The 226,060-nt window shown below is 40.5% G+C and overlaps 16 protein-coding genes and 1 non-coding gene across 25 annotated transcripts; 7 read left to right on the top strand and 10 right to left on the bottom strand.

Moving 5' to 3' along the window:
* Nucleotides 1–981: 981 nt before the first annotated feature.
* Nucleotides 982–5,364, top strand: LOC120731598 (retinol dehydrogenase 10-B-like). 2 transcript variants are annotated; one of them, XM_040028690.1, is made up of 6 exons: nt 982–1,417; nt 1,521–1,954; nt 3,188–3,286; nt 3,408–3,553; nt 3,655–3,786; nt 5,039–5,364. In XM_040028690.1, exons 2-6 carry the CDS (start codon nt 1,532–1,534, stop codon nt 5,157–5,159), a joined length of 921 nt encoding a protein of 306 aa, XP_039884624.1. In that variant the 5' UTR covers nt 982–1,417; nt 1,521–1,531; the 3' UTR covers nt 5,160–5,364. The 2 variants fall into 2 exon arrangements, with proteins under 2 accessions (XP_039884624.1, XP_039884622.1); XM_040028688.1 differs by having other exon boundaries at nt 982–1,954.
* Nucleotides 5,365–5,366: 2 nt separating this feature from the next.
* On the bottom strand, nt 5,367–15,980 carry cse1l (CSE1 chromosome segregation 1-like (yeast)). The gene is made up of 25 exons (XM_040028687.1): nt 15,848–15,980; nt 14,945–15,037; nt 14,658–14,800; nt 14,051–14,152; nt 13,804–13,949; nt 13,621–13,711; nt 13,421–13,528; nt 13,141–13,233; nt 12,886–13,053; nt 12,670–12,799; nt 12,487–12,552; nt 12,121–12,323; nt 11,931–12,015; nt 11,668–11,729; nt 11,416–11,552; nt 9,934–10,037; nt 9,722–9,819; nt 9,478–9,628; nt 9,178–9,386; nt 8,811–8,908; nt 8,612–8,697; nt 8,441–8,522; nt 7,927–8,073; nt 6,153–6,384; nt 5,367–6,022 (listed from the first exon to the last, which is right to left on the bottom strand). Exons 2-25 carry the CDS (start codon nt 15,027–15,029, stop codon nt 5,933–5,935), a joined length of 2,916 nt encoding a protein of 971 aa, XP_039884621.1. The 5' UTR covers nt 15,030–15,037; nt 15,848–15,980; the 3' UTR covers nt 5,367–5,932.
* A 6,373-nt stretch (nt 15,981–22,353) lies between these two features.
* LOC120731594 (protein polybromo-1-like) lies at nt 22,354–36,444 on the bottom strand. The gene is given in 31 exon segments (XM_040028683.1): nt 22,354–22,776; nt 22,945–23,158; nt 23,845–23,894; nt 24,271–24,432; nt 24,899–25,051; nt 25,203–25,404; nt 25,494–25,695; nt 26,016–26,199; nt 26,303–26,460; nt 26,725–26,870; nt 26,954–27,205; nt 27,306–27,463; nt 27,572–27,757; nt 27,874–28,085; nt 28,178–28,817; nt 28,911–29,016; nt 29,405–29,684; nt 29,787–29,881; nt 30,078–30,219; nt 30,546–30,762; nt 30,872–30,957; nt 31,049–31,134; nt 31,215–31,313; nt 31,401–31,469; nt 31,555–31,671; nt 32,282–32,357; nt 32,359–32,432; nt 32,536–32,683; nt 32,801–32,898; nt 33,029–33,178; nt 36,317–36,444. Coding segments are annotated over 30 exon segments (4,917 nt in total). The 5' UTR covers nt 33,170–33,178; nt 36,317–36,444; the 3' UTR covers nt 22,354–22,612.
* A 2,727-nt stretch (nt 36,445–39,171) lies between these two features.
* On the top strand, nt 39,172–43,444 carry wdr77 (WD repeat domain 77). Its single transcript, XM_040028686.1, has 10 exons — nt 39,172–39,575; nt 39,801–39,986; nt 40,067–40,208; nt 40,362–40,411; nt 40,747–40,817; nt 40,935–40,992; nt 41,767–41,838; nt 41,936–42,044; nt 42,126–42,194; nt 42,271–43,444. The coding sequence occupies exons 1-10, from the start codon at nt 39,467–39,469 to the stop codon at nt 42,416–42,418; spliced, it is 1,014 nt and encodes a 337-aa protein (XP_039884620.1). The 5' UTR covers nt 39,172–39,466; the 3' UTR covers nt 42,419–43,444.
* Nucleotides 43,445–43,692: 248 nt separating this feature from the next.
* Nucleotides 43,693–52,965, bottom strand: LOC120731595 (proline-rich protein 36). Of its 2 annotated transcripts, none has more exons than XM_040028684.1 (5): nt 52,730–52,965; nt 50,796–50,884; nt 48,431–48,521; nt 45,569–47,861; nt 43,693–45,469 (listed from the first exon to the last, which is right to left on the bottom strand). In XM_040028684.1, the coding sequence occupies exons 1-5, from the start codon at nt 52,806–52,808 to the stop codon at nt 45,385–45,387; spliced, it is 2,637 nt and encodes an 878-aa protein (XP_039884618.1). In that variant the 5' UTR covers nt 52,809–52,965; the 3' UTR covers nt 43,693–45,384. The 2 variants fall into 2 exon arrangements, with proteins under 2 accessions (XP_039884618.1, XP_039884619.1); XM_040028685.1 differs by lacking the exon at nt 52,730–52,965 and adding an exon at nt 49,604–50,668 and having other exon boundaries at nt 50,796–50,820.
* Nucleotides 52,966–69,221: 16,256 nt separating this feature from the next.
* Nucleotides 69,222–74,246, top strand: irf6 (interferon regulatory factor 6). Its single transcript, XM_040028682.1, has 8 exons — nt 69,222–69,466; nt 69,802–69,980; nt 70,656–70,851; nt 70,941–71,039; nt 71,132–71,392; nt 71,880–72,272; nt 72,477–72,595; nt 72,843–74,246. The coding sequence occupies exons 2-8, from the start codon at nt 69,807–69,809 to the stop codon at nt 73,071–73,073; spliced, it is 1,473 nt and encodes a 490-aa protein (XP_039884616.1). The 5' UTR covers nt 69,222–69,466; nt 69,802–69,806; the 3' UTR covers nt 73,074–74,246.
* Nucleotides 74,247–78,978: 4,732 nt separating this feature from the next.
* Nucleotides 78,979–88,143, top strand: eps8l3a (EPS8-like 3a). 2 transcript variants are annotated; one of them, XM_040028681.1, is made up of 20 exons: nt 78,979–79,181; nt 79,880–79,959; nt 80,076–80,149; nt 80,412–80,476; nt 80,568–80,726; nt 81,565–81,714; nt 81,813–81,877; nt 81,967–82,058; nt 82,160–82,272; nt 82,410–82,527; nt 83,054–83,127; nt 83,227–83,301; nt 84,356–84,501; nt 84,609–84,825; nt 84,911–84,936; nt 85,009–85,105; nt 85,196–85,303; nt 85,809–85,894; nt 87,645–87,777; nt 87,889–88,143. In XM_040028681.1, the coding sequence occupies exons 2-20, from the start codon at nt 79,895–79,897 to the stop codon at nt 87,898–87,900; spliced, it is 1,875 nt and encodes a 624-aa protein (XP_039884615.1). In that variant the 5' UTR covers nt 78,979–79,181; nt 79,880–79,894; the 3' UTR covers nt 87,901–88,143. The 2 variants fall into 2 exon arrangements, with proteins under 2 accessions (XP_039884615.1, XP_039884614.1); XM_040028680.1 differs by having other exon boundaries at nt 80,409–80,476.
* Nucleotides 88,144–88,244: 101 nt separating this feature from the next.
* Nucleotides 88,245–122,307, bottom strand: LOC120731591 (AMP deaminase 2-like). 5 transcript variants are annotated; one of them, XM_040028678.1, is made up of 19 exons: nt 122,148–122,307; nt 121,792–121,838; nt 101,191–101,321; nt 100,808–100,938; nt 100,156–100,224; nt 97,709–97,814; nt 97,216–97,402; nt 95,453–95,585; nt 95,276–95,365; nt 95,052–95,181; nt 94,715–94,909; nt 94,449–94,580; nt 94,192–94,355; nt 93,818–93,944; nt 93,561–93,724; nt 93,317–93,437; nt 92,406–92,579; nt 92,196–92,306; nt 88,245–91,516 (listed from the first exon to the last, which is right to left on the bottom strand). In XM_040028678.1, exons 2-19 carry the CDS (start codon nt 121,799–121,801, stop codon nt 91,301–91,303), a joined length of 2,391 nt encoding a protein of 796 aa, XP_039884612.1. In that variant the 5' UTR covers nt 121,802–121,838; nt 122,148–122,307; the 3' UTR covers nt 88,245–91,300. The 5 variants fall into 5 exon arrangements, with proteins under 5 accessions (XP_039884612.1, XP_039884611.1, XP_039884609.1 ...); XM_040028677.1 differs by lacking the exon at nt 122,148–122,307 and having other exon boundaries at nt 121,792–122,075; XM_040028675.1 differs by lacking the exons at nt 121,792–121,838; nt 122,148–122,307 and adding an exon at nt 118,188–118,600.
* Nucleotides 122,308–124,915: 2,608 nt separating this feature from the next.
* Nucleotides 124,916–129,332, bottom strand: LOC120731590 (G-protein coupled receptor 61-like). The gene is made up of 2 exons (XM_040028674.1): nt 128,884–129,332; nt 124,916–127,484 (listed from the first exon to the last, which is right to left on the bottom strand). Exon 2 carries the CDS (start codon nt 127,266–127,268, stop codon nt 125,865–125,867), a length of 1,404 nt encoding a protein of 467 aa, XP_039884608.1. The 5' UTR covers nt 127,269–127,484; nt 128,884–129,332; the 3' UTR covers nt 124,916–125,864.
* A 9,144-nt stretch (nt 129,333–138,476) lies between these two features.
* Nucleotides 138,477–143,854, top strand: LOC120731588 (amphoterin-induced protein 1-like). The gene is made up of 2 exons (XM_040028671.1): nt 138,477–138,886; nt 139,245–143,854. Exon 2 carries the CDS (start codon nt 139,315–139,317, stop codon nt 140,833–140,835), a length of 1,521 nt encoding a protein of 506 aa, XP_039884605.1. The 5' UTR covers nt 138,477–138,886; nt 139,245–139,314; the 3' UTR covers nt 140,836–143,854.
* Nucleotides 143,855–150,396: 6,542 nt separating this feature from the next.
* On the bottom strand, nt 150,397–156,063 carry LOC120731583 (RNA-binding protein 15-like). Its single transcript, XM_040028666.1, has one exon. It carries the CDS (start codon nt 155,920–155,922, stop codon nt 153,373–153,375), a length of 2,550 nt encoding a protein of 849 aa, XP_039884600.1. The 5' UTR covers nt 155,923–156,063; the 3' UTR covers nt 150,397–153,372.
* A 5,519-nt stretch (nt 156,064–161,582) lies between these two features.
* Nucleotides 161,583–182,718, top strand: LOC120731585 (sodium-dependent neutral amino acid transporter SLC6A17-like). Its single transcript, XM_040028668.1, has 12 exons — nt 161,583–163,018; nt 166,602–167,047; nt 170,585–170,742; nt 171,305–171,431; nt 174,936–175,117; nt 175,210–175,320; nt 175,401–175,642; nt 177,327–177,519; nt 177,597–177,789; nt 178,068–178,227; nt 178,326–178,488; nt 178,817–182,718. The coding sequence occupies exons 2-12, from the start codon at nt 166,765–166,767 to the stop codon at nt 179,216–179,218; spliced, it is 2,214 nt and encodes a 737-aa protein (XP_039884602.1). The 5' UTR covers nt 161,583–163,018; nt 166,602–166,764; the 3' UTR covers nt 179,219–182,718.
* Nucleotides 170,169–170,239, bottom strand: trnag-ccc. Its single transcript has one exon. It is a non-coding gene; the product is annotated as a tRNA-Gly (tRNA).
* A 1,682-nt stretch (nt 182,719–184,400) lies between the features above and the next one.
* LOC120731587 (tripartite motif-containing protein 16-like protein) lies at nt 184,401–190,269 on the bottom strand. The gene is made up of 7 exons (XM_040028670.1): nt 189,713–190,269; nt 188,624–188,719; nt 188,310–188,543; nt 188,069–188,225; nt 187,903–187,992; nt 186,214–186,273; nt 184,401–186,101 (listed from the first exon to the last, which is right to left on the bottom strand). Exons 1-7 carry the CDS (start codon nt 190,181–190,183, stop codon nt 185,557–185,559), a joined length of 1,653 nt encoding a protein of 550 aa, XP_039884604.1. The 5' UTR covers nt 190,184–190,269; the 3' UTR covers nt 184,401–185,556.
* Nucleotides 190,270–190,391: 122 nt separating this feature from the next.
* On the bottom strand, nt 190,392–201,932 carry strip1 (striatin interacting protein 1). Its single transcript, XM_040028667.1, has 20 exons — nt 201,764–201,932; nt 199,789–199,858; nt 199,613–199,687; nt 199,384–199,518; nt 199,168–199,288; nt 198,662–198,837; nt 198,451–198,578; nt 198,152–198,334; nt 197,466–197,686; nt 197,278–197,343; nt 197,119–197,182; nt 196,933–197,004; nt 196,395–196,469; nt 195,939–196,036; nt 195,460–195,586; nt 193,866–193,966; nt 193,678–193,744; nt 193,480–193,584; nt 193,169–193,373; nt 190,392–191,814 (listed from the first exon to the last, which is right to left on the bottom strand). The coding sequence occupies exons 1-20, from the start codon at nt 201,872–201,874 to the stop codon at nt 191,567–191,569; spliced, it is 2,448 nt and encodes an 815-aa protein (XP_039884601.1). The 5' UTR covers nt 201,875–201,932; the 3' UTR covers nt 190,392–191,566.
* Nucleotides 201,933–204,767: 2,835 nt separating this feature from the next.
* LOC120731586 (S-adenosylhomocysteine hydrolase-like protein 1) lies at nt 204,768–219,032 on the bottom strand. The gene is made up of 17 exons (XM_040028669.1): nt 218,526–219,032; nt 215,405–215,516; nt 214,978–215,121; nt 213,011–213,111; nt 212,565–212,667; nt 211,552–211,646; nt 211,227–211,333; nt 211,025–211,141; nt 208,699–208,762; nt 208,465–208,553; nt 208,139–208,209; nt 207,876–207,970; nt 207,625–207,723; nt 207,282–207,350; nt 206,853–206,931; nt 206,568–206,688; nt 204,768–206,411 (listed from the first exon to the last, which is right to left on the bottom strand). Exons 1-17 carry the CDS (start codon nt 218,703–218,705, stop codon nt 206,405–206,407), a joined length of 1,653 nt encoding a protein of 550 aa, XP_039884603.1. The 5' UTR covers nt 218,706–219,032; the 3' UTR covers nt 204,768–206,404.
* Nucleotides 219,033–220,339: 1,307 nt separating this feature from the next.
* Nucleotides 220,340–225,700, top strand: srsf3b (serine and arginine rich splicing factor 3b). Of its 2 annotated transcripts, none has more exons than XM_040028672.1 (6): nt 220,340–220,459; nt 221,009–221,219; nt 221,654–221,794; nt 223,745–223,783; nt 224,266–224,352; nt 225,141–225,700. In XM_040028672.1, the coding sequence occupies exons 2-6, from the start codon at nt 221,017–221,019 to the stop codon at nt 225,166–225,168; spliced, it is 498 nt and encodes a 165-aa protein (XP_039884606.1). In that variant the 5' UTR covers nt 220,340–220,459; nt 221,009–221,016; the 3' UTR covers nt 225,169–225,700. The 2 variants fall into 2 exon arrangements, with proteins under 2 accessions (XP_039884606.1, XP_039884607.1); XM_040028673.1 differs by lacking the exon at nt 220,340–220,459 and adding an exon at nt 220,485–220,926.
* Nucleotides 225,701–226,060: the final 360 nt, after the last annotated feature.

The raw sequence follows: 226,060 nt of genomic DNA, 5'->3' as shown, positions 1-226,060 counted from the left end.
GAGGGACAGCTCAGGTTGAGTGGTATGGAGTAAAGTTACAGAAGCAAGGCTGAGATGGATTGGCCATGTGCAGACGAGAGATAGGGGACAAAATGGATAAAGGATGCTGAATATGGAGCTGCCAGGCAGGAGGAAAAGAAGATGACCGCAGAGGAGGTTCAGGGATCTAGTGAAGGAGGACGTGCAGAGGGCTGGAGTGACAGAGGAAGATGCTAGTGATAGGGTGAGATGGAAGCAGATGATCCCCTAAAGGGAGCACCCAAAAGAAGAAATTGTTAAAGACTATAAGCAAACAACAAAAACTATTTTTCAGTGACTGTAAAAGTTATGTTACATCATTCTACACCATGACCGAGGTTGTGAAAAGGATTAAACTACAGTAAACGCCAGCAACAACCTTAACTGAAGTAGTCATGTCTGTTACACGAGCACTGCAATAACACAAAAACATTAAGTGTGACCTACAGCAGATCACGAGAAAATATTCCAAGAATATGAGTTTATGAAAAACGCTACTTATTAGAGATTTGTGCGCACATGATGAACAGTTTATCAGCTTAACATTTTGTACAGAGTTGGATAATCCACCTCACATCATGGATCAGGAATAACTTCTATACTAAGATGAAAGGAGAGGAATGTATATCATAAAGTCGTTTACTGTAGTAACTGCGACACGTTTAAACTAAAGGTTATAAGTCGCACTTTGAAATAAGGCCCTGTTTATTTATTATAAGGAGGACAGATTTTTTTTTTTTACCTCAAAATGTATAATTAGAAAATAGTCATAATAATTAATACTTTTAAAATATTTTTAATAAATAAAATAAAAATATATAAGAAAGTTAAACTCTTAAAATATTTCATTTAAATTAAATACAAAAATATAATCTGCACTTGAAATAATAAACATTTTGTGAACTTACAAAACTGCACAGCCTGCTTGATGAGGCTTCCGTGCACGTTTGTTGATTGGTTACGTCATGACTTCGCGGTCAGCTGTCTTCTTCGCCAAGTGTTTGCATTGTAACACCTATTCCGATGGTCATAAAACGCCGACAGAAACCGTATTGTATTAAAATGACCGAAAGCAACAGTGAGACTACTAAAACGTTTATATGAGCAGATTCCCCCCGAAAACTTTTTGATTCTAAACTACGATGAAAACATGAACCCAAAACTAAAATAACAGCTCATTAGAAAGTAAAAGACTGCAATAACTCTGGGTCCACTGAGTGTTATCGTAATCCCTGCCTCAATCCCACAGCCGCTCTTTATAAGTGTATTCAAGCGAGTCACTCAGCTCCTCATTTATCAAACAAAAAGCTGCTCTATTGGCGGCCGCCATCAGCCGACCGTCCTATAATCCGGCACAGTTACATAAAACAAGCCTCCAACCCTAACGTCACACGGAGAGGTAACTACACTCCAAAGCTTGGCGTTCTTTTTTGTGTGAATCTTTGGCTTCTCCTGGACGCAGAAGGAGCAGGTGTGTCTCAGCGTCATGATTGTGTTAGTAGACTTGTTGCTGATGCTAATCGACCTAACCGGCTCTATCCTGAGTGCCATCCTGCAGACTTTCCTTCGGCCGAGGCTTAAATGCATCGATGGGGAGCTGTGTCTGATCACGGGAGCCGGGGGCGCGCTGGGTCGGCTGTTCGCCCTGGAGTTTGCCAAAGAGGGGGCCCACCTGGTGCTGTGGGACTGCAACGCGGCTGCAAACGAGCAGACTGCCAGGCTGGTGCGAGAACTGGGCGTCCGGGTGCACACCTACACGGTGGACCTGTCCAAGCGTCGGAACATTTACGAGACAGCGAACCGGGTGAGAGCGGAGGTCGGGCATGTCTCCATAATGGTCAACAACGCAGGCGTAGTGGCTGGACGGAGGCTGCTGGACTGTCCGGATGAGCTTCTGGAGAGGACTCTGCTGGTGAACTGCCACGCGCTTTTCTGGGTGAGAGCTGATGCTTTTTTTACGCACACATTCGTGAACCACCACTTTAAAGAAAAAAATTAATGGGCGATCCACCGGTCTCACAGGAGTTATGTAACACCCATTTAGTGTCCTCCTCGCTGGTTCCGGTTGGACTTGTGCACTGATGTGTCATAATGATGATCATAACTCATGTACACATGTAAATAAAAACACGCCACAAGCCAGCATCAAGTTAGGTACGTGATCCTGCTTTTGATCCTCCTAAAGCCTCAATCTCCTGCTCATAAAATAAGTGACAATAAGCGGATTTGCGTAAAATCGACGAGAGACAAACGGTGGGCGGCTTTTCTCTTTATTGTTATCAAATAAGCTACACCTGATCCGTCAAATGAGACTTGTTTCTCTCCTGTTTAACCACGTGTTAGCTTTTATTCCAAGTTTCACTGTTTGAATACATATTCATAGCACAAATACAGTATCAGTTAAAGTCATAAAGCTGTGAAACATCGACATTGTCCCATTTTCAGTTTTCAAAACCAAGATCCTCCAAACAATAAAGCCAACCTTCATGTGCATATTCCCATATCTTCATAGGTTTTGGGGGGTTGGTATGTAAATACACAAGCTATTTTACACTAAAGCCTACCTGGAGTCAACTGTTTTTCTCTGCATGTCTAATCAAGAGTTCATTTGCCATTAATAGCCTTTCTTTGGGAATGTCCTCACTTGACTTTTTGCCCCATTAAATGGCTTTTAAAGCATTCTTAAATTACATTTAAAAGGAGCTTCTGTGCAAGTTTGCAGCTCCATATTTTTATTGTTGGACTTTGTAATTGTCTTGTGAACTTGGCCTGATGCAGCCTGACGGTTCCTCGTCTGTCTTAAACAAGCCCTTTTAGCTCCTATATTTTTAAGTCCTCTGTCTTTTAGCATACTTTGCTCCAGAGCTGTGTGCAGGTACTGATGTCTCTCTCTCTATGATGTCACACAGAGCCAAATGCCCAAAAAAACAGTGTGAGAAAGGTAATTTATAACAGTCTGGAGTCTGAGTACTTACTTCTAAATATCATCACTGCACGAGATCAAAATAAGGAAAAGCACAATAATTCCACTTTAATTTCTGAAAAGTTGTAGACACATAAAGTATGCAAATCAGATTTGAGCTTTAAGCAAAGGTTTATGGTTCCTGGCCCCCATGATAAGCTTTACTGCTTCACTTACTGCTACAACCTTCCTAATTTCACCCAACAGATGACGAAAGCGTTCCTGCCACGGATGAAAGAACAAAATCACGGCCACATCGTGACCGTCGCCAGTGCACTTGGACTGTTCAGCACTGCCTGCGTTGAGGTACCCTGCAAAGGACTGTTCGAGCACAAACTTAACAGAAATAATTTCCAAAGCGTATGTTAACTGACCCGACAACTCATTTAAAGGCTCCTCTCTCTGGTCTTTCTACTTCCCCCTACAGGATTACTGTGCTAGTAAATTTGGAGCTGTTGGATTCCACGAGTCACTGACACATGAGTTGATAGCAGAAGACCTGAATGGCATCAAAACCACTTTAGTATGTCCTTATATTGTAGACACAGGGATGTTCGCAGGCTGTGAAATCAGGTGAGATGCAATTATTCACAACTGGAGCTTGCTGGGTGGTAATAATGAAGTAAAGCTGCATTTCAGTATGTCCTTTAATGCCTCTGTATTGCATTTACCAGGAAAGAGCTTCGCAGCATAATTCCACCCCTTGAGCCTCTCTACACTGTGCAGCAGTCTATGAAAGCCATCCTAGCAGAACAGCAGATGATCTGCATTCCTCGTCTTATGTACATCCCCTTTCTTGCAAGAGCGTAAGTACTAAGTGGATTATATGACATGATCAGCTGCTTTTACCAAGGCTTAAATTAATATGGGGCTTTTGTTTTCCATTTCTTGATGGATGTACAATAGAGCATGTTAGCTCATAAGTATTTGGGCATCTATATTGACACAATGTTGATGTTTTTTTTGTTTGTTTTTTTTAATGTGAAAAATTGCCTCATAGGCGCAGGTTGTTTGGCGTGAGCTCTAAAGTTTACTTACAGTAAAGTCAAAATCAACAATTGAGAAACAGGTAAAAATTGCCATGAAAATCATAGGAAACAAACAAAGAACACCGGTCTCTCAAACCAAAATATGAGAAAGCTGTTGTTCATCAGGTTCATAAAATTGTTGATGATCCATCCCATTTCCCTTTTCAAGAGTTATTACTCTCATGGAGACTGTATAGAGCACTGATGTCAAACTTATTTTGAATGAGATGATGATCTAAATAGGGCGGGGCCAGTGAGGCTATCCTGTCTGCTACTGAAAACGGTTAAACTACACATTTAATCCCTGAGACGTCTAAACAATGTTCCTCAGCTTTTCTACATGATAAAGAAATGCTTCTGTAGTAAATGAAAGAAATCAGTCAGCAAGACTCTTTGGGGTTAAACTGTCAGAGAAAAATGTGTAAAAAAACAAAACAAAAAACAAACAAACAAAAAAACCAAAAAAAAACCCCAGCTGTGGTAGCTTATTGCACACACTGTGCTATAATTTAAAAAACGAAGTTTCTGTTACTTTACGGGAAATATCCTACTGTGGACACATTGTAAAAATTTGGCTGTCTTTTAATTGCTTATCTTTTACTTCATTATTTTATCAGCATGAAAAAGCTGTTAAACCTATTCAAATGCATTTTAAAGGTCCGAAACTCGTGCCCTTCACATTTTCCAAAGCTGTCAATAGTGGATCAGATTGGAGCCTTTTCTGGGCCGATTAAGCCCCCTGGGCCTTATGCTTGACTCCTGGTATAAAGCAACTAACTGTAAAGCAAACCGCTATAAGCACTTAGTCCTCTCAAAATCTATTGTACTTCTAAATAAAGGCTTGGAACAGTTTAAAAGGTCTGGAATTTATCACAGCGTACCTGAATGTTTGCTGGAGTTGCATTACAGGAAAGAGGTTTAATTTTTGTTGGTTTTTATTATGTGAATGCAGCCATTCAGCACTGCATACCCAAGAGGGGAAAAAAATCCCAGTTTTAAAACAAAGTTCATTCTTTTTTTTCCCTTCTAGCTTACTACCTTGGGAGGCAAATGTTGCAACGTATCGCTTCATGGGAGGCGACAAGTGCATGCTACCATTCATCAAGAACATTGAAATGAAGACCTCCAACGGCCATACCAAATTGTGCTAACGTTTCTGATGGTGTCTTTATAATATTCTGTGAAAATCTGCTTACGTTCGTTTTTTCCAGGACTTCCCAAAGGCAAAATTGTATGAAGCAATTTGTCGTGAATGCTGAGCTGCTTAAGTATCCACTGCTGATGCTAAAGGGCCTCGCAAATGAAATAAAAACAATTCACAACAGTGTGGATAGAATAGCGACTGCAGTGATAACAGATCCATACAAGTGCCTCTTTTTATTCACATTAACAAACAGTGCAGAAACAACAAAGACATTAACAAATGAAGGGAAACATGCAACAGAAAAATATTAAGCTTTATGTTTGAGCCACAGACTACAGCCTCATAACCGTAAAAAGGAAGTCAAACATACAAAAGAAATGATTTAAACCCTCCTATTTGAAAGACATGTTCAGCGTCCCACACGTTCAATTTCTTTTATTTATTTTTACATCTGCTGCTGTTGCTGATGTTTTTGAAATAAACTGGTAAGTGCTTCACAACCTGACATTCGAATCCTTGTTAGCCTTTATCACATGAAAAGAAAAAGGCCCAGATATCTTAAAGTAATTCAGTTTTGGTCGTGTTCATTTTTTCCTTTTCTTAAAAGAAAAACCTTAAAATGACTTCCATTGGAGTACACACCCTGAATTCAGGCAAAATTTACTTCTCTGGTAAATCCATTTAACTTTCAGGTCTCGAGTTCAACTGAAGCAGGTCTGTCACATGACCGGGGGGGTCATTGTGGCTTTTCCTGCAGGGTACTGAGATTTTGCTTTGGTTTTAAACCAGCTGCACAGTAGCCGCCTGTAAGTAGCCCTGCAGGAACTGGAGAGCTTCTGCATTCAGACTCGTGCTCAGCATTGAAGGAACCTGCACAGAGAGGAGAAAAAAAAAAAGTACAATGTTTATCAATATGGTTTCCAAAGTGACAATTCTTGGATTCCAAACACATTGAATCAAACCAGAAGAAGAACAAAACTGCCTGCATTTGTGAACTTACCCTTCCAGGGCAGGCAGTAGAAAGCTTGTGCAGTGACTGGGCCAGCAGGATTTTTGGATTGCCAACAGCATCTCCAATTGGGTCGTGCTCCTTCTTCCCGGCAAAGGCCAGCTGTGAGAAGGCAGTCTGATAGCCCGGTGTGTCTTCGATGTCAATGAAGTGCTCATCGTCTGGGATGCTGTCGTCTTCAGGAAGCTCAAAGAAACCGATGAGGGCCTGGAGCAGTGGGGTCCTGAAGAGATACAATAACTCGTCTTTGTTTTACTCAGGACAACAAATAAACATTGGTATCTACTAATATGTAATATTCCCAGCAGCCATCTCCCCAAGGAGGAACAGGAGTGCTGCTGTGGGTTACGTGTGCATGTTTGTGGTCCCAAATCCTTTAGTGGGACCTTTGCTTACATCCCAGCATCATCTGGCATTTTCCAGAGAACACGTGAAGTGCAAGGAGCCCATTATTTCCCATAGCATCTTCAGACTCATGTGCTCAGTGTGAACTAGGGCTGCCACAATTTGTCGACTAGTCACGATTACGTCGACTATCAAAATCGTCAAAGATTAATTTAATAGTCATCTGAAGCTTTGTAAGATCCTGAAAGATGCAGGAATAAGTAGCAGGATTTAAGAGTGTAATAATTGACTGAAACAGAAGAAGGCAGCACTGCATGTACAAGGATGCCAGCTGCTGTTAAACCCCGAAGAAGAAAAATGAGTCTCCGGTATCGTAGCTGTGTCCAAATTCAGGGGCCGCATCTTTTGGAGGCCACATTTGTTGGCCGATTACGTTACAGCAACGCAAGGAAGGCTGTCCAAATTCAAAGACTCCTCCAAATTTGTCCTTCATTTCCAGTTTCCAACAATGGTGGCAGCTACTGAGTTTTAATATTACTCTTTCTTGGTCACAAAATAAACTTTTAACATATTTTCAGGTGAGAATGTAGCTGTGTAAACTTTAAATATCTGCTTGGTTTATTAAGACGCCAGATTTTTGCACAAGTGCTCCGATGTTTTTGGAGACACCTGTTACCCACTAGCTCGATAGCTAGCCGGGGGTTCAAGCCTCACTAGAGCCGGCGAGAACAAACTCCCGGCACATTGTTTTCAGATCCCCGCTCAGATCTTCTGCTACTCAGGTTAAACACTTGGATAACTTCAAAAATATTTTTGTTTGGCTTTTGTCAGTATTTTACTGAGAAAACTGTTGGCTGAGATTAAAGTTATAATTTTCACACAGCTGAATAAACAGAAAACAGAGAAGGGATTAAACAGAAGTGTGAGATGGTAGAATATACTCCAGTGTCCTGTTATATTTTAGATAGCAAGGAGCAGACGGCTGAGTTTATTAAACTCCACCGAGACAATCTGCAAATTTCATTAAAGGTTTAATAAACTATCATCTTTTAGTCTTTTTAGTTAGCACAAACCTTAAACACTTTAACCTGTAAGCTAATGATAGTTACATAAGAGCAGATGCATGCTGGTGCAATAAACTTTACGTTTTATGTCCAGGGGATGCATGATCTGATTAGTCGACTATCAAAATAATTGTTTGCGGCAGCCCTAGTGTGAACTTGCTCTCTTTGCAGATGAAGTGGATTCAGAGCGGTTTATAGTTCCTAACTGGACAAGCTGACGTCCCTGAAGTTTAACTGATTTTGGGTTACTGTAATATAATAATCCACTGTCCACTTCGATCTCAGGCAGTGTAAATGAAAAGTGTGCATTTCTGCTGTGTAAAGTTTTTAAATGTTCGAGCTTCATGTTTTCTTACCAGAGTTTCGTGTACTCCGTGTCCATCATTGCAGGACACTCAGTGAGGATCTTTGTAATGCCAACAGCACAGATCTTTTTCTCGACTGGTCCAGACACCTTCTGAACCTCTGGAATAACAATTTTCTCCAGCACCATACCAAACATTCTGCAACACAAAGTCAGTGAATTTAATACACTTTTAAATCGGTCTTTGGTTTGAAATTAAATTACAGCTACTGGTAACTACTGCACTCTATAATCACACACACTTTGCAATGTCATCACTTCAGTCAACTATAGTTTTAATTTTTCATAAGCACCCAAGCTAGTGAAGAAACTAAAAGAGGTGCATGATTAATTAAGTTTTGACATAAGTGTTACTTTCAAAATAGATCAGCAAAAATTGTGCGTCTTTGCAGTAAGTTTGAAAGCCATCAAATTAGCTTATCAACAGAACTTGTAGCTTCTTTTGTGCAACTGATGGATCAAACAACATTTTGTTTTGGGGTTTGTTTGTTTGTTGGAACACTTACTTTGGTTGGATGCTGTCAAAAATCTCCTGAAGTGCTATAGCTCCATATTTGACACAATACAAATTGACAAACACCAGGAAACCTATGAGAGGGGAGATAAAAAGGTTCAGTCGCTGGCACTGCTGGAGTAGACTAAAGCTTGAATGTTGCTAATGGTAATGGTATACTAACTCTTGATGAACTTGGTGGTTTTGGAACCTTGTAGCCTCTGGAAGAGCAAAATGAAGATCTGTTTCCTGTACTGAATGAGTGATTCTCTGGCAAAAGAAAGGGAAACCATTAACAACAGCAAAAAACAAAAACCTAAACATTTTTTGCCAAAGACAACACTTTATAAATGAACCACTGAGGAGAAGATTTATCAGCTTACGGGGGCATGTGCTCTATGATACTGTTGAGAAGATAAAATCCTTGATGATCATTGGCCTTGGATGCTATAAGCTTTTGGAAAACTCCAAGCAAGCCAGGCTGAGGAAAAAAGTCGACAAACAATAAGAAAAACATGCCATCTTTTTTGCCGAGTAAGAAAACGAGAATCAGAAGAAAACTTGTATAGTTATTTTACTGATTAGCAATTAAAGTACTCGGTTGAGCTAGATTTTAAATTAGTCATCTTCTGGCCAAAAATAAATAAATATTAAAAAAAAATAACAACTTGTAAATATAAAATTTAAAAGTATTTGTTCACGAAATTTCAGTGAAGGAGGAGGAGGAGGAGGTTGTTGTACCATACTCACTATTTTATCAGCAGCAGACCTAGCAATAGTTTCACCTCCCTTCTCCAGGTAAGCCTGAAGGAGGCGCACCAGAGGGGGGATGTTCCCTGTTCGTTCCCAAAGTACAGGCTGCAGCAAATGAGGGAATAAGGCCATATAGGAGGCGGGAATAGAGTTAGAGTGGATCTCTAGGAGGAGAGACATCACCTGGAACACATATGGAAGAAACTCTGCAAAAGAAGACGGATAAAGATGTTGAGTTGTCCCTAAAGAGGCACAAACTGCGTTTTAACACAATCTACACTTAAATAACTGACGTACCCTGAACATCGTTCTGGAGGATCTCCGTGAAGACGGGGAAGAGTGCTTCCTCAAAACTGCTGACAGTAGTGGGGTTCGCCTTGCAGGTGATGCGGACAGACAGGCACAGGGACTCAAACAGGTAGTGGTTAAAGTGAGGTTTGCTGGGATTCTGAAAGCAGACGAAACATTTTTCAATACTTGATGCGTTTCCCCTCAAAACAAATCTATCTGTATCTATAAGTACTAACAAACATTGTGTTACCTTGCTGACTTGGAGAAGCTTATGAGTGAGCTGACCAATTAGCGTAGGGATGTAGGGAACAATGGACTCCTGCAGCAGGGAGAAGCTGCGCATGATGGCTTTGAAAATGAAACGGAAAAAAATTAACATGCACAATTAGGCTATGTTATTAACTTTGGACTTCGTGTGACAGTGAGTGAGGAGCATTTAGATAACAGGCAAGTCAGGCTCACCTTTCATAATGTATTCATTTTCTGCAGAACCAGGAAAAGCCAGTGCCTTGAACAAGTTGTTGAGCAGCTGTTCAGTAAATGGTGCCATCTCTGCAGCAGTGATACTGATAACACACAAAGAAGAAGACTGACTGCACTTTGGAATCCTTTCATCTTACAGTTTAATACTAAATGGATGGAGAAAAGGATACTAACAGGCAATATAGCCACTACTAGGCATGAGTGCTCACAACATTACAGGATTAATACAGTTTTCCCCTTTAATGATTGAGACAACATTCTAATGAGAATAAATGCTCTTTATTGCAAAGGAAAAAATTAAGTTAATATTAAAATTTACTTCACTAACAGGGTTTGACATACATTTGCGGCTATAACAGACCTGTAATTGTACATGTACTCTTCCTCATCACATCTGTTTTTGATACCAAGATGGTGATGGCAGAAACTCTTATTAAGGCTTCAGTACAGACTTCAGAAAACAGTGAGTATTGAGTAGTGAGCTGATAACCAGTCGCTGTAAGCTTTACCTCATCAAACAATGATCAAAACCGTCCCTAGTTTGACGTTAGTTACCTTTAACTATCATCAAACATGATGCAACACATTAAAATCTGTTCTTTCCTGGCATTGTGCAAACTTACATCCACACCATAGGCCATGAAAACTGATTAATCTCCCCACAGAATTAGGGTTGACATTTCCAGGATTTTCCCCCAAAATGTTCCACCCTAAATGTCCATGACTTTTGCAGGCTTTTTACAACTGTAGAAACTCTGGTATTACATTTGGGAAATGTAAACCTTCTTATATGCTGATTTTAACATGCAGCTTTATTTCATAGATCAGTCCAACTCATTAACCACTAATTTAAATTTATGTTCTGTATCACTTTTTTTTTTAAACTCAAGAAATGGCGATGGACAAAATGGGACTATAAGGTCTTGCATTGTGTGTGCACTAAAGATGGCACTGCTTAAAAACAATTGGTGTTATAACCAATTTGCACCAACACAATTTGCAGTGCACTCTTTTCTGCTTCTTTCTCGGGTTAAAAAGCCAAAACATCCCCACAGCAGTCCTCCGACCTCCCTTTGTTCTCTGCGTTTTGAGCCTTGGGCCGTGTCTGCTGGGGTGTCTTCTTTGGTAACGCCACTGCTCGAGTTTTAATCAACATTTTTTACTTTCGATTTTTTCTATTATCCCTCTCACACTTTCAACATACTGGGGCATACAGTTACAGTAACACGTCCTGCTGCCAGATGCTTCTCCTATGCTCTGTGCTGCATGCATCAATTTAACCCAACATGGCTCTATTCCAGCCACATGACTGGTTCAGCATTATTGTCACTATAATTGGACTTTTGTGTTGCCTATCAAAACATGGATGGAAAGAAGTTCCATTAACCTTGCCTTACATTTCTATCAAAGATATTTATGATAATTATTATTCGATGTGTTACAATATTATTTGATACTTACAGTGTTGTGTTGTTGGGTCCCCTCATAGTGAACAGTCTCTCCAAAGCATGTGCAGCATAAGTGTGCTCCACTGTGCTCTCTGCCTGCAGGTGAGTTATTAGTAGAGGGACTGCCTGCAGCAGCTGCTCTTTAGGAAGCTGAAGACAAAAAAAAAAAAAAAAAAAAAAAAAAAGGGAAGCACTCTCAGTATTGGATTTTTTTTTCCGAAACTGAGCTAGTCATTGGGGAGGGAAAAAAAGCAGGAAGTCATACCTGGCTTCTGAAGATCATGACATACTTGATGGCATCAGCCTTCAGCACTGGGAACTCATTAACTACAATGAAAATGACATGAAGAAAATTCACATTTTCGTTTGTAAATGGCAGAACATTTACACAATATCTCAAAATCTTAGGATCTCAAAATTAATAGTATCTCTATCATCCAGCGGGTTACAGAGGAATAAATGTGAAGAAACTGTTGTATCACACAGGCATTGGCACATTAAGATGTGAAGTATTAGCAGTTTTCTTACCATTGGGGGATTTTAAATCAGGGAGAATGTGGTTCACAAAGAACTCTGTCAGATTCACCAGCTCGTTGGCTTGTGTTATTCCATGCTGTTTGGATAAGATAAAGGATTTCACATTTAACACAACTGTTTTAGCAGTTACATATGATATACATCAAATTCAATAACTTTGGAGTGCGTATGTCAACCATACCTTTTGTGTCTGGGCTTTCGATGCCAGCGATGTGACCAAATAGATGGCAGCATCCTTGTGTTTCCAGTTCTCCCGAGGTGTCTTGGCGTACTCGGCCAGCATCGAGTTCACGTAGCCGGAGAAGATTGCTGTGACTGGTCCCTCAAAAAATTTACAAAGTCCTCTCACCAAATCACACGCAGCCCTACGGCGAGTGTCGATGTCTGAGAAAGGATGGCAAAATAGGACTATCATCAAGCATTCTGATAAAATGTTTTATAACAACTATATAACATCATTATACGTTTTTAAGATCATTTTAAATTAAGTAAAAAGCAAAACTTTTTTCATTCAAATTTAATTTAAGAGATGGTGATGCGTTTTTACCAGATCCCTCCAGGTCTCTTCGGATGTACTCCTCTGAGTTATCTTCAAAGGCCTCCTCATCCGCACCTAATCAGACATTAAATGTCAATCTGGTCAGTGACACTCAGCACATAAGCATGTGTGTATCCAAGCAAGCAGCGCCCTGAATCTCTAAGCACTTCCAGGTGTAATTTGATGGCTTACTTCTGAACTCCATGTTGGGCACAATGACCTTCTCACAAATGCTTGTGAGTGTATTCTGGTCCTCAAACAGATGCTTATAGTGTGGCCTTTCACAGACCGATGCCAAGAACTGGATAGCATTGCTTACGAGCTGCAACAAAGACAAGGTGAACTGTAAGTATGGGCTAAGTGAACTTCAAAAATAACAGAAACACAGTCAGGTCTCACTGTTCTCACCAGGTCATATTTGACTTCCTGGCCAGTAGAAACTAGAAGGTTCCAGATTGCAGTAACAAAGCGTGGCAGGTATGGCTGAAATTCCTCATCGTACTTCTGAGCATAAAGAGCCGCATTGTCACAGATCTGAGACTTCAGCAGCTCCAGGAGACCTGCCTCCTCCTCATCCTGGGAGACGCACACAAATGTCAGAAACACTTTTGCAATAAGTGATTAAACTATGTTGCAGTAAATGTAAAGGAGAAGATAACTCACATCTGTTTGTAAAAGTTTATTATCCAAAGTCAGTAGGCCATGGAAATTGGTCATCCAGGTTTCCATATGGTCTTCAAAAAACTCTGGAAGGTCCTGTGTGACACGGCAGAGTTTACTTGCAGTGCACATGAATACATTCCTAAACAGACTGAAGCTAACCAGATGTTACTGGCAACATAGTAGTGCTACCTTTTTTGTAACTATCCTGATTTATCAATAATTACTATACAACTACATTAAATTCTTTCTTTTTTTTATATTATTATTTCAAAGAACTGACCTGAAAGTTAAGACTGTAGAAAAGCTTGGCGATAAGTGTGAGTGATGAGAAGAGGACCTTCAAGGCATTGACATCTGTAGCATGAGTTTGACACAGCTCGATTGTGGCCTGCAACAAAGACAGATGTATTCCTAAACCTTGTTTAAAAGTTTTATTTTGTTAGGTGTTACATAACATTTGGTTTAATTGCGATAACAAACCTTGAATAGTTCAGTCAGAGGTAGAGCAAACGTGTCCAGAACCAGTTTTATCTCAGACCAAAGCTCATTTGACTTGAACTCATGGCGATACCTTAAAAAGAAGAAAAGGTGCAGAACACATTAAATTGTTTTATGAAAACAGATTCATAAAAGATTTTAAAATCACTGAGAAGAGAGTTCTACCTCTTGAAGAGTGAATGTGCAGTGCGCAGCACACCGTTGATGATGTGGAAATCTCCACTTCTGAAGCGAGTCACCATCTCTGTTAGAAGGTCTGGCCATTTTTGTGGAAAGTCTTCACGTCCTATGATGCTGATGGCATCACTTAACTGTGAAGACAGATTGGACACATGAGTAGGAGGGAATTTATGGATATTCTTCCTTTGCTTTAAAGTACACCTTTTAGGGACAATGGCGTGTTGGGACGCACCTGTTTCTGAATCTGTTCCGGGCTGCTCAGCATCAAATTTACAATGTTTGCTTTTATTGCCGTTCGGTCTGGATCAGAGATTTTGTTGGGTTCATCTTCAACCTGTGAGTAGACAAACCACAGAATTAGGCCAGCATAAACAAACCTGCTCACAGGTGTTAAATTGTATTACACACATACTTTTCGAGAACCTCAGCAGACACATGACAAAATCAAAACAATTATTAATGGAATAAAGAGGAAAAAAATCTTAATCTAGATCACTACAACCTATCAGCTTTATATTGTGTTGTTTAAGTGCTGAATACACTGCCTATGTAGTGCCGTGCCGGTGTAAATGAATGGCAATGCATTTTTAACTGCCCCCACCCCTGGACTGCGAAGCTGAAGGGCTTATGCCACACTGCTAACACTGAGGTATTTTATGTGCATGGGAGAGACAAAGGAGACTGTTTCTTTCAGTTTAGCAAGCAGATAACAAAAGTGAACTCTAACAATTTCAAATGGACCTGGGTTCAATGATAACACAGTGTATTTCTATTCAAAGATATTAAACATGTGCAGAGGAAAAACACTTTCAATCAGGCTGTTATTCAGCAAGACTCACAATTCTCCAGTTTCTCTTTATATAATTTTTGAATGTCACAGCAGCACAGACGCGGATCACGTTGTCCTGGGACTTCTCCAGCAACGTGAGAAGTAACAGTGGATAGTTCTGGTTTCCTTCTACAGATTCAAGAAACTTTTCAGCTGTAAGGGAGGGAAAAAAATGTTGTAAAGGAAGTATTAGAGTAAATGAAGTAAATAAATAATTCATAGCTCAATAAATAAGTGAACAACAACATTCATTGTAAACTCCTTTTTGATATGCAAGCTGTCATTAGAGTGTATTACCAGGACGTCTGACTGTTGGATCTGGGTCGAGGGTTTTTCTTAGGAACTCAGTCAGGGTCTGTAGGTTAGCATCATTCAGCTCCATGATCAAAACTACAAGGGAGTGGAAAAAAGACTGAAAGAGTAAATTACTGAAAAACAAAAAGTGCGTTGCAAGAGACTAAATGCAGTACCTCAAATAGGTTGACAACATGTAACGATCTAACTAAATCTACAACATTTTTAGCAATGCCTTAAAACCTGTGCATTGTTTCCAGCAAAATAACATAAAAGTTCCCATGTGCATACGTAATTTGACTTGGTTTGATTGAAAGCCGTTTCATTGCTCTAACAACCCAACTTAACTCTTGACTCTTAAGTTTACAGTGTGTCTGCTAGGCTAAATCATTCATGCATTCATTTTAGCCTGGTAGCAGCTAAGCACTATAGACTGCCAATGCCAGATTGAGGTAATGTAGCCATAATTTGGCACCGCTGCTGACTCCAGATCGGTTTATGCGGCGTAGCGTCTGAGCTAGCAGGCTAAAGGCTGTCTAGTCTCCTGCGAGTTTTAATATAAGCACATGGCCGTCGCAGATTCGCATGTATTGGACAGTATGCAAGGTCTACGTTATATTAAACCATTTCATCACTGTCCCGAACAAAGCAAAAAAAAGCATATTCAAAGCAAGATGGAAAGCAGGATCTCGATTCCAGTGAATAGACTGATCCAGCAGCCGGTCCTGTCCAAGTCATCCAGCTACAGTTAGCACTAGCTTGCTAATGTGTTTGCTGCTAACCATAAAGTTAGCTAATTTCCGAACAATATGAATTTCCTCTTAAGTTATTGAACCGTAACAAATGTCAGACACCGAATTAACTGTCACTGAATACAACAACTGTTAAAGCAGTGGGACGCCTTACCGTGATAGTGAGTTTAATTTAGGATGGGATGGAGAGCCACCACAAGTCGTACAGACGTACCGCTTCCCGAGCCAGCTTTCAAATACCTTGAGTAAAAGGAACTGCGCGGTTAGAGTACTGCGCAAGCGCAGATGTCACGCAAACGTCGTAAGGCACGCCCCTTGACTAGGTTTAAGTGTAGCAGCACTAAACGGTTTTTTACAATGTTCCTGTTGCGGTGGAAGTCGGGGTGGGTTTAAAAAAAATCCATTTTGGCTTGAATAACTCAACATAGATTCATTAAATCCTCAATCTATTTTTAAATATAAATGTATTATGCCAGAAATGCCTGAATTCCAACAACCACCAAACAGCTAAAACAACAAATGAGAGCAGGTAAACGGATTCCGCAAAAAGATATAAACACAATGCGCATCAGTGAGATGTAGGCTGTCACTCGATGGCACGTACTGACATGCCGTCGGGGTTGGAAGCCTCATTCCGATGCTCCAACAAAAGTTCACTGAATCAGCAGCAAAAGAAGATCAAAACTACGCTTCACATTTGATAAATATCGTCATTAATCCCCTCTTACTTTTGCTGTTTTGCTTCCACCACGATAAAATCACACTTCCTGCACATATCTCTCTCTCTCGGTATACTTCAAGAATAGTTTCCCATCTCAAAGTGTCAGTACCGATAAATGAATCAGAATTATAGTATTTCTGACTGACTCAAAACTGAATCAAATCGATTTTAGGATGGAATTGGACCTTGTGAATCGGAATCGAATCGATTATAGAAACCAGTGACAAAACCCGGCACTAATTAAATGTATGTGTTACATTTTTAAAATTTGAAAACAAATTTAAGGCCACAAACATAAGCTGAAGTTGACTGAACACGATTTTTGATCAATTTGTTTAAGTAAGTCACCACTACTTTTTATTCAGAAAGCTGATGTGAGTTGTCTTAAATTTGAAAAACTAAGTTGGAAATTTTGTTTCCCAGTGGGAAGGATAAATGGTTTGAAAATGCCATGTCACTGCTTTCCTCGTCCCTCGCACAGATCAGTCTGCATGTTCATGGCGCCCACATATTTTTCTGGAATGTGTTGCGCAAACCTGGGTTCAGCTGGAGAAGCTTCAGCTCAAGAGATTATTGTTGGCATTGCTGTGATTCTTTGCGTGATACACTGATTTGCTGAGTAAATGTTTACTCTTATTCAAACTGTTTTGTGCCTTCTTTCAGTTTAACACCAGGTTTATAAACAGCTTGCTAGCTAATGTTAGTCTAGCTTCGGCTCATGTTACTTAAAGATTAACCCCACAGCTTTAAAAACCTCATATAAAAATCCTTCCGTGAAATTTTCTCTTGATTGTTTGAAATAGAAAAGTCAGCAGCTACTTGATAAGAGGGCAGACAAAGCTTTTCGGAAGGTGCAGCTGTTAGGGCTGGGGGCTTTTTTTCAATCCATATGAACTTTTATAACACATGAACTTTATATTCTTAACTTCTGTATTATTTTAATGCTTTGTGGGTGCTTTTGAACATCTGTGGTACCTATTAATGTCAAATCTAGCCTTTCTTTAGCAACAGAAGCATACTGTTTTTACATTCAACAAACATTTCTGTTTAATTACATTTTAACCAACAACAACAATAATAATAGTATTTGTTTTGTTAAAAATGTGTTTCGATACAAGTTTTGTTGTGAAAGTCCAAAGCCATAAATCAGATCAATGGCCTGTTAATTGGTTAAAGTCTAAATTGGCTTTATAGTTGAAAATAAAGTAATTTAGCTCATCCTTCCAAACAAATAATTGAATTCCACAGTTGAAACATTTTGCTGTTGCCTATGTTATATATAAACATTGTGATATGTTTGGTCATTGTGCTTATTAGAAACGTTATATATTAGAAGTTAGCTTTTGACAAGGATGTAATGATTATATTTAAATTAGGTGGTCTTTTTTTAAAACACATATCTCTTTAGGTATAAACAGTGGCAATACCACACATTCAGACACAGATGGTGTTTTTAATATTATATGTGATTGTCTAATATGGATGTATGAGGTCTGCATTGACCTTCTGTGTTGTAAATTATAACGGCTGCACAGCCATTAAGGATTAAATCAGCTTCTAAATAATTTTATGGTTTTTCTCCCTCTGCTTGCTTCTTACTGTCTTGGAGGGTCGGGACCAGCACTCCCCACATTACATCAAACTCTTACAAGTCTAGAAAAGGAGCTGTTGAACAGAAAGACATCAACTGAGTGGTAAAAATGTTGGTTTTCCAAAATATTAGTAATCGTCAGTGACATTTATATTAATCAGGCTGAACTTTAGTCATACTTTAGATCAGTGGTTCTCAAACTTTTTACATCATTCCCCACATGGCAGGAAGAAATGTTTTCACGCCCCATGCAAACAAATGAATGACAGAAAATCCTAGCTGCATCTTTATTTAGATAGCAAACTCATTCACAATGAATTCTTCAGTAATTTTTGTTTTAAATGAACAACTTTCATTTCAAACAACTATTTGTGACTTGACTGCTTCATTAGTCTGCACCACTTCTACAAAAAAGGAGCAAGTTAAACAGAATGTGAACTTTGCCAGGAACGCAAAAATAAAGTTCAGTTTTAGTCTTATTAAAAATGAAATCCAGAAACCTGCGAACAGAGATGAAAAAAATCTAATTTAGTAAGAGCTTAATACTTTTCACTCTTAGTAGCTGCAGTGTGCCTGTTTTTCACTGCAGAGCTTTTCAAAACGTGGTTGCAGACTTGATACTGCCACTCTCGAATCATGTTTAATGCTCAGCTTAGATCTATGCTTTGTTTTCAGTGAGACAACAGCAGAAAACCCCATCTCACAGAGATAGGACGTGGCAAACAGAAGCAGAATGTCCACAACTCTGTCCTATGAGTGGATGCTCCCTCTCCACACCAGCCAGAATTCACTCAGTGTCTGAGCTGCAAACCTCAGCCTGAGTGTGGAGTCAGAGGTGATCTTGATGAGCTGGTCTTCTTCAGCAGAAGTAAAATCATCAGGTACAGATGCATTAAATGGATCTCTCCCCCAGGCATACTGAGCACTGTTGTTTGGGAAGAATTTCTGAAAAAATGCTCTGAGGGAAGAGATGTGTTCTTTAAAACACAAGATCACTGTGCTAGCTCCCAGCTCACTGGGTTCGGCAAAGTTGATCAGATTCTCAAAGGAATCAACATTTTGTTCATCAAGTCATCTGCTGTAGATCTCAAGTTTTCAAGTGAATGCACTGATTTTGTTTGCCTGGATGTTTGCCTCTACCATAAAGCTGCCTTGAAGCTGCATATTTAAATCATTAAGCTTTTCAAATATATCGATGAGGCCAGCTTCATCAGAAAGACTTCATCATTAAACTGGCTTGCAACTTCATGCATGCCTTCCTCCTATAAAATCAACAGAATTTCCTCTCTGAGCTCAAAGACTCGTGTCAACACTTTACCTCACTAAAGCCACCTTGCCTCACTGTGAAACAAAACAGCTACATGCTCAGCTCCAATGTCTTCACAAAGTGCGGTAAACTGTTGTGCGCTGAGGGGTCTTGTTTTCATGAAATTCACCACAGCAACAACATTGCTTAAAACAGTCTTGAGTTCGGGGTTAATCTGCCTCGATGCGAGGGGTTCTCTGTGTACCAGGCAGCGTGTCCATTGCGCATTTGGTGAGACTTTTCTGATAAGTGCGTGCAACCCCTTCTTTTTCCCTGCCATAGTTTGTGCACCATCCATGCAAATTCTCACACAGTTGTCCAATTGAAGGTCATGTTCTGTAAGATAACAGTCAAGAAGCTTGAAGAGCTCATCAGCTGTCACTCTACTTGAGACATAGTTGCAAAAAAGCAAATCCTCACACAGAGACTCTGACATGACAAAGCACACATAAGCAATTAACAGACAGTCTTTGTTGCTGTCTGTAGCCTACTTGTAATGCAAAAAGTCTGTCCTTCAGCACATCAACGAGTTGTTCTTCAGTGTCACATGAAATATCACATATGCGCCTTGCAACTGTGTCATTGGAGAGAGGGACAGCCTTTAATATTTGCAGCATTCATCTCATCGAGCATACTTGACACCGTATTTAAAGCTCCAGGGAGTATGAGCTCCTGGCTCAGTGCCTCTCCTGGCTTATTTTTTGGCTAGTTATCGGCACTTGCCTCATTTGTCTCAGATGCAACACATGTTTTTCTTTTCATAACTGTCAAATATCTCTCCATTTTGACTACCATTCAAACCTGGGACAGCAGTAGATATGCATATTATTAACGCAACTGTGGCTAATTTCTTTGTTCCACCGTAAAAGTGATTCCGATGTTAAATATTAGGTCCACGTTACTTTTCTGCCAGGTAAATTGCGCCACACCAGTCATAACCCTATGCCACACAAATAAGATATGGAAAAATATGCTGACGTCATGTATGTTATTTGAAACGATGATACATCAATTTCTATTTTTTTAATTTATTTTTTCCCATTGGCCAAATTAGTCTGTGATTGGCCTTAGTGTCCCAGAAATCATATTTAGATACAACTAAACATGACTTACAAATGTGTTTTAAATGGATGATTCCTCACTTGATGACAAATCATCCATTTACATATTTGCTGAGTTCTAAATTTGATGCCAGTGAACTTATCAGTGGTTGCTTTAAAAAAAACAAAACAACAAAATCCTCAATGAGCAAGCATTTGGCGACAGTGGGGAGGAAAAACTCCCTTTTAACGGGGAGAAACCTCCAACAGAACCAGGCTCAGGAAGGGGTGGCCACCTGTCGGGACCGAGTGGAGTTAAAATATTCAATTACATTATATAAATATTATATACACATTAAAAAAAAAAAAGCCTTTAAACTCTCAGTGCCCCCTCCTTCTGAAAGGGACTGCTTACAGAGCAGGTATGAATGATGCCTGAGTAGACATACACAACTCACAACTTCCTGGCTCTCATGACTCCTCTGCAGAGGGTTTCCCTAAGAAGTGGTGGCCTCGTGGGGGGTGTTGGGGAATGGGGAGCTGTGCCTCACTGCCCTTCCCCTCTCAGAGAAACCCTTCTACAGAGGAGTGGACAGAGCCAGGAGCTTGTGAGCTGTGTATGTCCTGGTGAGCCTCCACCTTTTACAGGTGGGTGCAGCCTGGACTGCCTAGAGACAGACCAGACCAGCTGCACCACACAGACACTTCAAATCGCATCTGCTGACAAAAGATAGATAGATAGATCCATCTATCAGGAACTGCTTACAGAGCAGGTATGAATGATGTCTGAGTGGCATCATTCAAGAGATTCTCACTCATAATGATTTTGTTCATAATATAAGCTAGGACATGTAGAAAAACTTTCATATTTAGTAAAAGATATTTATTAACACTATCTAATTACCAGCATATTTTCTGAGTGTTACTCAATGTCTGTAGGCACTGGGATCTTGGTGGTTGCCTAGGGTACAAAATGTCATCTATGTTTTTTTGTTTTTTTTAATTCAGTTTCAGTTCATTTCACAGATGTTAATAGAGGTTTACTAACTCTATGATATCCAAATTGAAAAATCTGTATGGATTTAGCATAATATATTAATCATTCATTGGAATAATCCAAATATGCAAACTAAATATCACATATTTGTTTGTAAGGAGCTCTTGAATGTTTTCAAAGGTGCCTACTAAAAATTAAATGTAGGGGTGGGTTTAAAAAAATGATTTTCTGATTCAAATCGATTTTAGCTTGAATAACACAATATCGATTCATTAAATCCTGAATTGATTTTTAAATATAAATGTATTTTGCCAGAAACGTCAGAATCTCAGGTTAAAGCTCACAAAACCTTTTCAACAACCACCAAACAACTAAAACAGCAAATGAGAGCAGGTAAATGGACTGCGCGCAAAGATGTAAACACAAAGCGCGGACCTGACGTCTCACGAGTCTCACAAGTGTCAGTACTGATACATGATCAGAATTATACTATTTCTGACTGCCTAAGTCAAAGTGTACATCACTTTAGTTCAAAGAACCAGCCAGATTTACCGTGAAGACTGGGTGGGGGGGAGGGTAACCGAGTTTATTTAGGTACCAGCACACTGGTAAGGGGGGAGGTGGAATGGCACACATGGGGCTAAACAGGTACTACAACAGTGCGTGGAGGTGACACTTGGTAAAATAGGAAGAAAAAACCTCCTAATCATGTTGAAAATGAAAAAGAAGTGGCCGCACAGTAGAACAGGGAAGATAAAGTATACAAGAGAGTAGGGCCAAGCAAGGCAACTGGAAGAAATAGAAAAAAGGAAGTCATTTTCTCTAGGCTAATAATAGGTCTGGAATAAGTTCAGCCACACGACCATTAGGAAAACATGATTCAGAGCAATGTGTAAAATGCAGGAGTGCAGCATGTGTTACTGAAATGTAATGGATACAGACAGCTGCTGTAGACCTCTCAAGTCATGCTCCTCAGACATAAACAAATACCAAATCAGTCAAGGAATGCAGCCGTGCTGAACTCTTCACATTTTAATTGTGAACGCGTGAAATCCTTCAGTACAGAATGACAGTCATTAACAATAATGCACTTTGAACAGCATATTTAAACTGTAAAACAGAAAACAGCATCAACACAGAAAGCAGCTTGTATGAATGCAAACATTTCTTTTTATTATGACAACACAAAGTAAAGACTTTTTAGTGAGCTTAACCCTCATCCTGTCTCACAGGTTTCGGAATAGAGGCTCGCAGTATGAGCATGCTACAGGTTGTGCATCTGACGGATGTTCAGGGTATCCCGCAGCATTAGGTCACGTAGTCGCCAAAGTGCATCTGCCATTGTCTTGTGGGCGCCCTTACTCTTCAGCCAGTGGGACGGCAGTCTGCTCTCTTGCTCTTTTGTCAAACGCACATCTTGTTTTTGAACTGAAATTGCAAAGACATTAAATCAAAGATGAATATGAAAAAAGTACAATTAAACAAAATATTGGTATTCATGGATAAGAAATACGCGCAGTATGTGGAGATATTTCTACTACTGTAACTACCTTTCTATGTAGGCTGAATGACTAACTATTGAAGTATAAAATGAACCTGAGAGAGCTTGGTCCCACTTGCTAACAGTTGAGGATTCTGCTGTAAGGCCCTCGATGTATCTCAGGTAAGCCTCAGAGTGGAGCACCCGCTGATTTTTGGCAGGCGGGGACACAAACACTGGGGTGGATGGCTGCTGCAGTGCAGGTTGTCCCATCTGAGCCTGACCAGGGTACGGTGGTGGAGCCTGCTGTCCTGGGCCAACCAAACCCATCTAAACATAACAATGCAAGAACTCCATTATTTCTCTGATTCAAACTATAATTCAGCTCAATTCCACTCAATTTCTTTATACAGCCCAATATCACATGTGGAGGTTGAAAGGGTTTTACAAGCAGGAAAAAAATATAAAAAGGATATTCACATTACATTTGATCATCATCAGTACTGACATGTATACAAAGCTATAAAATATTGGCAGCTGCCAGTGCTACCCCTCCTAGTAGATGCAAGTATGGTATAAATTTGATAAACCTAGGTGACTTCCTTCTTGAATTATTGTATTTACAAGATTTTCAGAAAGGTTGACCTCTGACCTTAAGATCAAGGTCACCAGAATTCGAACTTGTCCAAAATTATTAGTAGATATACCTGTGGTATCAACTTCAAACTCCTACGTCATCTCGTTCACGATTTAGCGGATCCATAAACTCTGAGGTGTAAAAATGCAAATGGTATAAAGGTACACTTTCTTGGAGGGAGCTAAATAAAGTGCAAACATTAAAGAAGTTTTTCAGGTACTCTGTATTGAAGTTGTTTGATGTAAACTTTAAACCAATGACCTGATGATTTCCAGGCTTATATCCAAACACACATCTGCATCAAGGTTGCAAACTATACCTAGACACAAATCTTATATACAGTTTTAAGGGATTTCTTTTTCAGAGTCCAACTGATTACCTGAGATCCATGAACACTTCCTGCTCCAGGTCCACCTACTCCATTGATACCTGTGAAGATATTAATCCATGACAAATTGGAGCCAGCCAAGTGCTACTGGTTTATATTCCAAATACTATGTTAAAAATACAATACTAGAAATTAACTGGTGTTTTTAGGAATTTCAGAAATGCCAATCGTTAAAAATATGATTACATGTGGATTTATTAGCATCATAATCAAGGTTATGTTAACACATTACCATCAGGTCTGTTGGTAATGAGCTGCATAAATACCCAAGTCCTTGTTGAGACTATGCGCTCTCAGCTGTCTAGTCATCAACTTAAGGACCTCAGCCTATTGGTACAGGTAGCCCCTCCAGCAAGTCAGATTGGTAGACAGGAAGCAACTGCTTGACAGGTGGTGTGGCTATGACAGCACTCTTACCAAAGTATGGTATTCCAGGGAACCCAGGCATAACGCGCAGGAGATGTTGGGGAAAGACAGGCACCCCCATGTGATGTGGTGGTATGCCAGTCATACTAACCATGCCTTCAACATGTCCTTGCAGGGGCATCATAGCTGACCTATATGCACCCATCCTACCTTCTTAGGAAGGAACAGTAGTAACACAAAACAGCAACATGCATTAGTCAAACATGCATTCACTACCAGGCATGCAGTTATATGTTACTATATATAAATGAATGGAAAAGGTCACACAAATGGGAAATGTGCATGAAATCGTTTTAGTGTATGTGCAGCATGGCCAAGCATTCATTTTACCGTATAAACCCTTAAATGGTGTATACCACCCTTTCATGTGTAGGACACTCCATGATCCAATTGAAATGCAGATTCTACGATTTTTATTATGTGTCTGGGTGATGCATAATGGGTGTTATGCACAATTTAAGTTTATGAATTAGGTGAAATAATGTTAGAGGCAATATAAAAGGAAATCACAGCAAAATGAAAACAAAAAATTGAAAATGTGAGTAATTCTAGCAGTTAAGCTTCTTATTCCAGTCTTGTAGTGTGCACTGGGGATCCATCTGCATCTATGAGGGGTTACCTGACACAGGCGTCATGCTGGGATTTAGCATCCCCATGGGGGTTGGGGGAGGCACCACCCCCATCAGTGCCCCTACTGGGGTACCTGCTCTAGGGGACGTCTGATGCTGGGCCCTCTCACGTTCCTGTTGCTCAGCCACTTTTGCTGCTCGCTCTGAAACACAAGAAATATAAGTATAAGGTGTTAACTTTATCATTCACAATTCGTGAGCCATAAATAAGTGGATCGATAGATTCAATCAGTCAATCCATCAATCAATCTCTATGCTATCAACTGAATAGGAATATCAAATAAAAATACTCACCTTCATACTCTGCTTTCCTGGAACTGTCCAGGTTCCTCCACTCTGTGCCAACAAGGCGGCTCAACTCCCCAAAGGAAAAGTCTGGGTGCTGAGCTTTTATCACCGCTCGCATCTCACTGCTGAACAGGATGTAACCGCTCATGTTGATCTTCCTCTTTGAGCCTTCCTTCTTTGAAAGCCCTTTTATGGACTTTGGTGTGGACTGTAACCAATCAAAGGGGAATAATCCGTAAAAATACCGCACAATTATTATTGCTCAAAATTATTTAAAATAATTACTTTCATACTAACCTGCGGAGGAGTGTAAGGCATGATATCCATGTCACTAGACATGGAAGACTGCATCTGTGGAAGAGTCTGGTCCCCTAGCTCGCCATCATCATCCCCAAGATCCTCTAGCTCTTCATCAGTCATGTCAGCAAACTTAGCTTCCAGTTCCTCAATTTTCCTATCTAACAGAGGGGATGGCTCCTTCTGGGGTACTATAAGCTTCCTGTACAAGACATTCAGTGTAATTTATTCTTCTTTTCCAAATAAATTCTTCAGTTAGGAAAAGCTTGTTAATTGATTTAAGTTCTCCTTTCAGTAACTCAAATACATACACGGATGGCAGTAGAAAATGAAAGCACACACAGAAATGAAAACCATCCAGTATGAAAAGATCAGCTGTCTCTATGCAAACTATGCCAGTCTTTAAAACAGTTTGGACCAATAAAACATTTATTACTTCGCTCTTTAACACTTAATAGCTGAGATGTCTTGATTTTTCACCAACCAACAATGATAGGCATACATAGCGTACAGACTGTTCACCTAAAATAGTAGATTTCATCTTCCAGCACCTTCCCAGAGAGTGAGAAGCGCTTCAGACCTTTGAATTTCTTCATCTGCTTCTCACTCTCAATGTAGCGGCTCTCACAGAGCAGAACGTTCTCTTCAGGCACTTCAGTCGGCCGACATGACAAATAGTCTTTGAAGGATGACACGACACACTTTCCTGTGAAATGAGAACAGATTTGATTAATGCTTTTAAGGATTCTTCTGATAATGTTATCATCATAAAGTAGTACACAAAGCTGACGGTGTTCTGTTTAGGGTACCTATGATGCAGGTCATGGGACAAGTCTCCTCCAGGTTGCTGAGGAACACTTCCTTCTTATAGAACATCTTTGTGGGTTCGTGCTCTGTTTCTTCAGGATGAATAAAGATGGGACCAAAAAAGTAACCTGCTCCATCGCGCATCCACATTTTCTCAATCCTGTTCAATAAAAAATATAAAAGACGCTGTTTTTTAAGCATTTGATTAACTATGAACAGCATACAAACAATTGAGTTTCAATTATTATAACTGCAGGGAAGCATGAGGCATATTCCAAATGGCAGTTTGGAAAAAGCAAAATTGAATTGTAAGCACATCTTTATAACTAAGCAAAAATATTAGTATTATAATATATTATAATACTAAGTTTTGTCTGTCATAACAGAAATGCTGACGCAACTTTCACAGGAGCAGCTACGCTACCTGCCAACTCGATGGGGCACAAGTCCATGAGAAGCGATGTAAACGAAGTCTGCTACTTTAAGCCACAGGTTGTTGTAGCAGAGTTGCTCGTAGTACTGACACCCTGGCTCCCCATTGGTCACATCCAATGGCACATCTTCCCTTTCCTGCAGACACAAATCATTTTGCTGACAGCGAGACTTATATGCACACTACCATTTTTTATAGAAGCAGTCAAATCGCTATTTACCTTGTCTATTATACCATTTGTAATCTTGCTTTCATCTGCAATTTCTGGTGGCTTCTCCTCCTGTTTCTGGGCAAAAATGGATGCCACACGGACTACAGGAAGGGGTACCTCTCTGGGAACAAACCGGACAGAGCTCAAGGGCATCGTCCACATCTTGATCTTCTTGAAGGACTTGGACTTGGCAGAGTAACGGGACTCACAGACATAAACATCCTCCGCTCTGAAGCTTTCAGGATGAAGCTTGAAGTATTCCTTCAATGAAAAACACATTTAAAACAATAAACAAAACAAAAAATGGCCATAAAACAAAACCTATTATTAATCTAAAAAGAACAAAAAAGCAGTGAATTACCTTCACAAACATGACCACACATTTTCCCATAATCTTGCTGACAGGAGCTTTGTTATAATAGTCACTCTTAAAAACTTCCTTCTCCAGGAATTTCCTTGTAGCCAGATGAAATGTTTCATTTGGCCTATAGAACCAGCAGCCATACAGCCACTTTTCCCCTGTGTGTATAAGCGGTAAAAAAACTTACTCAGTTTTACTGCCTGAAAATATCAATATGATTTTTTGTTTTAATGACAAAACAATTTAGTTAGTGTTAAGAGACTGACCGGTGTTGTCTTGCCAAAGACGCTCAATGTAGATTATATGGGGCTGGAGGTTAGGCTCCGCAGGCTCCACGTACACGTAGTCGCCCACATGGTACATACTGTCCTTGAAGCTGCAGTCCTGACTGTATGTGCGCTGTAGGCCCGACTGCCATGATCCTCCAACAGGATCCTCCCTCTTCTCTGCTTCTGTGAATTCACCACATATTCAGCAAAACAAGGCTATATGCACAGATGCATGGTAGTGTATGATAGCACTTTTTATGGACTTTTAGTTTTAATACATAAAGTGTTTGACATAATACCGATTTTCTCCTCTTCTCTCTTAATTTTGTCCTCTTCAAACTCCTTAGGGAGCTTCTCTTTCTTCTCCTTTTCGACATCACTATGCAGATGCTTAGAAGTATAGCTGAGCGCTGGGGACATCAAGATCTCTCCGTTCTTACACAGTTCATCTCTGATACGTATGAAGAACTGCTGCAGCTCCACAGCATCTTCAAAGATCTCCGAGTCTGTCCTGTAATGAACAAATGGTGTAACACTAACTTCTGCTTCTTTTAATAATAAGCACTGATTTGGTTTTGTGTACAATGTTCAGCAATACTTTACCGATTCAGTCTTCTGGCCTTCTCCAACACTTCAAACATGTGGTCCTGAAATACATCCAACCTCTTGTAATGGCCTCGATCCACATTATTTCTGATAATCTCAAAATTGAGCGATGGCTTCTCTGGGTTAGCGGGATCAACAGCTGGGATCTCAGCGAGTGAATCGCTGTAACAACGTCCCTCATCATCTTGGTGGCCGAGCACAGAAACAAAGAGGCTGCGAATGAGTTCCTGGATGAGGCGAGGCACATCGGGTACATGGGCATCCTCTCCTCCCTCCAGGTCACGCCTCGTCTCTAACAGCACCCTGTGCAGCAACAGAGCGTCGCGGTAAATCAGAGACTCTGGCTCATTGTAAGTGCAGGCGTTGTTGAACATGAGCACCAAGTCCTCAACCAGAGCATCTACATCCTGGTACTTGTTAGCCAACATGTGGCTCCTGATCTTCTCCATGTCCACAGGTTTCTTGATGGCAATGTAATAGTCAGGCAGCTCAGCACGAGAAGGCAACCGCAGGAAGATCGTGCTGAGACGACGGCCCCGCTTATCAGTGTAGTTCTTGACAGCTTCGTACAGTTCATGCAGTTTCTGCTGTAGAGGTGTTAAATACTTTGACTTCTTTAGAGTAATGCTGTTCTTTCCTGCAACAGAAGTAGGAACATTTCTAATTCTTGACAGATAAGAAATTTACATACTTGCATATATTGTTTGATTATGTTACTTGAGTGACATACTTATTTTCAACTTTGGGGACATCATGTCATCATCATCAGTTGCTGGGCCAAGCTCTTTGCGCTTGTCTTTCATGATCTTCTCTAGGACGTCTGCATCGTTGTAAACCTACAGATACAGAAGTTCAGGGTAGACCCCCCTCTAGGTTCAATCTCTGTGTCAAACAAGCCAACTTTCCTTTGATTGGCTGCCCCTTGCAAACAAAAGATTTGAAGTGGCTCCGCTGACAGAACTGCGTGGCTTAGATGATGATATCAAAGATATCTGGTCTTAATAAATAAAGTCTGAGCTTCAAGCTCATAGGTGTGTGTATATGATTGAAAATAATTAAAAGCTCAAAGGAGACCTTTGATTTTTGTCATACTATCTACTCTAATAGTGAAAGAAGGACTTGTCTTCAGGAACAAGAAACAAATCAGCTTCTTTAACTTTAGAAAATATAGAACAAATAACTGGGATCTCTAAAATGTATCAAAAAAAGGGAGGCGCATCAAACCTGAGAGCCTTCCTCATTGTAGTGTCGCGCATTGCGGAACATCAGCTTCATATCTTCCAGCATTGAGTCTTCGGTAAGGTACTTGTCCGAGCGGATATTGTGCTCTATGGTCCTCAGGTCCATTGGTTCCAGGATGACTTTGTAGTAGTCGGGATAGTCCTTCTTCGAAGGCTTGACCATGAAGAGGTCACACAATCTGCGACCAGTGCCGGCTTCTCGCGCCTCAGTCACAGCAGCAAAGAGAGCTTTCATCCTGTTTTTCTTCGTATTCTTCTTGTGACTAGAAGCCAGAGAGAAACCACCAAAGAACTGTCACACAGGCATCCCCTTTCCAAGAAATGACCAACTTCAGAGAATTCAACAAGTACGTGACAAAGTGCACCTTTTTCTTTTTGTGCTACTGGTGTCAGAGGTGGCAGAGGAGAGCATGCTGTCGCCATCATCATCATCTCTCTGTAAAAGCTCCTTTCTCTTCATCTAGGTGAAAGGTGATAAAAACAATCCGGAGTTACAATAATTCTTTAACAAAAAAAAAACAACAACAAAACAAAACACCACAAAACTGGCAGAAAGGTGTAATCTTTAATAATCCATAAAGGAGCTCTTTTTTAAAGAGAATGTCCGAGCAAATCCAACATAGACGCACAACTACAAGGAACAGGCAGGCACTGACCTGCTGAATATGCTGAAGTTTTAGAGCACGCTTGTAGATGGAAGAGTGAGGAACGTTGTAGCGCTTGGCATTCTCAAACATCAATGTCAGATCTGAGTCGATGTGCTCAACACTCTCATACTCGTTGTTTTTCATCTTGTTCCTGTGGGGAATTATGGGCTCTCACATTTGGGAAGGAGGGCACAGGAAAACTGAACTGTACAGTGAGTGTGTTTGATGCCACATTTTCCCACATAAGATAAAAAAGACAGGATGCAGGTGAAAAAAAAAAGTAAAACAAATCATTGATGAAAACATTGAAGAACAAATGAGGAACAAAACGAGCTGATATTTGCCAATTTAAGAAAATGAAGTTTTCTTTCTTGATTTCTTTAAATTCTGAACTACAAATAATTTTACCAAAATTAAAAAAAAAAAACAAGTTTAAGAGCATGAAAACAGCACTATGAAAACACAGTTCTGTCATACTTGATCTGATGAAGGCAGATGGGCTGACTAATCTGGTGGTAGTAGTCTGGGTAGTCTTTCCTGGACGGTAGCTGCAGGAAAGGCTCAGAAATCAGCTGGCCCTGGCTGTTCCTGGCACCGCGCACAGCTTCATACAGCTGGAAGATGGGATTACTCATGTCCATGTTAGAGGTCATACTCTCTGCCTCTGATTCTCCCTCATCATAGTGGACAGACCCTGTCAAACACGGAAGGAGATAAATGGCTAATGGCACAATCTCTGTTACAACACCGTAAAGAGCAACTTAATCAACATCCAACAGTTTAACAATGAGATGATGATGTACCGGAGAGTATGCCTTCCTCATCACTTTCATACTGAAGAGCCATGGTGATAGCTGAGAGGCGGTCTCCCTGTGCAGATCTTCTATTCCTTGCAAAGACAGACAGAAAAATTTAAAGAGCCGAGTCAAAACCACACAGTTAACACAACTTCTCTCTACATTATTCCAGGTGTTAAGTACCTGATACGAATGCTGGACTTGATTGGCTCTCCGTGTTCTATCTCTGACTTCTTTTGTGCAAAAATCTTTTTAATGGTGTTTGCATCCTGCAAGACAACAGCAAGTCACAAGTTAGTGTCTTGGACACCAGCAATAGCCTGTATCGTGCTTTCAGATGCACCCTGACCTTAAACACCTGTGATCCAGGCTCATTGTAGGTTTTGGCATTCTTGACCAACAAGTCTATGTCCTTAGCCATGGCATTGACACTCCTGTAATGGCCCAACTAAAAGCAAAAGTATTGGTTGGACATTTCATTAAGAAAATATTTAAAAACACTAAATCAGAATTTAACAGGAAAATATAAGCGTACCTGAATCTTTTGAGCGATGATTTTCAGATCTATCGGTTCCTTAATGATGGCATAATAATCTGGGTATTGCTAAATGAAAAGGGCAAACTGCAAATCAAACTAAACAAACGTATTTTATGTTTCATTTTACAAGTCATACTCGAGGTTCTCGTACCATTTTGGAGGGAAGCTTCTGGAACAGCTCGCTGACAAGGCGACCAGTAGGCTCAGTGTACGACACCACAGCATCAAGGAGCTGCTCAAGGACTTCTTTCAAACAGGTAGGTGCACTCTGATATGCAAGTATTTACATCAGTCAAGCAGCAAAATACAGTATCATCTATAGTCATGTCAGCTGTAGACTGTATAAACACTGACACAGTAAAAGATGGCTTTTAGATCTGTTACTGCTGGGACTGAGTCTAAAAGTCCTTAAAACAGATGAGCTAAATGTTTCACATGACAGAACTGCAACTGCAATATCTTCAGAAGAATTTAAAGTCCTATGCGGTCGCTACTTCTTCTGTTAAGATCAGTGTTAGTATCTTGGTATAAAGTTTACATAATGCATTAAAATTTAATCACACTTTCTATTAAAAAAAATCTCATTATTACTACACATAAAAGTGATCAGCTTTATTAACAAATTAACCTCTGGAGAAATCTTGCTGTTTAAAGAGCACAATGGCATTAATTGATCATTATCATTTTGGCTAACAGAATTTTTAGCTTTGATCAAAACTACACTAACTAGAGCTGTAGTAAAAATGCAAGTGTGGGACAACCATAAATTGTAGAAACTTTGCTGATTACTAACAAAATACACTGAGAGCTGATTCAATACTGATTCTGGCCAGTAGGTGGCTTATACTGAAGAATAACAATGTATCCCTAAAATGCACCTCATCTTCGGTAGATCCTCCAGGGTTGTCTTGTGCATCATATCCATCTTCATCATCTTCATCATATTCTCCCTCGCTGAACAAACTCATTCTTGGTGCGCAGGTAAAGATCCCACAGTTTGCAGGCTGCTCTGTATTCTGGACTGTCCGACTACATTAGGGCAAGACAAATTAATTTTATGTTCATACTCTGGACCTTACACTTCCTTTACAAATATGTTAAACCATTTAGAGTAGAAATATTTATTTGTTACCTTATAATAAGTCTTTGCATTGTTGAATAAAAGTTGAAAGTCACTAGTTAGTTGTTCAACATCATCGTACTCCTCCATCTTTAATTTTTGCTGGATCTTCATCATGTCAATAGGCTGAGACACCACGTGGTAATAGTCTGGCTGATTCCTGTAGGAAAATTAGACTTTTTTTGTAATGTTTGTATTCAACTTCACATTTTGGGATTGCTATTATAGGATTTTAATAATGTAAGTATATCTAATGATCACTCATCCCTTTCATCACCTCCTTTTCGGGGCTCTAATGAAGAGCTCACACAACATCCTCCCCTGGTCATCCTTGTAATCTCTGATTGTGTTGTATAGTTCGTGGCATACAGCGATCTGTAAGGCAAAATTTAAACACTTAAAAACACCCACACCCTTTTCATCATTAAATACTTACGGTCAGTGTGGCACTATAATTCTCACAGTTCATTTTTTAAGAAATGGTAACTGAAATTTGTAAAATTACAGGATCCACAGTAGGAATGTTTGAGGTCCTTCTCCTCTTTCTCCCAAATGAAGGCACTAACGACGAAGCCTGGCTATCGTCAAAATCTCCTCCACTCACACTGCTAGAGGGAGACGTCGCCCTTCTCCTTTTCAAGGCCATGACGAACCCCTGAGAAGACAAAGTCCAATTAAGTAACAGCATTTGGGAAATAATGCACAGAAATAACAGAGCTATACTCAGTTGTACTGTATCAGAAGCAGATGATTAGATTGTCACTCATGAAAATTATAAACTGATATTATGAAGTCAAAAGATTTGCCAGCTGTTCACGGCGGTGCTGCTGTGACTTTCCTTGGAGTCAAAAGGGATGAACATAAAATAACAATTTGACATGTGATTTCCTATACCTACAGATAACGTGGTCTCAAAGTCTCACTAAGATGATTTCATGTATTAAACATAAAGTTGCCTTAAGGTTTAGAACTGGTCTCTTCCCCTTCTTGACAAATCCTCTCATCCTTAAGCGCAACATGTACTGCAAATGGCGTGAAAAGGGCAGAAAATAAACAAAGAAATCAGGCTCGAAGCATACAGTGTGGCTGTCGTTTTCTTGATTTAACAAGAAAATGCAGGTTTCTCAAGTATTCTGGATTTCTGGCATACACTTTCACTTTGAAAAACTAGCAATAAATGATGTTACTTCTCGTTATAGTAAAAGCAATTAAGTATTTAGTTAAAGGAGTCTCAGTAAAATCAAGAACGTCAGTGAAAACAATTTCCGCAAACCCTTTGTTGTACACACAACCACACTGTATGACTAATAGTTATGAAAATGATTAAAAATCTAAGCAAGTAAAGCTTAAATGAGTATGAGAATGGGGAGCATGAGAGACTCCCACTGAAATGATCCACTGTCACTCTGTGGGGGTTCAGCAATAGTTATTAGTATTAGTTACAGTAGTTCAGTTAGTAGTTACTAATCTTATTCCCAACTCAAAGTCCTTCCTCAAACCCACATTTTTTTCCTTTACACATGCACTCAACAGGCACTTTATTAGGTACATCTTGCTAGTACTAGCCTGGCCTCCCTTTTGCCTTCAGAAATACAATAATTCTTTGTGACGTCGATCTAACAAGGTGCTGGAAACATTCCTCTGAGATTTTGGCCCATATTGACATGATAGCATACCATAGTTGCTGCAGATTTATGGGCTGTATATCCATAATACCAATATGCCGTTCTACCACATCGCAAAGGTCCTTTATTCAATCAAGATCTGGTGACTGTGGTGACCATTTCAGTGCACTGTCATTTTCAAGAAACCGGTTTTGTGACATTGCACATTATCCTGCTGGAAGCAGGCATCAGAAGATGGATGCACTATGGTCATAAAGGGATGGACATGGTCAGAAACATTACTCAGGTAGGTTGTGGTATTTAGGCGATGCTCAGTTTAAGAAGGGGTTGAAGTGGGTCAAGAAAATATCACCGGCCTCATTACAACACCACAATCAGGCTTAACCATGAATATAAGGCATGGTGATTTGACAAGGTTCAACGTGATTTGCATTCAGAGATGATCTTCTGCATACCTTGGTTGTAATGAGTGGTTATTTGAGTTATCTTTCCCTTCCTATCAGCTCAAAGCTATTCTCCTCTACCCTCTGGCATCAACGAGGCATTTTTATCCAGAGAATTGCCCGCACTGGATATTTTTCCTTTTTCGGATCATTCTCTGTAAATCCCTAAAGATGGTTGGGTAAATCCCAGTAGATCAGCAATTTCTGAAACAGCCAGTCTTGCACCAACAAACATACCATGTTCAAAGTAATTAAATCACCTTTTTTCACCCAATTCTGATGCACGGTTTGAACTTCAGCTGGTCATCCTGATTACGTCTACTTGATCTTTGCATTATTGAATAAACTGCAGTCGCATGTGATTTGCTGATTGTATATTAGTTATATTAACAAGGACTTGGACAGTTTTATGTAATAAAGAGGTTAGTGAGTGTATGTTCACGTAGGGTGTACTTGATACCCATCATGTAACTGACATTCATACCCATTTAAAACCAACGACTGCGTGTAGACTGTGTACCCAGAAGAAGCCCACACAGTTGCAGGCAGAACATGCAAACCAGCCTGTAGAATCCAAACCCATCTCTAAAATACCGCATCACTGTACCCCAAGTCAATATAGCCCATAGCTTACATTTTATTTAATACATACATATCCATTTAAAGTGTGGATTCTGAAATACACACATTTTGTCTTCTTATGTTTACTTTTATATTATACATGACATTTTTACATTATACAGGAGTATTCTTTAATGTACAGAAAGTGAGGATGCTCAACTGTTAATTCTTGTACCAACGCTAATGTGTAAAATGACAAAGTACCAAATGATCAGTATTATTGTTGTCATTCATTCCTCTTTGTGAAACAGCCAAAGTAGGATTTATGCAGCACCATAGGTGAACACTGGCCACTGCTCTCAGTAAATGTAATGCAGATTTTTGGCTGCTATATCCCTGTAGAAAAGCAGTAGTAGTAGAAAGCTTAGTCTGCCTCTAAAACTAACTGTACCCATTTACAGAGTAAACAGCAGTGATCCTCATACATATGTGATATCAAACAATAGGCCTAACGCAGAAATGTCAATAACTGTAATAAAAAATATACTATTGGCACTGTGTACAGTGGAAGGAGGACCAAAAAGGCACGTTGGAGCCTTAAATGATGAATTTAAAGGTATTTAACATATACTTTCGGGAGAGGAGAACTAGGAAAATGAAGGTGTTTAAAAAATAAAATAAAAATAAACAAACCCTCTGCTCTCCTAGTAGGTTTTAAGTACCTTATTTTACGTTGTTAAATGCTGCAGCTCACTGCTTTCACCTCGAATGACATTTCGCTTAGTGCGCGGCAATGATGCTGGTATGTCTGGAGGTCTGACTCGCCAAGAATGTTAACAGCTCTCCCTTAATGCTCCCCAGCAGCTGCGCACAGGCTGCCGTCCAGCGTGCACACATCAGCAGCCTAGCATGCAGAACGGCAGCTGTCCACACACCTGAGTGTCTGTCACTCAGCGTGGACAGGTACGCACCTCGGAGCAGCTAGCCTTAGCTACAGTTAACGGTTAGCCTTAACGTTACCTGGTGGGTTAAAGCCTAGACAAAGGCATCACTGTAACGACGACTAACGTTACAAAGCTACCGTTATGTGCGCCGACGACACTTGTATAAGGAGAGAAAAAACATACACACACGTTTTACAACTTGACATGGCTGTGTGCTTACCTTTTGTGAACACGACAGCACTACACCCACAAAATCTTAACCATCAAGTAAGCCAATCACTTATCGATTTTAGGTAGGGGGACAGAACTGTAACGTTTTCGCCAATGTAACATTTATTTCCGTTTGCTTACCTTCACAATAAAAGCGCAGATGGATTTGACGTAGTTATACATGCGCATTTACATTATTGTAATTTCTTTTCTTCTCTTGTCACTTTACTGTGGGGTTTGTTCGATAAGGAGTTGACATAAAAGGGACTACTTTAGTATATATAAACTGTCCCATGCCAGAATTATAAATAAAAAGGGTCAAACTGGACTTGAAAAGGAGCGCAAATGGACTTCCGGTTAGTTCAAAATTATTTTACTAACTTTTACTGCGCCATTAAAACCTCATTGTTGTTAGTCAAAAAACCTATTGAGCTGTCAGACTTACCTAAACTGTAACTCCAGTTACATTAAGCAGTAACTTTCCACGTATTAGCCCATGTTTGTGCCATATTCACACAAACTCATTTTGCCACATTCAGTCAAGAAAAACAATGGTAAATGGATTGGTTCTTATATAGCGCTTTTCTACTCTACCTGAGCACTCAAGCTCTTTATACAACATTCCTCATTTACCTATTCATAATTTTTTTTCTATGCTTTCTTTCTTTCTTTCTTTCTTTCTTTCTTTCTTTCAATCATTCATTCATTTATTTATTTATTTATTTATTTATTTATTTATACTCCAATGGATGGATCGGATAAGAACTTGGAGTTAGAATCTGGCCGCGGATATTTGGCATGCAGACTGGAGCAGCCAGTTAAACCACTGAACCACAAACCTTCTGATTAGTAGATGACCGGCTCTACCTCCAATGGATATTACATCCATAATGTTATGTCATGGCTTTTTCTTCTTCGTTTACTTTTTTTTTTTTTTTTTTGCAGTATTTGCACATGAAGTTTAAAAATGCTTTAAAATATATCAACAATGTTTTCTTCCTCTTTTGGCTGCAACCAGTGGTCACCACAGTGAATCATCAGCCTCCACCTCACCCTATCCCTAGCGTTCTCTTTGACAACCAACCCTCTGAATGTCCTCCATCACTAAATCCATGAATGGCAGCTACATATTTAACATCTTTTGTCCAATATCTCCACCGTCCCCAGTGAGAACGTCCAAGCCTTCTCAGTCTTGCCTCTCTACCTTTCTCTCCAAACTGCTCAGCCTGAGCTGTCAGTTGTGGTCACTCCCAATAAAAGTCTTAGCATCTTCAGCTTTTCCACCTCTAGCTCAGCCTCCTGTTTGATAAGAGATGGCAAAAAACAATAGGATCTTGGAGGACATGGGAATTATGTGAAATAGCAGAAGGGGGTCTGATGTCCTCCCAATCCTGAAGACCTGAAAAAAAGGGGAAATATATGTAACATAACTTATACATCAAATTAAGTTCTGAATGTAGCTGGCCAAATAGTCAGGCCATAGTCACATATGACTTGTGGCACAAAATTTATCTTCTAAAGCCCCAGAAAAAAGGACAATATCAGATTTCTTGGGCAATAAGAGGGCACTGGGGAAACCTGTCACCCAGCTTGAAATCCTTTTATTGAAAGATTCACTAATATGAACATTGATCTTGTTGTGTGACAATGAAGTAGTTATTCTCAATTCTTCTACTGTGATATTTAGAAAGAGGAATCTCAACTATTGGATAGATTGTGGTAGACAGATACCCCTTCAAGATAAGTTTGTGGTCCTCTGTCTTTGCATCTCGTTCCATCATTAGGTGAATATTTTAATAGAATTGCTAATGATGAAATAGCTGTGTTACTAGACGATATTAGGATGGCAGACATTCACATCTTTTGATGGTTTAAATGTAATGTTTATACTTGCTTTATTTTTCAAAGAGCTAATAGTGCTACACTCATATTAACTGGAAAAAACAATGCTAATCCTGTAATAAATTATAAAACAGTAAATATGCTGTAAATAATAATAATAATAATAATAATAATAATAATAATAATAATAATAATAATACCTTAAGTTATTGTAGAAATTCCAAGTTTTACAGTGAACAATGAACCTATCAGCAGATACAATGCCATCTACAAAAGGCAGTGATCAGGTTTATTTTATCTTTATGATCAAAACCAGATGGTGTGATGAAAAGCTGAAGGTCTTTATAGCAGTTCAGTTAGCTTTGATGTTCCTGTTGACTCGGCACGAGCATTACAAAAGTGAAATAAACATCAAAATAGGCTATCTGCCGAATTGCGAATCTAGAAGTTCGTATCTGTAGCTAGCTGTATCAGCCTGGGAATGAAAAAATGTAATAAAAGAAAAGATTAACTCACGGACTGATTTGTCTGTAACTAACATACTAACTAACTGACATAGGAGTTCACATCAAAGTACAGGCTGGAATTATGTCTTATTTTTCGGAAGAAAGAAGCTACAACAAAAACTTGTTTCTGCCACAGGGAGAAAAAAGGCATCGGCATTATTTGCCATCCATAAGTTATAAATATGAGTTATCATCAAAAAAAATTCTAACACTGAAACGAATAAAAACTCAAACTAAATGAGCAAACGCACTTCGAAAATTAACTGAAACTAAACAGCGTTCAAAACAAAAAGTTAAAACGAAATAAATAAAAACATAAAAACATGATATGGAAATACAAAACTATAGTAACTCCAGGTGGCAGTGCTGCATTACGTTACAGCATTAAACCTTTGAAGAGGCCGCATAAGCCTAATAATACTGCAGAGGGCAGTAACACGTCTGGAACTGTGCATGCGGCCAAAAAGAAGAAGAGGAAGAGGAAGAAGAAGAAGAAGAAGAAGAAGAAGAAGAAGAAGAAGAAGAAGAAAAAGCTACACCAGACAGGAAGTGTTTGCTAATAGTCCCATGTGTTGCGCTTCTCCCGGTCATTCATTCGCGAAACGAAAAAATTACGGACTCGTTTTTCATGCATTCAGGCTTAATCGTGTTTTTAGGAACCGACTGTGTACTATTAATGATAGTAATAATATTTTCCAAATAAACAAAAGACAAAGCCTGCAGCATTTCTGCAGTAGCATTAGCTAGCTAACGCAGGAGTTGTGTTGTAGAAGTTTAGGAAATCTCATCAACATTTAAAGTGCGGTTTCTGGATGAATAGTTCCGTGGATACTAGCATGACCAAGGAAAACCGGTGGGACATACCCCCCAATGCTCCAGCGTGCATGGAGAGGCACCTGTGCGCGGCACAATACAGAGCAGGTAGGGAAAAGGAGCGCTAGCTGAAGGTTAACGTGTAAACACGTGGAGCCGCTAGTTGGTTATTATTAGTGTGTTTACATTTGTGCTAAACTGTTCAAGTCCTACGTTGGAAATGTTAAATAAATAACATTTTATGTTGAATACTAGTCAGAGTAATCTTAACTGGCAGGCGATGAATGAAAATATAGATATTTGAAGGGTTTTCTCGTTGGGTTTTCTCCACAGATGGCACCCTGCTACTTGGTGCCTCCAGCCTCTCTGGCAGAAGCTGGCAGGGATCTGTTTGGATCTACAGCGACCCTGACCAGGCCCCCAGTGAGGGATTCTGCAAAGCTGGTGTGCAGACTGAGGCTGGTGTCACAGATGTCAAATGGGTGTCAGAGAAGGGAATTATTGTTGCGTCAGATTCAGGTAATGAAATGTTTTTTATGGCAGATGAATCAAGCACACACTTGAGGCTTGTATGAAACTGGCCTCATTTTTCTGTGCAGGTGCCTTGGAGCTCTGGGAACTGGCAGAGGATGAATGTCTACTGGTTAATCGCTTTACCAAGCATGATCATGACCATATTGTCACTACAGTAAGCCCCGTGGTTGGAGCAACCGCTGCAGTCACTGGCAGCATGGACTGCAGGTTAGACTTGTTTTACACGAACATACATACACCATTCCACCTGTCACAACAGAGCAGAAGCAATGTTAAGTGCTTTTGTTTCAAACTTTGGCTTAATTAATTTTTGAGTTGCCCTTGTCATCCCTTAAAGTGCATCTTTGCTTATTATTACAGAATTAAAGTCTGGGATCTAAGTCAGGAAACGGTTGTCACTACCTACAATGGTAAGCATCATCTTAACAGTTCTTCATACAGAAATGCACAAAACTTATGAAAATGCTTTTTTCCCCTTAATGTGGAAAAATAAAAGTAAAGAATGTTTATTTTTGGTAGCATTCCTGTATGTATAGATTTTAGATTAATTAATTTACCAAGGGTTTTTTTCTATTGCTGACATTACCAGACTATCCCAGTGTCATATTCCTATTGACTCTTTGGAACGATTAATTGCTGAAGGAAAGTTTTATATTAAAATGGTTTTAAAAAGCCAAAAATGTCATAAATGTCATTGATGTGAAAAGTTTAACTCAACAGTTCTTGGTTTTTTTTCTTCCCCCAGTGCACACACAGCCAGTCACTTGTGTTGCCTGCAGTCCTACAGATGAGTCTCTGTTTCTCTCCTGTAGCCAAGTAAGATACTAATCAGCATGTTGTTTGCATTTTTGTCAGTGAGGTTTATTTTTTGGACCACAGAGCTGCATTCATTCAGATAAACTAAACTACTTCTTCTTCTCACCCCTTCTTTAGGACGGCCGTGTGTTGTTGTGGGACAGGAGGAAGCCCAACAAACCTGCATCAAGAATAGGTAAGCTACGTCACCAAGCTTTGATAACCACTTTTGCCAAACACTACTGCAAGAATAGTCGAGATTTGGAAGAGCTCCACAGGAAATGAAGTATGACAGAGAGTAAAATTTGTTCCAAAACAAACAGTTATGTTTACATATTTATGCCAGTACACACACTATGCAGCAGTCATTCACTCTGCAAATGTATCTGTGCTAAAATAGGAGTATGTACTAATACCTAACAGGTAGAGAATATTGCACCTGCAATGGAGTTGATTCCTCCAAATACGCAGCCATTACCAAAGTAATCAACCCAAATCCAGAGCCTTAACTTTTCCCCCACATTTGAAGACTTTATCTGTCCTCCGAATGATGGATTTTGACACCTCCAAACCCATAAAGATGTGATTTCAGGACCATTATAGTAGTTTTCAGGTTTGTCCAGGAGTGGCTGCATAGGCAGAAACCACCCTCACTAACTTTAGATCCAGATCCCATCATTTAGTACTATAAGCAGGCCTGAAATATGACAGAAACCTCTCAGTTCACAAAAGAGCTTTAAGGGTTACTTTCAAGGGGTAAAGAGTTATATAGAGTGCCTAATTACCTAATTAGCTACCTAGTGTTTGATTTTTGTCTGGATGATTAAAGAAGGAATTTGTCTTATTGTTCCTGGAATCTGTTTATAGACTCTCTTGGAAATATGTCAGTGTCTGTGCTGTACAGGATGTCCTGTGTAAGTAATGAGAGATGGCAAGCGCATTCTCAGTTTCTGTTTTTGTTTTGCCTCAGATGTAGAGTCACCTAGCTGCTCCCCTACTTCTCTAGCTTGGCACCCTCACCACAGAAGCACCATTGCTTTTGGTAAGACGCTGCACTTAGTCACATTTGATTAAAAGCTGAGTTTAATTGAGAAAAAGTTGATTTCCTTTTTTTCTTTTACATTCTCATCGTGTCTCAGGCGATGAGCTCGGCAGGGTGACTGTGAAAGATTTCCTGGGATCGGAGCCGTCTCAGGTGGAGAACGTTCACAGCCGCAGAGTTAATGGGCTGGCCTTCTCCACACACAGGTAAATGTAAAGTGTGTCACGATCTCACCTTTGGCTTTATTGCTCTTTTACAAAATTCTGACTTCTTCCTTTTCTTCCCAGCACACCCTTGCTAGCCTCTGTTAGTGATGACTGTAGCGTTGCTGTTATGGACTCTGAACTGCGAGAAATGTGAGTGCTTGTACTTCATGCTGAAACATTTAGTTTGTTGTATTATTAAAAACACTAATCACATATTTGTTTGTAGACTCAGAGACCGGCGGCACCAGGACTATGTCAAAGGTGTGAGCTGGCTTCACAATGGCTCCTCCACCCTCACAACAGTAGGCTGGGATCATCTTGTGCTTCACCATAAAGTGGGTCCAGCTGATGGCATTCCCAGTTCCTCTTCTTAGACCCATCAGTTGGAAATGCACTGAAGGAAAGCACTGTTTTCCCCTCACTACTCTCCCCTCATTCCTGAGGTGTGTCATTTTGCAGAAAAGAAAATCTATTGAAAGATCTCACTGTAATTTAGCCCCCGAAAACCACACAATATTGGGACTTCTGCTCTCCTAGTCATGGAGAGCATAAAATGGACCTAGTTACCTAGTGATGAGCGTTTCTGCTGTCACCATCTTGGTTGTAAAAAATGGACATGCTACAGAGGGGCAGGTCTGATTTAAAATGCTTAGTCATTGGCTAGTGACGCGATTGACACGTCGTTAGCCACTAAGTGAGCTATTGAAGGGTATAGGAGGAATTCTGTAGGAGAGTCTTTTTGCAACCGCAGCTTTCGCCCTTAGGTGGTCTTCACATCAAATGTAGGCTTATAGCACTTTGACTTCATTTGATTAATTTTTCTGACCAGATAGCTGCGTCCATAATTTTTATACTCTCTATGACTACTAATCACATCACAGCCTCACTATCCACTTCTTTCATACTGTATAGTTTGTCTTTGTGTAACTGCATCAAAGCAGCACATTTGTATTGCAGAATTTTACATTAAAGGTAACTTAATGTTATCGGTGGCATCATTTGGTGTGTTCTTTGTGTTTACTGAGATCAGATATGATAAATTGTTACTACTGTGAGGTAGTGGGAATAAGAGAAGTTTTCAAGGATACACAAAGTGCAGTCAATAAGTTCCTCTTCCCCGAAAAGCCATAAACCTCAACCCCCTCCTTCAAGGTCATGTCCTTATGCACCTCTGCACTGCTTCCAGCACTGCAGCTATTTTGGAGTTGATACTTGGAATTCCTGTTAGGCTTTTAACTTGGAAATTCATTTTGTGGAAAAGGACAATAGTAGAAGGAAACACAACTTGGTTGTAAGTGAAAGGTTTTTATTTGAAAATAATGCTTACCCTGTTAAACCTCAGGATGTTACAGTACAACTGTGCACTGACAGTGATGGTGCTTTACCCAGTAAATATAGGGGAAAAAAATCAGGACAAAAATGCTCCTGGGCATACTCTCGACCTCAGACCAACCACTCTTAAATCTTCCAGATCTAGAATGGTTCGCTTTGGCGCAGAAGACATTTCAACACATGGGGTGGGACTTCAGTGAAGCCATCTAAAAAAAAAAAAAAAAAAAAAAAAAAAAAAAAAAAATAGCAGAAGCGATGAAGGAAACCATCTTGAGTAGCATAGTAGCTAAATTTAAACTGAGTATGTTTCTTTTTGTTGTTGTTTTCTGCTTTTTATTGGTAGAACTTATTTTATTGGTGGAACTTTCTGATCACATCCCCTGTAAATATAAACCACTGTGTTGGTAAGGGTGTGGCTGACGCAGACCCCAGTCATTCACTAACAGTGTCAATGTGAGGTCTGATGTAGATAATAATGATCTATAACTTTTGGTACATTTAAGGCCTTTCATGGGGGTCTGTTAAATTACATGTGCTTTGATATGTTTTGGTTATTTGCGTCAACAACAAAAACACATAATTAAATCTGCTAAATTTCTTTGTTAGCAGAATCTTGGAATTATTTGGAATTAATTGCGTGATGCTACTTGGGACAATTCTTAGGAGGGAAAAAAAACTTACACCAGTTCTTCAGCTAGCTTATGTCTTACTTTAATACAAAAAAAATCTCTGTTTGCACACAAGCTCCTACATGATCTGGAGTTGGCACGCAGGTTCTTCATGGGGCCCTGACGATTCTTGTTTATATAAAATATTATGAGGTCATCATGTTGCCTAGCAGCCACCTGACAATGTGGCACAATGACACATTTGTAGCTTTTATGCACCTACAAGAGCCTTATAAAAGTATTGTATCATTTTAATTTCACAACAGTAACACATAATTTATATCCCAAAAACTAAGCATGACATATTACGATGATATCACACTATCTAGCAACCACCTAACAACAAACTAAAGCCACAAACTAAACAATACTGTAGCCTGGGAGTTTACCAGTATATTAAATCTGCACTTACATTCTGAGCCACAGCTAAAAGCTTTAATTACTAGGATGATGCAAATCACTGCAGTGTTTTTACATACAATTGAGTACACATGCAAGCCATGTGTACTCAGCTATTTGTTACATTTATTTATTTCCTAGTTAGAGTTGAATGTCTTAATTTGATGACTTTCTATATACAACTTTAACATGTACATATAACTACATCTTGCAATGTCCAAATGCGATTTTCATATTATACAAATTGATATCTCCATCAATAACAATGTATACGTAACTAGATTAACACTCTTTATTGTAGTGGTATAGAAAATCCAATACAAACCATAAAGGATTTTTTTGGGATAAATGTGAGAATCACACTAGACCCCTACTACTTTGCGCCATAAGACTTTCATAATCGAGATGTAACAGTGAAAGAACATTTCCCATTATTTGGCAGGTAATTACAGCATGAAATAATAACAGTTATGCTCCAAATTACTATATTTTACAATTAAAATTTCTCATTGTTTTATAAAAGACTTTTTAAAAACTTAACTTTTTTTATTTGAATATTAATGGAGTTTTCCTATACAATAACATTACCCAAAGCTATGGTTAAAAAGTCAACATATAGCAAAATATAGCTTAAGACTAAATAATTAGCAGCAACTACACAAATGTTTAAAACGTTCTTTCTGACTGTGACACAATGGAAAAGAAAACACCATTTGACAGTGACTGTGTCGTGTTCGTCTTTATGATTCGGCAGTCCTTTGTCAACAGGCATTCTTAACATATTTGCTACCCAATGTGTAAATAACCTGTGTGAAGCCTTCTTTTTCAGCTGTGGTACACACTGCTGCTGATAAAAGTGTAGTTTCACACACGTTGTGTCCCATAGTCTGTGTTGAAGGTCCCAACATGTCCAAGAATCGAAAGACCCTTAATAATCCCCGCTACTCATGATAAGTAATAGGATTTTTGGTTCCAGGCCGAACTGTGAAACTCATACCATGTTGATATTTAGACTTCGGCCCATTGCTGAAAAGAAGAACATTTTATGTATGAATATATTAGCCAACCAGTGAGTTTTGGCATCTTAAAAAGTCAATGTGTGACATTTGAGCATGACAGTCTTACCTGGTCAAAGCTTTTGTTGGCGAATTATCTGGATATTTTTTGTTCACTTTACGCTGCAGCTCCCTCATGTCCAGAGTTGCTGCTTTCTGGTGATATTTGGTAGTTGGTGATTTGAGCTGGTCATTGGACTCCCATTCATCAGAGGACGGCTCTACATCTTCCTTTTGGTGGGAAATTTTGGGGGCCATTTCCTCCAGCTTCTTTTTTAGGATGCACTGGAGATCAAAATGTCTTTGTTCCAGAGTGCGTGCTGGCTGAGTGGAGTCTGGCTTGGGTTTTGTCTGGACTTGTGTCTTTGGTTGGACATTAGGAGGTGGGTGGTTCAGAGGAGGAGGAGGTGGAATTGAAGCTGGAGGTGCTGTCTTCAGAGGAGGAGGTGGAACTGAAGCTGGAGGTGCTGTCTTCAGAGGAGGAGGTGGAATTGAAGCTGTAGGTGCTGTCTTCAGAGGAGGAGGTGGAACTGAAGAGGGAGGTGCTGTCTTCAGAGGAGGAGGTGGAATTGAAGCTGTAGGTGCTGTCTTCAGAGGAGGAGGTGGAACTGAAGAGGGAGGTGCTGTATTCAGAGAAGGAGGTGGAATTGAAGCTGGAGGTGCTGTCTTCAGAGGAGGAGGTGGAACTGAAGAGGGAGGACTTGCAGAGGGTTGTGTCTTATTCAAAGGATACTGAACTGAGGCAGGGGAAAGAGAGGTTACAGGTGGTGACGGTGCCTTTTTTGTGGGAGGGTCCGGTGGAATGATGGAAGGTGGCAGGTCCGTAATCTTGCTTAAATCATCAAACTCTGGTGGTGGAGGCAGTAATGGCATGCTGAACCCATCTTTATTGCCCTCAGGTTGTGGAGTCTGAGACAGTGAGCTGCTTTGATATGCATTTTTTCTCTCCTCTGCTTTTTTGCTAACAGCAGGGGTTTCTATGATCCTGTTGAGAGCTGGACTGGTAGATGGTGCCTGACCATTGACCAGGGCATGACTGCTTGAAGTTTCAGGAGCATCATTTGTTTGTGGACGGTCTACTGGACTGAAGGATTTTGGAGTCTCTGGTAATATTTTTTCTGTCAATTTTACAGCTGAAGAGCCAGAACTTGAAAGGTCACTTGAGTGAATACTTGGCTGCTCATTGTTCTTTCCACTGTTTTCCTGTGAAACAGAGTGCGTCGTTCTGTTTTTCTCTCTTTCTTTAGCTGCCTTTAGAAGAGCCAGCGGAGAAGCTGCATGCCCGTCTCGTGCTCCATGGGTTTCACTTCCTTTCAGGTTACGTAGTTTGTGATCCAATATCGGACTGTATTTCTGGTTTGGATTTTGATACCGTACAGGTTTGACTGGGGCTGGACTTTGGTACTCTCTAGGATTTTCTGCTTTTGGACTTTGGTTCTCTCCAAGTTTGTCCTTGCTTGTCTCTAAATTAATCTGAGTATTGTCAACTTCATCAAGCTGTAGAGACTTCTGAGGCGGTGGCTGTACTGGTTTGGTTATTTCTGGTTGCACTGAAATTGTCTCTGTTTTAGCCTTTGTCTTAGTCTCTGTCTTAGTCACTGTCTTTTGCTCAAATGGGGTAGATTCAGAAGGTTGGGCAACTTGTAAATTCTCCTCCAGCTCCTTTACAATGGGAACTGGTTTAGATAGTGTAGGCACTTTGGGAGCATTACCGTCCACCTTGACGAGAACAGGGCCAGAGCTGGAAGACCCGGAATCTTCCAGGAGTAACATGTGCATAGGTTTTTTGTCACGGTCTTCAAACACACTGAGAAATGAGGTCTTAGGAGCAGTGTTAACCTTTGCTGTGTTTTGGGGATTGAAAGTGGACAATGTGGGTGTCTGCACAGGGGGTGGTGGTGCAGGAGTCTGTGGGGGGGAGTCAGAGTTGGAGACTGAGGAAATTCTAATGGGCTTTGGAGGAGGTTTCTTCTGAGTCTTCTGTTGCCTTTCAGTAGGGGGCTGTGGGGCGGCAAATTTTGGATGCTCTGGAACTTGAGCTGATGGTGGACTAGAGATGGGTATGGATGATGGAGAGCCAGTAGAAGTGGTAGCTGGAGGCTTTGGTGGAGCCATTGGTGGTGGTTTTAGGAAGGATAAATCCTTTGGTTCTACCGAAGGAGGGTTTGGTGCGGGCATAGAAGGAGGCTGTATGGTTGCTAGGTCTAGAGTGTTTAAGTCACCCAGGAAGTCTGGTGGTGGTGGAATCCATTCACTTGGAGGTGGTGGAGGTGCTACAGAAGGAGGAGGAGGAACAAATATTTCCCCTTTATCAAGGTTAGGCACTGAAGTAATGGAGCCATTGGACAACGGATCCCAACCAACTGTGGATGAGAAGACAGGACAAATGAGAAAGGTTTTTGCAGAAACAGATATAGTATTCAAATATGCAATAAAAACTTGCTGCATAAATAAGAGACTAAAATTGAAATCCTTCTGTTTCATTTAAAGAGTGCAATTCATTTGTGCATATAATATGCAATAAAAAGAATATTATTAAAGAGGCAGAAAAGATTATAAAGAATAAGAAAATTCTTTATAAAGCTTTAAATTCAGCTTTCTTACATAAATTTAGAATTGTTAAAAAGGGAAACAAAAGAAGTAAATGGTTTCCACTTATTATTGAGAATGCTAACACTCCCATTATGTAAATATATTTGGCATCTGGTATGACCGTTTGGACATTTTCAGGGGGAGTTATTGAGCAATGCCCGAGCAAACATTAACCTGCCCTCCTTTTTTTCCTCTTTATTTTGATTGCTGTGATCCATCAACCGAGTCTGAGCAAAAGCCCCACAAGTTATGTGGACTTTTTAGGGTCTAATTAATGGGATTCTTGCCTTTTAGTCAAGTTAAACCTAAAGTACATATTGGAAGGTAGCTAGATGCTCACCTGAACCGTTGGTCTTTGGACCATTGACAGGGGGCAGGAGAGGGACTTTCGGCATTGGGACAGCAAAGCCTTGGAAACTCTCAGACAAGGACTGTGAGGGAAGAAAATTAAACACCATCAGACTTGATTTTTCAAACCCCTTAACACAAGAGACAAAGATCAACAGTAAAATTGAGATAAGGCTACATACTGTAGCCTGTATGTACAGAGATTTTTGTCTGGCAAGTATTTGGTCTTGAGGTGCACAAACCAGTTCTCAACTATATCAGCTCTCAGTGTTCCTTGAAAACAGGTTGGCCTGTCCAATGCTTGCAGCATTTTTAGCGTCAGCAGAACTGAAGTAGCTGCCAAAATCATTTCAATGTGCTGTTACGTGAAAATTCTATGATGGTGGTTTACGGTGCCTTATGTTCACAAAATTAAGTACTAAATATGTCAGACTGCTTTGCAGCAACTTAGGAACATGTATAACCTTTAGGCTTCTTCAACATAAAACAACTAGAGGTTTAAAAAAATAAAAGACGTTTGCATACTTGAGTGATGAGAAATATTTGGTGAATCAGAGGATACACCTATTATTCATCACATTGTCTAAGATGGGCCTGGCTGAGAAAACTGCGTGTTACTTAGATACATGGGTGTTTTATGTTGTAGGCAAGAGGGGCAAAATAGAGGAAGAGTTATGGAAAGTACGTTGCTGTTCTCTCTACGACACCAAATAAATAGAGACTGTGTTGACACAATACAAATCTAAGAAACTTGGAAAGTTATGTGTCCTTCAAATGGGCAGATATTCAGTCCAGGAATACATAACAGCTGTATCCTTTTGATCTTAGTCTGCTGCAGACCATTTGAGGAGGAAAGCAACAAGGAAATTTTTAACTGGACTCAATTTATGCCCTAAGAGCTCCCCTTATACCACGTTTCAGCCATGCTGATTGTATGCAGTAATGAATTAAATCAGCATCAATAGATAAGAATAAAAATCTTCAGTTTCAGGCAGCTGCCGTCCTAAAAGATATATCACACCTTGAATAACACCCTCTTTTGCTAATAATCCCAGTTGCGTAGCTATTTGGAAAGGTATGAAAACTGCCTCACGGAGCGAGGGCGTGCCATTAAAGACAGCGTATGATCCAGTTTGATTCGCCTTTTCTCCGCGCTATGACTCACGTTCATCTGTCGCAGCGCTCAGAGCTGTCCTGCCCATGTGCTGCAGGGTGTGCCGCATCCACATGCCACAGACACATTCACAGAACACTCCCAGAAAACACTGAGCTGAGGTGTGTGAACCAAGTGCTCAGATGAGCTTTGCATTTTTGTCTGCAACATGACAATGCAATGGGAGACGTGTGGTTAAGATGAATTGTTCCAAACTTCAAAACTTAACGAAATGTTTTAATAGAACAGTACTAAAAAAATATATTATAAGCAAAAGTGGTGCATCTTAAATAATTTGCAGGAAGTCTCATATAAAGGGCCCAAACTGGTCACTTTTATCTTTATCTAGACATATTCAATCAATAAGGTTATTGCATTTTTTAAAAACAAAATCTTGCCACGTCAGTTAGCTAGTAACTGGAAGGTAAAGTAGCAGTATCAAATGTGAAGTGAACCACAAGCTTTAAGTGCAAGACTAAATTGTAATTGACTTGCTCTAATGTCTTATGGCAACTTTGGCAGCTGTAGCTTTTGTGCGCAGTGTGATGTGACCTGCAGAAGATCATTGATCATGTTTTCTGCAAATTACCTGTTGTGACAGCATCGCTGTGAGATATGTCGTTTTTTATAGTCATATTTCATGTCATTCTAAAAAAAGAAATGAGCATTATCACTCCCACATGAGATACTGGAAGAAAATAAGTCGAGATCTCTCTGTGGAGACTTTTACTGTGCGGACCACGTCACACATCAGATTGCACGAGTAAATAAACTCTTTAAACACTAAACTGTCAGCTATCAGTTCATTTGCATCTGCAGGCGCAGGTTTTGAGACTGAATAAAATGGTGGAGCTGTTCACATGCAAATCTTATTCATTAAATTCCATTTTATGTAGTGTCAAATCACAACAGTTGCCCCAAAGGGCTTTACATTGTAAGGTAAAGACCCGACAATAATACAGGGAAAACCCCAGTAATCAGATGACCCCCTATTAGCAAGTAGTTGGTGTCAGTGGGAAGGAAAAACTCCCTTTTAACAGGAAGAAGCCTCTGGCAGGCTCTGAGAGAGGCAGTCATCTGTTGTGACCGGTTATGGTGAGGGTAGAGAGACAGGAGAAACGTAAAACATGTCATTTCAATTTCAGAAACTGGGTAATGAACGTAAAAATTGATGTGAACCACATGGTTTCACAGAGATACTCACAGCACCATGCTTCACTGTGGGTCTAGCTCGCACGCTCGCAGTCCCTGACTCAGGAGTTGCAGATGACCCCAGGACCAACTCTACATTGTCTGTGAAAAAGAAAAAAGTAGATCATTAATATCCAGCGGGCCTCTGGTAGCAAAGCAAGTTCAATTGAATTGATTCAGCTATTAAATTTCTAATCAAATCTCCATCATTAATCTGCCAGTCAAGGCCAAAACAATGAGGTTGTACACTTGCAGTGTGCAGGTAATGAGATACTGCGTGCATCCAAGTGTCCTCTAAGTAGTTGTCAGTCAGCCTAATAATCTGCTGTGTGGCCGTTGGTTGTTGACAACAAAATAGCTATGCACAACTGAGCCGATGATTGCAGTCTTTATTTAAAGTCCACCATTGTGTTTAAGGGAAAACAGTTATGGTGCCAACTGAAATCCATTGCACCACCTTCTGCTTGCTGTACAACACCACAATGTTTATCATATAGCCAAACGTTAATAGTTTATCTGTCGCAAAGCCTGGAAGAATGAATTCAAGGTTTATTCTTGGGAAAAAAACTCGCTTTAACTGTGTTCACTCTTTGAGAGGAGCTTCATAACATGCAGACAAATGTTGCTGCTTTTATGTTGCATAACCCTTTGTTCTTTAAACAAACAGTGCCACACAATGATCGTCCATTCTTAAGTCAAAGTGGTTAAGAGACCAGTCACATTTGTCTTTCATGTCAGTGGAAAAGCCTGGTTTTTCTGTATGTATCTAAGTCACGGGATGACACAAGACACTCAATGATGACTTAAAAGTGCACCGAGGAAGAGACCCAAAACATGACCATAGTCATTTTCAGATGTGGAAGACGAGCAATAACATTCCTGGGAAACTGATGATTTGAGAACGTAAACCTAGAAGTCACACCTTTGTTCCAGTATGACACTGACTGCTGAAAGACACTTGCCACTTGAAGATTCTTACTCTATGTGTTCATTTAGCTTTCTATTACAAAAGCAGACACAAGAAGCAGCGTGACAGAGGAGCCTGTCATAATAGACAAGGAAAGGGAACTGTTTTCCCACCTATTCCCAGTAGTCACAGGGTGTAGGTCCTCATAGCTTTTATGCACTTCTGTGTCATTTCAGAAAAATGTGGGAACTACAGAATGAATTGGCTGCGGTATTAAACCAGTCTAAGCAAATGATTCGTTTTTCCTATTGCGCCCCTTTCTGATTTAAATAGGCAAATGATCTCTCCTGTGTTGCAGCTTTGCATAGAAATTGTCCTCTCCTTTTCTGCTTTCACTAGTCAAATTCCACTAATGTCACTTAGAGCTTATCAGTAAACTGATATCAGTGTGTGAAAGTAATATTTTTATTATTAAGCTATTAACTTGTGTTTCCTTTTTTTAAGGCTTTAAACTGCATCACACACTCTTGCTCAGCAGATGGAGCTTGCCCAGCTGTTGTACTATGGAAATATGCTGTTATGCATTGTTGTGAATTTGTGAATTTGTTTGTGTCAGGTAAATAAAAGTAACAGATTTCTGTTTTCATCTATAACACCGTGGATTGTATGTCTAAGAGTAGCTGACTCATATGAAATACACCCAAGGTACACATTTAGCTATTCTAGATGAAAACTTCAGTTTTGTCTGAGAAATCTTAACTTGGATCAAAGTGAACACAGTCTGAAGAGGACCCAGACTCTTGGATTTAAAATATGGATTTACTTTTGTTAAAAACACCGAACAAAATTCATAGATGACACCTGCTGCTACTTGTTTAAAGCACCTGAAGGATTCACTCCTGTCAGCACGTCTAAAGTTTTGAGCTTGGTGGAAACATATGTGTCCTATTGCAACACCAAGTCCAAAGGTCGTGCTGCTCTTTGCTGTAGGCGTAGATACCTGCTCTTATAAACAGACCGCACTGTAAGACTCTACTCACCCATCTCCTGCATTTTGACATTGGTGTCGAATAGAGAATGATTCTTTCGACCCAGAAAATTCAGCGACCCCTTCTTCATTGTTATTGATTAGTTGATGCGTAGCTACGATTCTCGGCTTCAGCGGATCATTGGCGCATTCTCGCCGGCAGGTAAATCCGGGATAAACCGCAAACGTGCTGCTCTGAATGACGGCGTTTCTCCAGGTACACCTGACTCCAGTGATTTGGTGCAAACTTCTCGGACAGACAGAGAAAATGGAGCAAACCCCGCCCACTCGGCTTTCATTGTGCCTCCCTGTTTCTGACTGTACAGCAGCAGCAGGTGAGGCCCTCGGCTCTCCTTACATTCCAGCGCAAACCTCACCTGTGGAAAGAATCAGGTCCTTTAATCACAGGTTTGCTTACGTTAATGGCCTGTACTCTCACTGTTTGACGAGTCTGCCATCCGCATCCGAGCTTTAGCGCACTGGTCTACCTGTATCTCTAAATCTGGGACGAAGTGATCACATTAAAATGCTCAGGAACGCGGGTGAACTTTAATAGCATCTTAATCAAAAAAGACAACAAGGGTTTATTGCATGTAGGTCACTGCTATTATGGTCATAAATATAAACAAAGAGTAAAATAAAACAAAGCATTTGAACACGTCGAAACATTTTAGCATCCTATTTTTTATTTTTATTTTTTTTGCTTATGCTTAAAAATTTGATCCAAGAAATGTATAAACCTAATAATGAGATTGTAAAGTGTGCTTGATTAAATCATTCAAAATGAATTAAAAGCCACAACATTAAATAAACTGGTTCTCTGTAAGGATGTAGACTAATACTGAAAGGGCTCCTTCTATCTCCCGGTGATTTTACATTTAATAGAGTACATTTTGCTGATTGCACTTGTCACGGTTCTGGGTCAGTTTCGACCCAGTATTTTGAGTTTTAATTGATTAGTTTATTTTTGAATGTTTGTTGTGGTTTTGGGCACCATGAGTATTATTATTATAATGATTATTATTATTAGAATTCTATGTTTCTGTTTATTCATGTTTAAGGATTTGTTCTCGGTTGTATCTCACGTTTAGTTTAGTTCAGGTTCCATGTGTCATTCTGTCTGTCTCAGTGTCAGGTCTGCGTCTTGGTGTAGTGTTCCCGTTTCCTGTTTTATTGTGAAGGTCTGCGTCTCATGTGAGTGTGTTCAGTTTTACCTCTGTCTCGTCTTGTTGATTATTCCCAGCTGTGTCCACCACCTGTGTGTAATTCCCCCGTGTTTCTCTGTGTGTATTTAAGTCGTGTCCTCTGTCATTATAGTTGCTGGTCCGTCTGTGTATTCCACCATGTTTCATCCGTGTGTTCCCTGCCGTCACCATCTTGTACCGTCGTCCACCTTGCTTTATGTTCGTGTTCATGCTCTGTAGTTTAGTTGTCCCAGTATAGTTTAGTTCTCCGTTTTGTCGTTTGCCTCTCTATATTTTTGTGTCAATAAATCACCTTCATACCTTCACAACTGCCTGCGCTTGGATCCTCTTTTTTCCTTTTTTTCACACGGCTCTTCTCACTCGCCGTGACAGCACTTTTGCTTGAGTACCATTTCACCTGCAACGGGGTATTTTATAGTGTGCTGTTGCTGCTTTTATGTACATGATTAATTATTTCCCTATCTGTGTGTCTTGCATGTGCACCTAAAACAATTGTTATGACATATGAATATAGTTCAAGTCTGAAAAATAAAATCAATTATCAAAGTAAAACCATTGTTTATTGTAACCTTCCTTTTTAGATCAAAAATTCTAGAAGAGCAGCTATTAAAAAGTTAGGCCTAACTGACTGTTTACAAAGGAATGGTTTGAAGAGTTTCACAGAAACGGCACTAGTGAAGGTTACAAATGATCTTTTTACAGCCTTTTATAATGGACTCATCTCTGTGCTTGCCCTGGTAGATCTCAGTGCAGTGTTCAGTACCAGTACTGACCATAAAATGCTACTACTGAGATTAGAACACACACTTGGTATTAAAGGAACTGCGCTGCAGTGGCCTGAATTATATCTGGCTGATAGATAACTATATACGTTTTCATGGTTATGCAGATGATATCCAGCTTTATCTATGCATGAAGTTTCGTCTTGATGCATTCTCAATCATCCGGGAAAGTAAATCTCCAAAAAGTTGATTCTGTTCATCTGGACGTAGTGTTTTGTGGGAGAAACATTTTGTCACTCATCCAAGTGACTTCTTCAGTCTCAGCTGACTGCAGGTTTCCCCAATCTTATAAACAGTACATTTGCATGATGACTGAAACCAGCCAACTGAAGGAACAATGGGATGGATGGTCATTCCTTAATCTTAATTATGCAAATTCTCATGACCATTGATCAACAACCACTGACCAAAACCCACTGATCAAAACCCACTGATCAATGGCCATGAGATGAAACGTTTGTCCCACAAAACGCTACGTCCAGATGAACAGAATCAACTTTTTGGAGATATGCATGAAGTTGATACACGTCAACTAATTAAACTTCAGGCCTGTCTTGAAAACATAAAAACCTTGATAGCCTATAATTTCCTGCTTCTAAATTTAAACAAAATTGAGGTCGCTGTACTCTGCCTTACTTTAAAAAAATATTACCTTTGCCTTCAATACCACTGTGAGAAATCTTGGAGTAATTTATGACCAGGATATTTGGTTCAGTGAGCACATTATTCAAATATGTAGAACTGCCTTCATTCTTTTGCGCAGTATGTCTAAAATTAGAAACATCCTGTCTCAGAGTGATGCTGAAAAACTAGTTTATGTATTTATTACTGGTAGGCTGGACAATTGTTGATTATTCTCCCATATTGACTTAACTTCACTACTGGATTTCTCTTACATTCAGAATCAAATTTAGAATCCTTGTCTTCAGATAAAAATTCTTGAATAATCAGGCGCCATCATATCTTAAAGACCTCACAGTAGCTTATTATCCTCTGGCTGTCCCTCTCTGATCCTGGTAAAAGGGTGTTTTTTTCTCCCCACTGTCACCAAGTGCTTGCTCATAGGGGCTTGTCTAATTGCTCTGTTAGCAGGGGTGTCAAAATCATTTTACATTGTAGGCCACATACAGCACATGATGATCTCATGTGAGCCGGACCAGTGAAACTCCTCTTTCTGCCAGTGTACAGAAATTTAAGCAGATATCCCTAAGATATCTTAATATAATCCTATTTCAATAGTATCTCTTCCTTTTTCCTTCCTTCCATTTTTTTTTTCAAGATTCAAGATTCAAAGATTCAAAGTGTTTATTGTCATGTGTACAGAAGAAATAGCATTTCTCTGTGCAATGAAATTCTTTCTTTGCTGTCCATACACAAATGCCAAGTTAGGTGGGGTTGAAGGAACAACATAATTAAGGATAAAAAATAAGACAAGATATTAAGATAAATAAGGTAAAAAAGGATAAAAAAAATAGTGAAAGATAAATAAATAAGTAAAAAAATAAGTAAATGAAGACAAGTGAGTTAAGCAGTTGTTAATGTCAAAGGATATACAAAGGAGCTTAATGTGCAAAGTGAACTTAGTGTGCAAATTGTCCTGATGTGCAAATTGCAGTTGAGGTAGGTCAGCTGTTCAGGAGTCTGATAGCAGTTGGGAAGAAGGAGTAAATAAAATGAATCTGTCAGCACAACGTTTTGGACTTAAATTGTAAGAATAACCTTTTCTACATAAATAAAACCAAACTGCACTGAACTGAAATCATAAATTAATTTCTTCATTCCTGTTTCAGTCACATTGGTGATCCAGTCAGAGAGTGACTGAAGAAAGACATTTGTCACTTAAAGATTCTTACTCTATGTGTTCATTCAGCTTTCTGTTAGACAAGCTGAGACAGGAACCAGAGTGACAGACGAGCCTGCCATAAAAAACAAGGAAAGAAAAACATATTTCCATCACAAGGTATAGGCATCATAATGTCCTCATAGTTTCCACTTCGAAGCAAAAATGTGTCACATGTGAGTTACAGGTAGACCTAAAATACATTTCTGACATAGAAATATAAAACAAACATTATTAAAGAACAACATAAATCACAGTAATTGAAGTTTTAAAAATGCTATGGTGTGTGGAAGCTAAAATAAAGTCTAATATAGATAAAGCAAAGATATGATGGCGCTATAACGTGTTGTAAAAGTAATCAACTCTTTCTCTCCATTAATGTATGCAAGGTGCTTGAACAAAACAAATCACAAGAGTTATATTCAACCCTCTGGATAATTGTTCAGTTAGCTATTAGCTCACGTTGGAACATTACATTTGTGTGATAAATGCATGTTTTTAATCTTAAATAAATATTTGATATTACTGAAGGAAAACCTTCATTCCTTGGTGTGACTTTCTTAAGGATAGTGAAGGATGAGAAACGTGGAAGCAGGATACTCATAAATTTGATTTTGGCTAAAAGGGGTCAAAAGTCTTAAACAGATGAGCTAATCCCTTAAAGTAACCCTGTAACAGCATTTTATCTACTCTGCATCACAGTTTAACAACCTGTGGGTATTTGGGGTTGATTACAGCTGGTAGCAGAGTAATAATTTGTAGAAGTATGTTTCCTTTACACTGATATTCAGTGTCATAAAACACTTTATACTTTTTACTTTGTATTTCATAACATTTTAGAAGGTTTTAATTTGTGGTGCTCATATAGTCAATTCAAAGCTGCAGTTACTCGTTGTTATTAATATACACTGTTATCAGTATATTAATAATGTACTTGATTGGTCTAAAGTGCATTATAGTCAACTCTTAAACCTTTCACTTCAGTAAGCTTAAAAATGGAGAAATTATAATGAGTAAACATAAAATTCTTGATAAAAAATATTCTGATTTTCTGACAATAGTGTTGAGATAAAGTTTAGGCGTTCAGTTTGTCCGAGCATTACAATAACTAAATACATGATGTGGTTTAAAATTGACATTTTATTTTCATGTCATCCAGCAACAGACACAGTTAGATACATTAATTTTTTGGACAATGATACATTTTTCTGTGCACCACCACAGTGGATTTTAGACCAGATAATCAACATGTAATTGGAGTGCCGACTTTCAGCTTTAATTGAACTGGTTTAATTCAACAGCTTTAATTCAACTGGTCCAGCTGGGGCTCAACACCTCACTGTGCAACTGGCTGTTGGATTTCCTCACCGGAAGACCTCAAGCAGTACGGGTCGGCAGTAACACATCCAGCACCATCATTTTAAACACGGGGGCCCCGCAGGGATGTGTGCTGAGCCCCCTCCTCTTCACTCTGCTGACCCATGACTGCACTCCATCATACAGCTCCAACCTCTTCATCAAGTTTGCGGACGACACAACGGTGGTGGGTCTCATTAGCAACAGGGATGAGACCGACTACAGAAGTGAGGTGAGACGCCTGGCCACGTGGTGTGCTGACAACAATCTCTCTCTGAATGTGGAGAAGACAAAGGAGATTGTTGTGGACTTCAGGAGAATGCACACCCAACATGCTCCTCTGACCATTGACGGAGCGTCTGTGGAGAGAGTGAGCAGCACCAAGTTCTTGGGTGTGCACATCACAGAGGATCTCTCCTGGACGTACAACACCACAGCACTGGCCAAGAAATCACAGCAGCGTCTCTTCTTTCTCCGCAAACTAAGAAGAGCAGGAGCACCAGCCCCCATCATGCACACTTTCTACAGAGGCACCATCGAGAGCATCCTGTCGAGCTGCATCACTGTGTGGTTTGGAGCCTGCAATGCGTCCTGTCATAGAACCCTCCAACGCATAGTGAGAGCTGCAGAGAGGATCATTGGTGTCTCTCTCCCCTCCCTCCAGGACATTTACAGCACCCGTCTCACTAAAAAAGCCCTTTGCATAGCGGCTGATCCCACGCACCCAATGCAAAGCTTCTTCAAGCTGCTGCCGTCGGGGAGGAGACTGCGGAGTCTCCAGGCCAGGACCAGCAGGCTGAAGGACAGCTTCATCCATCAGGCTGTCAGGAAGCTTAACTCCCTCCCGATTCTGCCCCCTCTCCCCTCTCTCCTCCACGGTCTCACTGAACTCTGTCACACACACTCACACACACACACTCTCTGACTCACTCACTGGCCTGCACCAGTTACCAGTCACTTTGTGGAGCATTGGACTGCCATTACCTCATAAGACTTTGTTGTTACACTATCTCTTACCGTACATTACTATATCTCCATTTGCACTATTTGCCTATTTGCACTACTCTGCTTGACTCATGTCTTTACCCTTATATTGTATATGTATAGTTTGGGTTTAATTTTTAATTTAAATTTTTTTTACTTTAAAATATTCTGATTTAACACTCTTATTTAAATGTTATCTTTACTAGGGATTGGAGAATACATCTACATGTCAGATTGCAGCTACTTGGACTTGACTTAATTCAGTGGGTTAATTTCTGAGTTAACTATTGGAGATACATCATTCTCAGAAGTACTTGGACAATTAAGTGATAAACTGTTTCAAGGTCAAGTAAAGCCTGCTTACTTGTTATTTCAAACTAACTAATCAGATAAAAGATCTGGAGTTGATTTCAGGTCTTGAACTTTCATTTGCTATTGTTAACTGGGAATTCTAAACATGCGGTCCAAAGACATGTCCATGTAAGTAAAGAAAGCCATCATTAGGCTGAACAATCAAAATAAACCAGTCTGAGAAACAGAAAAAGGAGTGGCCAAATCAGCAGTCATGTACACTCTTAAATGGAACCAGTGGAGCAAGGTCATTAGCGTTTATTAATCATGTGACTGCTGATAGACGTAGCAGGGTGGATTGTGAAGTATACAGGGTTATACTCTCTGCTCAAATTCAGCCAAATGCCGCAAAACTGTTTACACAGTATTTCACAGTGTGAGTGAATGATGACACAAAAGGCACAAAAGAAATAGTTTCTCAGGGCAAAGAAATGGGATATTCTTCAGTGGCCAAGTCGGTTATCTGATTCCATCCCCAAAGAGCGTGCTTTTTATTTATTAGATTCAAAACTGAATGCAGCAGCTGAAGGTAGCTGCAGTTAAAGGCCCAACGGAGCATCTCAGTGAAGGAAACACAGCACTTGGTAATGTCCATGGGTTCTACACTTCAAACTGTCCCACAGACCTTACATTTAAAACTACTTCAGGTTGTCCACATCATTTTGTGCTTCTAAAAACAGGAGACTGTATATAATAATAGAGTCCAACACTTGGCTGTTTTGTTGTTTCTGATTCCTTTCACTATTTGATATGTTTTCTGGTGTTTTTGTGTTAAGATTTAGCTGCTGAAACAGATGAACTGATTGATGCCTCAGTGCTCATCTTCAAGGTTCTCTCTTTCAAATGTTAAATTTAAAGAAAGGTTTCAATAGATATCCAACAACAGCTACGATCTAGAGAGGTACAACTAACACAATAACTTAGATCCCTGTCACCCAACATATAGAGCTCTTACCTTAAAGACCTTATAGTACTCTTACCACATACTGACTGTATCGAGCTCTCGCCTGCAGCCTGTGAAAATATTTTACACTTTTTTATTGTAAAGGTCTCCTCCACAGGTCTCAAATCTCTCCTTCATGACCCCTCAGTCTCTACTTCCTGCGCTGCTGTCTTTGACAGGTTTGAGCCCGTGACTCTCTTCTCTTTAAAGGAGATTTTTGGTCGTTTTAAGCCTGCAGGGTCTCCAAACGATGTCCCTCCTCGACTCTTAAAAGAGGTGTGACCAGCAGTTGGACCTTTGGTTCTTGAGCTGGTAAAACACAGTCTGATGTTAGTTTGATGCCCTAAAGATTTTAAACATGCTCTAGTCAAACCCCTGATTAAAAAACCTGCTCTTGATCCTGCAATTTTTGCAAATTACAAGCCTATCTCCAAACTACCTTTTCTTTCCAGAATTCTTGAAAAGATAGCTCACAGCTAATTAATGACATTCCTGGAAAATGATTTAGACGTTTTCCAGTCTGGTTTTAAACCCTCACATAGCACTGAATCAGCCCTTTTAAAAGTTTTTAATGACATATTTTTAGCTACTGACGCTGGGAACTGTGTTGGTCATGTGCTTTTAGATTTGACGGCTGCGTTTGATACAGTGGATTGTGCCATTTTACTCTCTTGTTTGGAGCACCGGGTGGGCATTAGGGGCACAGCACTGGAGTGGTTCAGGTCCTGCTTGGCTGGGTGAACTTTTTGTGTCTGTCTCTGTGACCATGTGTCGTCCTCCGCTCCTCTCTTTTGTGGTGTCCCACAGGGCTCAGTTCTAGAGCCCCTCCTCTTTTCTTTGTATCTGGTCCCTCTTGGTTCTATACTGAGAAAACATGGCATTGCATTTCATCTCTATGCTGATGACTGTCAGATCTATGTCCCTCTAAAGAAAAAAGGCACATATTCCATACAGCCATTACTTCAGTGTCTTGATGACATTAGGGTTGGATGTCTCCTAACCTTTAAAAATTTAATGACAAAAAGACTGAGGTGATGGTTTTTGGTAGCCCCACTGAGACCCCCAATGTGTTTTTAGATACCTTGGCCCAGTATAATAAGCCAACTGTCACAAACCTGGGGGTCAAAGTGGACTCTGAACTGAAGCTTGACAGTCGGATTAAAGCTTCTTTCATCTTAGGCAGCTGGTTAAAATAAAGCCAGTTCTTTAACAGCAGCACTTTGAGACAGTTATCCACGCCTTTGTTAGCACCTGATCTGGATTACTGTAATGCACTTTATATAGGGGTCAGTACTTCATACATTACTCATTTACAGAGGATGCAAAATGCTGCAGTTATTTTTTAACTGGCACTCAAAGGTTTGAGAACATTTCCCCTATTTTAGCTTCACTTCACTGGCTGTCCACTCCTTTTAGGGTTCATTTTAAAATTCTTTTATTGGCTTTTAAAGCCCTCCATGGCCTAGCCCCATCTTATCTCTCTGAGCTGCGCCTTAAATGCCCACCTGCTCTCTCAGGTCAGCTGATCAGCTGAATGTACCCAGGACTGAGACTAAACTTAGAGGAGATCGTGCTTTTGCTGTAGCAGCTCCCAAACTGTGGAACGATCTGCCTTTAGAGATTAGACAGGCCTGTTTTTTAAATCACTCCTGAAAACCCATCTCTTCACCCTGGCCTTTGACACTTTGTGAGATGTTGGTTTTAGTTTATTTTCATTTTGGTTGTTTTAGTTTATTCTATGCTGTTTTATCTTGTTTTTAAATATAGGGCTGTTTTAATTTTTGTGTATTATGTATTTTATTTTCTACTGTTTTGTTTTATTCTATTGTTCTTAATTTATTTACTGTACAGCACTTTGTCCTGTGCTGGGTATTTTAAAGTGCTTTATAAATAAAGTTGGATTGGATTTTAAAATATACAATGTAGGCCTCTGTGAATCACTTTTCCAGCGCTGATGTACTTTTACATGAAATAAACTCAGGCATATTAACTGAATTTAACTTAAGATTTCACAGAACTCACTTCATTTTGCACACTAAGCTCTGGCAACGTATGCGTTAAGTAAGTAACTCTGCTTAATGTAACTGTTGCACAAACATAAGTTATTTTTTTTCTCTGAGGCATGCTTGAGTTGCTTTTTTTTGGTAAACATAACATATGAAATGAGATTTAAATCTCAATGAGACTTTTCACCTGGATAAATAAAGGATAATAAGGTAGCTTTCACATAGTGTAGGGCCAGATTTAACTAAAGTATATTTTGTATAAATTACAGGATGAGGAATATACGCATTAAAATACAGAATGTAGTTATGTAAGCGCAGTTTTGGCACAATGCTTTAATTGATTGTTTTTATTTTATCGCTGTCCAGAAAACCAGTCTGTCCTTTAAAAAAAAAAAAAAAAAAGTCTGTCTGTAGCACCAGGTCGTCGTGGAAACAAGCTGGTCCATCCAGTTCCTCTGTACTTGATGGAAGGTGATCGTGGCCATGGTTTTCATTGAAATGTGAGGAATGTGTGGTGTGAATGCGCTTTTAATGGCTTACCTGCTTGACAGCACTGGACTTACTGCCCAGGATGAGACAGCAGTAACAGAAAGAGTTACTCATAGCATGAGCGTCATTCACTTAGTTACCAATTATCACAAATAAGCAATGGAAGTGTTGCTGTTTTTTATTTAACTGAGCTTCTTCCTTTTTTCCACTTGCTTCCACTGCAACTTTAGCTATGAATCATGAAAAGACAGACAGCTTACAGGCACTGAAGTAAAAGGAAATGAAGACCTAAAAAACACAAATATTTTTTGAATTCCATTATGATGTGGTGTAAATTGGCTGGAAGTGGAAATGAAAGCACTGATGATATCTTAAAATTTACTGAATGAAAGAATGTGTGCAACGAAGCAGTTTCGGTGCATGGCAGCATCGTAGACCCACGCTGTAGCTTTCATTTTCATTATTACTGCGCAAAGTGTTCACAGGAAGATCTGCGGCTTCTCCCGACGAATGAAGGCACTGTTGGTGTGACATGTGTTATTATAGGGAAATATTCTGAATGCTTCTTGAATGTAGTTCTTAATCAACATCTGCATAAAAACAGTAGCAGCAGAAGACTCACTGTGTTGGCTGAGGGACTTCAGGCCAGCTGTGGCGCTGATTTCACCTGTGGGACAGTGACAGGACTACAACCCGAGGAAGAAGATTATCCACGCGTACTCAGTCCTGATTTATAGTTTATGCTGCTGTTTTATCAACATAAAATTAAATGAAGTTTTTCACTCTTTCAACCATTCGAGTAGGAATTACAACATCGCCTCTTCCAAACTGAACTATCTCAACAACTTCTGGATATTTTGCTAATTTGTTCCGACTATTTATGAGCGATTTGTGAACCATGATTAAATGTTTCAGCTTTGATGTTACAATTATTTTGCTTTTTTTTTTTAGCACAGACATATTGAAGAAAAAAGGAAAAGAAGGAGGAATGCATTAGCTTTGAGTAAACATAAAGAGTTGCATAAATCCACACCCTTTTTGATAAATAATACTTCCTATCAATAACAACCAAAATGCTCAATAATGCCTACAGAGGGAGGATTATATAAAGCAGCGATAACTGACACTAAGCTGACACCTGCTGGTTGACAAATGTAACAATGAAGCAGTCAGTTTGAGTCACTTGTTAACCCGGATCTCCTGTGTCATATTTATTCACCGTAATTCCAGGAAGTCAGAAGAAGACAACATGACCGATGTGTGAAATGAAACAAAATGTCACAACTGCAGCGACTGCATCCCAGGTTGTGGTGATATCTTCATGAAGCAAAAAGAGTACACAGAGAAACCGATTTCTAGCTGCACTATTTTACCACTAGATTGTTATTAACTGAGCCAAGCAGGTTATGTTTTTGCAACCGTTTGTGAGTGCGTGCCATAATTTTGTCTGTGAACTTTAGAGCTTGAAGAGTTGTGAATGAATTCTGATAAAACCTTGTAGGAGAGTGGAGTCATGTAAACAATTAACACTGAGGTGTATGCAAGCCAAAGTGTACCCAAAGACTTATAAGTGTGGTGTGTAGTGTTAACATGTTGAAAGATTTAAAATCTCCTGTCATATTTAACCTTTGACCTCTCCTTCAAGGTCAATAGATTGATCTGAAGGGCAAAGTGCTAATAACGGGACATAGAATTAATTCATTTCTTATTGCCATTGTTTGCATTGGCAACATACAGACAATCAAATATTGGGATACTAAATATCACATTACTTTATTGTGGCTTGTTATTTAGATTACAGTAACAGGTTATAACTGTTTACAATAAGAAAAGTAAAGTATTGTATTTAAAAAAACAAAATAAACTTGTGATCAAAATCTTTTTTCACATGATATTTTTGTTACAAACCTTTAAATGAATTTTACTAAAAAATGAATTGAATGCTACATGTGTGCTATCCATCATCCATCAGTCCTCTTCCACTTATCATAAGTCAACAGTTAAAAGTAATATTTTCAAATATAAAAAATACAAAAGTAAATACTGCCCAGGCAGTGAGCTGCCTTGACGAAGGTCTGCAGAATGCTCAAAGTGCTTCATATTACTGTCCACTCTTAGATTTTAGTTCAGACTTTTTAAAAAATTATTTATTTATTTATTTATTTGTATGAGGGAGTGTTTGGACATGAGAGACATTGTTCAAGAATCCAAGAAAATCAGAACAAATGATCTGAAAGTGAATTTTTGTGTGTATAAGCTATCTACTGATACCACTGTTTTAAGCCGTAGAGGCTTGCTTTAGTGGGACACCATTTCAGTCTTCAGATTCACTGTCTGCCAATTCCTGTATGACTTCTATCCAGTGTTTATTATGCATTACAAACTTGGCAGTATTGTTTGACACATCAGAGGTAGAAGGGATGGTGCAATGGTGTGAGAGCCACAACCTAATGCTAAATGTTAGTGAAACTAAAGAAATTGTTTTGATACTAGATGTAAAAGAGATCATAGTTTGGTCTTAATTGGTGGACAGAAGGTTGGGCAGGTAACAATATTTAAGTAGACGTTAACTTACAGTTTGTCAGTTATAGTAGTTTCATCATGTGAATCCAAAATGCTGACTTTATCTCATTTGCAGTAATTACATGCAACTTTTCCATGTAATTTTGAACAGTTTTTAAATTTTCATTCTAATGGAATCCGGTAAAATGAAATACTTGATTGGTATACATTCAGTTTATACCAAGCAGGATGTCCTTAATGATTATTTATGTGAATGAATAAACATTTTATTTAATATATTTCCATTGCATTTTACTCACACATACTCCGGCCAGTGTTTTTGTTAAATCTATTATCCGACATGCAGAAAAATGCAGCATTTCATTGAAACATGCAAACATACATTGGAAAAACAGTATCTAAGGCAAAAATGAATTTGGACAGTTCTCTGAAGCTTGGAAGTCAGTATTTGGCATCAGAATCAGAATCAGAATCAGAATGGGTTTTATTGCCAAATGTTGAGCAGGTTTACAACATTAGGAAATTGCTGCGGTGCTTCAGTGCAAACATGCTGTCATAAATTGCGCTTAAATAGACATGAAAAAATAAAAGTAAGAATAAGAATTAAAAGTGCTACGTAGAAAGATATATGCATGAGATATACATGAGATATATACATGAGAATAAGAATTAAGAGTGCTACGTAGAAAGATATATACATGAGTGCAGGTGGTGATCAGTGCCAAAACATGGAATCATGCAGTGAACACAGCGTAGGGTCATGAGTTAGTGGTGGGGACAGTCGTACGTTTATTGTTCATGTGTCCAACAGCAGAGGGGAAGAAACTGTTCTTATGGCGAGAGGTTCTGGTGCGAATGGACCGGAGCCTCCTGCCTGAGGGGAGCAGGTCAAACAGACTGTGTCCAGGGTGAGAAGGGTCAGCTGAGATCCGAGCTGCACGCCGCAGTGTCCTGGAGGTGTACAGGTCCTGCAGAGATGGGAGTCTGCAGCCAATCACCTTCTCAGCAGAGCACAAACACGCTGCAGTCTCTGTTTGTCCCTGATAGTGGCTCCAGCGTACCACACGGTGATGGAGGAGGTGAGGATGGACTCGATGATTGCAGTGTAGAATTGCATCATCGTCCCTGTTGGCAGGTTGAATTTCTTCAGCTGCCTCAGGAAGTACATCCTCTGCTGGGCTTTCTTGATGACGGAGGTGATGGTGGGCTCCCACTTCAGGTCCTGAGTGATGGTGGTACCCAGGAAGCGGAATGAGTCCACAGAGGTGATGGGGGTGTCAGTCAGGATGATGGGGGGAGTGGGGCTGTGTGCTTCCTGAAGTCCACAATAATCTCCACTGTCTTCTGGGCATTCAGCACCAGGTTGTTGTGGCTGCACCAAGACACCAGACGTTCAACCTCCCTCCTGTAGGCAGACTCATCCCCGTCCGAGATGAGCCCAATAACGGTGTGTCATCTGCAAACTTGATTAGCTTGACAGACTGGTGGGTGGAGGTGCAGCAGTTGGTGTACAGGGAGAAGAGCAGGGGAGAAAGAACACAGCCCTGAGGGGAGCTGGTGCTGATGGTCCGGGAGTCCGAGACATTCTTTCCCAGCCTCACATGCTGCTTCCTGTCCGTCAGGAAGTCAGTGATCCACCGGCAGATGGGATCAGGCACATTCATCTGGGAAAGCTTGCCTCGGAGATGGTCTGGAAGGATGGTGTTGAAGGCAGAGCTGAAGTCCACAAACAGGATCCTGGCGTAGGTTCCTGGGGAGTCCAGATGCTGCAGGATGAAGTGTAGGGCCATGTTGATGGCGTCATCTACAGACCTGTTGGCTCTGTATGCAAACTGCAGGGGGTCCAGGAGGGGGGCCGTGAGGGTCTTGAGATGGGAGAGAACTAGGCGCTCAAATGACTTCATGACCACAGATGTCAGAGCCACGGGTCTGTAGTCATTTAGTCCAGTGATCCTAGGTTTCTTGGGGACAGGGATTATGGTTGAGGACTTGAAGCAGGCAGGCACATGACATGCCTGCAGTGAGGAGTTGAAAATGCCAGAAAACACTGGGGCCAGCTCGTTTGCACAGTGTCTGAGGGTGGCAGGAGACACACCGTCTGGGCCGGGAGCTTTTCGAGCATTCAGCTCTTAAACTGCTTCCTCACATCTGCTTCATGAATATGAAGAGTTGTGGTGGGAGGAGGTGGTGTGAAATCCTCTTTTGTGTGGGGTGAGGAGGGGGGTTGTGTAGGTGAACATTTGAAGGTGGTGATGGCTCTATGGAGGGGGGAGAGGTTGGGGAATTAGTGTCTCAAAGTGCCTCTATTGTTGGGCCGTTGGAGGTGTGAAGGCTGCCTGATGGCTCGTCAAAACGCAGTAAAAGTCGTAAGGGTGTTGGCTAAGAGCAAGTCATCAGTGGAGTGGGGGTTTTAGGCTTGTAGTTTGTGATATTCCTAAAACATTCCACACAGAGGCCGAGTCATTCTCTGAGATCTGCTGCTGCATCTTCTCAGAGTGCTGATGTTTAGCCACTGTCCACTTCTTTAGTGAACCTGTACTTGGCCTCTCTGTGGCAGTCCCTGTCTCCGCTTCTGAACGCCTTTCTCTTTTCCAGCCACAGCTTTTTGAGTTTAGGAGTAAACCAGGGTTTGTCATTGTTATAACTCATGATGATTTTCGTATGAACACCCTCTCTTACCCAAGCTGTTTTGTAATTTTTAACTAGTCTTCAGAACTGTTGTACCTTTCTCCTAACACCATACCCACACTCAACATGATTTGAACCAAGAATTTCAAATTTGGATTCCTCACATCATAACAGCTGTTGCCACTGACTTTCACTGAATTCCAGTTCTTGTGTAATTTGGATTTCAGTGAACAGTAGACGGATCAACTGAAGAGTCAAATTCATCCCTCCGTCATGTCTTTTTTTTTTTTTTTACTTATTTCTTGTGGACATGACTTTCAGGTACTGTTCATCTGATGTAGATAGTTGTTGTTGTTTTTTTATTGTTGGCATTTTTTTATAGATTCAACTAAAGAAATTGGAACAAATTATGTGTTTTTGCAGCAGGCTGCTAGTAACTAAGTAGCTAAAGGTACAATTTAGAACACATTGCTGCATCTATTCCCAATTTCCACTTCTACATATAAAGAAATGAGTGATTGCGCATGACTTTTGCTTGTATCTCAGTTCTTGGAGTGCCTCCCACTATTTTATCTATGAAATCATCTATTAAACCCTTTGCAGCCCCTAAGGTCACATTTATGTTGGGAGAAACTGGAAACATCTGTTAACCGCACTGGATCAGACAGATCGTGGTGATACTGCAGGCAGTTGGCAGTAAACTGACCCTATCGCCCCAAGCAAAAGAAAACAAAAAAAAACCCCACAATTAGCATCACACAGGAAGCAACAAGCACATGATGCATGCTGTGCCAACACCGGGAAAAATCACAAAAGCGGGCCAAGTGACACGCTTTCTGCAGTCCATGAGCGGTTTCAGGGAGTGGTTTGTTATTGTCGGCCTGTTTTTGGCTCCTAATGGTGATAGGATCATCATCAACCGTCCACTTGTCTGGAGCAAACTCATAGTGTGCATTGTTTTGTTTTGTTTTTTTTCGTCGAAACGCCTCTTTTTCCTGCCAGCTGAGTCATGTCACACCGGTCGCGCTTTTCTTAGCCAAACAAAGCAAGTGTGTGAGTATAAAAAATAAGCATGTAAAGCTGACAGGACACAATTAGTTTAAGTGTTCTCAAAAAGGCCAGCTTTACCCCCCGCCAAAAAAGCTCTTAATATTAATTGTCCCAAAAAGCACGGTGTATCTCGTTCTATTTATTTATTGATATATTATAAATAAATATCAAAAGGAATGTAGAGTATCCAAATTACGAATCTGATCAAATAAATTCCTAAAGGACAAAAATAAAAAATGTCGTTCTCGTCGAGATAAGCTGAGATATTCGTGGAAAAATAAAGTGCCCTGTCCACATGCTTGGTGAAAAACGATCACCCAGCTGCTCAGAAAAGGTGTGCCGCCGGTGTGACGTCACACTTCTACCTGAGTTTCGGTGTGGAAAGGGAAGGACCAAAGGAGTGACGAACATCAGCCATTCTGAGCTCCAGCTCTCCGCCTGTCGTTGTTATTAGTCGCCTTTCGTGGAACCGGTAATCGGTGAGTTCGCTTCGAGGGGAGATTGGTGGGGAGTTTGGAACCACCGAAGCGCTGTTATTTCCAGCTGCTGGTTAACAGGCCGACGAGATCTCCAACTTCCTGCTTTGCCCACAGGTATGTGTGTCGTCTTTTGTTTTCGTGTTTGCTTGCGTCGGGTGTTTGATTTTTGGACTGGATTGGACTGACACACAGATACTGCACTTCACATATTATTTAAACACACCGTGCAAAATCGTCATACGAGGCCTAGTCTGTAAGTAATCTGGCAAACAACTGAAAGGTCGCTCCGTCTGCCAGAGCTGAAGTCCAGCAGCTCTAAAATGTTTGTTTCCCCCTGATAAGTGCTGCAGCGTAGTTTGCCGTGGGGTGCGCTAAAGATCATGGGGGTGTGTGGGGGGGTTATTAAGACTTCTGAGGGTGGACTGATTTCACTTGGGTTTTCTCGGCAGTGAGGATGGCAGTCACCCCTCGGCGTGTCCGCCTGAAGCCCTGGCTGGTCGCGCAGGTGGAAAGCGGGCGATACCCGGGATTGACGTGGCTTGACCGTGAGAACATGCGCTTCAGGATCCCATGGAAACACGCCACACGGCACACACCCCAGCACGAGGATGAGGACACCATCTTTAAGGTAAAGATTCACTAAAAGAGGGGTGTCTGCCTGTGTGTGTGACTTTATTCCTTATACCTGATCAGAACTTGTACTTCTGCAGAGACAGTGAGGAGGTTTAAGCAGGGGTTATGCTAATTCATTCCTGGTTAATATCCTTTTAAAAAAATACCCTCTAATAATAATAATAATAATAATAATAATAATAAGTAGGACTTTTAATAAAACGTCTGGCTTTGCAGCCCAGTTATATTTTGTTTCTCTGGGTCCTGTTGAATGAAATTTTATGTAGGTGTTTTATTTTATTGTTCTTCTGTAAACCTACCAAATTAAACAGGAGAGGCATAAAGGGAAAAGGTTGTGGCTCATGAGGTTGTTTTCTTTTCTTAAAAAAAATAAATAAGTAAACTTTTTTTTAAAGAAAAGAAAACAGAATTTGATCAGCATAAACTTTGTTGTGACGAGGTGTGTGTACCTCGTGAAAAATTGAGCCTCTGGGCTTGAGTCTTTTCATTCTGACATAGCTGTGAATACATTATACAGCTGTTTCCTGACAAACATGCTGACCCAGCATCACTCAGTAAATAAAGAACACTGGTTTTATTTATTTTTAAAGTGAGTGCATACTGTGCATAAATAGAAATTAAAATAACTGTGTGATACTGATCCCTTCATTTGGTCTAAATATTCCCCCAGGCATGGGCTGTGGAGACCGGAAAGTTCCAGGAGGGAGTTGACGAACCTGATCCTGCAAAGTGGAAAGCTCAGCTTCGATGTGCCCTGAACAAAAGCAGAGAATTCAACCTCGTCTATGACGGCACCAAAGAGATCCCCATGAATCCTTGGAAGATATATGATGTCTGTGACATCCCCCAGCCCCTCAGCAACCACGGTAAATGAGAGTTCTTTAATGCGGCTCGCTCTCGTCTTTCTTCGTTCATCTTTAATTTTGCAGTATTTGCCACCTCCCTCACTCCGCAGGCTCTTCAGATGCTGGCCCCTGGACACCCGGGGATGATGATGGTCTTGAGGAAGATATTCCAGATACTCCAGAGTCTCTGCCTCCATACCCATCTAATGGTGAATGGCTTTGTCTAAAAACATTACACCTGTTTCTGCAATGTCCAGTTTGATTGCTTATTAACAGTAAATGAATTATTTTCTTCGTGTAGGCACCCCCTCTCCTCTCATTATGTGGTCTCCGATGGGTTCTGAGTCATCCATGCAGCCTCCCAGCTGTCCCCCATCAAACGAGGTCTGGCCCAAAGAGGAGCCTGTTAAACCCTGGCCTAAAGAGGAGCCCGTGGATGTGGAGATGCAGCAAACGACACACGACATGCCCCCAGTTACTCTGCCCGATCCGTCTTTGCAGCCCCCTCCCCTGCCCGACGGCTTGTTTGCCTCTCCCGAAATGTGGATCAGTTCCCTTCCAAGTGAGTGTGAACTGTTGCTAAGACACGAGTCTTGCACCTGCTTGCTTGGCAGACTTCAATTTAAAATAACAATTTGAGCTTTTTGTTGTGGCAGGCTGAGGTGTAGGGGATACCTGCTGTAGCTCCCCAAGTGCAGTTGAACTTCGTGACATTTGATTGGTTTAAATTAGGAAAATATAACATCAGAAAACCTCTTCTCTAGACAGCAATACTTGCTGGTTTTATAAAAAGATAGTTTCAACTCCTCTGCTTTAAGCTTGAAGATGTCACTATTCCTGTTGTTGTTTTTAAATAAACAGAACTTTTTATTAATTAATTGAGAATATGTGTCCAGTATGTGCACCATGGTCGTAAAATTGAAGTTTCTGCTTCTCTGTGACCTCTCCTTTTTCAAAAATTAAGCTTAGTTCTTTTTCTGTTTTTACCTAAAATATAGTTTTATTGCATTTTCCTTTTTAACACGCTTCCACCTTCATCTCTGACCCAGTGACAGACTTGGAGGTGCAGTTTCTTTACAGAGGGAAGGAGATGTGTCCTACAGCGACAGTCAGCAACCCGCTAGGCTGCAGGCTGTTCTACGGAGACCTCGGGCCCATGGTCAATCAGGAAGAGCTGTTCGGCCCAGTGAACCTGGAACAGCTACGCTTTCCGACCACGGAGCACATCACCAATGACAAGCAGAGGGTCTTCACTAACCGCCTTCTGGACGTGATGGACAGAGGTCTGATCCTGGAGGTCAGCGGCCACGATATCTACGCAGTCCGTCTCTGTCAGTGCAAGGTGTACTGGTCTGGCCCCTGCGCTCCAAATCCAGCTGCTCCGAATCTCATAGAGCGGCAGAGGAAGGTCAAACTGTTCTGTCTTGAGTCTTTTCTCGCTGGTATGTATTAATGTCACTTCTTTTTAATAAATGAGATACAATGTGTAGTTAAACATCTTTACACTGACAAAAATGGGAGTTTCAGCAGTTTGGCCCATGCCTTAAGATCAAGGTGGGCAGGTGTGGCCTGCAATGTAAAATGAGTTTGAGCACCTGTGGAAAAGCATTTTTTTATAAATATATCTTTTTTTGTTTGCTGTGCAGGTGTGATAGCTCAACAGCGTGGCCAGGCACCAAGCACTCCTGACTATGAGATCAATCTGTGTTTCGGGGAGGAGTGGCCAGATGGAAGACCCAAGGAGAGGAAACTTATCATGGTCCAGGTAAAGAAATGTGTAACATAATTTAATGGTCATCAAAGGATGATGGAGTCGTGTCATCGCAGCACGCAGAAATAATTTTTGAGTCTTTTTGCCTATAAAATGTCACTAAGTCATAAAAAATGACAGCCAAAAGTTTAAAGAATCTTAAGAAACCAAAGATGATAAGTGTTCTATCTTGGAATTTTTAAACAAATAAGCTTGCAAAGTGTCTTTTCCCAACACTTAACGGCCCTCTTTCACCCTGCAGGTCATTCCAGTGGTGGCCCGAATGATAAGCGAGATGTTTTCTAGCGACAACACGCGGTCACTTGACAGCGGCAGCATCCGCCTCCAGATTTCCATCCCAGACATCAAGGATAACATTGTGACCCACCTAAAGCAGCTTTACTGCCTGCTACAGACCCACCAGGGCCCGGAAAACTGGGCGTTGCCGCCTGGCTCAGCCCTGAACATCCCCCCGGCACTGCAGAGTCAGTGAAACACGTAAACCTGTGAACTAATAATCACCGATCAGCCACAACATTAAAACCACATGCCTTATGTACAGTGTAGGTCTCTGTTGTGCCACGTAAACAGCTCTTGCTCGTTGGGAAATGTACAGGCGATGTCTGGGTGTGTCCTGGGATGTTGGAACTGCGTTCTTTGTGTCCTGTGTCAACTCCATGGGCTCTTTAAAGTTACTCGAGTGGTTTTTAAGCACTTTCCACTGAGTCATTGCCAAAGTAATGTAGTATTGTGTATAGAACAACCTTTAGGGGGGAGGTACACGTCAAAGTAAGATGAACGGGCTGAATGATTCCCAGCAGACTGTTGCATTGTAGCAAAGATGCCATTCACATCAGCTGTCAGTGGTTTTAATGTTGTGTCTCATCGGTGTTTATCTATGTATTTGACACTACACTTCATCTGATGGTTAGCTACTGTAAGCAGGGAACTGCTTACAATCATATTCAGAAGTGTACTCAATACTGTAGGATTTATACCCTTTTCAAATTTTCTCTAGTATAAATGTGCCGTGTTTGTGCTTTTCTCTATATAAAAGTCGTGCCTTGAAGCCTGCATTACTCAATATCTGCAGAAACCACAGACCGATGCTGTGGCTTCACTGGCCAAAGTCCTGCTTGTTGCAAGACAACATTTAACAGAGTTAATGAGTTACAGATATCACGCTGTGCCTTATTTATCCTGAAAGGGTCCTAGAGCCTGCCATTCATGAGGGGCAGAATGCTTTTTATGGTTTTCAGTTTAAATATTTTGAAGCTACGTGTTTAGCACGAGATTTATAGATTTTGGAAAAATAGATAAATGTGAATTAAAGTTTGGATTAATAGATTTTTCTACAGTTCATGCATGACTACACAGTTCAGTGGTGCCCAGCTACTTGAGATCGGTGTGGAAAAAAAATCTTTTTTTGTATGTATGAGTTTCGTGGTCAGCTGGCCCATAGTTTCTGTGATTTTTCTATTTACTCTTATAGGATAGTTTCCATATCTTTTGTTTCATTGTACTAAACAATACTGAGTAATGGGTTTGTTCTGAAATGGATGCTGCTGCTGCACTTTGGGTCTGAATTGTTTTATGGCTTGTTGAACGTAACTGTATTTAGCCTGTGATCGCATGTTTATTTTATCAATAAAAGCGTGACTGTGAATTTGTGTGAAATCCTTTCAAAAATACAAATTATGCTCGTCTTTGAGCCATAAGAGTAAAATGCACTTTATTAGTTCCATGATGTCATCACTCGGCTGCTGCAGATGTGTCAGCTGCACATCAACGATATGGATCTCCTGCTCTGTCACATCCCAACCGTGCTCTGTTGGATTTGGATCTGTGGACTGTGAGTACAGTGAGCATAGATCCTCACAGACCTCTGAAGAGGTCATGCATATGTACTCAGTACTTTGTTTGGGCCCCTTTTGCATGAATTACTGCATCAATGCAGCATGGCATGGATGCTATCAGCCTGTGGTACTGCTGAGGTGTTATGGAAGACCAGGATGCTTCAATAGCGGCCGTCAGCTCTTCTACATTGTTCAGTCTCATGTCTCTCATCTTTCTCTTGGCAGTGCCCCTATAGGGTTCAGGTCAGATGAGTTTGCTGGCCAATCAAGCATAGTAATCCAATGGTCATTGAACCAGGTTTTGGTACTTTTGGCAGTGTGGGCAGGTGCCAAGTCCTGGTGGAAAATTAAGTCAGCATCTCCATAAAGCTCGTCTGCGGAAGGAAGCATGAAGTACTCCAAAATGTCCTGGTAGACGGCTGCGTTGACTCTGGACTTAATAAATCACAGTGGATCAGCACCAGCCAGATGACAGGGCTCCCCAAATCAACACAGACTGGAAAATACACACTGGATTGTGTGCCTCTCCATTCTTCCTCCAGACTCTGAGACCTTGGTTTCCAAATGAGATGCAAAATTTGCTCTCATCAGAAAAGAGGACTTTGGACCACTGAGCAACAGACCAGCTCTTTTTTTCTTTATCCCAGGTAAGATGCTTTTGATATTTGTTGTTCAGTTCTTCCACACTTTTCCCTTCCACATAACTTTCTATTAATGTGCTTTGATACAGCACTTTGGAAACATCCAGATTATTTTGCAATTACCTTTTGGTAGTGATGTGACGTTCTGTATCGAGGCTTCGAAGCTTGTGTCGAGTAATGGAGGGGGCGTTTCCGCGAGGCTTGCTTCATTTATGGGAGGAGCTGAAAATGATGACGTCCGAAGCCTCGCTGCCCGGCTTTACCACGTGACTGGTTCATGAAGTGGTTCGAACTTTGCCGCGAGATATGACAGCGATAGAAACCCCTCAGACTTCATTCAAAATGTGGGTGTTTGATGGAGAGTTGCGGTTAGTGAGAGTTTGGAGACAGTTTGGAGGTTTATGAGAGTGAGGAGAGAAAGTCAGGAGAGAATGGAGCCAGCTAAGAAGAGGAGGATGTCCTCCCCTGTGTGGGAACATTTTGATTTTATTCCTCCCAACAAGGTATGTAAATTTCTACAGAAGATGTATTTTCATAATACTGATGGTGCAATACAATTTATGTTAAGCGGCTTTACTTTTGTACAAGGTGAAGTGTTTGCTATGTGCCAGGGAGCTGGGATATAACAACACCTCATCCATGCTTAGGCACTACAGAGCTTTGCATGAGAATAAGGGGAACACCGATTGTGGAGCAAGACCAGGTGAGCCATCAAATGCAATGATAATATAGCATGCAGTAATGTTACTAAATGATATAACAATATTATACAGCTGTAATAAGTTACGTGTGTGATATTTATATTTGTGCTTTGTCTTTATTGTCTTTCCTCAGGAGAACAATCTCAAATAGATGAAGACCTGGTTAGCATGGTGATTGAGGACTCACAGCCATTTAGCACTGTGGAGGACAAAGGATTCAAAAGATTTGTTAAATCATTAAATCCTAGCTATGTTCTCCCCACTAAAGGTTATAAAAGCAGTGAAAATTTAGTTTTTACTGAATAAAATATGGGCAGGACTGAGGCCTCAGTGTGTAGCTGTCCATACCTCAACGTTACAAAAGCACAAACACTGTCCACACCCCAACCACACCTCACCTCCCAGTAAATGATCATTTCCATTTTAAGCATTTCCAAATGATCATTTTCCATACTGCCAGTATAAATATACATAGTATACTGCCATCAATACAATATAGATGTTTTACACACTCCTTTTGTTGTTGACATTTACAGGCTGTGTGCAAAAGGCCACACTCTTCAAATTCATGCCAACTAATATTTTTACGTCCAGTAGATGTCCTACTAGAGCAAATGAAGCTTCAAGAAGCTTTGCGCTGGGGTGAACCAATTGGATGAAAAGCTTCAGTGCTTCATGAAGCTTCATCTGCCCATCACTACCTTTTGGGGCTTTCCCTTCTTATGGAGGGTGTCAATGATGGTTTTTCTGGTCAGCAGTCTTCCCACTGAACCAGACTGAGAGACCATTTAAAGGCTCAGGAACCCTTTGCAGGTGTTTTGGATTAATTAGCTGATTAGAGTGTGACACTTTGAGCCTACAATATTGAACCTTTTCACAATATTTACATTTTCTGAGCTTTTGAATTTGGAGTTTTCATAAGCTGTAAGCCATAGTCATCAAAATCATAACAAATAAAGGTTTGAAATATCTCTCTTTGCCAATCAATATCATATTTTTTTTTCACCTTTTAAGTTTAGCTACTGAAATAAATGAAGTTTTGCATGATATTCAAATTTTTCAAATTGCATCTGTATGGTGTTCACAGTATATACATACATATCTATTAAATCACCTTTTTCAACCTATTCTGATATTCAGTGTGAACTTCAGCATGTTATCGTGATCATGTGTAAATATCTCATTGCATGGGGTGTCCGCCATGTGATGTGCTGATTACATGTTAATGTTAACAAGAAGATGAACAGGTGTCTCCAGTGAACTGGCTGGTATGTGAATGTCTGCTCATAAAAAAACAGACTTTGTTAAAACTTTTATTTTTGCTGTTGATTCTGGAGGTTGAGAGATATTTGAGTTAATTGCAAATCAGCTTCCCAGAAATGATAAATGTGCTCAATGAAACACAGCTGACCTCCAGTGGTTTAGTTAAACAACAGCAAGCATGAGATCAGCACAACATACTGTAGTGTTAAAGTCACAGAGCAGGCACTGAACGTCTGTTGAGTCACTTACACTTAGAAACCTTTAAAAAATTATGTAAAATTTAATGTATCACAAATCTATGTGACAGTGATGAATTAAACTGTTAATCTGACAAACATCTGTTCCTCCAGCCAGAGCCTCTGATCAGTGTATCCTCTTTATTTTGGAGGTGGTCAATTTCCAGCGCTCATTTTTTTATTTCTTCGACTGAGAAAATGTTGATATTCGTCAGAATATCAATTTGAAGGACATTCAAAGCTCTTATTTGGATGTTGATAGCCTTTTGTTCTGTTCTCTGTCAACAGGATCCCACATTGCTTCAATAATGTTTAGCTCCAATCCATGACCAATTGTGAGCCACTCAGCATTTTCCATGTCTGCTTTTTTAATGCCATTTTTGTTGTTTGAAGTCTGTCAGCACTTGGAGGCATTTCACTGGCTTGAGGTTCTAAGCAGTTATCTGCCTTGCCTCAGGGCAAACAGCACCTCTAGGAAAGAATTATATGTTTTTGTCTCAGGCTGTTTATAACAAAGTGCCTAAAGACACAATCGGGTCCTTTGCCAAGTTGTCTGTTATGTGTAGACCCAACACCGATTCATCCCTTGACTCAGGAGCCTTTTTAATGTTTGAATGACTCATAGGTCATTCTTAATTAGCGTTGCAAACAAAAACATTCTTCTGATAATGATCACAAACAAGGACTGAACTGAAAGTGAGTGGAAAAGTAGCCAATTCTAAAGAAAAACTTTGATAGACCGCCAGAAAGCCTGGAGAACTATCACTCAAAACCACTCATAAAAAAGTTCTGGCTCCTTGGAAATAAAAACTAAGGAAATGAGGGATGACTCAAGGGTTTTCTCAACATAGGTATTACACTTTTGAATAATATTGCCGCTTTGGGTAGTGACAAAAGAGCTCATTTTTTTCAGGTTTTTATACATTTAATCTGGTGTGTAACGTCATGCTTTTATGATTTGTCATATTTTTGGATTTGAAGATCTTAATCTGCAAAGCTTCTGCCAGTTACAGCGGCTTGAATGAGCAAAGTTCCCTCTTAAATACAGCAAAATGGCAATAAAAAAGTAGCAAAACTTTAATGAGACATTGTTTATAGTACAACCATCCCAAAATAATGACATGGTACAGTAGCCACTTCCTGCTGTTCAGCAGGCTCCTCGGTTTACTTTCTGGAAGGGCGATCTCAGTCGTATAGAAGCAATCAAAGCAAATGTGGTGAACAAATTATTCTCAATCTGGTAAAGTTTTCATAGATCATTTGAGCTAAATACATTCACACTGGATGCTGTGACACGCTGTGTCTGGTTAATGTTTGGCTTTGTGATATCTGCTAAGAGGACATAAAAACCAACAAGCCAGGTAGATGGTGTCATAATCCTTTTTGAACATTTATAACAGGGCATTTAAAGCTAAAGGAAGGAGACGTAAAAGGGAGACTTTAAGTGCTACAACGGTATTTAGATTTCCTTCTCTCTCTCTCTTTTAACCTTGTTTCACTTGTACCCATTTAGCATTAGCCCCAAATGTATTTATGTATAGAGAATACAACAGATATACAGATTACATAACAGCAGACTATTGAACCAATATGGAAGAATAATAAATTAAGTAGTGTCCTCTTATCTTAATATTTACAAATGGAAAGAATGCAAAATGCTGATCAAGTTTTCTTTGTAGCATTTATTGATGGGAGGGGATTTCCACGATATCTGGTAACCTTTGCTCAAACGGGATACCACTAAAGATCTCACGCCCTCATCCAGGTGGCTCTTCCACAGATCCGGACTTTGTCCTTCTCTCTGATGAGGAAGTCTAAGCCGTACATCGACAGAGTGTGGGTTTCAAACATGAGCAGAGTTTGACTGGAAGCAAAAACAACGCATAAGGAACTAACAACAAAAGGTAAGAACTGGTGACAATATCAGCGGTACACTGAATATGTCTTTATTGTTTGTCTGAACGATGTACGGCGAAGGCCTGCTGAAAGGTTGGACTTAGTTCTTCTCTTTATTCACGGCTATCAACATAATTTAAAAACATGCTTTTCAAAATAAAATTTAAAGAATAAGGGAAAACTTGAATAATTATGTAAATGAATTCGTGGTGTGGTTTTGAATCCAAACTTTTAAAGGTTTAATGATTTTGATTTCCACTGATTGTCATTACGCCACTTTTCCACCAACTACGCATCATATGTCAGTCAGGATTTGAACCTCATGTATTCTTCATATGTCATTAATCAAGATCTGATTTAAGTGTTCCCTTAATTATTTTGATGTGTAGATAGATAGATAGATGTTAGATGTACAGTGCATGTTGTTTTAGTTGTATCATATTTGTGTGTTGTGTTCAGTGTGTTTGGTCATGTGTCACTGCAGGTGTGCAGTTGTGATGTAACCGACCACATTTCTGTGTTACCACAAGATTGATTTCTTGATCCGTTTATAATTCTCCGCGTTTTAATTTAATTTTCATTCCTCTAATTAGCTCAGACTTAACACAATAAATCTGTAAAAGTGGAAGATTTATGGGTTGATTTCAGATACAGGTGGGTGAGTCCACTCACGTATGACGTGTGTATGATTCATGTGATGTTCCAGGTGAGTCCAGTCAGTATGTTCAGGAATAACAGCCCCTTTGGCTGTGATACCAGCAGCTATGCAGACTCCCTCCAGTCCAAGTATGTATTCTGGCAATTTTTTATCTGGGCAACAATCAATTGGCTGATTGCTTTATTCATTTATTTTATTCAAAGGTTCAAAGGTTTATATTTGGGTTTTTGTTTTTCTGTGACAGTGGTTATTCCACGATGGATGAAGCGCCATCACGGCTCTCAAATATGTCGAGGCCAAGTGCAAAATCAATTTACTGTAAGTAAACATTGCTGTTAAATGTACTAATAGGTTTTAATTTCATATATATAACTCTGATTTATCTTATTGGATATTTATTTCTTTTATGACCTTATGCAACTGATCATTTGACTATGTCATTGCTGCCTTTCCATCCTAAATATTTCAATTGTCAATTGTTGTTATTATTATTATTATTATTATTATTATGCTTCCACCTTTAATTGTATTTGTGAAAAGAAGAACAAAGACCATAAAGACCTGCTTTGTGTTTCAGCAGTGCAGAGGCAGGAGTATGCAGCATCAATAAACAAGATGATGGGCAACTTTCAGTGCAGGGTGGAGGTGGAGTATTAAGAACATTTTCTATTATACATCCAAATGTACGTGTCTCTGGATAGTGTCAAACTTCTGTTTTAATCCTTCTGTGCCGCAGCACCTGTTCACCTGTGACCTGGACGGGAAGGACCTGAAAAACATCACAGACTGTGTGGACCGTTTGAACCTGCTGGAGGAGATGGGTCATGTGTGGGGTCAGAACATGCAATTGGAGGTGCAAGGCACCAAAATGATGCTCACAGACATTGAAAACAAGGTAACAACCACAGCGCAGCTTACAAAAAGTCTATTTAAACTGGAATGAGTTAATTGGATGAGTTATCATTAAATTTGTGCCAATTTGCATAAATGTCTGATATCAAAAGTATAGTAAAATGCAGACCCGCTGTCATGTGTCATACAGGCGGGTTGAAAGTTCTGGGCAGAGCTAATAACATGGAGAGGCAACCACGTGTATGTCAGTAAGAGGAAAATGCACATTTGCCAGTAGCATTTCACCTTAAAACCATTTAAAACCTTATTTATTTATTAGGATTTATTTATTTATTAGGACACACTAACCAATAAAGTAAAAACATACCTGGATAAGAAACTCACTGCGGATCATTATCGGTCATCGCCTGCCTAGAGCCCAAACATCAACATTATTGAAGCAGTGTAGGATTATTTTGACAGAGAACAGAACAAAAGGCAGAAACATCCAAAGAAGAGCTTTGAATGTGACTCATGAAGAACTATTCCTGAAGACTACTTAAAAAAAAACCCCAAAGGAAAACAAAGAGAATTCAGACTGTGTTGAAGAATAAATGTGGTCATGTGAAATATTCATTTTCAAGTTCATTAGAATCATGCAGACTTTGTTTTTGGCTTTTGTACTCTATAGCCATTTATTTTTTTAAACATTTTAATACATTCATTTACCTATTTTCAGTTTCTCTAGCAAAACATAAAAACATGGAGCTGTGACTCCAGAGGTTTTCACAGTACTGTTTAATGATGTTCAAGCTTTTCTCCTGCAATGATAGAAGCTATAAAAACATGTGAATCAACAACGCAACATCCTCTGTGATGACTTTGCTACTGTGCTTTTTCAGGACGAGCTGGAGTCGATGCCTCTCAGTGACATCCAGGAGTTCACCGCTGTGCTGAACTCCGGGGTGTTTAACTCTCTGCTCACAGTGTCAGTCCAGGCCAGGAAAAAACGCAACCACACTGTCTTCATGTTCCAGTGTGATGATGTCAGGGTGAGGGCAAACCGGCCGAGATGGCTGCCATCATGACTCAAATCAAGCGAAAGCAAAGGGCAAGTGATTTTCTAATTCTTTCTTCTGTTTTTTTACAGGCCGACTATGTTGAAAAACATCTCTCACTAGCACTGGCACGCCAGGGACAGAATTCAGGCATCAAGTACTGTAAAATTTCTGTGTCCATACACTTTAATCTTTATTAAAGTTTTCTTCGTGAAACTGTATCTCACCTTTTTTTAAAAAAATCAGAAATGAAGGAGTGAAACCTGCAGTAATCCCTAAACCCAGCGAGCCAGAGCCTGCAGCTGAACCAGCGTGGCAGTGGAGTGAGCCTGACTATGGTAAGGTTGTGACAGCATACATGGTGGTACTGATGCACTGTTATTGGTGTGATGATGGCGTATTCATCCTCTTTTTCATCTGTTTGTGGTTGTGTGTATAGAAGACCATTTGCATGATCCTGAAATGTTACTGCCTGAAGATGAGGAGGATGATGAGGAGCCCTTCATGCGTAAAGACGTACCTCGTTCATACACGGAGCTGGACAGGAATGTGGTGAGTTTTCTTTAGGAGAAGTATATTTTGCTTCTTCTTTGCGTGCTTAAATCAGAAAGCATCTTTAATAACATCTGATAAGGGAAGAATAAATGAATAAATTCCTCTTTTTTCAGTGGCTTTTTTCTTTCTTGCAGGATATGTTGAATCATATTTTAAGGGACATCGAAATCTTCATGGGACAATTAGCTGCAGCAGAAGCTAAAAATGGAAAGAAGAAGAAGACGAAGAAGAAGAAGAAGAAAAAGGGGAAAGGTCATTTTACGCAAAAAATTAAAAGCACACTTGAAAAAAAATCCCATTTTGTGTGAAATTCACAGCTTCCAGCAGCGCCTGGTTTAACTCAATTCAGTTTAATTCAATTAAGTGTTATTTATGTAGCACCAAATCACAGCAACAGTTGCCTCAACGTGCTTCATATTGTAAGGTAAAGACCCCACAAAAATACAGAGAAAACAGAGAAAACCCCAACAATCAGAGGACCCTCTATGAGTAAGCACTATGGCGACAGTGGGAAGGAAAAGCTCCCTTTTAACAGGAAGAAACCTCCAGCCTAGACCTATTGCAGGTCTAGGCTGCAATAGGTCATTACATAACTGTAGATTGCTGTGGGCTGGCTGAAATGACAAAGACTATAATCTGTATTTAAACAAATGTATTGCCTTTACTTTAAGCTCTATATTTATATAAAAATACATTTTATTCTAATAAATATTAGCAGCTGTGATGTCTGCATGTTTATTTAATTATTTATCTTTATTGTTTGTTTTTTATTTTTCAGTCATGGACAGCATGCCCTCTCAAGAAGAATTTGAAGAATGCCTCCATAAAATTAAATTTGGCTTAAACCTGCTGGTTTGTTTCCCCTTTTCCATTAACACAATATCATCATGCTGTGGGTCTGTGTGTTGTTCCTGTGTAACATACAGCATGTGCGACATCTTTCTTTGACAGGGGGAGCTCAATGGAAAGATCAACAATCCCAGTGCTCCTGAATTTGTCCGCTCCTTTTTTGCCTCGTTAAAATTCGTAAGTGACTATTAAAAACGTTTTTGGCATCACCTTTAGAATTTCCCAGCACTGTTTCCACCTTCACACATACGCCCACCCACACACATGCAGGTGCGCGATCACAAATATAACAGAAAACATAAATGGATTAAATTAATGATAGTCTAGAGTGGGCAGTGAGGAAGAAATCTGAGGAAAGATAACAAGGACATTTAAAAAATCACGCATAACAGAGCTGCTTAAAAGCAGGACTAAAACAAAATTGGTTTTAAAAGTCATTTCTTCAAAGCCGACTCTCCTCACACAGGTCATTTCAAAACCGAAGCACCCTGACTGTGAAACGTAGTTAAAAAGATGTTTTTTCACAGGACTGCACCCCATGATTCATTAGCTTGTAGAACCACTTTTAGCACTAATTGTTTTGTGACTTTATCAGTCTCTCACATCACTGTGATGAAATTCTGGCCCACACCTTTTTACAGGGTTGTGTCAGTTAATTGAGTGTTGTGGGCATTTTATTTATGCGCAGCTCTCTTAAGGTCGCCCCACAGCATTTCAGTTGGGTTAGTTTGGAGGTTGCAACACATCCATTCTTTTCTTTTACAGCTGTTCTGTTTGAAATATGCTGCTCTGCTTGGGATCATGGTCCTACTTATAACCAGTTTAATGAAAGCTTGAAGTGTTACACAGAGGGCCTCATGTTTGACTTCAAAATACTTTGCAGTTCATGGTTGCTTCAGTGACTGGTTTCCAGGTCCTGTGGCTGCAAACGAGCCCAGATCATCACCCCTCCATCGCTGTGCTTGACAGTTGTTATGAGGTGTTCATGCTGATATTCTTCGTTTGGCTTTTGTAAAAATGCTGTCACATAAAGAACTGTTAATGAGTGTTTAAACACTGGGAATTAACTTAACTGGGGATTTGATTCTCATTTGCTCACTGGCTGGACTTTAAACTGCACAGACACCTTCTGCTGTCATCTCAGCAAGCCTTCCACCTGCTCAGGGTGGGCTGTGCACACCACTATTCCACTGGACTTATATTTGTTATTAATTGTTAATGCCCTCATCAGGTGGTGTCACACTGTCCTGAGGTTCTGCCGCCCAGCATTATTGCACCGTTGCTGACGCCTCAGTGTATCCGTCTCATGAGTGAAGAGGCGTCCACGGAGGAGGACGAGCTGTGGCAGTCTCTGGGAGATGCCTGGAACATTCCCAGGTGTAACAAGACATCTCTTATACTTTGACTTCTTTTTGTTTACAGCTGAGAAAGTGTTCTGTTAAATGTCAGCAGGGCAATCAAACATGTACTCTTACTGTTATCAGTACCCAGTGGCCAGAAGATGATGAGGACATCCCAACCTACACCCCGCAGTTCTTCGATGGCTGGCAGCCCCCTGAAGTCACTGCAGAGCCTCCCCCCACTCCACCTCTGACCAGACAGAGGAGTGCACCCAAATCTGTGGCCAGACCAAAGAGCCCACAACCTGCACCCAGTAAACCTGTGACCAGGCAGGAGGATCGGCAACCTGCGCCCAGTCAGGTAAACGAAGCATTCAAGTATCTTCTAGTTACTTAAATAAATAACACAGAAGTTCACATCAATGCTATTTTCTTCTTCCACACAGACGTATGCCAGTTGGAAACCTACAGGGTACGCATGAACACACAAAGGAGTCAATGATTCAGTGCAAAGTGAGTGTTTTTGATTTTGACTTTTTCCCAGCTCAGTGGAGCCAAAACTGCGAGAAGTGCGTGTGAAGTCTGACTTCATTTCAAGAAACCAAAGAGAGCTCACCGTGAGAAAAGGAGAAACAGTTCAGGTATCAGCAAAGTGACTCATCCGATTTTTCTGTCCCTACTCGCATTTGTTTTGTTAACTGCCTCCATATTTGCTTTATTTGTGCCTACAGCTGCTGGACAAGTCCAAGCAGTGGTGGAAAGTGAGGAATGACAGAGGGGAGGAAGGCTTTGTCCCCAGTAATATCCTGAGCGATAATGATCACCAACCTGATGAAGAGGTTACCACTCAGCAGACACGAACACGTTACAGTTCACATTAAACTCAGTGTTGTAGAGACACACAAACACTGAATTATTCCGAGCGTAGATGATAAGAAATAAAAAGCATGTTTGTGTAGGATTAGACTTTTGCCAAGCCACAGGTGCTAATGGGAGTGATCCCATTCCTGTTTCATTCCACACTCCAGGAAACTGGGAATTTGCTATAAATACAAGAAACATTACTTGTAATGAGTCACTGCTGAGTGTTTTTGCCCTTCTAATCTGATGTTTACTTGTGTAAAACAAAGCAGAAAGCCCAACAAAGACAGGAAGTAAAACTTTCAACTGTGTAAAAGAGACCAGGAATTACAAAATAAAACAGGAACGGACATGAGCAAAAACCAATAATCATATAGTTTAAACTATATAGCAAGCTGTATGTGCATTTTTATTTTCATACTTAATTAAAGTAATACTACTTTACACTTAAAGTAATAATACATTATCGTTCCATTTTCAAAGGAAATTGTGGCCTCACCTGTCCTAACAAAGAGGTCCAAGCCTGCCGAAGTGAAAGCCTGGCTCGAAGACAAGGGCTTCAGTAAAATGTGAGTACAACCAGAATTCTTCACTCCCTAATGTAATGAATTGGCTGTGCGGGTGACCTTGGTGTTAGTTTCTGGCATTTACTATCCAGTGTCTGCATAAAAAGAAACATGAAGGTCAGAAAGATCAGCTGAAATATCAGGGAGGGACAAATGTGGACAAACTGTTAAAGAGTAAAAATGGTCTCAGATGTGGATGATCAACCTGCTGTGACATGTGCAATCATCTCTGTTCTCCTTCATATTAATATTAGTGTTATCAATTATCAAAATTATCGCAATTTTCATACATTTCAGCTTTATTTATTCATTTTTTCAGTCTGTTAAGTATAAATATTAAAAACAACCTTAGCTGAACAACAAAACATGACATATTAATGTATACTTTATTAACCCTGTAGGAAATTGCTTAGTCCTCTGCATTTAACCCATTCTACCAGTAAGCAGTGGGCAGCTACCAATCCAGCACACAGGGAGCAGTGTGTAGAGACGGTACCTTACTCAAGCCCCAAAACTATTCATGGCAGCGGTGGGATTCAAAGACACTGGAGCCTTAATCCAGCACCTTAGACCGCTCAGCCACGCTACCGATTGCACTGTTATTATGTATTTAATCCAAGAAGCAGAAGCACCGTGTGAAAATCTGAGTTCTCCTTTACCCTCTTAATCTCTATAGAAGCAGTAAGTACTGATCATCAGCAAGTGTGAGCAACTCTATAAAAGCTGAAGTCTTGGCAGTTTGCATTGCCAAGACATAAGCAATGATCTCATTTTCAAATAGTTTGAAGTCTTTCACTCTACAGTGAGAAAGATTTTTCGAAAATGAAAAACATTCAAGATTTTCCAATCTTCCCTGGAGTAGACTTTTCAACCCAAGGTCAGACCATGCAATGCAGAGGAACTGCAAAAAATCCAAGACTCACACTTTTCAGACTCTCAGCATGTTAAATGTAAAAGTTCCTGACAGCATAAAGACTGAACAACTATGGCTTGTTTGGAAGGATTGCCAGGAAAAAGCCTCTTCTCTCTAAAAAGAACGTGGCTGCATGGTTTGTGTTTGCCAAGCCTAAGCTACACTAAGAACAAACTACAAGACTTCTGTAACAATGACCTTTTGACAGATGAGATCAAAATGTTTGGCCACATTTGGGAAAAGCCAAACACAGCATATCAGCACAAAAAAGAAACACCTCATACCACCCGACAGCACGTTGATGGAGGGGTGATGATTTAGGTTTTGTTGGCAGCCACAGGCCCTGGGTATGATGCAGTCTTTGAACTGACACAAAATCTTTTGAGTACCACAGTATTTGTAGAGTCTAATGTGAGGCCATCTACCATGTTTGGCTAAAAGTGAGTGATGCAACAATGATCCCAAGCACAGCAGTAAATCTACAACAGAATCACTGAAAGTGAAAAAATACAGGCGTTGATCCAAAGTCCAGACCTGCAACTGACTGAAATGCTGTGGTGGTACTTTAAGAGAGCTGTGCATGGACACATGTCTACAACTTAACAGAAGAGTGGGCCAAAAGTTCTCCATAATTACACGAGAGACTGTTAAAGTCATACAGAAAATGATCACTTCATGTTTTTGTTGCTAAAAGCGGCTCTGCAAGATAGTGAATCATGGGAGGTACTTAGCTTGGCTATATCTGCAGGTATATAAAGACACAGCTGTGTGTACTGCTGCACACTAAGCAGGTTTTCCAAAGTGTGAGAAACACAGATCCATGTTATTTATCTCCTGCAGCACTGTACGCTGTCTCGGCGTGGTGAGCGGCGCTACGCTTCTGGGCATGACCAGAGAGGAGCTGAAGGTGATGTGTCCCGAGGAAGGAGGCCGAGTCTTCTTCCAGTTAAAGGCAGTCAGGTCGCAGCTAGCCGTAAGTGACAAAGCACTGCTTCACTCGCTTCTCCCATCCATGTGGAGTTTCTATAGAAGCATGCTGCATGTAGCACAGACAACTCTGCTCTGTCTTTTGTGAACACTTTAGGCTTCCAGTTAAGTGAGACCAGTGACGGGACATCAAAGGGGACAGAAGAGGACCAAAAGTGGTCACCGATGATCAGACTCTGAAAGCTCAACTTTGAGCTTTGAGTTTACAGTGCATACTTACGTCTCGTTTGAAATCGATTTAGATATATATATATATATCTATATATATATATAGATATATATATATACACATATACATACATACACACACACACACACACACACACACACACACACACACAGATAGTCGTGTTGTGTAATATAAGATCAGTAATCGCTTGAATTCTGTAATAAAAAGTTGGAGTCTAATTTGTCACAGCATAACCTGTAAATAAAAGTGTGACACAACCTGGGTGAATTAACATGCTTTATTTTGTTGTCGAGTCATTACACGTGAACCTCAGAGGCATCTGAATCTGTAAAACTCTGGCAGTCCATCTCAAGCAATAAGGCTACAGATTACAGATTAATGGAAATAAAATCAGGCAGAATTTAAAAAATGATAAAAATGATCATAATAATAATAATAATAATAATAATAATAATAATGTCTACACAGTTACATGGCTGTAAAAACAAAGAAAAAACCTCAGCTGATAACAAACACACACTGAGTATCAGAATACTTAGAGCACTATGAGGTTAGTAATGTAAATGATGCCGAACATGTTATCCGGATTGTGAACTGTTAACGCCATGTTTGAATATATGCTGTGTTTCTGTGTTGGCTCCCACTCAGTGTTACTCGACTTCACGTTTTTTCTCTCTGACCCTCATGTGCTACTATTTACTGAGCTCAATCTCCTTTATATATTGAAATATTGGTTTTAATACAACAATACCAGAAACGTGAGCTTCTGAAGTAAAAGGAGTTGTTGCTTTTTCTTTTTTCCTGACGATTGGCTTCAATATATTAATTATATGAGTAATATATTAATTTGAACTATGCAAACTATAATGGGACTTTTATGTAGTTTTCAGTATGTCAGCAGTTGATTGCTGTGAGTTGCAGTCTTGAATACTGCTGCTGGGCTCCAAAAAGACATGATTTGTGAGGTAGGGTGGACTATATGTTGGACATAATTAGCATAATAAACAGTAAACAACAAGATGTAAAAGTGAACAGATAGAAACCGAACAGGTGGAAAAGTGTTGGGTCGGTTCAGATGACAAATGCCGTAGCAGCATGAGCAACTGTAATCAAAAAACTCCCATAATCACAGTGCAAAATGTTACAGAGTAGTCAAAACTGAATATTAAACGAGCGAGTAAAAGGCTAACGTCAGTGTAGATGTAAAATCCATCAGTGTTTTGGTTCAAATGAAAAAGTGCAAGGGCCAAAGTGTTCACAGACACTGCTGGAGGTGACGTTTGGCTTTAGAGTAAAAAGTACCAACTTTGACACTTTATCTGTTACATTTGCATTGAAATACTGAGAGTTCACAGGAATAAAAACAGGTGAAGAATAACGACTAATACAGTAATAAAGAGGCAGAGCAGACACTCTGTGTCCACTTAGATTCAAAAAGCAATAAACAGACATATTGAAGTGTCAAACCTTCACATCAATTTGATAAAATTACCCATCTTTGTATTGCCTTTGAAAAATACACTCTTTACAGAAACTCCCACAGTGACATTTCCACGGAGCTCCACTTGTGTAGCTACGATTTATAGCTGAAAAATGACAGATTCTCAGTTTTTATCCTAACCACCTCTAAAGCAAACACTTTCCTACCCTAATACTTTACAGCTGGTTATTCAAATAAAGCCCGATACTTTCTGACTCGTTCTCTTCTAGTCTTGGCATCAAGTCTTACTCGACTGGGGTTTAACAAGTATGCTAGCAGTTTGATGGGAGGTCCAGTGGCAGGCAGTGTGATGTTATAATACAAAAATCCCGAGGTGGGTGACACCAGCTTTGACCAGGTTTGGGGCAAGTTAAAAAAAAAATGCTACAAGTACCATGCAAATGTCTTAACCATGTCCCAGCATGGTTTGTGAATTTGTACATGGTGAACAGAACCGAGTACAAACCTGCTTGCTACATTACAAAACAGATTCTGGTTTGAAAACTGGTCAGCAGCCCTGAATTAGTTTAGATGTTTTACATTAAAGCTTGCTGTAAACATCAGTCTCATTCTCTCCTGCCATCCATTAATCATGCAGACATGCAAATAAAAAAAATCATTTACATACTCACAGAACTGGTAATAGATCCTCCTAAAGGCCAAAGTAAAAGCTACTTTACACTGATCATGCAGCTAGGTGGTTTCAGCTAATCGGTGTGAAGCGCGTATATGCTCAGTGTTTATCGACTGAGGGAAAATAAGCAGGCGAGAAAGAGAGCATGCACTGCTCAAAGCTAAAAATGAAAAGGCACTGTGAAACCTTGGCTGGGTGCATATGTACAGTGCATTGCATGCAAAGGGGAAAAACCTCTGTGGCTGTCTAGTAAAAGGAATGAGAATGATTGGGGCCCCTAAGACATACAGAGGGAGGTTCGTGGTCACAGTGAGGTCAAAGTGAGAACTCATCCACATTTTTTGTGCTGTGATTAAAATCTACAGTGTCTCTCTTTCAGCACACAAACATCTCATCATTTTTGACGAGGTCGCTTCGTACGCTGCTTAAAGAGTCCCATTCGCTTCAAGGAATGTTTGCATCAGCCTGCTTCTCTCCTCTCGACTGTGGAGTTTTTTTCTTTCTGTGCTGACTGAATCATGGAAGAACGATTCTAGAAAGTGCAATTTAGCAAGTATATGATTAAAAACCACGCCAAGCAAGACACACACAGCTATGATTTAGTGCTGCAGCATTCAGTAGATTAAACAAGAGGCCCATCAAAGTTTGTTGTGCAGGTAAGTCCAACCTCCACCAACAATCAAAGCGTGTTATTCCTGCAAAAATACATCAGTAATTTTTCATTTGTGTGTAATCAAATGAAAGAACAGAATGACTAAGTATAGAAGAGGCTAAGCAAAACAGGAGAGGTTTAAATGTGCTGGTTGTCAGTGTAAATACTGCAGCTACTACTATGAAAGCAAGTTACTAATTAATAGAAAACACCACAGGGACCATCTGATGGACAGGACAGGAATACACCACACGTTTCCCTGCTGTTCAATCTCAGAAAACCCTGATGGCAGGCCCTGCAAACCTTCATGGAACTGACTCAGACTGCAAACAATGGACATTTGGGGAAACTTTAAATAAAATAACACATGGCAATATTAAAGTAAGTGGAGCCTAAGTGTTCTGGCAGAACTATATTCTTGGCTTTTTCATAGCTGTGCAGCTGACATACTTGTACAATTGTTGTGGTGGTGCTTATGCTGCTCTCACAGCACATGTCTTCAGTGTCATGCTGAGTGGACCACGGGTTTGGGGATTTTACATTTTGTCAGATTTCAACGCCGTCCCGGGAAAGAGCCCATGGTGAGAGAGTCCTCCTCGTCGATAGCGTCCAGCTCGTCCGTGCGCACAGCGTGAGTGATGAGCTGAAGCTCCTCGGTGAGCGTCTCGCTTCGGTACGCCACGCGGATGTCCGGGACATTGGTGCGGCGGATGTCGTTGCTCTCAGGACCCTCCTTAGCATAATTTGGACCCAACCAGTAGCTTTTGGCCTGGAATGAGAGGAAAATACATAGTTGACACTGATGTTCAGTGTATGTGTGTGATGGCACTTCGCCATCTTGTGGTGGCTCTGTGTGTGTGCGTTTTGCTCTGTTGCAGGGTTTCCTCAGTCGAGCTCAGCTACTGTACCTCCACTTGTCTGTAGGCCATCGTGCCTGCACCCTACCTCGCTCTGAATGTTTTAATTTATTCTTAATTCTTTACATTTTTCTTTAGATTTGTTTCAAGATTTATTAATTACTGTCAAGTTGGTCTGTGTGGGACCATCATTATTTTTTGGCATTTTTGCCTTTATTGGATAGTGGAGACAGACAGGAAAGTGGGGAGGAGAGAGGAGAGGACACGCAGAAAGTCAAACTCAAGTTCACTCCTGCCCTGTGGCATGTGATCACCTGCTTACCCACTGAGCCAAAGTGGCGCCCACAATGATTTTAATTTTTGAAGTCTTGCACCACAATATATAAAAATATTACATTATTTAACGCTGAGCAATAAATTAAAGAGATTTTTAAAGTGTTTCCACAACAAAAAACTTGTAAATGATACTACTTATGCTCAAACTACAATATTTTAATGACTTGCAATGGATTGTGTGGATATGTGCAATGCATACATACACATGTGATCCCTGCTACACAAATACATGAAGAGAGCTTTAAATTAGTTTACCTTGTGTGAAAATCCACTCATGAGGACACTGTTTCTTGCCAGCTCACACATGTCACATGAACTTAGTTTCCACACTTGAGTGGCAATGCTGTACTCCTCCATCAGAGGTTCCTGGGTCCAAACAAGCAAACATGGAGATTTCTACAATTTGCTTCTATAACCTTTCACACTGTGTGCTTTAAGTGAGGCCATGTGTGGATTCATACCAACCTTGGTAAAGTGGAACTGGAGAGGATCATCGGTGGACAGGGAGACCATGAGGCCTCTGGACAGATACTCCGGCAGTGGGTTGCGGTGGTAACTGAGGAACAGGCTGTTGTTGCTCAGTGGTGACATGGCAATGCCGACTTGAGCAAGGTAATAAAGATACTGCAGCACTGGAGCCTGAGGTCAGACAAAGGTGAAAAGCAACAGAGACAAATCAGCAAATACAGCTAAAAGCTACAGTGGATTGGCAGATTTGTTTTGATTATTCTTGCAGAAACAAAAAAAACAAAAAGCACACCACCCACACAGTCACACTAAACTAAAAAACAGCCTCTCATTTTTCAATTTATAGCATATAGTGTTAGATCTGTAACTTCTTTGAAAAATTAACTCTTTTCATTTCAAAGCAAAATTATACAAAAAACCCCAAAACAACTATGTCAGTGTTCAAAATCCTATGGCCATAACTGTAAGTGTCTCAGGAAGGTCCTGGGCCATCAGGACATCTTCAATTCACTTTCACTGTACAAATCTCCAAATTTTCACCATCCACTATATATAGCACCCCTATGATGATGGTGATGATGAAGGTGGTGGTGTATCAGGTCAGATGATTTATCTTCTATTTCAGCTGCTATGATGGCAATTATAGCAAATGTGGGGAAAAAAAGCCACTTTTTAACCACTAATAGTTAAAAAACATAATATAATATAGACCAATATAACAAAAACAACGCACCAAGCTAAGGACCCCTGGTGCCCTGTTAATGTTTTTTTAACCCGTCAGAAGTGTTGATGCAATGTCAGCATTACAAATCCAAAGTTCGTAAACTACTTTGTTGTTTTTTGATGATAAAGTGAAAAAAAAATCCACAGTAGTCTTTCAGAAACAATCCCCAGTGTGGTGTCCTGACCTTTCTGAGCAGCAGACCATGAGAGATGTTCTCTGACAGCATGAAACCCGACACCAGGTGGTGGATCGGCCCCGCTTCCCCACAGTGAGGTCGCAGCACAAACGTATGGAAACCTCGCCGTCTGAATCAAATTAAAAAAGCAAAGCTTTATGTATTTGTCATTTATGATTTTGTTTGATTTGATGTTAAATTATGTAAAAAAAAAAAGAAAAGAAAAAAAAAAAGAATCAATATATCCATATACCTTCGCAGGTGGTTGAGCACACTCATGTTGGCATAGGTGTAGTAGAGGTAGTAAGAGTAGGGTGGGTTGTCTTCTTCTGTCCAGTTTGCTGGAAGCGGACTGTCGAGATTAAAAATGTGGTGCTCAGGTTTGGACTCATCGTCCACGCTGTCAAAGCCCACCACCTATTAAGCCACGAAAGCGGACAACAACATAATCATTTAGTGTCTTTAAGTACGGATCCTGATGCGGAGAATTCCTCGTGAAGGGACACTCACATGCTCCAAGAGAAGATGCAGCTCAGGATGACTACGGGGGTTGATTGTGACTTCAAACAGAGGCATGAAGATGTTCTCCAGCATCTCCTGGAAATTAGCCAGCTGCTTCTTTGTGTGGTACACGTCACTAGAAAGGTGGGGATTGGACAGTAAGTTGTGTCAGGCTGTAATCTTTAACTCAGCTTTGTTTTCTTTCTGCTTTTTTGCTTTTTAAAGATTTAACAGTCCAAGCACAGTACAGGTCCTTACCTAAATCCTAATCCTAATATCCTGATCTAAATGCTAATGAAACTTCCTCGTGTCCTTGGTGTATTTTTTGTGATCTGCTGCGTACTCTCAATCATTTAATGATGAACTGTTGGAGGAACACTTACAACAAACGGGGCACCTGGACAAGCCAGCGCACATTATCAGAATACACGCTGTGCTTGACAGCCCACTGAGCCAACTTGTCCCATTCATCTCTAGAGCGGCCGTAGATGGACAGACGGAGCTCAGAGTTCTGGTACTTGCTCTCTTCGAGGTCAAACATCACCTCCTGGACAGATAAAGCCAAAAGAAGTGGGTGTGAATATTTTCAAGGATTATTTAAATAAGACACATACAGTACCGTACAAGTATCACTTCACACCTTAATTATATGTGCAAAATATTTCCCTTCGATGTAGTTGTCTGTCTTGATGAAGATCTCTCTGAGGATGGATTCTCCGATGGGGTTGTATTTGGCGTTGAACTTGTCAAACCGATGAAATGTGTTACGGTCCTGATGAGTTAAAAACAAAAAGATTTAATATTATATCAAATATAATTTTTCTACCACATGTATCACACAGTGTGTCTTAACACACACACACACATATATATATATATATAAATATAGATGTTACTCTCTCTCACCGCGTGCATGTCAAGCGTGTCTACACTCAAATCGAAAGCAGTCAGGTTCATGCTCTCAAAAACCTCCTTGAGGGTCTGACCACGCCCACGCTCAATGTGAACGATCTCCTCGGGATATTTCTTCATGGCTCTCTTAATGAATCTCAGCAGGTGCTTCTGGTTCATGCAGGATGAGGCGTGTATGTGTGTGTCCACCTGGAGTCAGGTCAGAGCAGGTTTAATGTTCGAGCTTCACCAAAAACAGTTATTTATGCAGCAGGATTAGCTCTCGATGAAATTATTTAAGCATTCTTTTAATGTATGTATCTATATTTAACTGTCACTTGTTGACTCTTGCCTTTCTGATGTTGTAGAAGTCTCTATGAGGAACTTTCTTCTGAGCTGCCAGCTCCTTCATCTCATTCAGAAGGATGTGCATTTGAAATTTAGAGCTTAGGTACTGCAGGCGACGGTAGCAGAAAGACTTCCTACAGAGGAGACATGGACGTGCTATATTTAGACTGTGCACTGAGCCATAAAACAACTCAGACTTCAACTCATATTGTTAAAAGAAAAACTTACACTGGCCCATTGATAATAAGAGCCATCATCACATTCATGTCTGCAATATACTCTTTAAGGTCAGGATACGGCAGGTCAAGTTCTCCACTTCTGAAAAGCAGAGTGATTATTATACTTAATACAGACAGAGTTGCTTAAAAAATAACACGTCATTATGAAGGTGCAAACAGATCATACTTGTCCATATTGGTGTAGACATGGACTACCCCGTCTACCATCTTGCAACCATATCCTGTGTCTGGTGGCATGTTATTGGGGTCCTGATTGTCGTAAGGGTGTGTTTCAGAAACAGGTGGATGGACCGGGGCATCTGGAAAAAGCAAAAAACAAAACGGGAAATGGATATCAATCTTTTTTTTTCCATGTTACAGCAAACGCATACACATAAAATATATATGCTACAGAAACTATACTTTTTAATGCCAATAATAATGCTCAGATGTAAGAAGCATTTTTGTTACACAATTCACCTGGTGTGTTTCTGTTTTCACCAAAAAAAGTTGAGTTGCAATTATTTAAAAATCTCGTAAATCTGCATTTTATTGAACAACATAACAGAGACAACATATTAAATGTTTAAACTATGACAATGTATCATTTTAACAAATAATGTGTTCAGTTTGGATTTCAAGGATGCAATACATCTCAAAAAAGTTGGAATGGGCCATGTTTCATGTGTAGCATCGCTGTGTAGCATTAACAGACTTTTGGGTCCCGTTTTTCTCTGACAAAAGATTCAAGCTGCTCAACACTCCTGTGTCTGCTTTGTTGTATTTTAATTAAACGCTGTTACAACTGGTGAAAGGTCTGCACTGCAGACAGACGAGATCAGCACCCAGATTCTTCTAATATGAAGCCATGCTGTTGGATTAGATGCACTATATGATTTAGTATTGGCATGCTGAAATATGCGAGGCCTTTCCTGAAAAAGACATCAATTGGATGGGATTGTATGTTGCTCTAAAACCTGTGTGTGTGTGTCATCTTCACATGTGGTTTGTTCTTTGCACAACAGAGCTTTAACCTGCATTTGTGGATTGCACAGTGAACTCTGTTTACAGACAATGATTTCTGGATGTGTTTTTGAGCCCATTCAGTAATTTTCCACGACAGCATGATGCCTTTTTTTGCCTGAAGATTATTCCATTATTCTACAATTGTTGTTTTTTGTTTGTTTTTTTTAACTTCTATTAATCTGCAAAAAAACCACTAAACCACAAGTCTGCTTATCTGCCTCTCTCGGACGCTCTTTTTTGAGTTGTCTGCCATCAAATTCAAAATGAGCTAATGTTTTTCATGAAATAGCAAATGTCTGTTTTCTGTGTTCTATTGTGAATAAAATATGGGTTTATGGGATGTGAAAATCATTGCTTTTATTCTCATTTTCAGCATCCCACCATTCTGGGAACTGAGGGCTGTGGCAATGTCCATCAAACCAGAGAAAAAATACAGAAAAAAATCTTCAGGAAATTCAATCACTTCTCTAATCTATAATTAGTCTATAATTACTGTTTGATGTCTGTCAGTCTTTTTGAAGGCTGAATGAGCCAATTAGCTTTTGTACCTGTGAAACTTCTGATTTTCCACAAAATCAGAAATGTCATTGTAGTACGGGAAATATAACCATATCTAGGTAGTTTGTAAAGCTACTATTATGAAAGAACTATTATTTACAGTGTAAAGTGGAAATAACTTCGATTTGTAAAGGGTGACAAGGGAACTTGTGATTATTTATTTTGCTGACATTATTGTTCTGCCAATTATTTTCTTCATTATTTGACTGTTTGCCAGAAAATCTCAAGGAGCAAGTCAAAAGTAGCTGCTTTTTGTCTATTTATGAAGTCAAGTCCAGCTGGTTCAAGTATGTTTTCTGGCTCCGTCTTTCTAATGAAACCTTTGCTTTTTTCTGCCTAGCTATGTTGAATGTTTGCATGTTTTACCAGCATCTACAGGGGTCTCTGGTACATCTTCATAAATTCCCAGATCCAGAGTCTTCATCCCAAGGTCCTGCAAGGCATGAGCTGTAGTCTTACAAAAGTTCTGCAGGGAACGGTTTATGTACTTCTCCCGGATAAATAGTGCCTTCACAACACACTTGGCAGCATCTACTAGGTCAGTGAAGGGCACCTGGAAATAGAAATAGAAATGTCGTGAGCAAGGATGCAAATGAAACAGATTTGAGTATTTTGTTTTCACTCCTGATACATTTAACTGCCACCACCTTGTGCAATTTGTCACTGACTCTCTATGCTCTCATACTGACTGCTAGGGTCTCTAATATTGTCTTTCCCTTGCGGTATAAACTTTGAGGCAACTGTTGTTGTGATCTGACACCAAATAAGTAAAAGTGAGCTGAACTGGACTGAATTACTTTGCTAACTATTGTTTATTATTTTTAAATCCTGTAAGTAGCGTTCAGCAAACGATTCTCACCCCACACTTTTCCTCTCCAGATATTGAGACCCGCTGGTACTCCATCGGCATTTCTCGCTCCTTAACGGCATCATCAACAGTGTCCACACTTTCGTCTTTCATTAACCTTAAATGATAGAGGAGGGGGCAGAGGAGGGGAAGCGCAACGGCACACAGAGTGGTGAGATGGAAGAAAAAAAAACACATGACAGGGCAGTCCAGTCAGTCTGAAAAACATTTAGATGACTTGATTTAAAACCTTTTTTTCATGTTGGATACATTTAAAACATTTATTTATGGTAGATTATCCATTAACTGAAAAAAACAAGACTGGTTTGCAAACATTTTACAGTAATGAGATGAGGATTTTGTTCTCTTCAGTCCTAGAGATTGAAATCCTAGGTATAGAAACGAAGACAAACTAACTGAGCATGGGTAAAAATAAGATGTCAGGGTAAAACCCTTAATAGTTAACCCATGAAGCTGCTCAATGACCACAACTCTGTGAGTAAGTCAGGATTTACAGGAAGTACAAGTTTCATTATTGAAGAAACCCAAAATTTTAAAAAGAGAGGATACAAGATGCCCGAGTGCCATAGATGCACTATAGGGAGTTCAGTGACATTGTTCCAGTAAGAAAAGCAGCTTGCAGTGTTTCAAGGTTTTCTGCACAGTACAGGTCCATAATAAAAGCAGCAGAGAGCACCAAAGATTCAAATTTATTGTCTTTAATCAGCAGCAAGCACACAGAGAGCTCTCCTACATCACAAATAAACCTTCAAATACTCTGCCTTTCACGCCACGTCTGTCTCCTATCACATTTGTTCCATAAGATATTGAATCATTGCTACACACTAATTTACCATGTTTGGTAAACCTAGTTCTTTTAATAAAAAGTTAAATAAAAGGTCACAGTAACCATTTCTAAGACATATTAAGTCACCAGCAGGGGGGAGACGTAGTCCATCTCGACGTGGCAAAAGTCACTGCAACTGGTTTTGGAAAAAAGTACTTTCACTGGGTTAGCAAGAACTATAGGCTAGGTATTAATAAATATTATATTAAGGATGAAAATTAAATGTCCACAGGTACAGTACTATGCAAAAGCCTTGAGCAATCCCCTCGTGTCTTTATATTTTTCTTAGGAAAATTGGAAATAGATGTAGAGATTTATCAAAGCATCCATAAATATGAAAACATTTTAAAGGGGAAAAACAGAGTTTGTAAAATCATAATGAGCTTGAAAGTCAATATTTAGTTCGAACACCTTTATTCTTTAACACAGCCTGAACTCTCTTAAGTAAGATTTCCTAAAGCAGTCTTCGGAAATCCAGACTTCTCGAAGGACTTTCGAGGCCAATCTATGACTGAGTGTTCCACTGGTTTTACTGGACTGCATTGTTATGCTGAAAAATGAAGCTGTTGCCAATCAGATGCTGGGTCAAAATCTGATTGAGCTTCTGAGTTCATAATTCCATTAAATTTTGATAAGATCCAACTCCACTGACTGAAATTCAGACCCAAACTATGACAGAGCCTCCACCATGTTTTACAGATGGCTGTAGAAATTGTTGTTTCTTTCTCCTCATGTTGAAACTTCAGATTAGGAATTCATGACTATATAACATATTCTGCCATGGAGTGTGTATAAATTGGCATATACCACTATTTTCTCCCTGTTTCCTTTCTGTAAGAATGTTTTTAACTCCCACCTCACCTGCTGTCATAGCTTTTAGGCTTTTTTGCCCTCCACTTGTCGATTTTCCTCACAACCTTTACGTACGCCCTGCACACCATCCTGAGATATGCTAAGTTTTCAGTTAATAACTCTTAATAGTTATTAGAAACTATGTTAGCTTGAATTTCAACTGAAGAAATATGGAAGGAATTTTGTGTTTTTATGACAGGCCTCTGGTAACAAAGTGCCTAAAGAATTTAATATACAATAAACAACTTAAAATGAGGTCTTTGCTAAGTTGTCCGTTATATGTAAACTTAACACTGGTAGCTTTTTATGCTTGAACAATAAGCAAGCACAAGAACTGATCTGCTGGTCAGGGTTTAATGGCTTAACAAAAGCAGAAAGAAACATGTCCAGGTACAAGGACTGAACTGAAAACGATTTTACAAAGTCACCAATGGAAGACTTTCAGAAAGCATAGAGACCAATTAAAAAAACAAACAAAAAAACAAAAAAACACAAAAGCACTCTCTCACACACACACACGCACACACGCACACACACGCACACACGCACACACGCACACACGCACACACGCTCCTTGAAAGAAAAATATTTTAAAAAATAAGGTTTGGCTCAAGACTTCTGCACATTACTACTTTAACCATCTCCGTTTCTCAGAGTATGGGCAAACAAAACAGATAACAGAGATAAATAAAATAACAACCACAGTTAATAATGACTAAACAAAGGATAAAAAAACCCCACTGAGGCAGAGCTCACTCACTCTAGGTCTGCAGCACTGTCGATTTTCATGAAGTCCTGTTTGGCACGGAGCAAGATCTCTGGCTCAAGCCTTGGGGTGATATGCAGCGGTGCAGGATAGCGTGGGCAAGGCAGGGGGCAGATGGGCACAAGAGGTAGTGAGAAGAAATGAAGCACTCAAAGGAAGAGAGACCAGATATAGACACCCTTTCAAAAAGCACTGTGTCTTACACACATATACATACTGTACACAAAGAATTTTAGGTATTAAGTGATCAAGGTCATCTACACAAGCAATTATTATTGGTTAGTAATAGTTAACTCTGATTGGTAAACAGAAACTTGCAGAGGGCAAGTCAGATAATCACCCAATGATCAGCTTAGTGGTGCAGATAGTCAACCCTGGCAATCAAGACAGACCCCACCTCCTTATAAAAGTATGACTAGGCCACGAAAAAAGATGCCAGCTGCTGGCTATCCCAGTTAAACAAAAATTGTGGTTAGTCAGCCTGCACGTGGGCAGGTTGGGAGCTGATAAGCATGTGTGCTTGAGTGGAAACAAGACTGTGTGTAAAATGCAGGAGGAAAAGGGAAAGCTATAGTTGTTTGTCTCTGATAATATATCGAGACCCTCTAACGGGCTCCGTATGTGTAGTGTGTTTGCATTTCCTCACTTAATATCCTGGCTGATCTGCCTCTCCAGGCGATGACGTCTTTCCTCCAGCTGTTCGATGGGACTGTCCTCCGGGAACTCATACGGAGCACTGCGCATCTCGCTCTCTGTCATGCTGCGTGTGAACAGCTCCTGGTTGAGGCACAGATTATACCATTTATGGTGTCGTAAAACAGGAAGCCATGTCAATATTTATGCATTTATGGAGATATGGAAGCCACTGAGGCTCTGATAAAACATCATCATATTTACCTACAAATGAAAACCAAAGGTGAAGGTTGGACTGGGGTGTGTCAAAACAATTTGCATAGTTTGTGTGAGATTTTAAAAGACCACCCCCCTATTTTGTCTGGAAACAATAGCTGTCCAATTTTAAGTTCTTACCTCAGCAATCTCTTTGTACTTTTCCTCCATTGATGTGCGCAGGTCGATTGGGCAGTGTGCGAGAGAAACAGGCGTCCCTGGAAGGGATCGCTGGGTTTTGAGGGGTTTGGGCCCAGATGCACCGCAAAGATCTACAGAAATGCACAGAAAAGTGTTACAGCGTGCGACAGGTATGTGATCTGAAATACTTAAACTTTGTGGGTCATTCCAGGATTTAATAAAGGCAGAGCCAGTAAATAATATTAAACTTTCTAAACACAAAGTACAATAATAATTTAAATGTACACTTTCTTAAGTAAACCTGTTCAACTGCTCATTAAGGCAGTTATCAAATCAGACAACATGGTGACAACTGAGTATATTTAAGTATGTAGACATGGTGAAGACAACCCCTGGAGTTTAAACTGAACATCAGAGTGGGGAAAAATGTGATTTTAAACATGACCTAGTTGTTGATGCTTGATGAGCACATTTGAGTATTTCAGAAACTGCTGATGTGCTGGGATTTTTGAACAGCTACCTCTAAGGTTTATAGAGAATGGTCTGAAAAAGAGAAGCTATCCAGTAAGCGGCAGTTTGTAAATCATGGCATTCTGTTTTTATTTACATTTTACACAGGGTCCCAAGTTTTTCCTGACTTAGATTTGTATTTAAAATTAGTCACAGAGTTTAGATAACCACATAAATTATCATGTGCACGGGACGTGTGGTGTGTGTTTACTGCCAAAAACTCATGGAGGTTCACATACATATTTGGGTACTTTACAGGCCAAAGCTAATTCTGTAGCAATGACATAAGTCACTCTACAAAGTTCTTATTCATTTCACGGTCTGCTAAAATCAGAGACAGACATCCAAATATGCAAGAGTGATGATTAATATCAAATGAAGAAAAAAGGGAAAGACTCTACTTTGGATTAGGAAAGACTGAGAGGTTATCTAAGAGAGGAAAAGTACGACTCTCACAAGCATAAATTTGGCTCAGACATAACAGTCTAATGTGGCACTTAGAACTACCATGAGCAAAAAGATTAAAAAAAAAAAAAAAAAAAAAAAAAAGAACAGCTCCAAACATGTCTGTCAGCTAAAATCTTGAGTGTGTTATTATAAAAGTAACTGTAGCAGGTAACAGATTTCAAGTCAACCCAAACACTGGCAGTTATCACAACACTGGGCAGTTTTTACTCAAACCGTTACTTTGCTTCCTTCCTTCAGCTGCAAGAACACTGCAAGCAGAAACAAAAAAACAAGACACAACACTTACCCAGAAGTTAAAATAATTAAACTGTAACTGTAACTTTGAGTAGCTATAAAAATCTGGTCGCAGCAGTTGTGTCTGCAATCAGTGATGGAGCATGAAAATACTTGCACAATGCTGTCGAACAAAGGCCAGCTTAGAAAAAAAGACTAATTTTACACACTGTACTTTCATGTGAAAAACATCGACAAACACAATGAGAGTGACACAAGTTGGAAATGGATGACAACACTATTTCACACTAAAACAAAACAACAACAAAAAGGGGTGGGAGAGGTGCAAAATGAGAAAATTCGTGCCTTTTTAGACTCTAATACACTGAAGAAAATCAAATCTACTGATTCTGCGTATTTCCTGGGGGCAGCCAGGAATTTCAGTTAAAGTAAACTACAATTTAAACTTCCGTAGTTAAAAAGGCACAAAACCTCATTCAACCACTCGTGAGGCCTCTGGGAGTGGTGTGTTCATGCTCCTCTATAATTCCTGCCATCATCAGTGACGTGTCTGCCCTGTCACAATTAGTCTCCGCCATCTGCTGTCTGCCTCTAAGGCGGTGGAGTCAGGAAGGAGAAGAGGGTAACTTAGCACAGTACATTAGTATTGTGAAACATTTCATTATTGCACTTTGAAGTGACTCATGGAAAAACCCAAATGTAACTGAATTACGGTGGTGACACAGATTACACTGGACGGAAAGTTTCAAGCCAAACGAGGCTTATTTTTCATTTTAAAATGGACAAACAGGTGACTTAAGTATACAGATGCTCACATAAACAGTCATTCCCAGTATAGTATCCATGTAATCCTCTGGCCTTTCCATAACAGATGACTCCTAATCCAGTACATCACAACTCTATTTATCTCAGTGACATCACTCTGATGGGCAGTACAAACTTTCTACAGACTTCTAATGCAAGTAAACACACCAAAAATGATTTGAAAAAAGAAAAAAAAGAAAAATTGAAGCACAAGCAAGCAGAAAAAGTACATTTCCACTAACTTAGCTAACAACAGTGATATTACTAATAATACTAATTTAAAATCACTAAAACAAATAACATTCAAAATCACAACATGTGCTACACAGTAAAACAACAGCCTAGCCCTAACAGCCTAGTAAGGAAACTTTATTTACAAAGGCCCACCAAGTCATTTAATGGCTTATTTAAAAAGAATGTGAAATAACAATAAGAAATAGCAAGAGCGTCAATTAATAAAATGAAGACATGCATTGTTTCTATAATCTTTACACATGTTTAATATTTAAGACTTATGTTAAAGAGGGACCTAAAATCTAATCGTGCTCATTTTTCCTGGCAGTATTTTTGTAAGCATCCCTTTTTTATTTGCTTTGGTACACAAGCACTGACTTCCAGACCAAACATGTCATTTGCTGTGTGAGCGTTCCTGCCTATTTCAGAGTGAAATAGCTTAGCCCTTTCATCTTCATCTTGAGCTTTCTCATAACCCTGGGTAATATTGACAAAGCACTCCATCCTAAGCCTCTGTGATGTCCCTGGGACCTGAGACTGCACACCGCCCACATGCTCGTTTAGTATCTGAGGAGCTGGCTCCTACTCTAAAAGGATCAATGCAGTCCTTCGAGTCTACCTCATTCTCCCAAGTTCTAGCTCTAGATCACACCAAAGAAGCAAAACACAGCACTGTACAGTTTATTCATGAACATATGTCAAAGCAAGAGCAAAATGTAGCAGTTTAACAAAAGTGTATTTTCACAGCAAAGCAAGTTTGTAAGAATCTAACTTTTCATAAGCCTCGCATTATAGTCCGTCTTAAACAGCCCCACTGGATAACCAAAATTCCTAGTGTCAGATCTAACATTACAATTCAGGTTTAGATACATTTCTGTATCTGCAAAATATAATGCAGATTGGCTAAGCTGCTAATGCAGGTCCCAGTTGTAAGTTTTTAATTTACAGCTAGCAGTTTGTTCACTTTTCTTTATATGACAAACTTACTGGTGATACAGATACATCAGGTCTGGCTCTGCCACTTCTCTAAGGTTAGACTGAAAAATTTGTTGAGTGGTTAAAGGAGATTTTTCACTTACATCAAAGCTAATTCACTGTCCTAAGAATTCCTGTTTTGTTTATCATCTGCACAAGCACAAAGAGGCAATACAAAGTCCTACCAACGACATCACTGACGTCCTCTGATTTACAGGTTGCATTAATGTACCAAGATATGCAGCAGTGTGCCAACAAAGAGAGGGAAGAAGACTTCATGATAGCATTGGCTTGGCTAATGTTTTATAAGGAGGGAAGTGCACTCAAGATCTTCATTAAAGCCTGAGCATATACACATTGCATTTTGGTGAATGACACTAAATGAAAAAGTTTAGCTTAACTTTGTTTGTTTATAAGGAAATTAATTGGCTCTCACTAAGTCCCTGAAAATCCCAGACCACCACAGCTGTTAAAGGCAGCACATTAAAGGCAGGAAAGTCCCAGTCAGCTCACTGGCCTCTGAATCAGCACTGCTTTGTATCAAATTCACTATGTTACAGCTCTTTTCACAGTAGGTAAGAATATTCTTGCTGAAATGCTGCTTAACATGTTTTCAGGTTGAGTAACTACAAGCTGCAAATAGTTGGCCTAGCTTAAATGATGGTGCTTAACTTGAGAACTGGTGATGGCAGACATCAATCTGAATCTTTGTGTTTTGGAATTTTATAACTTTATCCGTTTATTTGATAAGAGACTCGGCAGAACTAAAATGTACTTGATTTGCTAAAATACCACATCTATCTCCAAACCTCATTTTAGGTGTCACTATAATGATAAACAAAGCTTTGCTACTATTTCATATACTTTATTTCATTTATTCCATTCTTCTCTGTAACTTATGGGCATTTCTATCAGGTTCACTGATTATCAAGCTACCAATTGCATGAGACTGCACTAAAAACAAACCCTTTATGTTGCATCTCTGCTTTTTTTAGTGCAGCATAAAAGAGGCAGTTATCACCTTTAGTCAAAGGAGGCTGAAATAAACCCTCAAATGAACTTCATTTCTGGTACCCAAAAGACAACCGATCATTTCAATCACATCTCATTTATTTCATTTAGAGTTTGAATCTTTTCTAAAAGACAAAAACTGTAAAATCTCGAGCATTAGAGATTGCCACACTGTCTCAAAGTCTCTTAGGAATGAAACTAAGGTGACTACAATTAAGCTAAAGTGGAATTTTAAGTATTATACTTAGCAAAATATGTTTGTTTCTCCTCTCTATGCTGTTTTTTGACCTACCTATATTTGAAACAGACACACCCTGACATAATGACATGAATTTAAAAGTGTGTCTACCACTAACTGCAGCAACCTTGCCAAATGCTTTTCTTGGTATTTTCTTGCTCTTTTGTTTAACTGGTGCACATGTCTCTGTTGATGGAGTTTGGCTGCATACATATACACCTTATATGATCAAATAACAGAGAATAACTATTTTTCTGCAGCAAGAGGCAGTTGAGAGGCCAAATGACCCTCTGCTGAACAATGCAGTGAAGGCATATGGACCTGCATCTCTGCAGGGATCCATGCTGGCTATGCAAAAATTAACAAAAATGTGCTGACTGAACAAAAATAATAATATAATGACAATTTTATCAGAAGTATAACAATATATGCTCAAATTCTCTACTGGGCATATTTGTCACCCCATTAAGACAGTTATATAGACAAGACATTAGAAACACTTTTAAATGAAATTTAAAGTACTGTGTTGAGTACTAAAAACTCCGCATATAGTAGAATGATCAACTTTCTGATAATGTCAACAAAAACTAAATATGTTTCTTACAGATTAAGTGCATCATTTAGTTGAGTCAGGCCCTGAAATCAGCTCAGTCCCAGCAGACTAGCTGATCTCAGGATCAGGCAGCATCTCATCTGAGCTGATGCACTGTACTGCATTCTACTGGCACACAGATGTTTGTAGAGCACTAATGTAATGATAGCATATTTACAACATAATATGACTATGCAGTTAACCTACTAATAGCTGAGCGTGCTGGCCATGTAAAATCAATCAGCTTGCAAATTTTAAACCAAAAAATAAGTATGTATATAAATTAACTAAATAAAGGTTGTCATTATGCTGTGTATTTCTACTCTGCAATTTCCCTGTTGGTAACATGCTTGGAATGCCACAAACACGACAACCAGCTGATTCACGCAGAGTCAGGCAGAGCATAAACAAGTAAATAAATAACTAAACATATGGAATGATCGGGAAATCGGTTTATATCTCATGTGTCTAAAAGAAAAAAAAAATTGTCTAAATATTGGAATGTCTGAATTGTAGTTTTAAATCGCCAAATAATGGGATCAGGCATACAAATCCTATGTCAGTTGAGCTCAATTCAATGTCCAGTGCAAAGACAAGGGCACCAGCCTGGATTACTGCATCTGTAGCTCCACTGTTTAGAAACCTTTACTTTGCTTTAGAGATTACACTGAGAGGGAAAGTAATGACACAGGCTTCATATGTTCCTTAGCAACTACAGATGAGAATAAATCTCTACTTTGGACCTTAATCTCCAAAATGTAGTTTCAGTACTCAGCCTGCAGAAGGAAACAAACACAGATGATGAAATTTTCCAGCTAACTACTGCCTGCAAAAAAGCTTTCTGAAGGACCCTTTTTTTTTAACATAATGAATGTTTGCTACAGAGATAACATGTGTCAGTTCACGCATAGAAACTAACAGGATCATTCTCAGTGCTTTCCCTTGCTGTGTATAACATAAACAGCCTCTAACAGAAGATGGAAACATATCTAATAATCCCCTTCGCATACAAAAATAAAGAAAACAGATACCAGCTGTTCTCACTAAAGCACTGCCCTTACAAACATCGGGAAGGTAAACATGCTCAGGTGGGTTTTTAAGCGAGTATCTGCTGACACTAACCGCCTGAGGGTTTCAGTGTTAATGAAGGGGCAAATCTGAAAAGGATGTTTGTTTTCTTCTAGCTACAGTGGCACCTGTTCAGCAACTGACACGCTGCTGCACCTCTTTACTTCACTGCACACTCTTGAGAGAATGGTTGCTATGAACTGTATGCGTTTTGTTTTTAATCAACTCACACTGAATAATTTGCCCGATTAATCAAGCAGGTAACGGTACTGCACTATAGTTAGCTGTAGCAGACAGCAGCAAAGACTAGATGCCCCAAATATTCGACCACTGCAACATCCAGAGCCTGTTAAAAACAAAAAAACAAAAAACTGAAGCATATTAAGCTTTGCAAAGATCACCATAAGCAACACACCAGTTTGTTTATGCTCTTTACCTCACACTTATCTCACACTCATGTACACATTTCCCCTCACTGTCAGCCTTATGCTGTCAACTTATTCCAATACACAACAACTGTTGTTTACTCGCACCTCATCTGTCACGATGAGCTCGTTTGTGAGGTATTTTGGGAGCGATAAGTATCATGCTTAATAAGAACTGATGAAACTTCTTTTAACACACTATTCACGTTTACAGGCTTTACATGCTAAGGTACTGTTTTGTATTTAAATGCCATAGATTACAGTACCTCTAGCTCCCTGTCTTGTCCTGTTCTCACAGTCTCCGTTACGGTCGCAGTGGCCTTGTCTGAGCTGTGGTGGGATGCTGGGACATGTAACTAGGCCTGGGACGGCCGATGTACCCTCCCCCGCTGGTACAGTGGAAGAGAGAGAATGACAGCAAACAGAGAAAAGAACGCTCTCTCCAGAAACCAAGCCGCTCTAAGACGACATCACCCAGTTCTCCTCCTTTTGTCTCGCCTTTCCTGCTCCTGCTGTAACTGCTGCCACCTTCAGTGTGCTGCAGAAGCAGTTCTCTTTTTTCTTTCTTCTCCTCTTTTCCCCGATTTTGTCTCTGCCTCTCTCTCAGCTGCTTCCTGTACTACACCGGTTTACTGTGCATGAACAGCAGAGCCTTCAAGCCCCCGGATTTAAATACTGGGTTGGATCATACCACGTGGCAAAAAAAAGGGGGAAGGACAAGCGTTAACCACTTCATGCTTCATGCATTGAGCTATAAAATGGAGGCGGCCCTGGATAAAAAGCCACTCCTACTTTACTTCCCTTCCCACCTCTCATTCATGAACACACAGCTTCAGTCATGTCATGACTGTAAATGATGTTATGAATACCAGTATTAAGAAAATCTAATAAATGGAAATTTATTATTTCTGTACAAACTGCTTTTCTGATGCTCATTCACTGCTTCTTTCTAATTTCTGATTTTATTTTGTCCTTCAGAGCTGGACGACTTTTAAAGAGTGGTTTTGGAAGTTCAGTCTTGTCTTTGTGATTAAAATGTTTATTTGACTGCAAGTGTAATTTATCCTTTTGTGTATCCAACTACTTTATAGATGAGAACACACAGTCAGCAGCAGGATAAGGTTAATTTTTATACTGCAGGTTTGTGGTCTCCAGCATGTCCCTGAAAAAACAGCAAGGTGTTTGTTTGTTTTTTGTGGGAGTAAATTTTATGGCTAAGTGAGATGTTCAAAGGGATATGGGGTGGGTGTGGTTCTTGTAAAGACCGATCTGTTGTTTGACTGCCAGTCAAAAGACTGAACAAAAAGTACATTACCGGTAACTGGAATTAATGAAAATAATCCTTGGATGAAAGAAATCACTATCTTCTCCTAGGCATGTGGAACAGTCTTGAGGAAACTTAAAAAGAAACATAAACATTTCCCAGGGTACCGTGAGTGCCAACATCTATATGACATATTTAAAATATTTTATACATATCCCTCATTATATTCATCATCATACATCATTTTGGTGCATTTGACAGTTTAATTGAGCATTGAATAGAATTTCAGATTACAATATACCCATAGCATCATTTTACAATGATCGTAGCATGTGTATATATGTTTATCTCCCACCCACGGGTTTGCTATTAATAACAGCAGTAGTAGTGTTAATGGTATTGTCATGTGACTATGTTAGTCACTGTGGGCTTTGAATGGGAGCAGGACGCACAAACAATCAATCACTGTTAGGAATCACTAAGTTCATCTCCCCTATAGTGCTTCTTAAATGAGTGTTAAATACTCCTTTGTGGACCAATGTACAGGAAAAAAAAATTTAGTTTAAGTCACTCAGGTCAAACCTCTGTGGCAGCCATCTTGTTTTGCAGGTAAAGAGGAAGCCCGCCTCAAATGCAGCTCTTGTATAGGATGTGGCAAGTGTAGAACATTAATTGAATTTATTCAAATAAATGTAAACAGATGAAATAACAAACAAAATGTTTGCTTTATATTTCATTACTGACAAATAATTGATAATGTGATCATTGTGATTCTGTAAAAGTTAATCTTCTTTGTTTTGAGTGATATGTTCTGTTTTCTCCACTACACCTTCCTGTGTAACAATCATTTAATATGTTATAAATTGTGATGAAGTGTTTTGAAAGACTGATGAGAGATCACATCACTTCTTCACTTCCTGCCACCATCGACCGACTTCAGTTTGCATACCGGACTAATCGTTCCACAGACGATGCCATAGCTCACCTGCTCCAAACATCCCTGAGTCACATGGACACTGGCAGAAGGAATTATGTTAGGATGCTGTTCGTGGACTACAGTTCAGCATTCAACACAATAATTTCCTCTAAATTTTTCACCAAGTTGAAGGATTTAGGACTCAGCTCATCACTGTGTCAGTGGATCCTCAACTTCCTCACAGACAGACCCCAATCAGTAGGAAAACAAGTCTCCCCCTCCATGTCACTCAGCACTGGAGCGCCTCAGGGCTGTGTTTTAAGCCCCCTGCTGTAATCACTGTACACTTATGACTGTGTACCCACATCGGACACCACCTCCATTGTCAAATTTGCTGACGACACTGTTGTTGTGGGCCTGATCTCCGACAACATCGAGAAGGGCTACCTGGAGGAGATTAGGAACCTGGAGACCTGGTGCCAGGAGAATAACCTCCTCCTAAATGTCAGCAAGACTAAGGAGCTGATCGTAGACTTTACTACAAAGCAGGTGAGGAATTATGAGTCCTGATCATCAATGGCATGCCAGTGGAGAGAGTGGACAGTTTCCAATACCTGGGTGTCCACATCACTCAGGACCTGTCATGGTCCTGCTACATTAAAGCCCGCCAGCGTCTCTTATTCCTCAGAAGACTTAGTGACTTCCATCTGCCACTGAGGGAGCTTAAGAACTTTTACTCCTGCACCATCGAGAGCGTCCTGACGGCAAACATCTGCACCTGGTATGGGAACGGCACCAAGCAGGACAAACAAGATCTGCAAAGAGTGGTGCTCTCAGCCGAACGCATCATTCGATCAGAGCTTCCTGACCTGCTGTCCATCTGCACCAAGCGGTGCAGGACTAAAGCCAGGAAGATTACGATGGACCTCTCCCATCCCAACAATGGACTCTTCTCACTGTTGAGGTCTGGGAAGCGCTTCCGTTTCCTTAAGGCCAAAACAGAGAGAATGAAGAGGAGCTTCTTCCCCCAGGCTATTCAGGCTCTGAACCAGGTGTAGGACTGAACTCTCCCACAGACGTTACATCTCCACACGCACTCTGGTTTTTCTTTTTGCAAACTTCTTATAATTTATAATTTCTTTTTATTAATAATTTCTTATGTAAACTATTTTGAACAATTTTACTGTAAATTTCTAAGTTAAAATCTGTAAATGTTTTGTAGTAATCTGTAAATATTACTGTCAATTCTTACTGTCATTTAATGGTTGGGCAATTGCACAGCAATAATAATTTCACCTCATGTCATACTGTGCATGGTTGTGTGTGTGTGATGAATAAAATTTGAATTTGAAATTTGTGTTTGTTATATAATGCAACCTGAAGCACAGATGAGGAGCCTCATATAGAAGTCTTCAAAAACTTTTAATTAAATCAAGCTGATTCTCCTTCAGAATTATTCAACTCAACTGCCATTACTACTTGCTTGTATTGTCTTTTGCACATTCTCAGTCTTACTATTTATATTTCTTTATTATTTTATTTTGTCTACCTGTCTATGATAACCTAATAGGACTTAAGCAACACGGTTGATGGAGTTCAATATTGCAAATTTAATACAGCAAAAGTATATGAGATTTATTTAGATGCTTGAATGGAAACACTCCAACTGTTTGGAGACTTGACGGTTAAATTTCTTGTACAAATAGGTGATATCTCATCTTCATGAACCTATCAAGAAGCTGACTGAAGAAGGTAAAAATGTTATGAGAGTAAGTTGACCAGTCCTGATTTATTTGACCTTCGGGCCTTTGGCTTGTGGAATATTTCCTTTGACTTTCTGTTCTGAGCTTAAAAACAAGAAGGACATCCATTGTAAACAGCAAATGGCAATGTGTTCTGCCACTGATTGTGTTACTACAACAGAATCATTTAAGAGGCTTGCTGGCTGAAACCACCTACAGCCTTGTGTGAATTAAATTCAGACATACTATATGTCCAGTGGTTTTTGTTAAGTCACATTTCTCACAAGCACTGAGGTATGTTTTCTTTTTCAGCCCCAGCTTGAGTTTTTCTGCAGTTACATCATCTGTTGTGTTCTGCAAATCTCTTTCCCTGGAGACTAATTAACAGCACAGGGGAGTCGCTGTGCATTATTTTTCACTCCCTTTCTCCCTGAAGAAAAAGAGAGCTGACACAATTGCACAAGCATTCCCGTGTGAATGAAAGAGGGTGAACATGCAAATAAAACTGCTTCCCAGCATTTGCACTGCTGTTTTTGTATCCCATCCCCCCCGTCCATCAGGAATCTTCTCAAAACAATAAGTTCTCTCTGGAGCCCGAGACACCAAACTGTGCACAAAACATGTTGCATACCCACAGCAGCACATGTAAACACTAATAGTCACACACCAAAAAAGGCACACGTATTCACATCATTCATTTTGACCCTCTGTGATTATCCAGACCACAGTTGTTGTTGTCACCGCTGTCAGTGCACTTCTCACCATATCGGAATATCTAAAAGGAACACTGTGTCATTTGATAGTGTCAACATATAACCCTCTGCAGTTAGCGCTGCTCGGACATCAAGAGCTCACAATTCCAACCCTGAGACAAAAACTGTGTGAAGTATCAAAGCCAGAGACAATAAAGGGACTACTGCTTCCCTGCCATGGCTAAGCAAGAAAGCTTTTGATCCGTTTCCATGCACATTGACTGCTCTCTTTGCTTTGGAGTGAATGAATTGCGCACTGTTGAAAACTCGCAATTCTAGCTGTGATTTAGTGTCTTGTGTTGCTGGCAGAGCTTCCACAAAAGGATGTTATAAATACAGCAGTTTGATTAAAGATTAAACTCTGGCCAATTGTGCACTGTTTGCTTTAATGACTAATATTTCATTACTGTATCAAATAATGGTTGCAAACTAAAACAACTGCGACTAACCTGACTCAGGCTGTATAGCGGAATCTATTTTTTCAAAGCAAGAAAGAGTTGCGGTGTGATAAGAATATAACAACAAAAGGAAAAAGTTCCTATTATATGTTCTGACATCAACTAAAGATGAATAGTTTAACATGAAGATATCAGAAATGTGGAAAACTGGCCAGCTGTCAGACTGAACAAATGACTTTTCTATGTGTGAGATGACCAATGAACTGGAATGTGAGAAACATCAGTGTGGAGTTGCAAGTGTGAGAGTATATTCCTAATTAAAGTTTAGAACATGATCTGGAGAATCATTAAATGAACAGGAGGGGGTGGGTGAGAGATTCAATGAGTCACTGAGGTTAAAACACAATAAGAAGTCAGTGAAGGACTGAAACATCAGCTGATGCTGCTTCATGTGTGATCAAATGAGGTGGATTAAATGAAAATGGATCTTCATTGGAAGCCACGACAGGAGCAGAGACAGACCAAAGTAGCATGCTTAACTGTACTTAAGCACTGAAATACAACCCATCATAACCATCTGTACAGCCTGTCAGCCAGCAGAGCACCCGAGTGAGAAATGGTAGAGTGGAAACAAACCAATCTTCTGTGTGTTTCTATGTGAGTGTGTGTGTGTGTGTTCCTGTCTAGCTATCTTTGTGAGGACCGAAATTTGCATTCTACTATACTTGTGAGAACCAGCAGTCACTTGTGAGGACACACTCACTGGTCCTCACAAGTTTGAAGGCCTTTTTGAGGCTCAAAATGTGGTTTTAGTGTCAGGGTTACAATTAGGTTATGGTTAGGTTTAGGGTAGAGATGGCACGATACCACTTTTTTATGTCCGATACCGATACCGATATCATAAATTTGGATATCTGCCGATACCGATATGAATCCGATATAGTGTTTTTTAATCAACAAAACTGTTTTTTTTAAATATCTTGCTGCATTTTGTATAAGTTCATACTCAAGTTTAAAACAACAACTACACTAAAGCTATTCTGTTATACCTGTATGCAAAAAAAAATATTTCATAGTTCAGCAATACTGATCAATCTAATAAACTTAAACCTACACCATCCTCCCTATTCTGGTATTTTAAAGAGTACTTAGCGTAAATATTAAGCAACCTAACTAATAGGGTTCCAACTCCCAGCAACAACAAAAATAAATAAATAAAAAATGGGGAACCACCCCTCACGCTCCACCTCATGATGCTTAATCGACGTAATCAACCTTAATTTGATGCAGTGTGAAAAAAAATGCACAGAAATCAATTATTTTTCAAGAAATATTAAATAGATTCAACATCTTTCTTCAACAAAATTGCAGACTGCACAGATGGTACCTTCCCAAAGGAAAAAGTACTATAGCTTACTAGGGTATATTAGACTTAATAGTTACTATATACAGTAATTGACTTCTATTCATTTTACATCAAATTAAAACTTTGGGTGTAAGATTTGGATAATTATTTATTAAAAGCTCGACATTTTAAATGAGAATAAGAAAGAAAAGTATGTCTTTGTGCCCCCTTTTCCCTGTTAATGCCCTATCGGCCCCCCTGGCTAAACTTTGCTAGATCCGCCCCTGCACAGTTACAGCCGTCAGCTACGTAGAAAAAGATCCTGGTGTAGAAAGTAATATTAAATAAATTCTAACAACAGCTGATCAAGCTTAAACGTGCTGCTGTTGTTCAGCCGCTGGTTTCCTCTTTCTGGTGCAAAGTGGGCCAAAAGCAAACAAGAGACACGGACTTGCGACAGAAAAGCCGATCAGCTGATCGTTAAGCAGTTTCATGATTGAAGTAGCAGCAAGAAGAGGCAGTCGCTTGTTAAGCTTAAAGCAGGAATGCTTTACAAACACTCAGAGATGGACTTACACACTTGCTTTACTTCTCTCGGGATAACTTTGTCAGAGATGAAATGCCCGGTTGCTAGCGAAGCTCCACATGCTATCCAGACCACCGACAGGTCCCGCATGCCGCAGCTGCTTTATCACGTGATGCATACTGCTCCGAGTGCTAACGTTCTGAGGTGAGTTACGGCGTGTTGCAAGTTTTGTGAGGTGCTTTCGTGATATTTAATGGATCGGATTACAGTTTTTATTTTTCTCCGATATCCGATCCAGTAATTTAGGTCAGTATCGGACCGATACCGATACGTAATATCGGATCGGTCCATCTCTAGTTTAGGGTAAGGGTTAGGCATTCATTTTTAATGGTTAGGGTTAGGGTAACCATTATGTCAATGAAGGTCCTCACTAAGATAGCTGAACGGGGTTGTGTGTGTCTGTGTGTGTGTCTGTGTGAGTGGAGTGGGATGGGGTGGGTTGCCTGGACAGATATTATGATATCACTCGCTATCTGGTAACAACAGGCCCACCTGTTGGTGTGACAGTTTTCAAGGCCTCACTTCCTACCTCTCCAAAATCCCTTTTCCAGGACTGAGACGCTCCCTTTCTAACATGGGAAGCAGCTGAGCTATTCATAGCAAAAGAAAGCCCTGGAATTTTCCACCAAACACAGAGCAAAGTGGTCCTCAGTCATGTCTGAGGGCAGCACAGCCACAGACCGGAGACCCTAACAACCAGCTGCTTGTTTCAAACTGATGGGCTGCCTTGTATTTTCCCAAGCCTCCCTCTAGTGGTTAGAAAGAAAAGCAAAGAAACATTTTTAATATTGAGTATTAAAGTGTAGAGAAAAAACGGAATAAAAATAATCTGTTTTTTCTAAACAAATTCACTTTAAATTGAAGCTATTCAGCGTATTCATTGTAGGACTGACATTGAAAAACATGTTACATTGACATCTTTTCAGTAGGAGATCAAAACACAACTCTGCTGAAAAAACCCAACTTTCTGGTTTTCTCCCAGTATTTGCTTGTCACGTGTTTCTGTCTACTGCAGGGCCAGAGCGTGGGAGTGAGAAGAGGTGAACAGGCACGGTGCTTTTCAGTCAGCTGGGTTAAAGTCCACAGGGAGACGAGTAGATATGATAATGATTCAGTAAGGACTACAGCAAATCCCCTCAGTCAGGGGTAACGGCACAGAGCTCACGTGACCTGGGGTAAGAATGCACATAAATTGAAGACAGATGCACAAGAGACATGCTGTGACACAAGCAGTATATCTGCTTAATAATGAACCAGAACAGGAGACAGCCAGAGTCTTGGAGGAAATACGGTAACCATCCAACTGCAGCATGCAGCACGATGTGTAGAGAGTATAAAAGATACAGATTAATGTGGTGCCCGCAGGCCAGTGGCCACCCATTAATAACCAATACAGTATTTTGGGGGGGTTCGAGGGTACAGTGCAATTTAAAAACAAACAAACATATCTTTTAGAATAATTAAAAGAACTGACATAAATGGGTACTAGAAATACATTATCCAGTATTATATAGACGGCACAAAACTAATGTTAAATCCAGGTAACAAGACAGCAATCCCCACACCTATGAAATGCTGAGCTGACAAACCATCATACATACAAGAGACAAAAATAACTGCCTCGACAAAAGCATCAAGCTAGACAACCAGACAGCCTGCAGGTAAAATGTGCAAAAGCCTGTATGAAGTTAGAGCCAAAAATAAAGATAGAAGGCTGCATACAGGAAGAAGAGCGCTGATCCAAACTGGTGAGAGGAATTCCCTGCACTGCTCTGACAGACACTTTAATAACCTCCACATATCACGTCATATAACTGGGCATTACATATTCTGCTTTATGCCAGAGTCCAGTGGGAGAGCTGCAGAGCCTACAGGCAGAGGCAGTTTCCTCCAGGAAGCTGGTTGGTTAATCAATGTTTACACCAGCAAATCCACTCAAACCATTGCATAAGAGAACTGTTTCAAGTATGCAGGGGTGCATCAGTGCTGGAGAGATGTGTTTGGTGAGAGGGGAAAATATGATAAGAGAACTATTTCTGCTGAGGTTACAAGAAGAAACAATGCAAATATTGAGCTTCAGTCCATGACCTGACTTTGAGAACAGTCGTTTAGAGGCAAAAATAAAAATGTAGTCAGATGGACCATAATGGACCATATTATCAGACTGGGAGAGCACAAGGCTCAGCCAAGCGGCTAATTGAGAGGACTTGAATGACTGCATGGCTGGAGAGACCTATAAGTTATTTATTACTGCACCAAAGACAGGCGTCCTCAGCAAATACTGTAAGGAGTGTGTCAGCGTGAGTTACTCCTCAGGATCTGCTGCTGCATCCCTCCAAATGCTCGACTTTTGTGCTGTGCAGCACCCTGAGGAACCAATTCATTTCACATATAAATTGCAGGTCTAACTTGATTTTTTCTCACTGGAAAGAGCAGTTAACATTAAAATCAAAGATAATCATAAAAGCACAATAATTTTCATCTATCCCATCACACACACACACACACACACAAAATGTTAAATGTGTTTTTGTTTTTTTTTTATCTGGGATGCTGAGAGAACAATCTATCAGAAACTTGTAATGAGAGAGAGAGTTGCAGTTGAAAGATAAACTGATACCACTGCTCTGTGCAAAGCTGATAAACTGCAGACCTTTGATAAACTGTAGCAGAAACTGTGCAAGGTGGTCGGGTAAATAGGCCCACAAACTCCTCACATTCCTTTACAATCCGACAATAATACACAGACAGTCAGAAATGTGTATATAAACAGCGATATTCACTGTGCAAAAGAGGACAATAAATGCTCAAAAATCTATATTTCGCTCTTATTTTTTGAGACGATGCACATTACACTGTCACACTCATCTGCAAAACATTAACTTCACAAGTTAAGTAAAGCCTGTTCATCGGTGCCTCGTTATGACAAATGATACACTGCACCTGAACTTTACCTTCTTATCAAAGTACACACTATTATTTTTTTCTTTTGCACAACCCTGCTGGACTTTACACTGTTATCTGGCTTCGAGAACCATTCATGTGCGCTAGTCAATACTTTCTGATGTTTCATACACTATGTAATCGTCTGACTGAAAAAACTAGAATAGCAATTGTTAAATAATCAATTTCATCTGAAGTTTTGTGAAAATGTTCTTTGCAGTTAATCGATTCAGCGAGGTGTATTACACACAAGAGCACACATGCTGAACGTATCCAACATGGGTGGAAGCTTCAAATCAATTTACAGGCGGAAAAAAACTAGCTAGAGTTGCAGAATTCTCCACTTCCCTCTCATTGCTCTTTGAGAGCAGCATGAATTCTTAAATACTATTGCACAAGCACATGTGTAATTTTCTGACTCCACATCCACGTAAGATGTTCCCCCATTTCTTCTTTGGGACCCCCCAAACCCACCCTTTCACCCACACTCACCAGGGCTGGTGGTGCTCTGCAGGCTCCCCCTCTTGTGCATCGGGGATTTAGGCTTAGGCTTCCCTTGTCCATTTGCAGCATTAGAGGAGGAGGTGGAGGAAGAAGATGACATCTTGCCGCCTGTGCTCTTGTTACTAGTCGAGCACAGTGGGTCAGAGCATTGAAGTGGCCAGCAGGGGGAGAAAGGAGCACTAGCTCTGATGCTGGAGCTCTGTCTCACAGTGGGACAGTGGGACGGTAGGACCCATACTGGGCCAGGCGAAGCTCCTCTGCAAAGTTGGCTCCTCCTCCCAGTCAGCGGCGGGTCAGCAGGCACACTGCACAGCGCCGAGTTGAAAGACAGCCCAAGGCTTCCCCAACTCCTGCTGGGGGCCATCGTCCTCGGTTGCCTTAGCAACCAGGGAAGGAGCTTCCTGTAGGCAGCACAGGGAAAAGCGGCCACAGAGGAGGGCATTGGAAATCAAAGAGTGTAGCTAGCATGACAGCTAGCAAGCCAGAAGATCAGCTGCAGCTGAGCCAGCTGAGCGCCTAGGTCAGCGAAGGACAAAAGTTTTTCCACTCTTCTAAAAATAGCAGCTAGATAGATATCATTAAAACATGCAGTGTATCCAAGAGAAGCAAAAACAAAGGATCGCGATGAACAGCAAGTAACTAAAAAAATAAATAACAGAGAAGGTACTCTGTGGATAAGCACGATAACCAGCTCACCAATGAGCTCCCAGTCTTCTTTGCTGGAAAATTCTGAGGGGAGACGGACAGCTTACACACACACACACACACACACACACACACACACAGGCGCGCGCACGGACAGAGGCCCGCCTGACATGGAGTATTATAAATAGTGACAGCTATTGCCCAGCTAGAGGCTGTGGTACAACCTGTGACAAGTACAGTGCATTAATGACTCGTTGTCACTTACTTCCTGTAGCTGAGGAGCAAAATTACAATACATCATAAACTCTTTTAAAAGTTTAGCAAACACACAAGCATCCAAAAGTCAACACAGCAGGTCAATGATTTAAAAAAAATCTTAAATTTTACTAGTGTTCATGCTCTGAATACACACATCACTAAATTGCAAACTAAAGTGTTTTCTGTTGAAAGTTTCACAGACTGGAAATTTACACAGTTAATAATCACACTGGTATATTTTATAAGTTCAATACTGCATATTTTATGCTTTAGTAATGTTAATGTCACTGCTAATTTAGCTTTTAAACACAATGCTGAATCAGTGATTGCAATTATTCAACTTGAGAATTCAATTTCAATATTCTGTAAATCCAATTCTCCAAAACTAGGAAGAAACTATATTATGGACCAGAATAGTCATACAAAGAGAGTTGTTAAGAACAAGCAAAGAGCCCCATCTAGTGGCATGAAAACTGTATGCAGCTGGATGAAAATTTCTATTCCTTCTTTTCAAAAGTTTAAAAAACATGTGTGTGAAAAGTTTTTGCTTTTTACATGGTAAACCCTTTATATCTAACAGTTACATCCAAGTAACTCATGTGATAGTAACATATTCAAGTGTATCTAACCAAAACTCTAAAAGCAAAACAGAAACTGATAAAGCTTTTAAAAAAGACTAGTACATTGTACAACAAACACTTAATTTTACAATAATATCTTTAAAAGATAACCTTATTTGGGTACTGAAGTGGAAGTGTCTGCAAAGTAAGGAAAAAATAAAAGCTTATATCAGGGTTTCTGCAGGCTTTTTCCTGAAAGCTCACCCAGGTTTTAATGACACTGCTTACCATCTGGTGCGGCAGCACCAGCAGAAAAGCCTAAAACACACAGGCCCACTTTTGAAAAGGAAAAAATAAATAACTAACCCGATGAATATCTTAACTACTTCGCAAAATACAAATTAGTCATATTCTTAAAGCCTCACCAAGAAACAGAAAGCAGTCATAGTACCTGAAAACTCTTTGGTTTTCTCCCTGCTTCTGCTGCTTGGTCAAGCCTTCTGTTTGCACACCCCTTTGTTAAAAATGAGACCAGTGAGCATATATCTGGCTGCTTAGGAGATTTTTCCCCCACTTATTCAGACCAGTGCTTATGAAATGCAACATTTTGTTTACCAAGGCCATACAGGAAAAACCCCTAGTCTGGTCACATCTATTAAACAGCATCTTGACAGTGTACATTACACAAAATCCTGCTGAACAAAGTAACATATTTTCAAATGAGCTAATATACACTTTGAAATAGTCTATACTGGTATTTTCTATAATAAAATACAACCAGGGAATGTTTTTATTAATAGCACTGCTTCTTCTATTGTCAGGTCTTAGTCTTTTCTCCCTGTTTCCCTTTCTTAACAATGGCTTAGTGACAGCCACCTTTTTGATGAGGCTCCAGCAAACAGCATACGGATCAAATGCAGGGTCAAATGCATCTTTCAAGTCGGGTCTTTGCTGGATTTTTTATTTTTAGGATATCTTAAGAACACTTTCAGATTGTGTCCATCTGCTGTAAATAGCTCTTTAAGTCTCTTTGCTTATCCTCCATTAGTCTAGTTTTTTAAGGATGCACAGCACATCATGCCAACATATGCCAAGTTTTCAGTGAATACAATTTTTAGGGCTGTCAAACTGTGAACTAATTATGTGTTTTCATGCCAGGTTGGGGGGGGAGTACCTTTAAAACTTTAAATAAAAGTTGTCTGTTATGTATAGACATCCCCTGAGTTAAGTGTCTCTCAGTTCCGATTCAATGGCTCAACAAGCAAAAAACATTCCTATGAATATGATCAGATACACAGACTGTATTCAAAATAAGTTAAAGAAAAAGCAGCCAGAGTCCAAAGAAAAAACTTTGGAGAACTATTGCTTAAGAGCACTTTTAACATGTTACAAGAAAGTCTAGCTCCTTGGAAGCAAAGCAGAAACAAATGAGTGGTGGCTTTCACACACCACTGTAACAAAATACTGATGGTATATAGGAATGTGAACTGATAACCAGTGTCAGTTGAGAACTAGTTCTATATTGTTCACTCCACCTACAACGTCAAAGCTGATCAAGTTCATCCAATGGCACACACAAATTGACTCCATTACTCATAAATCACATAAAGACAACACAATCAAAAGACGCATCAAGACCAGCTGCAAAGCCGCACTGTCAAATGACAGGAAGTGCAACAGGATGACGAAAGCAAAGTCACAGCCACATTTTTGTTTTTGTCCTGTCAGCTGATCAACGCACAGACACAATCAGTTTGTAACAATGGTTTTGTCACAACTTTAAAGGTGAACCAAAGCATAACCGAAAAGACACGATGAATGTGAGCATAATGTTGGCACAAATAGGACCTCACAGCTTCCTCCTTGGCCACGTAAAAGCAAGCAGGGGTACAAGCTTTCAAATATTAGTACTATTAGTACATTTAACGCATAAAAATACCAAACAGCTACTGTTTTCCCTTATTTGAGGCAAGGTTTTGTGATGTATTGCACTGCAATAAGGTTAAATTCTTTTTTTTTACCTATGTAATAAGCTTCTGACAGAGTTTCTGGTGATAAGACACTTAAAGGGAGAGCTAAACTCCTTTTTCGTGTATATCTGAGTACAGCTATGTCGGGTGCCGACTTACCAACGGACATTGTTGACGACTCGTTAGCTGGAAGTGGCAGGAAATACCTTGACACAAAGATAAAGCAACAACGACGGCTCGTTACAGTATATACGGGCTCTAAATATGTGTGCGTATACATCCGCAGAGTAGCTAACAAGAGCGCCGACTGTAAACACGTTATCGAGGAGTTTCACATAGCTAACAACGCGACTGCTTCGTACTAGCTTAACTGTCCACTATGAAATGTACAAAGTTAGTTCAAGCACGATAACTGCAGTGTCAATAGCCTACGTTTTAGCTTAAAAACGACATAAATGGCTAACCCATGAGAGAAATAAGTATTAGTTAAATAATTCTAGCTAGGAAATACTTACCAGGGGTGATATTCGGTTTGGGTGGGTTTGTTATTCTGTTACTTCAGTTTCCTCCACAGAAGGATGAAGTGTTGTGTTCAAAGGAGTCGCTGGGAGAGGGTTCAAAGGTCCCGGTGAAAGAAGAACAAATGTGTTTCCACACTGGTTAGATAACGTTTGATAGTAGCTTATCTTCAGCAGCTGTATTTAAAACAAGTTCTGAAATATTTAGCAATTAAATCCTAAAATGACTTTCTTACTGGTAATATCTCAAAAGTCACCATATATTAAACGCTATCAGTGTTAGTTTTGTGTGTTATTTTCCTCTTATTATTTAGATGGAGCACATTTTTTAGCTCCTGGCATGCACTCGCTGGCCATTTTATTAGGTACACCTTGCTAGTAAGTCTCCCAGTCCACCACATCCCAAAGTTGAATTGAACTTTGCATTGCACTGGAAGTAGCCGTCAAACCTTTGACCTTTATTACCCACCAGATAAGATTTATAATAATTTAGTAGATCATGTTAAAACATGTGCAAGATTCCGTTTTGAGTGGGTTGATCAAATGACTCGCAGACGATTACCTAGGATGATGATTAATTCCCTTTACTGTGCTGCTTTAGTGTCTGTCCTGGACCACAACACGCCAGATCTTTCTGTTAATGCAAAAGCAAGGGCATAATGTGTATGATTATAACTAATGTTGACAAATATAATGTGAATCTTTAACAGAATATAACATTGTTGTTATGGTACAACTAGATATATTACAAGGCAAAGTAACCCAAGATTTCACATAAATAACAAATAAAGTCTAAGAGGGTCATTCCAGTTTACAACATGACATATTCACACTAGGAGTGCTATGGTTTGTGATAACATAACAAAACCAAATGTCAGATCTGGTTTAGTGTAGAGAATATATTTTAAGAAGTCACAGATAGGGGCGTCATGTTGGATTCCCAATCGAATAAGCTCCTCCTACCACCCACTACAGCCTAGAAAAATGTCTCTAGGTAATAATTGCCATGGGGATGGCAGAGCCTGCCGAAGCTGGGGGCGGTTTGACTGAGGTCCATCATAGAAGTGTGAGGCGTGTTGAGCAATCACATCTTCCAAATGAAACAAAGCAAAACAATTAAATAGAAACAGGATATATATATATATATATATATATATATATATATATATATATATATATATATATATATATATATATATATATATATATATATATATATTAAAGCACATTATTATTGTTATTATTATTACTTTTTTATTTATTTTCATGAACAGAAAAAATTGTTTTAGTGGTTGATTGACACATTTTTCATGTATCTCTAAAATATTTCAATTTTTTCATTTTTGAAGATTTTTACCTTCAGATTACTGTGAACTATATTCCCCCACCATCTCTCTTTGCATTTCAATGCAAAGGATTAAGGCACACACATGTACAGTAATATAAAACACTAAAATGTTAATGTTATTATTAAAAAAAACTATGCCGCAAATATTGATTTACTATTGAATTACTATTTTAGTGATCAAGAGTAAAATGTACCCTCAATTTCTTAGGAGACAGGAGTGAAAACTGTGAAGTCTTCTGCTTCAGGGTTCAATGATCCTCTTCTGCATACCTTGGTTGTAACATGTGGTTCTTTGAGTTACAGCTGCCTTCCTATCAGCTTGAAACAGTCAGACCATTGTCCTCCGACATCAATGAAACGTTTTCACCCAGAGAGCTGAAGCTCACTGAATATTTGATCGTTTTTGGACTCTCTGTAAACCCTACAAATGGGTGTGTTTCTGAAATTCAGTTTGAACTTCAGCTGGTCATCTTAATCATGTCTACACACCTAAATGCACTGAGTTGCTGCCCTGTGATTGATTGATTAGATATTTGAGTTAACATGTAATTGAACAACCGTACTCAATTAAGTGGCCAGCAAGAGTATATTGCACTTATACCAATATTTTGGCAGAAACCCCACATTGTAGGTTAAATTATGCGAATGCATCCAAAATATTTTACAAACATAGAAACTCTTTATTACAACAGTATCTCTCGCTTTAGCTTCAGCTGTGTTTTTTTTTAACACATTCATATCATTGTACAGTGGAAGTCATTCTTTATCTTCACCACAGCTTAAAAAACAATCTCCGAACAAGTCAAAACAAAACCTAACACAAACATTCAACATCATTCACAGTTTGAGATATTTAGATGTGATAAAAAGAAGGTGTCAAGTTGGCCTTGTCACTAAAACACCCTCTGAAAAAATATCTTAAAAACCCTGTTTCCACAATACATAAGAAAGCCTCTTTATTTTAATCAGTCATTTTCACACGTCTCCCTCTAACAGTTCGCTATAAAATACAATTTCAGCTCATAGTTAAGCTGCAAAACCAAGTCTTTTAAAAACCTCAAGCAAATTCTGTCTGCTCTGTTCTTCCCACAACATTAAAGTAGTGTGCAGGGGTCGTATTAGACAGTGAAATATTGTTTCCTGCACTGAGGTACTTAAAAACAAAACCCTGAAGAGAATCAGGGTAGTAAAAAGAAAACAATCCACATGTATTCTCCTTAAAATCTCACAGCAGAAAAACACAAAGAAGGCAGTTACTGCACTTGTCAAAATACATTGGCCTCCTTGTCATCACTTCTTTTACAAATACCTAAACTCATCATTTAAAAAATGCTTGTGTTGACTGACATACACAACCAAACCTTACACAATTTTACTGAACATAACTTAGAGTTTAGTACATTAAACAATGTAGAGAACAGAATCATCATTCAATTTTTAGCAGTGCATCAAGCGAATGCTGATTTATTAATTTTTTTAAGATCTAAATTTATATCCAAAGACATTGATAGATACATCACATGGCAGGAAGCGGGGGTAACCCTAAACATCGTAGTTACATCGTAAAGCACCAAGGAAAGTTTGTCTGTAAACAGCTTGTACCAAATCCATGAGCAGTCAGGCCACAATATGTACACATCTAATGTAATCGAATTGGCTTAAAGCTGCCATTGTCACTGACAAAACTCCAAACTATTGTTCAATATGATGTTTTTATTGCTGTGTTCTTTAACATTACTTTTCTTGCAGTAATGTTTAAAATGACTTGCTGAAGTCTTGTAAAAAAAACCCCAAAAAAACCCAACAAAACTTTTTAATCTTCGTATTCGTATACTAGGGTAATTTTTCTGATAGCAAGATGTAACTGCACAATATTAAAGTAATGATTTCAGAGGGAGCCAGTGTATTTAAGCAAGTGTTTCTTAATTTGAGATGAAAAGAAATTCCTCAAAAATATTTTACTGCCAAAACGTCAGAGACTCAAACACCAAATTAATGTTTATTTTCATCTATTAAAAAAGCTTAAACAACATAAATAGCAATTCAGTGAGTCATTTACTGTACAGGGCTGAGCCGAAGGCCAAAATACAGCCTTTTATTTATTTTTTTTAAATAAAGCAGTAACTTCCCTGTTCGCAAGCAAAAGTTTGTACATCTGCATTTAACTGTTCAACCATGATTGTTTTCAAAAACAAGGATGAAAACTGATGAGGCAAAGTGCAGTGATCCAAAGATACAATTATTAGTCTTTAAAATGAATTTAGCTACCTGGTGGACAGCTTTCAAGAAAAAAATAGAGAAACGTGTTTTCCTGAAAGACTGTGTTTCTTTGAACGTATTTTTCAAAATATAGAGACATTGAAAAGTCAGCTGTCTGTATATATATGGTTGTTTTTCGCCTGTTCAATCTCAATAAACTCTGAAGTCTCCTCTGCAATTTGTCCTGGGATACGGAAATCAATGGGTATGGCATGTGCCGGCTCGGCTGGCTGTGACTGAGCCACAGGGCAGCAGGCCTCACCCTTAGGACTGGAAGTGCTGTGAGAGTTTTGAGGATCCAAGTTGCAGCCGGTGCCCTGAAGAAACTGAAGGAAATTTTCCTCTATGGATCCTTCACGGCTGGGCAGTCTGTCCTCCACCTCGATCCCCGCTCGACGAAACAGGCAAGGCAGATGCTTGCCCAGCTCCTCTCGGATCTGTCTGTTCAGACAGCCGTAGAAGAAGGGATTGGAGGTGAAGCAGAAGTAGCCAATCCAGGTGACCACTTCCTCCAGAGAGGCCAGTGTGGCTGGAGGGCTGGCAGCCAGTGCTGAATACAGGTGGAAAGTAAAGTAGGGCAGCCAGCAACAAAGGAATTGCCCACCCACTGCTGCCAACACTGCTGCAGCCTTCCCTCCTCCAAAAGGGCGTTGTGGAGTTCCTCTGCCAGTTCCAGTACCTGTCCCGGAGCTCGTAACCATTGTAGAACGGCTGCTGAGTGACTCTGACCGCTGGCGGCGAGGTGTGTCCATCCACGTGGGCAGTGGGCCGTGGTGCATGGCAGCCACCCGGGCCACTTTAAACATGTTGCAGTAGACAACGAGAATCACCAGCAGTGGGCACAGAAAATACACCAGAGTGAAGAGGACCATGAAGGCCAAACGGTTTGACCCTCCCCCTGTCCAGTGCAGTGAGCAGCGCCTGTGACCCTGAGCCGGGGGAGGTGGCACGGCACCGCCACCCCCTCCCTCAACCCCGCTACTCTCCAAAAGAGGAGTTTTTCCACCCTGCAGGAACCAAGCGAGCAGTGGCAGAGCAGACATGGCCAGAGCTTTTACCCATATCCCTACAAGCACCGAAGCTACCAGGCCAATGGTCATCTTCACTTCATAACGCATCGGATGTATGATGTAGTAATAACGCTCCACATTGATGACAGAGATAGAGAGGATGGCAGCACTGACTAGGCACACACTGAGAAAGAGGTAGCTCCTGCACAGGGCCTCCCCGAAGAAGGCGCGGCTCGAGAGCATGCCAAGGGGCATCAGCACCAGGGCTGCCAGAAGGTCCACCACGCACAGGTGGAAGACAAAGGCAAACTTGTGGAGCTGCGGGGCCTTGGCAATGACCGCCATGACAGCGACGTTACCCACCACAGCCAACAGATCCATTAGCAGCATCGCCAGTAGGGCTAGCGACTGGGACAGAGCCCAGCCTTCAGGCAGAGAGGAGGCAGACATGTTGGATGTAGGCTGTGGAGGTGTGTGGGAGGAGTTCCACATTGGCTCCATTGAAGGGTGGGACGAGGCAGGCGGGCAGAGTCAGTCACAGGCCCATCACCCATCCTTCAAAGAAAGGGGAATGTGGCCAGAAAACAGTGACTTGAAAATGAGGTAAAAAGCTGCCCCGTAGTCCAGAAGATGTTGCTGTGATGTCAGGAAGTTTAGATGTTTTGAATCCTTTCCATTTAAAAAGCCTTCTTGTCTTTCATCAGTCACAGACCCACCCTACAATAAGAAGAAGAAGAAGAAGAGAGGGTAAATATCTGTGAGTGGATGTTTGCCTGTGTGTGTACTGTGTCATGAGAGAACTCTAATTTGCAAATATCAGTTATATGAACTCATCCTTCCATGGTGAGTTTCCCTTTTTGCCCCAGCTACCATCAAAATTAATTCACTTAGATGAAGTTTTTTAAAAATCCTCCTTAGCTTCTGAAATCTCCGTTAAAGCGATCTTGCTGATAAGGTAATTCAAAGCCACCCCTCAAACCAATTAACTCTATTAGATATTCATTATTCAAGGCATGGACATTTGACACCTTTTTTAGCAACATGCTGCAGGAACTGAGTGAGTAAAATGAATGAAAAATGAGAAGTCATCATGCAGTAGAGTTAGGCCACGTCTAAAACCAAATAATAATACTGAAAAAAATGCATATTTATTATCAGAATAACTCTAAGGGAAAAAATTGGAGAGCAGTTTAATTTTTAAGAATATATTACAGCAAAGAAGGTCAACGATAAATCCAGACTTATTCTTCCCGGGCAGCAACAGCAGGAAGGTATAAATACTTTTCAAGCACACATCCTGTCTGTACATGAGCTAATTCACCAAAACCAGTACTATCACTGACTAGTTAATAGGCCTTTTCCATCACATCTACAACTGCCATGAGAGCACTTCGCTTGCCTCAAAGATATATGCATATTTTGTGGTTAACCTGCATATTTATGACTACCTTTTCTAGCCCAAAAAAACCAAAACCTAGCCACAGACTCTGGGAGGCCTGTATGTAGGTCTGTGATTGTACAGAGGGTGATGTCTTCCACTGAGGAAGCCCTGATCATTTAGAATGAGTTAATTTAATGTTCCAAATAGAAATTCTAAGGATGTTCACAGGTTGAGCAGGCTGTTAGCATGTTACCTGTGCACAGAGACAGAGAGCTATGGTTGGCTGTTGCCATATAAAGGAAACCATGCTGCCTGCTGATATGAATTCTGTCTGCCACAGATGTGACGTTTACAGTCACAGTAATCCACGTTCAAGTAAATACTGAGCTCTAACCTCTCTCATCGCCTATGAATGACTGCCCACACTGAGCAACGTCTGTATACCACACATAAGGGTACAGTCAATTCACTTTAACCCTCCTGCCTGGTTTGGCCATTCCTTTCCCTTCCACCTGCTCGTTTATGTTTTAATTATTAATGCATTACACCCATTTTAATAATAAGCAAGGCTCTTATTCTGTATATCAGAATGTAGCTTAAATGAATTTGTTGCAGTCAGCGCTACACAACGAGCAGATTACAGGAGGCGTGAGAGAACAAGCGAGGAGAATGTGGTAAGGATCGGGGAGTGTGATGGGAAGACACAGAAATAAAAAGGCAGAGAGCATAATATACCTGAATCAGAGTATTTCCTGATGCAGCTGTCTGCTGCTTTGGGGTCTGAGGATGGAATCCTGGTTTAGCTCCTACTGCTGAGGTACACAGTGGAAATCAATCACTGTACCTTAAAAAATGCTGCTGAGGTACTTCCCACTGTAACAGCCTGTTTCTTTCTCCATCCCTTGATCTGCCTTGTGCATCCTTCTCCCTAGCTGACAACAGCTGTGGCAGCAGAGATTTCTCTGAAACGATGCTGATGTAAATGCTTGCAAAGACACCAGCTCACTCTCTGCCTTCCCCCTCCACTCACACACATTGCAGAGATGGAGCAGGAGGCAGTGAGAAACAGGACCAGAGCTACTGTCTCCACAGGGTCCTAATGTCCTTACCGTCATCTCAATCTGAGTCTTCAAAAATGAAGGAATGCCACTGCAGCAGCGTTATAAATTTGTTTTAAATAACGAGTGCTTTAGTGTGTCTCAGCCAGGTTGTCACAAAGTTGGTAAAGATGGTCTTCAGAGGATAACAGCAGTCACTTTGGCAGTCCTCTGACTTCACATTCAACCACACAGGGAGCTTAAATATTAGCTTTATTTAAAGGGTAGCTCAACTTCCTATGTTAAATTTACTGCAGCAACAGTCAGAAAGCCACTTTGCTAACTGTACATGTTCCCTAAATAATGTACAGAGCAAAATCCACTCGCTGCTGATGTGCAATTTTTGCTTGCTGTGTGACATGATGGTTACTTTGCTACACCCTGACTGCTCCAGATGTAGCACAGCTGAGCTTCACATTTTTAAAAGTTGTCCCTCTGCTGGGGATTTAGAAGGGGGAAAACATGTCACCTTTCCTGACAGGAAACCTACTGTCACCTACCACTAACATACCAAAAATATTGTTTGTGTGTTTCCAAACTGCTAGCTTGGAAAAGACGATTCCTAAATAACCTGTTAAGGTTCATAAATCTTTGCTCATGCTCCTCCCTCTCATACCCCGCCCCTTATTTCTCCTTCCTCTTCCAGTTGATTTACTGTTGTCAGCCTGTAGTGTTTCAGTTTGTTATTCTACAGATTAAAGCGCCTTCCAGTCTAAGATTTGCTGAGACATTGAAGGATTGATTAGGCCAGGCCTCAGCCTCCATCCATCCCAGCTTCTCAAACTGGGACTCCTGTTGCCACGGTGATCTTTTTCACATGGAGTCCATCCTCACTGCTCTGTCTGCCGAGGACAATGAAATCTGGGCTATTATGGATAAGGCTACTCTACTGAAGGAGTGGGCATAAAGCTGCTGAGTTCTGGGGTGTTTTTCATTTGCATTTGTAAGGTTTCCCATAATTACACACATAACATTTGCATTTCATGGAAATTATGTCTTCTTTGACCATTAAAAAGCATGTTTTAATTTGCAGCACCTCTCATGCATTTTTAGATTAAACTAGTTGCTCACTAATAGCTCTATTATGATAACGCCACTGCTTTAGTTGCTGTGAGAATTGAGGTTTTCTAGTTTATTGCTCCCATCCTCCATATCAGTGTATTTATTGCACTATGGCAAGTAGAAGATGCTGAGAGTGGAGTGGTGTCACCCACTTAAAAAAGAGCAAATAGTATTTATTGCTACACCATCTGTCACTGCAGTTGTTTGATTCATTTCTAACCAAAGCACCTTTTTTTTTGAAGATTTGTGAATTGAGTTATTGTGTTTTTACAGCATTACAAATTTGCAGATTTTAAATATGCTGGACCTGTGGCCTGAGGAATTCTCCATTTCACCAAGAAACTGCTGCTGACAGATTCCCATACAGGTGGCTACGGTAAGAAGTTTGGCATCATTTACAGCTCCGTGCTCATCACTGTGCCAGGATGTGTAAAAAAAAAAAATTTAAAAAAAAGCTATTTTTTGTCCTTTGGCCTCACAACTCAAATGCAAACATGATAAATCACAGTAGCATCATTTTCTGTATGTTACATAACTGAGTGATTATACGTTAATCGCCACCATCATCATCAGCTTCTTTCAGCCAATGCTTCAAAAACAAGAACAAGCAGAACATACAGAACATAAGGAAACATGACCAGTTTATGGTGGAGGGATTTAATAGACAGCATTTACTACTGTTGTCATGGCGAAGATGTATCAAGATGCCTGGTAGCGCTGAGGAAGGATGCGAAACGTACACATGCTTGTGTAATGCACAGCACTTCTCAAACACTACACATGAGTGAATCAACATTGCAGGTATGCGGTGTGGATGTGTGCACTGTGCGAGTGGAACTGTCTGCTTGAATCTGTATTCAGGCATGTTCACCTGAGTGTGTGTGTCTGTGTGTGAGAGAGAGAGCGTGCATATCATGTGTTGACTCACGACAAAAATAGCAGAGTCTTGCTTGGCCGGCAGCACCAATCACTGCCACCACAAATACAATGGTTTCCATGGCAACCTTGAAAAATAGACTCCACATTCGCACTCAGAAATAGCAAAGGACGCTTGCAATAACCCCAGAGAGCCCCTACTGCCAATAATAACCACTGATAGATATGAATGCGCAAATAACAGCAACACTCAGAAATTGAAAAAAAAAAATCCTTCCATTACATTTACCAAAGCATAATTACCGCTGCCTACACAAACAATCAGCTCAAATCCAAACGCACTTTTTGTAGGGGTGCACCAAGGCACGGGCAAACATTAACCTGCACCGTGTTGATAACATCAAAGCAAGAGAACAAAACGACTGTTGAGGCGAGCTGCACAATACCTGAGTGAAGGATACAGATTCTTTACAAATGTCTAACAAGCGTCTGTCATGTCACATTTTCAGATGGCTTGTAGAAGTCAAAATGTGTTGGAGTGATGCAGAAAAAGACTTAAGTGCTGACTGAATGTTGCCTTGGAGACTCTTGGGGAGGAAGGTTTATATCAGAGCAGACAGTCAAACATATTAGGATGCAGGGATTTTTTTTTTCCACACCCCCTGGGAGCTAAACAGCAAATATTTCCACTAAATTTAGTAAATATTGAATTACTACCAGGCAGGTTCTGGAGCTGCTATAATGCAGAGACACAGATTGACTTATTTTGCCATGTGCAGTATGTTTTTTGGTTTTTTTTTTTTTTTAATATGTTGAAGATGTGGCTCTCTCTTTTATTACTATACTGTAATCAGAAAGTTTAGCATAAACACCTACATGTGCCTCTGGTGGTGTCAAATTTAGTAGCTACATTTATTTATTTATTTTCTGTGCGCTGTAAACGGCCTCTGAACACTATGCATGTTTGTATACATGAACACTTGTAGCCAGTGCATTTACCAGTTGTGCATATTTCCTACTTTACAGGTAAAACAGATCAATGATAATTTTCTTTATTGATATGTTGATCTGTTACACAATCAGTACTTACATATGTGTGTGTGGGTGTGTTTGCTCAATGTAAGACGTAAGAGCGTCAGCGCTTCGCCCTGCATAGAGGAAAGCAAGGTCACAATCAGTTTTACTGATGGGGTATTGTCAACACCCTGCCGGGCAGGCAGGATGCCAAGCGACGTGAGCAGCTAAGTTTTTATAAATCTGATAAGTGGAGAATGAGGCGAAGTAGGAGCTTCAAATTGCTACCATAGGTGAGTCTTCTAAAATTACTGGATGACTTCAAATCTCAGTGCCCTTGGCCTCGGGGTCAGAGTAGGTTTTCTAAAAATCTTCTAAATGCAATAACTTGAGAACAAAGCAACATAGGATTTTGAAATTGATGCCATTGGTGTGTATACTAGGAGGCTGAGGGGGAGCACAGGTGGTCACCAGTATTTTTCATATATACTATAAGCCATACGTTGTTGGGCTTACTTTTTTACTTTATACTTCCAGGTCACTACTTTCAGGTAGAAATATTGTGTGTTTTTAAATGTGCAAGACTTTTTCAAAGCTACTTTTACACACAAGCATATAGTTTCTAAAATATATTTTTTCCAGGTTAAATTTGACAGTGTACACTGGCTGGCCGCTTCATTAGTTTTGCTAGTATTTGGTCGGACTCCCCTCTCACTTTCAAAAGTGCCTTTATTCTTAATGGCACAGATTCAATAAGGTGCTGGAAACATTCCTCAGAGATTTTGGTCCATGTTGACTTGATAGCATCACGGAGTAGCTGCCGATTTGTCAGCTGCACATCCACGATGCAAATCTCATGTTTTTAACCACAGCACAACATGTCTATATTGGATTAAGATTTAATGACTGTGGAAGCTGTTAGAGGACAGTGAACTCATTGTCATCATTGAGAAACCAGTTTGAGATGATCTGAGCTTTGAGACATGGTGCATGAACCTGCTGGAAGCAATCGTCAGAAAATGGGTACGTTGTGGTCATGAAGAGGTGGACACAGTCAACAACAATACTCAAGTAGACTGAGTATTATTGAGTATTACTGAGGGGTGGATATTTAAGTTACTGTTCAGTTCATGTCAGCTCAAAGTAGTGACTATTCTCCTCTAACCTCGTGCATTAGTAGAGCATTTTTACCCAGAGAACTGCTGTTCACTGGATATTTTCACTTTTCTGGACCATTCCCTGTAAACCCAAAATATGGTTGTGTGGGGAAAATTCCAGCAGATCAGCAGAAATTCTGAAATACTCCAGACCGGCCCGTCTGACATCAACATCCATGTCAGCTTCAGAGTCACTTAAAATACCTTTTTGCTCGACCCTCAGCAAGGTTTCTTGATCATGTCCCCATGCTTTGATTTCCTGCCCTTGTGGTTGGCTCATTAGATATTTTTCTTAATGAGCAGTTGAACAGGTGTGCCTAATGAAGTGGCCACTGAGAGTGTCCTAAGTAGTCAAAATGAGCCATTTAGTTACAAAATGCATTTGTTTGTCTGTTCACACAGATCTTCATGAGCTTTCTGGAAAAGGCAGAGCAGCTGAGTTATTTGTGTAACGGGTGAGCAGAGCTGAAAAGTTATACAAGAAAGCACATGTGCTTCTTCGAGCAGGGCCTGAACATGCTGCTTGCACCAGATGGTGGCAGTATGTCCACTGTATTGTGCATTGTATTATCAGTGGTTGCCGGCTTCATACATTTTGAACAGTGAGCAGTAATATCTCAAATAATGGTAGAAAGAAACCATATTAACAGTAACCATCAAGTAAAACCGCAAAAGCTTTTATGATTCTTTGCATCCACCGGAAGGCTATTCGTCATTCTTCCAAAGAAATTCAATCATTTGGTGGTTTGATGATGGAGATGGAGAGATGATGGAGGACTGTCTAACACAATGGGACAAAATCTTAAACAGATTAAGATTAACATGATATCCATGCTCATCAAACCTTTCAGTTAACCCTGATGCTCAGGACTACTTACAGTGAATTTATGTGCAGTGATCCTTCTTTTTAAAGGGGCAAGCAAACTCAAACAACCTCAGCATAACGTCCCCCATCGCATAACAGAGCCACAGAGTTAATTCACTGAAGGGTTCAAGATTTTTTCTTTAATTTGCCTTTGCTTCTTCTTAGCCTGTACTTGACACAGGTTACTCTGGTTTAATTTTATTCTTTCTCAGGCTGTGAACGACTTCAAATGTTTAGTAAATCAGCCAAATCTGTTACCATGGATTCCTTAATAAGGAAAACAGTCATCGGTGACTCATGTGATCCTACAAAGAACACCACAAGCACAAATCTGTCCTAAAATATATTCCAGCTAAGACAGAGGCAGGACACACCCTGGACACAACAGGGCAAACAGAGAGGCAGAAGTCAATGCAATGCGTGCATTCAATCCAATGGACAGTTTACCTAACAGTGAAGCATGAGAAGGCAACCAGAAGTCAGAGCAACCACAGGAGAGAAACATAGGTACAAGCAAAACATGAAGACATTGTCTAACAAGCAAGAGCTGAACAACAGGTTCAAACCCAGAGCCTTTATTTATTTTTCTTTTTTTTACTTTAAAACAGAAATATTTACACACCAGAGCAAAAGACAAGAGTGTCTAAGGTTGTAGGACATATCCTTTGGGCATCAGGATACAAAATGTTAGTGTCAATTCATCAGGCAAGCTTTTGAAAAACATGTCTCGTGTCTTGCAAGGACATACATTCCCTTTATTTTCCACACCGTGGGCTGGTTTAGATACTACCTGCGACCACTGCCCTGAAGCTGCACTTTAGTTATAATTTACAGGAGAACTAAACCTCATGACCCTCCACCAGGCTGTGGCCTGAATCACCCTTGCCGTCTGATACTTCCTTATAGAATTCACATGAGGCTGAAGAGCTTGAAGAGTTTGGTGGGATGAGGAGAAGTGAGTTTACATGACTCGCTAGGGCACAATAAACAGCGGGCTCATTCACTGGAAAGAATGAGTATCTATAGTATAGTGAGGTATTTATGTTTATTCTGAAGACTAGCTTTGTGGATGGATAAGGATGTCAGTTTGCAACCTTTTTGTTGCATTTAAATCTAGTGCCAGTCTCTTAATATTTGCGACAAAAAGAGCAGACCACCTCCAAGCCCAGTTTTTTTACCGAAGGTGTCAAACTTTAACTCTTTGTTCAATAAAGATGATATTTGTGACCCTCACATACCCTTTGTGACAAGTTTTAACATGTCAGCATATATCAATAAAGATGTGGTTTGATGACCATTAGAGTAGGTTCTGGGTTTTTCCCAGGGTAGTCTAAGTAAGCTGTGTGGGCAGCAGTGTTGGGTAAGTTACTTTAAATTAGTAACTTAGTTACATTACTAGTTACTTCTATCAAAAGTAACTCAGTTACTTCAAGTTACTCGTTACTTTCAAAGTAACTAGTTACTAGGGAAAGTAACTTTGGTTTTACTCAGAATTCTCTTGTTAATGTGTTGCTTCCATAACTTTGCCAGTCTTCTAGCTTGCTTACTTGCCACAAGTGCACTGTGCCACCTACCAATAGAAAGGAAAAAATAATGTGTATATTTCCACGAGAGAAATCCCACGCCTGGACCGTCGTTGACCGCTGCCATGATCCTAGCCTACGTCACAGCGTCATGTGCGCTTTTTACATCCAACACAAAAACTGCAGTCGTGGTGCTTTCGATTGTACTCAGAACTGGGAAATTCTGCCTTCTGAATAGGAAGATGTAGGCAACACCAGACTGCAGATGAGCTGCATACATGGCTGGACTGCGACAAAAAAATAGGCCCGGGCGTTTTGACTGACCGGCCCACCATTATAGGAAAAATCATAAAGACTTTGAATGAAAACAAACACTGTTGTGACAGTGATGTACAGTTTTGATGGTATATATGTATCAATCTATCAATCGTTTGTTGTAAGATTCAGATAATTATTTTTTAAAAGCTAGACATTTTAAATGAGAATAAGAAAGAAAAGTATTTCCTTGTGCCCCCCTCTCCCTGTTAATGCCCTACCTGGCCCCCTGGCAACACTTTGCTAGACCCGCCCCTGCACAGTTACCAGCTGTCAGCTACTTAGAAAAGGATCCTGGTGTTATTTGTCTCTCAGAAACAGTTCATAACTTCCCTTCAACTCATCCATGTCACCTAAAAGGTGAACCTGTTTCTCCATCACAGCTCTGATGATTCAGTAAGGACATCTCCTGGTTTCATCTTCATGTTTCCCTCTCACCAGATAACCAAACCGATATCATGACCAGCAGCTTTTACAGCTGTGGCTCCAGCAAACATCAGCTGATACTAGAAATTAATATTAAATAAATTCTAACAACAGCTGATCAAACTTAAACGTGCTGCTGTTGTTTAGCGCGACAACCGCTGTTTTCTTCTTTCTGGCGGGAAGTAGGCGATAAACAAGCAAGAGAGAAAAGCCGATCAGCTGATCATTGATCAGTTTCATGATTAAAGTAGCAACAGGAGAGGGAGGGGGAGAGGATGAGAGGAGAAGAGGCAGCTCTGCAGCAAAGACACAGAATACCTCCAGCTTTGTGTCTTTTCCATTCTAGCTGAAGTCCAGGACAAACTGTGTTCCTTTTCAGCTCAACACGAAACGCGCAATATTTTCTCTGAATATGAGACGATTCTGTTTTTTACGGGATGGTTGGCAATTAGAAACTCAGTCATGCTAGCGAGTACCCAGTACGAAAAAGTCAGCATAACGAAAATAAACTCCACCTAAACTTGGTTTATATCTGACCCAGATAGACTGCAGGTCATAACTTCTTACCTGAAGTTCAGTCCACCTGACACTCGGACCAGCGGCCGCTTCAGGTCTCTGCTCCTGCCTCCCCTTTCCCTCATCCACCTCCTGGCCTCCACCACTTGCTAATGTTACTGAATCTGTGGATTCACCACACGAAGTAACGAATAACGACCCTATCTAAACCCCAGTAACGATTAAGGCGTTCCTAATTTTGGCATAATACCTAGTTACCGTGCTCGTTACCACAATAATAACGTAGTTACTGTAACGCGTTACTTAATAACGCGTTAGTCCCAACACTGGTGGGCAGTGAGAGTTTATACCCTCACTAACTTCTGATGCACACTCACACTCAGTTAAGGTTACGCCACCACTTAAAACCAGGCACAGTGGTTTATTCTTCAAATAACAGTACTTGCTGGAGATCATTTACATATAAACACATATCTGGCGCTGCAGTCAGTATTTACAGCATCAGGACTGTGTATGAAATACACCATAGAGCCCATTTCCCCTGCAGAGAAAAGCACCACATCACTCACTGTGGCTCACAGAGGTCTGTTGAACAGTGAAATAAACTTTGTTGGGCACTAGATACACAGGCGATGTTATACACTCTCCTAGTGATGAGTATTTACACACTACTATAAAGTGGCATGCAGACCTTTTCCACAGCAGACATATTGACCTGTCATGAGGTGGAAACCACAAGTTTAATTAATAGCATCACTGATGGCACAGTCCCCTTTAAGCTATCCCAGTCAGCTGGCACAAGTAATACAAAAACCACAGAGATAAATGTTGCCTTTGTTATGAGTTACACCTGAGGTCTACCTGTGAGATCACAGCCTTGAAAATGACTGTAAATGAGGTGTGACCTCATCAAATAAGAGACCAGTTTTCAGGACTGGTTTGTCAAAGTGTTCCTTTGCATGGATGTTGCAGTACAATAAAACTTCTTCAAGCAATCCATCTTAAGAAACTTTATGTGCCTCTTAATTTTCCTGCTTTATTTGACTGATTGTGCTTAATGTGTCTGTGCCTGCCTGGTGTTTACTGTAAGTCCATATGCTGTGCTGTACTCTGAACTCCCCGTATTGATTCCTATGTTACTGTACGCACATCATGTCCAGAGCTGCAGCAGTTCATCCACACAGGTACCTCGTCCTTCACCAGGATGTTAGGACAACTTTGGGGAAAGAGATTCATTATTAAAGGCATGGTAGCACTGAATGAGCCATCAAGTCAGGTTAGGTAAAAGTGAAGGAAAAAACTTAACTATTTATGTTTTTTGCCTGTTAACAAACAAACTAAAATCATTCCCCTAAAAATGTGTCCAAAGACAAACTTTGGAAGACCTCCAGAAAACCTGGAGAACCACTGTTTTAATATCAGAAATGTTGGCTCATTGGAAGCAGAATAAGAATCAGCTTCGATAAAGATGATGAAATGTTGACGCTTGTGTAGCTGAGCTGTCATCTCACTGCTTTCATGTTGGGTGCTTGTTTTTTGTCTTTTGAATCAGAGACTGGCCATAAGAGACAGAGAGACAGAGAGCAGGAGAGGAAATGTGGCACACACCCACCTCTGCTGTTTGCACCCCTCACATCAGATCAGCTCTCGGATATAGTTGCATTTCCTTTCCTCACCAGCGAGGCTTGCACACAGCCTCTTCCGGTCATTTGGAGCCGGACAGCAGAGTGCGTTCGCCCGTAGCTCAGCGTGTTAAGGTGGATGTCTGTGAGCTCGCGGGTCTCCGACGATAAAGATGATGAAGATGAAGAAGATGCATCTGTCCTAATCATCTCCGCGACTGGACTGCTAAGGACTTCTTTCTCTTTAAAAAACGGGAGAAAAAAAGGTAACGCAGAATCGCGTCCGCCCGCCGGGACAAATGTAAATGCTTTGATAACTGATATCAGGGAAACGACTAACACACACACTTAGTTAACTTTTAGACTATTCTGTTTATTTTGAATAATTTGACACATTGATTAATCGCCATAGTTTGTTATTTATTCTATGCTACGACACGATATGACACTGATAACATTTTTGCCGACATTCAACTTTTTAATGATCCAGCTGCGCAAATGCACCACGCCTCTCTGCATTAGAGCGCGGGTTTGCTTTAATGGCATGAGACTCTGCATCATTATCATGTCATGTTATGTCCTGACAGCTGATTTATTGATCACGTGGCCCAATGTGTGATTACAGATCCATGATTTTCCACTGTGAAAACTAAGAGAACATCCAGAGTCCCTGCAGTGCGTAGTGCTGGCGTCATGGTGGGCTCCATCGGCTTTTTTCGGCCTGCTGCTGTTGCAGTGTTAAAACGAAGGAGCTGCTTTATTCTGCACTTGACTTTGCTGTTACCAGCAGTGAGAGCCAGTGGGCAGCTAACTGGAAGCCCCCTGGTTTGTCAGAAGACTTGTTTGTGTGCCAGCACCATCATCAGCTGCTCCAAGAAGAATCTAACAAATGTTCCCAATGCTCTTCCATCGTATGCAGCTGTGCTGGACCTCAGCTTCAACTTTATCACCAAGCTCCAAGCTGATTGGACCGGCATCAGACTCGACCAGCTGCAAAGCCTGCTGCTCAGTAATAACAACCTCACCTTTCTCTCCACTGAGGCATTTGTGAATGTGAGAAAGCTTCGCTACCTGGACCTTTCCTTTAACAGCCTCCGCCTGCTGGACGAATACATTTTTGAGCCACTGGAGAATCTGGAGGTGCTGCTGCTTTATAAAAACCACATCTCTCAGATAGATCGCTCTGCCTTCTCTGGCCTCATCAAGTTGCAGAGGCTCTATCTGAGCCACAACCAGATCACACGCATCCCCGTAGAGCTGTTAAAGGGCCGAGGCAGGCTGGACAGCCTTAGACTGCTGGATGTTTCCTCCAACCGAATTAAAGCTCTGCCCCTGGATGAGCTTCAGGCTCTGCCTGCCTGGATTAAAAACGGTCTGTACTTCCACAACAACCCTCTGACCTGCAGCTGTGAGCTGTATGAACTGATGGCACACTGGGAACTCAGGGAGCTCAGCCCTTCCACTGACTTCAGGAGCAACCACACATGTGTGACATCAGGCCAGCCGAAGGAAAAAATGGCCATACTAGATCTGACCAGACAGTATCTGAACTGCAGTGAGGTCAAAGGTTTTAAAAAAGAAGGCTATCTAGAGCAATCTTTGGTGTTAGACTGTGACACCAGACAGAAGAACATGGTGAAGAGATGGGTGCTGCCAGGAAACCTGACAGTGTCTCAAAACGAAACCACTTTAATCCGTAACGAAAGCAGCCTTAGGATTGGGCCCCTGAAGGTAGAAGACTCAGGGGTCTACACCTGCTATGCCACAAGTGATTCATTCAATGAGACGCTGTATGTAACTGTAGTGGTGTTTAATACCACCATGAGCAAAGGACTGGAGAATCTAAAAACAGCCTACACCACCCTTGTAGCGTGTCTGATCAGTCTTGTCATGATTCTCATCTACCTCTTTTTCACACCGTGTCGCTGCGCTTGTTGTCCAGGTCAGAACATGGAGAAAAATGACGGCAAAGACAGCCTCCACTCTTCAACTGTCAGTCTCTCCCAGGCACACGAGGAGAGATGGCATGAGAGGGTGGGAGGTGGAGGTTTCCTCTACAGACACGCAGCCTTCCTGGAACCTAAAGAACAGCTGGAGCAGAATGGGAGGCTGAATCCAATAAGTGAGGAAGATGAGGAGTGGCAGGGGGCCAACAGGGGCAGAACAAGGTCTGATGTCAGCTTGGTGTGCTCCAATTCTCCTATGGTCATATGAAATAAGAGCGATGCCGCTGCTTCTTTGTATTCTCAGAATGTGAGCAAAATATCAAAAGTGAGCATCTTCCAAACAAAGCTTTAGTTGACTCGAGACGGTGGTGCCGATCCAGTAACATAAGATTCAAATTGATTTTAATCTTTTGATTAAATCAGTTTTAGGCCTTTCCATTTGTGATGCGTCTTAACAATTCAAATGAATCCTCTGTGAAGGCACAGAAAGCTATATTTCTAAATGCAACACGTGTTCCCTAAAAATGAGAATATATGAACTTTAAATATTGTTTGCGTTCTTAAAAATACTTATCATGTAGACATTAACCACCAAGCAGCGCTTAGTAGACTACTTAAAGGCATTACTGAGAGAAGGTCACTTCAGAGTAGCCAGTAGCCTGCATGTTAAAGATATGGCCTTTCTTGCAATTGGGATGAAGGTGCTGCAAAGGTGAGAAGTTCTGAATTTGTTGAATAACATAGAAAGGGAGGCTAATTTTTATGCAAAGCTTGCAGAACTCACTCTGTTACTATTATTATGCAATATTTCTGCTATATGTAACATTCCTGTTTGGTTAAACTTCACAGAAAACAGTGCTGTTAATAATTACACTTATGCAACTTTTTCAGTTAAATTTCTTTTTAGATGCAAGTGCGATTTAATGTTTAAACAGCAATATGTGTTTTTTGCAGTGATTTTGGCCTTAAGATGAAGTGCTTTTAAAAGCAGCTCTGATTAAATATCATATGCAGGTATACTTTTATTATCATTTAAAATGAATTCTAATTTCTGACGAATTTAGTTGACTTTCTGTCTCATAAAATATTATTTATATTGCTCCAGTTCACAACAGCTGCTGACTGAAGGCACTAATTAAAAAGAAATCTTTAAAATGAACCAGACTAGCTGTTCATATCCTCCTGAGAACCGGGGAAAAATGAATCTTCCCACTGAACTTTTTTGTGATTTCCGCCCTCTTTGGGGGCTAAAAGAAGCCACCCAAGCACATAAGATATCGATGGATAGACCAGGATGTCCTCTATTTAGTACACCAGGACTTATTAGCATAGCTCAAATAAGTCAAACGATATCAACCAAAAACAAACGTCCATTAGAGAGGACATAAATGAATAGGCTGGTTCTCAGGATATAAACACTCAGCAGACATTTTATCAGTATAAACACAATTATTGACTGTTATTTGGCAAATTTATTCTCATCCAGTATACATACATTTCCAGTAAACAGTGCTGTTGTTGAGCGTCAGTAATCTGCAGTAAATATTGATGAACTCTTGATGTCATTGTCTGATTGATTAGCAAATAGCATGCCAATAGCATGAATACAGTCTCATTTAAAAAGAAACTATTCCACCGACTAAGCTTCAGGTATAGTTACTGTTATCTGTGGATTATGCAGAAAAAACAAATCCTGGTTCCTGGTTCATAAAAAAATTCATTGCAATAAGCTAAAGTTAAACACACATTCCAGACGACAAAAACAAAATCACCCAGCTGAATTTAGCTACAAATAAATGCCACCATTTTATTATGTTCTATATGAGCGAGTTATTAGATGTAAACATTACAGTCAAACTGCTCGATTTTAGAGGTTGGGTTCAAATTAAATTACCAAAGATTCCAGACTAATTCGAGTAAAAAAAAAAAATAGTATAAATAGTATTGTTTTGTGAGTTTGGATGGATGAATCTTAGAAACATATGGAAGCTGCTCTAGATGGAAAACTTGAAACTGATTAATAACGCTAACAAACATAACAATAAGTTTCCAGTTGAGCAAGTTTATTTGCATATTTTGTTATCACACTGTGACAAAATATCGTGTTCAGTGTCAGGTTTCAGAATGGCAACATGAACGCACGTACTTCCATACTGAAGAGTAAATAGCAGCCTGGAAGAGCCTGAGAGCAAGCACCATCCACTGAATGCTTCTGGGCATTAGTGCCCAACCCTAAGCAAATCAGCCGATGCCAGCCACAAGCCAGAATTCTCATAAACACTGTCAGAAATAGCAGCTGCAGCCAACACTCGGGCCCCTGTGGCTGGCTGACAGCTGAAATATAAATGTAGATGTAGCAGTTTTTCAAACAGATGTCCAACAGAATCCTCTTAAAAGGACTAGAAGCTCATATTTTACCCTGGCTGGTGCAACCACAAAAGCTGTGTTACACTGTGCAGAAAGGGGTGTGGATGAAAATCAATGAAGACCAAAAGATGACTCAAATAAATGCAACTTATTACATTCAGGCTGTTCATTTCAGGTCACAATGTTAGCAGTAGAGCATCGTAATTGCTACACAATCTCTGGATAGTCAAAGTTGCGTTATAAAGGGTATGTATGTTAATGTTGAAGGTACAGTGATGTTTATGCACTTCTCATGGTGCTTTTTCAATATAACCTCGGTGTAATCACGATAAATGTGTCTGTGGGAGTTTAAGCTCATGACATCGTCAGAATCTAGCATGTCTGTTAAATATTATAATGTAGCAACACAACCGGAGGAACTTTTCAGTCTGTCAGAGGAGGCACATATGTACTATGTCATCATGTTGGACATTATAATAACCAAAGACGGAGTTACGTGTGACAAATCATTACCTACATGTTCAGTGTTTACAGTCAGTATATTGTCAGTGTGCTGAGTTCACCTGCTGTATTTTAATATATGCAATCCTGAATAACGACTTATTGCATTTCATTGTTTGCTCTGTGTATCTTGTTTATTGCTGTACTCCTCATGTAGTTCACAAACAACAAAAATAAACATAATGTAAAAAGAGACGTATGCAGTATGTCCTGTGACATATGTGCAGCTGCAGAACTTTCACTGTCATGTGCAGCCAACAGCTTGTTAGCTCAGCTTCACACAAAGAGTGGAAATACAGAAACAGGATAAAATCACTGGCATGGCTCTGTCCCAGGCTTAGAGAATCCGGCTAACTTATTAATTGTGACTTTGCAACTTCTTTAACATGCATAAAAAATAAAGACTTGAAATGTTGTAATGCCCTAGTGCAAAGGCACCTTTCATTTTTGCTCTGCAGTTTTTGTTTGTGTTAAAGATGCTTTAAAGGCAGATTTTAACATGTTTGGACACAATCCGACCAGTTGTGCTATTCTGCAAAGCTAAGTAGCAGGTGACTGAATCCTTAAAGGTATGCACACTAGAATAAGGGGCAACACAGCAACAAAATTATTACTTATTAATAATTTAAAATATTAAACTCAGAGGGAAATTCCTTCTCCAAGTCCACAAAACACATGTAGACTGGTTGAGCAATGCACTCTCAATTATCCTAGAGAGGGTAAAGAGCTGGTCCAGTCTTCCGCGACCGGGACAAAAGCCGCATTGTTCCTGAGTTTTGACTAACTGTCAGACTCTCCTTTCCAGCACCCTCGCATAGACTTTCCTGGGGAGGCTGAGGAGTGTGATCCCCCATAGTTGGAACACACCCTCCGGTCCTCCTCCTTAAAGATAAGAACCACATCCCGAGTCTGCCAACATAAAAGTACTGCCCATGATCTCCATGCAACATCGTAGAGGCAAGACAGTCCTACAACATCCAGAGCCTTTAGGAACTCAGTGTGAACCTCATCCACTCCAGGGGCTCTGCCACCAAGGAGCTGTTTAACTGACTCAGTGATCTCACGCCCAGTGATGGACAAGTCATCCCCCTCGTCTCCAGACTCTGCTTCCTCTAGGGAAGATGTATCAGTAGGATTAAGGAGATCCCTTCCACTGCATGACAAAATCCTCAGTTGAAGTCAGCACTGCATACAGTGCAGGTAGAGGACCGCTTTCCCCTCCTGAGTTGCCTGACGGTTTGCCAGAATCTCTACGAGGCAGTCCAAAAGTCTTTTTCTGTGGCCTCTCTGAACTCCTCCCATGCCCGAGTTTTTGCTTCAGCCACTGCCCGAGCCATGTTTCATTTGGCCTGTCTGTACCTATCAGCTGCCTCTGAAGCCCAGTAGGACTCCTTTCACCACCGGTGTCCACCATCTCATTCGAGGGTTCCCACCATGACAGGCACCAACCAGCTCAGTGCAGCATGTCTGTCCAGCATCCTACCCGGCCACCTGATCCAACTCACCGCCAGGTGAGGCGGTGGTCAGTTGACAGCTCAGCCCCTCTCTTCACCCAAGTGTCCAGAATATACAGCTGTAGATTCAGAAGGCCAGATACGCTAAACTATTGTTCGGCTTATAAGCGCAGAGAACAGTCAGGACCCATTCCCTGAACTGCAGGATCAGGGAACAAACCCTCTCATCCACCAGGAAAAAATCCAACATACAGGCAGCAGGGAAGGCAGGGATACTAAGATACCCACCCCAGCCCGCCGCCTCTCACCACAGGCAACACCAGACTGAGAGAGATTCCAACTCCTCTCCAGGAGACTGGTTTCAGAGGCCAAGTCGTGTGTTGAGGAGAGCCCGACTATATCTAGCTGGTACCTCTCATCCTCACGATTAGCTCATGCTCCTTCTCCACCAGAGAGGTGGTGTTCCATGTCTCAGTCACTAGCCAAGAAATGATGCTTTACTTAAATTTACTTACAGTCTAATTATTTCTTTGTTTGCTGTAAAAACCTGACTTGTTACATCCTTATTCTAGTGTCCCTACCTTTAGGAATTTGAAGATAAATATATTTAGATTGTCGTTTTGAATAAAATATATTAAAATCTATTTAATTGTTGGGAAATGATGCCCTTAGTTGTGGGCCATATTATAAAGTGTTGCTATCTTTACTACTCAGGGCCACTGACTCTCTTATCAAGAAAGAGAGTCTTAATCAGAGAGTATTCCAATTCAAAATGTAAAACTGTTCCTTTAACTTTGGCTCTGACTGATCAGACTTGGCCTGACTGTTGTGTCCTTCTAGGCAAAGATTAATTTTCACTTGCTGTCCTAGTTAGTCTGCAGGAAATCCTCTGGCTTCAGTTTCTAAATTACGTTATTGACCCAACCTTGTTCACTTGAGTGAAATAGGAGACCACATGGACTGCTGGGGTGGAAGCTGGGAGTCGTATTTGTTGCATCTGTGCCTGAAACATGCCGGCTTCTGGCCACATTTGAAGTTGCTGGATTTTCAACCTTATTTGGATTGTTGACCACAGTATGTCCCCGAGGAGAGTGAACTTGCTGTGCTGTATTCAGTTTCCTCTGCCTATCACAGTCCAAGACAGAGCTGCATTATATCAGCTTCTGACAACCTAGTGTTTCCATCTTATTACTGTAAACTTGCAATTTACACACATAAAACACATCTAATTTTATGTGGAACATAATATATGACACTTGTTCATGTGACCGTCTGGCATGTGTGTGAAGAGGGTGCACTGTGACACCTCACTGGCTGCCCTGCAACTCATCTCCTGGATAAATGATTGAAGAGGTCTGCGGGGATGTTCGTGCTCCCTGTCTCAGCAGGCGCTTTCTCATATTACCACGCTTACTCACAATACACCCAACACTACCCAGGTGTGTGTAAGACTAGGCTTAAAGATCTGAAAACCGCTGGACAAAAACACAACACTGAATCAGGATCTGCAAAGTGTTTAATTCATAAAAAGCCCAAAGGAGACAGAAGGGGGCTGACAGTGGCTGATCTGTGTGATGATGCAAGCGTTTAAATGGGAAAGAGCTACACGATATGCCAGATTATTATTAGAACAAACGCAGCTGTCTGAAGAAAATATCAGATCGCTGAACATCACACACACACACAGATGGCAGTGACTGTGAGCCTGCTGACAATGAATGAATGGCGTCTTTGCTCGGTGGCTTAAAGGCTGAATTCTAAGTGAGATGACTCATCCTCTCCTCAGGCCCCTCCCAGGAGAATCACATGAATGGGGAAGCGACTGAAGCAGCAGTTGAGCGAGTCTACTGCCATCTAGCGGCCACCAATACCCTGACATGGAAGGATTCATTCTTCCCTCTGCAAAAATATTCTTGGACACTTCTCAGATCATTTTTTCATGCTTGCATGGAGTATGTAGGATTTGCCCTGATGTTGTATAAGATGAAATGTTTTTTTGGTGGTCTCAAAAGCAGAGGACAGAGGCTGGTGAAAGAACAGATCAGTCACTTTGATACTGTTGTCTTCTATTACTTGTTAATCTTATATTGGTGTTCCCAATGTTTCAGTTTTTCACTCCATCGGGACAGAGCGGAGCCCGTCGTGCTCAACAATCATGGCCGATGCACTCTAAAGATGACTACACGGCAGGGGAAATGTTCTCCTCTTGCAGCAGCTGCCAGATCGAAGCAACTGGAGCAACTTTTCACTTCAGTTGCGCAAACATCTGGGAGCACACTCATAAACATTTTCTCCAGAATATCTCCGGCCTCATAGCTTAACCTAAAAAGGAATAACACGCTGGGAGTGATTTATAAAAGTGCAGGAGAAATATAAACTCTGAGCTCGATGAGATGAAGAACACAACGCAGCTCCGGTGGTGAAACTGCAGTTAGGTTCAATAAGTATTTGATGATGACACATTTTGCCTCTGTGCACCAACACAGAGGACACCAAATACATTTTTCAGAAAAGTATTGACATAACTGTTCATTTTACAACCATTTACCCCATTTTTAGAGGCTCGTGTCAACATGTTTAATCTTCCAAAAGCTTATAGATCCAACTGTGAGCCACACCTGTTCTCAGGTGTCCTCACTTTCTACTACATCCTGATTTAGTTTCTCTTATCTACTCTCTGTAAAAGCCTGTAAAAGTCCCTCTGAAGTGAAGAATACTGTTGCTGCCTTTATTTGGCAAACGCAACGTTAGTTGTGCAATCATAAAGATGAAAGTGACCGTCTCCTATTTGTGTCAGAATGAACGTGTTCATCCTGCACACGGGAGACTGGATGTTACTTATGAGAAAATAGCTGAACTTTCCCCCCATATAAGCTACAAAGCCTCTGTTTAATATCGCTCCGCTCAATGCTGCCCTCCGGAGGACTGACGGTGTAAAAGGTTCATCATTCAAACAAATACAAAATAAACACAGACAATCAGAAACGTTTAAAGAACAGCTGCCTTTATTCAAGCACAAAATCAGCTGATGTTCACATTATTATGAGAAACAATAAAAAAACTTGGTGTCAATATGAAAAGTGCATTTTTTAAATTTAATTAAGTTGTACTCACAGAGCCAGCGTCCCACAGCGTGACGTGGGCTTTTTTTTTTTTTTGCTTTCAGAGTGCAAACCACTGAGGATGTTTTCATTCTTCTTTGCTTCTGTGTCGAGGGAATGACCTGAAACACTCAACATTTTGATTAGAAGCATCTTTAAAACATGATCAAAACAAAAAGAACTGGATTTTCACAAAGAAGGCCTAAAACTCAGTGAAACAGCAGAAACGTTTCCAGGTGTGCAGGTTTAGATTCTGAACTGGAGGAGATGACATTGAGTTAGGCCTAATAATACTCACACCAGTTGATATCTAATGATCACAAATGATGGCAAATTTCTTTGAAGTTAAAAGGCATGGTCCTGGGATACACTCACTCATTGATCATATAAAAGTTTTTGTTTTTCCACTTGATTTCAAACTGTTTCACTGAGTTTGCTCATTTTAATTTTATTTTGAAATGCTTACTTTATTATTAATATGTGGAGGGTATTTATAAGACGGAAAAAACCCCAAATATTTTATCAACAGCTGACTCACAGTCACTCATGTGAACGTCCCAAGTTTAATAAACATGCATAAACTGTCTCCTCGGCCATTTCCCCCTTTATTTTCATTTAAAGGTGACTTTTTAAATGGTTCAGTTCATTCTTGTTATGGTTTCCACACCTAATTTTAGTTCACTATAACAACATCAAGCTTCAGTCACCTTTATCCCTGCAGAAATCCAAGCGCCTGCACCTCCTCTGATTTAGCAAGCAATCCCGTTGGCATGAACCTTTGCACCGACTAAACCTGAAGCTGTAAAACAAAATTTGCACGCCTCATGCACCGTGGCGAGCAGCGCAGAATACAGTAAACTAAACAGACTGCCATCATAACGAGTAAGAACTGAGGCTGTTGTGACTGACAGCACCTGCTGATGGCTGATTGTACTGCAGGGCATCTATTCAGCACTATTTTCACTGGGCAATACTGCAAGTTTAGTACAAGCACAGCATTGTTAATACCAATACGTTTATCTTTTAAAGGCAGCTTATGTAGAGAAGAGCAATGTGCAATGATTTATGAGATGAATCATCAATTTGCAAAATCTGAATAAATTTTACTGACCAACAAATCACTGTGATTTTTACTTTCCACAATAATGAGTTAATAATATACAAATAATAATAATAATAATAATACAAACTTAAGACACACATTTCAGCTTTTCATGTATTTTAAAACTGGAAAATGTTTAAGAAATTTTTCTAGTGTATGTCTGAGTTATAGTTTTTCATTTTCAGAACAAATATTTAGTAAAAGTTCAGTGGGTTCATTCTGAACTTGGATGATGGAAAAAGTACTGATCCTAGTATTCCAGTATCCATCCGATACCATCACTGGTATCAATACTATCATTATCTGGATCAGCCGCAGGCCTCTAACATTGACATCTTTCTCTCAGAGCAGGTAAGAGCACTTACAAATTATAATGGTCTTGAGATCTACTTTTCCCCATTTTTGTAATGTTTAGTTTACCGTGTATTTGTATTATACATACATATATTCAGTTATTACAGTTTTGGATTTTCTTTACCTTCTATTTTTATTTTACTTTAACTTTACTTTCCGGAGTACGTTTGTTCATTTTAGAGCATTCACCAGACAAGATTTCAGATTATCAGTGTCGATGCTACAATATAAACACCAAACTTTTGAAAGCAGTCGACTCACAGTCCTGTAGGCTTCCAAAGCCTCGTCAGGCAGGTTGTGCTAACAATTTTTTACCAAATTCTAAAACTTTTTTTTAATTTTAGTTTTCAAAGTTCACAAAATTGTTTCTTTTTCAAAAGTCAATTTTTTTATACCCATTTTAGTTTTTAGTGAACTATAATAATCTTGCCTGCATTACATTGTCCTTCTGTGTCACTCAGAGACTCTCAGGCCTGCTGAAGCATCGTTCTTTAGTGCACCTGAACCATTTCCATTTTCTTGGCTGTTCCCATTTACTCTGTTATTTTATTTATTTATTTTACATCTATGAGTTTTACTCCTGCACATATATTTGACTTACTTTGAAAAATCAAGGTTTCATTTTTTACTGTAATACCAATTAAAGGAAACTACAGCACCGTCTCACTGAGATTAAACTTTACTCACATGTTAATGCACTCAAAGGGGCAGAGCTTAATTTTAAGTACCTTTTAAAATGAAATCAAATCTTTTGCTAGGTTACAGCAGTTTATGGGATGTAAAACCACAATTTGGTGAGACAACAGGAAAGAAACGTTCACCGACTGTCACTGACAGAAACTGTGACAATGTTAGCTCAACACTAATCTCTGGCTTTTATGCTTTTAACAAAATCAGAATTATTGTAATTTTACTGCATGTTAACTGATTTTTTTTTGCTATTTTTTTTTCTCACCCCTCCACTTACCAGCTTTTACTTAAGCAACAGTGTACCTGTGGTGCTCTTTGACATTACAATACGTACCCGCTCGTGTCGTTGTGGCCATCAGTATACGTTACCTGAGGGGCGGGAGCAGCCAGGAGGCATAAAGCTGTTACGCTTCACGCCTCCCCCTCCAGGGGACACCTTGAGCTGGAGCACCGTGCAGATACTTGGAGCTGAAGGGTAGCAGTCCCTTTTGTTTGAAGAACAACCAGGAAACTACGATGGGAGTCATCCTCTCGTCTCTGTGCTTTCATATGCAGTTTGCCACACAATCTTTTTAAAAGTGCATAAATCATCAGATCAACAAACCAACTAAAAGATTAGGATTCCCTGCTCAGGCCTCAACCGGGGCGATCTCTCGTCTCCACTGCGCTTCCTTTCCGATATTTGGCAGATGCCGTCTCACCGCCTCGACCTCCTCTCCGACAGGCTGAGGCAGCAGGTCTGGCCCTAGCACAGAGATCTTCTTCTTTAAAACTCCGATGCAAGAACAATAAGCAACTACACAAACACTGCTCCTGCTGCAGACGCTGAACAAACACACTGTGCACCAGTGCGCTGCTGGAACCAGATGAGGGGGAGGAAGAAAAAGCTCCCGCTGAGAGACGAGCCCTGTTGAGAAACAGCTCTCAGATGAGCAGGTTCTGTGTCACACCTCCGCACGCACAAAGGCGACCGAGGAATAAGCCACAGGTCTGAGGAGGCACAGGGACTCTACATTTGCCTTTCCCAAACAGGCTGCACAAAGTATTCTAGCACCGCCAAATTTCAATCTGAATGAAGGTCATATGGAAAAGCTCTTCACAAGAGAGGTCACCGAACACATGTCGAGCATCACGAAAACACAGAACTGAGAGGCTTTCCCTCAATTCTCACACTTCCTCTCACGTCTGCCGGGAAGCCTCCTGCTGTCAAAGTGAAAGCCTTTTTTCCCCCTTTTCTCTCTCTCTCTTTTTCTTTTTAAAGACTTTCACAGAAAATTCCAAGAACAGAAAAAGGTCACAAAAGTTGTCTTCCGAGGCACTCGTGTTTCCCACGAAAGAGTAAATTTATTAAGACAAGATGTATGAAGTGCATGTTGCACTTTGCGTGTTTTTGCTGACAGGTATACTTCTTAGGCCCATGAGCATTGATGATCTCCATTTCTCTCTCTCTTCAGATATCCTGAGTATACAGCACAAATCACTCTTTATCCATTTGAAACACAGTACTCAAATCAAAGCATGAAAAACAATCATTATGAGTCCCTTTTTGAAGGCGGCAAGTATGGCCAGTTGAACATGGCCTCCGTTCCTCGTTTGTGTGGAAACGTACACCAAAGTCCTCTGATTGAACTGCAACATTTTCTTTTTTGGAAACTCACAATCAGGCAAAGAAGAAAAAAGAAAAAAAAAAAAGACCTGTGCATGGCATACAGCTCTTCAGTTGGAGGTTACATCATTCTTTTTTTTTTTTAAAAAAAACAAAAACAACAAAAACAATATGCTTTCTTAGGGTAGTAATTGTAATCAGTGAGTTAAAACATGACAAACTGAGTGAGGTATCTGATCAAACAATAAATGCTCAACCAAACTGTGGATAATTAAAAAAGAACAAAAAAAAAAAAAACAAAACAAAAACCACACAACGGAGAAGGGAAGGACACAAAAAGCAACCCCATACTTCAAAATAAGAGCCCGACAACACAGACTAGCCTTGTAAAATTTGCATTGAGACTGCGGGGGAGTTGATTTAGCTCGTTACTAAAATATTAAAAGATAACGATAAGCAAAAAATTTCAAACACACACACACACACGAAAAAAATCTAGTCCTCGGGTTTTGGACTTTTGGCCAATCAGGGAGCATTTTTCACAATTTCAGATGGAAAATAATAATAATAATTTAAAGATCAATCAGTAGTTGGATCCTGATACGCCTTTGAGAAATGAAAGCTCGCAGAGCTTGCTGCTTGTGTCCATCCCCTCACAAACGGCTGCTGCTGGTACAAGTGCTTGGTGAAAATTGTGAAAGCACCGATGACAAACCTCCACTTAGTCATAAAGTAACATGACTCATGAAACATGGCGCGCGCACACACACACACACACACACACACACACACACACACACACACACACACACACACACACACACACACTGGTAATGTAAATTATACTTGAAACTCCTGATGCTCTCGTGTACCTTAACTTTACACATGAATATCCAGAAGGAGTGATGGAGTGATTTGGTCTGTTTAACTGCTCTTTCTGCTATAATTTGACATCTTAAAGATCATTTACTGAAAGTTGGAATTTGGAAGTCTTCAAAAAATTTTTTACTTGGTCACAAAAAAAAGAAAACCAAATACATACGAACATCTGGTGTAGGTCAATTACTGGCCAACGGATAATGCTTTAAAGCAAATGGACTTCCTTAATCAGGAGAAGAAAAGAAAAAAAAGAAAACAGTGTACATGAGTTTGATTTCAAATACCAAAAATGAGGCTAAATGCTCTCTTCTGGATCTTCAGCTCATTGTTGTAGGCAGGAGTTGTATGAAAAGCACATAAAGGACCTGTTCTTTTTAAACGATAAGGCAACACACACAGTACTGATTCACAGACCTGTAGTTCACTCTGGACTCACCTTAGGATAGTACCCTTCAGGTAATGTGCATTTAATCTAAATATCTAAATAGTAGAAGGCAACATTTCACCTGATTTAACAATCAAATTCATCAACTTCATCAACTTATAAAAATGTACTTAATTCAGTTTGACTTTAATTTTATAAACTTTCACCAGGATGAAATAGAAGCAGGTTAGAGAGCTTAAAAATCTGCATCCTGCTGTTTGTCTCCTGCACTGCTTTAATACCACTTCTTCTCCCTGTGTTTACATCTCACAGTTTAACAGTTTTGAGTGTGACATGACACATGTTGTTGGTTTTTTTTTTTCCTTTTCATGATGCTCCTCTGATAATAACCATTACCAAGTAGTCATCCTCTGATTTGGCAAAGGCTTTGGCAGACGCATCCAAGAACTGCTGGGAAAACTCACATGGGGGAAAAGCGTGTAGTACTCCTCCGTGGTCCTTGTCACGGCCGCCCCCAGCGGGGAGGCTGATGATACCTGCCGCCTCTTTCTGCTTCAGGTAGGACACCAGGTTCTTCAGGGGTCTCTCGGTGGAGTTGACGGCGTCCTGGGCACCGCTGTCGTCGGATTTCCAAGGCAAAGCGAGGAGGATGGCGTGTCCGCTGGAGCCGGCGGCCTTGATGCGACGGGAGACCTCGTCCAACTTCGGCTGGTCCAGGCGCAGGCGCTGGCTGATCTTCAGTTGGGAAACTTGGCCCCCTTTAGAGCCGTCCACCAGCAGACTGGCAGCCACCTTCATGTCCCCTTCCAGCAGGTGCAGTGAGGTGGGGAAGCTGCTATTCTTCAGCAGGAGGACGCCCTGCCAGACCTGACTCAGCTTCTGTTTTTCAGCATCTGGGTCAGGCTGCTGACCGGGTTTGGAGGAGTTTGTAGAGGAGGAAAGATGTTCTGAGCGGTCCTCTTTCTTCACTGGGCTCTTGGAGGAGTCACTGACTTTGTGTTTGCGCCCCTTCTCGGAGCCGGAGCGTGGCTCTGATGGGCTGCGTGTTCTCCTTTTTTTGTCCACAAACCCAGCGTCCAGGCTGTTCTTCCTGTCTTTGACTGGGGAGGTTCTGCCAGAGCGAGGCAAGCGTTCGGGGTCACTGTAGCGCCCCCCATCTCGGCTGCTCCCTCCCGGGCTGCGGTCCAGAGAGCTGCCATGACGCCGCAGACCAAAGTTACTGCCGTCAGGAGAGTGCTCCAGCCGCCAACCGTCATCTAAAGGTCTCTTTGTGCGGGCCAAATCTCTGCTTTGCAACTCCCGCTCCCGTTCTAGTGACCAGCTCTCATGGGAGCGCCTGTCCAGACGGTCTGCCGGGTCAAAACCTCGCATCCTCTCGTGTGCACCGAGGCCAGACCATTCAGCGGGGTAGAGATCCCGGTCTCTGAAGCGAGCAGGAAGTGGAGGGGACCGCTCTCTCGCTCTCACTGGATCAGAAAGGCGGTGTGAATATGGCTCGGTGGCTAATTCATAGTGTGGCAGGGGGAGAGGAAGCTGCGTATACTGCTGCTGCTGGTAGCGAGTCTCTGCTTCTGCAAAGTCCACTCTGAGTCTCCTGTCGGGGCCACCGAGAGGGAAGCCACGCATGTGAGTATACCCAGCCTGAGCAGCATCAAGGCTCTCATACTGGATATAAGCCCACGCATCACCTTTCCTGTAGTCTATAGTCCTGATGGTCCCGAAGCGGTCAAACTCTTTGGCAAGTGCAGCAAGTGGAACCCAAGGCCCGAGCCCCCCCACCCACAGCCTGGTCGAGGGCGTAGGTTTCCCATATCCTATTTTAATCGGGCTGTGGCCCAGGATTTTCCCAGCCATGGCCACTTTGGCCCGATGAGCCATGTCAAGGTTCTCAAACTTGATGAATCCATAGGTGTTGCTCTGGCCTCTCACTGTGCGCTTAATGTCCACCTCTGTAATCACTCCAAACCTGTCAAACGCCCTTCTCAGGTCACTCTCCGTCACAGTCACGTCCAAATTGCCCAAAAACAAAGTCCTGTTTGCCCTCTGGTCGTCCTCGGGGCTCAACATGTCCTCATCGCGGAAACACTCGGGAATGTAAGGCGGTCTGTTTCTGCCTTCATACACGGGAAAATCTCTGTCTCTGTCCACGTCTCTGAGGTGAGGAGGCGGCAGAGGGGGAGGGGGCAGACGGCCCAGAGCCAGCTGCTGTAGCCGGAAGTCTCTGAACCCCATGCCTGAGGGAGACAGAGCTTTCTGAGCGTGTAGGGGTCTGTGTCCCGCGGGGAAGCCGTCTTTAGCAACGGGGGAGCGGCTCCTCCGTCTGCTCATGTAGACTGTCTCTATTTTCAGCGGCCGATCGTACAGCACCAGCTTCCCGCGGGCGTGTTTGGCAGCCCGGGCGTCATCGGGTCGCCTGAAGTTCACAAACGCGACCCTCTCTTCGTTTTCTCGGGTCATTTTAACGCTCACGTCCCCAAACTTCCTGAACTCGTGGAACAGGCCGTCCTCTATTTCCTCGTCGTTGAGCTGGGAGCCCAGTTCGCTGATTTTCAAAGTCTTGTACTCACTTCCTGGGTTTGACGGAGGCCTTGGGTCGCTGCGTGAACCCAGCCTGGAGGATTCCGCGGCGAGGTCAGCGCCACCGTGCGGCTTGTTCCCGGAAACAACTCCGTAGTCGTAGCCGCTGCTAGTCCGACTGGATGTGCTGTGTCCGTCCGAATCCCTCAGGTCTCTTTTGTCGTTGTGTAAGCTCCTCCTGGATGAAGAGCCGCTGTAAGCAGAGCCGTTACCCGTGTTGCCGCTAACCGCCGACAGGGCTCCGCTCTTCTTGCTGCTCAGGTGGCTTCCTCCTCGGTCTCTGCTATCATCCAGCGCCCGGGAGCGCTTCTTCATCGGCGATCGCTCTTTCCCCTTCATTTCTAAAAGTCTGATCCGCTTTAATGAACTCTACTACTGAAATCGAGCTGAACTTAAAGCGCTTCCCACTGCACTCTCAGGCGAGCAACGTAAGCGCCATGTTGGATTACTTGCACTACTGTACAGGAAGTCCCGCCTACCTTCCTGTAAAACAAGCCGATTGGCGCCGTGGCTTGTCAATCCATAAAAAAGGAAACCAGCTCACCTATTATAAAAGAGGGTGCGGCTGTGCTGCTGAGGTCAAAGTACAGTCCTGCAGGCAGAAGCTTATTTTAAAACAGGTTGTGGGATTATGGTTGAAGCACTGCATAAACAGAAGAGGCCCAAAGCAAGAGAACACTTGGCTTTTAGATTACTATAACTTTCATTTTCTTATTGAAATATAAAATAAAAAATCTAATATATTTTTTATATTTTGAAGATTTAGTTTAAAAGTGGCGTAATGTCTGCACATGAAGGCTCCAGGTGCCCTTGAAGTAAGGACACTGATTTTGTGATATTGTGTAATACCAGACAGAAAAACAGTGGCGGTGGTGGGGAGGTGGGCTGACTGCCATAATAGGATCAAACAAGTTATTTGCATCCTGCGGTGCTGTGTCTGAAATAGCCCGGTAGGTGCAGCTGGTCATTGCCCCTATTCGAAGAACAGAGTTGTAGAAATGTGATGAGCTGAGGAGACAGTTTTTAGATTGAAGTGCACGCTTTAACTGAGAGGTAACTTGCAGGATAATCTGTAAGATTTGAATAGTCTGATTTTCTAAACCGTAATCGCACTTTCATTTCTGGCCTTTGGGTATGATGAGAACCAATCAAGAACCTGATCTGTTAAACCGAGTGAATCATGATAATCAGATATTTTCAGTATCCTCTTTCCTTCAGACTGCTCGTGTTAAATGTCACAGTGGCAATTTCTTAGACTGCTCAGTCTGCTAGTTATTGTAAGCACAATTTATTCGCCATTAGAAGTGCAAACTGTGCTTTAAGAAGTGAACAGCGGTTAAAATCCGTTTATGTCCGTCTGTCTGTGACTTGCTGGCCCGCTGCATGCTGAACACAGAAACACCACCAGAGGGCAGAGAAGCTTTTAACATCTTCAGTGAAACAGGAAATCAAAGAACAGACTGTCTCTATAGCAGAAACCTTTGGGTATCAGTGGTAGAAACAGCTCAGCTGGAAACATTTTCATGTCTAGTTACTCTTCTATACTACTCCAAGCAAAATATAAAACCATTATATCCTCCTGAAACCCAGCCTGTTCATTTATGTCCTCTGTAATGGACTTTTTAGGTCCATTTGAGCTAACGCACCAAGTCCAGGAAATCCAGGTCTTTCCAGTGATTTCTCATGCATTTTGGTGGCTTCTTTTAGCTCCAACGAGACAGGAAATCACAAAAAAATTAACTGAAAGATACTTTTTTTCTTCAGTTCTCAGGATGATATTACATTTCTATTCTTAATTTAATTGTTACTGTAGTAGCTCTATATTACTCTCTTCCTGGGAAGATGTTTTCCACTTGTGATTAATCTTTCTCACTGTCGAATGATGTTCACACTTGCTGATGATCAATTCATCAAATGCATTTAGCAGCACCTAGCTGCTACTTACACTCTTCATTCATGTGGATGCAGTCAGGATGTGCTCAGTTTCACTGGACTGCAGAGAGTCCTGTGAAACGTTTTGGTCACATGATTGTAGCTCCTACTAAAATGAGATCACCATCTTCCACATTATTCCTATTATGTGGGATTCATTGTTAACATTGATAACACAGAGAGATAAAACCCTGAGGCACGTATGTAGGGCACTCCCACGTGTAGGATTACAGGCATAATGACAGCAGGGCGGGAAATGGTTGTGCAGTTATTATGAACAGAAAAGCTTCCAGTTTCAAAGCATCTCCATCCACTTTCTTCATGCTCATTCAAATATAAATCCATGCCTAGCTACAGTTACATCAATATCATTAACTGTTTGCTCTGTCCAGCCTATCTCCAAATAAACAAAATCATGTCTTTTTGCCACATTTAAACCTGTATATTTGGGTTTGTTTCACAGTGAGTTTGACCTGATTATTTGCAGCACCAACTGTGTTGCACCAACAATACTTTTTTTTTTTTTTGTTAAGAGTGCTTTGCTGCAGGGGTATTTTAAAAGGATTATGTTGTCCAAAAAAATGGGGACAGGAGCTTTGTCCTCAACCCTGTGAGCTGGACAGGCCCCTGTTTGAGAGGCCATCTGGTGAGGTTCTTCCACGGAGAGTCACATGTCCCCTCACAGGTCCAGCAAGGCAATCTGCTGTCCAGTATTAAAATTGGTTTAGGAGTGTCTACAAAAACAGCATGAGTGGAGAAGTGTGGTGCCTCTAATCATTGAAGTAGAGCAAATAAATGACGTATAAACAGTGGCAATGGGTTAAAAGAGATTTTGTTGTAGCATGAACATGTTCATACCACAAAATAAGCAGCTGGAAACAGCAGTGTTGTCAGTAAGCGTTATATAAAGTGTTTGCCAAATTAAATCATTTTAGGTCAAATTTCCCAAAGCTGCCGCTACAAATTCACAGAAATATTAAACCTCGACCACAGTGAAACAGATACGAGGTTCATCTGTTAATAACCCCTGAAAACAGAACTGCGTACCAAGGTTTTTGTTAATGAGCTGTCAAAGGGTAAATCTGGATTAGCGGAGGGGAAAAAACAGCTTTTAATGAGTTTCTATTTTTGTGTGTTGCTTTTAGGTGAACATCGCGACCCGATCCACTGCTCCACAGCTTTCATCTGAAACAGATGCTTGGTAACAGATCTGCCTGTGCTTTTTCGGCATCCGCCAACCAAAGGACAGCCGGCCTTTCACCTGTGTAACCTGAGCCAGCATGGATGGAGTCATGATGAATTTCCAATCATCAATAGAAACTCAATCCCACTGATGTCACTGAAATCACAGTCCTCTAATGAGACCTATCATTATGTCTGATTAATATTAATTAGTGAAAACCTTCTCACACAGCAGATTTTGAGTAAAATATGTGTAAATAATTGTTTGGAAAAAATATCTTGGAGTGAGCGCTGCACTAAGTCTGTCAGAGCTAAGCATGACCCACTTTCTCCTGTGTCCTGTGAACACCTGCACGACACCAGCATATCCCCACGCACTCATGCACAGGCAGCAGTTAATGCTGCCTCAACAGAAAATAATGTAAGAGCTAATAGTACGAGTCATGTGCATTTGCAGTGTTAAAGATACACCTGAATTATGACTTGCATGAAAACAGCCTTTGTTTGATTGTGTTAATAGACGACTTGTGTCTTGTTTTTTGCCCGAAAATAATCCAGCAGAATTAGTGAAATGTCAAACATGTGGACAATCAGTTACTTTGACAAGCCTTTTCACACCTTTTAAATGTGTCCATACTCACTCGCCTACAGTAGAAATGTCAGTGATCGTGTAAGCATGTTTATTCAAGCGCTTGTACTGAGAATAATGGGCTGTGTAAACGAGACCACAGAGCCCAGTGCAGGGTGAAGCTTTTTTTAGCAGTTCAGAGTGACCCAGACAGCGCAAACCACGAACGAAGAAACAGCAGGGAGGGAGGGGGGAGAAAGAAAGGGATGGGACAGGGGGAATATAAATGAGACTAGAGTAAGGGAAAAGTACTGGGCGGATGTGGTGTTGCAGATGCATAATGCCTGAGCACATGTGAGTGGGTGTTGGGGAGCAGCAATGAATGCTGCGAAACAGCAGGGAGACGACGTGGAGTTGGAGACGACTGAAGGTGAACAGCAGAGATGTGTTGCGAAAGGGTGCTGACGTCAGGCACCAACGGTCGAGAGAAACAACAACAAAAAACCCAAAACAAACAGGAGATATGTTGTTTGAGGAAAAGGTTTTAAAGCATGTTTTTTAAGGCGAATGGAAGGACAGTGAGAACAATCGCTGATCATAAAAAGGTCCAGTGGCTAAGACAAAGAGGAATATAAGACTGGAAATAAACTGTATTTGTAACACCTACACCACAGTGAAATGTTTTGATTTTTTCAGCTAATTGCTTGTTTGGAATCACCTTGCTGGTGCACAAATACTATTTAATGCCTGTCAAACAGTGTTATCTTTAGAATTTGTTAGGTAAAGAAATGAAACGAATGATGTGTTTCTGTGACAGGTGGGGTAGCAAAGTGCCCCACCTGTACTGACACATAACACTGGTTTATTCCTTGAGTCAGGGGGCCAACATTAGGGGGCCAACATGTGGGCCAAACTAAATTTAGACACAGGTTTAGAGAATAAACACAATCAGACAAGGAAGGAAGTAAACCTAAACACAAGATAGAAACATGCATGAACTTCAGCACTAAAACACAACCAAGACTAAAAGGCTGAGCAAACTGAGTGCATCTGTACAATAAACACAGCTAAGAAATACAAAATCAGAAAGCAACCAGAGCACCTGGACATGAACTGGAATCTTGAACTCCAGGCTGATCAAAAGTCCTGTGGTGCATATAAAGCAAGAACAATGCTGAATCTACATGGGACTGTTGGTTCATTTGCTAACAAGAGAGGGCGGCAGCAGCACTGTGACAATAGTCCCACAGGTCTGAAAGGCTGCTGATGCAGGCTTAATAACCCTCAACCCTCAACCCCTAAAGACCAATCGTAATGCTGAGTGGAACCCTGCTGTCCAGTTAGCAGATGGCCTGCAGCAGAAACTGAGGCTGCGTAGCTTTGGTCAAGGGCAGCTGAGCATCAAACATTTATTTTACAGTTAATGTCCTATGCCTTGTAAGTCATCATAGGGTTCCTATTATCTTCCACAAGACCAGGTGAGGTAAATGTTCTAGAAGCTAAAGCGGGTACAGCCACTTTGATGATTAACGGTTTTGATTTAACACAGATTATAGGTTCATTCCTCTCCTTCTTACGGGATGCCACTGGAACTTCAGTTTGCAAACCGGAGAAAGCAAAGTATGGGGGTGAGGGGATGCAGGAAAGAGATGGCAGAGATGAGGCTTGTCTGTCATATGATCCTGGGGTTGCTGTGGCAACTGCTCCCAGTAGTCAGATGAAGGTGTGTCAAGAGCATCGTCAAGTGAGAAAAAAAGGAGAAATGTGTGAGAGCGAGCTTGTCTTGTGTATTTTGATTCCGCCTTAACCAAGTCTGCCGCACAAGAATAAACCTGCTTCTCTTACACTACAAAGGTCATGTTCGACTTTTTTGTGTGTGTCAATTAAAACTGTTAAACAGGATTCTGGCCTCCGACAGAGTTTAAAGGCAGGTAATTACACTCATTTGCTATATTCAATCAAAATAGAATAATAATAATCGAATAATGTCTTATTATTAATGATTATAATCATTAATAATAATCCTTCCATTTAAAAAGAATCTGATAATGATGCAGACACGTCAAAGTTAAAGCACAGGAAGCGGACATGTGGGAGCAAAATAAATCCATAAACTCAGCATGAAAAATGGCCTCTCAATACTATCTTCTCCCCCAATCTCGGTGGTAATAAAGAATATTCTGCTGGATGGTGCATGATTTATGGTCCCCTGGGTGACTCGGTCTGCTGCAGTCGTGTTGCACGTCCATGTCTCAATAGAGAAATGACCACCCACCTCATGACTTACAGTTTCATCACAGAGATAAAGCTATTAGTCTGAGATTACTGCAGTGGAGTCCATGTTGGGAAATATTAAAAATAATCTCTGTGTGAATAGTTACTGGGTATTTTTACATTCCTAAACTGGGTTTTACTGACTTTTACATTCATTTTTGGACAAGAAGGCAACAATAACACCTCATCGCCTCAGCCTGAGGTACATGTCTAACAGGAACAAACGCATCAGCCCAGAGTCATGCAGAGGCTCCAGTCTGGTTTCCAGCTGATGCTGAGTCATTTCAATTATTGATTACTGTTGATTTATTAATGCTTATTTATTGCTGAGTAATTTAAAACTTCTCATGTTTCCCTTTCCTGTGTCTTTGAAAACAGTAAGATTATCTGCTTATATGCTTTTTTCTGCTCATATACTGGCTCCCAAAAATCCTTTTATCAAGCAATTTCATTTGTGTAGAGCTAAAAAAAATTCATGGTTAATAGGTAACTATGAGCAATCTGAGGGGTGGCTGTCCTCCCAAGGAAAATGTCAGAATAAGCCTGTGACCAGCAAATGTTTATGCATGAGACGAAGCGTTAAGAAAGCAAAGGAGGTGATGAGGTGAGTCTGGTAGAGAGCCAGGTCAGTGTGGATGAAGGGGTCTGCAAACCTGACCCTGACCTGAATCTTGGAAACCTGTCCTTCACTGTTTATATCAGGTTTATAATATTTCTGTTTTTTGTGCATGACCTTTAATAAAAGCGCAAAACTTTGTTAGACACCACGTTGAGCTTTGTATGGTTGTTTTCTTTGTTTTGTTGCCCAGATCTGCGTGTGATTATTGTTATCAGATATATTTTTCTTAAAATAAACATTTCCTTTAATATCAACACTGACTCTTCTCCGCTATAAAACGCACATTTCAACATTTTGCTCATTTCATCATAATACTTCCACCAGAAACCAGGCTCATTGAGCTCTACCTTAAATATGTTTTTTTTTTTTTTCTTTTTCCTGAGCACTCTTTTTCAGTGTGCCGACCGGTCATGGCTGAACGGCTTCAAATTTCCATCAACTGAAAAGCGAATGACGAAAACTGCGTCAGACGGTCGTTTCCTCAGGTAGGAGTGGATAACCTTGACAAATCCGCGCACGGTTGTAGCCCCCTTCATTCATTCGGCGTCCTTCTTCCGGCGCAGAGATGCCGTGATGGATCTCAAACAAGTGAAAGAGTGGGGCGTGTTAATTTGCCACTGTTGATAATAAGAGCCACTTCGTGCGTCACGGTGCGCTCTCCACCCTGCACGTCAATTGTTGGCAGTGCAGCATGTGATGCTCCGTCCTGCACTGTCCTGTGAGCGCTCAGTCAGTACCACAGCCGCGCGCACACATACACATACACATGCTCGTGGTGGATGTATTCATGCCTCTCTCCAGATATTCTCTGACAACTGCGATCGCTTAAGCCCGGATTTTACTGCTGTACAAGACTCACGGTGAGAAACTCTTTTCCTGCCATTGCTTCATTTAACATTTCTTTCTGCTTAAAAGTAGTTTTAATTGTTCTGTGTCATACCTGAGATGCTTGCCAACTTTAAAGAGAAGTTGTGTTATGTTGCGAACAAAACTGCATCAAGATTCAAATGTGCTCCGCGACGCACGCAGGTCTGGGCTCTGGAGTGACCTTGATGCTGCTCAGGACGAGCAGTGAAAACAGAGGCAGAGGTATCGCTGTCATCACCAGATGTATCACCTGGTGCTCCAGACAGTGATCTGTGTCGTAGTGTTGATGACGGAGGTTTTCACATCCTGCAGCTGGTTTCCGCATGCTTTCAATTCACACAGTCCCAGCCTCTGAGGTCTAATGCTGCCATTTGGCAATTAAAGACATGCGTGCATCAGACTTTTAACACTTTTTACTTTGTGAAACAGCTGATTGACCTTTAACTGTGGCTCAGACTTGTAGAGCTCGCTGATAATCGCAGGATCAGCTGATCAATGAAGTCTGGACATCTAATTGAGACTGATTGCAGAAGCTGATGTATACAGGGTTGCCTCTTTATAATCAAACTGCATTTTGCATCGTGTGTGACACTGTCAATAAGTAACAGCACCTGTGTATGACTGTGTACATGTATCACTAATAACCACCTTCTAGCTAATAGGTGAGGTCCTTCAGCCTTATCTGCAAATGAATATAACTTTTAACACACTGTGGTCTGTTTGTATTAGAAGGCTTAAGCCTCTCAGTCTTTGACATACTGTTTTTCATATATGCTGGTATTCGGATCTCTTTTTAGCCACAGAGTGTTGGTAAGAAACAGAAATCCAAATCATGTGTTTTTACTAGACTGATGATGCAGCCTGTATTTCTAAAGCCAGGCCAGGTTGTAACTGTGCGGTGAGAGTCTCTGAAGGACAGCACAATGAATGACCTCAGATAAAGCGAGCCATACCCAAAGGTTTCTTCCAACCTTTTGCTGTAGTATGGAATTGCTCCACACAGACACGGTCTTAGCATTAGCTGGGGTCATCTGAACTGTGTGCTGATTTTTTTTTTCCAGAGGATTATTGGATGGGTTAGTTGATGTTTGCTGTTTTTATTTTTCCAGTGTTGGCCCCATGATGCAGTCGCTGATTGATATTACGTATCTACTGTAGCGTGGGATTGAATGACAAGACAGAAAAGCAGCACTCGGGTGGTTTTTACAGTTAATGCACACAGGATTATGAAGACTTGTGAATGGCTGCGTTTGGATTATTACATCATGGGATCATCTCGTTGTGCACAGAGGAGGAAATCTGTTTTAGGGATGTTTTGTTTTTTGTGGGGGGGGGTTTCTTTAGGACAGTAAAAGCGCATCAAGAATATGTAGGTTTGTTGTTGTCGGTAGAAGCTCTAAGAGGGTTTGTGGAGCATTTAAGGTCTGCTGAATCGGCTGATACTGAGGAAGCTTGTTTTAGGCTGATGTAAGCAGTGACGATGAGATCTCGGGCGCATCACTGCTGTAGCATCACGTGAAAGGTAGAGCACCTTCATTCAGCTCAAGTGTGGAACTAGAAATATGAGCTCACAATCACAGAGAATACTTTTTCTAGTTAATTTCTTTTTCTTTTCTTTTTCACTTCAGACCTCATATTTTGCAGTTTTTGCATCTCAATTGGAAAACATGATGGAGAAAAGAGCCCACTCAATAAGTAATGAGCCTGTGCAGACCTGTGATGTGAATAAGGAGAACGTATGAGGGCACTTCATCCAAAGCATCGTGTTTACTTCCTCTATTACATTTGGGTTGAACCAACCACTCCCTCAAAGAGGGGTGGGGATGGATGTTGGCGCAGGGCTCCAGAGGATTAAAGGATTTACATGAAAAAAGCTTCACTAAAGTTAAGCTTTTCAGAACAGGGAAATTAAATAGAACAATTTGCAGGATTGGGAATTTTTGGGACCCGAAAACATTGCATGAGATACAAAGAGCTGCGGTGAGGGGCTTCGTTTCCGTTCCAATCACTGGTGAGCTTTTCTTAAATTCGGATACTGCATACAGTTGCAAGAAAATGGTAAAATGGTAAATGTATAGCACTAAGAATATGTGGAAAAGTCCTAATAAGCATAACCCAAGCAAACAACACAACAAGACCATTTATTTTTTAGTTAACCGATTCAATATTACGTCCCTATGTGGCAAAGTCGTGTGAATCTTTGCTTTCAGTATCTCGATGTGACCCATTTAAGTGGCACGAAGTGCAACTAAGCATTTGCCTTAACTATTGATCAGCCGTGTGTGATGGTGTGGAGAAGTGCACCCCGAAGCTCAGAGCACATTGCACTCCAACATCTCTGTGAGTTTCCTCACATGAGCGCCACACTTCTGGCCCTTTCACAATATTTTGTGTTGGTAATTTAAAAATATAAACCATCTATTGCTATCATGACTCAGTTTTTCAGTTTCAGATGTCTTGACATTTTTTTCTTTTAGAATTTGCTACCATAACTCAGACTTCATGAGTGCTGGCCCAAATGCAGAAAGGCCTAAATCTTGACACAACAAGATCGTGTTTTACAGATGGGATAAGGTTCTTGTTTTTCTTTTCATATGAACCAAATGGTTTTTGGTGTTGTGCATCCACAAAGTCTCCTGACGTTACCACACAGCCCTAAAGGCTGTAAACGGACAGCAGTGATGTTGTCTTTGCAGCCCTGCATTCCTCTGTATTGTTGTTCTCTTGGTGGCAGACTCATAAGCATGACCAATAGCCAATGTGACATTTAGTTACTTAAAAGTTACCCTGGAATCACGTGTGACCTCTCAAAATGCCCGACTGGTGGAGTCTAAATTCTTTATAAAAGATTGTTTAACCCTCTCCAGCCTGATGAGCATCAGTCATCTTTTTTTCTCAGGTCCTCGGGTGTTCAGACAACTCTTTCTTCACGCCACGATTCACTTCCTTTTAGTGCTTTTCAGACTATATCAGAGGTCTGATATTTAAATGCTGCTCAGAGTCCACTAACATCTCAGCATCATCACCTGTTGCTTTTATATTCAAATTTACTGCTAATACTGCTCCTCATCACAAACGTATAATATTGGATCAAATTCTGCAATAAATCAATGTGACTGGTTCTGCTGGTTTCTTATTTTCTCCCTTAAAGACTTGTAGTAACCTCTGGTAATGTTTTAGGTCACATTTATGCAGAAGCATAATAAAATTGTCCCCAAATCTTATTCTTACAGCTGTCTTTGTGACAAATTGTCTGTGATCCTGTCTTTATGGTGCCATTCTTTATTGGCTCTGGAGAGATATAACCATGTGTTACAATCCAGTGGCTTATTAGGAGGTTAACCAAGCAATAAATGGGGTATTACTTGTGTCAGCTACTGTACAAAGTGTTATTTAACGATCACAGTCAGGAAATTAGACTCACCAAGGGCAGAAACCTTCTACTATTTTATTCACAACGTAGATGCTTAACGTTGTTATCATTTAATAATACAACATCATTACTAAATTAAATGTTATGATGTCCAAACACCATTTTGGGTGCAACTATCGCTTTGTTTTGTTTTTCTGATGCAGGACTGAAGCCAAGAACTGAAATCCAGCAATCGCTCTTCAGCATCGCTCTTCCTTTCATCCCCACCTGACGTTTGGCCTCCGTCACTTCTTCCCGTCTCTCGCTCTCTGTTTCTCTCTCCACTCGCCCCCACCCCCACCCCCCTCCTGACCCTCAGCCTCCCTGATGCCTAAGAACAGCAAGGTGACACAGCGCGAGCAGAGCCATGAGCACGTCACAGAGTCGGTGGCTGACCTGCTCGCACACGAGGAGCCGCTCGACTACAAGAGCAGCTCCCTGAATGTCGGAGGGGCGGCGGGGAAGAAAGTCCCTCAGATAGAGGTCCCTGAAAACGATGGGCGACCCGCCTGGAACAGCAAACTGCAGTACATCCTGGCCCAGGTGGGCTTCTCTGTGGGCCTGGGGAACGTGTGGCGCTTCCCTTACTTGTGCCAAAAGAATGGAGGAGGTGAGTTAGAGGCAATACTTACAGCATTTACCACATATATACATTCTTCTTTTTAAATATGATTCATAACAGCCTGTCTGGGTCTTGAGCTCTTTCAGGCATCCTACTCATGAGGATTTTGCACTTAAATTCTATGGAACTGATGAGAATTACATTTATTTCTTCATTTAATTAATTAACTCCCTTATATGTTACTCCACCAACACTGCCAGGAAGTAATTTATTATCAATTATCATTTATCCACATTCAGTTGTTATGATGATGGAGAAATTAGTTTGTGTCTTTGTGGCTCAACACTTTTCTTTTGACACTTACTGTAGTACTTTTTCCCATATTTAGCAGGTATTTATATTTCAGTCTCTGTGGAACAATTTTAGTCACAAATCTTTACAAACCCAAATGAAGACCGAGGTTAACGATGGCTTTGGTCTGAGAACTCATGATGTCACATTCATTTTGTAAAGTTGTGTTGAGCAATAACTCTTCAGGCTTTCTAAAGGTCTTTCAAAGGTTTTCTTTGGGCATCGGCTGCTTTTTTCACTCATTTTCAGTCGTCCTGGTTCCTCACAGTGTTCAGAGCGATGTCACTGACCTATGAATCGTTCAAGCATAAAAAGGCACATAAGTAAGGGGATGAACCAGTGTTTTGTCTACACATAACAGACAACTTAGCAAAGAACCACTTATAAATTGTATTTTTAGGCACTTTGTTACTAGCAGGCATAAAATGTATATCTTACATAATGTTATATGTTTTTATAATGTATTAATTTTTTTTAGTTGAATCTACAAAAGACATCAAAAAATAACTGGGCTGAAAACCAGACTTTATGGGTTATGGAGTGATGACTCCAAATTAGAAACGCTGTTTCAAAGAGGCGTTCAGGAGAGAGGTACAACAGTGAGTGTCTACAATTTCCCAGCAAAATACAAGAGGTTATAAATAACAAACTCTAATACAAAGAGAAGCTAAAAGTAAAAAGAACTAAAAGCTACAGATCCTACAGCCCAAACAGAAATCAAACATGAAAACCATCCAGAAGAAATCTTATAAATAAACAGGGATACAAAACCCATACTAGAATAAATTATATTATCAAAGGTTCAGCTTAAAACTCACCAGGTAACATCCAAAGTATTAGGATGAAAAAATGAAATAAACAGGAATAAACTTGTAACCTATAATCAAAACCAAACAGAAAATAACTAATAATCAGCAAGAATTATCTTAGGGATTATAACAGATGCATGTGGATATTAAGAAAATATTCTTGTTAACATTTTGGTATTGATCGCTCAGTCCTATTCGAGCAATGGGATTTGTTTTCTTTACAGACAAGCATGTTCGTTTGCACAGAGAGAGCTGTTCATCTCATGACCTTGACTATCAAAAACAACACGACACTTTCATTCATTTCAGCCCTGCCAAGAGAGCAGCTGTACTGTGCATAAAGCAGCCAAGTCTAAAAATAGCTGCATTATTGATTACTATAGCCAGTAGGGCAGGCCAAGCTCAACTGATACCCTGGTAAACAGAGAGCTGTATGGAGAATGAATATAACTGTATGAGGTTTTATTTTTCTCAGGTATGCATGTACTCTATGTAATCGGAGGCGTATGCAGTGTAAACTGGTGTTCATTGTAGGAAAAACACCTTGTCATCATGGGCTGACAGATCTGCGCTTGCTTCATTGGTCTAAGTGTTTTTAGCTTTACTGCTTGTGCCTGACTTACAGCATATACGTAGGATTTATTGCCTGTAGGCCAGATTTACTGCCAGAAATCTTCCACCAGCACTTGCCAGGTTATGCGATTTGACAAGCAGGCATTTTTCATTGTGTAATTTGCTGTCTGCCACCCAATTACAGACACATTAAAGATCAGGGTTGCTGGCCGCTACTGATGTGTGGACTCCTCTCTCGTTTCCTCCTTTCCTCAGGACACGCCTTTCTCTTTCTCGTTCAGCATCCTCTGTCATTCTTCCTCCTCTGAGATGCCTATCCTACATCACATTTTTTAGTGGCCTCTGGTTTCAACTAGCGGGTGATGAAGTGGATTTCAAGTTCGCTCACTAAATTTAACTTCCTCTTTATTTCAGCTTTCTGGATTTAGCCTTTTGCCTCCTCTCATCTCTCTGCCTCATTACTCCACCGACTGTGAGATGCATGTACTACTGAATGTAATTCCCGCTTCTGATGTATTAATAGTACATGTTTGCCAGCTATAAGTCTTTATATCCGGGATGATGACTCACCCTTCACACATAAAACACAGTTGTGTCCTGATGATTCCTCTCTGGATTAAGCTCCAAAGGGGACAAATTCAGACATCCTTTAAGATTAAACTATATTTCAAAGAATATTTATCAATGAGGCTGAGTTAAACAAAACAAGTTTTATTCCGGCAAAAATGCTGTCAGGAATATACCAGGTTATGCAATGGGCATTAATTTTTACTTCTATGTTACATCTGCGACGTACCCTGTGTGTAGTTAGCAGAGGGATTGCTTTCTTTAACTTGATCTGTTATTTTCTATTTAAATTAAAAAATGAAGGAAACGGACAGGAGGAAACAAAATTACTGAACTGACCAATCACAGTCATTGTGGGCTGAGTCGAAATAGTTATATTTTCTAGAGAGGTGCATCTCAGAGCTTAGGTTGTGCCATAGGTTACGGTGTGGGGTTCCAGAAGGGTTAGTACTTAAGACGTACAGTGAATATTTAACCCAGACACAAAATCCACTGTCAGTCTTCATCACAGCAACAACAACAGCTGCAAACCCAAAAAACTGCAGGTAATTTTGTCAGAGACACCCTCCATAACAGACAGCAGTGCATAGCTGCAGTTTAACAAGCTGAAGCTGCACAAGTCACCTTTGTAGGGAGTTCTTAAGTCAGTGATCTGGCAAGTAGTCAGCAAACAGCTGGGATGCTCTCAATCCAGTTCATTACGCTTTTTATTTAGTTAATTGTAGTTTTAGTGGTGTCAGCCAATGGTTATTGTAGCCATCGGTTGACCATTTTCACTGTAGTTAAACCAGATGTAACAGACAACAGAATAGAATAGAGTCGCCCTAATTTGTCACTGCACAACGAAATTGTGGGAGGGAAAAAACTCGTGCGCCGCCCGGGAATCGAACCCGGGTCGCAAGAATGGGAATCTTGCATGATACCACTACACCAGCGGCGCAACGGTATACCGCTAATGGAGGCCCATCATAGCATAGCCCGCTTTACCGTGCACTTTATCCTATCGCATAAAACCTGAGAGCGGTGACTGAGGGTGTTTAGTGGGATCACGCGAGAAGTAAAAAGGTTATTTTCCCACAGTTTGATACAACTGTCCTACTTTTACTGTAGCAGCCAGAGGACACCTAGTGCTACCCATTAGCTTAGCACTAGCATTTTACAGCATGAAAAAAGCTCCCCATCCAGGGGTACAAGGACTTGTGATTTCCTGTGTAAGTTAGCCAACCAAACAGCAACACTTTTTTCCTAGAAACACCAAATCTTTTTTGTTTGTTTGTTGTTTCAGGCGCCTATCTGGTTCCTTACTTCATCCTCCTCCTCATTATTGGCATCCCTCTCTTCTTCTTGGAGCTGGCAGTGGGTCAGAAGATCAGGCGTGGAAGTATCGGGGTGTGGAACTACGTCTGTCCCCGCCTGGGTGGAATAGGAATGTCAAGTCTGATGGTAAGCTGAGATGCTTCTGTTCCTGTAAGGAGTGTGAGACAGAGCCATCATCTTTTTAACTGTGAGCCAAATGTACACTCTTTCTTTAGCAGTGCTCTTAAAGTCTTTAGCGGCTCCATAGGAAGCAGTTTGACAAGTGAAGCATGGTGATGAGATCAAAGAGGTTCTATCTATTTATCTATCTAGTTAAAGTTATATCCTGATGCAGGTTTATGAAGGTATTGACGTGTCTGAGAGTGGAAGGTAGTCTTACTTCAGAGCTGCAGAAGTAGCTATAAATATCTCACAGAAGATCACTGTTGAAAAGAGAGCACTTCAATTATTCATGCTTCCCTCAACCTTATTTAGCTTCTGAATGTCCTTGCTGGCAAGGCTGCTCCAAAGACTGACAGCAGCATTGGGACATGCACAAAGCACCTGCCTCATTTGCATGTTTTTCTCACTCTGCACAGATGATCCTCTGCACATGTGATGTCTATATCAAACCTGACATCACATATTTGTACCTCATTAAATGTTATCTGGCTGTTTCTGTCGCATAACGCCATCTATCTGTCTGTAGGTGTGCGGCTTTGTGGGTCTCTACTATAATGTGATCATCGGTTGGAGCATTTTCTACTTCTTCCAGTCCTTCCAGTATCCTCTCCCATGGAGTGACTGCCCAATCAGAAAGAATGGGACACTTGCCAGTGAGTTTATATGAACTTACTTTAGTGCAATACCAACATTTGTTAATTGACAGTAAACGCTGTTTCACAGATGCATTTCTCTCCAAAATCTCATGGTAGTCCCTCTCATTAGTTGTGCAGTTACAAAAGATGACTAAAGGATACTGCCTCCAATGCCATTCTGCTAGGATGGCTATAGATAAACAGGAATGACAGTTTTATGCAGACACAGGTTGCCCAAAATGTAAAGCTAAAGTTTAAAGTGCAGCAACTCAAGTTTAGCTATGTAACATGGTTTAGTTATTCCAAACTGTGATATTTCCTGCATATAACCAAAGTTAAAGGAAAAACCCTGAAGACTGATCTGGACTTAATGTCAAGAGTCTCTTGGCTAAGAAGAGGAATTTGGGGATGGAAAAGCAATTTTCCTTTTAGGCAACCATTTAAAGAAAGGATACAAAAAGAGTTCGTATTTTTTCTCTCATAGGGTTCAGAAATTCACACATGTTCACAATTCAGACAGTGGGAACAAACAGCCAGTATGAGGATTAAGATGAAAGACAGTTTGGATTCTTGAATTCTCGTAAAACCACCAATAACTTGAAGTTAATATTTGGGCCACTCTTCATTACAACATCGCTTCAGTTCATTGAGAATTGTACGTGTTTGTTTATGAATAACTCTCTTAAGTTCCCATCGCAGCATTTCTCCCATGTTGAGGTCGGCACTTCGACTGGCTTTTTGCAGAGCCTCGATTCTTTTCTTTTTCAGACGTTCTGTTGTAGGTTTATTACTGTGCTGTGCTGTGATTGTTGTCATGACCTAGCTGTGGCCAAGCTTTAGCTGTTGAACAGATGGCCTCACTTTTGACTCTAGATATCTTCGGCATACCGAGAGGTTCATGCTTGACTCAATGACTGCAAGGTGCCCAGGTCCTGTGGCTGCAAAAACAAGCCCAAATCATCACCCTTCCACTACCATGCTCGGCAGTTGGTTTGGGGTGTTTGTACTGACATGCTGCATAGAGCAGGGCGATATGACCAAAAATATTTATCACGATATACATTTGAAAATTTGCGATAACGATATAACTGACAATATAATTGACACTAGACAAAATACTTTACAACTCTACAACTTTATTAGTGCAAAAAAAAATCAATGTATTTTCACTTAAACAAGCAGCTGTTTTTTATCTGCATTAAAGTTATAAAAATTTAACAGTGCAAATGCAAAATCCTTGCTGACAGTTTAACCAAAAGGCATTTCCAGTGGAAATTGGCCGACATATCCTCAGCATAACCATGTATAATATCCACAAAACTTAAAAAGAGGTTATAGACACACAATACGGTAATATTATGTTGAAGCACCGTACGTATCAGTCCGCGAGGCTCCTGCCTACGATAGCCGTAATGCTCCGACAGTCCATCAAGCAGTGCGGCTTCGTAGCTTAGCAAAGTCGTACTAAAACATTTGACAGATTTTCGAGCGCAGTGTACCACATAAAATCGTTTCGAGGTCAGTAAACACAACCAGAATCCAAACATAAGGCACACGGGATTATAAGGGGCACTGTCAATTTTCAGAAAAATCAAAGGATTAATTTTAAGTGTGCCGTATTTTTCAAAAAACACGGTAATAACGACGGCCCGCTAGCATGCGCTACCAAAAATAGTGCTTTGTTGTGGATCTGACAGACGAAAGCTAAACCAGTTCCACACCACTAAAGTTGCAGCATTTTTACAAACCAATTCTGGTTCATCCGTTTCATTCAACAATCCACTTTCGCCCTTCTCATTCTCCGTTGCCGCCATGCTTTTTCCGCCATGTGCGTATGAAAACAAAGGCACTGCGCATGCGCGTTTTACCCATACCCATATAAGCTGCTTTTATTTGTTTTTAAATGTTTGTCCAATGCTGCCCCTGTGTACCTCTCTGAGCTTCTTCATCCATACATACCTTCACGGTCCCTCAGGTTGGCAGACCAGCTCCTCCTGAGCGTGCCCAGGACTAATCGTAAACTCAGAGGGGATCGGGCGTTTGCTGTGGCAGCACCAAAATTGTGGAATGAGTTGCCTTTACATGTTAGACAGGCACGTTCCTTATCTGTTTTTAAATCACGTCTTAAAACATATTTATTTACCTTGGCTTTTAGCACAGCAGGACTTGTTGATGTCTCTTAATATGTTTCTTATTAATTATATTATTTTTAATTTTAAGATATTTTATATGTAATTTAAACTGTTTCCTCTCTGTTTTATATTTGTAGCACTTTGGTCAACATTGTTGGATGTAAAGTGCGTTATAAATAAAGATGCTATGCTATGCTATGCTATGCTATATTCTATCGCGATATTTCATATTCTTATCGTTGCCCAACATTATACCGGTATTACCGTGAACGGTACGATATGAGGTGGAGCTCTTCGTTTTTCTGCACTTTCTCTGCACAGTCTGCGGTGAATTTGCTTGGATGTTCACTCCACGGAAGATTGTGGCATTGTGTTAATACACACCGGAACGTTCCAGTTTTTATAGAGGTGGTCACTGTTGTTACTTACAGTCCTGTGAAAATCTTTCTTTTTCACATGACCGTACAGGAAAACTGTCTTAACTGCAGGCCACTGATGCATTTAATGCAGACCGCTTAGGGTTTGATTTTTAAAGGTTCAGTATGATGAGAAAATCGTGCTACTGATTTGGTGAAACATTGCAGATTGCACATAATTCTCACAGTTATACTTCAATGGATCGCTGTGCTACAAAGCTTCAGTCTTCATCAACACTCCTAAGCAGAAGACACAAGCTGTCTTCCCTTCACTACAACTTTCTGTCAAGACTTCTCTTGCCTAATCCAGATTAAAACCCACTGGAATTTATTTGATTAGTGGTGATTATATTGTAAACCCTGGGGCAGCCAAAAACCAGCATGTGAATGACTCAGCAAGGCTGGCAGAAAGACTGGGGAAGCAGAGATTCATGCTGAAGGACGCTAATGCTGGAGGACAGCAGCAGACTGTAAAATATTTCACAGCCGCTGCGATGACATACACGTGGAAGCAAATCGATCAACAAACATAGTAAAGAACAACTTGATTCAGTTTAATTTGTGAAGCATTTTCACCTGCTTGTGCTTGACTTTTTTCTGTGTGCCGTGTGTGTCTCTGCACAGATAAAGCTCAGTAATACGTGATCATATTATCACAACACCGCTGCCTCTACTCTCAGCCACACACAGTATATTTCATTTCTTCAAGGTAACAAGTTAATACACTGTGAGGAAAATCTCAAGGGTTGTGACTTTGAGTTGTGTGTTTTGCATACCAAGTACACAGATGACCTTGTGTAAGTGAGAAATATAAACCAGCCAAATCTTGTAATACTGACCCCGAGCAAACATCCTCTGCACCAGTATACTCTCCTTTCGCTCTCCTCAGGCTCCCTGCAGTCTTTTCAAACCTTTTTCTCTTCTTGCTTCCTCATTATCACCCAAATTAAACTTTTCTTTCCTGTCATCTACAGTTGTGGAGCCAGAATGTGACAAAAGCTCGGCTACGACCTATTTCTGGTACCGGCAGACTCTGAACACGACCAGCACCATCGCAGAGAGCGGCGGCCTCAACATCAAAATGACCCTGTCTCTGCTGGTAGCCTGGATCATTGTCTGCCTCGCCGTCATTAAAGGAATCGCTTCCTCTGGGAAGGTTGGGAAACCATGAAACAGAAACATTTAGGAGGAAAGTGTGGAGGCTTGTTTTTTGCTGAATTGATGTCTTTTTCTTTTGCACCTGTACAGGTGATGTACTTCAGTTCTCTTTTCCCCTACGTGGTGCTGTTCTGTTTCCTGGTCAGGGGTTTAATGCTGAAGGGCTCCGTAGATGGTATCGCTCACATGTTCACTCCCAAGGTTAGGATGGAAGAGTCATTGTTCCTCACCTCTGTTTTTTCAACCATGCATGCTAACAAAAGCCTCTCCTCACATCTCAGTTGGAGAAGATGCTGGAGCCGCAGGTGTGGAGGGAGGCCGCCACCCAGGTCTTCTTTGCCCTCGGTCTGGGTTTTGGAGGAGTCATTGCCTTCTCCAGTTACAATAAGATTGACAACAACTGCCACTTTGATGCCGTGCTCGTCTCTGTCATCAACTTTTTGACCTCCATTTTGGCCACACTGGTTGTGTTTGCTGTGTTGGGCTTCAAGGCCAACATCATGAATGAAAAGTGTGTTGTGGAGTAAGTTTTTTTTTTTTTTGGCAACATTGAATGTAACCCCCCCAAAAAAGAAACAAAAGTCCGACAGCAAGGTTCATGAGTACTGCATATTAACCAAAAATCACACCTCAAAGTTACAATCCCCACAGTCTTTATGTTATAAACAGTGGCAGTTATCCTTATTTTCTGTCACATATATGTTGTTACAGTGATGGATCCTCGTATTTTCAGATACTGTGGTCAGTGCACGTGTGAGCAGTGCTTTCGAGCCAAAAGGCCCATCTTCAGATTGTTCTGAGTTCTTAGTTTCTGATGGTGTTTTTCTGTTCGTGACTCTATCTGATGTCAAAGACGGGGAAAGTCCCCGCTTGAAGACAAGATGATTCTTCTCAAAGTTTTAGCCTCATATAATAAATGTACAAACCTGCTATTCCAACTTATATGAGGACCAGACAATCAGGGGAAAGTTGAAAATGTAATTAAATTATGATGTTTTTTGTTTTTTTAATAAATTTGAAACATGCAAGCTACTCTGGTAGAGTCCAAGAATATAAAATAATAATAATAATAATACATTTTATTTGAGGGCGCCTTTCAAAAACCCAAGGTCACCTTACAAAAGAACAAAATTAATAAAAGAAGCAATAGTCATAAAATACATAAAATCAGTTAAAATTGCAAAGCAGAACTTGACAACAGATGAAATCAGCACTAAAGCGAATAAGCCAGTTTGAACAGAAGTGTTTTGAGCTGTGACTTAAATGCGGGAAGAGAGTCTATATGTCTTATGGCTGGAGGAAGAGAGTTCCAGAGTCGAGGAGCAGAGCGACTGAAAGCTCTGTTCCCCATAGTGGTGAGACGTGCGGTCGGAACAGTAAGATGAATAGCAGATGAGGATCTGAGCGGGCAGGAGACAGTGGTGATATGGAGCAGGTCACACAAAATAAGGGCAGGGATAGCTCAGTGGGTAGTGTGGTCACCCCATGATCGAAAGGTTCCACTGAATGGTTACCCTGAGGTACCCCTGAGCAAGGTACCGTCCCTACACACTGCTCCCCGTGCGCCTGATTTGCGGCTGCCCACTGCTTCACTGTGTGAATGGGTTAAATGCAGAGAGAGTAATTTCTCCACGGGGATCAATAAAGTATACATTATTATTATGTATCTGGAAATGAGCATAATTTGAACTATGGGAGGAAGCCAGAGAGCTTATTTTGAGGTCACAGCACGAACCACTGCATGAAAAATGCATGTATCCATTTACTCTTTTAAAAATACATGTTTTTGGCACATTAACAAGTTAAAACTCTGTAAATTTGTTCCAAACGCAAAGTACAGGAGTAAAAACCACAATTTTTGTTGCGCTTTTTACCTACCTAATTATTTATGAGGAAAAAAAATCACATCCTTTATAAAGAATATGAGGACACCAAAGTGTAAGCTAAATAGGTCTAAATTGTCTCTATTGTGATCATTTATTAAATTACTGAGTGGTAGGTGAAATTGTAAATGAATGTTTGCATCTAATTTAAGATACAATTTAATCTAATTTAATTTAATCTAATCTTTAAGTAATTTAACAGCAACAGGTTTTTTTTTTTCAAGAAATTGTACCTTACATGGCTTTTTGACAGAGCATCAGTCAAGCAGTGTGGCACAAAATATGTATTTGATTAATTGTGATTCTGACCTTTTCTGCCTGCAGGAATGCAGAAAAGATCCTGGGATACCTCAACTCCAACGTCCTGAGTCATGATCTTATTCCTCCACATGTGAACTTTTCCCATCTCACCACGTCGGACTACGCTGAGATGTACGGGGTCATTAAAACGGTCAAAGAGGACAGCTTTCCCCAGCTGGGTCTGGAGCCGTGTGTTCTGGAGGATGAGCTGAACAAAGTGAGCCTTTGGCACACATAACTCAGCTGAATCCACAGCATGTTCTGTGTTTCACACCTCTCAATGTCTCTCTGCAGGCTGTCCAGGGCACCGGCCTGGCCTTCATCGCCTTCACAGAAGCCATGACACATTTCCCAGCATCTCCCTTCTGGTCAGTCATGTTCTTCTTCATGCTCATCAACCTCGGTCTGGGCAGCATGATCGGCACCATGACTGGCATCACCACACCTGTCCTTGACGCCTACAAAGTCCAGAAGGAGCTTTTTACAGGTACGCCGCTCCCCAGCACCACCGCCACACTGACTCCCTCAGCCTCCGTGCTATTAGTAGTTGAAACCCCTTGCTCAGCACTTAGAAAGGATTAAAGTACATCTGGGAATGAGCTGCATTAGTATTTATGTGCTGTGAGCAAACTGAATGGAAAGCAGAAACAGGAAATAATAGCACTTAATGGCAAATAAAACCTTTTTAATTCTCATCTGTTTTTTCAAACTTTTTCCTAATCTTTTCTTCCAAATGAGCTCCAATTGTTTCTGTGTTTGTTTCAGTGTGTTGCTGCATCATCGCTTTCTTATGCGGCTTGTTGTTTGTTCAGCGGTCGGGAAATTACTTTGTCACCATGTTCGATGATTACTCGGCTGGTCTGCCTCTCACTGTAGTGGTCATCCTGGAAAATCTGTCTGTTGCTTGGATATATGGCACCAAAAGGTGAGTCTAACTACAAGGTGCTGCTGAAAGCTGTGTATCAAACTACAAAAGTGTATCCAAGGAAAGGATCCTTACTGCAATTTGTTGTTCTTCGTCAGGTTCATGCAGGACCTGGAGGACATGTTAGGTTTCCGACCTTATATCATCTATTTCTACCTTTGGAAGTACGTCTCCCCTTTCTGTCTTATCGTTCTCATCTCGGCCACTGTCATCGAGATGGCCATCAGCCCACCAGGATACAACGCCTGGGTTCAAGAGCTGGTCAGTCTGTGTGTGTGTTTGTGCTGTTTTGGTGTAAAAGAAGTTTTCAAATGCTTCACTCAGGGAAAAGAAGCTAAAACACAACACGAAAACTGCTAAAATATAAGCAAAATGTCCAACAGCAACAGTCATATATGACAAATTGTACTTCGTTTTTCACAGGATTGCATACCGTGTCTCTGTGTGAGTAAGAATAAACAGCACAGAATAAATTCCCACCATTACACAGCCACACAGGGTGTACTTTGTAGGAGTGATTGGGGGGTTAGTTTTCATCTGGAACATTTGAAAAGTGTTTCCTTTTCATTTCACCCCTCTGTCATTTTAGGCTCAGGAACGCTTCCAGAGCTATCCTCCCTGGGCTCTGGCCATGTGCTTCGCTCTTATCGTTGTGGCCATGCTTCCGCTCCCTGTTGTCTTCATCGCCCGACACTTCAACTTGATGTCAGACGGCTCTAACAAGCTGTCTGTCTCTTACCATAAATCTATGATGAAGGACATATCCAACCTTGAGGAGCAGGATGAGGCTAGATTCATCCTTGGAGGCAAACCAGGCGAGGCCCCATCATCAGGGCCAGCACGCAAACCCTTCCTGACACCTGGAGGAAACAAACCCATGGACTCCCTGTCTCCAAACATCTGCTATGGTACTAGCTACCAAAATGCTGCCATAAGCCCCACCACACCAACTACACCAAGCACACCTCTCACACCAGAGTCTGACTCTTGACTGTTGCCCAGCCTTGACAGACTCCCCTCTGACCACCCCTGTAGCACAACTTTACCCATGAGGTCTCCACTGGAGCTCAGCGCAGCTCCAGGAATCCTCACCACTGCCCTGCTAACGCCTCAAAACTGTACGTAGCCATCCAGTTTATGAGCGCTTCCAAAATAACACGAAGGAACTTCATGAGAAGATTTCCAGAATGTTTCCGAGCATCTGGAAGTTAGAAAACAGGAAATAAAGGATGCATTTCACTCTTTTACAATAAACGAAACTCTGGAATCAGGTTGAGATTAACAGTGACACACTACATCTGTATATATTTAAAAACATCAGGTTAATGTGTTCAGAATGAAGTTCTGTGATCTGATTTTCTTTGCCTTAGTTTAAGGATCCCCTAGCAGACACCGACCCCATAGTATAAGGAAAATGTCTGCACAGTGCAGGTAGTGTGAAAGAGTGAATGTAGTAGAGTTTGTGAGGTTCTGCTGGTTTCCTATGTAGCAATAATGGGTGTCAAAGCCATGTACCACTTAATACACAGCAGGTTTTCTTTATATTAGATGTTATGCAGTCGACAAGGTGCAACTGAAAAGTTCCAAAACCATACCTGATTCAGATTTGGACAAATTGTTCTTCAAGGTCATGCTCAGCACAGCTGTGGAAAGTCCCATTTTCACTCCACAGTGTGCGCTGTGAATTCAAGTCACAACTAAACTCTACTGTAACGTCCTGAGGTGTCTGAGGAAGACATTCACAGCAAACCACCTGACCTGTGGTGTTTGCCACTGTGTGTTGGCACACAAGGAATCAAAAAAAACAAAACACTCGACTCTGTATGTTTAAGAAAATGACCTTAAAGGTGAGCACTTCCAAATTAAGATCAGGTAACGTTTTTGGCCACAGACTCGCAGCTCTGTTCTGATGCCGTGAGATTTGTTTTCATAGGACTATGATTTGTAAAATATGCTAAGACGACTCTAAAGGCACCCGTTTATGTTCCAATCAGACCCCACATCCACCTCCTCCTGTAATTTGCGTGTAGAGTCTATCGTTGTTGTTCATTTTGTAAAAACAAAAAAAGGTGTAAAATCACAATGTACAGTATAGTTATAGTAATGTAACATACCTTTAGGACTCTGGGTTTTATTAACCGGGAGCTCAAACCACTGTTTCATTATCCATCACTCTCACGTCTTCGTCTCTGTGCTGTAGAAACACACTCATTTCAGTTTCTCCACCAAAGAGTTAAAAGTAAACGACAAAACACTTGAAATCTGCTCCAGAATAACAGACCTGTTACACTGGACTGCAGTGAAAGTGAACTACAACCCAAAACACAACACGGGCACGAAGCTCGCAAACTTTGCTTTTCTCCTCCTTCAAAAAAGCACAAAGGAGATTTTGACTCACTGAGCACAAGCAGATTATTGGCTGGAATTGTCTCAAGCATTGATCCACATTTTAAAATTAACTCCTGCCGAGACATATTATGGGACACACAGCAATATATATTTATATTGGCGCACAAACTGTGTTAACTTTGAACAAAAAAAATGAACTTAAAATAAGAAAAATAGCTACGGACCAAAAGATTAAAAAGCAAAAATCCCAATTCTGTGAACTTATCAGCCGACCTGATAGTGTGCACCTTTGAAAGCCTTAGACTCCTCATGCACAGACAGAAGTACACATGCACACACATACACACTGCTCTCTGTGTTACAGGCCCTGCCGTGGCGCAGCAGGGATTACGGTGATGGTCGCTGACTTGAGTTTAAACTGAGCACATTTTAATTCCTATTTAAAGGAATCTTTAATTTATTTTTTTATCACAATATTTAAAGCCATGGTGTTTAGGTATAAATGGACTATATTTATATTCCTGTATATTTGCTGTTACGTAGGCGTGATGAATTACAAAGATTTATCTTTTACAAGCGTTTAGTATGTATACTGTGTATTTTAATCTTGTGTGATGCTTATTGAGTCTGTACATTTTAGGACTGTTCTGTAGTTTGTGTAGCTGATCGTGGACATGAAAATGATGCTGCACTGTGGAGCTGATGTACGGTCTTTTTTAGTCGTGTGTGTGTCCACTTCCGGTTTAGTGGTCTAATCGTTCACCGAAAGATGCTCTCAAAATGTCCTGTTAGCCAACAGGTTCATGAAAGGCTGTCTCTAAAATATGTTTAGCGTAGATGACACAGCATGCTAACATCCTGAGCAGATATCTTTCCAGATGTGTACAAAACATGCAAGCACTTTTTTTTTTTTAGGTTGAACCACTCTGAGGTCACCCATTGATTTTGGACTTTGTTCAACTTTTTAATCCTCGGGTATTTGGACAAGAGGGTGGCATGCTAAGTTATAAGCTAAAGTTAGCAAGCTTGCTACTAAGCTGCATTCATAATCTGTACAGCTTCAATGCACAATAATAAACACCTGCTAATAAAGCTCAACAACAAGGTTCCAGAAAGTAAATTTCTCCACAGGGATTTTAATTATGAGCTATAATGTTTTAGCCGTCTAAAGTAGACTCACTAAGACATAATCAAACAATAGTGCGACAATTAGTGATGTGCGGATCGATACTGAAATATCGATTCCTCCGATACCAGTCATTTATGTTCTAGAATCGATTCTCACATTAAAATATTGATATTTTAGTAATTTAGGGTAAATTTGTAGTTTATCATTAACAGGAACACAGTGGAAATAACCTATTTCATTCGGATTGTCTTCAATTGGAAGGAACTACTTCCTCTTCCATTCAAATAGCGCACAACTTCAGGTTTTTTATTTGTATATGATGAACTCTGCATTATTAAGTGATAAGAACAAGGTTTAAAAAGTTTAACACTCTTTATATTAAGATTTTCTGAAACATTAGTGAAGGAAACAAATGGAAAATTAACTTCTGGAACCAGAACCCTTAAAAAAGTTAGTGTTCACTGTTGAGCTGTGTTAAGAAAGGCCACACCCCTGACTCTAGTATCCAGATCTATTAGATTAAAAAACATGTAGCCAGCACAGAGTCAATAAAAGGGAAATTTATCCATAGAAGCAAAGAACATTTTTCATTTTTAGTGCTTCAAAGGTTAGCATCTTAACATGGGAGCCTATAGGGATTGACTCACTTTTGGAGCCAGCCTCAAGTGGCCACCAGAGGAACTGCAATCCTGGAGGTTGCTGCTTGGGTGGTCCACACCTTTGCAAATTTATTTAGGGGCAGGTGAAAAAGTGCTGATTCAAAAACACAGCATCCAACAAGAAGCAAGATGACTATTATCAGCGTCCTCCAAAGCATCTCCATCGACATCATTAAAATAAGGTGTCGTTCATACAGAGTAACGCAACAGGCATCACTGGGTTTTTTATGCACTCAAAAGTAACATTGATGAAATACTCACTTCTGCCCACATCAGAGACAGACAAACACTTTACTGGAAAAATCATATATATATATTTACTGGATGCAATCTTTTGCATCCAGTTTGGGGGGGGGGGGAAACACAGACACATGTATCAGGAATATGCTGTGTTTTTTTCAACTGCTCTATATGTGGAAAAATACAGTTTCCTTTAACAGTGTAAGGATTCAGAAATGAATGTAACAGGGTAGGTTTGATCCACAAAGTGGGATTTTTCTTTCTGTTTGATTGGTTTTGTTTTTCTCTCTGAATCAAACATTTTCAGCTTCCAAGCACATTTTTCATCCAAGTTTGCACGGAGAGACCTGAGCAAAGGGTTTGGCTAACCCTCCTTTGGCGATGTTTTCGCCCCCTGGTGGTAGCTCTATGAACAGCAAGTTGTCACAGTCCATTCAGGAATTAGTTTTCTGCTGTGTAATGAGTGGATCACTAGTGTGGTTACAGATGTTTTGTGTTTGGTGTGTGAGCCGTTTTAGTGTAAGAGTGTATCACGCAGACATCTCTGGTGTGTTCATGTCTGTAAATAATGTTATGTAACCAAACTATTCTGGAGATAGATTTTATTAACGTGATGTAGATTAATGTCTTAAAAGTTTTAGCAGTAAGTATAACAAAAGTTAGAAATGAATGTGATCAATGCACTTTTTTCACAAGACTGCAAAAAGCTAACGTCTGTTTTCGTTGTCTTGTTTCCAGTACATTTAAAATTTGATGAAAAGCAATATGATGTTATTTAAATGACAGAATAACTGTGGCTGAAAGCAAATCCTGTCTGTGAAAAGCAATCCTTAGAAATAACCCCCAACACTGGTGTGTGCACATGTGTGTGTGTGTGAGATGTGAGTTTGGCTTGGTGTGTGCAAGGCCTTAGTGAGCACACACTTCAAACAGGAGACACATGTCCCTTTACAGCTTCCCTCTCTTTCCTCTTTCATTTTATGAATGTATCATACTGAGAAATACTGTAAAAATTGTGACCATAAAAAATTATTCTAATAAAGAGTGGACAAGCTGCTGTGACGTTTCTGGACTTTTTTGGTTTAAATTCATTCTCGGTCAAAGTAAACATGATTTATCAGATGTTGGTGGTGATCGATACATCAGCCAGTACTATTTTCTAGAGATATCAGTGTCAGCATTTATTACAGCCGATAAATGAACATTTTAAAAGTGAAGAAGAGATGACCTGCAACGCTGGGAGTGTTGATGTTACATAGTTTGTTTCGGCTCTTCAACTTCCCTGTTGGCAACACGTGTCTGGAACATAAACGCGACTACAGACCAGAGCAGAGTCGGGTGTAAATGAGTTATCCACAAGTATTTTTAAACTGTATTGCTTTATTATGTTAGTAAGCACTCATATATAACTAGACATAACAAATGTTAGGGAAATCTGTCTGTTTAAATATAGTTTTTTAAACCGATTTTTTAAACCGCCGCATATCGGTATCAAAAATCCCATATCAGTCGTACTCTAGCTGAGATCACATGACTGACACAGCCAGTCCTCATTTATTTATTTGCCTTTTGGGTTGCTTGAACATTATGTTTTGGGTCATTATCCATTCACACTGTGAAGCGATTGTCTCAATAATACGCGCAGAGAGTATAGCCCTGTACACTTCAGGACTCATCCTGCTGCTTCCATCAGCACTCACATCATCAACAAACACTAGTAACCAGGTTCAACTGGTAGAATCAATATATAAAGAACTGTTTTTAGAGTCAGAGCCTTTTAAATAATCACCATAGACTTTAAAACACGACACACAGTTTTAATATGCAGAATTAGCAATTAATAAAAAGATAAGGACCAAACAGTCTATTCTGCCATACCGAGCAGAACAGGAAGATTAGACAATGAGTTCAAATGCAGACTATTGACAATCTCCTCGAGACTCTCACCAACCAGCACTGCAATATAAAATCTACACAATTTCCCTGCCTGCTAGATTAAATTATCTCCCTTTAACCACACTGTTAAATCCATCATCCTTAATCAAACATGCATTTTAAATACAGAGTACTTGAGTAAAGCTGGACCAACAGAGGATTATTAAGACCAGCACCAATATGTGGTGATTTATAAGTCCAATATATCAGCTAATGCGTTAGACAGATTTCCAAAACGTTTGTTATGTGGACGTATTTATGAGCCTTACTGAGATAATATATGGCAATGCAGTTTAAATAAATCTTGTTTTATTGTGTCAACAAGTCATAGATGACTAATTTATTACTAATTTCCCGCTGAGTGTTCTGGTGTTACCAACAGGGAAGAGCTCAGAGGGCCCTCTGGTAAGCAAACTATGTTACATCAACAATCATAACGCAGTTCAGGGGTGTTTCTCCCACCCTGAAGTGGGCAATCAAGAGAGACGGCCTCTATTTTTATTCATTTTCTTAATTAGAAAAATATTTCAGGATTCATTTAATTATATTTCTATTTGTCCACTTGTTTATTTAGTTCTTTAATATTGACTTGACTGAAATTCCATACAAGGCTATTAGGCAAACCGCAGACACATGGCGCCCTCTTCTGGACACAGTAATTTCACAAAGCAATGTTAAATAGAAACAGAATATACATATATACCCTCAACTATATGTACTTGCTAAATCCTGCCTTCGGAGGTTACGTAGAAACAAGGCATTCTTCTACATTCAGCACTCTATCCACAGTAAAACATGTCCAACATGAATAAAAACGCAATTTTATACTATTGAATTTATACAAACTTACACATATAGGCAATTTGGGCTTCATATACTGCAGAGTTATCAACCACCCCACACATCATAGGAAACAGACATGTCAGTGCACTGTGCAATCTATACAGCAATCTATACATATTATTTTTAATTTCCCTTTAAGTAGAAAGAAGCTGTTTGCAGTCCTCTTCGGTTCTTTTACAGTTGGCTCTGTCTCAGATCACAGATCCTGATGCAACATTTCTCTCCGAGCCAGAATCCGGGATACAGCGGCTCTCTGAACTCGGCTTCAACCTTGTACAGGAAGTTCATACTGTCCGACACCTCATAGAAAGACAAAGTTCCGGTTTGAAATTTAAGATAAATTCCAACCCTGTGATGACGGGGTGGTGTAGTGAGCTGGATGCTGTCAGAATTGTGGCTCACAGAGTAATGTTTAGATAGATCCAGACTCCAGGAATTTGCATTGGCCCCAAAGGCTGACAGTGTAGTGCGGGATTTTCTGTCTATTCCTTTGTAGGTTAGAGCGATCTCTGCTTTGTCTCCTTTCACCTCTACCTCATAGTAGCAGTCAGCTTGCAGTCCCTCCCTGCACAGCACCTGCCGCCGATGTATAAACTTCTCTGGGTTACGAACACTAGGATTCTTGGACCTCTCATTGCACAGCTTAACCATCTTCCCTCCTTTCAAAATAACCAGGTCCTCGTGAGCTGTCGTGGGGTCCAGAGAGAGCTCACACGCATCTGAGATAATGAAGAGAACATTTAAGGACTGAATTCTAAGAAGACAGCTGTGGTTGGATGAGTCTGTGTGTGGGTAAAGTCATGGTGAGAGCAGGTTGGAAGATAAACTTACATTGCAGGAACTCTTCTCTGGTTTTAGGCTCAACTTTCTGTTTAGCCAGAGGCCTGCTAGCTGTAAAGAGACACGGGAGACGACATCAGAGCATCAGTGAGCGTCTCTGCTGCATCATTAAACAATACAGGGACCCTGAAACTGGCCTGTAAGTACAAGTTATTCAGATGTGTCACCATTTTGCCAAGGTGTGGAAGAAGACTCAAACTTTGACCCTCAGATGAGAGGACATGTTTAAGGATGTTGAGGAACAACCCAGGAACCACCAACTCAAACCTGCCATCAACTGTGAACTGCCAGCACCCCTGTCCAAGGTGAAATGATTTTTACACTGGCATGTAGAAGGGTGCCAAACAAGAAAGAAGACCCTGCTCCACGTTCAAGCTGGACTAAAATTTGCTGCTGCTCACATGGACGAGTTTTATAGTCAGACAAGATAAAGACAGACTTTTTTGGCCACAATGACATGAGGTGTATCTGGAGGAATAGTGGTGAGGCTTTTAAACCGAAGAACACTGTACCATCTCCGAATCATGCTCTGGGGCTATTTTTAGCAGTAGTACTGGTATCAGGCACTCCATGAATTACGGGTCGAAAGCTTCATTCAGCGCTATGAATTGAATTATCGTGATTGACATGTAGAAGTGCAGAGGGTTTTGCAAAGCATGCTTACACATCATAACTGGTTAGAAGTCCAGATTATATTTTCTGGGCCAAGGGAGTCCGAACAGAATGTCCCGAACTTAGATAATAAGTGGAATCAGTAGCCTTAGGATTGCTAAATAATATTAAAAATCAAGGCTAGGCAGGGAGGTGTTTTCTTTCTGTCTTATTTTTCCAGGAAGAGGAGAAGATGCAAGACGAGGTCAGCTGGGAACAAAGAGAGGAGAAGAGTCGCAGGACTGCCACGTCGCTTCCGCTTTCATAATAATACGTGTTTTTGTTGTAGTATAAAACTGGACTGCCCACTCTGAGGGTCATCCTCTGTGTGAAGCAGATGGCTGAGTTCACATCAAAGTCCAGTGCTGTAAACTTGTAATTTCAACTGCTGAAGCAAATAAAACCTTTTAAACGACAGATGTTTTCCTGTATAAACGTGTCACTGGTACATCATAAAATGGATGGAATAAGGAGCAGGACTACCTGCAAATTCTTCAACCTAATGTCAAATAATCTGGACAATGAGGACAACACACATCACAGCTGGTTTTGGAAAGACTGAAGGAGGCTCAAAGTAAGCTTCTGAGCCCAACTTTAACCCTATTGGAAATTCAGTGGACTTTGCTTAAAAGCAGGGTCTTTTAACAGGAAACCAGCCAATTTAAATGAATTCACCCAGTTCTGCCAAGAAGAGCAATCAGCCAGAATTCTCCCAGAAGCTTGTTGATGGATAATTTACTAAGGGACATTTAACAAAATATTATTGGGGGCTGGTTAATATATTTGAGCCTGTATGTATACTTTTGACTCTGTGTGAATTAAAGAAATCCAAAATATATTCAAACTTCTCCCTTCGATTCTTGTTTCTCAAAGCCATTAAAGATGTGTGCTGAACAACAGTTTAAAGAAACCATTAAAAACCCAAAATTAGCATGACGGTCATGTCCATGATGACGAGTGGGTGTAAACTTCTGACCACAATTGTAAGATAATATTAAAATTGTTCTGGAAACTGTTTGAAGTACAAACCATGGGGCTGTGAGACGCTGGCTTCACTTCTTCGCTGGACATCATCTTCCTCCATCTCTGATGCTGATTCCTGCTGCTTCTCACCATCAGCTGTCATACGCATGGACATAGATATTCTTACATTCTTATAATTAAAGAGAGATGTTTTCCACATAACGACACATACCAGTGTTACAGATTGAGGCAAATTCTTTGTCACAGAATTCCTCCAGTTGCTTCCCAAGATGCTCAACGGCTCTCTTTGTGAGCTCAAAGTGGAGGAGTGGATCCTCTGAAAGCTCCTGGAACGAGTGGTCACAGAGGAGCTTCAGAGAGGGCCATTTCTGTGAGGATGGAGGGGAGAAGTTTAGGATACGACCCGTCACTCAGAAACAGGCGACGTTTCCAGCGCTGTGTTGGGAGTATACCTGCAGGAAACGGATGTGGCTCTCAGTCTGTGCCAGGCGGTCCAGCTTAGCATCCCTCTCCTTCATCTGCTTCACCTCCTCCTCCAGGCTCTTCAGCGAGATGCGAACCTGAGCTGCAGCCGCCTCCTCCTGAGCTGCAATCACTTCCTTCACTGACAGGTAATGTTTCTGAAGGGAGTCGATGGCACCCACTATGACGCTTTCACAGAAGGCTTCTGTTTTTCTCGCCTCGTCCTGTTTGATACACATGTGAGTGGGTGACACACTACAAACACTTCAGACAACATAACTTTTTGGTCACATGTTCCCCTCACCTGAATCTGTCCGAGCATCTCCCCCATCATCTCTCTTTTTCTTTCTTGCTTCTGAAGAGTCTGCTTGAACTTTGTCTGCATGTCCTTAAGTTCCTTCTTCAGAATGTGTTAGTTGGAAGCAAACACATAATTTGTTTAGATTTTGTTAGTTTTTTCCTGGATGGCACTTTTTACATTTGTATGAATCAAATGCATCTTTGTCTAAAACTGGGTCGATGCTGTAAGTCATTTGAATGTTTTGTAAGGCTGTCCCAGTACTCAGGAATGCTTTGTTTAACCAAATAAAGTGGAAATGTCACCTGTCTGAAATACAGACAGCCCATCTACTTTTAAAATTAGGCTTAAAACGTCCCTTGTTGATAAGGGATTATCAATAGATTTGGATCAGATAACCATGAATCTTCCTTTAGTTATTCTGCAGTCGGTCTGTTCTACTGGGGGCTTCCCATAATACACCGTGTTTCTTTTTCACTCACTATGTGTTTATACACCATCCTGCATTTAATAATTATAATAGTTATCATCAGCCTCTGTTTTCGTTCCACAGGGTGTCTTTTCTCCTGTTTTCCTCCCCTCACTTCCAATCGAAACTTAGTTTCAGCAATTATTCATTTTTTTAGGCTTATGTTGAAGTTTGAATCGTCGATCTGTGTGCCTTAGATGCAGCGTGCACTTTGCTTTCATCTCAGCTACATGGCTAAAATCATTGTACATATATATAAATCACAAGATATGCAAAAGTTTCCAAATATCCACCAGGATATAAAACATTGTCAGCAATCTTGAAGTTGCAGGAAATCATGAGCAATTGGTTAATGACAGTTTCCTGGATTTACCCAAAGAGAAAACATGTTCTTGTAATATTTTTGTTATAGTCAGCTATGTCGCTGCATTGTCGTTTCAAAACTAAATCTGGAGTTGGAAATATTAAGTGCTAGAAGGTCTAGTATTATGCCATAAGACTGCATGAATTGACTCCTGGGCTAATTCACCAAAAGCTTTCCAGGAGACGCTTCCTTCAGTTTCTTCTTCCTGCAAATTTGAGCTTTCAAGTAGGATTTGCACCTTTTTTTATCTTGTTTTAAGTACCTCCTTCTGCCTCCGTTCCTCCTTCACCAACCCGATCCTGTGTCCTCCATGCTCAGCTGAAGCACACTGTGCATATATGATCTGCTTATCTGTGCAGCAGTAAACCTCCAGGGGCTTGTTGTGTTTCCCACACGAAGTGCTCTCTGATGTTTCTGCACAGCTCCGGGGTCTCTTCAGGACTCTCCGATTCCCTTCTGAGGACTGCTGCTCCTTATTACAACTCATTTCTGTCTCTCTCACCACCTCAGCTAGAGTTGTGTTCTTGATCAGCTGAGGTCTGGATGGAAACTCATATTTACATTCGGGGCACCTGCAGAGACTGTTCCTCAGCGGGTCGCAATCCCATTGGTCCTGGATGCAGCGCATGCAAAAGTTGTGTCCGCATGGAATCATCACAGGATTCCTGAGAAGGTTTCTGCAAATTTGACAGCAGAGGTGGTTCATCTTCGCAAGAATGTTACGCTCCGCCATGTCTCTGTGGAAAAAAGGCGGGCTGTCACAAGTTTAGTTTCGTTTCCTGCACAAATGACTCACAAGTGTGTGTTTGTGTGTGGGAGTGACTAAAACTTTTGAAATTCTTGTAAAAAGGAAGGCGGAGTCCGTGTCTCCTCCACACTGGCTGTTTGAATCTCAAAGACCAGACAAATGTAAACAACAACCTTCAGAAAGGACAAATAAATCCAACATGAATGTCTTTATTACAGTATTTAGGTAAACATAAAACAAAGAAAAGCAGTGATAAATAAGCTTTGTAATTTACATGTACTTTCATTTCCTGAATGTTTAAATAAAACAAAGAAACTCATATCTGAAAAAGATGTAGAAGTATAACAGTTCTGTAACTGGCAATTTAAATTCAGTTGTACCCTTCTGTTCAAAAACAGCCGTCTGATGAATAAAACCAGGCAACAAGAACCACATTTATGAGACCAGAAACACTCTTTTCTTTCACAAGATCCAACACACACAGCGCAGGTGTGTGCACAGCAAAGAAGACGAAGGTGCTGACGAGCTTCTTGTTTGTTTGTTTTTTGTCTAGACTGGGATTTTAATGTCCATTCAGCCTCATTGATGGTCTCAGAGCAAAAGCACTTAGTCAGGCAAAACAGATATGATATCATCCTGAAAATCCAGCAGGGCAACAAAAAGGTCCAACTGTTAAAGGAGCAATGATCCGACTATCATGAGTGTACATAAAGAAATCCTGACCTTTCCTTCCCTCTCTCTGAAGATGAAGAACTCGTGAGATGGAACGAGGAATGTTTTATTCATGTATTCACTGTGCTGAGCCTGGCCTAACACTTAATACCTAAAATGAATACTCTATTTAAACTTAAAAGTGAAAGTGTGGTCATGTAGTGCTTCCTGGTGAGTTGCGAACCTACAGTAGCAGGTAAGAGGCACACAGAGGAAATATCTGTAATGTAAAGAAGGAGAAGAGTTCAAGTCCACAAATGGAGTTTTAGCACTGAGGTCATTATCATCTATTTCATTAAAAAACTGGGAACGAGGCAAGAAAAGTTTCAGAGAACCTAAGTACAAAAGGATGATCTTTTTTTGGCTAAAAACTACACAGAAATCATAACAATGCAAAATTTCTCAAAAGGCAAAAGTTCAAACACCAAAAGCATTTAGCAGGACCCCCGACAACACTCCTCCATGCTGGAAACTGAGAATAAAATCCATCCGTCACCTTCAGTCTATACAGAATGTGTAGCATAATGTTCTGTTCAGAGAAGAGTTCTGTTGATCAGTGAGAGCACTGGTGGTGCTTCATCTGAACACCTGACTGAAACTGTTTAAAAAACAAAAAAAACAAGAATAAACTACAAGAATGTTGACGGTGGTCGAGTCTCACTGTAGCAGTTCTTCCCAGGAAATAGGTTTGGAGAAGACTTCCCTCTCCAGCCAAAGGTCGTAGTTCATTTGGAAGTCCTCGGGCAGGTCCACTCGTTGGCCCAGAACACTTTGCAGACAGTTGTCCACAGGCAGGAAGTCGGGATTGCTGTGGCTCTTGTCGTAGCGGCGGCTGTTGAAGCGCTCGATGTTGGCTCGTAGAGCGCACTCCTCGGCCTGGAAGTCCCACGGACGAGCGTCCAGATCTGCTCACACAAAACAAACAGTAACTGGAAGTTAGTGGATTTTGTCTGCTCTGAGCGTAACAGCAATCTGCAGCAGCCCACAAATCCTGATCTCCATTAGGACATAAAAACAAAACAGCAGGTTTGTCTCAAAAAGGCGACAAACACATGAAACATTCATGCAGCGAACAGACGACTGGTCTGAGAAACACGAAACACTTTGAATGTGCAGCTCATCTTTCACTCACACACCAGCTGTCTCACCTCAGTCAGTCTGCGGCACTTTTCCCAACTCATGACATTTATTAAATGCACACTCGCCGGCCACTTTATTTGCTGTCTAACAGCTCGTTAACACACATCTAATCAGCCAATCACGTGGCAGGGTTTACAGAGAATGGTCCAAAAAAAGAGAAAATCTCCAGTGAGCAGCAGTTCTCTTAGAGGTCAGAGGTCAAAGAAGAATGGCCAGACTTCTTTGAGCTCATAGAAAGGCAACAGTGACTCAAGTAACCCCTCGTGACAGCCAAGGTATGCAGAAGAGCATCTCTGAATGTTCAACACACAGAACCTTGAAGAAAATGTGCAACAGCAGCAGAAGACTAGACCAGGTGTCACTACTGTCAGCTAAGAAAGGGAAACTGAGGCTACAGTTTCCACAGGGTCACCAACATTGGACAACAGAAGGGTGGAGAAGCTGCTGGTCTGATGATTCGATTTTCAGATGGTGCTATTGCAATCTGCCATAAACAGCATGAATCCATCGTGCTTTTATCAACAATTCAGACTGCTGCTGGTGGTGCTGGCGTGGGGAATATTTTCTTGGCACAGTTTGAAACCCATAGTACTAAACTCTGCATCCTTTAAACACCACAGCAGTGGTGTAAAGGATGGCATTGTTGCTGTCCATCAACAGCAACAACACACATGTTAGTGTCCATTGCTTTATGACCACAGCGCTTTATGACCCATCTTTCAATTGTTGCTTAAAGCAGGATAGCATACCGATGTCATAACTCTAAAACTGGTTTCTTGAACGTGACTATGAGTTCACTGAATTCAAATGGCCTCCACAGTCACCAGATTTCTTTATTTACAATCCAACACAACACCTCTGGGATGTGGTGGACCGGGAGATTCACATTAATGTGGAGTCACTGTGTGACGCTGTCATGTCAACATGGACCAAAATCTCTGAGCAATGTTTCTAGAATCTTCCAGGTTTGACTGGTTCTCTGAATATAAAAAGGATTTTATGGTGTTCAAATATCACCTGCTCCCCACTTTTTCTAGAATGATACTTGAATAATGCTGTCCTATGTTTGTGTGTAGTGTTGTATATTCTGCACGAAAGCTGTTCAGATTTTCCTCTCACCGTTTCCGTACGCCCAGTCGTCATTCAGGCGATGTCGGACCTTCTGGTAGATTGCAGACATGGTCTTCATGTTGCTCTTCCTCCACTGACGTCCGAGGTATTTTGTTTGCACTTTGAGCAGCTTGAGGACATACAGCTGCATCATTGCCTGCTTGACCTTCAGCGCCCTTTTCAGGATGGGTGCCGACTTAAACACGACCAGCATCTGGCAGAAAATGTCAAGGAAAAAAAAAATCAAAGCAGAGAGTTATATCCTGTCTTTTCATACGTGATTCGTGTGTCACAGCAAATGTGACGTGACGTCCTCTCACCATTGTTCTGGAGTGCTTCCATTTGGTCAGTTTGTTGAGGATCCTCAGCAGGTTAATACAGGAAAACAGATTCCTCCAGCAAAACTGATTGTTGTCTCCCGCTTCCTGTAACAAAGAAATCGTCCACAGTAAACATCCAAATCCTACAGTCACGTGTCAACAACAACAAAACAACAGAAACAAGGGGGGTAAAATTACCAAACTCTCTGCGGTTAACTCTGGGAGCTCGTGCACCACACAGTACGGAAAGTCGAGTACTGAAATGCTTTGAGGAAGAAAAAAGTAAAGTCAATGTAGTGAAATACAGAGCCATGTACATTTAGTTTATTGATGCGCACTGCAAACAGGAATCATGACTTTGTTATGTAACGCCACACTGAAAGTACCTGTTCTTAGCTGTGATGTAAGACATGATGTTCTGGTTGAAGAACTTGAGAATGAGGGGGATGCAGTTGGCAAACACCAAGTGCTGAGCCATGTACTCAAACTATGAACACCAACCACACACACAGAGGGACAGCAGTTACACAAGGATTCGTTTTTATATCAGTACATGTATGTAGTTTGTATTTTGGTTACTACTGAACTCACGATTAACACAACAACTGTTCAACTCTGAAAATAATCTAGGATTTATTTAAGTTTAAGAAAAGAAGAAACGTGCCTTTTTTATTTAAGTGGATTTTTAAGACTATTTTTTAACCCAATTCCCTGTTTTAAAACTTAATAAAAACAGAATGCAATGACCCAAAAACCTCATAAGCCCAGATTTTATTCAGAACACAGAAAGCATATCAAACGTTTAAATTGACAATAAATGTACCATTTTAGGAAAATTATTAGCTGGTTTTGAATTTGATAGGAGGAACTGAGGAGAACAGCTGCTGGACTTTTGGGAGAGGAAATGACTCTACCTGCTCAGCCGTCCTGGGTCTTTTTTGTGGTATCTTTTGTTTTTGAGTTGTTTAGTTGGTAAATAATCTGGACTGCAGGCAGGTCAGTTCAGCACCCAGACTCTTCTACTATGAATTTTAATTTCATAGTTTTAATAGAAGTTTTAATAGCTGCAGTTTGCAGTTTAGCGTCTTAGTTTTCCTTCCATGAAACAGACGTGGAGCATATGTCAATCTAAAGAAGCCAGCACCGGAGAAGACAGCAGTGTTTCTGGATCATGTCCACTTATGGCTTCATCTTTGCCTGATCAGGCTTCAACCTAGATTTTCAGATGGCACCGTGAACTCTGTTTACAGACAACAATTTCTGGATGTGCTCCTGAGCCCATGAGGTTTCCTTGACAGCATCATGGCTGCTTTTAATGCAGCGATGCCTGAGGATCCGAAGATCACAGCCATCCAGTACTGACTATCAGCCTCATCCCTTGCGCACAGAGATTCCTCCAGATGGTCTGAATCTTTGGATATTATGTACTGTAGATGATGAGATAGCCCTGGTCTTCACAGTTTTATGTTGAAGAACATTATTCTGAACTTTTTCCACAATTTGTAGATGCAGTTTTTTGCAGATTGGTTAACCTCTTCCCATCTTTACTTCTGATAAACTCTAAGATGCTGTTTTTTATACCCAATCACATTGATGACCTGTTGTCAGTTAACCTAATTAGTTGTAAAATGTACCTCCAGCAGTTTCTGCTTTCCTACTTTTCTAGACTTTTCTTAGTGTGTCCACTAATACTTTTCATGCACAAGTAAAATGTCTCAGTTTAAACATTTGATATGTTTTCTGTTTTCTACAGTGGACAGAATTTAGTTTAAGAGACGTGCAAAAAAATTTTGGTCACTTTTTTTGAATCAAGGCTGTAAATAAATAAACGTGAGTTAAACTAAACCTGCTGCAGCGTGAAGGGGAGTGAATCTGTTTTATCTCTATTACCATGTTTTGATATTTGATGTGACTCAAAATTATAATTTAAACTGGAATAATAACAATGTGCAACGTTAAACAGGTGTGTGGCGTGCGCACCTGGTAGATGTGGTTGAGTTTGAAGTGTTTCAGGAGAAGCAGCAGAATTGCAGAGATGGCTTTCACAATGATCTCTTTGTGCCGATTCACATCAACACCAAGTTTCATGCTTTGCAGCACTGTGGTCCTGCAGGGTCAGACAGAAGAGATCAGGTCAGATAACCCTCAGTCTGTTCTGCTCGCAGGTAAAAACTAGCACCTGCCTGTAAATCAGAACGTAGCAATCTTAGAGTCTACTGTTCTCAAACATGCTCAGGTAAAATAACCTGCCCATAAACCACATCTCCTTGTTTAAAAAAAAAAACAAGTGTGAAACCAGCTCCAGCTCTGTATGTACAAGTGTGCATGACCTGAAAACCTGCACTCACCCTGAAATGTGAGTACATTAGATAATGGAAATGTCTCTCGGTTAGCATATGTTCCCTCTTTATCACATAATGGCACAGTGGATAAGAAACTGGCAGGCTCAAGGCACTTACGGCATCTCCTCCGGCAGCACGTCTGCCAGGATGTTAATGGAGTCGGTTTTAGCTTTGGATGTCGGAGCAGCAGCGAGCAGGATCTTCAGCAGAGCAATCTACAGAGAGACCAAGCATGATGGAGTGATTTAAACACTTTAAATCCAGCCTGCCAACACTGAGGTTTCTAAATCTTGGAGTTTTATTTATGTACTTCAAATGTATCCGGCGTATAATTTGTAAAATCTAACTAAATGCTTTAGTATAACTAACAGCACACCACTGATCTGTGACACAACACTTTACACAAGTGCTGCAATAGAGTATTTGTGCAATAATCTTTATCGCCATCCCTGAGCAGACCCTGCTCTGTTGTTGCTTTCACACAGAATTACAGGTTTTAAAGCCTTTTTACTCTACCACAGCTGTAGTATGAGTAGTCCCACAGTAGCACAATATAAACCATACAATACTAACCATGTATTGAGGCAAACTGGGCAGAATCCCCTGGTAAAGCAGCTCGGTGGCACACGTTTCCACTTCCTCTTCACCCTGACGACAAGAAAGAAGAAAAACACAAAACAAGAGACGTCGAGTTGAAGAATTTACTTTGTGTGTTTTTCTTTAACTGAATAATTAAAATGGACCTATTATTCTTACTGTGAGAATAATTTCTGCATGGCCAGAGTTTAAAATTATGAGGTCAGTGTATGTGCAAAAGGCTTCAGACAGGCATCAGGCAATTTGTTTCTGCTGATGGATGTGTACGATATGAATGAACAAAGATGTGTTTCAGATAGAAGATGAACTAAGAGGCTGCACCAAGGCCCATTAGTGGTATTGTAAAGCGCTTTGGGTGCCTTGAAAAGCGCTATATAAATCCAATCCATTATTATTATATGATAAAAAAGGATTATTCTGAACTGAGTAACCATGCCAACCAACCTTAATGAAGTCTAATGAGAGGTACCACAACAGATCTCCTTTTAATAAAACTGTATCTGTTTATACTTACGCCAGAAAGAGGGGTTTTCTGAAATTCCTCCTCCTTTATGATCTGTAGTTCAGCTATAGAGACATACTTGTGCTGAAAAATAAGATAGCATTTAATAAATTAAGGTTCAGGAACACTTCAGGTGTGTGAAATTAAGCCATGCTTCAATATCCCAACAATGAAGTACAGTGCAAAATACTGCAATACCTGCTTTAAGGTCTTGATGCTCTCGTGAATTGGCCTGGGTAATCCAACCACTGTATCTGTATCACTGTAATGTGTGCACAAAATAAACAGTTCTTAACATGTCAATATTTCTGCACAAAAGCTAACTGTCATCTCTTAAAAAAATGAAGAAAACACTACCTTCCAAGAGTGTAACCAATGAATTTACTTCTACTTGATTCTAGGAAGTTTTCAATATCTTTTTCCCTGTTGGAGCAAAAACAGTAACATCAATAACAAAAAAAGTCTTAATTGTATATTTGTGGATATAAAGGAGGAACTAACATCATTACAGTTCAGCATTGCTGTTTGGTGAGACTGAGCAGTACCTGACTTTAGGAGCCCACGGCAGACCTTTTGGGAAGGACACCCTCTCCGATGGAGGATGAGGAATAGGTGGAGGCATCACTTCGTCCCGCTCTAGAGGGAAAGTTTCTGCTTCTATAGAGTTATCATTGTCATCATTGTCATCTTCATCTTCTCGTGAGTCATCCGCCTTGTAAGGATCCTTTTCATTGAATGCATCAAGGTTATCCTGTTTTATCAGCGCCTGTGTTTGAGTTACAAGATAATTACAACTAGACCGAAGCAAATACTAAAATTACTCAAGTATTACATCTGTGAAGCCACTGAATGCAGAGAAATTATTGCATAAATACATTGTAAGCAGAAGGCTCGTCATCTAAATGAAACAATAATGCAAGCTGGTGCTCTAAAAAAACATCATCATTATTATTATTATTAATTATAATAATGTCTTTATTTAGCTGTTTTTGGACTGCAGTCATCTTTTCCTCGCTCGTGCTCGCGTTCCTGGATTTGTCAATTTTGTTTGCACAAAGAGGGAATGGGTGCTGTAAAGTGTGTGCTGCTGCACACAGTCCATCGTACACACCAATACAAGTTTGCGAGAGCACTGCTGCCCTGTTCATGTAACAAGCATTTGGAATAACAGTCCACTTTGAGGTGTTTTGCTTATAGCTGGCTTTAACCTGATGGTAGCAGCTATAACTACCTTGTGTTCACGACGTGCCCGCTTTTGTTGCTGCTCAATGAGGTCAGATGCAGATGCAGGAGGAGAAGCCGCTCTCATGCTGCGAATGACTCGGATGCTGTCCTCCGGGAGAGGAGGGAGACCCAGTTCCTCTCTCTTACGGACCTTTATGCTCTGCAGCCGCTCAAACCCTCCGAGTGTGAACTGAAACAGAAGACAGGAAGGGTTTTGGAAGATAAGATGGGATTTAGGAGGAAAATGAAGATAAACTCTTTGGGATATCAGTATCTCTGTGAAAGGCTGATGTTTGAGTCTCTCACCAGTATGCTCTTCCACAACAGCAACAAAACTTTCTTCATGGGGAAGTGAGGCGCATGACCGCTGCAGAATTTGGTAACCATACCAAAGAGCATAACGGAAATGGGCTCGTTGTTGAAGAGAGGAGATCCTGGATCAGAGAAGCAGGTTCATTTACAAGGCTGATTCTGCACATAACCTCAATGAGTCTTCAGCTACTCTGATGAAATTTACCCAGTTCTGTCCTGAAGGTCTCCTTGATGGTTATCCATTCGGGCTTGTCGGCTGGGTCGTCCTGTTGGATGGTTTCCACCATCATGTACATGATGTTAAGCAGCACCCTGAGATCTGTGCTGTCAGCCAGGGAGATGGCTGGTTTCCTGACAGCGCTGCTGCAGGCAGCACTGTTACTGAAACACAGACAGCACACCAGGAAGCGGTTAACCTGAAGTCTACCACAGACAACCAGTGATTCTTCTTTTTTATTCTGAGTGAATTCATTAGTTTAAAAAAACAAAAACAATAAAAACAAACAAACAAAAAAACCAACAGACAAATAATGTGTTTCCCCCGTCCTAAATTTAAAGTAAAATTGCATCCTGACTGATTTATGGCACCTTTGGACATCAATAAATGCTTCCAGAAAGCTATGTGGTAGGAAAAAATGGCTTCTTTGTTTTTTGTTTTGTTTTAATTGGCATTTACTTCTGCAAGGCTAAAAAAATTGATGGAGAGCATACTCAATCTCCATGTTGAGCAGTTCCACCAGAGCAGAGAAGGTCCCCACATCGAGCAGCAGAAATATGTTGTATCTCATCCAGTGCTGTACCTCCACCTCAGAGCTGCACTCAGCAAAGGTCCCTAAAAACAGGAAAAAAGAAGACAGTACATGAAGTACATGAAGACAAACTATTTTCTAGTTAACTTGAAATCATGGAAATGTGTGATGGACTGACCCTGAGCCATGTAGAGAATGGCTCTAGCAACCTTCAGCCTCTTCTCCCGGGCAGTGACTTCAAGACTGTCCAACAGGCGCATAGCGTGAGCTCTGTGCTGAGCTTCATCGAGCTCTGTCCACTTCTTATCAGCCACTAAGGCACAGCAGAGGTGAAGAAAATAAACTACGATGCATACTTGCTTCATCTTTTATTTGTATGGCTGTGTATGTATATTCTGAGTGCTTACCATGAACTCTGAATTCCTCTTCAAAGCACTTCCTATTAAGAGTGAACTCTGGTCCTTCAGTATAACTGTAAAGCTCTGCAAGACACATGAAGAGTTCATAAGTAATATGAACACATTATTAGGTGGTTACAGGTTCTTAAAGTGTGACACACACACACACACTTACACACACGTACCTGACAGCTCTGCAGCCCACTTATCTGTGTCCGAATATTCAAACTCCAGATCTGGAAACTCAGACTGCCCCTGTGCACAACACACCGCAGAGGTTAGAAAGAGAGTTACTAGATAGAAAGAAAAAAAATGTAATTAATCCAATTTAATCACATCCGACTGATGTTAAGAAGTCACATTACCCAAACTCTACACACAAGCACATAAAAAACTGTTTTCTCATTTAATAAGTGGTGGTATTTAGTTAGAAGTGTTTAATTTCCTTTCCAAAACTCTCCATAACAACAGCAACAACATCATCAAGAGTCAAAGCACCAAAATGTCCAAGTGACTCTCGCTAAGAGAAAGTGGTGGAAGTAGCATTTTGATAATTTACAATATCAAAAAATAAATTTGACTAGGAAACCTTCTGGATTAAAAGCCCACTTACGTTAACACGTGTAAGCCAGCAAGTTGTACTTCAAGTGTGTAGTAAAAATGTTCCCCGTTAGTATTTTACTGTTGGATTAATATTTCTCCCGCATTAATGTCTTTTGAGGCTTTTTACTGCTGATAACACCGTTTGAGGTTGAGCTTATACATTTTTGTTGGGTTGTTTTATCTACAGCAGTGCATCATAATCACTATGATCTTCCTTTGTAGAGTACTTGAATCAATGCATTTAGCTGCATTTCACCACATTTTAGTATTTAGCTACAGGTGAAACACTCCTCTGTGCTGGCAGCTACTCTCTAACAAAGCTTACATCTTTTAACATTTTTTTTTTTTTAATCAGGCATGTTATCCACTTTATACGTGCCTATAAAGCACGGTATAAGGTATAAAGGTATAAAAACATCCAGTTGGCAACAACAAGCAATAATGTTCGAAGTATACCAGGAGCACAAAGTAAAAAATAAGATGCAATCAAACACTGCTGTAATAGCACTATGTCCTGTTTAAGACTGGCTGCACCTGAGTGGTGGGAGTGGTAAAGGTTATAAAACCTCCACTTTCAGTCTGCTTACTCTCTTTGGAAAGTTTCATCATGACACTGTTGGTTTACTTAGTTCTGTCACACTCAGTCATTATATTTTCAGTTGTCCATAAACACCGTGCACAGCTGATGTCCGTTACTTTAACACCTCACTATATTTTGGTTACATAAACCGCTTTGGGCACTGTTTGTTATAAGAGTGTACCAATAGTAGTAGTAATAAACTTGTATTTGAGCATCTGTTACTGACAACTCTATAATCTCTTATTCTATAATTTACATTTCAGACTAGTTAATGTAGTCTCTGATTTGTAATATAAAGTTTATGAATCAATAAACAATATCATGTGTACCAGCTGCAACACTGAAAGTAACAGTAACACACTGAAGCTGCCATCATGAAGCATTACAACTAAACACAGGAGGATTTACTATTGCCGCTGTGAGCCTACTTTTAAGAAAAGACTGGAAATAATACACCTCTTCAAGGCAGACAGGGAATCAGTGCTACTATGACTGTCTCCAGTGGCTATTTAAACCACTACACGGAAACACTCAGCTTGTTTTCTTTAAACGTCACACAAATGAGTGACCAATTTTGCATATATACAGTAAAATTACACTGTAATAGCCGACTGTCGCATTAGAAAGATTAAATGCGTTAACCAGGACCTAAACAATCAGTTTTCAACAGGTCCTTAGGTTCCTGACACATACACAAGCCTGGCCTGTAGCCGGCTAACGTCAGCTAGCTGTCTCCTGCTCGCTTTTCAATGTGTTAACACCGGGGGGGAAAAACGGAACACCGTACAGCTAGGTACACGTACAAACACCGTAATGAAGGTCGTTTGCTGCTCTTAACTCCCGAATCATGTTAGAAATACTAATTGTGCTACAATGACAGAGCTAGCTAACTTTACACTAGCAGCAGGAAAGGCCTCGTCTCTTTAGCTAAAAAAAAATACACGCTGGAAATCAACCATAAACATCTGGATACGTACCTCTGAATCTTTTCTTTGATTGCGGGTAAATTCGCCCCTGGTTTTGTTAGGTAGCATAGCTCTCTGCTTATTGTTTACAGGTAGCCCACTACCGTTTCCACCGACGTCCATAATTTTTGGGGGCGCAGTGAACTCTCGCGAGATGAGAAATGGAACGTGACTGTCGGACTCGCGTCAGCGCATCCGCAGAATCTTGTCCGAAGGTCCGCAGCAGCGACCCGAGGTGTGGTTGTGTAGAATTGTTTTTGAAATGAATTTTTCTCTGCCTCTTCAGGCCTCAATCCCGAACTGACACTATGATGATGAGATCAGAAGTCGGAGCAGAGCCTGACATCTGCTGCAGGACTCATTCAGGATGAAGAAAGTTCACAGCTCTGCTTCTGTATTTAGGATCTGCCGTAGCTACTGTAGAATTAATGCGGGACTACTCAGAAACTTCTCTTCTACGTGATGGATAAATATCTAAAGATGTTTAAAATCCTCCAAAACAGTTTTAATTAAAGAAAATATATAATTCGCATTTATTGTAAATTATGAATGAAGTTGTGGTCAGATGTTTGCACTCACTTATCACGGTGCATGCGTGTGATGGTAATTTTTTTGTTTTAAATTATTTATTTGAACTGGGGGGGGGGTTAGCTTCCAGAAGGGACTTCCCAAAGCCCCGAGCTCAATCCTGTTTCCTGGCTCTTGTTAACTTAAGAGCTAGGAAACCAACCAATTTAAATGAAGTCTACATTTCTGCCAAGAGTGGTCAAATATTCAGCCAGAATTATGTCAGAAGCTTGTTTAGGTCTGCCGAAAGCGTCTGGTCGAAGTGCAACTTACTAAGGGACGGTAATATTTTGACCCTGTGTGGATTAGAGAAAATCCCAAGCTTGTGCTACCAGTTTTTGTTTTTGTAAAGCCATTAAAGATGTATTCTCTACAATCATAGGCTTGTTCACAGGATATCATTAAAAGCCCCAAATTGCTGCGTCATTCATGCCCATGATGAGTAGATGTAAATTTCTAATCACAACTGTAACCATCATAATTACATTATTTTTCAATGGTAAATGGACTAGTTCTTATTCTGCGCTTATTCAGCACTTTACACAACTAGTTCACCCATTCATACAAGCACTTTTTTCCCCTATGCTCTTTCTAGGTAAGTGCTTCCTGTCCAACATGCACACACATTTATACTTTAATGGATGCACCAGAAGTAACTTGGGCTTAGTGTCTTGCTCAGGGATGTTTGGTATGCAGACTGGACCAACCTTGCAATTAGAAATGACCTGCTCTCCCACCTGGCATACAGTCACCCCAGTTAGGGGCACATATGCCCAAATAAGATTATGCTGAGTGAAATGAACACAAAAAAATTATTGTTCCATTTGGCTCGCTGTCACAGTTACCCACATATTTTTGCCTGTGGCCTTAGTAAGTGAATAAACACTCACTATGTGTTTATATGCCTCTCTGCATTTAATTATTAGTTAGTATTCATTTCTGGCTCTCCACAGCATGTTTTTGTCCCGTCTTCCTCCCTAAACAGTTGCAGCAGATGGTCGCCCCTCCCTAAGCCTGGTTCTACTGGAGGTTTCTTCTTATTAAAAGGGAGTTTTCCTTCCCACTGTCACCAAAGTGCTTGCTCCTAGGCGGCCATAGGATTTTTGGTGTTTTCTATTTTCTTTGTAGGGTCATTACCTTACAATATAAAGCGCCTTGAGACAACTGTTGTTTTGATTTGGTGCTATATAAATTAAACGGAATCAAATTGTGTAAAGCTTATTGTCTGTCTGCAGGAAAATGATGTTTCTGAGCCATTTTCAAATTTAAACTGGAGTTTATTAAAGGAGAAAGTGAAGAGAAATTTAACAAGCTGTATTCAGTTGACATTATGAAAACAAACTAGAAACAAAGTTGAAAAATAAGCAAACATTATAGGTACTATATAATGTAGACAACCTTGTATTCAAATATAACAATGTACAGCTTCCAAATCACAGTGGTATACTGATTAACTTCAATTTAACAAAAGTCAAGCTGTTTGTGCCAGTAATATAACATTCATTTGTCTCTATAACAGAGGAACAACTAGGTTAAAGTGACTGTCACTATTAGTTATAAAGCGAAGCATTTTCCGAGTGCCATTATGAAAGTAAATGTGCCATTATTACAAGAACCAACATAGAGAAGGTAAAAAAAAACCCATCACAATAAATGTAAAAGGTAAATATCAGAATGTAAAATGCTGCTTATTCAAACTGTTTACAGTAATTATTAGCATACCTTTTATGGAATTTGTGAAACACTGATTTTTACAGAAGAAAGGCTGAGGATTCTTTGCTGCATAGCTATAACTGTATATTGCAGGGTAATAACTGTGACGGGCAATAACATGGATAAAAAGAAAAACGCACAGATGGTCCATGTGAATATAAATTACTAAGTGAGTTACAAGGCACTGTCAACTGATCAGTAACCATGGTTGCAGCACTCCTTTTACTGAAAATGATGTCCTCCTTGGCTGTAATGCCCTTAAAGCTGTTAGTGCAAAGATGAAAAGCACTTAGCAGTAGCACACTGTAGGCTACTATTCAATAAACAACAGGAGTAACTGGGGGGGGGGGCGCAACCTGTTCATTTAAAATTGAAAATTACTGCAAAAATGAATTACGCAGTTTCTATAAATTCAGGTTTATGCTTAGTGCGGTGATGAAACAGGATCCTCAGTCATGTGGTGCGTTACTTTAAAATGGTAACAAGGTGTCAAACACTTGAGAGGAACAGCGGTGCTGTCAACTGTAAAGCGACCATCCTCTCATACAGCACAATGAAATGTGTTGAAGAGCTGCAAGTTCAACAAGATACAACTATCTGTGTAATACCTAGTTTAGACATAAAATGAGTTGCTCAACTCAGTCATCCAAAGTGCCCACTGTTTAAAATAATATCACATGTGAATATAACAGAGCAAAATGTGACTTTGCATTTAACAAGCCTCACAAGCGTTTACGCCTCACAGTGCGTAAGCCTTTAAAATGATCATAATCTTCTGGAAACACACATACTGTGTTGGATTAGAATAACTATAATACCACAAGATAACGGGAGGTAAAGCTAATACAACAAAGCTCATCCATGTCTAGTCCCAGAGCATTTAGGAAATGACAGTTACTTTTCCGTTGTTAGCATTCTTTAACAGAGTCCTGAGACAAATCTAACAAGACACGGCATTATGAGAGCAGCTCATCAGACGCTGCTGTATGTACAGTATAAATGTGTTGTATGTAACAATGCTCAGCTAGCTTTACATAGCCGCCAATTTCAATTTACTCTCAACAGCTAAACCTGACAAATGACACGGATCACAGACACGATTATATCCCTCTAATTTACAGACGTGCTGTAAATATTCAATTCAAACCAACAGATTACACATGAATACTAAGATTAGATAGTGCAGATGCATTGACATATATTTACAAATAATTAGAGATATTTGAATGCCCTGAGGTACAGATATAACTCTCACCAGACACCAAAACCTCATAAATGGACAAATTCTTTTTCAAGAAAAAAAAAATATGACAAGCTCTTACATTTGCTATGCTCAACTAGCGTTTATGTTTCTGTTATACCCAGTCAAGGTTAGCACTAATTGTGAGGATACTACAACAGGAGTGTATCTTGTGTATGGAACGTATAAGGTGATTAAGTGCTTTAATATCAAAGCAGGAAGAAACGTTTAAAGCAGCACAGAGCAATTTCTGACCACTGGACAGTAAAAATACTCAGAGGAACAAAACTTTGATTTACAGTCAGCTCATCAGGTTATTATGGCTCATCTGTAAGCAAACGATTGCCTACTCAGCAGATACACAGGAAAAACTGATTTGACATGCGATTAATGCCAAATCACTGGCTAGTTTAAAATTAACATTAAGTCTCATATCGACTGGCCTTTCAACTCCGATTTGGTCCACCTACTCCTGAGAGAAGAAATAAAAAAAAAAAATAAAAAAAAAACAACAACAACCACCAGGAGTTTAAATCATGTCACTTTTTTTTTTTTGCAATTGTTGGCTTGTCTGTTTTTAAGGAAAAGACTGCAAACATTTTTAAGCACAATATTGATGAGAATGCCAAAACAAGGAGCTAAAAGTGCATAAAAAGCACAGTAAGCTCCTGAGATTCCTGGGTTTGGCATTTTAAGTGACTGCTTTGCAGTACATGGAGGGAATGATTATACAAAAATAGTGCTTCGTGTGGGTTTAACATGTTTAACAACTAATATTTTTGAACAACCACAACCCTCCTCCCACAGTCATTTGGCACAATATGCTGATATACTCAACAGCTTTCAGAATGGAAACACATGCAATTAAAAAAAAAAAAAAAAAAAATCATATTTTTTTTTTTTTGCATGTGTTATCTCACATGAGCTGAGTGCATACGCTTCACTTTTCATAGCCAGCTTGGGTGCCATTGGTAAAGCAGCAAAACTTTCTACAGTCACTAAAATACGAGTAAAAGAGCTATGTGTCCCATGAAGGGTAAAAAATACAATACACAAATCTTTTTTTTTTTTTGCCTGGAGGTCGGGTACTAATCAGGAACCATCCACATGCTGTTGTTCTCAGGTGAGACAGACTAATACCTGTGAATAACAACAACAAAAACAGATAATGTGAATGCAACACAATTCTTAAAAATTGTTTATGTGTTGGCAAACAACCTAGTGCAATAACAATAAGTTAATATAAGTTTCAAAATATTTCCCCATTTTAAAATTTTAAAATGTGTAAAAGTGTACCTGTAGTAATTGGGTTTAAAAGGGCCGTTCTTATTCAGACCCAGGTATTTTGCCTGCTCATCACTAAGCTCTGTCAGGTGGGCATCAAACGTGGCCAGATGCAGACTCGCAACATATTCATCTGAAAAACAAAGACATCCTTTAATAAGAAAGAAATGGGCGCACACACAGAAGATGTGCATCTGTCAGTTCATGCACTCCATTCTTGCAGGCGTCCATAAATAATGCCTGTAGGCTTTCAACATGTAAATAATACAGGCAGTGGTTAAGTATTTAAATCCTTACCCATCTTTTTGGGAAGCAAGTAAACGTCTTGCTTGTAACGTCCCTCTGGAGCGTTGTACAGCTCGATGAGTGCCAGAGCCTGAAAACAAACATCAATAACACTGCTGAAATTTTATTGCACATTATGAATTTAATGAATAGCGCAGGATTAAATTATGAACTGCTGATTATAATGAGAGAGCGCATCTATGAGCAGAAACAGCGTGTAGATGTTGAGTGTCCTGTGTATTATAACATATCAGGGTCAGCAAATGAGCTTATCTGCGAGGACGGCCATCTAATTACAGAAAATGGAAAAAAACAACAACAACAAAAAAAAAAAAAAAAAAAAAACACCACACGATTCCTATGTACTCTGCTATCTGCACCAGACATCAACAGCAAATATGGTCTAGCTTCAGCTGCCGTCAACATCCAATTACATGTTACCTGAGTGGTGGCTGTGATGGACAACACAAAGGTAGGGACAGTGGAACAGCTGAGGTTCAGGAGACGTCCCTATTGGACAAAAAAACAACACGTTATCGCAGGCTTTAAAAAGTAATTTAATCAAAGGTCTACAGCACAATTGTTACAGTCTAGCGTAAGCTGAAAGTGATTTGATATGACAGCACATTAAAGAGGAGAATGAATCGGACTGGATCAACACTGTTTATTAACAAGGATGCTATCAACCTGAGATCACACGTGCATAGCTGTAACGCAGTTTAATGTTGTGTAGCTATAACTGACACAAATGCATAAGCGAAGGCACACAGACACAGGCAGTCACCTCAGCCAGGAGGATAATTCTCTTGCCATCAGGCCAGATGACATGATCCACCTGAGAGCGGACTCTCTCCCAGGTCAGCTCGGGGGTCCGTAGACTTGCCTAGTTGAGACGAGAACACAAGTAAACCTTGTTTTGTGATCATTTAAAATGACAGAATATTTATTTGATCTTTACTTATGTTTGTTCCTGCTGGCTATAATCATGGTATTAAATTTTAAATTCTACCATCATACTTTAAAGCACTATTTTACCACATCAATCTCAGTGTTGGAATGTCCCATGTTGCAGACAATGGATCCATTTTTCATTCTGTCCAGCTGGTCCCTGGTCACCACGTTCTTATTTCCTACAGAAAGGTACAAACATATACCATCCTCATCTATTACAGGAGAAATAAACGCTCTGGAGCCCTAAGAAGCAGTGGAAAACTCCATGAACTTAAAACTTCTTATGTTATATTAAAAAGCTATAAAAATGTCAGTGAGTACAACACTTTTGTATTAAATGTAGTTACCAGTGCATGTGATGATGACATCTACTTGGCGAATGACTTCATTAAGCTTGACCACTCGGAATCCGTCCATGCTATTTACACACAAAAGAAGGAAGAGATTCTGCATTCAGCTCAGGCCTGGACAGTGACAGGCTGGAAAATCTCTTTTTACTGACAAGCAAATCAATTGTTGATTGGGTGTGTAGTGCATTTGAGTTAAAGCTGATCATTAGTTTTTCATATCTTTGTCAGATAATTAACACGAACAGTTTTCTGGACAGCTCGGTTTTATCTCTGCAGCTTTTTCCTGTTCATATCGCTCGATACATTCATCATGTTTTCCTCACCAGGCCTGCAGGGCACAGATGGGATCAATCTCTGTCACATAGACAATGGCTCCCAATGCTTTCAGAGCAGCACAACAACCTTTTCCAACCTGAAAAGACAAAATAATGTAGATAATTCATGAATGGCAAACTACAGAAGAGAGTTTAAAGGGCGTGTTTAAAATGTCTCACACATTTTCACAACTATGCGATTATGATTACTGCAGAATGATAAACTGAAAGGAAACAACTCACCTCGCCGTAACCACATACGACCACCTGTTTGCCTCCGAACATGACATCTGTGGTTCTCTTCAAACTACAGACGTTAAGACACAAAATTAGCACATTTTGTAGAATTGGAAAACAAAACTGCCAATCTGTAATGGTGTTTGCAAAATTATGGCACACAGTAAAATGTTATTTGGCACTGCTTGTATCAAAAGTCCCTGTAATATATCCCAAATTTCCACATTGTCACACTGGAGTCTGTGCGCTCTAGTGATCCTAAGAGCCATGTTGTCCGGGGAATTTTTGTTGCCCCAAATGGAGCAGTTTAAGTCTCTCATGAATGTGGGAGTTTGACTGACTGATTGACTCTATGTGTTCGATGATGCTGACAATGTCCCGGTCTGCTGTGCTAAAGACAGAACTGAGTGTGAAAGCAGGTCGATCCTCATTCCTACCCTGAACACATGGTCACAAGCTCTGGGTAGTGTTCAATGAGATTGATACTAGCGTCAGAACTGAGCCTCTTTCGTAGGATAGTTGGGTTCAGCCTTAGAGACAGGATGGGTCAGGATGTGACGTGGAATAGAGCCACTATTAACCAACATTGAAAGCAGCAAGTTAAGGTAGTCCAGGAATCTGATCAGGATCCTTCCTGGGTGCCTCGTAGGTGAGGAGTTCTGGGATTATCTGTGCTTATATTGCTGCCCCCACGACTCCAATAAGCAGTAGGAAATTGACTGTTCGACGAGTTAGACCAAAAGTAGTATTAAGACTTAAAAAGATTTACAGATGTGTCCTACGGAGCTATTTTAATTATGTATTTTTGGTTTCTGTGGAGAATATCATGTAATGTTCCATGCAACAGTTATCAGTTTCCTTAAAAAGGTTTGATAATGCCAACATTCATGTAATAACATGTATGGGCTCTTAAATGCATGCAATAAAAACATCCTACACACAGTCATTTATAGCAAGTTACCATGTTGGTCCCATTATATTTATATAATTCAGTTAGTCATTCATATTAGACTAAATAAGCTGTGACAGCAGGAGTGCAGTGGGTTTCTGGGTTAAGAACAATCCCTCAGCAGAGATGCAGGCATGAAAAGTGAGCCCCTCATGTTGTCTGCAGAGAAACTCCAGCCACTTCACCAATCCTTATCAGAAGTGGCTCGCTGTTCTCCACAATATTCATTATAGTGCAATAACTTTAATAAAGGAAACAAGCTGATTAGGCAAGGCACCAAAAATATGACAAATTACACCTGTCAAATAGAGGGTATTAGAAAATAAGACCTGCTTCCAATACAAGCCCACTTCAAATTAAATTAACACAGTAATGTGGAAGCCAATTTTCTCAGTTAGCCCTGGTCACTAACCGAGGAAATATCATTAGTATTTCATAATGGAACACCTGCTACTAGACAACATTGTACCTGCTGATAATTAATCCAGATGAACAGCAATAAATTTTCGGCAGTAAGCAAAGAAAAGCACAGCAAGCACTGTTCCCATGCAGAAATGTGCACACACTGTTAAAGAACACTAGACCTTTTATGCTGCCAAATAACAGTAGGGTTATAAATGTAACTGTGCTGTCAGGCTGTTTCAGAGACTGCAGAGTCTGCAATGTTCACACTAGACAAGTTTTTACAAGGGTAACATCTCTTTAAAAATCAAGTTTAAATCTTTAACGGCAACATTCTTTGTGATAGCAGCATATGAGGCTGTCCGTCCTCCACTAACATCAATTATGATTGTTATTAATGAATAATGCTGTGATATATGCTTATTTTTCTTTACAACGTGGTCACGAGACCCTTTTGCAACACAAGTGATGCAGCTGAACAAAGAGATTTTCTCCATTTTATTCCTCACTCCTGTGAAAAGCTGACCCAAAAGCCAAAAGAATTACCCGCAGTCCAAATCGACCATCATCCAGAGATTTAAGCACATTGTGTTTGCCCCCACTAACATGATGCTGAGATGAAAAGCAGACCATAAAGGGCCTGTTCTGCCAGATTTCCCCACTTGTAGACAAATGATAACACAACACAAAATTACCTTGCTTAGCTCCCTCTGGAGCCAGAGAAATCTTTATATTACATTGAGTCAAATATAAAGTACAAGTGTACATAGAGATGGATTTGTATAAAGAAAAGCACATATATCTAAAAGGTTTTAAATAAGTTGATAAGCTGTTCTCCTTTATCACTTCTAGAAAAGTTACTAAAATTACTGGATTCCCCCTTCCCCTCCCCCCCTAAACCATGTTATTTAAGTTATCCAACAAACAAACTGTAATATTGTTTATACATGAGCAAAACATTTAAAACCCGAGCTTACTCACCCATCCAAGATGGACTCTCTGCAGCAGTACAGGTTATCAAACTTCTGCTTTGTCACAGAGTCGTTTACATTCATCGCAGGCACACACAGTTTTCCAGCTTTAGACAGCTGATACAACCTAGACAGAAACATGATGGAAACATGTTGGCTCGCAACTAAATGTGTCAAGAAAGCAAATATCCACATATCCAAAAATAAATTACCTGTGAACCCCAGTGACACTCTCCTCTACAATCCCCCTGATCTTCTTGAATACGTTGGGATATTTCTTATACATCCAGTGTGTCAAGTCTCCCCCATCATCCAGGATCTAATAAGCAGGAGGAAAAGATTCGTCATCTTCTTATAAACAGAGCGTGGTGTTTCTCATCTTCTCTTCAGTAATTAAATATTTACAGACTGTTAATTAATGAACGGGTTCTTCTTCTGGTGTTATTTGGGGCTTTTCAACGTTGCTGTTTGTGTACATCATTCACATATTACACCTGGCAAAAGAAATGTCCATGTACAAAAATGTTTTCCACCAACCATATTAGGTTGCCAGCCCTCAGTGTTGATACAGCGATCAATACACCACCAGAAGTCATCTTCAGACTCCCCCTTCCAGGCAAACACAGCCACACCTGAAACATAGCAGATGGGCGATAATATCTCAGTAGCAGTACGTCATATCAAGAAACCACTTCAATGTTGATAAGCAATTACGTTGTCTCGTTCATTTCACAGAGCAGAAACTGGCTAAACTGCATGAAAGCATACATAAAGTCTTAAATAAAGACAGTGAATACAGTCAAATTCACCTCTTCGCTTAATAACTGGTATTATAGATGTAATATCTCACTCATGTGAAGAGTGAATGAATAGTGGCATTGTAAAGCGCTTTGGGTGCCTTGAAAAGCACTATATAAAATCCAATCCATTATTATTATTATTATCATCACCTCAGTGGAAACCAAAGATTTTTCATGACATAGTATTTGTTCAAATGAAATGTGTCACACTCCAAACAGATGATATCAATATGATTACTGGGTGTAAAAGCAAGTTTGAGACCAGTTTAATAGTGGCAGACATTTGTACTCTCTACGTGCCCTTCAGTTTAATGAACAGCTCAGTACAGTATGTACAGCAATAATTAACTGAGCACTAGACACCCTGTAAAAAATGCAGATCACTGAGACTCCCCCAGCCTTCCCGATCATGACGAGTCTACTCTGAAAATTTAATGCACACTTTGACCATCACATAGCAACTGCAGATAAAGGGCATAAAGAGTGCTGCTAATTCACTACATGGACAGAGTTATGTGTTCCCATTAAGTCTGCAGGGATGAACTGTCATGAGTTTAACATTTACAAACCGTAACCTTGGTTTTAAAAGCCACGAGACGCTCGCACAACAGAACAAACCTTTGCTCATTAAAGATTAAAAAGAAGCCTTATCTGATGCTGTGTTCTGCTGTTATCACAATGTTGTTTGCAATCAAGCTCGCCTAGAAGACCCAACGTGGTCTGAGCTTCTTCACCATCTCTGCTGCTTACCTGTCTCTGACAGGGCAGCAGCCACTTCATTCTGTGTGGAGTATATGTTGCATGCGGTCCAGCGGCACTGAGCTCCGAGAGCAACCAGAGTCTCAATCAGCACCTGAAAACATACAGTACAGTCACAATAAGTGTATTTTATTGTTATATAACACATGAATTTACCATGACCCACGTCTACATACATTATCTTTAACTCTTTGGGATCATCTGGCTGTTGATAGCCCATGAACACAGCCAGCTACATACATTTTAATTGAAATACAATAGATTTTCTTTTTACTCATTTAATTAAAAATAATAATAATAATAATAAGAGGAAGCACGAGCTTGTGTGAAGTAAGAAGCAGTTAAATAGTGATTTAAAGTTCTATATGACAAAGAGACACAATCACAGTGCGGTCTTTGCTCAGGCGTTGAAGCTCGATGTCAGAGATGAATCTTACTGCAGTCTGGGCAGTGATGTGAGTGCAGCCCACAATCTTGGCACCTGCCAACGGTTTCTCACTCTGTGCTCTCTTCCTGAGTGAGATCAGTGCCGACATATCTGAAAACAAGATTACATAATGAAAATAGTCAGTGGGAAACACTGCAACGCAGACGATGCAGTAGAAAAGAAATTCATCCTTTTCTTTTAGCAAGCGTTACAGACTAGAACTAAACCTTTAACAGTTAAAGGCAGTTATCTTTATACAGAGCTACTGGCTATTTTTTGAAAGATGGATAAAGGGACTCTTTGAAATATACAGTTTTTACTTTTCTGTCTTGGATGGAAATATGTAGTGTTATTGTTGTTTGTGTTTTGTATTTCTTAAATAAAGCAAGCCTCTAGGCCTGTGTGACCAGGGCTTAAATAACAGCAGCAGCACCGAACAAGCTTAAGTTTCCCATCTGCTTCAGTGACGTTTTGCCAGCAAACAGACTTTTAAAAAGCTGCTTTAGGTTCCAAATGTCAGTGTTGCTCAATAATGCAGAGTCTGTTTATGAATCATGTCCAGATTTTCCTTCTCTTTTTTTCATGACATAGGAAATACTACAGGCAGGAATCATGTTAATGTTTTATTGTTGAGAAATTATAAACGGATGAATACTGACTGATAAATTTAGTAAAGATCTTAAGTGTGAACTATAAATGTATCATGGATTTTTTTTTGTTTTAAATTAGGATTATAAAATATTGTTGTTACATTCGTAACTGGCACATTAATAAGGCCTGCTTCTCAGCATCAAACACTCATCTGCACAGATACTTAAATCTTGTATGATAAGACTAACAAGATTTTATTCTGTATCATATCCAGACATGATTAAAACCATGTGGCTCATCTTATTAAAGCACAAGTTCTTTGATCCAAAGCAAGAAAGAATGGACAATGTGCTAGTAGGGCTGTGGGATATGACCAAAATCTCATATCCCAACATAAGAATTCTATCGTCCCGATAACGATATAAATCACAAAAATTTAAAATTTTCTGTAAATTCTGTGAATCTCGGGCAGCTCGACTTGCGTGAAGTGTTTCCAGCTGCGCGTCCTTTACCTGGAGTCGAGTGTTTTAATCGATGCATGAAACTATACATTTTTAGACATAAGTTGTAACGGCCGCCGTTTTCTTTGTATTTATTACACGGCGCGCTGCGGGTTGCCTGTTCTAACGTTTGAGTCTAAGGTTTATTTTTTAGCACCTGGCGGCTCTTTTTTTAATTCTCATCCGTAAATAATCTGCTCTTTCACGTGATTCGGTTTATTTTGAAAAGTCTCAACAGGATCTTGAGCTTTATTGTGAAAGGTTTACGTGGAACATAAACAAGCGGACACGCGATGCTGTTACCGTTGCTGTTGATAACGACAACGCATAAAAACAGGCGCTTGTCCGTCAGTAGTGTGGTTATATAAAATATAAGAGAAAGAGAGAACTTTAAGAAATTAATATAGCCACTACAGTGACCATCAAAACGATGAAAATATATTGCCGTAAACAGTTTATTTTGCGACACCACGAAACAAACGATAGCGTAAAATGAAACTATAGATGTTTTTATATCGTCATTCGATATATATTGTTATATCGAACAGCCCTATGTGCTAGAGATCTTAACATCTTTTGAGATGTGATATCATGACAACTACTTTCCTTTTTACCAATTAATATCACTTAAAGCAGTGACAGACTGAGAAAGTTACTCACATTACTCAATAACTTCAAATAACCTTATGTTCAGGGTGAAATATTCTACCCTTGAAATGTCACACTTCAGTTGCGTAAGGGGATTTATTTTTAGGCGACACTGTTATTCATTGCTACTTAAACATTAACCTTTGATTCCTGTTTTGTTTTCCTCCACAACACTTGTAAATTTAGTAGATGTTGCTTAAATGAAATGCTGAGATCACTTCACGCTCCTCGTGCTGACCTTGCTCTGCGATCTCAATCTCCCGCCTGCCAAATTCAGCCTGCTTGATGTTCTTGACACAGAAGTCACTGCTGCCCTTGCTGTTGACCTGAGTTTTGTCCCGTGGCGAGGTCTCATCATCAGAGCTATCCGTATATGATGCAGCTGTAAAAGAGGGTTTTATTATTAACGCCAACCAAACTCAAGATTTAGGAAGTTAAGCAAACATTTTTGCTGAAGGTCAAAATGAGATGAGGATGACAAAAAGAAGCATTACCACAAAACCTATAACAAAGAAATGTACGAATATTGATGTCATCAAATGGCCTAACAGACTCCTCTCATTACCTCCCTTTCCACACAGTACAGCTTAGTAAATACAACACAGTGTAAAATGTTTTGCATCTACATCACAAATGACACACACGTGATTCTGGCTCCTTCTTACCAGAGCTGTAGCTGTCTGTGGAGGACTGAGAGATGGAGCGGGACAGGGAGCGACGGCCTGCCTTGGTGGGGAACCTGCTGAACTCCTGCTTGTCCTCCACAAACTGGATTTGCTAAAAAAAGGAAAAAAAACAAAAAGGGCAGACGATGTAAGACACACACACACACACACACACACACACACACACACACACACACACACACACACACACACACACACACACTAATGTCTTGTGATAATTTCTTGTGGCTCAGTTAAATGTTAATTTCTTACAGTCCTTCAGGAGCTAGAGTAGAGCTGCCTTTGTCTTTCTTGTATAGTATAATGACTTTAATAGATTTGAATGGAGCAGAATCCAAGAAAATTACTGGCAATATAAAAATCCCCCTGTCTGTCTGGCTATAGCCCAGCAGACACTGCATCATCAAGACTGATGTTCCAAAATTAAGCTGCTCAAGCCATATTTTGATTTCGATGACCCCATCTGACTCGTGCTTGTGTAACGATTGTTACTATCGACTCTCGGCTTTTCTGACGTCGAAAAATTCCCTGTCGTGTTATTTGATCCCCTGCAGGGGCGTACACATGACAGGAAAAAATAAAAAAATAAATCACCTTATATGACCTTTTAAAACATAAACAAAGCTCTCCAGCTCTGGTTCCAGCGCAGTGTGTTAAGCCAAACATGTGACATTTTGCTCACATTGTTGTGGTATTTAAGCAACTGACGTGAAATGAGTGCAAGCCTGAATTGTACCTACTGATTACTTTTCAGAACTATGAAACAGTCCTACTCCCTGTGTGTGCTGCAGGCTCTCATCTTGGGGGGGGTTTTTTTGGCCTCCAATAAAATATTTCTCTGCACGATAAGGGTTTAACCTTGCCCCTGTAAAGCAAACAGTACACAATTCTGCGAGATGACGAAACCGGACTGGTATTTTTGTTGTGTGTAACTAACTTCATGCCTGGACAGTTTGGGGTATTTTTGGCTTTATTTATTTTTTATTTTTTTTGCAGCAACAAGAAAACTTATGCTGACAGGGATTTTCCACTCTCAAGGTGCTCCAATGCAAACAGAGGACAGGGAGATTGCCCCACCTCAGCAGTTTCTGGAATGTGTTGGAGTATCAGATCCAAGTATCCAAGTATCAGATTTAAAGATCACCCTAGACAATAAATTATATACATGCATAACAATTAATCTGTGCTTTTCTTCCCACAGTTGCCAAGTGCTCGCTCTCAAGGGGTCGTCTGATTGTTGAGTATAAACGCACCTTGAGGCGACTGTTTTGTGATTTGGCGCTATATAAATAAAACATGAATAGAACAACTGTAAATGAAATATTCTCATCATTCCAATTAATTATCTTGACTTGAGGTGCCCCATCCACATACCTGCTAAACACCATGCTAACAGAAGACAATGAGGAGCAGTCTTCTTGTGATTTAGGTGAAAAACACCACATAGTTCAGCAGGGTGGTGTAGGTTTCAGGGTCCCAAGGCCCAACTGATTGAAACATACTGTTTTATGTGAGCTGTTGGAGGGGGGGGTTTACCAGAATGATTGAGTACGTGGTTAGCACGGACTCAAAGGTATTGAGTCTGTATTACTATATTTAATCAGGACTCTGTGCATGTTCCTATTATTTCCGGCCATATAAAACAAAAAATGTATTTCAGAGGAAATGAAACCTTTTTTTTTTGTAGTCATGTTTTATGTAGTGGGAGGAAGACACATCCGTCTGTATATTCCCCACATGGAACCTAAAGTTAAAGGTGAAGTAAGGGCTAGATATTTAAAAAATGAATCTGAGCACATACCATTTGGCAATATTTTAAGGAAAACTTAAAAATTCTTTTTGTGTGTGCTTCACCCCCCCAGTGTGTTACAATATTCTTCTTTGCCATCTGTGATTTAATCACACTTGTTGCTTTATTTTAAATGCCTGTCAAAGAGATTACAGTCTTTCTGATATCAGAACTCCAGGAAGCCCAGACTTAACCATTATCCCTCCAATTCCAACTGTAAATAATTAATAAGCTTGAAACTTAAATGTCTTACACTAAATATGTAAGAATACATAAGCATTACATTTAAAATAAAAGGTCAGTAATCTCAACTGTGCTGTCATAGAGGATATGCTGATAAGTGTCCTTTATATTCACATTTCCCAATTCTTCTTGATATCAGCTGAGCACAACTATTTTGAATTCAACAATACAAAAACTTTGAGCTATTTAGGGTCAAATGTTTGGCTCCTGACTTTGCAAGCTAGTGATGCTTCAGTGTAAAGATCCTCCCTAAAACAGTACGAGGATGTGAAACAGTCAAGTATAACAGGAACGTCTGCCTAATATGTTCTTGGCTGAGCATGCTGACTCTTGGATTTGACAGACTCCGTGCCCCATGTCGAGCTATATGCTTTCCAAATGCAAAAACTGTTGCATTGTGATTTGTCCACTTCAGTGTAACTTATATGGAGTGTGCAAACACTGTCCATTCAGCCTCAAAAGTGAAAGGCGCAGCTCTTCCTTGTTCCTGGAGTGTGTCAAATAACTTCTTTTTGCAAGTTTTACAAGGAACAAGGGGTTCTTTTGTTTCGCAATTTCAGGTCAGAAGCCCGAAAGTGTGCTGAAACTGTAGTAAATTTGGGATTTGTAATACGGGGGATATGTGAATAAAAATACACAATTATAAAGTTTTATAGTTATTAATAGAGGTGTGAGCCATTATACACATGCAGAAAATGCTTAAGTTTCTTTGGACTTGACGCGTGACTCTTTAATTACTTAATGTGGGTTTAAACAACTTTTTAATTCTCTTGTCACACGCAATAGCAATATGTGTGGATTGTTATGGGTGCACAGATACCCTAACCCCCTGTGACATAACTCATTAGTACCATATATATTTTCTTAAAATCAGAAGTCTTTGAGCTCTAGTAAAATGTATTCACGTTGCAAAAAGAAGGTGAAGTCTGACTATACAAATACCCTTAAACAAAGAAGATACAGCACCTATAAAGTGCTGTTATCGCGCTAAAAAGAGTTTTGGAGGTTTGTTTTATTATCCAAGGGTCCTCCTCGGTGCCGTTATGCTTACACCTGGTGCAGACTTACCTTTTTAACCGGTTTGTGAGTGGGCACAGCGCTGAAGACAGTCGACAGCTCTCCCATGGTTATTTCGCTGTTTTTGCTCACGGTCATGGCTGAATATTTTTCCGCTACGTTCTCGCTCTCCTTCACCTCTTTGCTCGCTTGCTTCACCTCCAGCTTCGCCTCTCCGACCGGTTCGGACATCTCGCTGCTGGCTTATCTATCTTTACCAGGACAGAAATACAACAACCAACCGTTGAGTCTTCTCTAACGTCAGAGGCTAGCGTTATGTTATGGGTGTCCTCGAACTGCTAGCTGGTTACGTCGCAACTGCTAACGGATAAGAGGCTGTCAGATTGCGAGCACGTGAAAGCAGGCAATAAACGCAGGATTTAAGCAGGTGGTTTTGCCAAGTCGACTTTGATTTGGTTGTGAATCGTTACGTAGTCGACTTCCTAACGCAGGCGGGACGTGGTCCGTGCTGTTTCCCGGCTGGCTCTCCTGTCACCTGGCTGACCAACTTTGTGGGCGGTTACTAACAGACTGAGTGGGCGGCTCGCGTGTTAAGCTACGTTCAGGGTAACTGGGGTAGCACGGTACGAATGATGAACACGTCCTTTAATGTATATTTTAATGTATATATATATTGCCTTTTTGGCCAAATTTGACATGTTAGATCCCGTTATAGTATATTGCTTTCGGTTTTGTGAGATAAGGCGGACGTATGTAACTTTAATTTTACAGTTACAGTTTCCCCCACATTTTAGTCGTAGTCTAAGCAGGAAGTATGTCCCAATTCCACACTGTAAATAAACACAGTGTGTACTCATTTGTTTTGGCAGGGTGTAAAGCAGCCTTTGTACTCAGGAAATTGGACGTGTTATACGTGGATCAAGCTATTATTTTGGAAAACCACTGGCAGAAAAATCTTAGAAAAATCTTGCCAAGAAAATACAACCATGACACGTTTTATTTATTATTTTTTCCACTTCTTTTCTGTGATACTGTGAATGAGCCACATTCACAGTATTATTAGCCACAACTTATTCTTTTCAAAAACAGAAAAATGTCTGTTTTCCAGTATGCATTACATTTGTACATTAGTATCTCAGTAATAATATGGTAGGAGTGAAGGATGGGTTTAAGGTGGGTGGGTGATTACATCAGAGGATCGGCAATGTAGTCCTTTCTTGTTTGGAGGGGTGATGGACAGGCTAACAGATGAGGTCAGACAGGAGTCTATGTGGACTATAATGTTTGTAGACAACATTGTGATCAGTAGTGAGGGTAGGGAGCTGGTGGAAGAGGTTTGGACACAAAGTTAGAGAAGCAAGGCTGAGATGGATTGGACGTGGGACAGGTGGGATAGTGAATATATTTTACAAGGGATGTTGAAGATGAAGGTGCAACGCAGTAGAAAAAGAGAAAGACCACCGATAAGATTCATGGATGTAGTGAAGTAGGGCATGATGAGGGCTGGAGGCCAGGGATAGGGTGAAATGGAGACAGATGACCAAATGACCACTGTGGTGGAGACCCCTAAGGGAGCAACCGAGAGAAGAGGAGTCCTAAAGTGCTTTATTGTACAGAGTACAATTTATTTATACCTTTATTAGTTCAAATATCTCTATTTCTCTTAATATCATTTGAAGAAATACTTTACATCAATTTATGCTATGTAACTCGTTAGTAGCATAATTTTTCCCGTATTCACACTGTAAACAAAACATTCCTCTGAAGGTCATGTACAAGGACTGGATAGAGTGAAAAGGCAGCCAAAACTTGGACAACTGTTGTTCGGGGGGGGGGGCAAAGGAAGGAGGCGACATTAACCCCGCCCTCTCGAAAGTGGCATCCTGTTAATCCACTGACGTCACGCCATTTTCCACCGAAGACGAAAAGGCACAATTTAGCCGGATCACAATCGATAATCTGAGCTGATATTTACACCTAAAACGGTAGCGTTTCAATTTATTGCGTTGTTATATGTTTGTAAAACGACCTGTTGTGAGTTTACTTCACATATGTGAATGTATAGTATAAATTTCTGCGGCTGCTAGCCGAGTGCCGCTACCGCTGAGTAGGCCTCGGTAGGCGGCAGCCATTTTAGCTCCCTGTAAATAAGCTGTTAGCCTCGAAACACAATGCAGCGTCGAATATGCAACAATATAGTTGGAGATATAAAGCAAACGAGTTAACTAAGGCATTTGGGATTCGCTTCGTCTGGCTGTCTGTTTTTGTTTGTTTGTTTGTTTTTTAAGTTTCCGTTAGCATAACCTGCAAATCCAGCGCAGAAAGTAGGCCAAGCTCTTAATTCGTTTGTGGGTCATTAGGTAGCATGTATTGCACTGTGGTAAATAGCTAAGTGAGAGAGAGTGTGACCAGTCTTTGTAGTGTAAAGCGCTTTGGGGTCCATAGGGACTAGGTAAAGCGCTATACAAATACAGGCCATTTACCAGTCTTTGACTTAGAGCTAAAACATTAATATTATTCTGCTCATTTTTCAGATACAGTCATGCATCGTGACTGTCCCCTTGACTGCAAGGTCTACGTTGGAAATCTCGGCAACAATGGAAACAAGACAGAGTTAGAAAGAGCATTTGGCTACTATGGTCCTCTCCGGAGTGTTTGGGTGGCCAGGAACCCCCCAGGCTTCGCCTTTGTAGAGTTCGAAGATCCCAGAGATGCAACTGATGCCGTGCGGGAGCTTGATGGAAGGTAGGTGGCAACCTATGCGAATCAGTTTATGCATGCTCAATCATCCAGGTCAGGAAAGTGGATTCTGTTTATCTGGACATGGCGTTTTCAGTGGAAGATGATGAAACGTTTCTCCTACTGAAAACGCTGCATCCACATGAATAGTCTACTTAAATGAAGGTATTGCTATTGGATCGGTACTACTCTTTCCTCCAAGTTCAGGACACTGCTCCCATTCCGCAGAAAGGAGAGTTCCTCTCATGCAGTCACACTTTTAACAATGATAACATGTTATTGGTCATCACATCTGTTACATTAGCAGACATTTAGACTACATTCAGACATTCAAATGATATATTCAGCCCACTGAAGTGTGCTAAGTAAGTCATTTTATTGGAAAAACGAGGAAAAATATTTTCTCCTCCTGTTTTTTTTTTTTTTTTTTTTTTTTGTAGGACTTTGTGTGGCTGTCGGGTGCGTGTGGAGTTATCTACTGGCGAGAAGCGTAGCCGCACTCGAGGCGCTCCCCCTTCATGGAGCAGGCGTCCTAGAGACCGAGACGACTACAGGCGGCGTAGCCCACCACCCAGACGCAGGTGACCTACATGTTGTTGTTGGCCAGTAGACACGATAACCAATCTATTCTGCACTTTATTCTTGCTTGGTCACTTACCGGTTCAACTTTCTTGCCCACAGTACAGTTCCCTTTAATTGCATTTGGGTTTCCAGTGTAGGTATTTCTAGTGTTTGTGACCTTTTCTGGTGATTATATATTTGTGGGTGTTGCAATGCCTAAGGCTTGCAGATTCATCTTCATTGACATTAATGGTCATTTTATGGAAGGAGCCACACAGATAGTCATTCACCATCATGTAGTGGAAAAAGGGGCATTATTTCAGAATATAGAGAGGGCTGCCTTTCTGTTTCTGAGGCATCTAAAGTGTGGTCAAAAAAACGCACATTTTTGTGCAGTCTCATTTTAACTGTTTTAAAAAGGCAAAAATGGGTGTGGGGAAACAGATTTAGGCAGTCAGTAAAAGTATAGGCTAAGTATAAGTATACATTTTGGGGGGAATAAAAGTGCCAAATGTGATGCAATTTTTTTTCTTTTTGTTTGAGGATGCTTTTTATTTTTCATCTATATTAATAAGAATGAACCCGTTGCAGAGCCACCACCATGCCTCTTCTCACCACCCTCTGAGTCAATCAACTAGTCCTCTTTCAGCATCATGTGACTGCTGATCATCGGGCCGCAATCAGCTTGGCTGGTGCTGTCACATGACCCAGGCATGGCCAGTCGTCAGGTTGCACCAGCCCATTGGTTCCTCAGCATGCCGTTCTCAACCTCCTCCTCCTTCAACCTTAACCCAAACGGCAGCGGCCACCTCACATTCCCGACCAATCAGCGTATTACGTTCCCAAATGTCTACAACCTACCAGCAGCAGCCTTCGGCTAACCAATTAAAGCAGGAAAAAAGCCACAGCCAGCCCCCATCTGCCTGCCACCTAATCACCTTGCAGCATCTGGCCAGTCCTATTCAGCCAATTCTACCCACCCGGCCGACAGTCTGCCTCCCTTTCGTCATTTCTAGCTTGTTGAAAACCAAAAATACTAGTAAGTTTTCCTGCTTCATTCAGTACACTGCTGATTACAGTTTTAAAAGTGAAGAGACAGCTGGTTTAAAAGGGTTGTTTTTTTTTTTTTGTTTTTTTTAATTATTATTATTTTAATCATAAGTTTGTCATTTTGTCGTCCACCATTTCTGTAGTCCTTGTTTCAAAGGGGGATGGACCAACATCAAATATCTGGAACGTCATGTTTCCAGAGATTTCGATGATAGATAATCATCTGGTATGTCTTGGGGCTCTGAGCAGAATTATGAAGTCACATCAAAACTTTCCTTAAACACCCCCTATGAATATCAGATCTTTTTGTGTGTGTGTGTGTGTGTTCCCGGTTTGAGATCTTAGCCTGGCTGTTTCACGAGGCTTATTCCCTGTGAAAAATAAATTTTGGTACCAATTTCCATTTCTGTACATTTTTCCCTTAAAGTGCAGTGGACTGAATTCATACAGATGGTGGCCCAAATGGTGTGCTGGGTTTTTGATTCCCCACATCAGAGCCGATCCACAGTACGATATCAAACTACCTTAAGATGAAAATCCTGCTGGGGTTTCATGCCTCGGAGCTCTGCTTATGAATCACGGGACGAATCCTAATCTGCATTTCAAAGTTAGACTGAAATATAATTGGACTTTATTGAAAGGTGCATGTGTTACTGTGGGAAAGGTGAGAGGTGGTTTCCTCTGCACCTGCCATCTTTATGTGCTGGGTCCACTGCCAGTGACTTCTGTTTTCTGGTTGAAGTCTTTGTTTTCCTTGGAAAAACATGCAAGTCGTTTACTTCCATTTTGAGTTCTTGAAATAGCCAAAGGGCTGTGCTGAGGGAGCCCCGTGTAAGAAAAGGAGTAAATAATGTGGAGCTCTACACAGTGATCAATCTATCTGTCTTCGTCCTTAACACGTTTGTATTTTCCCTGCGCAGATCCCCACGCAGGAGGAGCTTCAGCCGCAGCCGTAGCAGGCAAGTCATCTTTCACGCTGCATGAGATTAACTCTATAATTTCAGCATTGTGTATGCATGTGTTTTATTTGTAGCATACAAATGTGATGCAGAAGTGTTGCACTAAACCTGACCTGCGTGGTAGCTGAAATGTTTTTTGCAGAGGTGCTTGTTTAACTTTACAGCCTGTTTGAACCTTTGTTGCTGTTTCTGTGGTGATGCAGTGTAAGCTCTGTGCTAATTGATATAATGTGGAAGGCAAAGTGGAGTCGGCTTACACTAAGTGAAAACTGAGTGTGTACATATGCACACTTAATATATTCATGTTTACAGATTTCAGACTTTGTTTACGTGCATCTTTACACTAAATTAAATGTAATTTGAAATCAAACCACCATCTTTTTAAATATATCTAACTTTTGGTTAAACTGTTTTTGTTTTAAAAAAAAAAATGTTCTAAAAAAGTTATAAAATTTTTATAATGGGATGTTTTTCTTCTTCAGGTCTTTCTCCAGAGACAGGAGGAGAGAGAGGTCCCTCTCCCGGGACAGGAACCACAAACCTTCGAGATCCTTCTCTCGATCAAGAAGGTACTTGTACACCTTGAACTGTCTGAAGATTATTTCAGTCCATTAAAGTAGGGTTGTTAGCGACTCATCAAATAGACAAACATTATTTATTTAAATAAAATATTGGCATATTAATTTACAGTGACAGTGTTGGTTCATAGCTGACCAAACTGAGATAAAGTCAGCTCGACTGAAAAGCCATCCAACACCGGATACTCCTGTCAAGGCTGCCTCCTAATCCAGAGCAAGCAAATGTCTCCATCCCACCAGTAAAAAAACAGGACAGCCACCTTCTTAAAAAAAAAAAACCACGACTTATTGCTATTCTTGGTGACTAAATGGTTGCCCAAAACTTGGGGGTGTTGCAGGTTTGTTGATATCTGTTTTATCCAGTTAGTTGAAGTAGGCTTTGAGCTTTGAAATTTAAAAAAAAGAGCTGATAAATTGCAGTATATGTTATTGCAATGTAAGTCAAGTATTGTGATGATAGCTTATCATAGGGTGTTTGGTGGCAGCACCTGTTTCTCTGCTGAAAGTAAAGAGATGTATGACCCAGAGTATCCGCCTCAGAGTAAACCGATCAATAACCACTCAGCTGTGTGTGTTGTGTGACATCAGTCTGCTGCTGTTGGTCACACGATTAATGAATCTGGCATCCTGTGGGTGTGGTGTTATACGCAGCACAAAATCCCACAAACACATTTCAGGTGCATTTAAAACCCAATTTGATTGTTTGTGATTGGTGAAGGGCGCTTTAATGCAAAAATGAGCTGAAATGTGTTTATTTTTTGTCTTGTTCTCCCTCACAGCCGCTCCAGGTCTAATGGCAGAAGATAAGAGGTCTGCCAGGTGTAAAGGGAGCTGAAGATGAACGGTTTTACGGGCTTTCCCGTTTCATATGATGGACTCATCATGACCGTGAGGTCACTTTTGTCTTTTTTTTTTCTTTTTTCTTTTTTTTAAAGAAAACAACAACAATCAAGCATTTTAGTGTCCCTCCCTTTTTCCTGTTGTGGTGACTTTCAAATACAGTGACTGGGCGTGTACAGGTATAATAGCTCACCTGTGCCACGTCTGTCTTGCTGGTCCTGAAACAGTAGTGCCACCCACCATTCCAGTTCACCAGTTAATCTCTGAGCTTTGTTTTCTTGAAGAATGTTCTGTGTAGTTAGACATCGTGTGAGTAGTCCGTCATTTTTCACTGTGTAAATGTCAGCATTTTTTAAAAAAAAGAAAAAGATGGGATAAATCCCCTTTTGTTTGTTTGTAAGCCAACTATTTTTTTTCTAGCTACACTCTTCATAATGAAGTTTTCCATCTGTTAGTGGTTGGCTGTTTTTGTTTATTTAAAAAAAAAAAGGCAGCCTTTTCAAATGCAAATCTGTCCAGTGAATCAAAATAACCACAAGGAGCAGAGGTCAGATTTTTGTCTGTGAAGTTTTTCATTTTTTTCTTTTGTTTGATACTATGTGAAATTGTCTCAATTAAAAATACTGGTTGGTTTAAAAAAAAAAAAAAAAAAGTTGGGTTTTTTGTATTTTTTCCTCACACCTTTCCTGAGATTAATAAAGTACCAATGTACTTTGAGCATTTAACACCAGAGGGTGCTCTTGATGTGTGAAGAAGCCCAGAGCATTGTTTCAGCTGAATTAAAGATGTGCCTTTATTTAACCCTAGCTGCTTCGTAAATGAGGCTTCACTCTTTTTAAATCGCTTTCATAGCTTTATT

Source organism: Simochromis diagramma, unplaced genomic scaffold (assembly GCF_900408965.1).
Source record: "Simochromis diagramma unplaced genomic scaffold, fSimDia1.1 OVJJ01000483.1, whole genome shotgun sequence".
NCBI lineage: Eukaryota > Metazoa > Chordata > Actinopteri > Cichliformes > Cichlidae > Simochromis > Simochromis diagramma.
The sequence above is the reverse complement of the archived record's forward strand: the minus strand, read 5'-3'. Positions and strand labels throughout refer to the sequence as shown.

What these genes read in the sequence shown, in the direction of transcription:
- irf6 (XM_040028682.1), top strand. Translation starts at nt 69,807, where the DNA reads ATGGCAGTCACCCCTCGGCGTGTCCGCCTGAAGCCCTGGCTGGTCGCG. An exon ending in CCAGCCCCTCAGCAACCACG is followed by an intron (nt 70,852 to 70,940) that starts GTAAATGAGAGT and finishes CTCACTCCGCAG; the next exon opens with GCTCTTCAGATGCTGGCCCC. An exon ending in GTGGATCAGTTCCCTTCCAA is followed by an intron (nt 71,393 to 71,879) that starts GTGAGTGTGAAC and finishes TCTCTGACCCAG; the next exon opens with TGACAGACTTGGAGGTGCAG.
- srsf3b (XM_040028672.1), top strand. Translation starts at nt 221,017, where the DNA reads ATGCATCGTGACTGTCCCCTTGACTGCAAGGTCTACGTTGGAAATCTC. An exon ending in TTCAGCCGCAGCCGTAGCAG is followed by an intron (nt 223,784 to 224,265) that starts GCAAGTCATCTT and finishes TTTCTTCTTCAG; the next exon opens with GTCTTTCTCCAGAGACAGGA. An exon ending in TCCTTCTCTCGATCAAGAAG is followed by an intron (nt 224,353 to 225,140) that starts GTACTTGTACAC and finishes TCTCCCTCACAG; the next exon opens with CCGCTCCAGGTCTAATGGCA.
- LOC120731586 (XM_040028669.1), bottom strand. Translation starts at nt 218,705, where the DNA reads ATGTCCGAACCGGTCGGAGAGGCGAAGCTGGAGGTGAAGCAAGCGAGC. An exon ending in AGAGAGTCCATCTTGGATGG is followed by an intron (nt 208,763 to 211,024) that starts GTGAGTAAGCTC and finishes TAACGTCTGTAG; the next exon opens with TTTGAAGAGAACCACAGATG. An exon ending in ATCTGTGCCCTGCAGGCCTG is followed by an intron (nt 208,210 to 208,464) that starts GTGAGGAAAACA and finishes GTGTGTAAATAG; the next exon opens with CATGGACGGATTCCGAGTGG.
- LOC120731595 (XM_040028684.1), bottom strand. Translation starts at nt 52,808, where the DNA reads ATGAAGAAGGGGTCGCTGAATTTTCTGGGTCGAAAGAATCATTCTCTA. An exon ending in TCCAAAGACCAACGGTTCAG is followed by an intron (nt 47,862 to 48,430) that starts GTGAGCATCTAG and finishes TCTCATCCACAG; the next exon opens with TTGGTTGGGATCCGTTGTCC. An exon ending in CCAACAAAAGCTTTGACCAG is followed by an intron (nt 45,470 to 45,568) that starts GTAAGACTGTCA and finishes TCTTCTTTTCAG; the next exon opens with CAATGGGCCGAAGTCTAAAT.
- LOC120731590 (XM_040028674.1), bottom strand. Translation starts at nt 127,268, where the DNA reads ATGGAGCCAATGTGGAACTCCTCCCACACACCTCCACAGCCTACATCC.
- cse1l (XM_040028687.1), bottom strand. Translation starts at nt 15,029, where the DNA reads ATGGAGCTGAATGATGCTAACCTACAGACCCTGACTGAGTTCCTAAGA. An exon ending in AAGAGACCTGGAGGGATCTG is followed by an intron (nt 12,324 to 12,486) that starts GTAAAAACGCAT and finishes ATCCTTTCTCAG; the next exon opens with ACATCGACACTCGCCGTAGG. An exon ending in TGATTTAAAATCCCCCAATG is followed by an intron (nt 11,730 to 11,930) that starts GTAAGAAAACTG and finishes TTTTCATTGTAG; the next exon opens with TTAATGAGTTCCCAGTGCTG.
- strip1 (XM_040028667.1), bottom strand. Translation starts at nt 201,874, where the DNA reads ATGGACGTCGGTGGAAACGGTAGTGGGCTACCTGTAAACAATAAGCAG. An exon ending in CATTCTCTACATGGCTCAGG is followed by an intron (nt 199,289 to 199,383) that starts GTCAGTCCATCA and finishes TCCTGTTTTTAG; the next exon opens with GGACCTTTGCTGAGTGCAGC. An exon ending in CGACTGGGCGTACGGAAACG is followed by an intron (nt 191,815 to 193,168) that starts GTGAGAGGAAAA and finishes TTGTGTGAGCAG; the next exon opens with ATCTGGACGCTCGTCCGTGG.
- LOC120731583 (XM_040028666.1), bottom strand. Translation starts at nt 155,922, where the DNA reads ATGAAGGGGAAAGAGCGATCGCCGATGAAGAAGCGCTCCCGGGCGCTG.
- LOC120731588 (XM_040028671.1), top strand. Translation starts at nt 139,315, where the DNA reads ATGGTGGGCTCCATCGGCTTTTTTCGGCCTGCTGCTGTTGCAGTGTTA.
- wdr77 (XM_040028686.1), top strand. Translation starts at nt 39,467, where the DNA reads ATGAATAGTTCCGTGGATACTAGCATGACCAAGGAAAACCGGTGGGAC. An exon ending in CAGAAGCACCATTGCTTTTG is followed by an intron (nt 41,839 to 41,935) that starts GTAAGACGCTGC and finishes ATCGTGTCTCAG; the next exon opens with GCGATGAGCTCGGCAGGGTG. An exon ending in GACTCTGAACTGCGAGAAAT is followed by an intron (nt 42,195 to 42,270) that starts GTGAGTGCTTGT and finishes ATTTGTTTGTAG; the next exon opens with ACTCAGAGACCGGCGGCACC.
- LOC120731585 (XM_040028668.1), top strand. Translation starts at nt 166,765, where the DNA reads ATGCCTAAGAACAGCAAGGTGACACAGCGCGAGCAGAGCCATGAGCAC. An exon ending in GTGCCAAAAGAATGGAGGAG is followed by an intron (nt 167,048 to 170,584) that starts GTGAGTTAGAGG and finishes TTGTTGTTTCAG; the next exon opens with GCGCCTATCTGGTTCCTTAC. An exon ending in CTCACATGTTCACTCCCAAG is followed by an intron (nt 175,321 to 175,400) that starts GTTAGGATGGAA and finishes CTCACATCTCAG; the next exon opens with TTGGAGAAGATGCTGGAGCC.
- eps8l3a (XM_040028680.1), top strand. Translation starts at nt 79,895, where the DNA reads ATGTTCAGGAATAACAGCCCCTTTGGCTGTGATACCAGCAGCTATGCA. An exon ending in GGACAGAATTCAGGCATCAA is followed by an intron (nt 81,878 to 81,966) that starts GTACTGTAAAAT and finishes TAAAAAAATCAG; the next exon opens with AAATGAAGGAGTGAAACCTG. An exon ending in GAAGAAGAAAAAGGGGAAAG is followed by an intron (nt 82,528 to 83,053) that starts GTCATTTTACGC and finishes TTTATTTTTCAG; the next exon opens with TCATGGACAGCATGCCCTCT.
- LOC120731591 (XM_040028675.1), bottom strand. Translation starts at nt 118,563, where the DNA reads ATGGCCCCCAGCAGGAGTTGGGGAAGCCTTGGGCTGTCTTTCAACTCG. An exon ending in CTTATTATCAATGGGCCAGT is followed by an intron (nt 95,182 to 95,275) that starts GTAAGTTTTTCT and finishes TCTCCTCTGTAG; the next exon opens with GAAGTCTTTCTGCTACCGTC. An exon ending in ACTTCTACAACATCAGAAAG is followed by an intron (nt 94,910 to 95,051) that starts GCAAGAGTCAAC and finishes ACCTGACTCCAG; the next exon opens with GTGGACACACACATACACGC.
- LOC120731587 (XM_040028670.1), bottom strand. Translation starts at nt 190,183, where the DNA reads ATGGCGGAGCGTAACATTCTTGCGAAGATGAACCACCTCTGCTGTCAA. An exon ending in AGGAACGGAGGCAGAAGGAG is followed by an intron (nt 188,720 to 189,712) that starts GTACTTAAAACA and finishes CACATTCTGAAG; the next exon opens with AAGGAACTTAAGGACATGCA. An exon ending in AGATGCTCGGACAGATTCAG is followed by an intron (nt 188,544 to 188,623) that starts GTGAGGGGAACA and finishes TGTATCAAACAG; the next exon opens with GACGAGGCGAGAAAAACAGA.
- LOC120731598 (XM_040028688.1), top strand. Translation starts at nt 1,505, where the DNA reads ATGATTGTGTTAGTAGACTTGTTGCTGATGCTAATCGACCTAACCGGC. An exon ending in TCAGCACTGCCTGCGTTGAG is followed by an intron (nt 3,287 to 3,407) that starts GTACCCTGCAAA and finishes TTCCCCCTACAG; the next exon opens with GATTACTGTGCTAGTAAATT. An exon ending in ATCCCCTTTCTTGCAAGAGC is followed by an intron (nt 3,787 to 5,038) that starts GTAAGTACTAAG and finishes TTTCCCTTCTAG; the next exon opens with CTTACTACCTTGGGAGGCAA.